This window comes from Lepus europaeus, chromosome 2, assembly GCF_033115175.1.
Source record: "Lepus europaeus isolate LE1 chromosome 2, mLepTim1.pri, whole genome shotgun sequence".
NCBI classification, from domain to species: Eukaryota; Metazoa; Chordata; class Mammalia; order Lagomorpha; family Leporidae; genus Lepus; species Lepus europaeus.
In genome coordinates, this window is record NC_084828.1 from 120,766,129 (window position 1) to 121,054,486 (window position 288,358).

At 43.9% G+C, this 288,358-nt stretch overlaps 1 protein-coding gene and 1 non-coding gene across 6 annotated transcripts; one reads left to right on the plus strand and one right to left on the minus strand.

Moving 5' to 3' along the window:
* Positions 1 to 27,700: 27,700 nt before the first annotated feature.
* Positions 27,701 to 168,162, minus strand: SCHIP1 (schwannomin interacting protein 1). 5 transcript variants are annotated; one of them, XM_062212496.1, is made up of 8 exons: positions 168,106 to 168,162; positions 166,279 to 166,980; positions 59,387 to 59,505; positions 38,478 to 38,595; positions 37,315 to 37,512; positions 36,309 to 36,432; positions 33,440 to 33,533; positions 27,701 to 28,337 (listed from the first exon to the last, which is right to left on the minus strand). In XM_062212496.1, exons 1-8 carry the CDS (start codon positions 168,160 to 168,162, stop codon positions 28,286 to 28,288), a joined length of 1,464 nt encoding a protein of 487 aa, XP_062068480.1. In that variant the 3' UTR covers positions 27,701 to 28,285. The 5 variants fall into 5 exon arrangements, with proteins under 5 accessions (XP_062068480.1, XP_062068465.1, XP_062068458.1 ...); XM_062212481.1 differs by lacking the exon at positions 168,106 to 168,162 and adding an exon at positions 167,197 to 167,361 and having other exon boundaries at positions 166,300 to 166,980; XM_062212474.1 differs by lacking the exon at positions 168,106 to 168,162 and adding an exon at positions 167,197 to 167,361.
* LOC133752385 (U2 spliceosomal RNA) lies at positions 116,406 to 116,593 on the plus strand. Its single transcript, XR_009864930.1, has one exon. It is a non-coding gene; the product is annotated as a U2 spliceosomal RNA (small nuclear RNA).
* Positions 168,163 to 288,358: the final 120,196 nt, after the last annotated feature.

Sequence of the window (288,358 nt, forward strand, 5' to 3'; positions counted from 1 at the left end):
CCGGCTGTTGGGGCACTGCGAACCCTGCGCGGCCAAAGAGCCCCCCAGCTCCGGAAATGGAGGCAGAGGCACGCCTGGTTTGCAGACTACAGGCCTCAGATGGAAGCAGGGTGTTAGGAGGCCCTGAGAGCTCTTGGAACTCGTTCAGCGCAGGTGCAGCCTGGGGGTGAGGCCGCCAGAGAGAAGAGCCGACAAGTGGCCGGTGCCGGGGCTCACTAGGCTAATCCTCCGCCTGCGGTGCTGACTTACCGGGTTCTAGTCCCTGTCGGGGCGCCGGATTCTGTCCCGTTTGCTCCTCTTCCAGTCCAGCTCTCTGCTGTGGCCCGGGAAGGCAGTGGAGGATGGCCCAAGTGCTTGGGCCCTGCACCCCATGGGAGACCAGGAGAAGCACCTGGCTCCTGGGTTCGGATCAGCGCGGTGCACTGGCCGGCAGCGGCCATTAGGGGGTGAACCAGCGGAAAAGGAAGACCTTTCTCTCTGTCTCTCTTTCTCACTGTCCACTCTGCCTGTCAAAAACAGAAAGAAAGAAAAAGAGCCAAAATGTGTGCAGGGGGCGTCTGGTGGGAAGAGCCACGGCCACTGAGGTCCCCCCTGAGGAAGAGTTTAGGTTGTGGTCTTGAGTGCAGAGCCTTTCCTGGAGGTCTGTGTGGGCAGATGTGGGCTTGGTCCATGGATCGGGGCCGTGGGGCTGCTGTGAGTCTGTCAGACAAGCACAAAGCCCCATTTGTATGTTTTCTCGTGACATGTCCATCCTGCTGGAAGACAGAGAAAGAGAGAAAGAGGAAAATCTACAGTAAGCGGAAGTTGAGTGTCCAATTTGTTGTAGAAAGACTAGTGTAGTTGGTCTTTAGGGTTTGATTAAATAGCTCTTAGTAATAAGGATTCTTGAGGAAGCTACATAATTGTACACTGGTGCTCATTTTTGAAAATATGCCCGTTAAATATTTCATTGCTTTTTTAAAAAAGTCCATGTATAACTTAAGTAAAATTTAAAATATAAGTGTCCAATTCACTTTGCAATCAAAACTCATCTCTGCTCTCCATGCAAGCTACCCAGGTGAACGAAGGCCTTTCTGAGGATGTGATGTAGTGGATGGGCAGCTCACTTGCATGAACTTGGTCAAGGTATAGTGAGGGTCACTCAGACACAGGCTTGCTTCCATGCGTCCTAGTAATCACTTCTAACCAGCTCCTGACTTAGTGTTCCAGCCCTTTGGGATCCTGTCCGTCTGTGTCTCTCCAGCTTCCTTTCTCAGTATCCCATCGCCATCCTGCCTTCACATTCCTCACAACACTCATTTCTTGAAAGCTAAGAATTTCTTCACAACCCAAGGCCTCTGAATATGCTCCTTTCTCCATTTCAAATACTTTCCCACCCAGTTCTTCTTTTAACTTGTGCTTGCTTAAATGCCTGCTTAAATTCTTGTTTAAATTCTTCAGATCTCGGAATAGACATATCTTCCTCCAGACCATCCAGACCAGGCTAGGTTCCCTGGTACCATGCTTGTCAGTCATTATTGAGACTACCTATGTTCTCACAGGACCACAGTCCCTTACAGCCAGGGATCATATTTGCTGTATTCACCTCTTAATCCCTGGTTTTGAGCTCAATGCCTGGCACATAGCGGATGCTCAATAAACATAGATGAATGACAGCCTGAAAGCAGCTATGAGTCTCTGAAAGCAGTAGCAGAGTTCAGATCCTTTTCAGACCAATTGCTTGTATTGTAGAGGCAGGAGAAGGGCTGAAGCGAACATGGCTGGGACCCGGCGATCAGCACAGAGGAGAGTAACACCTGTCCATTCTTCTCCCACAGCAGGAAATCGCTGCAAAAACGTGCTCAAGGCAGAAGGCAATGGCTCTGCGACACAGATAGGGCCATCCAGATCCCAGGGCTCGCCTTGCCCAGAGCCAGCTGCGCTGCTTTCTGGGGAGCCCCCAAAGGGTGCTTCTGACACCACATTTCATGACACCCCAGATCCAATCAGCATATCTGTCTCAAACCATCTGCTGCAGTTTCTCCACTCAAATGTCAGCCCTAATTGGAGACTGATTATTTGTTCCCTGAAAGTCAGAGCAAGGGCAAAAGAGGCAGCAGGGCTAAATGAGAGTGAGGAGTGGAAAGTACTCAGCTGGAAGGATGGGTCCTGTTTGCCACTCTCCATGGGGTCTCCAGGGGCTTTACTGTGCGACTCAGGAGATGCAAGGAACCTTCTCTTTTTGGCTGACTGAGGGCTGGAAAAAAATAGCAGAGAGCAAACTCCTCTCTTGTTCATTGTCCAGTCTGCCACTGATGCCCTCTTTGCTCTCTCAGGATTGGGCTTTGTCTGGCCTTGCAGGTGGTAGAGGTAGGGCATCCTGACCAGTGTGTGGGGAGGGGCTGGCAACCTGCAGAGGCCTGGGACCTGCAGCTCCCAGGGCGCCTGTATTCTTCTCCTCACCCAGTAAGTCGTGCAGGGCAGTGCTCAGTAGCGGGTGCTCTCAAGTTGGACTGTGTGGGTGTGAATCCCAATTCTGCCACATGCACTTGGCTACGTGATCTTACATAGGCTGCCTACAAGTTTCTTCCTTGGTACTATCTCATATCTTAAAATTCTTTTGGAATACTATAAATACTTAGGATATCAAGGAACATTTTCCTGTGGAAAATGAGGATTTGGCTCACTGAACACCAAGAACTTTCAATATAAAGCTCATGACCAGCCTGGTTCAAATCTGACTCCACTACTGATCAGCTGCTAGTTCTCAAGGTCAGGGATTGCATCTGAGTCAACTCTGGTACCCTGCTAAGGCCTGGGACAGCACCTGGCACATGGGGTGTACTCAGGAAATTGTGCATGGGGGAATGCATTCATGAATGCTGCTTGGCAAAGATCCTGTAAAGAGGTGTAAAGAATTGTTGATAAATGACACCTGTCGGTTTCCCTTTGCTACTAACAGCTGGACCACAGCCCCAGGGCCAAAGCCTCTAGGAAGAAGAGGCCTTCTCAGTCTTGGCAGATGGGTTTTTTTGAGGAGCATGGAAGCCTTGAAGAAAAGGGGGCCCACTGTGGCTGGGGAGATCAAGAGTAGAGGACTGTGTCGGGGGATCCACCATAAACTATGGCCTGGCCCCCTGAGCAGGGAGTTGTTTCCAGCTGACATGGAGCCCAGCTGCCCAACAAATGGTGTGGACTTGGAACCCGGAGACCTGTTAAACACAGCCTTGCTCTGCTCTTTTGTGTGCCTTGAGGCAGGGTACATACTATGCCATATGACTATTCTGTTAAGCTGGACACTGAGTATAAAGCAGTTTGTAGAGTAGCGAGGGGGATGAATGACAGGAGCATCTCTAAATTCGAATTACATGGATTTCACACTCTCTTAGTTTTCACAATGCTTTTTTTTTTTTGAACAGTTCACTACATATCTTTTTAAAAGATTTATTTATTTGAAAGGCAGAGTTAGAGAGGGAGAATTAGAGGCAGAGAGAGAGAGAGAGAGAGAGAGAAATCTTCCATCTGTTGGTTCACTTCCCAGATGGCTGCCAACAACCAGGGCTGGCAGGCCGAAGTCAGACGCCAGGAGCCAGGCTGTCTACTAGGCCTTTTGTCTACCTTCTATGGCCAACTGGCCTTCTGACCAGTTCTAGGACTTGCTAAACTCTTTGTGACTCAGTTCTTAGGAATTACTGTTTCCGTTCCTGAGCAGCTCCTGTGAGTTACTGCTTCACCACTTGCCAGCTTAACCATCATTCCCAGGGAGGCTGGCTGCATCCCTCCTCCTCAAAGAGGCTGGAGCATGTAGACATATGAGCATTTTCCAAGTGTTTGTGGAGTGAATGATTGAATGAATACATGTGTGCAATTTAGTCCCCCAGAGCAAGATTTTTTTTCCTGAAGTTGTCATTCCCATTTTAATAAAGAAAAGGAAGCCAAGTGCAACACACCTGTTTCATCCCTTCAGTCTTATTTGTTTCCTTTGCCAGACTTTACTGTTTGGTTATGAAGATAAATTTCATCACTGCATCACTCCCCCCCACCACCACCCCCAATACGCTCATTCGGAGCTCTGACTGGTTGAGGCCCAAAGCAGCAGCTTTTCATCAAGTCCAGGAGGTGTTGCATTCTCCTCTTGATAGGAAAACAGCACTGTCACAGCAAGGGGAGAAATGAATTCAGACCACCTGGACTGAGAGAGGCTCTGGCTTGGCCCCTTTTTGTATAAATGAGGACACTGAGGCTGTGAGAAGCTAAGGAAATAGAGTCCATGGCTTTTCCTGACCACTCTCCACCCCAGCACCCCCAGCCCCTTCAAGGCTCTTCCCCTGCTCCCAGTGAGAGCCTGGATGGGGTGCTTTCCTCTTCAAGCTCTGTTCTGATGGGGACACAGGAGCCATGGGATCAACAGGCTGCTGGGCCTTCCTGGGCAGTTAGGGAGATGCTGAGTGCCCTCTGTAGCTCCAGTTTCCCTTATGTTTTCTATGAATTTAGTAAGATTTCAGGGGAAGCTTTTTTTAAAAAGATATTTATTTTATTTATTTGAAAGTTAAGAGTTACAGAGAGAGAGGGAGAGAGAGAGACAGACAGAAAGAGACATCTTCCATCTACTGGGTCACTCCCCAAATGGGGCTGGGGCCAAGCCAAAGTCAGAAGCCAGGAGTCTGAGTATCTCACATGAATACAGGAGCCCAAGCACATGGGCTGTTCTCCATTGCTTTCCCAGGCACATTAGCAAAGAGCTGAATTGGAAGTAGAGTAGCAGGGACTTGAACTGGCATCAACATGGGATGCTGGCATTGCAGGCAGTGGCTTAACCTACTACACCACAATGCCAGATCCCAAGGGAAGCTTTTAAAATTCTCAATGTAATTGTGCCTTGGTGATTAATGAGGTTCCAAATTTTACTACTTATTGTGCAGTAGCAGAACTCTTCTTCATCTATCTTTTTAAAAAAAAAATAGTTATTTATTTCACTAAGAGGAGGGAGGGAGAGAGAGGTAGAGAGAGAGAGAGAGAGCACGCGCTTTCATTCACTGTTTTACTCCCCCAGCTGCCCCCAACAGCCAGGGGGCAGAACCTAGGATCTGGGAACTCAATCCATGTCTCCAGTTGGAGCAGGAATCCAACTACTTGAGCCACCACCACTGCCTCCCAGGCTCTGCATTAGCAGGAAGATGGAATCAGGAACCAGGAATTGAAACCAGGCACTCTGATGTGGAACTTCAATTGCCTGAGTCACGCACGATAGGATGATATTTTGTTATGGCAGCCCAAGTTGACTAATACATTCTCCTGATTGCCAAATGCTATGGTCCTAATTGTAAGGAAAAAAGTGCAGATTTGGTGTCGCCTCACACTGGGCACCAAAATGTTGGAAAAGAAGCACAGAACAGAGAAGAGACAGAATACAAACTAACAGCCAGACCGTATTCATTCAGAGAAAATAAATCCACAGAGGTCGACCAGCTGCCATCATGCTCACAGACTGAACACAGGCAGAGGCCCCAACCCCAGCAGGCTGGGCCTTTTTATCTTAGGTGGGCTAGGGGTGGGGGTGGGGGTAGGGGGCAACAGGTGGAGGTGAATTTCTTCATACTGGTCTTTCAAGTTTGCCCCACCCCCCACCCCCTAGCCTGCTTCTACTTGGGGAAGAATGCAAGGGGTGGGGTGGGGGAGAAAGGGGAGTGGAGGGTTGAAGACAATATAACATGAATTGAGATTCAAGGGCAAGGGATAAATTCCAATATTATCGCTCTTTTGGGCAATGAGCAAGAATGGATGAGGCTTATGTCTTATTTTATGTGGCTTCTCTGCAACCAAGCCACAGGAAGATACTCTACTGCTTAGCTCTCATCACTTAGCACTGATGGGACATTCTCCTGTTACAGCTGGAGCTGCTCCCAAGTTTCCTTTGTTGATGGTGTCTTCTATATCTACCTCTTGAGAGTTGGTGGAAACTCAATGTTTGTGCAGGGTTTGGGTTAGCAGTAGGGAGGAAGATGTATCTTTTATCTCATTCCTTCTTACCCTGATGCTTGTTCCTTGGAAATTTCACCTATTCCCCATGATTTCAAACTCTTTGTGAGCATCTGACCCAAACGACCACTTACGGATGCATAAACCATCAAGGCTCAAGTGATACACAGCACTTCTATCCATAAATAAATTCCTTCTCCCACGGTTTTCCCATTGAATCAATATGCCAAGCTAAAAACTGAGATTCATACCTCATTTATTTATAAGACATTTTTTGAGTATCTACTATGTGCCAGGATTTGTATAGAGGCCATGGATACAACAACGCACAGAACAGACAGTAATTCTCCCCACTTCTGGAGTTGCCATTCTCGAGGATAGCTTCTGCCTTTGTACTTCCACGTGCAGTTGGTCTCTATTATGGTTTGGAGATAATTTGAATGTGTCCACAAAGGGTTAATGTGTTGGGAGCATGGTCCTCGGTGTGGTGATGTGGGGAGGTGATAGACTTGGAAGATGTAGAGTGAAGTGGAGGCCATTGGAGGAACTGTCATTGGAAAAGATTAAGGCAGTTCTTACAGAACCCTGAGTTAGTTCTTGCTAGAGGGTTGTTACAAAAAGAGCAATGCTGGCCCCATTCAACTTGCTCTGGCTTTCTGTATTACCATGTGAACTCACTCTCACCCATACGCCTACTAATTGTGCCATCTGCCATGAGGTGATGCAGCCAAAGACTGAGCCAAGTGCTAGGCTATCTGGACTCAGCCTTCAAAACTGTGACCTAAATAGACCTCTTAGCCTTCTAAAGTTACTTAGCCTTAGTTATTTCACTATAGTAATAAAAATGGGCTAATGCACACCTAAGTCTGTATGTCTCTTGTGTTTGAAATCTCCAATCTGTTCCCTCTGCCCTATTCCATTCCTTTCTTCCATTTACACCATCTCTTACTTGGAGATCCAGTCTGCTACTGCTATCTACCAGAATAAACTAGAAAAATAATCAGTTCTGTCCCATAACTAAAAACTTTCTCTAGTTTCCTGTTTACCAAATAATACTTTTGTTTAGATTAAGATTAATTTTCTATTGCCCTTATTGTAAATAATCGCAGTGAGCTTGTTACCCTTCCCCAAACATGTCACATTATTTGCTGAATTTCAGAGTCTGCATTATTCTTCCCGCCCGATCGTGCTTCCACCACCGCTCTTCTTTGCCTGGAGTTTGACACATTGCTTCAGGCACCATCTCCTTCGTGAAACATTCTTGACTTTTCAAGGTAGTGCTAGTCGCTTCCCTTTCTTCCCCTTCCCTGCCAACTCCCAAAGAATCTGTTCATGCTGTTATTGAGGTAACTGTTGTGTTCCACTGATTTCACCTGTCTGCCTACTCTGAGGACAGGAGCTATGTTTTTAGTTATTTCTAGATTCAGAGATTAGATTTGAGCTAACCAGTTCATGGAAGGCTTTGACACCTTACAAACAATGACACATTCTCTAATTTCAGAGGACTTTTAGTTTAATAAGGAGGCAAGACCTGGGCACATGTACCAGGAGGTCTGTGTTACATAATGTTACTAGTGCTACATAGTGCTAGTACTGCATGGTGCCAGTATCTTTTGGTTTCTTCTGGTGAGTGGAACAGGATTGTGTATTAGTTTCACATGCCTACTGTGACAAATTTGTAAAAATGTGGTGGCATTAAACTACAGAAATTTACTTTCTTTCTTATAAAAAAAGCCTTTATTGTTTCAAAGGCAGAGAGAGAGAGAGAGAGAGAGAGAGAGAGAGAGAGATCTTCCATCCACTAGTTCACTCCCCAAAATGCCTGCAACAGCTAGGTCTGGACCAGGCTGAAGCCAAGACCTCAGAACTCCATCTGGGTCTCCCATGTGGGTGGCAAGAACTTGAGCCATCATCTTCGGCCTCCAAGGCACATTAGTAGGAAACTGGATTGGAAGTGGAGGTGGGACTTGATCCCAGACTCTCCAATATGGGATGCAGGCATCCCAAGCGAAAACTTAACCAGCTGTGCCACAGCACCTACCCTAGAAATTTATTTTCCCACAGAACTGGAGGCGAGAAGTGTAAAATCAGTAACACTGGGCCAAAAGCAAGGGATTCACTCCCTCTAGAGGTGCTGGGGGAGGGTCTGTTCTTTGCCTTTTCCAGCTACTGGTGATTGATGGCACTCCTTGGCTTGTAGCAGCACAGTTGCCGTTTTCAAGGTCGGTGAAATGGATTGAATATTTGTATCCTCCCCAGATTCTTATGTTGAAATTCTAACCCCCAATGTGACAGTATTGGAAGTATGGTTGTAGTAATTCAGCTTGTGTTATGGTTTGGGTATTAGTTTGGGATTCTCCAAAGTGGTAGAGACTTAATCCAATTATGGAGTTTGGTTGGTGGACCTGGAGGGAGGTCCTTAGGTCATTATAAAAGCCAACTTAGGCCCAACCCTTCTCTCTGCTTCTTGGCTCACCTCGTGTTCCACCCCATATACCCTGCTATGGCCGTCCTCTGGCCTCACCAGGCAGTTGAACCAATGAGAACTCCTGATCGTGGGCTGTGAATCCCTAACACCATTAGCCAAAATAGACCTCCTTCCTTGATAAGGAGCCTGTGTCAGGTATTTAGTTATAGTGATGAAAAGCTGACTAGTACAGCTTGATGTGCTTGCAGTCATCTTAGCTGTAACTGCCGTCTTTCCCTTTAGGTAACTGATGGTCACCCCGAGCTTAATGATAGGGTAAGCAAAGTAATTGAGGTAACCTGCCAGGGTGGACCCTGGAATGTCCCTTATAGAATGATGAAGTTGTTAATGTTTCTGGAGAAAGTCCAGGAGCCAAGGGACACCTTCAGCTTAATATGTAAACTCCTCACTACTGACTGGGGAGTGCAGGGATCCATTGCTTTGTGTAACCTTGGGTTTGTCCTCTTTCTTCAGTCTCATGGAACCTTTCCAGACAAACACTGAGTTTTCCTGAAACAAGGGTCTTTGGCTCATGAGGGTGGAACCCTTATTAATAGGAGCCGTGCTCTTATGAAAGGACCCCAGAGGGCTTTCCCATCCTCTTTCAGCCATGTGGGGATGCAATGAGAAGTCTGCAGTCTGCAACCAGAAGAGGATGCTCACCAGACCCCAACCGTGCAGGCTCCCTGATTGTAGACTTCCACCTAACAGGACTGTGGGTAATGGATTTCTGTTGTTTATAAGTCACCCAGTGTGTGGCATTCTCTTTATAGCAGCCTGAAGCTGGACTAAAACAAGCAGCGTCTTCAAATCTCTCACTTTCTGTCTTCAAACCCCCATCTCTCTGCTGTCAAATCTCCCTCTGTTTCCCTTTTATAATGACACAAGATCTACCCAGATAATTGAGACTAGTCTCCTTATCTCAGTGTCCTTAATTTAATCACATTTGCAAAGATCTTTTTACCAAATAAGGTAACAGTCATTAGGTTCCAAGGATTAGGACCTGATACCATTGAGGGAAATTATTCAGGCTCCTACAGATGTGTATTGATTTTAGAGTACTAACCTTGAATTCAGCAACAAAAGAGTAGATCTGAAGAGTCAATTTTTCTCTATAAACAATTTACCATAAGCAAAAAACCATGTGTATTCGCCTTCTCACCCAAAGAACTTGTACTATTTTCCTTTTCTTTCTGTCTCCCTCTCCCTGTTCACTTCCTTTGTGTTCTACTCTTCCTCCTATTTTTGATCCAGTTTTCTTATTTGTAATTAATTTATAATTATTTTATTTTTGCATTTGCTGTTATATAATTCACATACTATTCGATTTTCCCATTTCAATTTTATGGTATGCACTTTTAGTATATTTACAGTTATACAACCATTGCCACAATAAATTTTAGGACATTTTTATCACCTTATAAATTAACTGCATGCCCTTTAGTTGTCAACTCTCAATTTCCCCTTCCCTGAGGCCTAAGCAATCACTAGTCTGTCACCTTCTTGTTGTTGTTTTTCAAAATTTACTTATTTATTTGAAAGATAGAGATACAGAGAGAGAAAGAGAGAGAGAGAGAGAGAGAGAGAGAGAGTTCTTGCATCATTTACTCTTCAAATGGCCACAACAGCCAGAGCTATGTTAGACTAAAGTCAGGAGCCAGGAGCTTCTTCTGGGTCTCTCATATGGGTGAAGGGGCCCAAGTGCTTGGGCCATCTGCTGCTGCTTTCCCAGGCCATAGTAGAGACCTGGATTGGAAGTGGAGCAGCTGGGACTAGAACCAGTGCCCATATGGGATGCTGGCACCTCAGATGGCAGCTTCATCGGCTACACCACAGTATCAGCACCAAATTAGTAAATTTTTAAAAAGTATTATAAAAACATTATATATATTATTTATATATGTACATGTATATGTGTAGTTATTGTATGTGTGAATACATATATATATATATACACACACAAAATGCATTAAAAATTTATGGAAAATATGTGTTATGAATCCATGGGCATGGTTTTCAAATACTTTTTGCACCAAAATCAAATTATCTTTCAATTCCATTATTCCATGAGCTTTTTTTTTTTTAGATTTATTTATTTATTTGAAAGAGTTACAGAGAGAGAGAGAGAGAGAGAGAGAGTGCAAGTGATATTCCATGTGGTATACACCTGATGGTATAGATCTCATGTTATACAGCACAAAAAAGGGATTCTTTGTGATAAGAGCTGTGTGTTTAATCTCCAGGTTTGGCTCATCTATATTTCTAAGAGTTTAAGAATCATTTAAAATACTTTGTGATGTTGTACACAGCATTAAGCAAATACTGAAGTCAAATTTTAGAATAATTCTAATTTTGCCCTATGCCAAGCATGTATCACTGAGTTTGTCTATTAGACTGGGGGCTGTTTGGTTCAGATGATCAGGAGGCAGATTCATGTAGTATTGGCAGGGTTATAGAGTTCCCAGGTGTCATATGTAGGAATGTTGACCATTGCCTAGAGCAAGTGATTGCATTTAATTCTTATTTTTTTAAAGATTTATTTATTTGAAAGTCAGAAATAGACACACAGAGAGAAGGAGAAGCAAAGAGAGAGAGAGAGAGAGAGTCTTCCATCCGCTAGTTCACTCCCCAGCACCAATCTGAAGCCAGGAGCCAGGAGCCTTCTCCAGGTCTCCCACACCGGTGTAGGGGCCCAAGGACTTGGACCATATTCTACTGCCTTCCCAGACCATAGTGGAGAGTGGAATCAGAAGTGGAGCAGCCGGAACTCGAACCGGTGCCCATATGGGATGCAAGCACTGTAGGCAGCGGCTTTACCTGCATTTAATTCTTATAATGACCCATGGATATTGCCCAAAGACAGGGAAACTGAGGCCCAGAGTGGTTCAGCAGCAACATATTCAAGATCAAATACCTCATGCAGGTTGCTATCAAGCAAATGTCGTGGAGGATCTGGGAAACAGATCCTGTGGTTGGTAGGAATGAATGTTTGTAAAACTTCCACGGGAAAAAGCTTGGCAATATCTGTCCAATGGAAACTGCATGTGCTGTTTGTTCCAGGGATTTCCCTTTCTGGGATGTTTGCATTACAGCAGAAATGGCCATCAATAAGGAATTAGTTAAATAAAGCTCTATCTGTATAACAGAATACAATGCAGCCATCGAAACAGAGGTGCATTTGAATATACTGATATAGAAAGATCTGTAACACACAGTATTAGGTTTTTCGAAAAGCTATTCCCCACACGGGTTTTGGTTGTTGAAATAGAACTGGCGACTCCAACAGGCCCACGTTGCCACTTGCTCAAGATGAGTGGCAGGGTTGGAGTTCCTACTCAGGTGTCCAGACTTACAAGCTTCCTCCTCATGTTATCCTATTTCACAGATGCCTCACTTGCCAGGGCCACGGAAAGGCAGGTAATTGGATTTTCCTTTTTGAAAGACCAGCAGGAACAAGGTGGAGGAAGGACTGGAGGTGACCCAATTGGAGGCTGAGACCTTGGTAGGAAGTTTTGTAGCAGCCCGGTGAGAACTCATGAACCCACTAATGCATGGGCCCTAAGCCTGCTAAGGAGGAGGAAGGTGTGGAATTTTTTTTTTTAATATATTTATTTATTTATTTGACAGGCAGAGTGGACAGTGAGAGAGAGACAGAGAGAAAGGTCTTCCTTTTGCCGTTGGTTCATCCTCCAATGGCCGCCGCGGTAGGCGCGCTGCGGCCGGCGCACCGCGCTGATCCGAACCCAGGAGCCAGGTGCTTCTCCTGGTCTCCCATGGGGTGCAGGGCCCAAGCACTTGGGCCATCCTCCACTGCACTCCCTGGCCACAGCAGAGAGCTGGCCTGGAAGAGGGGCAACCGGGACAGGATCGGTGCCCCGACCGGGACTAGAACCCGGTGTGCCGGCACCGCAAGGCAGAGGATTAGCCTAGTGAGCCGCGGCGCAGGCCGGAAGGTGTGGAATTTAAAGGCAGCAGTTGCCGTCGCCACGGCTCACTAGGCTAATCCTCTGCCTGCGACGCCAGCACCCCAGGTTCTAGTCCAGGTCGGGGCGCCGGATTCTGCCCCGGTTGCCCCTCTTCCTGTCCAGCTCTCTGCTGTGGCCTGGGAGTGCAGTGGAGGATGGCCCAGGTCCTTGGGCCCTGCACCCGCGTGGGAGACCAGGAGGAAGCACCTGGTTCCTGGCTTCGGATCGGTGCAGCGCGCTGGCCGTAGCGGCCCCTGGGGGGTGAACCAATGGAAAAGGAAGACCTTTCTCTCTGTCTCTCTCTCTCACTGTCTAACTCTGCCTGTCAAAAAAAAAAAAAAAAAAGGCAGCAGTGCAGGAGCTGGTGATGACTGGATTCGAGGTGATGCAGTACACGGAGTCAAGTGGTAGGGCTGTGTGCTGACAAGCAAGCAGAAGGGGTCAACATTGTGGTGCAGTGGCTTAAGCCACTTTTGATGCCAGCATCCTAAATCAGCGTGCCAGTTCAACTCCTGGCTGCTCCACTTCTGCTCCACCTCCCTGCTAATGCACCTGAGAAAGCAACGGATGATGGCTGCTTGGACCCCTGTCACCCACATGGGTAACCTGGATGAATTCAGGACTCTTGGCCTCAGTTTGGCCCGGCCCTGGCCACTGCAGCCATTTGAGGAGTGAACCAGGATGTGGAAGATTTGTCTCCCTGTGACACTCTGCCTTCTAAATAAAATAAATGTTAACAAATATGTTTTTGAAAAAGGAGATGTAGGGGCAGGTTCAAGGACAAAGATGATGGGAATAGATTCAAAGTATCTTTGGAACATTTAAGTAGTGGCTTCCAGAAACAAGTAGAAAATGCAGGCTTACAATGCAAGAGAACTCAGGGATGAAGTCAAGTAGCGGGGAGCCATCCACGGAGGTTAAAGAGCAGCTTTGGAATGAGCTCTCCTTTTGGGTTCCTCTGCTCCCTCCCTCTGAGTGTGGTTTCCAGGGTTTCTTATTCGAAGGCGATTAGCAGGAACTTCCCATTCATGTCACCTCAACCAAGTGCCACAGAAAGGAAAAGTGAAACCGCTGGGGACAGACTCAGAAACCAAACCAAACCCTCTCTGAAGCTCATTCTTTATTCACTCATTTGGTTTCCACTTGTGCCAATGTAATTAAACAAGCTTTGTTTTCTTTTACTTGGAACCTCCTTATTTGACTGCTGGGGACTTCCCTCTGGTCAGGGCAGTAGCCATTCCAAGGACTTACCCCAGAGACCACAGGACAAAAACAACTGCATTTCTACTTGAAACGCAGTTATTTTTCCACTTAAGGAGTCTTCCTGACAGTCATCCCACTAACCCTTTCTGGGAAATTTGGCCTCTGCATTTATTACAGATATCAAATTCACAGTGAAACTGTGGAAGGCTCCCATTCATTAAAAATCCCATTCATGCTAAAACCACATTTGGTTTGTAGAGGCAGTCCCTCTAAGTGGCCCAACCGACCAATTGTTTGTGTTATGAGGTTCAATTCTTGTGAATCCCAAGGAATTCATGAACTAGTGGGGCAAAAAAGCATTCCATTTCACTTTTTATGAGATGCTAAGGTTTTGTTGGGAAGTTACATGGGTGTGGGGCAGGGGCATCTTCTTAGTTGGCAGCTATCAAACTGAGCCTATAATAAAACACACTGGGTGCAGAATTTGCCTGGATTTAGGCCATCCAGAGATTGTCCACTGGCCACACATTCAGAATCTGTCACTGACCAGATTTGTGACCTTGGCAAGTCACTTCACTGTCCTAGGCTCCATTTTTTTTTTTTTTTCCAAGAAAGAAGAAATGAGGGTCAAGAGGTTTCCAAGTTCTCTTCTGGATCTAAAAATGCTATGATTTTATGAATGACTTTACGGTAGGGCCCATTTAAAGGAAAGTTATAAAAGAGACACTTGAAAAAAGTGGAATACAACTTCTATTTCTTGAAACTTTACTCAATTAATTAGACAAAAATGGATAGAGAGCCTAGTGTCTGGCACGCTACCTGGTGTTGGGGAAAGTTGGGACATGCTCCCAGGGCCGCAGTGGCCTGAGCTGTCTATTTCTGACTTTGTCATATCTTTACTCAGTGTTAAATTCCAGCAGCTCGTTGTCTGTCTCCTCTACTAAAATGAAAGGCAAGAATTTTGTCTCTTTTATTTATTGCTCTATCTTTGATACTTGGAAGAATGTCCAACACAGTGTTGGTGATTGATGTACATGGTGCAATGATGGGGCACGTGTTTGAGGGTTACATTTAAAGGTGATTAAGAACAAATTTAAGCGATGATCTCTAAACTGCAGGATGCTTATCCTAAGAGAGTTTACAAAGACCAAGGAACGTGTGCACATGGATAGCGTCAGGGGAATCCGTTTCCAGGTCCCCTCCTTCCGTGGGACAATCCCACGAGGGCGATCTGCCTGCACTCAGAGGGGTCCTGGAGCTTCTTTCCCATATTCCCTTTTACAATGTGCATCTCACACTTCTAGCTTCTCCCCACGGTCTGGAGACACATTCTCCCAGATGGTAAGAAGAACCCCCATAAGAAACTCTACAGCTACAAGTGTGAGACAGCAAATGACTCTAATGAGTGTCTAATTAGACATCAAGTCAGGTGGCTTCCAGTTCTTTACTGTCAAACAAAATTGAAGTAGAACCTCTTGGATTTATTAGCTGATGGATCATTTAAGTTATTTTTGATAATTGATCACAATGTGACTTTTGTCATATAGTTCAAAGGGAACTCAAAGAATTTATTAATGTTGCTGAAATAAGACTCCTTCTTTTCCTATCTACGTTTTTGTAGTTTTTCTAATGGGGGGGAATGACTGTGGCATGGCGGATTGGGCCACTGCTTGTGATGCCAGCATCCCATATGGGAGTGCTGATTCAAGTCCAGGCTGTTCTGATTCCAATCCAGTCCCTGCTAATATGTCTGGGAAGGCAGCAGAAGATGGCTCAAGTACTTGAGCCCCTGCCACCCCCATGGGAAACCCATATAGAATTCCAGGCTCCTGTCTGGTCTGGCCTAGCTCTGGCCATTATGGCCATTTGGGGAGTGAATCAGAGGATGGAAAATTTGTCTCTCTCTCTGACTCTCCCTCTCTTTCTGTCACCATACTTTTCAAATAAGTTAATAAATCTTTTTAAAAATTTTTTAAGGTTTACATCTATAAAAAGAAATATTGATGGAACACTCCATCTTATTCTGTCAATTATCAATGTTCATCAACAAATACAAAAATGAATCAGAAACAGCCTTCTCTCAAGAAAAGGTAAATTTTCTTTTTTCTTTAAGTTTTCCTGTTTTAAATTAAATTTTTTTTAACTTTTATTTAATAAATATAAATTTACAAAGTACAGCTTTTGGATTACAGTGGCTTTTTCCCCCCCATAACTTCCCTCCCACCTTCAACCCTCCCATCTCCCGCTCCCTCTCCCATTTCATTCACATCAAGGTTCATTTTTAATTATCTTTATATACAGAAGATCAATTTAGTATATACTAAGTAAAGATTTCAACAGTTTGCACCCACGCAGAAACACAAAGTGTAAAGTACTGTTTGAGTACTAGTTATAGCATTAATTCACATTGGACAACACATTAAGGACAGAGATCCTACATGGGGAGTAAGTGCACAGTGACTCCTATTGTTGACTTAACAAATTGACACTCTTGTTTATGGCATCAGTAATCACCCTAGGCTCTTGTCATGCGTTGTCAAGGCTATGGAAGTCTTCTGAGTTTGCGGACATTGATCTTATTTAGGCAAGGCCATAGTCAAAGTGGAAGTTCTCTCCTCCCTTCAGAGAAAGGTACCTCCTTCTTTGATGGCCCGTTCTTACTCGCAGAGATCTTTCATTTAGGTGTTTGTTGGTTTGTTTTTGCCAGAGTGTCTTGGCTTTCCATGCCTAAAATACTCTCATGGGCTCTTCAGCCAGATCTGAATGCCTTAAGGGCTGATTCTGAGGCCAGAGTGCTGTTTAGGACATCTGCCATTCTATGAGTCTGCTGTGTTTCCCGCTTCCCATGTTGGATTGTTCTCTCCTTTTCAATTCTATCAGTTAGTATTAACAGACACTAGTCTTGTTTATGTGATCCCTTTGACACTTAATCCTATCATTATGATCAATTATGAACTGAAACTTATCACTTGGACTAGTTAGATGGCATTGGTACATGCCACCTTGATGGGATTGTATTGGAATCCCCTGGCCCATTTCTAGCTCTACCATTAAGGGTAAGTCCGAGTGAGCATGTGCTGAACTGTATATCTCCTTTCTCTCTTATTCTCACTTTTATATTTAACAGGGATCATTTTTCAGGTAAATTTAAATGCCTAAGAGTAATTATATGTTAATTAAAGAGTTCAACCAATGGTATTAAGTAGAACAAAAAAATACTAAAAGGAATAAAATAGCAAGTTGTTCCTCAACAGTCAGGACAAGGGCTGATCAAGACATTGTTTCTCATAGTGTCCATTTCACTTCAACAGGTTTCCTTTTAGGTTCTTAGTTAGTTGTCACCGATCAGGGAGAACATATGATATTTGCCCCTTTGGGACTGGCTTATTTCACTCAGCATGATGTTTTCCAGATTCCTCCATTTTGTTGCAAATGACTGGATTTCATTTTTTTTTACTTCTGTATAGTATTCTATAGAGTACATATCCCATAATTTCTTTATCCAGTCTTCTGTTGATGGGCATTTGGGTTGATTCCATGCCTGAGCATCTGTTTTAAATATTTTTCTGGAGGGCTCTGCAAACCACTGGACAAAGAATATGAGAGTGATATTCTAAATCCTAAGTCCATGTTTACTAATAAACTTTGGGAAATGCCCTTCTTAACCCCTTTGTACCCATTTCTCTTTCTGCAAAATAAAAAATAACACTTGCTTGCTTTTTCTTATTCTTAAGAAACTTCTGAGGTCATATGCTGTAATGAAATAATGTGAAAACTTCTTGATTATTTCCTGGGGGTAAGTTGAACACCTCTGGGAAGTTTCAATAACTTTTTCAGACTAACAGGATACTAGTTAGTTCCCCAAAATGTATGAATGAAAAGTATTCTTATTACTGCCTCTGCTCTATCATAACTTCTCCATTTTCCCCAGCTTTGATTCAGCCATTGGACCTTCATCTAAGCAATCTAGCACCATAGAGTTAGTCTCTGTATCACTGCACCAAAGAGCTGGCAAAAAGGGCCCTGACTCTATTTCAGGGCTAAGTCCACTATTCTACCCTGATGCTCAGGAAAAGAAAGCACGGCACTCGTGCTAGCAAAGCCAACAAGCCGATACTCCTTTCTCCAAAGAATGATGGATGCCAAGTATCTCAGCCCTGAGGATGCTGGCTGAGGGTCCCTGTTACACATGTTCAGGAGAATGAAGATGGTCAGCCCAACCCACGTGGGCTCCCTACAGCTTGGTGGGTCATCTGCCATCATCTCACAGTCAATTTCTTTCTTCTTAAAGTTACTTATAATTTTATAAACAATTAATGAAAAGTCAGAAGTTGAGCATCTCATCCCAGTTTATAAAGTACATTGGGTTCTTTACAATCTTTACAACTGGAGGATAGAATCTGCTTCATGATTAACGTTTGCCTCAGAGACCTTAGGAGAATACTGAATCTCAAATGAGGACTTTTAAAGAAACTTGACTTCTCGAAAAGACGTGGAACTTTAAGTTGTTGCAAAAATCTTAGAACATCTAGGAAAATAACGTAGTGAAAAACCGGAGTAGGATTTCTCTGTAAGATGATGTTGCACATTCATTCATTCATTCACTGGCCTCTTCAACATAGTTATTTAGCTCCTGTGAAGTACCAGTTGCTGGACTGGGTGTGAAGAAACACAGATAATGATCTTCCCTGTTCTCAGAGAGCTTGCAGTCTGGTTGCAGAAAAGCAAAACCCATGACAATTCTACGCAGTTACTGAAATGGGCCCACAGTGAAGTAAAGGAGAATAAACAGCCACGTCCAGCTATGGGAACACAGGAAGATTTTCCAGTGGAGATGACATTTGAGCCTAAAGCGTGGAAGAGGATTTTAGGAATAAAGAACATGGTACACAAAGGCTTGGCTCTCAGGGAGAAAGTAGGATCACCAAGGAGCTTACATTTCACCAGCTCCAAGTCCAAAAAGGAGAGTGGCCAGAGGTAGGTTGGCTGGGAAGGCCAGAGACAGGTCATAACAGGCCTTGAAGATTATGTGAAGAGTTTATTCTGAGGGTAATGGGCTCTTAGAAATTGAGCAGGGCCACGTCAAGAGCAGGTGTTTGCTAGAAACGTTGCAAGGTCACTTTGGCAGCCATGTGAGAGATGATTGAGATGATGGACGGGGCTGTGAGCCTAGACACATGAATACAGTCAGGACATTTTCAGTCCTGACAGAGGCACTACTTAAACAAGTAGAGGCAACATGGGATATCCTGACTGTTGTGACAAAAATGTCCAGATGAGGATATGATTCAGAGTAAATCCAAGAACTCCCTGGGTGTCCTCAGGGTTCTGTCTGTCTCTCCTAGCACCTCTGGGCTCTGCTGCCCTTCTTGACTTTGGATGTAAGCTGTCTCTCCACAGAGTGGATGAGATGGCTGCCAGGCTCTTAGGTTCTCAGTTTAGCAATTCCAGTGTCTATAAATCAATTCCTTGCTGGGTCACGTGCACATTAATGAACCAACTCTTACAGAAGGGTGGGGGCATGGGTATTCTGATTAACGTGCCCAAGTCACTCCTTAGATAAGAAGGGGCAGGATGACAAGTCTGACAGTCCCAGCAGAACCACACAGAGCTGAGTAGAGCTCACCACAGAAGCCAGAAGAATGGGAACATGCACTGGGAATACATCAACTATGGCTACCACTGACCACAAGAGCAGGATTTGGCTGCAATATGATAGTGGAATAGACACACAAAGTATGTGTAGGGAGGCATAATTGATATCAGGACTTGGTTTTTTATTTACTTTATCTTCTAACAAATATCGACTCCTGACTTTGGAAGCTCCCTGGATATCCACCTGTGCTGGGAGTAGATTCCAGGTGGTGGTAGACAGAGAGGGTTAAAGATATAGATGAAAAAAAAATTTACACATATCATAGTATATATAGATGATAGACTTACATATGATAACTTGCCTGGTTCTCCAAAACAATTTGAGGCATCTACGGACTAAGTAAACTAATAGGTACATTACCCAAAGCTAATGTCTCATTTTACGTGTGCTGCAAATTTTGTTCCTTGCTTCTTGGAAGCCAATGCAAAAAGGGAAACATTATGAAGCAAAGAATTTAGGGTAATCAATAGGGAAATTTGACTGTTGTTCCTACTAGCACCTGAAAGGAGTATTTCCCCAGGCACTTATGAAGTTGTCATTGTGTCATGCAGTAACTACTAGTCTGTAAACATAATAACACATTAAAAATATTTATTTATTTATTTGAGAGAGAGAGAGAGAGAGAGAGAGACAGAGAGAGAGATCTTCCATCCACTGGTTTACTCTCCCAATGGCTGTAATGGCCAGGGCTGGGCCTGGCCAAAGCCAAGAGCCAGGTGATTCTTCCATTTCTCCCACATGGGTGACAAGGGCCCAAGAACTTGGGCTATCCTCCTCTGCTTTTTCCAGACTATCACCGGGGAGCTACATTGTAAGTGGAGCAGCTGTGAACAGGCACCCATATGGGATACCAGCATCACAGGCAGCAGCTTTACCCACTATGCCACAATGCTGGCCTCAATACATTTTGTGAGGCTTCTCCTAAAATGACTTTCAGCGGTGGCCAATGTCGTATACTAAAGCATTGGCTAATGTAAGTCATATACTCTGTATAATAAATCCAGAATACTTTGAAATCTTAGAAAAGTCTAGCAGAAGCCAGGTCAACCTGTCCCAGGTAAGTAGTCATTTCCTTAGCTGTGAATCACTTTAGTGAGAGTATGAGCTCCTTATCATTTCTTAATTCCAATTTGCTTACATCACTTGTTTATTCTTTTTATTTTCTTTTATTTTTGACAGGCAGAGTGAGAGAGAGAGACAGAGAGAAAGGTCTTCCTTTGCCGTTGGTTCACCCTCCAATGGCTGCTGCGGTCGGCGCGCTGCTGCCGGTGCACTGCGCTGATCCAAAGCCAGGAGCCAGGTGCTTCTCCTGGTCTCCCATGGGGTGCAGGGCCCAAGCACTTGGGCCATCCTCCACTGCACTCCTGGGCCACAGCAGAGAGCTGGACTGGAAGAGGGGCAACCGTGACAGAATCTGGCTCCCCGACCGGGACTAGAACCCGGTGTGCTGGCGCCACTAGGCGGAGGATTAGCCTATTGAGCTGTGGTGCCGGCCTGCTTACATCATTTGTATTAGTAGTCTGGCTCCTAGATTCTTTTTTTTTAAAAAAAAGATTTATTTTACTTATTTGAAAGGCAGAGTTACAGAGAGGTAGAGAGAGAGAGAGAGAGGCCTTCCATCTGCTGGTACACCCCCGCAAACAGCCACAACAACCAGGGCGGGGCCAGGCTGGGCCAAAGCTAGGAGCCAAGAGCTTCATCTGGGTTTCCCATGTGGGTGCAGGGGCCAAGCACTTGGGCCATCCTCCACTGCTTTCCCAGGTACCTTAACAGGAAGCTGGACCAGAAGTGCAGCAGCTGGGACATGTACCAGTGCCCATATGGAATGCTGGTGCTGCAGGCCGGGGCTTTAACCTGCTGTGGCACAGTGCCAGCCCCGGACCCTAAATTTATTTGGATTTATGAACCCTGCAAGTATGGGCACAGTCAGTAGTCCAACTGCTTCCTTTCTAAACTATTCAATATATGTATGAATACTCATGTGCTTTTGCCTCTTCTTAGATGCATTTGATTCTAGTTTTTTAAAATTTTTTTTTATTTGTTTGAAAGGCAGTTACAGAGAGGTTGATGGCAGACAGAGAGAAAAGGGCCAGGGGAGATCTTCCATCTACTGGTTCACTCCACAAAAGAAACTCCATCCAGGTTCTCCTCCTAATGTGGGGGGCAGAGTTCCAAGCACTTGGGCCATCGTCCATTGCCTTCTTAGGTGCACCTGCAGAGAGCTGGACTGGAAGCAGAGCGGCTGGGATACGGATGCCAGCATAGCAGGCAGGGGCTCAAGGTCCCTCCGGTACTCATCTTATCAAAGACTTCCATTCCCTCAGTCTTCTTTGAGGAAGAGGCTCTCACATTCACTCCTCTCCTGCACTTGGCTGTGTGGCCTGGAAAGTAGAACCGCTGTCTTTCCAAACGACCAACGCTGCTACTTGCAGTGGGCTAAATCTGATCCAGGCTTTGGGATGGCTTGGATGACTGGCCTGGAAACCGAAGCCAAAGGAATTCCCAATTAGAATGTTTTCATCTCGAGCCCAGAAGCCTGCGGTAACTTTGAGTTGGGAATGACCAGGAGTCCTTGAGTCAGAGAACTGCAGTGGTCCTAAGATTTGGCTTTCATTTTCGGTGCGATGTGAAAGCAGTGCTGCTTGCCTGGTCTTTGGGAGGGGAGGAAAATCCACACCAGCACCTGAGATGAGTTATTTGTATGTGAACTTCCTGCTTCTGAGGAGGCTGAGCCAAAGCTCCAGCAGGTCAGAGGCTCCTAAGGAGTGGAGTGGAGACAACTGGGAGGTTTCCCTGAAGCCGTTAACTGCCACAGACATGAACCAACTCCTGGATGCTTTTCTAGCCCAGTAGTCTTGACAGTGAGTGCAATTTAGGAAGTGATACACATGTGTGTACTTTTTAAAAAAGGAAGTGGGCATTCTGACTTTTTATCTTAGTGGATGGGAGAAGGCATTATTAGTATAATACTGGCACACCAGCTATGCAAATCAGGGGATCGGGTAGATTGTGAAAGAAACTCAAGGGAAAGGAGACCTGAGGTAAAGTTTAGATTTCAAAATCAAGGTGATTTATCTAGGACTCTTTCTTTTGGTGGCAAATGGATAACAAATTTCAAGTGTGACCCCAGAAGTTATAAGTTTTGTTTTCTTAAATATTTTAAGTTATTTTATTTGAGAGGCAGAGTGGTGGTGGAGGGGAGGGGGTAAGAGGAGAGAGACCTGGGTCTGGGCCAGGCCAAAGATAGGAGCCAGGAACTCCATTCAGGTCTCCCACATGGGTGGCAGGGATCCAAATTCTTTTTTTTTTTTTTTTTTTTTTTTGACAGGCAGAGTGGATAGTGAGAGAGAGAGAGACAGAGAGAAAGGTCTTCCTTTTTGCCGTTGGTTCACCCTCCAATGGCCGCTGCGGCCGGCGCATCGCGCTGATCTGAAGCCAGGAGCCAGGTGCTTCTCCTGGTCTCCCATGCGGGTGCAGGGCCCAAGCACTTGGGCCATCCTCCACTGCCTTCCCGGGCCATAGCAGAGAGCTGGCCTGGAAGAGGGGCAACCGGGATAGAATCCAGCGCCCCAACCGGGACTAGAACCCGGTGTGCCAGCGCCACAGGCGGAGGATTAGCCTGTTAAGCCACGGCGCCGGCTGGGATCCAAATTCTTGAGCCATCATCTGTTGCCTCCCAGGTGCATCTATAGGATTGGAAGTAGAGGTGAGACTCCATCCCAGTACTCAGATACAGGATGCGGATGTCCCAACAGTGGCTCACCCTCTGCGCCCTGCCCCTACTCCCTGCTCCTACATTTGACTTTTCATTTTTGGATTTGCCCCTTTACTCCAAACCACATTAATTCTTGCCCAAGCGTCTGAGGTGGGGAGGGGTAGCTCAGAGATCAGCTTGAGCAGTGGGGGAAACTCAAAAGAATTTTCAGTTGTTCGCACATTGCCTGCAAAATTCATCAAACCTCAATGACTCAGCCCCTTCCAGGCTGCCTTTGACAAATTGCCATTAGGCACCAGTACTCCTGAGGGTAGGCCTGGCTCTGCGCCTCACAGGGTCCCAGTGTGACATCCTCTTGGAGAGAGGCAGCCTGGGGCTCTCTGACCTCACGGAGGAGGCATTTCCCCCAGGCAATGGCTTGGCCTAAGGGGCTAAGCCATGGGGAAGACTTCTGGAAAAACTGGCCAGAGCTGTAGGGGACTGCTGGCGTCCGGGGTCCCCGACAACTCCGGATGAGTAGCTCTTCCCTTCTCCCCAGGCCTTGTGTGCAGCCAGGCTTCCTCTCTGCTCTTGCCTGGAGTCTAGGCAGTCTCGAAGCCGCCCTCTCCCTGGAGAGCCAGCCCTCTCGCTGGCCTTGCGCTGAGGCTGGTTTGGGAACTCCAGAGAGGTCCCTGTGTGTTTCACTCCCGCTCTTGGTCTGGTCAGAACTGCAGGGAGGCAGAGCTCTTGCTCCCATACAAACATTCCCACGCCTAGCTATCCTTCCTGAAGCATTCATTACTTCCCTTAAAAACTACTGAGCCCAACACTGTTGCCTGGTGCTCTATTCGCAATGTGATTTGCATGTGAGATGATGACGCATTTTAGAATCAACCTGAGCAGCTGGGACAAGAGGGCTTCGGTTCACTGGAAAGAGGAAACGGATGCTTTGTGAGAACTAGGAAAGCCCTTGCCCCCCAGCCCCCACCCCCACCCCCAGTGCTTGTAACAGTCAATACCTCTTGTGCCTTGGACCCTTGCTTCCAAAAATGCTCTCAAGGAGAAGGGGGGCCCCAGCCGTCTTTCTGGTGCCATTTCTCACTTGGGGAAGAAGCTCTGTGAGCTCAGCTGCCTCTTGGAAGGTGAGCTGACACTTCTGCAGACTAAGTTCTCCTGAGAACTAGCAGGCATCTGGAAGGGAAGTAACTTTATGAGGCAGAAAATTAAAGAACCCACTTCCAGCCTTGTCTCTGGTTAACTAGTCACGATACACACTGCCATTTTCTGGAAAGCCAGAAAGCAAACAAGGTATTGATTGAGTATAAAAGATTAGAAAATCTGATAATAAATAGTCAGCAAGAAGGTTTGAATGCTGAGCCTGGAGAGTGAAAATAAAACCACTTTTCCCATGTTTTGTGCTCTTTTACTGTGTACAGGAAGTGGATTCAACACTCCTTTTTTTTTTTTTTTTTTTTAAGATTTATTTATTTACTTGAAAGGCAGAGTTACAAAGACAGGGTGAGATCTTCCATCCTATGGTTCACTCCCCAAATGGCTGCAACAGCCAGGGCCAAAGCCAGGAGCCAGGAATTTCATCTGGGTCTCCCATGTGGATGCAGGGTTCCAAGCACTTGGGCTATTTTTCACTGCTTTTTCCCAGGCCATAAGCAGAGACGTGGATCAGAAGGGGAGCAGCTGAGACTCGAACCAACGCCCTAATGGGATGCGTGCGTCACAGGTGGTGGCTTAACCGCTATGCCACAGTGCCAGCCCTCAACTGCACAGTTTTTAAAACAAAGCCTGTGTTATAACCATAGGCAGAGCACTGTTCCAGAACAGTGACACGTAAAGAGAAGCATGCTATGGGGAGGGATGTCCTACAACCGGTTAGCCTTGGTGAATCATTTTTACCAAACCTAGTAAATGAGAGGCTTCTTGCAGTCTCAGAAATTAGGACTCTTTCATTTTGCATGGCCACACCATTAGTTCCTAAATTATTTAATATAATATTAAATTATACCACCAGACTATAAGCCTCAGTTAAAACATCCTAAAAAACTCATGACCCATCAACCCATCTCATAGTGAATGTATCATATCTTATTTAGACAAATAAATGAGTGCCAGTGCAGAAGGTAATTGCATTTTGGAAGCATCAGAATTCAGATGGAGGGGGTGGGCCGGTGTTGTGGTGCAGCAGTTAAGTTGCAGCTTGGGATGTCTGCATGTCCTATTGGAGGGCTGGTTCAAGTCTTAGTTACTCAGCTTCTGATCCAGCTTCCCGCTTATGCACCTGGGAGGCAGCAGGTGATGGCTCAAGTACTTAGGCTCTGTCACGTAAGTGGGAGATCCACATGGATCTGGGCTCCTGGCTTTGGCCTGGACCAGCCCCAGCTGTTGTGGGCACTTGGGGAGTCAACCAGTGGATAGACTATCTCTTTTTTTTTTTTTAATTTATTTTATTTATTTGAAAGACAGAGCTACACAGAGAGGTAGAGACAGAGAGAGAGGTCTTCCATCTGTTGATTCACTCCCCAGATGGCTGCAACGGCCAGAGCTGTGCTGATCTGAAGCCAGCAGCCAGAAGCTCTTCTGGGTCTCCCACATGGGTGCAGGGGCCCAAGGACTTGGGTCATCTTCTACTGCTTTCCCAGGCCATAGCAGAGAGCTGGATAAGAAGAGAAGCAGCTGGGACTAGAACCAGTGCCCATATAGGATGCCGGCGCTTCAGGCCAGGGCTTTAACCTGCTGTGCCACAGCGCCAGCCCCTATACTATCTCTATATATGTCACTCTGTCTTTAAATATATTTTGTTAATAATAATAAAAAAAGAACTCAGCTGGGGTGTCAATTAGCAAAGTGTGGCATTCAAGATATAGTAGAAACCATAGTTTTTCCCACACTGACACCAAGCAGATCTCCTGTGGTCACTTGACCAATACCTGCATATCTGGCATCAGTGGTTTCCAGTGGCCCAGTGCACCACTGAAGATGGAGCACTGGCTGTCCGAAGCTGCAATGGATGCTCAGGGCTGGGATTGCCATAGGAGATCTCCAACAGCTGGTGTGGCACTTTGGGGTCCAGGGAGAGACAGCTGGGTAGCTTAAGTTTTAAGCTCAGAGGTGAGTAGCAACCTGTCCTGTTCAACAGCCAGCTCACAGAAACCAACACTCACTCATGGGCTGCGTTCCTTTCCATTCTGAAGGGAAATAACTTGGGCCCATGATAAGTGATCGGTGTGAGAATGTAAGGTTGCTCGTTTTGTGACATGTAAGACTGTCTATGAACACAAGCAACTCTGATTCTTATGTGCTGTACTGTTCTGAGTATCTCTGAGAAAGGAAATAGAGCCAGGGTGGATTCTCAAGTTCAGTCTGCAGATGCCATCGCGACTGTCCAGGGACAGCAGGGCATCTGTGGGAGGCTCGGGCGTTGACTCTCTCACCTCTGCCTTAGTTGACGGCGCTCTAATCCCGGCAGGGACATGTGCTAATGAAAGCGACCTTCTGAAACTCCACCTGGTGGGAGACAGTCTGTCATCTACTTTAGACTTGGATTTTTTTTCATGAAGTGGTTAAAAATTTTAGAAAAGCTGCCACTGGCCTTGGAAATCGCATAAATACAAGTGTTACTTGTTCACATGAGGAACTCAGCAAATGGACTTTTGAGGCAAAAAGAGACTCTCACAGAACCAGCAGCTATTACATTGTAACACACTAAAATTCCAGATTCATGACGTCCTTCAAAGCGAGGTTCAGAGTGATGCACAGGGAAATACCTGAGAATTGAGAGTAAGTACTTTATGCCAACTGCCCTGACCTCTTTAGCTTTTACACTGGATGTATGATTCCTTTCATTGAGTAACCTGAGACTACAGATTGTACTACCTCTGAGAAGAAAAGTATTGTTTTTTTTAAAATGCAAAGAGGTTAAGGTTATAGGATATTTTTATCAACAAATATTTGACATGTGCCTTTGAACAGAACCAAGCGTGAGTTCTGACGCCGCTGACCTTTGGCCTTCTTTAAATCACATATATCTCCTTTGGTCTTTTTTAAATACCTCTCTCTCACACACACACACACACACACACACAGAGTTGTCCTGATCATTTACTGCCTTGCCTATCTTCTGGAGCAATTTGATTTTAACTTCCCCATGGGGGATTTGGTTCTGAAGCCGTGAGGAGTGAGGAAAGCTAGCCGACAGAGGGCTTGCTGTGTAGAGTCAAAAATCAAAATGGAGTGTGCTAAAAACTAACTGCAGATCTCTTGCTTCTGTATATACTATCTTTGCTTGCTAATGACTGAGGGTGTATCTTGTGAAACGATGCAGGCCCAAATTCCAAGGAACTGAGAAAGGACACAACCTGAGTGTTCTGCCTGAGTTGACAGAAATGGGCCCTGCACTGCACTGTTATCTTACAACCATATCTTGGGTTTGTTATTGTTCCTGGGTTTGTTATTGTTAACTGTTATCTTACAACCATATTCTGTTTTTTTTTTTTTTTTTTTTTTATTGTGCACTGCATACCAGGGGTTCGAAATTGTGAGCCCTAGTGGACAGAATACTATAAAAAGCTGTGTAACTTGCTGTTGGGGGCCACACTCTGGTAAGGAGTCGGTCCTGATCGGTTGCCTTGCCTCTCATTTTCAATAAAATCCATGTGTGACTGTCACTGGTTTTTCTAATATTCTATTTTATCTGATGGCTGATGAGTAGATGCAACAGCTAGTGAGCAAAAAGACATATCATATGAAACAAAGTTTTAATTTTTATTTTACATATTTATACATAAAACTCTCAAGGAACCCTCTGAATCCAACAGAATGTTAATAGCACATCTAAAAATGAACTTCAGGTAGTCAACATTCACAAAATGTTGAAAACTGATTAAAATATATATATTACGGGAGCTACAACTTCACTAGGAGGCAGGCAGGTATTTTTTGACTTGGATAGCACCGTCATTTACAGTTCTTCTTTAAAACTACAGTGAAGAATGAAAGTAGTCAATGGTAAAATACTGCTCCAACTGAAAATCTCTAAAACAAATAAAAATAAATTTAAAACTACCCTCTCTGATTAACCATGATTTGTGATGGTGTAAGTACTGTACATTTTTTTGTAACAATATTTTATTAAAATGCCTGATATTAAGTGGCACAAGTAAAAAATTAAAATAAATTAAGAAGCAAAGGCCAATCACTGGACATTAAGCTTCAGACATTATCAATGACTAACACTGATATTTGTTTCTGCGCCACCTTTAGCAACAGCATTTTTACAACCACAGAAGCAAAATGAATTCTAGCGTGTCCTCCGGTTGGACGGCTTCTCCTCACTTCGCAGGCATCTTCTCCGCCAGGTGCTTCTGCTGACTTTCAGCATGTCTGTAAAATGAGCAACAGCCACTGAGCAGTGGGAGGAAACAGCCCCACCGCCTGCCCCTCCTCCAAACCGAGGTTCAGAGTTGCTCAAAGGGGGATTAGGAAACAGTACTTTATCCAAGCTACTTACCCCTTTAATTGTTTTATAATTTGCACAATGCCTTTTACTGGTATCCTATTGGAGTAACCTGAGATTTAAAGATGCCACTCCCTTTGACAAGCAAAGTGCTGTGTTTAAAAATGAAAAGAGTGAAGTGTCCTGGGTATTTTTATCAACACACATTTGACAAGTGCTTTCTAGAAGGCAGGCACTGATCCCGGTGCTGAGGGGACAAACAGCAATCACGGAGACAGCAGAGAGAAAATAAATGCCGACAGGAAGTTAAAACGGGGCTGAGTGCCTACTTTATCTAAACAACACGTATGTAGAGATGCAGATGGAGGCTTCAACAAAGATGTAGGCAACAAGGCTCCTGACAGAACCTGGGGCTAATAACTGAGTTCCCTCTCACATAACTAATGTTTCTCCAATGGCAAGCCCTTATGGAGGTAAAGAATTTCCAAATATGAGTCCCCCAATCCCTACCCCACACCGCCCAATTAATCCCCTGGGCATGATCGTGGTAGTGAGGTGGGGGTGGGTTGGGATAAGTCTTATGACCCGTGAGCCCAGAGTCACGCCCGCCCAGCAGCTGCACGGTGCAGTCAGAAGAGGAGGAATGGCCGCTCCGTTTACATCACTTGAATGGGTACTTCCTGGAGAGTAGGATATGATGACTGTGAAAGACAATGGTTTTGAAGGAAGACCACAGGAAATGATACATTTAGGCGAGAGAAAAACATCTAAGGCTGTGGTTTCCATCTGTTATTAGGGTTTAGGGATAGTCTGTGTGTGCCTAGACTTGGGGTATCAGTGACGTCAAGTTTAATTCATTGGTTTTAGGCTGAATTTCTGTTTTCTATGGTATAGGGAAGACAAACCACAAATACTTTCAGAAATAGGGAAGTGACTCCAATGTTCTTGCCACACTCAGCAGCCCACAAATAAATGGTGACACTCATCTGACAATAAACTACTCAGGGAAGACATCTGCTCTCCACTCCTTAAACAGTCATCCCTCTTAGCAGATGTCAGGGTCTTGTTCCTGGGGACCAAAGCACCTAGGTCATTTTCATAATGTAGCCCATGTGCCTCTCCCTTAAGTAAATTCAGCACACTAATTATTTTGCTACCTAGTGAGCTACAATTCTACTGCAGCTAATTAGATTACAGTTCATCAGTTTTAAAATGTGTGTGTGTGCACAAATAGAAACATCAAAGGATTTTCTGAGAAGGAAAAGAAGACAGTAAACAGCTCAGAAAATATCAAAAGTTGAGTGTTATTCTAAGACAGACATAAAAAGGTGAATTTCATTAAAACTTTAAACAAAGGAGAAGGGTTTCAGTTCATAAAACTAAAAGGTTCTCATCAGTAATTTGCATTAAAATCCTATTAAGACTCATTGTACTCAACCCCCCCAAAGGATGTTTTTTAAATAAGAATTGCTCATGAGGACCTACTGTGCATCTGGCAAGCCCCCTCCTAGGCTCTAGGGACAGGAGAATGAATGAAAAGTGGTGCTGTGTCCACTTTCAGGGACTGTATGGGGATGGCACACACATAGAACTCAGTGTGACCAGGCTCCACATGGTAGGAACAGGACGATGCCAAGAATACAGAGAAGAGGGTCCTAATCCGATCTTGGTGATCAAGGTCTGGTTCATGTAACAGCCAGTGCAGCCTGTCGCACCCACCCTGTGACTGCTCATATTCTGGAAATAGGCTAACATGGACTGACTTAGGGCCAACTCTGCAGCAGGTGTTTGCGTGTGGGAGTCATCCGTTAGGAAAACGTCCTGTTAGGCCACAAGTGCAGCCTGATGAGGTGGAGTACAGTCCTACACTGACAATGCACCACAGGGAGCATGACTGTTGGCAAGCAAAGTCTCTGGAGGTCTGGAGTATTTCTCTAAAGAGGGGTCACCTAAATCAGTGGTTCTCCAATTTGTACATTAGAATCAGCTAAAAGCTTTGAAAACTCCAGATACCTCCTCCCCCTCCACCCTAATAATTATATCAGCATCTCTAGGGGAGGGGCCCAAGCATTGGGAGTTTATAAAGCTCTCCAGGTGGCTCTAAAATTAAACACTGATGGGTGCTGACACCAGGAGTGGTAGGAGTTGGACAGGTAAAGGGACGAGGAGAACCAAGTTTCCTAGCAGTCCCCATAGCCACCCTCTCAGCCTTTCACTATGTGGCCACAGGACTCTGTGATCATGACCTTTAGGAATATTTAGGTGCCCCTGCCCCCTCATCTGCACACCCTGGGTAATAAGATAACTTCTGTAGCCAGGACTAGACATAGAACATCTCTCCACCAAACTAAGGGCATTATAGAGGCACCATGTCCTATCTATTGCAGAATTACTTGAATTTAAAGGGTTCCCAAGACACCTTTAAATTTGTAACCCCTGGGTCAGGTGTTTAGCTTAGTGGTTAAGATGCTGGCGTCCAACATCAGAGAGCCTCAGTCCCCTTCCAAAGACCTGCTCCTGACTACAGCTTCAGCAGCAGTGACAGCTCAAATAATTGAGTTCCTGCCACTCACACTGGAGACCTGGATTGAGTTCCCAGCTCCCGGCTTTGGCCACTGCAGGAATTTGGGGAGTGAAGCAGCAGATGGCAGCTTCCTCTCTCTAAGTATAAATAAGCAATTAAGTTTGTGACTCCTTTCCTTTTAACCGCATAGTCCTGCCTACCCTGATTTCCATGATCACACCATTTGAAAAGTACAGAAATATACACTGCAAACCTAAGCATGAGTCCAACACTTTGAGGAAAGGGAAGAAGGCTCCCAATGTCCCCCTTAATGACAAATGCCAACCTTGCCATATAGAATTAGACATACAGAGAGGGCAAGGGTCTCTGCTAACACAGGCAAATCGAAGCGCTTACCAAAGAGCTCATATATATTTTTTTCAGAAAATTTCAGTCCTGGTTGTCTATTTCACTACTGATTTCCCATCAACTCAATATTAGTGTGCAAATTTATTGGGCTCACACAACAGAATCAGTTTCACTGCTGTGTTTGGTGCAGTGCCTCAGTATGGCTGTAGATGGCAATAATACATTTGAGTGTTACTGTGATTTCAGTGTTTCATTTGCAGGCAAATTTGCTCAGGGAGCATGAGGAGGCTTACTGGCGTCCTTTGACCCCCCACCCCCACCTCTTTGTTTGGTTAGAGATGAGGCTGTGTAATATTTAAAGGACATGAAACAGAGGGCTGTCCATGGGTCTTTAAAGAAAAGGCTAAACCCAGTTTTGCAGCATCTGTTTTGCTACCGAAACTATTTTTTAACACTGCATCCTCAGCAAATTACTTTCGCCAGTGTTCCCACTGAGCTGGAGCTCTCTGGCAGGTGCTGAGGGCAGCATCAACATTCACATTTCCAGGCTTCTCAGGGATGATTCTGGATGTGACTGTGACAAGGAGTGTTCTGGCTTCCCTTGGGAAGATTTCTACTCTCTGAATACGATTCTTGGGATTGAATACAATTATTGCCTTCTGGCTTATTATTAATTTTATTATTATTTTCTCATTAATCAAGAGATAGAGAGCTCCCAAGTGTTGGTTCACTCCCCAATGGCTGGGTCTGGGCCAGGTCTAAGCTGGGAACTGGGAATGTAACCCAGGTCTCCCATGTGGCTGGCAGGGACCCAACCTGCCATCACCTGCTGCCTCCCAGAGTCTGCATGACCAGGAAACTGGAATCTGGAGCCAAAGCCAGGAACTGAACCCAGGCTCTGTGATATGGGAAGCAGATGTCTTAACCATTAGGCTGAAAGACTGTCTCTGTCTTCTGGTTTAATGAATTCACATGCACTGTCTAAGAAATATGAATTATAAATATGATTATGACTATTTACAGTATTTCATGTACTTTACATGCATGCTTTACAATGTACATACATGATATATAATGTACACATATGCTGGGATTTCCTTCTAGGAAAACTACTAAGAAATGCAAGATCTTGGGCCAACTTTAGCTTACTTTCCTTATCCCTTAGTGGGGTAAGCATTCCTTCCTTCTTTAAGAGAGGTGACTGGAGCCCAGCCCAGCTAGAAATCCAAGTCCTGGAGTTTTCTGGTGAGAACAATTTGGTTGCACTGGGGCTGTGGAAAGATGCCAGGGTCCTTGCCTTCTGGGCATGGCAGAGATGCTCAAGAGCTGGCTCACATAACAGCTGGTGCTGCTTTGTGGCATCCGCCATGTGGCGCTCACATGCTGGCAATATGCCAGCACTGAATGGCTTGGGCCAACTCCCCGGGGGGACAGTCCTTCAGGGCAAAGGTCTCCGGGGTCAGAACTGCTGACCTGATTTAGGTGGAGGTATAAGAACTCCTAATGCGCTGACAGTCCATGAGAAGGGGAGGCTGGCTGTCAGAAAGCAAAGCAAAATACTCCAGGCACAAAGAGACCAATACTGAGTGAGCTCACTCATATGTGCAATCTGTGTAGGCCAACCTCATCGAAGTTGAGAGTAGAACAGTGGTCACAGTGGGGAGGGAAGCAGATGATTGGCCAATGGGTCCTAAGTTACAGTTTGCCAGGAGAAATAAGCCCCAGCATTATGCTGGCACGAGAGAATGACCATACATGTACTGTGTATTTCAAAAAAGCTAAAGGAAGGTATTTGAATGTTTTCATCACAAAGACACGACCAGCCTTGGATAAGATGACATGCTTACCCTAATGGTAACATTATACAATGCATCCATGGATGCATCAATTTAAAAAACCAAGGTGATGCATTTGGTAAGGGGGAGTCTGGCTGTGCCCCCTCTGTCTAAACAGCTGATATCAACAAAGCTCAGGGGAGTTACAGAAATAAAGAAGGAAGCTCTCCAGAGCTAATTCTTTTTTTTTTGGGTCATGTTCATTAAGAAAAGATTAAGTTTTATCAATATACTTTTTAAAAACTTTTGCCTTGTGTTGGTCAGAGCCAACTGTTGCCCCTGGGCTCTTTGCCCTCTTTGGTGAGGCTGAGGCCACACTGACCTGGTCCAGTCCTCGATGTCCACCAGCATGGCATCCTGCTCCGTGTGCAGCTCATCACGGATGAGGAGCAGCTGCACCAGCTCTTCATTCAAGCCTGCGATGAAGACAGGAAACCACAGCCATGTCAGAAGGTGGAACTACACAGGCATCCTCACCTGTGTATCACAGACCCATCGCAAAGGACAGGCATCCAAACACAGCAAGCAGAGGTATTCCCATAAAGATGCAGATTCTCCTATTAGTGTCTCTTAAGCCCAGAAGTCCCCAAGTGGAAAAACATGACCAGTTTATAGAACCAGAGAGGTGCTGGAAGAAAAGGAACAAAGTAAGAAATATCTCCAGATTATGTTCCCATTTACAAGGGGAACAACTATCAGCTGTTAGGAAAAGAGCTTGTTAGCAGCAGTGGGATTCTGTCTGGAAGAAAAGTGGACAACCAAGTCTGCAGCACTTCGCTCTCAAGATGCTCCTGCCACACTGAGAGAGGGGCCTCTGGCACCTGCCAGTGCCTCCCCAGACGCCCAGCTGGAGAGGCTGTCCCATGGAGAGGCTCATAGGCTCTGCGGTTCCCTGGCACGGAGGAGTACCAGGGCTAAGTCAGACTTCTGGAGTAGCCAGATGTGTGAGACCTGAAGAAACAGCCCTTCAAACATCTGCACAGCAAGGGTGCCAAGGACAATGTGCCTCAGGCTCATATTGGGCATAAAATATATGTAGACAGAAACCTATCTAATCTTCTTAAGTCAGTGCATTGGGTTAATTTGGCTCCTGCCTCTTAAACATATGAACTAGTAAAGCGTTCTCTCTCAGAGGTTAGCCTTGTAGCTCATGGGTTAGGCTGCTGCCTGCAACAATGGCATCCTACATGGGTGCTGGTTCAAGTCCCAACTACTCCATTTTCAATCCAGCTTCCTGCCAATGAACCTGGAGAGGCAGCAGATGATAGCCCAAGTACCTGGGCCCCTGCCATTCAAATGGGAGACTCAGATGGAGTTCTAGGCTCCTGGTTTTGTCCTGGCCCAGCCCAGGCCATTGCAGCCACTTAGGAAGTGAACCAGCAGATGGGTGATCTCTGTGTCTCTGTTTCTCCCTCTCTCTATATATATCTCTACCTTCCAAATAAATAAAATAAATCTTCCCCCCCCCCCAAAAAAAAAAAAAGGGAGGGGGTTCTCTCTTGAATTTCCCCATACATTCGCCTGCCTTTAGTTCACACTAGCCTCCAATTTTAAAAAGAGAAAAATCATATGAAAAGAGGTCTAAAATTTCATCTATTCCTGAAAAGGACTAGAGAGCAATTTTATTATTTAAAAATCTAAGGAAGGTGTTTTCGTGGTAAAATACCAGAAAAGCTTTTCAGGCCTGGAAAGAATAACAATGCTAATAAGTAATTCTCAACTAAAAGGCAAAAGAATCTTGTGAACCCAAGGTTTCTTAATTAAAATGTGAAGCCATTTCTCTTGATCTTAGAATAATATTGAATGTGTTTAGTTGGCTCTGAATACATCCATATCGGACCTACTGCAAACATTTCATTTGTTCCAGCGGGCTCTGGGATCCAACCAGTTTAAACAATTATTAACACATGGTCAATCTTGAATCACATTTCTTTTTCTCATACCGGATTATTCTATTCTATTCTATTCTATTCTATTCTATTCTATTCGGCAGAGAGAGAGAGAGAGAGAGTGAGAGACACTGTGCTCCTATCCACTGGTTCACTCACCATTTCCCAAATATCTGAAAATGGCTATGGCTGGCCTGGGCCAGGCTGAAGCTGGGGATCAGGAGCCCAACTCTCCGGGTCAGGACTCGCTGTCTCCCAGGACAGGCATTATCAGGAAGCTGGGATCAGGCGCAGAGCCAGAACTGGATGGCAGGCACTCCAGCATGGGCTGTGGGCATCCCTTATAGCGTTTTAACTGCTAGGCCAAACATCCAACCCTGAGTGAGTTTAAAGCAAATTCTAGACATCACATTATTTTATCTTTAACCGCTTTAGTATGTATCTCTACAACACAGGGACTTTTAAACAAAATCACATAGCCATAATACCTGTATCATACCTAGAGCTAATCAACCAATCTTCAATGAAACATTCAATAAGGTTTCCCACTTGGCTCATAAATGCTTTTTTATAGTTGGTTTGTTTGAGTGCCTTTGGTTGCCATGTCTCTTAGTCTGTAAGTCCACAGGAGTTTATAGATTCATGCATTCCGGAGGCTGGAAAGATGCTGAATACATGTGGCCTAACCACACTGTCTAGGTGAGACTGTTCTTTGATTAGGCCAAGCAACTCCCTGTTCCTCGCAGGACCAATCATCTCGAGTGAGTAACACTCACAGCCCTCTGGACATTTCTGTTAGAGGTGCTTCTTCATTCTGGGAATAAAAGGCCCACCCCCTTCATCACCCTGTAATGTTCACATATTGCTCAAATAAATTCCCACCACTCGGAGCCTCACAAAATAGGCCTAATTTGATTTGACTCATGACGATGATACCTAAAACAAATGTGTGCACAAGTAAAGAAGAAGGCATAATTATATAATAAGTGACTCATAATCATTGAATTATATTCTATAAACATATGTTGTGAGTCAAATACATGCACTGTGTTAGGAGCTGGGGATATAAGATAAGTAAAAAGGACCTGCAACCTCTTGGAACCTTGAAAAACTCCTAAAGTCTCTGAATATTTTACAGTTAAAGAAAAAAAAAAATCTCTAAGCAACAACAAAAGAGCCTGTGATTCTCTTCCTTTCCTTGGAAGCACAAAGGAGGGACCCAGTGAAATGCTGAACCAACAAAGTAGCACCATCCCATTGTTTTACTGTTAAGACCCCATTACAAGCATATCTCACACTTACTTTCTATCTGGGAATGGAGATCGTTGACTATCACCTGTAGCTGCCCAATAGTCATGTCTCGCAGGTCAGCGGGTTTTAAACTCCTTTTCATCAAGCATTCACTTATATGAGGCATGTGGGGCAGCTGGAGACACAAAGCGGAAGAAATAGAGGTGTGAACAGAGCTGCAAGCACACAGAACACAAGACCTGGTTTTCCCTTAGGAGACCCACCCTCATTCACTCACTGCAACTCAGGTTCTGTGCTTGAAAGGTTTCTGAGGTTGTGACCGGCCCAACGTGGGGCCCTACCTACACATGCTCCATTACCTACCACTTGCATGCTGCTGGTACCACAATGCTACACTACCAGCAACAAAAGCCTTGTGATTTGATACAGGCTGTGAGAACCATAATCATTATAGCCCATGAATTAATGTCAATGATGTGGATAAAATTAATGGCCTCAGCTACTGTTTAATCATTTTATAGCAGCTGCCAGCATTGTAGGATGTACTGTAAAGGCTTCATCTGGTTGAGTTCTCATGACTGTGCGCTGACATAGGTGTGATTATTCTCATCTTATGAGAAAACTGAGACCTAAGTAACTTGTCCAGAATACAATGGCAGTCAATGGCAGCTTGGGACTTAAATCCAAAGCCCTGGCTCTTACTTACTATGCTATGCTGTCTCCACTGAAAGGTGGTAGTAAGAACTAGAGCAATGATGAGTTGGCCACCACTAAGAGGTTTTTGAAATAGGCCCATGACAGCTGATATTGCCCCCTTCAAACATGGTAGATATGAATCAAGAGCAAAGTCTGCTTTCGTGAAATCTGTTGCTGATTTGTCTTTAAGTGGAAGATACAGTAGAAAGGGAAAAGAAACAGATTTCATTATTTCTCAATGACAGTACTTTTTACAAACTGCCTTGGAGAAACCCCAGTTTGCATAACTCTGGGAAAGGACTGGGACAGCGTCAACCACTGGCAGCCCTCACCCGCCTGCGCTTCAGTGTTTGCTGCTTACAAGATCAGCGACGGGAGACTTTTTCCTGTTCTGCTTTTCCACTTCAACTTGCATTTTGGCCATTGGTTTGGCCATGGCAAGGGCCATTTTGGCTTCAGCTTGCAATTTCTTTTGCCTTGTAAGGAAGTCCATGTCATCCAAGGATTCAGATTCCTCTTCAGTAGTGTCTCTATCGGAATAGGAAGAACTCTGTTTGCTCTGCAAAGGGGAAAAACAGCAAGCTGAGTGTTCCATGCCAGTTAGCATCACTTGGAGAGGGTGACAACATGCCTGGGGCCCTCGCAGGGGCTGAATTTCCTCCATCACTCCAACTTGGGCTGCTGGATTTGACCCAGATGAATCTCAAGTCACATACAAGAGGTCTACCATGCAATACAATCTAATTTTCACATCAACAGAAGGGGCAGTAAAAATAATAGTGTAATCAACAGTATATTTAATAAGAAAATATACCTCAGGAGGTACTTCAAAAAGACCATGAAAAATGTAATAATGGAAAAAAATACGGTGCTTTGGGTACAAAAAATTCTTGAAATTCATACATAGTTTTCCCATAATGCATCTTCCATGGGCCTTTGAAGGCCCCTCATGTTTATGACAAGCCTGAGACACTTCTTTGATCCTGGGTCTTAAGTTTCCTAAAGTGACCAGACACAACAAAGTATTCATTGCCGAGTGAAGGCACTGTGTTGGACCTCAGGATCTCGGGTATCCAATGACTCACACAGTTTCTACTTGTTGGTCTTTGGTAGGAAAGGTGAGTGATGCAGACATTCCTGACACAGAGGAGAGAATTCTACCAAGAAGCACCTATGATTATTCAAGCAACTTCTGTGATACACACAGAAGGAATGAGCTCACATTTCTAAGCCATGGTGGGAATGGAGATTGGTATTCAGCATATTTTCTCCTTGATAAATTTTTTGGAACATATTTGATTTATGGTTTCATAGGAAAGTAATCATTCACTTTAATAAAGCGTATGTATTCTTTTAAGTCACAACTCTGATTTTTCAATCATTGTCCAATCTTAGGAGCATGCAATTCCAAGAGATGCTTCTTTTGTTAACCTCTGCAAAGTCTGTTCCACATTCACAACAGGAAAGCAGCTGAATGGCCAGGAAAGCACACACTGCACACTGGCTGGTGACCACTGGACTCACCATGGGAGACAAGGGGGTGTCCAAGCTGGTTTCAGTCTTGCTGTCGTCAGCATCGCTGTCCTTATCGCTGCCACTGTCGTTGACAAAGCATATCTGCAGGTTCATCCCACTCTGCAGTCTAGGAAGAAACAAACAGAACACACATTCTTCTTTGCTATTTGTTGCTTGGCCACAGCCAAAAGGACCGCTGATGTTTGTGAACAGAAAGTAGTTTTATGTGTTCTTCATAAGAAAAGTGAGGGCCACTATTACTCTCCACTTACAAATGACAATTTTTATTAGAGGGTTTCCTAACATTAGATTTTTCATGCAACTTCCACGTTAAGTGAAAAACGCTTTAAGACTGGCATAGTATAGCAACCAGCACAATACCAAACACATAGTAGACCTACAATTCAAGTGTGCTAAGTCACTGAGTGTACAGTCCTGTCAGTCAACATGAATGGACTCCTCAGCCGCATAAGGCTGCCTGGTGTCACCAAGGGTCCTATCCCAGGGGACAATCCAAAGAATCTCACTAGAGGTGGCATCCCACGGTCATAGCTCTCTTAATACAAATTCCTCTTTTTTTTATTCTCAAATAGAATAGGGTCCTCTGAAAGAAGGCGTTATTTAAGGCGCTTGCCAAAAGACAAGTGATGGAGCTCCTGATGTCACTGAACAATATCACAGGTTCACCCCTGAGGAATGTAAAGAACCCCACACGCACTGCAAAGCCCTGCGGGCTGCCTCCCGCACACAAGGCCTCCGAGGCAGGGAGCTCTGGGGAGCCCATCACCTTCGTGGCCGGTCCCGGAGTGCTGCGCCGGGAGTGATGCTGCTGGAAGCACAGTCACAAAGGCTCAGCCCTCTGCGTGTCTAACCTGATTTAACACAGGCACGGCAACTGTTACGGGGAGTTACTGCCACCTGTTGTTAGACTCTGTAATGACTGAAAGCTCCAGCTCTGTCCACAGTGAGGAAACAGGGTCCCCAGCACAAGCAGGGAGAGCCCCACCCAGGGTTGGCGGGGAAGCAGGCAACAGGTTTTGCTGTAGTTAGCTCAGGGTGCTAGGAGTCAGGTGGACTCAGCTTCTGCCTCACTTCTTTCTCTAAGAACAGTATATAAGTTCTATGAACTTCAAGTTTCTTCACCTGTAAGATGGGGTGAATACTGCTCAATTCAATGTTTTGGAAGAAGGACTAACAGAGTTTGATCAGGGCAGGTGTTTGGTGCAGTGGCTGACAAGCTACTCAGATGCCCCTATCCATATGGGAGTGTCTGGGTTTGAATCTTAGTTCCAGTTCTGATCCAAGATCCTTGCTTCTGCACCCCTAGCGAGGCAGCGGGTGATGGCTCCAGTACTTGGGTCTCTGCCATCCATGGGGGACATGTGGATGGAGTTCCTGGCTTCTGATTTAGGTCTGTCCAGCCCCAGCTATTGTGGGCACCTTGAGAGTGATACAGCAAATAAGAGGTTTGTCTCTGTTTCTCTCTCAAAATAAATAACAAAAAGTTTTTTTTTTTTTTTTTTTTTTTTTTTTTTTAAAGAGAACAGAGTTTAGAGCTTGGCATCAGTCAGGGGCTCTGAATGTCAGCTCTCTTCCCTTTTGTACTCATTCAGATCCTAGACAAAGGAAGACCTGAATGTTAGAGGTGCTGTGACTTTCTAAAGCGACCTCCAAAGCCACCCACTCTAACACCTCCCACTTCACCAGAGCAACCCCTGATGCCACATCACCTCTCTGACAGAGGCATCCTTCTACAGGGTGGGACCTGTTTCCTTAAAACTTTCTTCCACTGAGTTTTTTCTTTTCTGGAAAAAACTAATATGTTCAGGTTACTTTTTGATCCCATCAAATTTTAGCTTGAATGTGTAGTTGGTCTAAGAGAATAAAATTAACCCACATTTAATAAAATGCAAAAATCTGTATTTTGAAAGATGGATGGGGAAAAAAAACTACAAATAAAAAAGAGATACAAGAGTTCTTTCAAAAAGTTTGTGGAAAAGGGAATTAAAAGATAAGTTCACTTTGGTGCAAAAAAGGTTTGAAATCCAGTTTTTTCATAATACAGGTTTTTCATGAAATTTTTGAAGACTTCTTATATGCATGGATTTAGTTTGTTAGCACCAAAATAAATTTATCTTTAATGGCATTACCTATGAACTTTAAACAATATTTTAAAAGATTTTTCTTTATTTCTTTGAAAGGCAGAGTTACACGGTGGGGGGGGGGGATTGCAAGAGAAAGAGAGACAAAGGGAGAGAGAGAGGCCTTCCATCTGCAGGTTCACTTCTCAAATGGCCACAATGGCCAAGGTTGGGCTAGGCTGAAGGCAGGAGCCTGGAGCTTCATCCAGGTCTCTCATGAGTGCAGGGTCCCAAGCACTTGGGCCATCTTCCGTTGCTTTCCCAGGCACATTAGCAGGAGGGTGGATCGGCAGTAGAGCAGCTGGGGTACGAATCAGCACCTGTATGGGATGCTGGCATGGCAGGCTGTGGCTTACTCGGTTCCACCACAACACAGCTCCCCCCACCAATGTGCTTTTTAAGTACATTGTAAAGTCTAGTCAAATCCAAATGTAGGATTGTATAGCCTTTTCTGTCGATTGAGTAGATGAAGTCCTGAAAAGAAGTGTCTGGCAATAGGATACAAGATTACACACACAGAAAAGAGCCCAGAATACCATAACAATAAATGTCACAATGTCCGAGGATACCTTTTGATTCTGAAGGAAGTTTGATTCTGCATCCTGTTATTCTGTCTCCACGTGGCCTTTTGGTGAAGGACCTGCCCAGCCCTGTACCACCCATCCCACCCAGCGTGCCTGAGGCAAGGCAGAGAAAGCACTGCTCGGTGAGATGTGAAGACAAAGAGGTGGCAGGCAGCAATAGGACCTCAGTCCCACATCATCACCACGGGGCCCTGGGCAGATGCACACTTCCTTATGCTGTAATCACCACGACGTTCCTCGTAGGAAAAGGGAATGACAGGACACAGCAGCGAATGCTTCCCCGGGGATTTTAGTAAAGACGTCTTAAAACAGGCTCAGCTTTCAAGGAGGATTTGTCTGCTGTTAGCCTTTAAGCGGGTTTTAAGATGATGATGGCTTTGGGGGGAGCGCAGCGGCAGCTCCCACCCCTGGTTGCGGGCTCAGTGAGGCCACCCAGGTCTGCTGAAAGCCTTAGTAGTAAGAGTGAGCAGGCAACAGTGAGCAGGCGACTGGGAACCCGGACCTCACCCCACCCTGGGGTTGGGGGGGCTGTTCTCGGTGCTCCGTTCTGAAGTCTGTCTGGCCTCACTGATAACCAGTCTGGCAAGATGCAGGCTGCAGGGGGCTGATTGGCCTGGATCTCTCCAGCCCAGCCGGAGATGAAAACAAAACACCAGCCTTATCTTGTTCCGTACAGATACGATTCTCAGGTATCCAGTTCAAGGCTACTCGATGCTCCGAGGAGCACGGAGCAGAGCAGTGAGCACAAAGGCTGCTGGAAGTCAGCCTTGCCTGTCGATCTCGTTTCTGAAACGTCTCTGCCCTGGTTCCCCCAGAAACCTCTTTTCCCTTAAGCACAACCTCACGCAGCAAGGAAAACCAACGCTGCTGCCGAGAGACAGAGCACCAATGGTGTGCAAAGAGCGGGGGTCTGGAGGGGAATGCTCAGAAACAGGGAGAGGCAGACGGCGATGTCTGCTGGCCATCTTGACAGGACAGGAGGTGGTGCCGGTGTGACAGTGCTTAGGTCAGGACTGGGTGGGTATTCGGTGAGGGCACTGCTGAGCAGCACTGTCTGCCTGGCCCTGCCAGTGAGGATGACCGCTGCTCAGGGAACGCCTGTGCTGATTTCCGGCTATGATACCAGGGACATATTAACACATGCGGGGACCTGGGAAGAGGGCAGGCAGCAAGACGCTGCCAACTCAGAGGGTACTGCAGAAATCCAGCCACGTGGTAACAGGATTTGGGATAAAGATGCCACTTCTGCCAAAGCACAGCGACAAGACCAGTTTACTCCCCGCGAGGAGCAATGCTGGCTGTCAGTGGCTCTGGAGGGGCAATCGCCACCGTTAACTGAGGTTTCATCCTTGGCCTTGGGTTGTGTCATGGGGACCAGGCTGCTCTGAGCTGTTTCCTGACTTTACCATTGGGGATCTTCCAGCCCTGGCTTAGACCACAGACCTAAGCACAAAAGTTTAAGATTCTTTGGTAAGATTTTCCTCCCTGCCCACTGTTCTCCACTCCACTCCTCACTCCACTTCCCATCTTCACTTCACTTCACTTCACTTCACTTCACTTCACTTCACTTCACTTCACTTCACTTCACGTGTTGCCCTGAATTTTAATTTAAAAGTATGTTTACTTCCGTTCTCTCCTCGGGCTGTCTAATCACTGTGGATTCCGGGCAAGATAATGTTTACCCTGAGAAGTCAATGCCTTGCCCCAGACCTGGGACAGCCTCTCCTTGTATCCACCCACTGTGTAATGTGACTCTACACATCTCCCGTGGAGAGGTGGAGTCCATGTCCCTAACTATGGACTTGTGACTTCTCTTGGCTAACCAATGGCAAAGGAAGGGACGGTGACCCATCTGTGAATCTCCCCAACTCCCCCCAAGGAACCCTGCTGTCACCTCAGGCTGGCCTGCTGGTGACAAGACACTTTGTGGCACAGGGATCAATTGCCAGCTGTCCCCATTGAAGCCCCAAACCTGTCACGAGTAGTAAAGGCACATTACCATCTCCTGCAGACACCCGAGGAAGCCTGCCCAGGCCTGGCTCAGATTGGCAGAGCTGCCCAGCTGACCTATAGGCTCCTAAGCAGAAAAATGCTACAGCCGGCTGTATGTTACTGATGTGAGTGGCTTTTTATTATACATCATAACTGTGGCTATAAGTAACTGTACTCCAAGGTCACAAAGCAAGTCTCCAGTCCACACTTTGAGTTTTTGAATCCAGCTTTCTTCCCATACTACACTTAACTTCAGGTCTGGATTTATTAGAGGTACCACCCACGTCGGCCAGGACTATTTGAAAGGGCATACAGTTCTTGTAATTGCTATAATTTCAAAGCAATTGTATGGTTTTCCTTAGGAAACAGAGCAAGAGGAGACTTCCCACGTATTTATGGATTTCAAACATGCATTGCTCATTATCTATCTACAATCAGCATGGTTTGAGAGCCACTGGCCTCACTGTTCCATCTATTACTCACTATCCTCAAATAGTTTGTGGCTAGACAATTAAAATACATTATTTCCATTCATTTTAATGGATCTTTGATGCATTATTCAAAGGTTTTTATATATATTTAATAATTGCCCAAATTTTCATACCCCAACCTTTTCTGTTTCATGAGAATTTCAAAGGGGATAGAGCATAAAATATGGATTGTAACTATCCAAAGGTAGCTATAAATTCATTGCATTTTCCTGAGAATCATCATGAAGAAAGAGTGTGGCAATGACTGAAATCTGGGTAAGCAGTAGGTAACTTAAGTGTGACGGTATCTTGTCCGCTAAAATGAGGTCCTGATCCTCCTTGACAAACTGTAAAATCCTTTTCCCATTCTGAAAACTCCGCCCCTTCCTATTCTTTCCCCTCCTGATTGTTCTATACATTTACCACGAGAATTATACTAATGCCTGTTACTGTTTGGGAAAAATGAAGAAGAAAGGAAAAGCAAAGTTTTTGCTTTCCAGCATTTAATGTTATAAAAATACAATGCTACTTCTTATTGAATTTATTGTGTTTACTGTCTTTTGCTGAGGGGTATGTAAAACGTCAGATGATAATTGAGTGAACTTTAAAGAAACACTAGTATTTGTAATAGTGGCAGCAAATATTATACACGTCACATCATACTCACACACACACTCACACACACATGTATCATAAAAGATCTTTATAACTAACTAAGGTGGAGAAAAGAGTTATTTAATCATTTGCTTACTCATTCATTAATCAGGTAATAAGAGCACTGTAGACTCCATGATACCAACAGGCTGGTGGTTATTACTCACGGCACATTTTGGCCAGGGCACACACTTTCCAGTTTGCCACAGTCTGCACTGTTCCTTATTGCTTTCCATCTGGGCTACTTTAGTCATTTGTTTCTTGTTGGCTTCTGAAGGCATTTTATGGTCCAGGACCCTCATATTAACAGAAACACAGCAGCAGAAACAGCAACAAAAAGCAGGTCTTCTAAGAGGTACCAAGTGCTTCGAGCACTAGATCATAATACATATACATAGAAATGTGGGATATACAGAGCATGGAGAAATGAATTCAAAGTGCAGTCCACATTCCCTGTCTTCTATGAGGAGACCTCATAGAGTTCATGGAAAATGACATTGAAATATAGGTTAATTGGGTGCAAAAACCTTTGAAATCCATGCATACAAGGAGACTTCAGAATATTTACAGAAAATGTGTATTATGAAAAACCTTATACCCAAATACATCTGTGTTTTACTTCCATTTCCTGAAAACTTTTTGAAGTACATGCCTAAATAGGAAAACAAACACTTCTGCCACCTGGACATGTTAGCCAAGAAGAGAGAAAGAGCAGGGAATTGGGGTGGGCATCATGGCACAGTGGGCTAAGCTGCTTGCAACACTGATATCCCACACTGGCACACTGGTTCGACTCCTGGCTGCTCCACTTCTGATCCAGCTCCCTGTTAATGTACCTGGGAAAGCAGTGGATGATGGCCGACACAGGAGACCCAGATGGAGTTCCTAGCTCCTGGCTTTTGCCTGGCTCAGCCTGTTGCTGCCATCTGGGGAGTGAACCAGTGAATGAAGACATCTATCTATCTCTCTCTTCCCCTCTTTGTCAGTCTGCCTTTCAAATACATACCTAAATAGGTAAATAAATAAATCTTTTTCAAGAAAAGAGTAAGGAAAGGCAGAAGGGAGGTTTTGGTGACTTGGGGTTTGGAGGAGACAGCTAGAAAAGCTACGGTCGGTTCTAACTATGTGCCAAGGAGAGGGTGGGGTGGGGGGAGGCATCCTGTCTCTTCATGTCCTTACCCCATGTCTTACAGGACTCAGGCACTTGGTTTCCTCAGCAGAAGCCCAGGAAGACACCTGCAAAGGCAGCTGGACAAATGGCCCTCCCTGGGTTTTCTTCTAATCATACACAAACTCTCTGTTCCTGCTTCCTCTTCTAAGGCTAGTTCTGGATCCTTCTAGGTGTACACATAGAAGATGGCTGGCAGGCACCCAACACCACATGGCCACGGCATCTCCCCATGGGTTTAAGCAACCAACAGAAAAGGGGAATTACCCTGCCCAGCGTTTTCTTGGAGCAGCAGCAGCAGCCCCAGTATCCTAACCCAGATCTCTAGGGAGCTATAAATACTCGCATTCCTCAGACAGCTGTTGGTTCCAATTCCACATCAGTATCCATTTCCTTCACTAATGACCGCTTTCATGTAATTAAATTTGGAATTATAGGATCTTAATGCTGGGAAAATGCATTTTCAACAGAAATGTTCTCTAGCATGAATGGACAACCAGAATGAGGCCTCTTCTGCTACAAGGAATAAAAGAGCCATCTCGCACAGGTGCCAACTTCATCTTTATTAAGGTTAGATAACTGCCAAGCAACACACTGGGAAATACATTGTTGAGCATCCATGGGTGCCAGGCACTTCAGGTACCTGACTTCCGCCCTCACATGCCTAAGCGCTGGGAACCCGTTTTATGTATGAGACGACTTTGAAAAGTTCATGGTGAACTGAATTGAAAGGTAAGTTTATTTTGGAGCAAAATGTTTCTGAAATCCATGCACACTTGGATGAGAACACAAAGATTCAGAAAGTTACGTGCTGCAAGGCCATCAAGTTGGTATCTGACTCTGAGGACAGCCTGGCTTAAGAGTCCATGGGATTTTAAGGATTGATAACCTCATGAACAGAAGAAAGATGAGGAAAAAAAAGAAAAACCAAAACCAAAAAAAGCTGGAAACAACCCAAATGCCTAACAATAAGACACTAGGTATATTATGGCCATTATGCAGCTACTAAAAATATTCATGACAGAGGACCAATTATGTATATAGGTCAGTGTTCCTAATAAATTGGTAAGTGGAAAAAGCAGGTTGCAAAACAGTAGCTTTAGTATGGTTTCAACTTTAGAAGCAAAAATGTAGGGATGCATGCATACAGAAAATGCTAGAAAATATAGCTGAGGTTTTTTTTTTTTTTTTTTTTGGTGAATGAGATTCAGTTGATGTTGGATTTTTCTCTTAGAGTCCCTCTGAATTGCCACGTGTGGGCATTTAGCAGGAATTAAAAAAGGGAAAGGAGAGAAAATGAGTGTTGATGATTAGCACTTCTGTGTTGGAGAAAAGGTGAGTGGGACTCAGTGTTTGACAGCTGGAAGAGGACGACTGTGTGTCTGACTCAGACCTGGGCTATGCAGGGACTGTGACTCACGCATGAGTCAGGCTGAGCTTCTGATTCTGGCAGGGTGCAGGAGTGGTGGGAGACCTGTGGGCCGCAAGAAACATATTTTCTGGTAAAAGAACAGTTCTGTAGATGGACTCTTTGATTCTATTGTTGATATGCTTTCCCAACCCAGTCGCAATGCCATTCTCCTCCTTGGATCTGTAGGAAATTATATTCTAGAATAACTGATATAAATGCCACTATTTATTTGAGAGGTTAAGAGACAGAGTGAGTGGAGAGAGAGAGAGAGAGAGAGAGAGAGAAAGAGAGAGAGAGAAGGAGGGAGAGAGAGAAAGTCTCATTCACTAGTTCACTCCCCAAATGCCACAATGGCAGGGCAGTAGCTAGGAACGCAGTGTTTCTCGAACATGAGTGTCAGCAGCCCAATTACTTGAGCCATCAACACTGCTTCCCAGGGTCTGCATTAGTGGGGAATTAGAATGGAACCCAGGCACTCTTATGTGGGATGCAGGTGTCAAATCACTATGATAAACATTCCTTTAACTGTATATTTTTTAAATATTTATTTTAAAGGCAGAACATAAGGAAGAGAGAGACTCCTTAAATGGCCACAATGGCTAGGTCTTGGCAAAGAACTCCAGCCTGGTCTCCCCTGTGGGTGGCCCATCGCCTTCCCAGGTGTAATAGCAGGGAGTTGGATTGGAAGCGGAGCAGCCAGGTTTCGAACCGGCACTCTAATATTGGACGCTGGCTTCACAATCAGTGGTTTAACTTGCTGTGCCACAATATCTGGGCCCCCTTGACTGTATTTTTAAAGCCAATCTGCCTGTGTATTCCACTCAGCTCAGAGTTTAAACCTCTTCTCTGCCCTGCTGGCTGGTGAGTCTCAGCTGCTGGAGGGGCGTGGGTTACAGAATATCAGCTTGTCCCCTCCAGACCCTTGATAATGTTCGTGGGCCTGACACAGAAACGCTGGGGAGGAGGGGTGGTGCCTGCGTGTGTTTCTGAGGGGCATGATTGGATTAGGTGAACATTTTAATTGCAAATTCCCTTACTCTTTTGAACACTGAAGCACTGCTTTTACCACTTTTTATGTTCATGTTTAAAAACATTTTGGGGCTGCCATTTAGGCTTGGTTCCATAGTAAGCTTTTATCTCAAAAACATTCTCTTTCATGATTTAATTTGTGAGCATTTGAATTCTAAGTAGTCATTAAAAAGACTGTGGTGGATCCATGGAGCTGCACTGGTTCTACAAAGCGACGTTATTCACATTCTGTCATCTTTAAACTTGGGATGGGTCTCACAGTGGCCGTCCCATGGGCAGCCAGCTGGCTGCCAGGACTGTTGTGCTGTCACTCTCAGCTGACAAACTGGGCAGGGTCCGCTGGGGCAGGGCTGGGCTGGGCTCTGGCTGTTGTCTATTGGCGAACAACGGGGCCCCTGTATCAGAACTCGTTGGATGGGGACAGTGGCTTGGGAGGGCAAGGCTGTGGGGGAGAGGCAGAGACCTGACAGCTCGCGGGGCGGGTGGGGGCGCAGACAGCAGGGAGCACCTTTCCCAACGCACTCCACCTTTTCTTCTTTCAGGTGAGTTCTCAAGAGACACACACGCATGCTGGAAGCGTCTGTCCACTCAAGCCTAAAAGGACTTTTGCAATAACCAAACTGAAACTTCTAAGTGCCAAGAAGGTACCTGTGTTATTGGCAGTTGCTTTTCTTTTTTAGTAACACATAAAATAACTATTTGTCTCACGATCCGTGGGGTCTAAGAACATCAAGGTGATTTAAACATAACAATAGCCAGTGCTAATGCAGCATAGACTCTGGTCCATGCATGCGTTCTTGTCTTCCTCACAGTAACTCCATGAAGTAGGCACACTTATTACCCCATTTTACAGAGGAGGGAACTGAGCCACAAGTGAAGTTTCATTAGCAAGTGGCAGGGTCAAGATTCCAGGCCGTTCCCGCAGGCTCTCAGGACTTTGCTCCAACCCAGCCCATGGCACTGCCTTCCCAGGACAGGGCTGTGAGAAGGACTCTGGCATGTGCTTCTGGGTGAGGAGGGCAGTGATGAGCAGAGTGCAGCAGGCTATGCTACAGCAGACAGCACAAGGCACAAAGACAAACACAAACCTGGGAACGGCGCTGTCTCTAGCGAGACAGGGTGGAGAAGGCTGAGCCCATAGGACATGCGTTTTACAGCATTTCTTGCCAATGATAATTCTTGATTTTTTAAAAAACATTCTGAATGGCTTCTTATTAGAAGTCCTCTATTTTCTTTCTATTTATTTGAAAGGCCGGCAGGCAGGCAGGCAGACAGAAATATCTACCATCTACTGGTTAATTCCCCAAATGCCTGCAATAATTGGGGCTAGGTCAGGCAGAAGCTAGAATTCTGGAACTCCACCTGCATCTCCCGTGTGGGTATCAGGGACTCAAAATACTTAAGCCAGCCCAGGTGCACATTAGCAGGAAACTGGAATTGGAAGCAGAGACAGGACCCAAATTCAGGCACTCCAACATGGGATGCAGGCCTCCCAAGTGAGGTCTGCCTGCCCCTGATTTGTTTTTTTAAACAATGTATAATTTACCCACTTACCAAAACAAAACAGAAACAACCACCAAATACTTTACAAATTAGTGCCACTGGATCTTTTTATCCTCTTCAGGATCTACTGTAAATTGTAATCTAAGAACGTTTCTGTCCTCACCAGAAACATGATCCATGGTTTTTTAATGCACTTGATAATCTGAGAACAGTCTAGGGGCACACAAAATGAGCAGGATTGAACAAAAGGATGATGTCAGAGCTCCAGATGACACGGCTCACCTGCAGTTGGGGTCTCTCTAATAGCACAAATGTTTCTGTGCACTCTGAACGCAGCCCACAATTCATATGAGCCATGTGTGTCCCGACATGGGTGTGACCACTGTCCAAAGGGAGTACAAACTGTAGTAATAAAGCCATGATAACTTGTCAAAGATGATGTGCCAATGAAAAATAATTCCTAGAAGCTCTTTTAATTAAACATTCAGCTGTCCACCAGAGCCATTTTTTAAATATAAAATGCAGCCCTGTGGCCTTTTTTCTCCCTGCCTCCCACTCTTTTGCAATAGCGCAGGCAATTGAATTCTCATTGGTGATAAAAAAGAATTCATAAGACAGGGTACAGCTGGTTATGCCTCTAGCAAGATGTCAAATTCAGCTTGCACAAAATTAATTGCACCTAATTAAACTGGGGTCATTGGCATTATTGTAAAGTGAGGCTATTTATTAGACAAAGAAAATTTCACAAATACCAATTTGCTTTTCTTTTAGGTTTGTGAAAGAGAAGAATTGCTCACATAATTAAATTTGTTTTACCATTTTAATCTTATTACTCCTCAAAAGATCCCCTTCGAATCTTGCTTAACTCTTGAAATTGTGCAATATTTTAGAATACCAGAGGTAATCCTTAGAGGAGCGTATAAAGAATGATAGGTTTCTGTAGATAATAAACCACCGACTGCTCGAAAAGTATATTAGAAAAAAAGAGAATTCATAAGGTATCATTTGCAGTGACGTAGACCTTGGAACTACTTATGTGAAGGGTCTTCTAAACAAATCATTAGTACACGTGCATGAGGTGAACAGGACAGTTTAAAGATGGGGTGTGCACATTACCAATAGGTTGCTTTAGCATTATTATTTAGCATCTATTATTTCCAGAAGATGTCCTAGACAGTGAATTTCAATGTGGTATCTTCTCTTTCTCACCCATGCTGGGCAGATCTGACCACTCTGCTTCCTTCTTCCAGGAAATTATGCAAACATTACCGTTAGAGACAAGAGGATGATTCACGGGCCTGCGGTTCTGTGGCAGATCATACATACGGATTTTCAGCCCCTCACAATCCAAAGCCCCGGGGAGATGCTGGTTCTTTACAGTCTCGATAGATCCGTGTTATTGGGTCCAGCTGATAACAACTCCCTGGGCCACAGTGCCCCTAGCTCCCGCCTCCGGCCCAAACACAAAGCAAGAGGCAGCTGCCCATTATTAGTCTTGTCGGAGTCACTCACCAATAAACCTCGAAGGCCGGGAAGGAAATGAGTTTTGATTTGGGGATGTTGGAATGGTTGAGACACGTAAACAGTAATCATTATTCAAAGCAGCTGCTCCAAAAATTCTCTGGGGAATTTCTGTTTTACATAACATTCACAGCATTTGGAGACATAGTATATAGCCTATTTTAGGCTATCCCATCCCATTGCACACTTTATGAAAAGGACTACGGTAGATTCTATTCACATTTATATGCATGTAGATAAAATCTATCTTGTGGTAGTGTAAGAAAAAAGGTGACAATCATATTTATGTTGTGAATACTCTGAGAGAAGAAGGGAAAGTTTGCTCCACATTTCCAGAACAGGCTGCAATGTTTGCAAAAGGAAAGATTTCCTAATGTACAATTTTATGAGTCAATTTAAACAAATGAGTATAAAAACTGAAAGATTTCCTAAGTGGCTAATGCCAATGGTCACTCTGTGTTGTGTTCCCACAGCACCTAAGGCGGTTTCTGTTCCTATAGTAACACTGAGCTGATCAAGCTCAGAATCTGAACTATACAGCTGATAATCTGGTTGATGAAAAAATATTTTAAAGGCAAGTACTCTGCTAGTAATGACAGAACAGGACTAAACATAGTATTTCTTAGGAAGCTTATTTCAAAATATTAGGTAATTCATTTTTCTTATTTCCTTCTAAGCTTTTCAAAACTTTTTTGCTGAAGCATTTTTAAAAAGAGTAAAATGACAAAGGTCGCCCAGTCTTGGTTTGAGAAGGTTAATTATGTGTAGATTAGCAAATTTTGAAGGAAAAAAATGACATATCCTAAACTCACAATTGCCACATTTCAGTATAAGTCAAATTTAATTAGCTGGGTTATGAAGCACTATCAAGCATTCTTTTGCTGCAACAGTAGGCATAAAATGTCTTGATGGAATTACTGTAAGCCTAGCTTACATTTATCAGCTTGTCACTCCTTTCAAAAGTGACTTAGGGGATAGCACTGTCTGGAAAAGCCCGGTGGGGCTGCCACTTGATGGACACCTGGGAAGAACTTAAACACCCATCTTCTCGGGCTCTCATGCCACTTCAAAATTTCTCCCATACTATGTACGAAGTGAATTTTTACATCTTAGAAAAAAAAAAAAAAAAAAGCACAAGCAGAACTCCATTAGTTTGCCAAAGATCCCACCACCCTCTTTCACAGATCCTGCCCAGAATCCATTACTTGGCCAATTAATTTTAAATCCTCAGCTTCCTTTAAAATTGGGTATTGAGCTCTTCAGAGCAGTAAACTCATTTGTCAGAGTCACCTGGTTCTGATTATTTAACTGCGTCAACACATGTGCACTGGTGCATTCTGGGGTTCCGTGCGGGTGATCTCAAGTCCTGACTTCCTTCACGTACTTCTGTAAGAGGTACAGCATTTCCAGTTCACTGAAGAATTTCAGAGATGAGAAAGCATTAACACCAATTCTAACAGCGACAGGGAATACGGATTACATAATTGCACCGGAACACTCCCAAAGGCGAGAAGAGCTCTCAGTACTGTGCCGATGAGAGCAATGACAGTCTGTCTTTGCAGACTTTCAATTTACGGGGGGGTAAAGTGCTATTTCTTAGAAACATTTAGTCTCATTATTAACCATCATCCTGAGGGGGATCCAAAAAGTCATCGTGTTCTCACAGAGGATGATCTCATCCCAAAAGGTGGCGATGAAAACATCTGAAAGAACAGGATATAAATAATCTCCCTTATGGTGAGTTGACAAGCAAGTGTCGCTTGTTAGGAGCTACTGAGAAATACATATGTTTAGGTAACAGCATCTCCAAAGGGGCTGTGTGACTCAGTGGTTTTCAAGCTTTTCTCTGCCAGAAGAGTTCAAGTGGGCTTTGGGGCTGTGGAAGCTTCAGGGGCATCCAAGAGAGGTGTGGGGAGGCCAACAGGGAGAAAGGACGGGGGTTCCAGGCCCTCCCCTTCACTGCTGAACCAGAGAAGGGCTGCTGTTTCCACATGGGGCTCCTGCTCTGGCTTTTATTTAAGAAGATAAGTCTGCTTTTAGAAACACTGACAACCTTCACAAGACTCCCAGATAACCATGGCCTATCAAACACTGCTATCTGTTTTCTCTTCTAAAAATGTACCAGAATAGGAGCCAGCACTATGATGTAGTAGGCTAAGCCTCTGCCCGCGCTGTCGGAATCCCATGTGGGTGCCAGTGCGTGTCCCGGCTGCTCCACTTCTGATCCAGCTCTCTGCGATGGCCTGGGAAAGCAGCAGAAGATGCCCAAGTCCTCAGGCCTCTGCACCCACGTGGGAGACTCTGAAGAAGCTCCTGGATCAGCTAGCTCCGCTGTTGCGGCCGTCTGGGAAGTGAACCAATGGATGGAAGACCTTTCTCTTTGTGTCTCCCTCTCTTTGTCTGTAACTCTACCTCTCAAATAAATAAAATCTTTAAAAATTGTAATAAAAGTATATGAGAGAAAGAAATAAAAAGGAAAAAAAAAAAAAGAGAGAGAGAGAACAACACCACACCAGAGAGTTTGACAAAAATTTGGAAGTTAAGATGCTAGGTGCCGGCAGGGTGGCTGGGGTACTGCAGAGTCCCAGAAAGGCTCACGTACACTTGAAGACAAGGGAATGGGGTAAGACTGAACACAAAAGAAGACTGCCTGAACCCTGAAAGGATCACTATCCACCTGCAGCCAGGCAGAACCAGAAGTCACTGTTTTAAAAGGCTGAAACACAGGGGCTCCGTGCAGCATGCTGGGGTACTGAGCAGGGGACAGTGAGACACTTTACTCAGATCATGGGAATTAAGTGAAGTCTACATGCTAATCCTCCAACCCTTCCCATGCCAGTCTTAAAACACAGGCGGCCAAGCATGTAATTCCTCAAGCTGAAGGTGGGGGCCTCCACTGCAACTGACAGCATGAGAGAAAAGACATTTAGACGCTTTTAATTGGATGCCTTCCATGAAAGAGTTGCATCCCTATTCAACCACTGGAAAGTGAAGTTCACCATTCATTTGTTCAACAAATATTTAGTGACTATGTGGTAAATGCTATTTTAGGCAATAGTTTTAGAGGTGAACAAAATAGATAAAGACTTGTTTTCTTGGAGCTTATAACTTAGTTCTGAAGAAAGTAAAGAAACACAGTAAAGTACAAATAACACAATGTTAGGCAGTGATAAGAACCACAATGAAAAACAAATCAAAGAAAGAAGATAAGCATGGTAAGAGGAGAGAAAATGATGGGCATATGGATGTTTACCTTCAATAAGACAGTCAGGGAAAGTCTCTCTGAGGAGGCAATGTTGAGTCCTAATCATAGTTAACAAATAGCTTATAGTGTCTTACACTTAATTATTAACGTACAGAAAACAATAAAAACAAAACAAAAAGCTCAGAAAAAATTATGGGCAGTGGAGAGATCAGAAGAAAGCATTTCATAATACTGAAATGAACACTTTCAATGAAATCAGAGAATATCATGCTAACAATTTTGAATACTTAGACAGAACAAATTCCTAGAAAAGCATAATTCATTAGAATTGACTCAAGAGGAAATAAAATGCATAATCTTACAACCACTTAAGAAATGGAAACAGAAATGAAAGCAAACACATGAAACAAACACCAGGCCTAGGTACCAGTGAGTTCTAGCAAACTTTACAGAGACAGATCACCACAGTATGATGCAGAATTTTCATAAATGATATGAAAGAAGCAATTGTTCCTAACCCATTTTTAAGCCAACATAACCCTTATAATAAAATCAGATAGAAATATTATGACTCACGTCAATCAAGAGCATAAGTAAAACAATTAGACATTCTGGACAAAATATTATAAATAAAATCCAATAGTGTTTGGAAAAAGATAACAGTTCCCAACCAATTTAGGAATGTAAAGATGGTTTAACATTTTAAAAAAGTTATAAGTGTAATGAATTACTACATTAATAGATTAATAGACTAAAATTATAATCATCTACAGATGGAGAAAAAGCATGTGATACACTTAGATACTCATAATAAAAACTTCTCTGTATATTATGAATAGAAAATAAAACCATCAATTTCATAAAGAGAATCATTAAAGAAAATACATCCTAAATGGAAAAACATTAGAATCATTCCATTTAATAAGAGAAATGAGCTAAGGACCCCAACTAACACCATTTCTAATTCTCAATGTATTAGGGCACATATCCTATAAAATAAGGCAAAGAACAAACAATTCAGAGGCATGAAAGTTAGAAAGGAATAAAGCTGCCGTTAATTGTAGATAGTATCATTGTCTCAAAATCCCAAAGAATATACAGGCAACTTTATTGGAAATAACAGGAGAGCAGAGATATACTTGTAATAGGAGCAATAACAAAGAGATTTGAAATAAGTCTATTGTACAAACTTAGCTGTATTTCTGCTCACCAGCATCAAATAAAAAGAAAATATTATCAAACAATTTATGATACCAAAATATCAAGTACCTACAAAAAGTAACAAAAGATATACAGTACTCTGGAGAATTACAAAACTTTATTAATATTTAGAATTATCTAAAAATGGAGAAACATTCTATGTACATGGATAAGAAGACTTAATATTATGCCTATATAATTGTTCCTAATTAGTCTATAGAATCAATGCAATTCCAGTCAAAATCCTGAGAATGTTCTGTTGAACTTGATTCTGTGATTTAAAATATATGTGGAGGAATAAGAAAGCAAGAACAGCCAGGATATTTCCAAAGAAAAAGAGGAAGGAAAGGAACTTGACTGTCTAGATATCAGGACTTACTTTGAAGCAGTAGTAATTGGCTTTAGTTTTGGAGCAGGGATAGAAACAATAATAAGATTGAATACATTCCCACTATTGGATAGTATATACAATAGTACTCTATCATATCAGTGACCAACAGACAGACTATTCAGTAAATGTGATGAAAAGATGGTCATCTATAAGGAAAAAGATGAAATTGGACTTTTCCTACATACCACATCAAGAAATCAGCTCCTGATAGATTATAGACTTAAAACAATAAATATTTTCAACTTGAAAATCTAACAAATGTCTATTGGACTTTAGAAGATTTCTTACACAAGATAAATTTGTAGAAAGCACTGACTGGGGGCTAATGCCTGTGGCACTGGCATCCTATAAGGGCACTGGTTCAAGTCTTTAGCTGCTCCGCTTCTGATCTAGCTCTCTACTATGGCCTGGGAAAGCAGTAGAAGATGGCCCGAGTGCTTGGGCCTCTGCACTCACATGGGAGACCCAGAAGAAGCTCCTGGCTCCTGGCTTCAGATTGGCCCAGGTCTAACCATTATTGCCATTTGGGGAGTGAACCAGAGAATGGAAGACCTCTCTTTCCCTCTGCCTCTCTGTAACTCTACCTTTCCAACAAATAAATAAATAAATCTTAAAAAAAAAAAAAAAAACTATGCAAGAATTCCAAAGTTTTTTTGGCAACAAAATAAACATGTTTTGATTCTAGTTTTTGACCAACTTTTTGAAGTATCTGCAGATATTCACAAGTGGACTATAATACAGCACTCAGATCCTGGACTTACAAAGGGAAAAAGAAAGCAATTCTATTTTCAAGATAACCAATAAAATTTCTCAAGTAATCATAGTTTCCTATATGACTCCAAATATCTGATCCTAACAACAGTGATTTGACCCTTAACTCGAAGACAACCATACAGGTGGAGTAGGATGAGGAAATACACAGCTATGTGTCTGTGAGAGCTGTAAAGATGAGTTCAATGTCCATGTTCCACAGTAGATAGTTCAAGGATTATTTAAAATAAAAACCAAGAGATGAGCATTTTATTTGGAGATACATAGGTAAACAGCAGAAGAAACAGCCAGGGAGTAAAAAAAAAAAAATAGTATCTTTACAGGGAGACTCAAAGAGCCTATAAAACAGAATCAAAAGATAAGTTTATTTTGGTGCAAAAATACGTTGAACTCCATGCATTTTTTTCAGACTACATATGTTCTATGAACTTTCCGAAGACTCCTGGTATACAAGAATTTCAGATTTCTTTCCATCAAAATAAACTTATCTTTTAATCCATTCTCCATGCAATTTTGAAGCCCTCCCTTATATACTGTGTGTGTGTGTGTGTTTATCATTGACTTTAAAAACAAAACTTCCCATTTTTGTGCCACATGAATATAAAATTGCTGAACAGAAAGACCGTGCTTCTAAATACAGACATTTGGCACTTTGGGGACTACCAGAGAACAGTGACAGAGATCTATATGGCTGTATGGCCCAATTTCCTCATTTCACAAAAATTAGGAAAATGGGGCATGGAAAAACTAAATTGTTAAATTACAGGCAGACTGGGATTAATCCTCAGGTCTCTAGGTCCCTGAGCCTGAGCTCCATCTGCCCCGATCCAGACGGGAGAAAGAGGGGGCTCCCAATGCAAAGGTCAAGGCTGCCCTTGCAGCCACGGAATGACAGGTGGGAACAGCAAGAGGCTATTCTAAGACCAGGCTAGCACCCAGCTGAGGAAGAGGTGCCTGAACACTGCATGGCCAAACTGGAGCCCTTGTCTCGTTATGCAGACCTGCCTGCAGTGCCTTGGGTATAGGCAAATATTTGAGGCTGTGTCTGCTTTCTGATTTTTGCTGATTTAGATGAATCCCTAAGGATTGGATTGAAATGTAAAGCTTACTGAAAGTCAAAAACAATCGATGTAGTAAGATATGAAAACACCTGGTTCCAGGCCTCACACAAAGCAGAGACAGTAGGAATCTGTTGTTTGGGTGAATGCATGAGTAGTAGCATTTGTTGCCAACATCTAGCTTCACATGGTAAATGCACCTAAGATCCATACAGGGTGTATTTGCTCTCAGCTCAAAGGAAGACTTTGAGGAAACAACTAGGGGCTGGGGGTGTTGTGTGGGGGGGAGGGGTGGGGGAAATCAAGAGATGGTTGATGAGTTATAATTTAATACTGTCCTCAATGAAACAATGTTCTATGTTCTTGTATCATTTGGAATACTTGTAATTGTTAATTTTGCAGGTTGTCTATATCTCCATTAATCAAAACAGCCTGTGGAATGGCAGCAAAGACATAAGCTGAGAGCTCATTACAAATGCAGAATCCAGGGCTGGTGCCGTGGCACAGCGGGTAAAGCTGCTGCCTGCAGTGCTGCCATCCCATAAGGGCTCCAGTTCAAGTCCCGGCTGCTTCACTTCCGATTCAGCCCTCTGCTATAACCTGGGAAAGCAGTGGAGGATGGCCCAAGTCCTTGGGCGCAGCTCCGCTGTTGCAGCCATCTGGGAAGCGAATCAGCGCATGGAAGACCCCTCTCTCTTTGCCTCTGCTTCTCTGTAACTCTGCCTTTCAAACAAATAAATAAATCTTAAAAAAAAAAAAAAAAAAAAAAAAAAGCAGAATCCTGAGGCCAGTGTTGTGGTGCAGCAGGTTAAGCCACTGCCAGCATGCCATACGAGTGCTGGTTTGTGTCCCATCTGCTCTACTTTCAAACCAGCTCTCTGCTGATGTGCCTGGGAAAGCAGTGGAAGATGGTCCAAGTGCTTAAGCTCCTGCCACCCACATGGGAGACCTGGGTAGAGTCCAGGCATCTGGTTTTGGCCTGACCCAGCACCAGCCATTGCAGTCATTTGTGGAGTGAACCAGCAGATGGAAGATATTTCTCTCTCTTTCTCTGTCACTCTGATTTTCATATAAATTAATCTTAAAAAAATGCAGATTCTTGAGCCCTACCTAGACCTACAATCAGAATCTTCATCTTAACAAAATCTCCAGATGATTCATAAGCAAGTTAGAGTTTGAGATGCTCTGGTTTGTAGTTGTGTTTTCTAGGTAAAAATTATAATTTGGCATTAAAATCTATGCAAATGATCTAGGATATCCTGAAACTGCTGATGACAAGTGCGTAATGATATCCTGAAATGAGTTAAGGTAAAGAACAAACACCTGGAGGACAGGGTAAGAACGACCTTTGGGCTCAGATCAAGTGAAGAATAGTAATAAACAAGGAATGAGCAAAGCGGGAATCGCATTTCTCAGTTACCAGTATTCACTGCAATCAAATCTATCGAGGGGGTGATTCTGGGCACTTTGCGACTGCTTAATGGGAAATCTGGTGGTCTGCCACACATCTCTAGTCATCAGTCAGCTTGCCTGGCAGTGTGGCTTGATTCCCCCATCCCTGTGCAAAGTCTGCATTGCATCCAGAAAAAAACACAAAATACAAAATCTGACTGCAAGTAGCTGGGCAGTGGGCCAGAAGCAGTAACAACAATAAATGCATCAAGGTAGGGAAGGGTCTCTCCCTCAAACCTAAGTAAAGAGGGCAGCTTTATGAGGGAAAAGCCACTCCAGGATTTAAAGGCTACCTTTTCGTAGACATGTAGTCAGATAACAAAATCCATTAGGTACATATCAGAACATCAACTCAAAAGAACACTCACCGAGAGGAAAGGCTTGGCTTCCCACTTTTGCTACAGCTGGTATAAATTCCTGGGCCATCATCAAAGAAGCTTCCAAGTGCCAACTTCTGTCTGATAGACTCTCTCTCATTTTTCTGTGCCTAAAATTTCAAGAAAATAAAAAGTGCTGATAAGTGGGCAGATCCATCACAACCACAGGCAGCCTAACCTGCTATGTGTCTTAGAATTGTAACATTAGACAAAAATAAATACGTGGGCCGCGGCATAAGAACATTTGAATCATGAATAGCTGAAATTAAGCCAGTCTCTTCTGGCTCCAACTTCAACTCTTCAGAGGCCATCACGATCTCTACTCTAGACACTCACTGATTTTCACCAGGTAGAACGAGATCAGGTGGCACTGTAACCCGTCTTCTTCCCTGCTAGATACGGCTGAGCAAGGCACGAAGGGCCAGCACTTTCTCCCCAATCAGATCACTTCCATCCCAATTGCAGCCTTCCCCCTTTCTTCTATACATGTCCCTTAAGCCACTTTGTCTATGCTGAGAGGTTAACTCACTTGACTGACATGCCCAGGGCTTCAATGTGCTGGCAGATGCCGCACTGCAATGCTGGACGAGACAGACACATGGCCTGGCTCCCCTGAGCTTACAGCCTTGTTGGGGACTGCTGCTTTTCTCATCTTACCATATTTAGAATGGGCGAAGCCTGCAAATAATGCCTGGAAAACCTGGACCATTCTAATTGGGTCACATGTTTCATATTCTGCAGAGAACTCAGGTCAGTGTGCGTGGGCACATGATTTGGCCAACTCCAAGGCTGTGATCATTTGGGTATATCTATGACACTCAGCCTCCCATAAAAGCCTCAGAGAAACTCACCCTCCTGTACTTTTAAGCCCTGTACATAGCATGGGGTAAGATTAGAAATAATTTCCTTAGTTAAAAACAAAACAGTTGGGGCTAGCATTGTGGCACAGCAAGTAAAGTCACTATCCTGGACGCTTGCTTCTCATATAGGTGCTGGCTGCTCCACTTCTACCCAGCTCCCTGATAATGGCCTGGGAAAAGCAGCAGAGGATGGCCCACATGTTTGGGCCCCTGCCACCCACATGGGAGACCTGGGATGAAGCTCCTGATTCCTGGCTTCGGCCTGGTTCAGCTCTGGCTGTTGCAGCCACTTAGGCAGTGAACCAGCGGATGCAAGCTCACTCTTTTCCTCTCTTCCTCTCTGTAACTCTGACTTTCAAGTAAAAAAAAAATAAATGAATCTTAAAGAAATACATAAATGAAAAATAAAACAACTGGAAGACCCAAACACAATGAATAGAAATTTGGGGCTGAGAATGAGATTTTGGTTTCTATTGTGTGGAATGAGGAAGGCTGTGGGCAGACCACGGTCTCATCTTCTGAGCAGGAGGTTACAGACTACACTGGCCCTGCCTGCGTGTGGCTACTGAAGGTTTGTAGGTGCCTGGCTTTTCTCAGTAGAGCTGTTTGGAGCATCATTGTGCCAGAATGAAGAAATGCACAACTTATTGGAAGGATGAGCTGAGAAATGACTAGAATTCATTCCTGAGTGAAGTATACAGTTGGTTAAAGCTGCTCTGTCTCACATGGTGGTTACTAGTCACATGGCTATTTGCATTTAATAATTAATTAAGATGAAAAATTCAGTTCCTCAGTCACACTAACCTCATTTTAGGAGCTCAGTAGTCACAGGTGGCTGTGAACAGCACAGAATAAAATAAATGACAGTGCAATGCAGTTAAGTAATTCCTAAGCTCCAGCTCTAAAATCCTGTATCAGAATACCCAGGAGGGCTTTAAAAATACAGATCCCCAGGCTCAAGCACCAGACATTCACTTTCAGTCGGTCTGAGAACTCGTAGTTCATAGAAAGTTCACCTCTGCTGTCCTTTAACACTCTTAAACACTAGAAGCACTTTTTAAACTTTCACATTCATCAATACTCATCCACAGAGACCACCTCCCATTTTCACATGTACCAATGGAACTGTGTCACACTAACAGCTACTGTGTGTGTGTCTGTGTGTGTAATACAGCCACAAAGACAGCTTTGATACAGATTTTTCAGATGTGATCTCACTTCAAATTGTTCACTGGGTTAGCAGAGAGCCAAGCCCTAAGGAAGTATCCAGAGAGCATAAAGGAAGGCATGATGCTATTCAGTCACTAACCTCTTGGAACTGTACCGCTGGGAATGTTCATTACAGCAAACCACAACAGCCCTTCCAAATACGCAGGGCTGCCACCTGTGATGTTCCAGCTAAAACCGAATCATGTCGCTTGATGTCTCTACGTACAACAAATTCATTTCAAATAGTCAGCAAACCTATTTCACAATGCATACTAACAGGCAAAAGAGATTCTCACCCAGTGTCATCAATAGTCACCAAACTGTTGGGTGTAAGTGAATATCCAAATATAAAACCAGCAGGGAGCCACATGGGTGTTGATGGTTAATGTTCAACAACATGCTGGTCCAGCTTAGCCTGGGGTCTGAAAGAGGTTTTCTGCAAACACACCTCTCCCAGGTGTGAATGTGGGAACAGGCCCCAGGTTCCGGCTCTGTCTTTCCTAACTCACTTGGTGCGCTACAGTTACACAGATGGGAGGCATGAAAATACTTCTATTTACATTAATTATAATTCCTTACATGTGAATATTTCATTAATAGTTTAAAGACGGCTGTTTTATAACATATTCTTTCCTCCTTCCCTTCCTCTCTGCTTCACTGGCCCCCAACCAAATCAAGAAAAGTATAAAGAATATAAACATCATGCAGAATCCTGCCACTTAGAGAGAGATCATGACTAACACTTCAGTGTTCATCCCAGTTTTATCTCAGGTGTGCATTTTTTCCTTTTTATAGGAATCACATTGTTGAGATCATATTTTTTATATTTTGAGAATTTTCTCTATGCTACTTCATATGCTTTTCAAATATGATTTTTAATGATTGCATATCATTCCACCCTTTGGAGTTTGCCCTCAACAGTGAGCCATTTGGATTGTGTCAAGTTAAAAATAACAGGGGAGTTAGCATCTTTACATAAATCCCTGCCCACATGTCTGATTATTTCCCCAGGACAAGTTCCTGGAAGTGGAATTACCAGATCAACTGGGTGGGAACATTTGTTGAGGCTCTTGACACATTTTGTCACATTGCTCTAGAGAAAAGCTGTTCCCATTCACATGCCCAACAGCGATGTGAAAGGCTGCCTCTTTCCCCATATCCTGGCTAGCATCAGGCATTTTTCACTTGAAAAATGCTGTTGGTTTTGACAGGCACGAAGTACTATTCTTTTTATTCTAATTTTTTAGATTTGCCAGTGACAGTAAATATTTAAATGCTTTTAGTTACTGTACTTTGCTTTTCCTGAATTAATATTCCAAACTTTGCTTATTTTTCTACAGAGGTCTGAGAGTTTTCAAAATCTTGTACTGCAGGTATTTTTCCTTTTGAGTTTTTGTTACATAGTTAATAACTTGCTTCCTACGACAAGTTCCTGATGGCTTTCATGCCTGGAAAGTTCTTCCCAGTCCAGATGTAAAGGATCTCATTGGATGCTGGAGGCTAAATCAAAGAATTTAAATTACATAGCAGCTGTACTTGGCCCAAGGCATTGTTAAGTCTCGATAAATGGTTAATACTCCAACAATTTCTGCTTTAAAGGTGAGGAAACTGGGGGTGACAAAGGGTCACATGTTAGGTAGAAGAGGCAGGGTTCAAGCTCACGCTTTGTGATTCCAGATTTTTCTGCTCTTTAATCTTGTACAGTCAGGTACACAATGGTGGCCACCATGTTGGGAATATACTGTGAGACTTAAAAAGTTACAGATCTAGGGGGCCAGCACCGTGGTATAGTGGGCTAAGCCTCCGTCTGCAGCATTGGCATCCAACATGGGCACCAGTTCATGTCCCGGGTGCTCCTCTTCTGATCCAGCTGTCTGCTATGGCCTGGGGAAGCAGTTGAAGATGGCCCAACATGGAAAGCCAAGACTGTGGCAAAAAATATCCATGAAGGATCTCTGTGAGACCAGAGTGGAAAGAAAGGACCATCAAAGAAGGATGTACTCTTCTCTGAAGGGAGGAAAGAACATCTACTTTGCTATGGCTGTGTCCAAATACTGATGGAGTCTATGGTCACAGAAGACTTCCATAGCTTTGGCAGCCCATGGCAAGAGCCTCAGGTAATCACTGATGTCATAAATAAGAGTGTTAGTTGTTAAAGGAACAACAGAAGTCACTGTGCATTTACTCCCCATGTAGGACCTCCATCCTTAATGAGTTGTACTATGAGAATCGACTGCAAATCTTGTTCTCAAACTGTACTCTGTATGTTGTGTGTATGCATGGGTGCAAACTGTTGAAATCTATGCTTAACATGGAGTTGGTCCTCTGTATATAAAATCAAACTCAAATTGAAGCATAATGAAAAAGTGGATGGGAGAGGGAGAGGGAGGTGGGATAGCAGGTGGGGTGGGAGGGTAGGTATGGGGGAAAGAACCACTATATTCCTTTTTTTTTTTTTTTGACAGGCAGAGTTAGACAGTGAGAGAGAGAGAGACAGAAAGGTCTTCCTTCCGTTGGTTCACCCCCCAAATGGCCGCTATGGCCAGCACACTGAGCCGATCTGAAGCCAGGAGGCCAGGTGCTTCCTCCTGGTCTCCTATATGTGTGCAGGGCCCAAGGACTTGGGCCATCCTCCACTGCCCTCCCGGGCCACAGCAGAGAGCTGGACTGGAAGAGGAGCAACTGGGACAGAATCCAGCGCCCCAACCAGGACTAGAACCCGGGGTGCCGGTGCTGCAGGCGAAGGATTAGCCAAGTAAGCTGCAGCGCCGGCCTCCACCTTATTCCTAAAGTTGTATCTGTGAAAAAATGCATTCATTAAATAAAAACTTAAAAAAAAAAGATGGCCCAAGCCCTTGGGCCTCTGCGCCTGCGTGAGAGACCTGGAAGAAGCTCCTGGCTCCTACCTTTGGATCAGCTCAGCTCTGGCCATTGCAGCCATTTGGGGAGTGAACCAGCAGATGGAAGACTTTTCTCTCTGTCTGTAACTCTACTTCTCAAATAAATGAATAAAATATATATTTTTAAAAAAGTTACAGATATACTTCCTCCTTGAGATGAATGAGATGCTTTCTCAGAAAACGACTGCCAAGCATGCACATCACAGACCAATCACAACCACACATATTTGCAGAACACCTAGCTTCTCATCACAGCCACTCTCCTCATTTCCATGGCTCAGTTTTCATTTTGGAACAAATATGATTCCCATCATAATGTGTGTGTGGTTTCCAAGGCTGCTTGTTGTCTGAGGACTCACACTTGCTGGGCAATTAACGTCTTCCAACCCCACAAGGCCCAGAGATCCTGGGGAGCAGCAAGTGTATGGGAAAAGGGGGAGGCTGTATCAAGAACCAAACTGTTCAGCACACATCTGGTCGTGGAAGCCAAGTCCACTCCAAAACTGCCTTGGGAGATACCCTCAGGAAACAACAGCAGAACATCTGAGACTGGTGTTGCTGGAAAAGCAAAAGGGCAGCTGAGGCCTGGTGGCTCCCCACCGTGACAGAGGAACCCCGCGCTTAGACACTCACCATTATTCAGCCCCAGGCAGATTCTGGCCTAGCCTTTGCTGAATTCCACACTGCCAGCCCCTGTGTCTGAGCAGATAAGGCTCACAATGACTTCCCAGAGTACCACGCTGCCCCGATCTTGGAACACAAACCACCGAGCGCCTGGAGATTCTGCCGGCCAATGCTCAGCCTCCCCTAGGGTGCCAGTGGGCCGCTGCAATTCTCAGGCAAGCACAAAGAGGGAGCATTTAGGAAAAGAAAGAGCAACAAAATGGGCTTGGGTAAGAATCACATCTCTCCAAATGAGTATGTCAAGTCCTTTCTGTTCTGTTTTCGGGATGCAGCAGGTATCCTGCCCTTTCACACCAACATCACCCCTGCATTGCCTCAGGTCCTGTTGGCTGCAGCCTGGTGCCCCTCACCTGTAACATACTAACCTGCAGAGGGCTGACCAGTCTTTGCATTTCTAAGAGTCCTTTAAAAGACAAACTCTATTTTTGTGAGGGCATCCAAAGGGCCTCTTGGGTTCTCAGGAGCACACTGGGAAATAACATCCTAAGCTTAAAGCCATCTGGACATCAGGACACTGCCAGCAGCTGTTTCCTTCTGACTGCTGCACTGAGGATGGATCCCACACAGCCGGAAAGGGCCTCCTGGACCAGCAGGAAGGGTTCCTTAAACTAAGGATGAAGACATTTAAGGAAGCTCCGCCTGGACAATCACAGCATCCTGCTGATGAGAATGGCACAGAGATGCTACGGGAAGAAGAGCAGACGCAGTTTGGAGCAGGTATTGTCCAGGTGGGGATGGGACTCTATAGTGGGAAATGGGAGGCAGAGAAAGGAAAGGTGTCCCCCACATTGCCAGCCTTCCACTTCTTGCCTGCAGTGAGTTTCCCTCCTCCTCAGCTCCCTTTGTTTCTTAACTCTGCCGGCTCATCGTGGGAACTGAAATGGATGCATTTATGATTTGGACATACTTGTTTTATAATGCTGACTGTCTCAGCACCCAATTCGCTAGTGACTCTCGCAGACACCATTTCTGGCATTCTCCTTTATACATGGCTAGGTTGCACTTGGTTCAGTGCTTCTCAGACTCCAGGGTGCATACAAAGCCCCTGAGGATTTTGTCAGGATGCAGATTCTGATTCAGAGGCAAGGAGGGAGACTCTGCATTTGCAACAAGCCCCACGAGTTGCAAGGGGTTAGAGGGTGCAAAGAAGATGCTCTCTGAGGTTAAGGAGCCTCCAGGCCTTGACTGCTCTTTCTCCACCTGAAGCAAATACAATTAGCCACATCCATGGATTTAACAATGGTAGACTGCAAATACCCAGAAAAAAAAAAAATGCCTGCACTACATACTTTTTTTTTTTTGCCATTATTCCCTAACAATACAGTCTAATAACTACTTACGCAGCACTTGGCATAGCATGAGGTCTCACAAGTAATCTAGAGATGATTTAAAGAATCAGGAAAGATGTGTGTAGGTTACAAGCAAATGCTGCTCTATTTAAGAGTCTTGAGTACCCACAGATTTTGCTGTCTGTAGCAGGATATGAAGGGACAACTGTTGCTTTCCTCAAATGAGGATGAAGAAAACACGTGCTATTGAGGAAAAGCTTCCTAAGGACAGCGGGCTGATGAACAGCCTGGTTCCTCAGGAAGTCAGGATGCCAGGAGAAAGGCATGCACGCACACACACACACACACACTGGGGGAGGGGGCGTGTCTCTCACACCTCTCCGGAAGCCAGCAGCTCTCTGGCTTTGAGAATCACCTGGAAGGCTTGGGAAACCACAGACTACTTTTCTCTTTCAGAAGGTCTGGGGTGGGGCTGAGAATATGCATGTCTCACAGATGCTGTTTGCTGCCGCTGTGAGGGTGGTTCAGGCCCAGCTTTTTAAACAACTGGACAGAGCGAGTAGCTTGAGGCAGCACAGAGCTGGCGCTTCTTGAACTGTGTGCACATCTGTTCCATGTGGCATCGTCGGCCTCTGCAGCCAGGTGGATTTCATTTGTAGCAGCCTGGCCTCTGCGAAGGCCTTGCCAGGATGCCTGTTTTGAAGCAATTAACGATCCCTCTGCTTCAATGCAATCTATTGCCTAGTGACATTGAGCATCACTGCCATTAGCAGCATCCACCAGGGAATGCCACTGGGATTCTGGAGCTCACTGTGAAGTACTCTTCCTTTTGGAAAACAGGAGTCCCTCTTGCTTCTCTCCTGTTTGTAAGACAGCTTTCCTCTAACAATTACAGGCACTGCTCCAGCGTGGGGGAGTCTGATGCTTTGAAATATCATGAATCAGAAGTCCAGAACCTACTTGTTCAAGGAAAAGCATATTAATTTTCTTTCAAGCACAAAGGCAAAAAAGAAAATACAAATATTCCGAGGGTACTTGCTAATTATCTTCTGAGGCCAACCATGGATTTTCTACAAGATCAAAGTAGGAAAACAGCATTCTGTAAGAAACTGTATGCTTCTGCATGTCCAGTGCATAAATACTTGGATCATGCAGATTATTTCCAGTTTTGTATCTGAGTGTATCCCCTGGGAAGCACTTAATTATTAGTGGAAAACAAACATAGTATCTCTCCACTGTATCACTGAATGGACATTAAGCCTGCACACTTTCTTTTTATTGTGCATCTCTGCTATTTTCGACTTCAGACATTTAAACTAAGCATTTTAGAAAGGTCACGGTAAACCACGGTACATAGGTTGCCTGGAACGCTGTTGAAGCTTCTTGTCTTTGCATTCTATCTACATTAGCAAGGTGTCAGGTCGGGCTGATGGGCCCTGCTGAGGCCTTTGGATGTAACTTGCTCAGGACCAATTAGTCCTCAAGGGAGCTGGCCCTCATTATGTAAAGCTCAAGGTGTCCAAGGGCAAGGACTCTGTGGCCTAGGGCCGTCTACACTTGTTTTATGTGAGAACTCGCTGACATCAAAAGTGCTGGGATGCCAGTCCAGAGGCTGGTGGAGCTCACTTCCAATCAGTCTGAGGGTGACGATGGCTCTGCCTAAGTGCTGACTACACGTCTTCTCTACACAGGAAAGCAATGCAAACAGAAGCAGGCAGTCAGAAGTGTTGTTGTGCACAGCTGTGCTGCTTGAACGTTCTGTTAAAGATCAGAGCAAATGTACTGAACGTGACAAGTTCAGTACCCACTCAGAATGGGAGTTTGGTGAGAGGTAAAGGAGCCCAAAGTACCTTCTGCAAAGAAGAAGCTGTTTCAGCATTAAATCCTAAAGGGATACACTTGAAAACTAAATGGTTTTCCTGCCTTAAGAGCAAGAATATCCAAAACAAACTTCTGGGAGTATCCTGAGCTCGTTCTAGCTCTCACATGAGTGCCTACAGAGACAGCTTTTTAACACAGGACGGCGTTATCTGGCGGCTCTATTTTTAACAGTGACACTGTAGAAGGCTGTAAGCCCATCACAGCCGTTCACGTCACGGCCGGGAACAGAACAGTCCAAACACCTATCTCATGGCTAGGAAACAGCCAAACCGTAACCAACTTCACACCCAGGGGCAGCCGCTGGACACAGACACATGCTCAGAAAGGAGGCAGGGCAGAGCAGGGCACAGGGCTTGGCGTTGAGAAGGCCCAAGTTAATCTTATGCAAGTTACTGACATTCTTTGAGCCCCAGTTTCTTCTTCTGGAAAAGGGGCCCACAATCCCTTTTGGGCTGTGTTAATGATGAAAAGGAACACTATATAGAAATTGCTTGGCAAAGTGCCTGGCAGAGAGGGGTAACTCATTCAATGGTAGCTGCTGGGAATATTAAGAGGGCGTGTGTGTGTGGGAGGGGTGCTAAAGAGTGAAGAAAGGGATGAACCATGAGCCAAAAATGCCTGGAACATGCAAATCCACGAAGACAGGAAGCAAAGACAGAGGCTACGAGGAGGAGGGTCTGGGAGTGACAGCCCATTAGCAAATGGGCATCGGTGATGGTTTGTTCAACTTCAGGAATACACTAAAAGCCATCAAAAGGGTATGTTTAAAGATGGTGAATTTCATGTGACTTAAATCTTAATGGACAAGAAAAGCACAGACACAAAAGTGAGAGAGAGCTGGGAACCTAAGGAGACTGGTAAGAGGAGCGGGGAGGGGCAGCCGGGTGCGAGCACCTGTGCCCGTGCACGTGAAGAATAAGAATAAACTCAGTGTGCTGGGCATTCAGCTGGAACTCCTAGGTACCTACAATGACCTTGACCATGAAAGCTCACACAGGGGTGCCCACAGGGAGACAGGAGGGAAAGAACCCAGAACCAGGAGCCAGGGGACTGTGCACCCACAGCGTCTAACACCGACCAGACCAATTTCTCCCTCACAGAAAGGAGGGCTGGCCCAGAAGGTGGACACACGCCATCTGCTCAGGTGGCTGAGGTGGGGCGAGGCTCCAAACTCCACAGACAGGAGGAGGTTAACGGGGGTGGACGGCTGCCTCTCCTCCATCACCGTGCAGGGAGGGCAGAGCGCCTGTCTGGAATGGCAGCTGGCATTCTGCACTCCTGTTTATTGCAGTTTATCTCAAGCCGTCATTCCCATTCACCTTTTAAAAAAACATGAGGCGCAGCTGCGGCTTCACTTTAAATATTGCTCCTTGCAGCCTTTTCATTTTCTCCCGGGGTCCTCCCTAATCTTTCACCGTAATTGGATGCACACCACCAGAGACAGAACCTCTGAGGAACAAAGCAAGGCGTGTGCTTGCTGGATCCTTGGGCCTCCCTGCTGTCCTGCCTGCAGCTCCCTTGCTCTGGGCACAGGAAGCTGGGGACAGAAGGCAGAAACAGCTTCCCTGCATTTTCTCTGCTCTGGGACATTTCTCTGCCAAACTTCTGTATGCCATTTCCTTGATTTCTTTCTTTCTTTCTTTTTTTTTTTTTTATATATTAGCTCAAGATGACCTAGGCTGCAACTTGTGCAAGTCCACATGAATCTGAACATTCTTCCAGGAGGCACACACTCCGCACAGCTTGTTGGCTTCTGTGCCTCCTCGTGTGGACTGCGGTCCCCTAGAAGGAAAGCTCGGTCTTGCTTCTGGGGTCCTGGGCTGCGCGCCACACCAGGAACGTGGGCTGCTCTTGGTTAAGGGAAGGTGGAGGGAACCAGGAGGACTTGCGTGCTGCTCCGTGGACCTTGGTCCTGAAAGACAATCGGGGTGTGATCTTTGCCAGGGGACCGGAAGCTGCTTGCAGAAGGGCAGGGAAATACTGGTTTGGACACACACACCTCAGGTGCTGCCTAGGTCCGAGCTTGCTTTTCTTCCTCCATCCTAAGATCTGTCTTCTGTTGAGTACAGTTTTCCTATTATTATTGAATAAACCAGAGGTCCTTAATGAAACCTCTTCCTTACAGTCAGGAACTTCCCCAAGGAAAAGAAACAGATGCATAATCTTTCTCTTCCTTTGCCTTGGCGGAATCTAATTTTAGTCATCGGAAAGTGACCTTTCCCCTGAAGGCTGTTTGTCTGACTTTAAAACAACCCTGCAAAATAATCCCTGAACGCATGTGGTATTTATTAGCGCAACCAGCTCAGAGAATTCCATGGCACCCAGGCAGGGGTGTACCACATTTCCAACTGTTTTTGACAATTGGACAAAAAAAAAAAAAACTGTACGAAAAAAATTTGACAAATTGACTAAGTGAGGTTAGGGTATCACAGGATATGAAAGAAGAAATTATTAGAACTTCTATTTTTATTTATAGCAAACATTTTATTCTCAAAAGCAATTATATGTGTGTATGTTTTATACATATGTAATAGAATTTTACAGTGGTAATGAGCATCATTTCTGAATAAAATATAGGTCTATTCATTAGGCCCATATTTCTAAATTAAATATATGTGCATTTCACTGATGGATGCAGGGACAAAAAGGCCACGGCCACTGCTCTATGGCATCTGATTTCATTTTTTAGCCACCCAAAGAGGAGAACCATTAGACAAAAATTTTAAAAAGCAACATTCTAATTAGGGAAAAATCAGGATTCTAATTAGGAAGATTTAAATTAGTGCTCTTTATACTAGGTAACTGTTTTCTTATTTTTTTTATAAAAAGCACATGTTGGGGCCAGTGCTGTGGCACAGAGGGTTAAAGCCCAGGCCTACAGCGCCAGCATCCCATAGGGGTGCCGGTTTGAGTCCTGGCGGCCCCACTTCCGATCCGGCTCCTTGCTAATGCACCTGGGAAAGCAGGGGAGGATGGCTCAAGTCCTTGGGCCCCTGTACCCACATGGGAGACCCAGAAGAAGCTCCTGGATTCTGGCTTAGGATCGGCAGAGCTCCTGCCATTGCAGCCATTTGCGGAGTAATCCAGCAGATGCAAGACCTCCCTCTCTCCATAACTCTTTCAAATAAATAAAATAAATCTTAAAAAACAAAACAAAAACAAAAAAAAAACAAAAACACATGTTGTCCTGTTTCACTAGAAGCCCTTAATGCAATTACAAACTCTTTTTTTTAAAAGCCCACTGAAGCCTTCACAGTAACCATAACACAAGAATCTGAAGCAATCTGCCTGACAAAGGCAGTTAAAAGCTGAGATGATAAAGAGAACAGCCTCAGCTGTATCCAGACTCTGACTGCTGCTCCCAGCACTCCACCCACCCGGAACTTTGATCATGTGGGTTTTTTTTCTACAAACCTATCAGATACTAATTCTCCTGCCTTGGAGAATGGCTGCACAATGCAACTCTGTGTTGTTGTTGTTTCAAAGCCTCTGAAGCCTTCCATGTCTGTAGCCTTCGTCAGCGTCTTAGTCTTAGGTTGCAGGCATATCATCTCTCACTTATTCCAGGCATCTGGCCTCTCTCTCCAAGTTTCTCCGTAGGAGAAAACTACAGTAGTCATGACTTTCTGGTCAATGCATTCTCAATGGTATGTCTTTTGTTTTTCCTCAGTGCAAATGGACGTTCACTTTTCTACCCAACAAACAGTTTGACAAAGAAAACCATAACCTGCTGTTCCGCACTTAAAACAGAGGAAGTGGGAGAACTATACATTTGTTCTGCAGGGTTGGCTAAGTGATCCGACCCTGATGGTAGAGTGTCCCAAGCGTCTGGTGCACACTCGCTTCTGGTAAGAGGGGCCAGCTGGGAGGTAAGTGTTACGGTCTTAGGACTCCACGAACTTACCACGAACTTATCACCTCGTGTACTCATTCCCTTCTTGGGGATCACCAGGGGCAACATGGCAGGTCACTGAAACCTCCTTTCATATTTAAGTTTCAGCTTCTGGAGAAAGAACATTAACTACTGTGGACTGCTAGAGGACATAAACTATAGGGGCTGGCATTGTGGCATGATAAAACTGCCTGCCACCTACAATGCTGGCATCCATATGGGCACCGGCTTGTGTCCCAGCTGCTCCACTTCAAATCCAGCTCCCTGCTATGTGCCTGGGAAAGCGGTAGAAGATGGCTCAACTGTTTGGACCATTGTCACCTGTGTGGGAGACCCAGATGAAGCTTCCGGCTTCTGGCTTTGGCCTGGCCTAGACCTGGCTATTGTGGCCATCTGGGGAGTAAACCACTGGATGGAAGATCTTCGTCTACCCCTCTCTATAACTATTCTCAAAAATAAATCTTAAAAAAAAAAGACTCAACATTATTTTCAAAAGAAATAAACTGTATAATTAAAAGAGCCTCCCCACCCACCTACAATTAGATGTTAGCTAAAACTGCTGTATTTTACATTATTATACTTAAGGATCTAGCATGATAGAAACTTCCTTCTGCATCTCATGTTGGGAAAAAATGTTAGTGATATATTTGATCATATTAAAATTCTGCAGCAAGTTTACTGTTCTAGTAGGTTATACTGTAACTGATACTTGCCTCTGAGGGGAACATGGACCTGTGCTATGAACTGCACTTGACTTCTGGCAAATAATGAAGGGGGGAGGGACACAGGGTGTGTTTAGCGTTCTGTGGACAGACAAGCATATACTTGTCATTTGATTTCCTGACCTCACCCATGTAACTAAAGCTATTTTTAGCTGGGCCTGTTATTACCAGACAATTACCATATAAAACATTCCCAAAATATATTTACTTATTTTAAAAAGCAAGCAAAGAATTAACAGATACTGTAGCAATTTTTAAAAGCTCAAAAAACTTTTCTTAGGAAAACTTCATACTTCTCATTACTGAAAGAGCCAAGCTTAGAAAGCTATGTTCAACATTCTGGCAACTACTTATAACAAGAGGAGCTGTCGATACATGTTGACAATCTTAAAAAATGCTTCATACAGAAAGTCTGCCTAGCAATTCACTACAGAATAGAATGTTTCAACTGCATAATAACAACATGTATTTTTTCCCTGTTAGAATATATTAACGAATACAAGGTGGGAAAAACAGAAAGAACAGCTCTCCTAGCTCAATGCACTTGATTCTGTGCATTCAGTTTCTTGTCTGTGTTATGGCAATGGCCACAGAGTGTGGAATTTGGCCACTCCTCAAGAGTGATCTTTCTCCCAGCTAGAAAAATGGTCCAATTGTTGGTCAACAAAAGAGCACCCCCTCCTTACCTTTTTATAATTCCCCTGCATATCCAATGGGGATTCTTGACTGATGATGTCATCCATTCCATCACTGTCCAAATTCATCCTTTAACTCTTTAGAATTTCACTTAAATAACCTCCCATGAATTCTGATGGGCTGATGTGCCAACTGCCCAGGGTCCTGGTTACTGCTCATAACGACATGGAGAGGCAGCTAAGAGTCTGTGTCTGGCCGTGAGCCTAATTGCCCCCTCTGTCCCACAGATCCCACCCGGCCTCTCTGGTCTGGCCTTGCTCTGGCGCTGGGCAGCTGCGTTCTCAGCTCCTGACGCTGGCTCTGCTTGTGGAGAGCCCAGCCGTCCACCATCTGCTGTCACCTTCCCCTGAGTGATCCTGCCCAGATTCCTCCCCACAGCACCTTTCCTGTTTCCAATAAAGGAAAAGAGAGGCACTCAGCTTCATCCAGCTGAGCCGACTGCCCAGCGGAGGGCTGAGTGTGGACTGGAGCTCTGTGAGGACAACCAGCAATCTTGCTTGGATCCAGGGATGGACTGTGTGAGATAAAAATAGGCGCAAAAGCTCCCAGCCTCGCTGACTTCTCCAGTGAGCTAAAGGCCGGGTATCCCAGAATGAAGGAAGCAGCAGACAGGCTGACCCATAAGACACACGCTATGATTTTTTTTTTCTCCTTCTTTTCTCCATAACTGATCATCTCTTACTCTTAAAATCAAACGTAAAAGTGCACCTTCTGGAAAGACTCCAGCTTGAGACTGACATTGATTTCCTGCCCAAAGAAGGACCCTTCTGCCCCGGGAGCGGTGCTTTGTTCTCCGAATATAGGCAAGAGAAAAAGAGCCATCAACTTTTCTTTAAAATCCAGCCAGCGGCAGGGTTGCTCACAAAGTAGACATTCTCGGCCGCTCCCACACCCCTCCCCAGGCTTTCTGGGTTTGTTTATAGGCTTTACATCCAGCGAGGGGAACGGCCTGCAGCTGGAGGATGTTTTGGTGCAAGAAGCAGACAAACAAGTACATCCTCAGACACACGCTGGTCAGAACTGAGGTCCTACTGCCACCAACTAAAACATCCACTGGCTGTGTTACTGTCTGCAGAGGCGACCAGAAGAGCATTCAAAGACAAGGACAGTGCGACTCTGACATGCTTAGGCAGGAAGCAGGAGGTATGCCAGTCAGCAGGTGTTCCCGCGTGCATTCCTGAGCACCTGCAACAGTGCTCAGGACCAGCGCTCAAAGGGCACCTGGACGCCAACGGGACGCTCACCTCCAGTGGTCTGTTTAGTTCACTCCTCACTCTCATTTTCTCTGCAAACCCTGATCCAAATCCAATCCCTTCAACTCGGTTCCTAAGGGAAAGCACTGCGTGTTTGTCAGACATGATGGTGACCAGGACCTGGAGAGCAACTCTTGCATATGGGCAGGGCTTCTCCCCTGTCTTACTCCCCTCCACTCCCCAGGACCCTCTCTCTAGATGGGGGTCCCACTTTCTGCATGCAGGAGGCATAGAACACTTTCTGAGGTGGTAAAGCAACATTGGCCAATGGGAGCTGCCCCAGGGCAGCGTTTACAACTGCAGAATTCACCAAAGCTTTAAGGTGAAGATCAAGTTCAAGGTACATCCATCTTTCCTCACTTTAGACTCTTGTCTTCAATTCCACCTGGGGTGATATTAATATCCCTGCTTTCAATAAAAACTCAATGTGTGTATGTAATACATACATATGAAGTGAATATGGCAAAATGTTAAAACTTTTTAAAGCTAAGTGTGCTCACTGAATTCTTCTTTATATTGTCTTTATTATTTGAAGAATTTTAAAATAAAAATTTAAAAAGAAAGGCCCACAAAAACCAAAATAATAATAATAAAGCTTTAGGGGCTTCAAAAAGTGTGTGGAAAATGGAACTAAAAGATTGGTTTATTTTGGTGCAAAATATTGTGAAGTCCACACCTCCATGAGGTCTTCAGAAAGTTCCCCAAAATGTGGATTATGGTAAGATGATGCATGACTGCAAACATTTTTTCACCTTAATGACCTTTAATTCTATTTTCCCACAGACTTTTTGAAATATCCTTGTAGGTTCTACTTTGAAGGACCCTGTGTACATTAAATCCTGCCAGAGCAGGTTAGGTAAAATGAAGGAAGTACTCACCTTCTGACATGATGTCTGATAGCACTGTAACAACAGCCACTCTTTATTGAGGGGTGGGAAGTGCCAGTACTTCCACATGTCTTTAACAGGCCCAATAACCACTAGAAATAGACGCTATCAGTTGCATTTTGGAGCTGAGCAAGAGAACCCAGTGTGGTTAAGTGACTGCGCACAGTGTGTTAGTCAATGCAAGCCTGGGCCCTCTAAATGCACATGCAGGACCACGCCCAGCTGATTCCCTTTGAAGAAACAATTACACACAGTCAAATAAGTACATGTAGCTTTCAAAAATTAGAGTTCAATACACAGCTAGCCAGTAGCGTTCCCATGTAAGAATATTAACACTGAAGTACTTTCTAAACCACACATCTGGAACACCCAGCACCCAAGGTCACATATGCCCAGCTGCTCACGCCTCAAGCAACGAAAGGACAGCGCCTACACTGCTGCTTTCCAATTTACCACGGTGTTGTCAGTGCCACTGCGGCTTCTTTCCCACACCATTATTGTTTTAGGCTTTCTAAGGGGATGGGAATTTGCGTTTATTCATCTCGCTTACCCCAAACATCTAGATAACTGTGTCATTCACGGTAAGTGGACAATGAAGAGTTACTGAATAACCATGTGACTGAGGAGAAATCAATGTGTTGTTCAGAATGCTTCCTCAAAGGGTTGGCGTTGTGTCATAGTGGGTTAAGTGGTAGCCTGCAGCACCGGCATCCTGTATGGATGCTGGTTCGAGTCCTGGCTGCCCCACTTCTGATCTAGCTCCCCAAGAATGCCTGGGAAAGCAGCAAAACTGACCAGAGTGCTTGCGCCCCTGCACCCAAGTGGGAGGGCCAGATAGAGTTCCAGGCTCCTGGCCCAGCCCTGGCTGTTTTAGCCATTTGGGGAGTGAACCAGCAGATGGAAGATCAATCTTTCTCTCTAACTCTGCCTTATCAAATAAGTGAATGAATCTTTTTTTTTTAAGAGAAAGATACAATTAGTAAATTAGCATAAGATCCCTCGTGTGTGAGGTTTTGGATGCTTCAAATAAAATAAGATAAAATGCTTCCTTGAGAGGCTGGCATGGTGGCGTAGCGGGTAAAGCTGCCGCCTGCAGTGCTGGCATCCCATATGGGGTGCTGGTTCGAGTCCCAGCTACTCCACTTCCAATCCAGCTCTCAGCTACGGCCTGGGAAAGCAGTAGAAGATGGCCCAAGTCCTTGGGCCCCTGCACCTGCATGGGAGACCTGGAGGAGGCTCCTGGCTCCTGGCTTCAGATTGGCACAGCTCCAGCCATTGCAGCCAACTGGGGAGTAAACCAGCAGATGGAAGACCTCTTTCTGCTTCTCCTATTCTCTCTGTGTAATTCTGACTTTTAAGTAAATGAATGATTCTTTAAAAAAAAAATGCTTCCTTGAAATGCTGTCCAGAACAGAAAAAGTTAATAGTTTTCATCTGTGCTTTCCAGCCGACCTCTTCTATGAAACCCACATGTGTTCTAAAGGTAAAAATGGGTCTGCTCTGGTGGAAAGGGGGTGCCAGGCTTTAGCTGGATGCCCCATCCACCTATTATCCCAGCCCCCAGGCCAGCCCCCTGGGAAATAAAGCGCCAAGAACATAATTGGCTCTTCTATTTTGCTCTGCTCCCGGCACCACGGCTGCACTGGTTTCCAGACCCTGGTTCACTCTACCTAGGGTTCAGCGACTACATAATTCCCAGTCTCAACCCTGGTCAGCATCGTAGTCCACTTAACAACCTATAATCAAGAGCAAACATGGATGAAATGATGAATTTAGAAATTACAAGGCTCAGTAAGATACATAATTCTGTAAGCCTAGTTAATACCATCATTTTACTTCAACTTTAACTGGGCAGTCTTAAATATGCAGTTAAAATGAGAAAAACTAAACTCTCATTATTAATTATGTGTATGTTTATACATATAGAAACTCACATATGTACTAATATATTAACTATATGCATAGCTGTATGTATCTACATACATACATTACTAACATTTTATCTTTTGGAGAACATAGCTCAAAGTCCAAGACAGAAACTTTGCAACCAAACAAGAATGACAAGAATTAGGACTAAAAGACCATTTCAGTCCCCTGCCCCACCTCCTTCTTTATCATAAAGGATTCTCTCCTAAGTACTACATACACATAGACAGGCAATAGGACCTCTTCTGAAATGTGATTCGAGAGCTTGCAGGGCAGCTCCCAGTACAGGTGAAATGGCTTTGCATCACACCCAGAGAAGAGCTGAGCACAGAGAGCTGCTCACTGCCTGTCCATATGGAACAGTACCACTGCTCCGTGGGTGGCCAGGCCAGTTGGAAATAGCTGATGATTTCCTATCTGGGACACAGGGCTCATCTTCCAGAATCTCTCGAGTTCGGCCACTCAAAGTGTGTTCCCCTACTAGAGCAATGGAACAGAAATGCAAGTCCCCAGGTCCCATCCCAAACCCCCCAAGTAAGAAATTACGCTTCCGGAAAAGAGAGCTCGAGGATTTTCTTAGTGCATCTTAACTTTTAGAAGTACTGTTCTAGAATTTGAAGGAAAACAAAAAATCATTGTAAGCCCCCGTCCTTCTATTTCCAACCATCTTTCCAGGCAGCCTGGCAAGGCTCTGCCTTTAGATACTTGGGACCAACATTGTAATTAATTGCACTTCTACAAGGTCCAAATGAAAGCAAGAAAGCTAAAATATAAACCAACCAAACACCACTTCGGGAGATACTCGGGCTGAATGCAAGGTCTGGCGGTTTGGCAGAAGCTTTGCAAACGAGGGCTAACAGCCACGCACGCCCTTCCCACTGGAATTTTCTCCTATTCCTCCTCTGCTGCTGCCTGCTCTAAAAGGAACTGTCCAGGAGTAAGACAGCCCTGACGCTGATGCTCTCCCTTAGAAAATGTACTCAAAGCCACTTAGAATCCCTGAGGTTGAAAGGTCCTCTTCCCTCCCCCAACCCTGAAATTCAAGCACTAGAATGGAGCTTCGCTTCCTGTGCAGCCAGGATCAGCACTGCAAGGCACACGGCTCACGTGAGCTAATGCTTTTACATGATCATTATCGGCCACTGCTGGAAATTATTGACTCTGTGCACACTGACCACATTAATGGGAAATCATTTATGCATTGTCAAAAGATTTTCCTATTCATACATGGAAACGTTCTTGCATCCTGATTAACCCTTCAGTCTCCCACTCCCTCCTCTTCACCCTGGACATCCATATTCTGTATATTAGATTTATCATCTCTTCTCAAATAATTTTTCTTCGGTGTAAAGTGTATCTAAATTTGGTTTGCTTTTCAATGAAGGTATTTTGATAGCTAGAAAAGCCATGTAACTATGCAGGCAATCTTTTATTTGTTGCCTTTATTTAATGGAATGCTGCATTTTTGAGCAAGGAAAAGTATTTTATTTGTAAGGCAGAAAGAAAGAATGCTTCCATCCGCTGGTTTACTTGGCAAATGCCCACGATGGCCAGGGGGCAGAAGCTGGCAGCTAGGAACTCAATCCAGGTCACCCACGTGGGTGGCAGGAACCCAGTTATTTGAGCCATCACCCACTGTCTCCTGGAGTTTGCATTAGCAAGAAGCTGGAGTCAGGGGCCAGAAGTGGGAATTGAAATCAGGCACTTTCAAATGGGATGTGGACATTTTTCCTAGTAGGCCAAACGCCTGCCCCACGCAGGCGATTTCTAAATGGACTTTCCGTGCGAGTTAAAAGATATCAAAATAATAGCATTTGGAGTATAGGGTGGGGAAGGTGGCAGTGCTGGCAGTAGACAGAGTTTCAAGTGTTTTTCAAAAGGTTCAGCCCTATGGTTTTAACTCCTTCCAGCAAACTAGAACCCTGAGTACACAAACTCAACCATGGCCACTTTGATGGCCATGGTCTTGATTCCAAGTGGGACTTACATTCATGTCCTTGTCTTGTTTCTCTGTGGGTTCTTCCCCTGTTCACAGCTCTCCGACACTGTCACTATGCCTCTCTGAGGTTGTTTTCTTTTGAATTCAAGTTGTTTTGTCAAACTATTTTCTATCAGTAGCTTCTGATGCTTCTGTTGCACAAAGGAATACTAAGTTTACCAAGATTTCAAATTTCCCCTTGGTATAGAGAAATAAAAAATGGGATATGGCTCAACAGGGTATGGTTCTATTAATATTGAGCTTCTGTGTGTGAAACTGTGATGAGTTACCCAGATTATCCATATGTATATTTACATATACACATACATACACAAACGTGGGGTTTCTATTCTTCAAAAAACCATCAATGCAGTTTTGTGTGCCGCAGAGAAAAGCCCATGTTCTTACCACCCCTCACACTACTGACCTTCCCAAGAGAAAATACTAGACCTGTGGCTTAAAATGTATCTTACCTATTTATTTCTTAAAACCACTTGAAGTATGAATCAGAAAGTTTGAGGCCTCAAGCCATTCTTTAACTAGGAATGATGTGCTTGTACCAAATTTCTATTTCATATCATGCCCACACTGAGACTTTGTTGAAAATTTGTTTTTCCCCATCTGTAGCACTTATTACCATGATCCTTTTGTGCTAAAACACATAAATCAGATTTTCAGATATCGTGGTTGAGAACAAATACAGATGAATTTATATTCAGAATTAGCTTCTTTATTTTTAAGGTTACCGTCTCCTTATTAAAAAAAAAACAAAGACACAATTTCAACAGAGCAGAACACAACTATACTTTAATCAAGCCAAACAATGACGATGAAGTACTCTGCAGAACTATCAACCAAGGGGGAAAACAATCACTATAGAACAACACACAAACTTGTTTCAGTGAACTTGTATTTAAAAGCCTGTATCAAATAATGCACTAAAATGCTTTGAAATTCTCCTTCCATTTCAATACATTTTTTCCTGCTGTGGGTGAAACCAGGCTTAAATTGGGTGGAATCTTAAATGAACTCAAATTTGATACCTTGTTTTCTCATTCACAGGAAGAAGGGATCTGGAAATGAGCCCTCCCTTGGCCTGATGTCAACAGGGATATTTCCTTTCCTTTGTTAACCATTAAATGGGCCTTTCCAATCTGGGCACGCAGGGCTGTTTACCTCCTTCTCCAGCAAGAACTTTCAAAATATCTTGATGTACTACTTCAACTGATACAGCCCCCAGTTTTATCATTTGAGTACTGGGTATGACACTTCCCATTGGCCTGAAATATTTTACCCCAGAAAAATCTGGTGTTCTACAAGGCAAGGAAATGATCCCTTTCCATGGCAAAAGGATGAATTAAAACTTGGCAGCATTCAATCTATCAAGAAAGGCATCCTGGGGATGCATACAGGTGTTTTGCGTAAGGGCTTGGGGATAGACCACAAAGTCCACCTTGGGAAAGTTCTCTGGGGGAGAAAGCAGGCAGGGAGTGCTTTTCTTCATGTGCCACGTCACGGACAATGCACTCAGTCTCTTATTCTGTGAGTCCCCCATTCTGGCACATGGGATGTGTGAGGGGCTGGCAGCTGGCCAAGAGACCCCGACACCAACTCCCTGTTGCAGTGCACAGCTCCAAGCTTCTCTCTGCGGCTGTGAAGGGAAACCTGATCCTGGGGATTCAGCACCAGCTGCAGGAAATGCAATTCAACCCCGCAAATGTGTACTGGACACACACCCTGAGGACGTGCGTATGGCACAGGCCGTGTTGATTCCAATAAGGTCCTTGCCTTCCAGAAGCCTAGTGTTTCTCCTGTGGGAAACACAGCTCCACGTAAATTGCTGTAAATGGGTTCCAGAGAAAACACAAAGCGCATCGGGAAGGAGACAGTTTGACTGGCGGATGAGAGAGGAAAAATCTCCTGAAGGAGGTGGCATTGGAGCCTGGGAAGCTGCAGGAGCCTGTGACAGGTGACAGCAGGTGGAGTGCGGGTGGGAGGCGTCTCAGCAAAGGAAAAGAGCTGATGGCAGTGCCAGGGCAGGCGTGTTGGACCTGCAGGGAGCAGCATTGCTGTCCAGGGTTCAGATTTCTGTTAAGCCTTGAATGCTGTGCAAATGGGGTCTGGAATTTACCCTCAGGAGCCCGAGGCGGCAGGAAAGATTGTCATCACCAGGTGTGCATTTGAAGAAGGGACTCTCCATGCTCCCAAGGGAGGGACAAGCGGAGAGTCATTCACACACTGGACCTCCATTCCCACAATAACTAAGAATGAGAGGATGTGATCTGTGTCTGAGGCAGTACTAGGCGCAGGGAGGGGACGGCCAAAGGGGATCAAAGTATTCTGCTGTTTTTAAACATGCACATCGTTCCCAAACTCAACTGCAAGAAAACGCGGACATTATCTACGAGCTCTGAAGCAGAATGGACCTTGTGACCTAAAGTTGTGCTCACAAGTTAATTTCTTTAGGCTGCCTGTTAGAGACCATTTGGAAGAATTTGGCCTCTTCCAGGCTGCCAGGCTTGAAGCTGTGGGCAGGGTTCTTTCCTGAAGAGACTGGCTTCCTCCCAAGACTGAGAAATGGAGGTCGACAGCTCAATCTTTGAACCGGGCTACGAGAGAATGGCAACCCATGCCTTGGCCACCTCCTCGCTGGAGTAAACTCCGGGAGGGAGAAGGGACACACAGGCCACAGAGGGCTTTGAAGACCAAAGCCACCACAAGAAACTGCAATTCCCCTCTGTTTACTCCTTGGCCTATGTTGTTCAAAGCACAGAGCACCCAAACATTTGCTCATGCAGGGTAGTCCAGGCTCCTGGTAGCTACCAAACTCAACAACAATGATCTCTTTGGAAAAGCAATATACAAGAATCAATTGTATTTCTATGCATTAGCCACCAGCAGTTGGGGATGAGCAATCCTCCTGGAAACACTGATGGGCTGAGGGGAACAGAGGACAGGAGGGGCGTGGCTCTGAATCCCCTCATAGCCAGCTGACTGGTGCCCCCAGAAACATGGCCTCTGCCAGGGGATCTGCCCCCTCTCAGGCCAGGTGTCAACTGGGAAAACCCCATTTCACAGATGAGAAGGCTAACAAGAAACAAGGGGATGATGTGACCCACAGACAATGAAAACAGAGCAGGTTCACGGTCGGCGGAGGGCAGAGAAGGGGCTGAAAGTCGTAATTCAAGAAGCCCCAGTGCTACAACTGTGAGGGATGCCATGCCCTTTTTCTTAGTCATTTTATACACAGTAGCTTGCCCACCCATACAAAGAACAAAGATAAAAATCCCCATTGTCAGCCTGCGCCGCGGCTCAACAGGCTAATCCTCCACCTAGCAGTGTGGCACACCGGGTTCTAGTCCCAGTCGGGGCACCGGATTCTGTCCCGGTTGCCCCTCTTCCAGGCCAGCTCTCTGCTATGGCCCGGGAGTGCAGTGGAGGATGGCCCTACACCCGCATGGGAGACCAGGAGAAGCACCTGGCTCCTGCCTTTGGATCAGCGTGGTGCGCTGTCCGCAGCGCGCTGTCCGCGGCGGCCACTGGAGGGTGAACCAATGGCAAAAGGAAGACCTTTCTCTCTGTCTCACTCTCTCACTGTCCACTCTGTCAAAAAAAAAAAAAAAATCCCCATTGTCATGGTGCTTACACAGAGTAGGGAGACAGAAAATAGGGCACATAAATAAGTGAAATATGTACTGTGATTGATAGTGGTAAGTGCTAGATATAGAAAGAAATGAGGGGGGAGACACGTAGCCCAACCGTTCCACAGTGGAAGACCTGTGTTCCATATGGGCTCTGACTTCCAATTCTGGCTTCCTGCTGATGGGTACCCAGGGAAGCACCAGGTGATGGCTCAAATATTTGGGTCCCTGCCACTCACATGGGAGACCTGGATTGAGTTCTGGGCTCCTGACTTTGGCCTGGCCTGGCCCATCCCTAGCTGCTGCAGGCTTTGGGGAAATGAACTAGATGATAGGAGCTCTGTCTGTCTCTCTGTCTCTCAAGCAAAAAAATCAGGAAAGCATACTAGAAATATTGGGCCAGAAAGAACTGGGGAGACAGAAGTTCACGGAGTAAGTCAGAGAAGGTCTCCTCAGGATGTGGCATTTGAGCAAGGTGTGAGGAGAGGGACTGAGGGCCCTGGGGCTTGGTGGGTAAAACGCAGGATGCCTACAGGAGTGTGGATTCCAAAATGTAAGCAAAGAACAATTTTTTGGTGCGAGTACATCCCAAACACTAAGCATTATTTGCTAAATCTGGCAACCCTACATGGGGGTGGGAAGGTGGGGGTGGGAAGGTATAGCGAACCCACACAGACAGGAGGACCAAGTGCAGGGTGGCCCAGCGTGGTGGGAGGGGAATGAAGGAACAGGGGAAAGGTGTCCAAGAGGAAACAGGAGCCAGCTGTGGCCCTGGAGAATGCGGGTAACTTTTGAAAAAAAAAATCTCACCTGTGGGAACTGGTCTGATTTGAGTTTTAAAAGCTCATTCTGCAGAGACTATGGGTAGGGCAGGGGCAGGTAAACCAGTTAGAAGGCCATTATTGTACCGGCGCCGCGGCTCACTAGGCTAATCCTCCGTCTGCGGTGCTGGCACCCCGGGTTCTAGTCCCGGCTGGGGTGCCGGTTCTGTCCCGGTTGTTCCTTTTCCAGTCCAGCTCTCTGCTGTGGCCCGGGAAGGCAGCGGTGGATGGCCCAAGTGCTTGGGCCCCTGTGTCCGCATGGGAGACCAGGAGGAAGCACCTAGCTCCTGACTTTGGATTGGCGCATCGAGCGGCCACAACACGCTGGCTGTAGCGGCCACTTGGAGGGTGAACCAACAGAAAAAGGAAGACCTTTCTCTCTGTCTCTCTCTCTTTCTCACTAACTCTGCCTGTCAAAAAAAAAAAAAAAAGCCACTATCACTATAATGACGATGATGAGAATAGTAATAAATACATCTATACGCATGCACTAGAATGTGCATGGAATTTTGGAAGGAATGGCTCCTGAAGCCCCAACCATGAACTCCCCATTTAAAACTCTTGGCATGTATAATCTATGGGGGAGGGGAAGATAGGGGAAGGAATCAGCCGTCCAAATACATGCTGTGGATTCACCAAAAAATACTAACCTAAGGAATCTGCTGTGACCACTGCATTAGCATGTTTAAGAAAAAAAAAAAAAGAAGCCCTCATTAAAAAAAATGGGGGTAGGGAGTTCTGTAAAACATCAAACTGTGGCTATCACTAGAGATTAAGGCAACATCAATCTAAGGCCTTAAAGAAGCCACAGCTTCAGAATCCAATCTCACCTGGTGCCTGCTGGGTTCTAAAACTAAGGTTCCTAAGGAGGATTAAGATTTGACTGCAAGGTTAATGTTTCTGTTCCTGCTAAGCTGTGTATAAAAGAAGAGCACTTTAAAAAAAAAAAAAAAAAAAACCACCATACATGGGGTAGTTCTACTAGAAAACCCCATGGAGATGCAGAATCTATTAACTATTATTAGCCACCGAATACATTTAATTTTATTGTGGAAATAGGCAATAAATACTTCAAAACTATTAAACACACAAGCCACTGTTATATATTGCAGCTCATATAAAACAGAATCAATTTGTCATCCTTTGCAAGAAGCCGTAGGCTAACATAACCCCTCCTTGCAAGAAGCTGCTGCTATTTGACCAATTCTTCAGCCTACAGAAACAGTAATTTCCCATTCAACAGAATGCTTATGAGACAGGAGACAGTCTCACAGTATCTTACCCTTTAAAATATAAACTACACAGTTTCTTAGCGAGGCAGACGGAAAATAATTCTAATTATTACAGCCATGCGATCACCTGGAACCACACCACTCGTGGATCAGGCCCTACAGGGGTGCTTGCCATCCCCGGCCCTGAGCTCTCTGGTACGTGGAAGTGATGCTTTGCTTGCTCTCCCAGCCTCTCTGACCTCCTTCTCATGGAAGGAATTCCTGTGCAGCACACATCTCAATATTTAGACTCTGTGGACCTAAATATGCTAAAACATGAAAATACTACAAAACACGCCTACCCTGATAAAATTCCAAGTATTACATAGAGGAAACGTGTCCAGGTATATTTTCACAGGCACACTTGACTTAGCTGGGAAACCACTGCCTTCAGTCTCCTGAAATGCACGACTCTGCCTGAATACATTTAGCACTGTGCAATCTGACCTTCGGAGAAACACCTGCTAGTCGCAGGTAACGGACCTCACACAAGGAAGAGGCATCCTTAAGTCAGAGAACTGGAGAGCTTCTAAACTCAGTGGGTTGAGTAACATCCCAATACTAACTATCCAGATGGGGACTGGCCATGCCTGCTGTGGCAAACAGGGCTTTCTCTTAGGATGCTCTTGCTGTCTGTTTACATCCAGGCTCTTTTCAACGCTGTCTCAGTAGCTCAAGTCCTAGGAAGGAGTTCTTCAACACTCAGGAATTGATCAGTGTTGAATTCATACCTCTACATAGCAAATTAGCACACAGCTGAGAACATTCATTAAAATTTTCCTATTTGGAGTTTTAAATGCATATTGGTACCAAATTCTTACTCACTAACCATTTAAAACAGCATAGTAGTAAAAATAACTTTGGAAAGAGGAGTACAACTTTAAATATCAAGTGCATGCCGGTTGATTTTTGAAAATTTCTAGGACCATCAATTATGACTTCCGACTTACACACTATTCTTAGACAATCCTGCAAACTGGATGTAAAACAACTCACTTCCTGTGCAATGACAAAAACAAAAAAATCACACTGAATGTTACCAATGTGAAATTCTGATCGGATTGCCCTCTGAATCCCCTTACATTCAATTACAGTTCAAAGCAGTTCCTCTTATTTGCACAGACATACAAAATGTGCAAAGCACAGCTCACCAGCCAGGATTTCACAGATGCTTTAAAGGCCAAGGAAGCAGTGCTTTCTGGCCCATTGCTCCCCAGAAAACCTAATTACAATTCAGATACTGTATGTGATGAAGGCCGGAGCTGAGCGGAGGAAGGCAAAATCCCTTGCAAATCCGGGAAGAGGCAACCTGCTGCGTTGGAAGAGGAAGGCCTCCTCTCCCAGAGGATGCCGGCCTCAAAATCAGGCTTTAAAACCTACCTGATACGAGCAGTTCTCCTGATGTACCATCTCAGTGCATCCTAGGGCGCAGACCCCAAAGCAGGACTGCTCAGCGAGGCTGCGAAGGGAAAGCTCCGAGCATCCACGCGCGGGCGGCGGAGAGAACGCCCTGGAAAGGCAGGGGCTCCCCGCAGATTAAAATGGATGCTGTTTCGCTGATCAACCTGCGCAGTGGCACTGCCTGTGCCGGGAGGCGCGCCGCGCCGCTCCCCGCCTAGCCAGGCAGCGAGGCCGGCTTCCGCGACGGGGAGCGCGGCCGGCGGGGGGAGGGGGCGCAGCGCCCGCACAATCAGCCAATTATATTATGGGCACAAAGAGAAGGATCAGTCTGGGGCTGGTGTGACCTTCTGGTGCTTTATGAAGGCAGTTAACTGATGTGGAAACATTCTCGTCCTCATTAAAGAGAAAAAGGCCAGCAAGGGAGAGGGAAAGGGACAGGCACAAATCAATGTTGCAGTTGAACATTTCTAACCTCCGGCATCATCTTCGTGCCCATGGAGGCCGGTTGGTTGGTGCTTATTAAAAAAAAAAAAAAAAAAAAGGCTTGAAAGAGCATTTCAGAACTTTGAACGTGCTACAGGGAAAACACTCCATTCTGAATACCCACACTGAGAGGATGTCTTCCATGCTAGGTTTTCAAGGGGCTGTCAAGTTTGTAACCTAAAGGAGTGTCTTCCCTCTTTAAAAACATATTATTTGGTAATACTTTAATTCCCCACTAACAAGTATCTCGGGTTCTTTGCTTATTTTTAAGTTAGACATAAGATGAAATAATTATTACTGTAATTTTTGTAGGGAGAACACATATTACAATATTTAAGTTAGTATAATTTATTCATTTCATGGAAACTAAACTCTTATAAGTTTATTTTGAAAGTGTGGCTTTGTGGGGCTGGCACTGTGGTACAGTGGGTTAAACTGTTGCCTGCAGCACAGTCATCCCATATGAGTGCCAGTTCAAGTCCTGGCTCAGTCCCAGCCGTTGCAGTCATTTGGGGAGTGAACCAGTAGATAGAAGATCTCACACTCTCTTTCTCTTCCTCTAACTCACCTTTTAAGTAAATACATAAATCTTTTTTACAAAAAAAAAGTGTGGCTTTGTACATATATATGATCCATGCTGCAATGTGAATATATACACACTCCCACTGCAGCACACATGACCCCTGAATCAGACCATCCCACCCAAGAGACAGCAATGGAAATGGCCCTGCATAGAACAAGCAGAGGCAATGCACGCTGGATCATCCAGAATTCTGAGAAATCACTGGGCCCAACCTCTTAGCAGCTTCTGGGACCTTCCAGGTAGGACTTCAGGATATATCAAAAGCAGCAAGCAGGTCTGTAAACGCTTCAAGGCAACTTAATGACTGAAAATTAAGAAAAATAGAAAACCCAGTAAAGTAAAATTTCTTCATCTATATTCCTCGCTTGCCACAAGCAATTCATTGTGTTTTTTCTTAATAAAATGATTCTAATACAAAAATGGCACTCCCTAAAAACCTGCCTGAATTTAATCAAATTTCCTTAAAAATGAGAAGGAATATTATTTTAATATCTCCCTATCACCCTTATCAAAACTTTCCCTTCTCGTCAGTAACCACAGAGTCTTTGTTATGCTACTGAGATGCCTGGCAAGAGTTCTCACATGAAGCACTCTTTTAATGAAAGGTGAGAGTTCATGCTTGGAATATTTGGTAATTTATTTTAAAAAATGTATTTGAGAAGCAGAGAGAGAGACAGAGACAGAGACAGAGACAGAGAGGGAGCCCAGTCCACCAGCTCATTCCCCAAATGCCTGCAAGGGCTGGGGTTGAAGCTGAGAGCTGCTGTGAACACAACCCCCAAGTTTCCCATGTGAGTGGCTGGGTCCCAATCACTTGAGCCATCACAGCTGCCTCCCACGGTCTGCGTTAGCAGAAAGCTGGAACCAGGAGCCAGAGCCAGGAATTGAACCCAGGTGCTCTAACGTGGGACTCAGGCATTTCACGCACCAGGCTGAATGACCACATCTGCTAATGTGTTTTAAATTTTACAACAACATCTCTGTTATTTGGAAAGAAAAATGCCTATTTTTATAAATTTCTTTTAAGATTCATTTATTTGAGAGGCAGAGTCACAGACAGAGGGGAGAGACAGAGACAGAGGTCTTCCATCCATTGGTTTATTCCCCAAATGGCTGCAACACCTGGAGCTGGGCTGATCCAAAGCCAGGCGCCAGGAGCTTCTTCCAAGTCCCCCACAGGCATGAAGGGACCCAAACACTTGAGCCATCTTCCATTGCTCTCCCAGGCCATCAGCAGGGAGCTGGATTGGAGGCGGAGCAGCCAGGACATGAACCGATGCCCATATGGGATGCTGACGCTGCAGGCGAAGGCTGCTTAACTCACTATGTCACAGCAGTGGCCCTTATAAATATTATTATTATTTTTTTTTGACAGGCAGAGTGGATAGTGAGAGAGAGAGACAGAGATAAAGGTCTTCCTTTTTGCCGTTGGTTCACCCTCCAATGGCCGCTGCAGCCGGCGCATCTCGCTGATCCGAAGCCAGGAGCCAGGTGCTTCTCCTGGTCTCCCATGCGGGTGCAGGGTCCAAGCACTTGGGCCATCCTCCACTGCACTCCTGGGCCACAGCAGAGAGCTGGCCTGGAAGAGGGGCAACCGGGATAGAATCCGATGCCCCAACCGGGACTAGAACCCGGTGTGCTGGCGCCGCAAGGCGGAGGATTAGCCTGTTAAGCCACGGCGCCGGCCTTTATAAATATTCTTAATTTTTGCTATTTGAGATTCAATCAGGAGAAAAGTCTGCTCCTTTAATTCAGCTCCACTGACACACTCATATGCACACTCATTCAGCCTTCTTAGGAGAATGAAAAGGCGGCAGGGCAGGCTTAACCCTCAGTGTTCTCACAGACTCCTATTTCAGCACTAGGTTCAAAGGAGAACTCTGGGGATGGCTCTTGCAGAGGGGCAAGGCCCTGCAGGGCTCTGCTACAGCAGAGGTGGGCCAGGAAGCACGAGCAGGGCTTTCCAGGCCTGCGCTGAGGTCAGAAGCACACGGAAAGCCTGATGAATGATTCACAAGTCTTGGAAGGCAGAATCTCCTTCAGGAGGAAAGAAGGCAGTAACTTCTCAGGGAAAGGCAACAATCAATACCCTCGCCCATCCCACACTCCATCTTGCCATTGGGTAATCCACACCTTACAGACACAGAGCCCTCTATGCAGAGGCCTTGCCATCCGGCCACCAAAGGAAGGTGCTGGAATCCTAAGTATCAGCAAGGAAAGGTAGGCCAAAGAAAAAGTTCCTTTTGCAAGGCAGCTGATAAGATGAAATGAAAACCTTGGGCTTAATGCAGAAGGCATTCTCCCAGCTTGCCATGACAGAAGAGCTCTCACTTCAAAGGCTGTCTGAGCTGGCTCAAATTCCTGCTCTCACCATCTATGACCTTACGACTCAGAATAGGCATCCAAGCTGCACAAAGTTTACAAAGCTACTTTCTGAACTCTGTTCTCTTCCCAAAACTGAAGGCTCTGGGATATATTACATAAGCTCCTAAAGACATTTATCATGTGTTGTTATAAAAAAAAAAAAAAGTCTAAACATGATTCTACTGTTCACAGTTGCAGTTCCATAAATAGTGGAAGTGATTCAGAGGTGGCTCTGGGGAGAACAGATTTCTGACAATTGTATCCCAAATCCTGTCAAAAAACCTTCCCAAGTGGTATAAACAAGGAGAAAAAAGGAATATATCAAGCGGGCTTCTCTTTATAGCCATTTATTGGAAAGGACTTTGTGTTATCATTTGAATTATGATTTGCTAGCACAAAAAACTTTGAACAGCAACCAGTTGTTCCAAGAAACACTCAGGCTAGAATAACTTACCAAACGGCAGTCCCATTTGTTACTTCTGACTGAGAAATATTGATGAACTTGTTATTTTTCATCACAGTCTAGCAGCATAATTCCTTTTACTTCTCAAATCCTCAGAGCTCCTCTTCTCATTAAAAGCACTGAGTTTCAGATTTCGATGGGACCTCAGGAATCACTTGGTCCAATGCTGTTAAATTCCAGATATGGAAACTGAGGCCCAAGACAGTTGTGACATGCCCAGCAACAAACAAGACATCAAAGTAAATAGAACAAAGAACCAAAAATGACTTCCTGGACTGGCACCAGGTGAGAATGCACCAGAGAGAGCTGTCTACCCTCAGAATTCCCAGGTTGAAATGCTGTGAGGAGGTGGAACCTGCAAGCTTGGACCACAGAGGCAGAGCCCTCACGCGCGAGATGCACATCCCCACCAAAGAGGCCCCCGTGGCTGCCTTGCTGCTTCCGCCAGGGGAGGGCACAGTGAAATGATGCCACCCACAAATCAGGGGACACGACCTTACCTGACCCTGAATCTGCTGGCGCCTTGGTCTTAGACTTCCCTGCCTCCAGAACTGTGAGAAGTACGTTTCTGTTACTCGTTAAGTGACCCGGTTTACTGTATTTTGTTATATAACTGCCCAAGACAAATGCTAAAGGAAGACCCACCAGACATAGAGAAATAAACTCCCTTTGTTTGAGCCAAAGCAGTTTGGCCTTAAAATCAAAATCTATCAAGAAATAAGAGCAAAGTTGCAGTGCAGTTTTACTTAAATCCAGACCCAAGGCATATTTTAAAGAGAAAAAAAAAACAACTCAAGTATTTCCTGATTAAAATATTGTTCCTGCTTCTGCCGTCATACAAACCATTGTGCCACTAAATACAGATTTCGAGGAGACCTCAAGAGATCATTTAATCCTACACTGTCACTTTCCAGATGGAGAAACTGAGGCCCCAGAAAACTGTGACATGACCAATAACAAGCACAAAGCATTCAAGTAAGAAAAAGCTGTAGCAATTAGTAGCAACAGGAGGAAGACATTGGGGGACAATAAACACAGTGGTAAGAAAATACACCCATGGGCCATCTGAGGTAGTTTCCAAAGTTAATTACTGGGATCAAGGACTGATCTGAAAAGGGTAGAGGAAATTCTCTGGCATCAGTTGGTTTATGTATATTTGTCAAAAGTCACTGCATAAAACATTTAAGATTTGTGCATTTCACTGTCTGTTATAAAATTTATATAATATTAAAATTTATGTCTGAAGAATAAATTGCATCTGGAAAATAATACAGAGCTTGATACCAAATTTTAAAGTCTAGTTTATGATATGCAGGCTAAAGAATTTAAGGGGACAATTACTGATGTTGGCAACTTACTTTGAAATGCATCAAATAATGAGAGGAATTGATGGATGGGTAGAGGGACAGATCAATGGATAGTTGTGACAAAGAAAGTTTAGAAAAAAAGAACCTCAGCTGTAGGAGCTGGTATCAATGGGCATTCATGAAAAAATTCCCACTGGAAAACGTTTACAGTGCAATGTTGGGAAAAAGGAAGTACTGGGGCGGGGGAAGCTGGACAGGAAGTCGCTGTCTTAGGCAGTAAACTTTAAGCTTTTCTTTGGCAAACTGGGGAAAGTAGACAGGTATTTCACACAGCTTTAACTTGTGCTTCTTTACAAGGTAAAAGAAAAAAGGAACTGTGGGGAAAATGGATCCTGTGGCTACAAGGGGAAACCAAGTCTGTAAATGTCCCACCTGAAGAACTGCTATCGCTGTTGTTGCCACCAACCCAAGCAGAAGCATCAATGAAAACAAACCTTTGAACATGCTTCAGTTTATGAAAGTGCTTTCCTCAACATCTCCCTTGATTCTTATAACCTTGCAGTTGAAACAAATGCCTACTATGTGCCATGTGAATCAGTGTTTCTGCCCTCGACGAGTTTGGTAAGGGATGCTGGTGACACACAAATGACTGTGTATGATGAAGAATGACTTCAGTATCTCCAAAGAGACTTTTGCTCACTACGAATTCAAGAGAGGAAGCTAGGGTGAACCAAGAGATTGCAACAATTGTGTTCATTGGGTTATTAATTCCTTTAATGTCTCTCTTTTCAAGATATAGATCAATGTAGGCTTCCTTAGAACTTGAATATTGATTGATTTTCCTTGGTGCTGAAATAGCACTATCGGGTATAGAACAGGCTCTCAATAGAAAACATATTTCATTGAGCTCATATATTAGTAGGCTTTTAGTAAATATTTTTTAAATGAATGCATAAATGAGTATAAATGAGTAGACCTTCGGAGAATTACCTCATCTCTCTTCCACTCAGTTTTCTCATTTATAAATTACAGATGTTTATTCCCTGCCCACTGGGTTGATAAAAGGGTGAAATTACAGTAGCCTGTAGAAATACCTGGTAGGGACACAGAAAAGGAACAGAATGAAATGATAAGCTTTCAAGGAACAGAGGCCAGAAGGATAGAGGTGGGAATGGGAATGGAAGGGGGAGATGGATGGATGCATTCCAGACACTGCAAAAGAATAATGGGTAGCACTCGGGCAGTGATCCGACATTGGGGGCTGAACGGGACAGGAACTGGAGTGAAATTTGCGCTGTGAAAAGAAACACAGGTGATGGGAGAACAAACTAATTCTTGGGAGTTGGGGTGCAGGAAGGAGGTTTTTTTTTTTTTCTTCTGCTTTTTACCCACCAAGTTTTCAGTCAAAGGTACAAAAGACAATTGAAGCTCAAGAATGAAGTCAGGCCGTCAGAATTGGGTGAGCTGTTGCAGGAAGAAGCTAACTGAAGCTGTGGAAGTGAATTTGGAAGGGAGAGACTGTAAGAGAAGCAAAGCATCAATCTGGTCCTAATCCTCATATGGCAAAGGGCCATTAAGGCTGCTGACCGGCTGATTCTGCGAGATGAAAAGCAAGTGGGTTACCCAAGTGAGGCACTGTGATCATCCCAAGGACCCTTACCAGATAGAAGAGCAAGGCACCAGAGGAAGAACCAGAGAGGGTAGTATGAGGAGGACTCGGACCAACATCATTAGCTTTGGAGACAGAGGAAGAGGCTCCCTGGCCTGGAGGTGGGCTGCCTCTAGAAGAAGGAAATGGACTCTCCCTAGAGACACCAGAAGAAATGCAGCTGCAGCCCGGTGACTTCAGCCTTCTGAGAACACTTGGGACCTTTGAACTCTGGGGTTGTAGTCCAATAAATGTGTGATGTAAGCCACTACATTTGTGATGATTTGTGCCAGTGGAAATAGAAAACTAACACTTGAGTGACAGCCCACATTTAGAGGGCAAGAAGATACAGCAGAGGTATGATCAACAAGGGGAGCGCAAGATGCAAACTGGCACAGTAAGGGGTCAAGGAGATGGAGGGCAGGCAGGCAGAGCGCAGATTCTTCAAATACTGCAGGGATGGAGAGGAAAAAGACAACCAGAGGCCATCAGTTTTAACTAACAGGAAGTCATGACTTACCGTAGGGAGTAATTTCAGTAGTGGTGTTTCGGGGTTGGAAGCCAGGTGGTTGTAGTTAAGAAGTTGAGGAACAGAGAGAGCAATTAGTAAAGAAGTTTGTTGGTGAATCAGAGCATTAGAGTGGTAGCTTGAATGTATAACAGAATCAGGGAGGTGGTTGTTGTGGCTGTTTGAGATACAAGAGACCCAAAGGTCTAGATGGGCAGAGCAGAAGGACGGGGGCAGAAGGCAGAGTGATGATGATGGAGAGGAAAATAACTGAAGGGGGCAGATGCTGGAAGAGCTGGACCAGGAACATGGGGCCAGCCTCCATTCACTTTTAGAATGTGGTGGGTGACATTTTGAGTAAGGAGGAAGCTGTAGTGGTGGTGGTGGTGATGGGGCAGGGGGGTGGGGAATACAAGGGAGGAAGATGATTGGGTGGCCTTGACTGGGTCTGTAAAGGAACAGCTGTAGGCTGCTCACTGGAAGGAGTGTATGTGAGTACTTGGACTACGGTAGGGAAGCTTTTCCAAGAGATTTTGTAAGGCTTTGCTGTATTATTTAAGAATATTGATTGAATTCCACTGTAGAAGACAGGAAAGTCAGGAGGAATGAAACTCCTTTTTTTTTTTTTTTTTTAAGATTTATTTATTTGAAAGGCAGAATCACAGAGAGGCAGAGGCAGAGAGACAGAGAGAGGTCTTCCATCCACTGGTTCACTTCCCAAGTGGTCACAATGGCTGGAGCTGGGCGATCTGAAGCCAGGAGTCAGGAGCCCCTTCCGGGTCTCCCACATGGGCGCAGGGGCCCAAGGACTTGAGCCATCTTCCACTGCTTTCCCAGTCCACAGCACAGAGCCAGATTGGAAGTGGAGCAGCCAGGACTCACACTGGCGCCCATATGGGATGCCAGCATTGCAGGAGATGGCTTTACCCACTACATCACAGCCCTGGCTCTGGATGAAACTCTTAAGACATGTTAAGTATAGATAAAGAACATGTGACAGCCTGCAAGACACAGGTGAAATGATTAAGATGTGTTAGATTTAGGTAATGAGTAAGCAAGTGGACATAGTCAGAATTCATGCATGAAATATCAAATAAGTTAGTAACTGGATGTGTTAGTCCTAGATCAGGTGTGTATTATGTTTCTGTGTCTGTTGAGCACAGAAAAGGATGGAAAGATGAAAAAGCATCTAATATTCATGACATATCAAATAACCAGAGGCACATGGGGCACTCATATTCATTGGATTGAATAAGACTGCCCACTGGTGACGTTCAACTTGGTCCTATGTGTTTTATGCCCAAGAAATGCAAACACAGCTCCCGACTTCTGATCAAGTTAAGAGGCAAGCTACAGAGGAAGCTGGCAGGACTTGCCCCTGTGTCTCTGACAAAGCATCTTATGTGTCAACAGAAGACAACTCTGTCTAGTTCAGAATGCTTTCTCAAACCTCACTTCTGGTTCGTATCTGTATCACCAACACAGAAAGCGGCTGTGGCAGAGGCTGGATGCTGAGATACCACATAGCCCAAGGTACAGGTGGGGTCATCCCTCTTCATTCCCGTACCATATCCTAAGTCTGGCAGCCAGCCCTTTTCTTTCCCTTGCTTCTTGCTCTGCATTTTAAATAGATTTAATGACCTGTGTGATCTGAGCATCTTAAGTGGTCTGTGACTGCTGGGATAGCGTGCCTGGTAATGGCTGTTGTGGCCATGGCTGCATAGGGGTCATTTCCCACACTGCAGACATGGGACTGAAGCCTCCAGAGATACTTCCACACATTTCCCAGCAATACTCTGAGGCCTGAAATGGAAGATAGGAGAAAGATAAAAATGAGACAGATTATGATTTTTTATTCTTATAAATAAGCAACTCACCTGAGAGTCTTACGAACTGTGTGAACTAATTTCTGCCAATGTTTTAGACTGATCCTAGTGACATTTATGCAAGTTATTTTAAAAAACAGTTTCCTGTGCAAATTGTTAGTATGAACCAATGGTTGTCATTTTTCCTTCTAAGTATTGGAATCTACTTTTAAAATGAAAATCACTATGCAAGACAAGGAAAAATATGTTTATCAGGATAGCATTCTGAGTTCAAATGTGTATGTACCTATTCTGTCCTTCAGTGAGAACATAAAGCTCTTGTGTCACACGTAAAAAAATAAAAACAGAATTTACGGATGCCAGAATCTTGTGCCAACTGTACTTTTCTCACTACTTTGTACATTAGTTATGCCACATCAAAAGAATCCTGTTTCACAGAGAAGCAGTTATAAAAGGTAACAGAGTTCTCGTTAATAGCGTATCCTGCGATCCCTGGATAGTCTTCATGAATCACATTCTGAAGCTTGACAGCAAAGTAGTAAGAGACTTATTCAAAATTTATTTACTAACAACATAGAGTGATTCCTCACATTTCTTATTATAAACAAGAGAAGAGAAGGCAGACTACCTACACTTACAAAAGGTCATCAAAGACCTTCTCATCTGATATGGGATTTAAGTAAAATTGGAGAAGAACAATCAGCAGAAGATGCAGAAGGTGGGCCTCCGGAACTCCTGTTTATTCATGGAGGACACACTGCCAAGATCTCAGATTTTAGTTGGAACCCCAATGAGCCTTGGGTCATCTGCTCCGTGTCTGAGGATAACATCATGCAGATATGGCAAATGGCCGAAAATATTTACAATGATGAAGAGTCAGAAGTCACAACATCGGAACTGGAGGGACAGGATCTTAAACCCAAAGTGTGAGAAGTTTTCTGTTGAATGTAATGGTAACATGAAAAAATGCTTGACTTAACAAGCACCAAAAAGGCATTGTATAGTAAGAATTGTTAAGTGGGATGGCTTACGGCGTTCTTCCCCCTCTGATTCTAGCACTTTCAAGTGAGCTATTGCGTACTGTATCATATTGTAGCTGTTAGGGAAGAAAAGAATGTTGCGTAAGAAAGAACATCACCATTGTTTTAAGATCCTAAGTAGCAGGGTACTACTGCCTTGGGTTCAACTGTTTAAGTCCTCATTTTCTCAAACTAAGTGCTTGCTGTTCCCAAATATGCAACAATAACTTTTACACTTTTTCCTTCCAACACTTTCTTGATTGGCTTTGCAGAAATAAAGTTTTAAAATAAAAAAAAAATAAAAAAAAATCTCATCTGATATACTGAGTAGTTTCTGGGCTTGATGAGAGACTCTCAAACAGCTGTGCCTGACCCTGACCCGGCACTGAACCCACGGGGGCTCCTGGGCAGCGCCGACCATTTTCCTGCTTGGCTGTGTACAAATGTGATGTTTCTAGACAGGACACGACGGAACCAGCACCTTCACAGGCACTGGCACGGTTAGAAATTCAACTGTTCTGAGGACTGTAAAAGACTGCTTGATGTAGCAGGATAAATAAAACGTGCCGACGCCAAAAGTAAGGAAGTGAAGAGAACAACTTCACGCAGATGATGAGGGGGATGGACTCACTCCAATTCGGACGGAAGTTACATTCTTCTTTCCACAGCTTTACAGGACAACTCATCTCCAAAACCCTGTAGACAATCTCATCTCTAGATATATTCTGAATTACTTCCGTATTTCAGAGCTCTTGAATTTCCAATTGGATTTTTTGGGGGTTGGAGATAAAGGGTTTAACAGATCACACAATAGGTACAAATTAGTCTCTACTAATACCTCCCTCAAGCCTAGGTTTTCACAGACAGTCTGCAATCTGACGTATCGGGCAGTGCTGTAGCAGGCAGCCTCCCTCTCTCTCTAGAATAATGAGATGGTTTATATTTCAGTAGAATCTGCCCAAGGATTTGCTTATTGGACACAGTCCTACTCCTCTCCCCATAGCATTTTCTGCCTGGTGCTGATTGAAATTCACATGCTGGAGAAAAACAGCCACAGACGCAGAGGTAAACTTGGATGAAATCTATGTCTCGTCCCTAATCTGTGTCAGCTTTTGAGGACTGTTCCTTTTAGTCTCTATTTACCAGCTTCCGGAGTCAGAGAGCCGTGATAGAAAAGGAAAAGTAGGGTAACCTGCCAGCACTATCTAAAGCTTTCCAAATGGAAGTAACTTGGTTTGCCCAAAGCTGCCGAGCACCGTATGTGTGCGTGCAGGCGTGTGCATATGTGTAAGGGACACGCCTTATTCTAGCCATTTTCCCGGTCTTTTAGTAGCCCAGAAACCCTTGCCTACCAATATTAAGTGTTTTTAGCTAAAGCAATGCGTGGAACGCCTGACCATTAAAAAAACAAAAAACAAACAAACAAAAACCCAACCAGCCAACAAACAAACAAAAAAAACCCCTGTACACTTCTCCCAGATGGTGGTGGTTAAAGAAAACCAGGTTAACAGCATCAGGGGAAAAGGAGGACTGCCGCTCTTGTTGAGGAGAGGTGCCCTCTAGTGGACAACTGTATTTTCAACTAGTTCAAACCGGGCAGAGATTACAACACACAGGATGCAATGTCTTATTGACATCTCAATATTTTTAAATAATGATTTTTATATAAATACATAAGTCTTAAGTTACATTAGTAAAGAATTTGAAATATTACACATAAAGTTACAATGTAGGCCATTTCTGATGGTTCTGGAATTGATACAGCCTTGGACCAGAAAGGCCTGGTTCTGGGCTTGATTGTTCCTCTTATTAAGTGTGTTCTGAGCAATTGCTTCTATCCATGAACTTCTATTTCCTCATCTACTTAATGGGTTGATTCACAAACAATCCCTGCCATCCCCTACACCACTGCAATTCTCTGGCTGTCAGGTGGTAGTCTTTTTAAACTGAGTTCATTTTAAATCATGAGGTTGCTAAATCAGCTATAAAATTAATATCATAGTATGTGGCATTGAATGAGTCATGAAAAAATAGATTTCAAGACCAGTGTTGTGGCATAGTGGGTAAAGCTGCTGCCTGTGGTGCTGGCATCCTGTATGGGCACTGGTTCAAGTCCCGGCTGCTCCACTTCTGATCCAGCTCTCTACTAATGCCCTCGGAAAAGCAGTGGAAAATGGCCCAAGTGCTTGGGCCCTTGCCACCCATGTGGGAGACCTGAAAGAAGCTCTCAGCTTCGGCCTGGTCCAGCCCAAGCCGTTGTGGCCATCTGGGGAGTAAAGCAGAAAAAGGAAGATCTTTCTGTCTCTCTCTCTCTCCCCCCACACAAAAAAAACTCTGACTTTCAAATAAATCAATAAATCTTTTTAAAAAGAGGTAGATTTCAATTCAAGGTCTTCCTTACATAAATGTATTGAACATAAAGGTAGCAAGCTTTTTCCGTGTTTCTTATACTGAGCATGTAAAACATTTTAGAAACTAAACATCTTAGATCAGTAATTTATTATGAAAATCACAATTACTATTTTTAAAAGGTTTATTTCATAGCATAAAGTAAGATAATGATGAGAAAAAGGGAAACAATAATTTATGCAGCCTGTCTTTCTGAAACTACCTGCACATCAACTAATGATGTAGCCTCCTAAGTGTGTAACTGAACATAGGACAGAAACATCATATGTTATGGTTAAGCTATTAACACAATCTCTAAGGAACTGCCAAAATTCATCAGTGGCCCTTAAACCTTTTTACTAAAAACACAGGGGAGGTGTTGACCTGTGATGAGCCAGAATGGGAATCAGTCCGCAGGGTTCCAGGTACAGTCCCCAGCCAAGTGGAGCCGCAACACGGGCATTTCTACAATCCTTCTCTTTTTTCATCTCCCCAGGAGAGATGTTCAAATGACCTCAGCTGCTGAAAGATGGGGAACAAACACACATCCAAGAAATCTTCCAGAGCCTAGTAAAAAATGCCCAACACACATTTAATGGCCTCATGAACTTACTTTAACCTCAAGCGGTTGAATTAAGAAAGCCTCATTTTTTTAGAAACAAGTTCTTTTGGCACAGAAAGGTCCTGCTTAGGCAGTTATGCTACTCCCACTAGTGGACAATGAATGAGCTCACTGTCAGAGAGGAATGCTGAAATCAGTTGTGGAGAGTCCTCAGCGGTAAAGTACACCTGCTAATACCCTGACTCCTCTGGAACTCTCCAGCTTAATGCCATTTCCTTTGCAGATAGCAAGGACAGCCTCTGGCAGACACATCAGCTGGGCCCATAAAATGTTCCTGGGCTTTTTCATTATCCACTAAGACTGACAAGACTGAAGTGGGCAGTCCCTTTGAGTCCAGTCCTATTGACCTCACTTCTCTCTCTCTCCTCTCCCCTCATCTGACAGGATGCTGAGGGACTGCAGAGTTTTGTTTTGTTTTGTTTTGTTTTTTCCTCACTCTTGACACTCATTCAAGGGAAAAACCATCAGGAAAATGAACATGATCCATGATGCCCAAACACCTGTTCCTTTCTTTCCCTCCAAGCGTGTTGATACCCAACCTGAGTGTGACCAGCTGAACAGGTGTGCCTGTGCTTTGCAGACAACACTGGATATGTGGACGGACAGTTCAAGCTCCTTGTACTTTGTTGCAAAGTTTTAAAAATCAACTTCATTTTCCAAAGAACAGAAGTGACTTCTTTGGTAGAGGTGTTGCTACAGCTGGAGAACTCAGATCCTTGACCCTAATTTTAGGTGGCATAAATATATAAAATATCACTCTGAAACTAATTTAGCACCCCATACTACTGGGCTGCCCTTGACTGAATCATTTTAATGGTTTCAGCTCCTTGGTGTAATTCCCAAGGTGCTATAAAACACTATGGGCTTGCAGTCTTCCCTGTGTGAATTAAAAAATACTTAGAAAAGCATAATCAGATTGTGTCCATCTTGGTTTATAGCTCCTCGGTGGTTTTCCGCAACTTTAACATGAAATCCTAAATCCCTAACGCTGCTGTGGGCCCCCGTCTACCCTCCAGACTCCTGTGGCACCTCTCGAAATCATGCTCACCAACCCCTAGGCACACTGGCAGAGCCAGGGCGATCCCTGCCTCACGACCTTCACACAAGCTGTTTTTCAATCTGGTCACCCGGCCCCCTGCACCCAAGAAGAATCTTCTCTTGCTTTGGTAGGGGGCCTTTCCGGAGACCTCGGTGGAAAGAAGGCCCTACCTGAAGTTCAGTTAGCACACACACTGTTTTCCTTCTCCACAGTTACCACAGTTGGTAATATTAATTCACTGGGGGGATCTGTACGGATGATTTGCTCCATGAGGGAGCAGGGGCCCTGTCTATCTTGTCTGTCATTGCACTTCCAGCATCTAGCACAGGGCCAGGCATAGACAGGCATTACCTAGCTGAATGAACGAATGAATGGAATTCCAGAGAAGTTCTGCCACTTCACAGCCTTCCAGGGAAGGAGGATGCCTGGGACCATCTGTTACTAACTCACTTCAGCACGCGGCCAAGCTGGTCAAATGTCCACTCGTTCATCTCAAGGCAGCAGGTGAAGTTCAGTTGGGGCTAAGTGGCTGGCGGCCCATTTATGAACTTGGCTAGGGGAGGCCTTTGGGCTGCACTTCCCTCCTCGTGGTTGCTTTGGCAGCCTCTGTGTGTGTGTGCTGGGGGTGGGGAGGGCTCCCTCACTTTGCAGATCTGCCTCAGGGACAGCACCTAGCGGGCCAGCTAAAGAATCATTTACAGCTCCCCAGGTAAGGTCAACACTTACTGAAGTACAGTATGACACAGCCACCCCCAATTTAATTTGAAATCAGTGAGAGAGAGAGAGAGAGGCCTCCTGTGTGTGTGTGGTTATTATTATTATTATTATTATTTGTATCTCAATTTGTCACCTTAGGTGAAGACATTTTACTTCCAAGGAATAGCCTGGCAAAATAGGCAAGAAATTGCATATTGCCAACTTGGGCACCCCCAAAAGCCTAATAAGTGCACAGAGTTGGAATTCTTCCATGTAAGGAGCCATACAGTGTCCCAAGTAGTCTTCTAAGCAAAAGAACAGAATGCAAGACGGCCAGGAGGAAGACAAACTGGATTTGTCAAAGACTGAAAATTGTAGATTTGCCTGCCTTTGTGGAGGCCTACAGTAGGGGAAAAAGGAAATTTAAAAAAAAAAAAATAAAAAAAAAGGCAGCAGCACGTTTGCTTTCTCAGGCAGGAAAACAATCAAAGACAGCTAAAACAAAAAGTATTTAGGCTGTGGCTTTCCAGAAAGAATTCTAACATCCGAAGAAGAAATGCCGCACGTGGTGTAAATCGTTAATCCCAACATGTGCTCTCGCTAGGAAACGTTTCCAAGTTCCATAGTACAGCATCATCACCACCTGTGATTTCCACATTAAAGAACTTCGAAAGCTTCAGTATTCCAGGCACTGCTTGCCTTGTCCTGGTGATAAATTAATCCTGACTCCGGGTCAAGAGTGCATGTAGTACAGGTCTGGCACTGCTGAATCAAGAAAGCCCATGTGGAGTCTTCACTTAGCATTAGTCTCCCTAATCTGTGTGGATGGCAAGGTGACGTGTGTCAGGACTCAGCTCTTCCAAGATGGCGAGCGGAGTAAGGCCAGCATCTTGTCTGTTGGGATTAATGATGATCCAGTCTGGCATGGGTGCCTGTGTGGCCATGCCCAGGGTATCTCCTTCTTCACCCCAAGGCCATGGCTCTTGACACCCAAGAGCAAATCAATGTCTCCCGTAAAAACAATAGGAGCCCCTACATCCAGTCAGAATTGTCCTCAAAGAAGGATTAGATGTTGTTTGGCATGAATGATAGTAATTCAGTCATGCTTCACTTGAAGTTAACAATAATTTTTAGATTTCTGACTTATTAATATATGGGGCTAATGACAATAGATGAAGAATTCTTCTGAAAGTGACACTAGTTCTTCAGGCTGAAAAAAATATGATTAAAAATTGGGAGTTCATAAGGTTTTAGATATGCTCAATTATTTTCTTATTTACAAATCACATGGCTAAGGTGTTTTCCATTACTTTCAAAATATACTTCACCAATGAAATGCTGACACATGGATGGGATGATAAATCAAATTAGCCAGCTGCTCATGGTCACATTTTACCAGTCATTTTTTAAAAAATTTATTCATTTGGAAGAAAAACAGAGAGACAGACAGACTGAGCTGGCATCCACTTGCTTAGTCCCCAGATGTCTGCAATGGCTAGGGCTGGTTCAGGCTGAAGCTGGGAACTATGAACGGAATCCAGGTCTCCCATGTGGATGACAGGAACCCAGTCAATAAAGTCATAACTGCTGCCTCAAAGGATCTACATTAGCAGGAAGCTGGTGTCAGGAACTAGAGCTGGGTATTAAATCCCAATATGTGATATGAAAGTCTTAACCAACATTTTTACCAATTGGCCAAATACCCACCCCAGGTATTTGTTTGTTTGTTTTTTAAAAATATTTATTTATTTATTTGAAAGTCAGAAAGCGGAGAGAAGGAAAGGCAGAGAGAGAGAGAGAGACAGAGAGAGAGAGAAAGGTCTTCCATCGCTGGTTTACTCTCCAATTGGCTATAACAGCCAGAGCTGTGCCAATCCAAAGCCAGGAGCCAGGAGCTTCTTCTGGGTCTCCCATGTGGGTGCAGGGGCCCAAGGACTTGGGCCATTTTCTACTGCTTCCCACACCATAGCAGAGAGCTGGCTTGGAAGTAGAGCAGCCAGGACTCGAACTGGCACCCATAAGGGATGTCAGCACTGCTGGCAGCAGCTTTACCTGCTCCGCCACAGCACCGGCCCCCAGGTATTTGTTTTTTAGGTGTTAGAATGGGTCCTGGGCTGGCTACGAACTTTGCAGATCTCTGAACAAAATGAAGAAGGGGACTCCTTATTCAAAAATTACCAAGAATTTCAGCCCAGCAACAGCTGAGCATTAAACCAAGAACAAAGCTTTTCAACACTGGCAGAGGTCATGTGCCCATGGAGCCTGTCCCAGGTGGGCACATGGGGAGGAGATGGGCACCCAACTGACATACCAACATTTAGCTTGAAAACTACAGGAGTTCTGAGCCTTGAAAGGAAAGAGCATCTTTGACTTTAGCATGCAAATATCAAAGCTAGAACCTGCCTCAGAAGGAATGAAATTCAATAGAGATCTGAGGGAAGAGGGAGCAATTGACTCTCCCAAGCTCTCATTTGCCATTGTTGGGCTCCAGGTTGACCCTGCACTGTCACTATTTTTTTTCTTTTTTAAAGATTTATTTTTATTTATTTGAAAGACAGAGTTACAGAGAGAGGTAGAGACAGAGAGAGAGGTCTTCCATCCACTGGTTCACTCCCCAAATGGCTGCAATGGCCAGAGCTGTGCTGATCCAAAGCCAGGAGCGAGGAGCTTCTTCTGGGTCTCCCATGCGGTTGCAGGGGCCCAAGGACTTGGACCATCTTTCTTTCTTGCTCCTACATTGAGCTCCGGTATAGGATTAGTTCCATACTACAGAAGCAGGAGCTCACCGAGTTGAGGTTTAATTGCTTCGAGTTGAGAAGAAGCAGATTAAGACATACAGCGACTACGGGATATCTGGGGGTATTCTGCAGTTCTGGATGGGATTTCCTTCAAGGCCCACACTCTCTTCATGATGCCACACTTCCCCCACTGCTGCTGGCCCGAAGACCCCCAAGATCTGCACGCTCTGGGAAGGAACTCTTCCCCGACCTCAGATGCCAGCAGCTTCACCTCCACTCTCCATCTTGGAGACTATCAAGCCTACCGCAAAGCGCATCTGACTCCGAGTTATGCTTCCTCAGCTTTAACTTCCTTTCCATGGGGTTCTGTACATCCCTCCTCTGACCACCTCCCATGCCTTCCCCCAGCCTCCATATGCCCGTCGAGTGGGCCTGCTTCAGGGAACACTGCCTTCATTGCCTCTCCCTGGGAAGAACTTGAAGGTGCGGTCTGCCCTCAAGGCTTTTTCAGATGGTGGCTCTTCCTTCTGCCAGCTCCCTCCTGCAGAGGGCTTGTGGGTGGGCCGGTGTCTTCCTTGCTGCTGCCTTGACCGCAGTCAGTTGCTCCTCCTCCCCAACACTCCATCTCCTCCATCAGACTCCTGCTGCCACCCCAGCCAGCCTGCCTAGTGACAGCCACCAGCTCCTCCTCGGGTTTCTCTGCTGCATACAAGAGTCAATTTCCAACATCAGTTCTCTTAAAATCCCTGCGGATTTCCCGGGAAATCTGCTAGACAATCCCTCCAGAATTTGGGTCTGCAAATTCCTCCTTCTTCCATCTCTCTCTCTCTCTCTTTTTTTTTTTTTTTTTGATAGGCAGAGTTAGACAGTGAGAGAGACAGAAAGAAAGGTCTTCCTTTTCCATTGGTTCACCCCCCAAATGGCTGCTATGGACAGAGCTACGCTGATCCGAAGGCAGGAGCCAGGTGCTTCCTCCTAGTCTCCCATGCAGGTGCAGGGCCCAAGGACTTGGGCCATCCTCCACTGTACTCCCGGGCCACCGCAGAGAGCTGGACTGGAAGAGGAGCAACCGGGACAGAATCTGGTGCACTGACCGGGACTAGAACCTGGGGTGCTGGCGCTGCAGGCGGAGGATTAGCCAAGTGAGCTGTGGCGCCGGCCCCATCTATCTCAGTTACACCCACCCCCGTGGTCAACCACTGACCTTGTCAAACCAAGAACTGCACGTCCTCCTTCATTTCGTCAAGTCTCCCATTCTCCAACAATCTCACACTGGTATCCCAGCTCACTCCACTTGTCCCAATTATAATAATTCTTCAAATTCACCCCTGTACTGTCCACCTTTCTATCACCACCCCTCCCATGATATCCTGCCTTCTCTCTACAAATCTTAGGTCTCATGATCCACCATGGAACCACCACACTCTCACTTCATATTCGCTTGATTAAATCCCAACTGTGCATAAATTCAGTTATTTGCTACTCTGTGCCTGCTTCCAGGCTACTTTGTGTGGCTGGGGAAAATATATAAAAATACTAACTGATCCCATTTTAAATTCATGACCGCTAGCCTCAAGTACACCTGTGGTGCTACCTGGCCTCCTCTATGTGTCCCTGGCCAATTCACTCTCATGCTCTCCTAGACAACCACAAAACTCTCTGAAACGGTGGCCCAGACTTGCTGTCTACAGTTTCTCTTCTCCTTTATTGTCCTTTGAGTATTCTTCAGTGAGGCTTTTGTCTCCACCCTGCCAGTGAAACTGCCACACCTTCCTATGTCCCAAGACCAATTCCCAGCCTTCCTCGTACTGTATCTATGAGCAGTACCCAACACGGTCAGTGTCTGAGACAACCTTGTCCTCTGGTTCTTTCCCTGCAGTACAGGGCTCTCCTCTGCTGATCCTTTCTCATTTCTGTCACTTTCATCCACTGGAGCGATGCTGTCCAATATGGTAGCCACAAGCTGTGTGTGGCTATTTAATTAAACTTGAAACTTTGGTTCCTTAATTTGTGCTTGCTGTGTTTTAAGTGCTTAATAGCCACATGTGTAACGGCATTGAACTGGACAGTGAAGACTGAAAGATTTCCATCTCCTAGGAGTTTTATTGGGCAGGTGATGCACTAGAATATCCTAAGCTGTCCTGGAAGTTGTTCTTTATTTAAATTCACGCTCTTGGAAATGTCATCCAATTTCTTGGTTGGTGACCCCACAATTTCTATCTCCAGCCTACACCTTTCTTTGAACTCAACTTCTCCATCCAGCTGTGTACTTACCATTTCCACTTGCACATTTAATAGGTGTCTGAAATTCATCAGACTCAAAGAACTCTGAATCTCACCTAACTCTCACCTGCTCAAACTCATACCCACAGCCTTCCCCATTTCAGGAAACGACAGCTTCGTGCTTCCAGTTGTTTTGGCCTAAAGCTTGGGGGTGAACTTTGTTCCCTGACTCTCAGGTCCCACAACCTATCAGGACATCCTTTTGGCTGAATCTTCATATCCAGAATTTTCTCACTTTGTCCCACCTCCACTGTTATTATTCTGCTCTGAACCACCCCATCAACTTTCACTGGGTTACCACTAAGGTCTTCCATCCAGACTGCCTGCCCCTGCCCTTTACCTTGGCTTACCCAACAAAACAGCCAGAGCACTTCATTGGAAAGATAATGATTCCAATACTTCCCTCTCCACTCTGCTCAGAATCCTCTAGCAGCCCCCAAATCACTGAATAGAAGCCGCAGTCCTGCTCAGAGCCTGCAGGGACCTACACCACTGGTCCTCTAGCACCAATATGACCTGCTCTTCTCCACACTCAGCCCTGCCCACAAGCCCTCTTAATCCGTGATGAAGTGAATTCGTTACTTCAGGGCCTTCGCACTCAGCTACAGATGTCTCTTGCCCAGATGTCTCTGTGACTGCTCCCAGACTTTCTTCCCATCTCTCCTCAGTGTCGCTTTTAGTGGGAAGTCTTCCCTGGCCACCCTGTGTCAAGTTGTATGAACTTCCTCCTCCTTGTCTCTCTCTGTTCTTACACTGCCCATCCAGACCCAGTTTGATGTTTCCTACAGCACTTGCCACATTTAAAATATGACAGAGGTACTTGTTTGCTGATTGCTTAACTCCCAGGTCTGTCTTAGCACAGTTTGAGTGGGAGAGGACCACATAGTACTTTAAATTTGAGTTCCCGGACACTGCACGCAGCCCAGGTAGATAGGTATAAGATAGAAAAGCAAAGCAATGTGTGCACTGGGAAATGGCATGTCTCTGGCCATTCAATAATGAGTCTCAGAACCCGTGACTAGGGGCTGGCACTGGGGCACGGCAGGTTGAGTGGTCTCTTGTGTTGCCAGCATCCCACACAGGCTGTGGTTCAAGTCCTGGATACTCTTTCCTATCCAACTCCCTGCTAATGCTTCTGGGAGGGCAGCAGGTGGTGGCTCAAGGACTTGGGCTACTGCCACGCACATGTCTGGGTTCCTGCTTTCAGCCTGGCCCAACCCCAGCTGTTGCGGCCATTTGGGGAGTAAACCAGTGGATGGAAGATCTCTGTCTCTCTGGCCCTCCCTCTCCCTCAAATAAGTGAATAAAATCTTTAAAGCAAAACAAAAAGAATGCGGGACTGGGAAAGACACAGTGACAAGCACAGGAGGAGTTTAACCAGAAGGTGACAGGTGACATGCAATTCCTCCTCTGCCGTCACAGGAGAGCTTTCAGGGAGACGTTAATTGAATCAGTACTTCACCACGGGGTCACACGGTTTAACTCGATTCTGATCAAATCTGTAGTAAGAACATGTTCTTTTCTTAGAAAATTATGAGGGAAACCAAACCCAATGGCAGACATTCAGGAAGACATCTTCAGAGGCACAGATGCAGGCTGACACACAGAAAGGCCACACAAAAGGGAGACAATCACGTTAAACCCAGCTAAGCACTTCTCAGAGTGACCTTTCTTTCACTGGAAACCAGATAACAACTCGGTGTCTACACTGCTCTGGACGACACAGAGGTTATTAGAATCCACCCAGCACTGCTCTCACTGGCAACGCCGGGCTGCTTGCTCTCTCCCTTTGGGCCTTACCAGCCAGGCACAGCGATCATTTGTCATCTGGAAAAAGAATTCTGTCCTGACGCCGACAGTCCACTGGGAGCTGGGTTTCTGTCATTGTGGATGTGTAATTCCTTGACACATTTGTTGAGTGCTTCAGATAAAGCAGGTATGGTAACAGGTGCAAGGAGTACAAAAGTGAAACAAGACATAGCCACTCTCAAGGCATGTGCGCACGCAGACACACACGCACGATCGCACTATATTTCACATATTTATATCATTTATTTAGAACATGATTCTTAATATAATTGGCGAGGGTACCTAACCAAGCCTGGGGGAGGAGGGATCAGGAGAAATTTTCTGGGGTAAGTGATGGCTGAGCCAAGTTTCAGTCATGAGCAGGAGTTATGTGGGCAGGTGAAGGATGGGGTGGAGAGAACACTGAGGCAGAGGTTCTGTTAGGGCATAGCTTCCCAGCCCTGAAAGCTAGGAGCAGCACCAGTGAGCAGTTTAGCAGACTGGTTCTGTCAGAGCACAAGGGAGTGGAGGAAATGAGACCAGAGGAGAGTAGGTCCAGACGGGGGTGCCTGGGATGCTACCTCTGGGAGCGCAGGCTTGTCTCCCAGCAAGTCTGGGAAGGGGTCACACCTGAATAGGCGGACAGACAGGCAGACTACAGCAGGGATTTAAAGGCTGCAGCGGTAGAGGTGAGAGGTGATAGTGTCAGTAGAATTGGGAAGGTGTCTGCCATATGGACGGGGAAATGTTGAGACACATTTAGAAGGTTAAAATGGTCAAACTTGGTGCTGGTTCTGGGGAACAGTCAGCAGGAAGGGATGACGGACGTGTGCCTGCAGGCTGCCACCACTGCCCGCAGTGGAGGGGCTGGCAAAGACAGGCCAGAGAAGCTGAGGCTGGGGTGCCACGCTCGAGACAGCTCAGGTGCGTTCCTCATTCCTGGCCTGCCTCCCAGAGCAAAAGCGTGGATAAGTCACGTTTAACTCTGGCCTCTGGTGAAGACGGCGGTGCTGTCAAGGGACAAATCTGCCATGGCAGTCACGTTCCTTGTTCCCCCAGGGCAGACACAGCTGTGGCAACCTTTTTAGCTCCTGGCAGCCACCGTATGCTTCCACACAGCGTGCTGGCAGCCACGGCTGGTCCCATGGAGAGCCCCGGGAACCCAGGCTTCTCCCCAGTCTCCAGGCTTGAGACGGTCTCCCTCTTTAAAAGACATGGATGGGTCTTGGATATGTGATTTGGAGGCATCCTCGAGGTGTATTATTCATTACCAAATTTAAATAAGCACAACCACATGGAATCTCAAGTTCTGCAGTCAGGGGGACGTATTGGCATGTTTCTGGGAGATCCCAGCTTACTGTAAGACTAAGGTTTTTTTATTATTATTATTATTTTTTTTTACAGGCAGAGTGGACAGTGAGAGAGAGAGACAGAGAGAAAGGTCTTCCTTTTCCGTTGGTTCACACCCCAATGGCCACTGCGGCCGGCGCACCGCACTGATCCAAAGCCAGGAGCCAGGTGCTTCTCCTGGTCTCCCATGGGGTGCAGGGCCCAAGCACTTGGGCCATCCTCCACTGCACTCCCGGCCCATATCAGAGAGCTGGACTGAAAGAGGGGCAACCGGGACAGAATCCAGCACCCCGACCAGGACTAGAACCCAGTGTGCCAGCGCCACAGGCAGAGGATTAGCCTATTGAGCCACGACACGGGCCAAGACTAAGTTCTCTTATTAAGAACACAGTGACAATGGAGATCAGCTTGACACCTGTCAGCTGCCTACTGTGTGACAGGCCAGGCCTTCTCAACATAATTCCAGCAGGATGCAGGCCTGTTTGATGATCCTTGGCAGGTGCTCGGAGCAGGAGAACTCTCCCTGGAGGCTCAAGGTAAGCCTCACTGAGAGTCACACGTCACAGCAGTGTACGGAAGGCAGAACTCCTACAGCAAAGAAACTCATTCAAGTTTAGCCCAGTGTCGCCCACAGTTCTTCGGCCACAACTCTAGGGAATAGCCCCTGAAATTAGGATTATTTCTGTCCTCAAAACACACTGATTTTCCCAATGAGAAATGCAAGCTCTAAAGTCACACAGCCACAAAGGTGGCGAGGAAATCTAAAATCAGATCGTCCCTTGCTGGCTTCGGGGCCTGATGATTCACAGGACTGGCGACAAGACAGCAATAAACATTCATTAACGGGTGACACACTCGCTTGGCAACGGGAATCGAGGTCACCTCCGACATTCTCACTCAGCAACCCAGACAGCACGGCGGGGCGCACCAGCTTCCCGGGGTGTCCCCACCTAGGCTGACCCCTCATTGAGTCTTACAAAGTCTTCCAGTCTTCAAAATCCTCCTCTGGCTCCCCCTTTTTTCACTCAGTTTCCTCTTTGCTAGACCCCCAAGAGGACTTCTGCCCCTCAGCCACTGTTCACGCTGTTTTTGCTGCCTGGAAAGAAGCCTATTAAAACACGGGCAGAGAAGCCTATTAAAACACAGGGGGAGTGCTTTGGGAATCAACACCTGGCGGGGGCGGGGTGGGGGGGTGAGGGAGGCAGGGGGACAGGGCAGAATGTGGCGCTGGAGTCTGATTTGCAGGTGCAAAGCAAGGATTGAAGATCCAGTGGGGAGCTGGGCTGACCCTTCAGCGTTGACCCAAGAAGGGTCAACCAGTCCCCGGATACGGGATGCACCTGACAAGGGCATACCACCTTGGGCCGGGTAGCTTTCCTTAGGCCTGGTAGCTTTCCTTAGGCCCAGGCAATCCTGACAAGGGTCTCACTGAGAACATTCCCAGCAGCTGAAGGAAGGAGCTCTTCCTTCCCCAAGCCAGGAGAGGGAGTGTCCCGGATGTGAGTTGTCTGATAGCATCTTCTTCCATATCACTCAGGTCATGTTCCCCCTCAGGTCCATATCGTTGTCTGCCTCCTACAGGTGCCAACAGAACTTGGCCTCTGGGTGGTGGGCGCTGTTATGCTACTTTTAGCTTCAGTGTGTTTCATGAGTATGGGTTTTATATCCCCAAACACACTGAAAAGCCTCCCCCCAAAAGTTTTCTATTCCCTTGTGCCCTGCAGGGTTTAAGAAAGTGGTCAATAGTCACTGTGGAAGTACAAAAGAAGAAGGGATTTGAAGTCCGAGCTCCTCATTTTAAAGCAAAGAACTGCTGCAGACAGATGTACAAAAATTAAACACATCATTTAATTTCTGTGAATATTCATCTCATCATTTTTAATACAAGAATAATAAAAACTCTCATTTTACCCAAGACCTAGTAGTGTTGCTGTTAGAACAATAAGATAGGAGGAGGGCAAGTGGCACTGAGCAGGTTAAAGCCCTGGCCTGCAGCATCGGCATCTCATATGGGTGCTGGTTCGAGACCTGGCTGCTCCACTTCGATCCAGCTCTCTCCTATGGCCTGGGAAAGCAGTAGAAGATGGCCCAAGTCCTTGGGCCCTATACCAGTGTGGACCTAGAAGAATCGGTGCAGCTTCAGCCATTGTGGCCAACTGGGGAGTGAACCAGTGGATGGAAGACTCTCTCTCTCTCTCTCTCTCTCCCTCCCTCTCTCCCTCCCTCATTCACTCTGTAACTCTGACTTTTGAATAAATAAATAAATCTTTAAAAAAAGAACAGTAAGACAGGGAACTGAATATACTTGGCAAACTGAAAAAACAAAAAGCAATAAGTACTAAACAGACAAATATCACAGGGAAAAAATACTAGGCCACTATGTGTGAAATTGTGTATAAATTCCTTACGTTGACAGTACTTGGAAAATCCAACATATATAAACAAAGTGACAATTTCGTTTTTTTTATTTGAAAGCCAGAGTTAGAGAGAGAGTGTGGGAGAGACAGAGGTCTCCCATCTCTTGGTTCACTCCCCAAATGGCTGCAGTGACCCAGGCTGGGCCAGGCTGAAGCCAGGAGTCAGGAGCTTCTTCTGGGTCTCCCACTTAGGTGCTGGGGCCCAAGGATTTGAGCCATCCTCCACTTTACCAGGGACATTATCAGGGAACTGGATTGGAAGCGGAACAGCCAGGTCCAGTGCCCATAGGGGGTGCCAGCACCATAGGCCATGGCTTAACTCACTGCGCCATAGCGCCAGTCCCCCCCTACAATTAATTTTAATGAATTACATTGATTATTGATCTGGGTGATGTTGGGTTATTGGCTCACATGCACAGGGTGCTATAATGGTATGGAAAGGTGCATTTGGGCTCAGTGTGCCTGTATTATGTGCACCATAATAGTTCACTATTCCCCATTTTCTCCACTGTGAAGCTGTTTGTTTATACAATGCAGCCTTTGTTCTCCACATAAAACTGCCATATATGAATATGAAGCCAACCTCCATTTCTTTGTATTTTCCATTTTATTATCCAGTTAAGAGTATGTCAGAATTTCAGTTTGGCAGCTTCAAAAGGTAAGTGCAAGATAAAACGCTGCTGAGAATTTTTTAAGTTTTAAGTAATTGGGCTGAAAGATAGCCATGTTCCTCAAATTAATCTACAGATTCAGCACAATTCTTACAGAAATTCCAGCGGGGTGGGTATTTGGCCTAGAAGTTAATATACCACTCGGGATGTCTGCGTTCCATACAGAAGCACATGGGTTCAAGCCCCAGCTGTGTTCCTAATTCTGGCTTCCTGCTGTTATGCACCGTGGGAGACAGCAGGTGATGTCTCAAGTAGTCAGGTCCCTGCCAGCACATGGGGGACCCAGACTGAGTCCCCAGCTCCTGGTTTCAGCTTGCGCCAGCCCTGGCTGTTGCATGCATTTGTAAAGTAAACCAATGAATGACAGCTTGCGCTCTCTCTCTCTCTGCTTTTCCAATAAAATAAATAAATAAATAAATAAACATTTTAAAGAAATCTAGTCGACTGTTGGGCAGAAATTGACAAACTGATCCTAAAAAATACACGGTAAATACAAAGGACCCAGAAAAACAAAAACAATCTTGAAAAAGAATAAAGTTGGAAAATTTACACATTGCAATTTCAAGACTTACTATGAGACTACATTAATTATGGTAGTGTGATGCTGGCATTAGGGTGGACATGAAGATCAATGGAACTGACAGTCGAGAAATAAACTTACATTTATAGCCTATTGATTTTTGACAAAGGTGTCAAGGTAATTCAATGGGGAGAGGAGAGTCTTCTAAACAGATGGTATAGGAACAGCTGGATGTCTGCATGCAGAGAAATGAATTTCAATACCTTATACCAAAAAAGAAAAGAACTCAAAATGAATCATATACCTAATGTAGAGGCTAACACTATGAAACTTACAGAAGAACACAGGTTTTTGTGATTTTGGGTTACAGAAAAGTTCTGAACACCAAAAGCATGATTCATAAAAGAAACACCAAAAGCATGATTCATAAAAGAAAAAAAAAAAACAAAACTGAAAACATGTATTTCCTCAAAATTAAAAATGCCCATGCTTAAAAAAGTTTTTAAAAATGCAAAGTAAACCAAAGGTATATTTTCCAGAAGAAAATCAACATAAGTTTGTTCCTGGTCAAGGATTTGTACCCAGACATAAGTATATAAGATCTCTTCCAAATCAACAACCAGACATATTGCCCAATTAAATAAGGGCAACAGTTGAGCAGACATTTTCACAAAGAAGAAACCTGAAAAGCACATGAAGAGATGTTCAGTGGCCAGTGTTGTGACACAGTTTCAGCCACCGGCGGTGACACTGGCATCCCATGAGACCTGGCTGCTCCACTTTTGATCCAGCTCCCTGCTAACAGTCTGGGAAAGCAGCAAAAGATAGTCCAAGTGCTTAGGCCCCTGCCACTCACATGGGAGACCTGGAGGGAGTTCCATGCTCCTGGCTTCAGCCTGGTCCACACCTGGCTGCTGTGGCCATTTGGGGAGTGAACCACCAATGGAAGACTGATATCTCTCTCTATCTCCCCAACCCTCTCTTTTCCCCACTTCGCCCTCCCTCTCTTCCTTCCCCTTTCTCTCCCCTCCCTTTGTTACTCTGCTTTCAAATAAATAAATGAATCTTAAAAGGAAAAGATGTTTAACATTATTAGTCAGAAAGCAAGTGAAAATTTAAGCTACAATGAGATGCCACTTCATGCCCACTAGAAAAAGTATAAACAAAAAGACAAAATAATCATGGCTGAAGGTATGGAAAAACTAAACCCTCATACTTTGCTGGTGGGAATGTAAGATGGTATAGCTAGCTTGCAAGACAGTTGGACATTTTCTTAGTAAACTGAACAGAAAATTACCGAATGTCCCTGTAATTCCCCTCCTCTGAATCTACTCAAGAGAAATGAAAACATTTGCCTGTAAAAAGATTGGTGTGCAATCACAGCAGCCTTACTTATAATATCCACAAAACCACAAACCACCCACACTCAACAACCAGTAAGTGAATAGACAAAATGTGGTGCAGCCATGCAATGGAGTAATATGGAACAAACTCCTGAGATAACAGTAAAGGCAAAAGGCTAAGTGAAAGAAGTCAGATGTAGGGGCTGACGCCGTGGCTCACTTGATCAATCCTCCGCCTGTGGCACCGGCATCCCATATGGGCACCAGATTCTAGTCCCGGTTGCTCCTCTTCCAGTCCAGCTCTCTGCTGTGGCCCGGGAGGGCAATGGAGGATGGCCCAGGTGCTTGGGCCCTGCACACACATGGGAGACCAGGAGGAAGCACCTGGCTCCTGGCTTTGGATCGGCACAGCGGCCATTTGGGGAGTGAACCAATGGAAGGAAGACCTTTCTCTCTGTCTCTCTCTCACTGTCTGTAACTCTACCTGTCAAATACATTTTTAAAAAAATTTTAAAGAAACACATGAGCGTGATGGCTATAGGTTAAGGGGGCAGCTCTGCGGCCTAGTGGGTAAAGCCGCCGCCTCCAACACCAGCATAGCGTTAAAAAAAAAAAAAAAGAAAAGAAAAAGAAAGAAAAAGAAAAAAAGAAGTCAGATGTAAAAAATTACATATTCTATGACTCCAATGATAGGTCGAGTATCCCTTATCCAAAATGCTTGGGACCATAGTAATTGTTTCAGATTTCTAAACTTTTGTATCTTGGGGTATTTGCACAGACAAAGCAGCCATCATCTAAAACTCGGAAATGCTTCAAAAATCTCAAACCTTTAGAGTGTCATGTCACCATCCCAAAAGCTTCAGATTTTGTATTTGGGATTAGGAATGATCAATCTGCACATGAGATGTGCAGAAAACACAAATGTATGTATGGGCAGAAAGCAATCAGTGGTTGCCTGAGGCTGGGAGCGGGCAGGCAATGAGAATTTGTCGCCTATGGGTAGCAGGGATACTTTTGGGGAATAAAATGTTCTACTGCTTGTAAAACCCTGCAAATGTACCACAAACCACTGAACTGCATACTTAAGACAAGTAACATTTTTGGTACACAAATAATATCTCAATAAAGCTGTTAAGAAACTAGAAAGCTTGAGTTAGTCATTCGGGATTCCCACATTTCATGTTAGAGTGGCTGGGTTCAAGGCCCGCTTCTACTCCTGATTCCAGGCTCCTGCTAATGGGTACTCTGGTAGGCAGCAGGTGATGGCTCAAAGAGTTAGGTCCCTGCCACCCACATAAAGACCTGGATTCCATTCCCAGCCCCAGTTGTTGCAGACATTCAGGTAGTAAACCAGTAGATGGGGACAAATTCTCTCTCCTACCCTTCTCCCTTCCCTCTATTGGTTTCTCTTATCTCTAAAAAAGAAAACAATGAACATATTAACTTCATGTAACAAGAGTCTACAGGCAGCAAGTTCAGGGCAGTGTGTGTGTGTGTGTGTGTGTAGCTGCAATCATTACAGTCCCAGGCTTCTATCTATGTCTCAGCTATCCCTAGCATAGGTACTTGTCCTCATGGTCACATGTCAACCTCCTTCATGGCCAGAAGAGGAAAAAGAGAAGAGGGTGAAAAAGACATTGGCCACTGCTACTTGGCTTTCTTGCTAAGACCAAGTGTACCCGTTGCTCTATCCAGTGTAATATCAGATACATCCTGTCTCTGAGAACAGTATTTTAAATGGCTGTTTGAAGCAGGGAGATGGAATAGGGATCTCTATCCATTTCACACATCAACCTGGCATTGCAGTGCCTCTGTTAATGGTGTGCTCCCTCTGCGGAATTAAAATATATATATATGAAAGCTGGTTGTGGCTGGCGCCGCAGCTCACTAAGCTAATCCTCCACCTGCGGCGCTGGCACACCGGGTTCTAGTCTTGGTTGGGGCGCCGGATTCTGTCCTGGTTGCTCCTCTTCCAGGCCAGCTCTCTGCTGTGGCCCGGGAAGGCAATGGAAGATGGCCCAAGTGCTTGGGCCCTGCACCCACATGGGAGATCAAGAGGAAGTACCTGGCTCCTGGCTTCGGATTGGCATAGCATGCCGTCCGTAGCGGCCATTTGGGGAGTGAACCAACAGAAGGAAGACCTTCCTCTCTGTCTCTCTCTCTCTCACTGTCTAACTCTGCCTGAAAGGAAAGGGAAAGGAAAGGAAAGCTGGTTGCAGGGAGGCAGGCTGCAGGAGCACCGGGTCATCCATTACTATCCCATCACTGGCCTGACAGTGCGACTGAGCCAATAGGGAGCCTCTTCCATCACTTCCTCCTTGAAGCGCCAATACCAGTCATAACAGGGGATGTGGCTCACAGTGACAGGGGATGTGGCTCACAGTGACAGGGGATGTGGCTCACAGTGACAGGGGATGTGGCTCACACTGACGACTGTGCTCGGCTGGCAGCTTTAAGTGGCTTACAACTTCAGTAGTTTTTTTTTTTTTTAAATCTCCATTAAACAATGACCAAAATAATAAAATAATAAAATCTTGATTTCTGCAAGAAAGCTACCTATCTCAAAAGAGGACTCCAAAGTCAAACTATAAAATTTGTTTACTGAATAAAACAAACATTTATTCTTTACTCTACAAAATACCAAAATTGTAACAATGATAATCTTGATAATGAACAGCATTTAGTTTACTTAAGTGAGAGAAAACAGCAGGTTGGCAAAACTGACACAATACTTTAGGATACAATGTCACAGTTTGGTTTTATTTTCTAGTCACTTTGTGTAGTAGCCAGCTTTTTGCAACTATAACAAACTACTGGAGGAGGAAGGCTGCCTTCAGAAAGGAAAGAGGTTTCTTTTGACTCATGGTCCTAGCGTCCACAATCCAAGACTGAGGGCCTCATGGGTTCACCCGGTGACGGCTTTCTTGCTGGTGGAGTCCTGAGGTGGCCCAGTCTATCACGTGGCAAGTGACAGGGCACGCACTTGTCTATGTGATCTCTTTCTTTCTTTATAAAGTCACCAGGATTCAAACTATGAGGGCTCTAATGCTAACAAGCCAAGCCAAGCCAACCCAATCCAATCCAATGCAATCCCTTCTCAAAGGCTTTCCCGCCTACATAATTGGGTTACATTTCTACCTTCTTGGTACAATTAGCATATGACTGGGGACTATATTAGTTCGTGAGTTCAGGGGCAGACGCAGGAAATTCAAGCCACACCATTCTATCAGTCATGCTGTGATGCCTCCTTGCTGGTTTTTCTCCTCTCTGAGAAGGGGAGGAGAAAGAAGGTTTGTGCCTCCTCTCCCAGCGTGACCTCACAGCTCTGTCTGCCAAACCTCAGCAGCTGTCGTCCCTTCCACAGCTGGGGCTGCCGCAGTTACCCAGAACTCACCCTCAGACTCCAGACAAACCCTATCTGTCCTCTGGTGCCCTGCAGGGCTAATGCAGCTCCTGTCTGCTCCTGGACTGATGCAAATTTCCTACCAGCCCGAGAGCTGCCACATCACACACTCCAATCAGTAGTCAACTGAAAGCAAAACAAAACGAAAACTTTATTCTCTCGAGAGTCATTCTATGTGATAATGACCATGTCCCTGCCTTTTTTCTCTACCCCAACCCAAGTCACAAAGCACACGGAAAGCCCTGTTTGTTACCACAATGGCAAAGACCAAAGAAGGGCCCTTCTAGCTTAGCAAAAGGTAGAGCTCCAAGTAGCAATGCACGTTGATCTTGTTAAAGCAGAAAGCCCTGCACAATGAGTGCTTTCTCTGCCACCTGACCAGACTGTGGTCATTGCACTACATCAAAACAGCTGCTGACATGTGCATTGCAGGCTGCTGGAACAGTTTCATATTTATATAACATGCACTTTCAAGACAATTGATTTGCTGAGTTTTCTTATTGTGAATACAATCAGGCTGATGGACCTGATACTTATAAGTGAAAGCAGTGTCTGGGGAAGGGGAAAGGCGAGCTGAGCAGAAGCTGGGCTCTTACGCAAGTGCTCACCAAGCAAGGAGGAGCTGGGTGCTTAGCACCCAGGCTCCACCCTCTGAGAGCACACCTCCATCTGGGGAGGAAGATGCACTTGGATGACTAGTTACAGGTGGGACAAGGGCTACAGAGAGTATTGTGGGACGCTGGTCAGCAAAGGCACAGGAAGCCTGCATACGTGATCTTAAAGGGACTTGGAGAGACTTCAAATTAATTTTTAAAAAAATGTTTATTCATTTACTTACTTATTTGAAAGGCAGAGAGTATGGGCGCAGGGACAGAGATCTCCCACCTGCTGATTCAGTCCCCAAATGCCTGCAACAGTCAGGGCTTGGCCAAGTTGAAGCCAGGAGCTAAATCCAGGTCTCCCACGTGAGGGACAAGAACCCAAATACTCTGGCCATCAATACTGTCTCCCAGGTGTATATTATCAGGAAGCTGGATTACAGAGCAAAGTTGGCATTCAAATGTCCTAGGCACTGTCTTAACCGCTGTACCTTTGCCCACCCCTATACTCATGTATTTATTTATTTTTTTAAGATTTTATTTCTTTATTTGACAGGTAGAGTTACAGAAAGTGAGAGGGAGAGACAGAGAGAAAGGTCTTCCTTCCATTGGTTCACTCTCCAAATGGCTACAATGACCGGAGCTGTGCTGATCTGAAGCCAGGAGCCAGGAGCCAGGAGCTCTCATGTGGGTGCAAGGGCCCAAAAACTTGGGCCATCTTCTACTGCTTTCCCAGGCCATAGCAGAGAGCTGGATTAGAAGAGGAGCAGCCGGGACTAGAACCAGCGCCCTTATGGGATTCCAGCGCTGCAAACGGAGAATTAACCTACTGCGCCATGGCGCCAGCCTCTATTTTTTTTTTTTAAATATTTATTTTTAAATTATTTATTTGAAAGGCAGAGTTACAGAGAGAAGGAGAGATGGAGAGAGATCTTCCATCTGATGGTTCATTCCCCAAATGGCCGAAGCTAGGGGCCTGGAACTCCTTTGTGGTCTCCCATGTGGGCTTCTAGAGGCCCAAGCACTTTCCCAGGCCATTAGCAGGGAGCTGGATCAGAAGTGGAGCAGCCAGGACTTGAATTGGCACCCAAATGGGATGCCGGAGTCTCAGGTGGCAGCTTAACTCACTGTGCTGCAACACCAGCACCAACTCATTTAATCTTTAAAGCAATTCCAGATGTTCTGTTTTGCACACCTCATTGCATGTGAAGGTGACATAGCTATTGGAATCCTCATGTGTGAGGAGTTAAACTGAAGCCTTGAGATTGTAGATCTAATGCTTTGCTCAGACACTAGGGGTCAGCAGCCTCCCAAGAGTAGTGAGCGAAGCTAAGTCCCAGTTCCTGGGAGCTGCTGGGGGTGGGTAGGGGCTGACCCTCAGGGCAGGCAGAGCTTCATAGGGACTGAAGTTGCTCTCCCAACCTCACTCTCCTTTAGTAGCAACCTAGACTTCTTTATTTAGAGACCTTCGACGCTTGCAAAGCCCAGGTGTTTCTGGGAACGCTGGGCTGCCCGTGGGCTTGTGGTGCAGTCCAGGTTAATTTGCATTAACCTACCTCCCGGCTTCACAGACTAGCTCAGGGATAACCATAAGACCTTGTTTGAGCTAATGAGAGCAGGGTGAATTTTCTAAAGATGACTGGAAAACTAGTTTCCTGGCTCTTCTGAAAGATGTCCTGGAAGTGGCCTTTTCTCCTCTCTGCCTGGAGGGGAGGAAGAAATGTGAAGCCGTGGTGATGAGGAGTTGTCTAGAAACCCACCAGATATGTGGGGTGGGGAGGGGGACAGCTATAAAATGAAGCTGACTGCAAGAACAGAGCAGAGAGGTTCAAACACAAAAGTCAGAGTGCACTTGGTGAAGTCCTGCTGTGCCAAAGAAACAAATAAACGTCATAGCCTTTCCCAACCAGATTTTCCAGCTGTGGGAGCCAACAAACTTCAGTGGGAAGCGAGGCTGGGTTTGGCTCTCTGCGACCTGGACCTGAAGACGTCCTAAGTGACATAAGAGGGGCCAAAGGTGGCAACTATAATCAAGCTCTGGAAAATGTGGATCCAAGCGGCCCACAAGCTACCCTGTGGTGTGCGGTGCCAGCTCACTCTGCAGACACCAAAGCTCTCCAGCAGGTAAGAAGCTCTGGACCCCCAACACTTGCCCTGGGAAGAGAAACAGGATGAAGAGGGCACTGAATACTCAAGGCCACAGAGCCCTGTCTAAGCATCGGTTCCACTTTTTGGCCGTGCCCTCAATGGTGCAGCTATACTTTTTAGGAATACATTGGTCGCAACTGTATTCCCCTACCTGGGTGGATCAGGAGGCTCCCTGTCCCAGGCCTTTGAAAGCAGTGACCGGCACAGAACAGGCCTCCAGCTCTAGCTCTTTACAACTCTCCTCCCTTACCAGCTCAGCTAAAGGGTTTCAGATCTAAAGCAGCGAGATTTCCTATGGCTCCTTGTAATGGGGCTTTACCTGTAAGTCAGGAAACAATCAGTGACAGCGTCAAGGGAGCCCCAGCAGAGTCCTCCCTCTGTCAATGTTGCGTTCTGCATGTGAATGTTCAGTCAATTGCAGTTCAAAAATATTCAAAAAATATATTGCATCTGCATTGAGCATGTACATTTTTTCCTTGTCATTATTTCCTAAACAATACAATATAGCAACTGTTGACACAGATTTACATTGTGTTAGATAGCAGATATAATCTAGACATGATTTAAAGTATATGGGAGGTGGGCTAGTGCTGTGGCATAGTAGGCTAAACCTCCACCTGTGACACCGGCATCCCATATGGGCACTGCTTCATGTCACAGCAGTTCCTCTTCCGATCCAGCTCTCTGCTTATGGCCTAGGAAAGCAGTAGAAGATGGCCCAAGTGCTTGGGCTTCTGTACCCATGTGGAAGACTTGGAAGAAGTTTCTGGCCCCTGGCTTGAGATCGGCCCAGTTCCGGCCACTGCAGCAATTTGGAGCGTGAACCAAGGGATGGAAGATCTTTCTTTCTGTCTCTCCCTCTGTCTGTCTGGAACTCTATCTCTCAAATAAATAAATAAATAATCTTTAAAAAAAAAAGTATATGGGAAGATTGTATAGGTAATATGCAAATGCTATGCAATTTAAATGATTCACTTTTTTTCAACTTTTATTTAATAAATATAAATTTCCAAAGTACAACTTTTGAATTGTAGGGGCTTTTCCCCCTATAACCTCCCTCCCACCTGCAACCATCCCATCTCCCACTCCCTCTCCCTCCCATTCTTCATCACGATTCATTTTCAATTATCTTTATATACAGAAGATCAACTTAGTATATACTAAGTAAAGATTTCAACAGACTGCACCCACACGGACACACAAAGTATAGAGTACTGTTTGAGTAGTAGTTTTACCATTAATTCGCATAATACAACACATTAAGGACAGAGGTCCAACATGGGGAGTAAGTGCACAGTGACTCCCGTTGTTGATTTTTTTTTTTTTTTTTTTTTTTTTTGGACAGGCAGAGTTAGACAGTGAGAGAGAGAAAGAGACAGAGAGAAAGAGACAGAGATTCACTCCCCAAATGGCCGCTAAGGCTGGCACGCTGCACCAATCTGAAGGCAGGAGCCAGGTGCTTCCTCCTGGTCTCCCATGCAGGTGCAGGGCCCAAGCGCTTGGGCCATCCTCTACTGCCTTCCCAGGCTACAGCAGAGAGCTGGACAGGAAGAGGAGCAACCAGGACAGAATCTGGCACCCCAACTGGGACTAGAACTCGGTGTGCTGGTGCCGCAGGCAGAGGATTAGCCAAGTGAGCCGTGGCGTCGGCCTTCCGTTGTTGATTTAACAATTGACACTCTTATTTATGGCATCAGTAATCACCCTAGACTCTTGTCATGAGTTGACAAGGCTATGGAAGCCTCTTGAGTTCACAAACTCTGATCTTATTTAGACAAGGCCATAGTCAAAGTGGAAGTTCTCTCCTCCCTTCAGAGAAAGGTACCTCCTTCTTTGATGGCCCATTGTTTCCGCAGGGATTTCACTCAGAGATCTTTCTAAATGATGAACTTGAGCATCCATGGATGTTCATATCCAACGGCAGGGGTTCCTGGAATCAATCCCCCTCAGACACCAAGGAGTGACTGCAAAACTCTAAGTACCAGGAAAAGTCAACTCTCCAATTTCTTTAGGTTATTACACAAAAAGAAACATAGAACAGATCCTTGTATTTTTTTAAGGTATGAGGCTATGGTGATAAAGAATATGGATTTTAGAGACCATGAGACCCAAGTCTAAATCTTGGCGAAGTTCTGTGAATTCATCCCTGAGCTTCGACATCTATACAATGGGAATAGACAAAGCTTAATTTCAGGTTGTGTCATAGCACACATAAGGGGGTTGGCACTCAAAAAATTTGCTAGCATTATTGTTTCAATGCTCCTTGAGAGGAAGTGGGACTGTGACCAAAGACAGCTGAGGATCTACCAGCTTCCCTACACATCCCCAGTGTGCTCAGTTATTGATTCCCCAAGCAGGACAAGATTCCCAGGGTGTATGCTGACGAAAGGTCAGAAGAATGTTGAAATTTATGTCTGTTCTGCGGGATCTGTATGGGTGTGAGGGAGCTTAGACTTCCATATGGAAGTCCTAAGTTGCTGAAAGTAATTGCAGGTCTAGAGTAGCAATTTATGAATGATCTAATTCTATAGGCAGGTCTTATTTGTAGCAAAGCAGCGTGCAAAGTGGCCAAATATAAAGGTTAATGGCTGTGTTTGTTTTTCTTTTCAAAGATGTGGGCTCCTATGGATTTTTATCATTCACTCAAAATCAGGCATTCAGAGGAAGAGTTGAGGACCTACACCTAGGTGTGTTTCAGGACTTCTGTCCTAGACAAAGGACACACAGGGTACGCTGGAACAGACGCTGTCTCTCCACGCTGCAGGGTAACTCCTTTTCTTTCTACAGCAGTCTTTATTAGTTTCCCCCAGTGTCTGTCTTTCCCTTCTCCCTTACTGATAGAATCCCACCCCCCACTCCGGACACACTCACACACACACACACACATCCCTTTCAGTTGGGCTCTGGATACCCAGGGTAATACTAAGCTTCTCTTACAACCACGTAAGTGACTAACTTCTGACTGTGTCTAAGCAGAGATGTCACAGGTGACTCCCATGGGTGTGGTAAAGGGAGCGGGGAGGTGCTCTGGTCCTTCCTTTTCTCCTCCCTACAGGCTGAATCCTAACATGATAGCAGCTGGCGCCATGAGGCAGAAAGCCATGAACTAAGGATAAGAAGACAAAACAAAAGCCAAAGACCAACAACTTCAACCATCTTGAAACTGCCTTAGATCCCTGCCGTCCACTCCACATTTCTTTAATAACAAGCATGATAAATGAAATGCTTTCTTGTCTGAATCATTAGCATTTGGGTTTTCTGTCATTCCCGGCAAAACTGAATCTGAACAGGTACATTGCTATACCCATCATTTATGTTTTCTCCATTCGTCTGTGACATCAGCACTGCAGTGTCTGTAACACGACAAGCCACTTACAAAAGGGGCATGGGTTCATCAGTCATTCCCAGCATACTCCCCAAATCCCACGCACATCCTACAGATTGAATTCCACTCGCAGAGCCGCATCAGAAAGGTCACCTTTCAAACATGGACAGGAAGAGATTTTTTTTAACCAGGCACAAAACTCCTTTGTTTATTTGTATAGAAAACCCTATCTATCTTAGAAGACTGCTTTCTCGTTCCTTAGCTGGCAGTTTTAGGAAACTATGAATATTCTCTCTTGTTGCAAGTGACACAAACCTCTCACATGCCAACTCTCATTTAAAAAGAAGACACTTATAACTTGCAAGCATCAATGAGATGCAGTGTACTATAGAGGAAAGTCAGGACCTTAACAGTCAGACTTATAAGCACTTTTTAAAAAGACTTATTTTGAAAGTTACAGAGATGCAGAGAGAGAGAGAGAGAGAATATCTTCCATTTACTGGTTCACTACCCAGATAGCTACAATGGCCAGCACTGGGCCAGGCTAAAGGAATGAGGCAGAAGCTGCACCTGGGTCTCCCATGTAGGTGGCAGGGGCCCAAACACTAGGGCCATCTTTTGCTGCTTTTCCCAGGCCGTTAGCAGGGAATTGGATGAGAAGTGGAGCAGCCGGGACATGAACTGGCACTCATATGGGATGTTGGCATCACAGGCAGTGGCTTAACCTGCTACACCGGAAGGTTGCCGGCTCCTACCCCCTGCCCGTGCTCAGAGAATCTCAGCACTTTTTTATTCTGCCACTTACTTGTAATGTGACCCTTGTATGTCACTTAACCCTGTAGCATTTCAAGTTTCTTCACCTATAAAAAAAACCTTATACAGTAGTTGCCCAAAATAAAATAAATAAATGAGCTAACATGTGCATTGCTCCCAGCACAGAATAGGTTCCTAGATATCCTAACAACAAAAAAGTCATCTTTGCACATTTAAAAAGATTTTCATTTATTAACTGAGAGACAGAGAGAGAAAGATAGAAATTCCCATCTTCTCAAATGCTTGCAACAGCCAGGGCTGGGGTGGGGTGGGGGGGACTGGACTGGAAACTGAATCCAGGACCCCCAGGTGGGTGACAGGAACTCAGTTACTTGACCCATCACTGCTGCCCTCACAGTGTGTGCATGGGCAGGAAGCAGGAACCAGGAGCTGGAGCCAGAAACTGAACCCAGGTCCTCTGATGTGGGACGGACACATCATAATTGCTGTTAAACTCCCATCCCTGTACTTTTGTTGGATTTCAGGTTGGTAGAACTCATTTTAATAAGTTTTGTCTCTAAAACTTACAAATAGTCATAGTGACTCTCATGACTTAAGACTTAGCACCTTCAACTGCTCTTCAGGCTCATGACAATAACAGTGGGATCACGGATAGCAATTACAGCTGTTGGCGCATTGCATGATTATCAGTGTCAGACACTGCACCAAGTCCTTTGTTATCATTACTTTATTAAAACCTGTTTTTCGACATTCTCAAGATTTTTAAGCTATAAATAAAAACAAGAAAGTGATTTTAAGGAGGTATGTGTCAAATAAATTTATAAAATTATGATATATAACAATATAGAATTATTATTGACTGGATTAGATAAGTTGAAAAAAATACTCTAATATTTAGGAAGCAAAACTTCTTAATCATAAGAGATTTTAAAAATTATTCCTTTTAAAAACATGTGTTAAATTTTAAAAGTAACCGAAAACTCTATGATGCCAAAACAGAGGCACACATTTATGAAACTGTTCCCCAAAGAAGTGATAATATGTCTTTACATACTGATTTTCCTTCTTATCTACCTTACACAGAATGGAGTATTTGACTCAGGGAAAAACAAGTTTCTGAAAATACCTAAGAAAAATATATGACACACTCCTAAGTAGCTGATTTGCAGGTTTACTTATAAGTAAATGTTTATGTTCCAGAACATGCATTTGTAAGCTGAATGGAATTCAAAGTTTTCCCCCTCAGAAAAACAACTGTTATCACCCCCAACTGAAAATTCATACTCATCTACAACCCTTATGTATATGCTCATTGTTTAATATCACCTTAAAATATCACTATAGATGCTTATTTTTTAAGATGCCTTTTCAACAAATGCAAGAAAATGTTGGACAATTTTGAGTCACTCTCATTAGAAGGAACAAGGGACTAGTCGATGGCCATACCGCTCTGAACGCGCCCGATCTCGTCTGACCTCGGAAGCTACGCAGGGTCAGCCTGGTTAGTACTTGGATGGGAAAAGGAACGAGGGACTAAAGAACCCAGGATGGGGGAATGCAAAGGGAATGGAAGCAGATGCCAGAGCAGAGACATGTCGTAGGACAATCTTGAAAGTGATCAGGGGAGGCCAGCGCCTTGGCTTGCTTGGCTAATCCTTCGCCTGCGGGGCCAGCAGTCCGGATTCCAGTCCCGGTTGGGGCGCCAGATTCTGTCCCAGTTGCTCCTCTTCCAGTTCTGCTCTCTGCTGTGGCCTGGGAGTGCAGTGGAGGATGGCCCAGGTGCTTGGGCCCTGCACCCACATGGGAGACCAGGAGGAAGCACCTGGCTCCTGGCTTCGGATCGGCGCAGCGCACCAGCCACAGCATGCTGGCCGGAGCCCCTTTTTGGGGGGTGAACCAATGGAAAAGTAACACCTTTCTTTCTCTAACTCTGACAGTCAAAAAAAAAAAAAAAAAAAGAAAAGAAAAGAAAAAAAAAAAGAAAATGATCAGGAGAATCTACTTCACAGATGTTTAAAAACTACAGATTTTTTTAAATGGACTCAGTTGCCAAGATTTTTTTTTTTTTTTTAATTTTTGACAGGCAGAGTGGACAGTGAGAGAGACAGAGAGAAAGGTCTTCCTTTTGCCGTTGGTTCACCCTCCAATGGCCGCCGCGGTAGGCGCGCTGCTGCCGGCGCACCGTGCTGATCCGATGGCAGGAGCCAGGTGCTTCTCCTGGTCTCCCATGGGGTGCAGGGCCCAAGGACTTGGGCCATCCTCCATTGCACTCCCTGGCCACAGCAGAGAGCTGGCCTGGAAGAGGGGCAACCGGGACAGGACCAGTGCCCCAACCGGCACTAGAACCCGGTGTGCCGGCGCCGCAAGGCGAAGGATTAGCCTATTGAGCCGCGGCGCCAGCAGTTGCCAAGATTTTAAAATAGCAATTTCTGGGGCTGGCACTGTGGCACAGCAGATTAAAGCCCCAGCCTGCAGCGCAGGCATCCCATATGGGTGCCAGTTTGAATCCTGGCTGCTCCACTTCCCATTTAGCTCCCTGCTAATGTGCCTGAGAAAGCAGTGGAGGATGGCCCAGGTCCTTGGGCCCCTGCCACAATGTGGCAGACCCAGAAGCTCCTGGCTCCTGGCTTAAGACCAGCTCAGCCCCAGCCATTGCAGCCATCTGGGGAGTGAACTACCAGATTGAAGACCTCCCTCTCTTTCTGTATCTACCTCTCTCTTGGTAATTCTTTCAAATAAATAAATAGCAATTTTCACAGAAAAGTCCAGTGTTTTCAGCACTGCCACAAACAGCTGCTTATGCACAATGCCATCCTGGTGCCCTCAGACAGAGTCCATTCTGCTTTCTGTTGTTGGCGCCTCCTTATTTTTTTTTAACTTTTACTTAATAAATATAAATTTCCAAAGTACAGCTTATAGATTACAATGGCTTCCCCCCCCCAATAACTTCCCTCCCACCCGCAACCCTCTCCCATTCTATTCACATCAAGATTCATATTTAATTATCTTTATATATAGAAGATCAGTTTAGTATATATTAAGTAAAGATTTCAACAGTTTGCACCCACACAGAAACACAAAGTGTAAAATACTGTTTCAGTACTAGTTGTAGCATTACTTCACATTGGACAACACATTAAGGACAGAGATCCTACATGAGGAGTAAGTACACAGTGACTCCTGTTGTTGACTTAACAATTGGACACTCTTGTTTATGGTGTCAGTAATCACCTTAGGCTCTTGTCATGAGTTGCCAAGGCTATGGAAGCCTTTTGAGTTCGCCGACTTCGATCTTATTTCGACAGGGTCATAGTCAAAGTGGAAGTTCTCTCCTCCCTTCAGAGAAAGGTACCTCCTTCTTTGATGACCCGTTCTTTCCACTGGGATCTCACTCTCAGAGATCTTTCATTTAGGTCTTCTTCTTCTTCTTCTTCTTCTTTTTTTTCCAGAGTGTCTTGGCTTTCCATGCCTAAAATACTCTCATGGGCTCTTCAGCCAGATCCAAATGCCTTAAGGGCTGATTCTGAGGCCAGAGTGCTGTTTAGGACATCTGCCATTCTATGAGTCTGCTGTGTCTCCCGCTTCCCATGTTGGATCGTTCTCTCCCTTTTTTATTCTATCAGTATTAGCAGACACTAGTCTTGTTTATGTGATCCCTTTGACTCTTAGTCCTATCATTATGATCAATTGTGAACTGAAATTGATCACTTGGACTAGTGAGATGGCATTGGTACATGCCACCTTGATGGGATTGAATTGGAATCCCCTGGGGGCCTCCTTATTTAGAAGTCTGCTGGGGCCAGTGCTGTGGCATAGTGGGTAAAGCTGTCGCCTCCAGTGCCAGCATCCCACATGGGCGCCAGTTCAATTTCCTGGTGCTCCACTTCACATCCAGCTCCCTTAATGCACCTTGGAAAGCAGTGGAAGATGACTCAGTACTTGGCTCCCTGCACCCATACGGGAGACCCAGAAGAAGCTCCTGGCTCCTGACTTCAGCCTGGCTCTGCCTTGGCTGTTGGAGCCACTTAAGCAGGAAACCAGTGAATGGAAGACCTCTCTCCTTGTCTCTCCCCCTCTCTGTAACTCTGACTTTCAATTAAATAAATCTCTAAAAAAAGACGAACAAGAAAGTCTGCCTGGGCTAGATTTAAGGCATAGAAATTTGCATATGTGAATTCGAAGCGTTTGAACTTGCACACATAGCTGTGCAAGTAGAAAAATGAAAGTGCATGCAACTGCAGGTCACAGGCCTCCAGCAACAAAAGAAAAATCAGAGGGAGGAGATATATAGGTTGGCACATGCTCACTCGGACTTACCTCCAATGGTGGAACTAGAAATGTGCCAGGGGATTTCAAATCAATCTTACCAAGGAGGCAGGTACCAATGCCAGCGCACTTGGTAAAGTGATAAGTATAAATACACAACCGATCAAAAAGATAGGGTATGTGTCGAAGAGATTTCACAAATAAGACCAGTGTAAGCAAATAATGAAAGCTAGAATTAAAAGGGAGAGAATGATCCTGCAGGGGAAGCAGGACACACAGCAGACTCATAAAATGGCAAATGCCCAAAACAGCACTCCTGCCTCAGAATCAACCCTTGGGACATTCGGATCTGGCTAAAAGGTCCATGAAGTCTCACAGGCATGGAAAACAATCTAAATGAAAGACCCTGGTGAACAAGACCCCAGCAGAAGGAACAGGCCATCAAGGAGAGAGGTGCCTTTCTCTGAAGGGAGGAAGGAACCTCCACTGTGACATGGCCTTGACTAAACAAGTTCAGAGTCGGTGAACTCAAGGGGCTTCCATAGCCTAGACAGCTCATAGCAAGAGTCTCGGGTGATTGCTGACATCATAAATAAGAGTGCCAATTGTTAAATCAACAACCGGAGTCACTGGGTACATGCTCCCCACGTAGGATCTCTGCCCTTAATGTGTTTTACTATGAAACTTAAAAACACTACTAGTCGAACAATACCCTATACCTTGTGCGGTTGTGTGAATGCAGCCTGTTGAAGTCCTTGCTTAGTATATACTAAGTTGATCTTCAGTATATGAAGGTAATTAAAAATGAAACTCAATAAAGGGCGGGATGGGAGAGGGAGAGGGGAGGGCCACGGGAGGGAGGGAGGTTGGGGGGAAGCCACAACAATACAAAAGTTGCACTTTGTAAATTCACATTTATGAAATAAAAAATAAAAAAAAAAAAGAAAAATCTGGCACAGTTCAGCTCTCCTGTCATGGGACCCTGGCAGCCCACCAGTCAGCTAAGACTACAGGGAGGAATCTCCGCCACACAGCTTCAGAGCAACACCCAAAGGGCTCCTTTCACAGTTCACCTTCCAGCACCAGATACCATCTGTATAACATAAAACCAATAATGACATTCTGCGCCTGTAGGTGTCTGCGTCTGTGACCCGGGCTTTGAGCAGCTCTGATTCAGGCTCTTTCCTGCATCCATCAGCCGGGGCTCCTGGAACAGATCAAAGTCTGTGCCCACTGTGCTTTGAGGTGGCGAGGATGCTTGTACTGAATAAAAATATGACTTGTGCCAGGTGCAATGCCACGTCCTCTGTAATCTCTGTTTGCTGCTTTCATAGATGAGGAACTGAGGCTCAGAAAGCTGAAGTAATCTGCTGAGGGTTAGGCTTCAAGTTCAAGTCCATGAACCCCAAGGTCTGCGTTCTTCCTACTGTGCCACGAGATGGCACTTAACTCTCCTTTCCCATGAGGGCAGATCAGGCTGCACACCCGTGTCCTAGCACCCTTGACCTCTGTTACTTCCGGAAGGAAGGATGCCTGGGATGGAATTTGCTGGTGGTTGCCCCAGACTATACACACACACACACACACACACAGCAGTCAGGCCCTTTGAACACCACCATTCAGTAACTGCCCCACCCAGGATCTCTTTCCATTGTTCAGCCCTTCTCATCTGCATATGTGGGGTCAGAAGGGGAGGGTAACTGGGTGGGAAACTCCAGGAACTGCAACTGGCCTTCCAAAAAAAAGGCTCAAGAAATCAAGAAAATGATTTCAAAAATCACCTTCTCTTTAGCTTCTGGATCATTCTAATTCCAAAGCTGAGATTCATTAATTTGTTGACAGACAGCTAGGAACAGAAAACCACAGTAGGCCTCTGGAAAAAATAAGCTTTCTGTGGCTGTTACAAAAATGGAGTAGATGATGATGATGATGATGATGATGATGGTAAAAAATAATTTATCTTTTTATATTGAGGGTAAGTACTATCAATACATCCATTTTATAGATAGAGAAATTGAGGCACAGAAGGTCAAGTAATTTCCTCAAAGTCACACAGCTAGAAGACACAGAAAGAACTAGAACCGGCTGGTGCCGTGGCTCACTTGGCTAATCCTCCGCCTGCGGCGCTGGCACACCGGGTTTTAGTCCCAGTCAGGGTGCCGGATTCTGTCCCAGTCGCTCCTCTTCCAGTCCAGCTCTCTGCTGTGGCCTGGGAAGGCAGTGGAGGATGGCCCAAGTGCTTGGGCCCTGCACCTGCATGGGAGACCAGGAGGAAGTACCTGGCTCTTGGCGCCGGCGCCTGCCGTAGCAGTCATTTGGGGGGTGAACCAACGGAATGAAGACCTTCTTTCTCTCTGTCTCTCTCTTACTAACTCTGCCTGTCAAAAAAAAAAAAAAAAAAAAAAAAAAAAAGAACTAGAACCATCCAGCTGATTCCAAAACTTGCTTTCACCACCTTGCACTTCCAGTTTTCTAGAGTCTATAATCCTAATGTAAATGACACTTCTAAGTAGATTTTTATTAAAAAAAAAAGTTTGTGGGGTCGGCGCTGCGGCATAGTAGGCTAAGCCTCCACCTGAAGTACCAGAATCCCATACAGGTGCCAGTTTGTGTCTTGACTGCTCTTCCAATCCAGCTCTCTGCTATGGCCTGGGAAAGCAGTGGAGGAAAGCCCAAGTGCTTGGGCCCCTGAACCTGCATGGGAGACCTGGAAGAAGCTCCTGGCTCCTGGCTCCTGGCTCCTGGCTCCGGATCTGCATAGCTCCTGGTTGTTGCAGCCATCTAGGGAGTGAACCAGAGGATGGAAGACTTTTCTCTCTGTCTCTCCTTCTGTCTGCTGTAACTCTGCCTCTCTAATAAATAAATAAAATCTTTAAAAAAAATTTGTTTCAAAATGTAACACAGAATTAGTCTAATGACATTTCAGTAATAACTTCTATAAATGTGCTGTTTACAGTAAGACACTTCATGAAATCAATATTATGTTTAATTCCTTTCAAAAACAAGAATGGGAAGGAATAAAGAACAAACTTAAGATTTAGGAAATTACAAACATCTGCACATTCGAACCTAAGAGCAGCTAATAAAGCCACACTTTACAATGAACTACCAGATATTGCTAGCAACAGGGTCAAATATTCAGGTTCAAAAGCATGCAATGACCTACTCAACCTACCAATACCAGCCTACAGAAATGAGTGGTATCATTGCCTCCCGCTATCTTAGAGGAATTAAAACAATCCCTTCTTGCTAAATGTAACTTTGAGGCTGAAAAAGGAGATCTGAATTGCTTGAGCAACAGCAAGCTCAAGAACAAAGACCACAGGAAAAGTCAGTCATGGAAAAATGGAATAATTCACCAGCTCGTCATTTAGGTCCTTGTTCTGATGAGATGACATCATCTGAAAGACAGACACTGTGGGGCTTATTCAGAACGTGTCAGTCTCCCTCCCTGACATACAACATGGCTGGTTTTAATTTTTATCTCCCTTTCATGGTTTTTGACCTTGGTACTCTCGATGAATGATTATTACATCACTTCTCCATGGTCAATGTCAGGTTTCTCTGTCATCAGAGTATTTAATAAATCAATACTTTGCTATAGTACAATGGCTCTCAACTCTTTGCACTGAAACTTGTGTCCTGAACCAAAACTTCAAATCTCTTTTGATTTTTATCATTCACTACTTAGCAAGTGTCACAGAAAGGAGAGGAGACAGAGCTATGCTGATGGCTTTCTCTCTGTTCTCCACAGATGTCCCATGTCATTACCCCAGTCATGCTGTTTACACGTCTGCTGAACCCCTGGGGAAACATGGACAGATGGATGCACAACTACTCCTCCCTGGCAGGTCTCCTTTGCAAGAAATGTGTATCAGGGGCTGGTGTGGTGGCGTAATGGATAAAGCTGCTGCCTGCAGTGCCAGCATCCCATATGGGTGCTGGTTCAAGTCCCAGCTGTTCCACTTCCAATCCAGCTCTCTGCTAATGTGCCTGGGAAAGCACTAGGATGGCCCAAGTGCTTGGTCCCTGTACCTGCATGGGAGACCTGGAAGAACCTCCTGGCTCCTGGCTTCAGATTGGTGGCACTCCAGTAGCTAGTGGATGGAAGACCTCTCTCTCTCTCTCTCTTTCTCTCTGTAACTCTGCCTTTCAAATAAATAAATAAATCTTAAAAAAAAAAAAAAGAAATGTGTATTATCAGAGACTCCCTGAGTTCCAACTGGTCCCTTCATGCTAACCAGCAACCCAGCCTCCTCTCTGATTCCCCAAAGCTCCCTGCCATACAGGTGCTGATAATTCACAGGCATGCCTCTACCCTTCTCTCCACCACCGATCTTGGCTCAAGCGTCTTCACTAGGACCGTTACCTCCTGCTAGATGCTCTTGTGCCACCAGCAGACCCTGCCACCCCTGCCAACTCCTTTCATTCATTTTCTACAGTGTGTCCACAGTAATCATCCTGAAGACCTAAACGTGACCTGCAGAGGCTCTGCCCAAGTCCAAGACTTCAGCACAACACACCAGATCCCTGTGAGCTGTCTGTCACTTGCATCCTTGTCTGTGGCTCAGACTTTAGTTTCCCTATATTCAAATAGTTTGCTTCATTTAGAATTCAAATTGCTGGGCTCTAACCTCAGGGATATTTAAAAAATTTTAACTTATGTTTATTTTTTACTTATCTGAAAGGCAGAGAGACAGAGCAGATAGATTTTCCATCCACTGGTTCATTCCCTAAATGCCAACAGTACCCAGGGCTGGGTCAAGGCCAAAGCAAGAACTGGAAACTCAATACATGTCTCCCACATGGCAGCAGGGACCCAGGCACTTGAGCCATCACTTGCTGCCTCCCAAGGTAAGCATTAGCAGGAAGCTGGAATTGAAAGTGGAGACAGGACTTGAACTAGGCACTTTGACATGGGATGTGGGTGGCCCAAGCAGTGTATTAACTGCTTTGCCAAACACCCAGCCTAACCTCAGTGATTCTACCTCATTTTGCCTGGAAGGAGGCCTGGAATTGGCACATCAAATTTTTTTTAAAAAAGATTTATTGATTTATTTGAAAGGCAGAGTTACACAAGAAAGGAGAGGCAGAGAGAGAGACACAGAGAGAGAGAGAGAGAGAGAGAGAGGTCTTCCATCTGATGGCTCCCTCCCCAATTGGCCACAACGGCCGGAGCTGTGCTGATCTAAAGCCAGGAGCCAGGAGCTTCTTCCAGGTCTCCCATGTGGGTGCAGGGGCCCAAGGACTTGGGCCATCTTCTACTGCTTTCCCAGACCACAGCAGAGAGCTGGATAGGAAGTGGAGCAGCCAGGACTAGAACCGGCACCCATATGGGATGCCGGCACTTCAGTCCAGGGTGTTAACCTGCTGCACCACAGCGCTGGCCCTGGCACATCAAATGTTTTCAATACACACTGGACGCAGCCAAACCCCTGAGAAACACTATTCCACGGCTGCTCTCTCACCATCAGCTTTCCTCAACACAACCTACTTCATGGCTCAGGGTACCTAGTGCATCCTGCCCTCCTAGGCCTCCACAATTCACTATGTGCTGTCCTCTTTGCCCGGAATGTCTTCCACAGCCTCCTGATAAATTCTCATTATTTTCTGAGACCCACCTCCAGATGCTCCTCTGACCTGGTTAAACGACGTGAATCCTTCATTTGGTTCCCCTCTGAGCCTACTGCATACTTTATCTCCCAGTCCTGACTGTTTGCCACTTAAACACCCAGCTCTGCCCCCTAACCCCTGGGCTATCTTGGGTACTTAGCATCTGCAAGTCAGCAAAGGCCCTGTCAGTAGTGAGCTGTTCATACTATCCTAGAAGTTTTATCCATGGGGAAATGAAACAGGCAGAGAGATTAAGCAAATTTCCAAAGATTGCCTGGTGCTGGAGCTGGCATCAGCCCCCAAGCAGGCTGGCTCATGCCCACATTCTTAACCATCAGAAATCTATCTTCCCTACAAGGAAAAGAGCTGGCTGAGGAAGGAAGAGAAGTTTGTGGAGCTGCCAAGTGGCCAAGTTTGGTTCTATTCTCCTCAAAGGTCACAGTCTGTAGCTGAGTGCAGCAGAACTGGGGCTGAAGTAGGGTCAGCCAAGGGACTTACTGACCCTGTTTATGTCCCAGCTCTATAGAACTGGTCACATCTCCTTTGCTGAGCCCTTGACTTCTGCCACATTTACTTATACCTAATCATTCTACTTCACTTCTACAAGACGGAACTCAGTATCACTTCCACTGTGATAGATGTCAACCACTCCCTTCCACAGACCAATTTAACCAGAATCTTTTGGGGGGTGGGTGGGTCCCAGGCACTGGTACTCTTAAGAGGGTACCATCTAGGGCTGGCACTGTGGCACAGGTTAATCCTCCACCTGCGGCACCAGCATCCCATGTCAGTGCCGGTTCTAGTCCCAGCTGCTCCTCTTCCAATCCAGCTCTCTGCTGTGGCCTGGGAAAGCAGTAGAAGATGGCCCAAGTCCTTGGGCCCCTGCACTCATGTGGGAGACCCGGAAGAAGCTCCTGGCTCCTGGCTTTGGATGGGTGCAGCTCTGGCCATTGCGGCCATTTGGAGAGTGAACCAGCAGATGGAAGACCTTTCTCTCTGTCTCTCCCTCTCACTGTCTGTAACTTTACCTCTCAAATAAATAAATAAAATCTTAAAAAAAAAAGAGGGTACCATCTCATGGCCACCCATCATCATCCCAATAAGCAAGTGGAGTTGAAATCTGCTGCCAGGAGCTTGTCCCCCCTCTTAGGCAGCTTCCTGTATCTCCTAGTCATTGTTTTGGTGAGATCTGCCATTTTATTATAATCCCATTTGTTGGCCTCTCACAGAAGTCCTGAACTGCTTTTGTGCGATTAAGGAACCCTTTCTCTGGATGATATTTTCACACGCATGGTAAAAACCAAAGGATTACAAAGAGAATCAATTTTATTGGACTACAACTATACTGACCACTGGGATGGGTTATTTGACCCTGAGTTGGAGATCAAGAATCCAGTCTTTTTGAGTCCAGGGACCCAATACCTTAGCGCTCAATAAATTCTTGTTGTAGAAACAATTTCAAGAAGAAGCCATAGCTACTACTCCTTGCTGAGAACCATTGTTTAGTAACAGGAAAGTGCCCTACCAGAGGGAAACTTCAACAGTGCATCGATTTCAGAGCTGGTAAGATTCAAATACTCTGCAATCTACCCCGTCCCCCCTCCCCCACTCCCTCCCTTCCTATATGCCTTCCTTCCATTTGAAAGGCAGAGTGGCAGGAGGCAGAGAGAGAAAGCTCCCATTCACTGGTTCACTCTGGGCCAGGCTGAAGCCAGAAGCACAGAACTCAAGCCAGGTCTTCCATGTGCAAGGCAGGGACCCACGTACTTGAGCCATCACCTGCTGCCTCCCAGGGTTCATATTAGCAGGAAACTAGAATCAGAAACAGAACTCTGACTTGAATCTAGACCCTCTGATATGAGAACACAGGTGTGCTAAGCAGCATATTAACCATTGTGCCAAATGCCTATCCCCATGCGATCTGTGTCTGAGACAAGTTCCTAAGGCATTGGAAATTTTAAGTTGGTAAGAGTTTTGTAAAAAAAAAAAATCAGTAAAATTAAAATTCTGAACTTGGTATTTTGACCTCCAGTTTTTAAACACTTTTCCCCTCTGCCTATTAGAAACTGTAGAGAAAGGAAGCTGGGCTGACAAAAAAGCTTTCTGTACTCAAATGCAAAAAGTGGGAAGATTTGAATTTCTCTTGCTGTGACAGAGTACTGCTCCCCCCTGTCCCCAGACCATGTCTATGACCTAATCCCATGTACCTGTGACTATATTACATTACATGGCAAACAGGACTTCGTGGGTTAGATTAAGGTTCTGGAGATGAGAAGAGTATCCTGGATTATAAAACTGGCCTCAGTGTAATTACATGGGTGAGTATAAAACAGGGTTGGGGAATGCCCAGCCCTTCGTCTTTATAAGGCATGCAAAATTGTTTGGTCTGGCCTTGCCTAGGCAACTGCAGGTAGGACTCAAAATTCAATAAATCTATAGCAGGCTAATTTCTAAGTCGGTAATTTTGTGTGGCCCGTGAACGACACTACAACTATCCAAATGGCCCCTGGCAGAAAAAAGGTTCCCACCCCTGTTGTAAAAGGAAAGCAGGAGAGCCAGAGAGGAGACGGAACATAGAAGTCGGGAGTGATGTATGCCATGCTGTGGTTTGAACGTGTGCCCCAAATGAATCAGTGGATGGAAGATCTCTGTCTCTCCCTCTCTCTCTGTAACTCTGCCTTTCAAATAAACAAATTAATTTTTAAGAAAAGAAGCTCTCTCTCAAAAAAAATTTTTTTAAGTTTAATAGTGTCTAAAAAGTTTACCAAAACTATGACTGCTTATCAAAATAACAATAAAAATAACATGATATACTTTATGAAGCAGTTCCAGAATGATGTCAAGTGCTTTACCACACATGGGAACTTCAAAAGTTCACAGGAAATAGAATTCAAAGCTAACTTCATTTTGGCACAAATTTTTGTACCTTACCACATCACTAGTAGTGCACTAATGCTTCATTACTAGCATCTAGACTCATGTTGGAGACAAAGACATTGAGCTCAACAGGGTAAGTAGCTTTGAACTGACAAAGCTGGAACTCAAAGCCAAGTCTGTCCTCTGCCCAAAGCCAAGCTCTCCCCTACCACCAGCTCTCCTCTGCCTCCACATCTTTGAGACACAGCCTGGCATTTGATAGGCCTTAATAAAGGCTTACTGAACAGTGCTGAAGACAATACAAGGATAACCCTATCCGTACCAACTCCATCATCTCTAGAAATGAACAAAGGAATTGTAGCAAAAAGATGCCCATGGAATTTTAATCTTTAGAAGAAAATGAAATCATTTTGTTACGGCACAGGATCGACATACAGATAAGAATAGCTATCATGCGGATGCAGTTTCACGCCCAAACATGGACACAAGTTTTAGAAAAATCTCAAAATATAAATGAGATATATTACACGGCGTCCCATTCTCTGGGAACTGTAATATTCGATAGCAATCTATCCTGTGGGATTTAAAAGCGAACTGAGGTTTTTCTTTTCCTCATTAATCTACAAGTACCTCCTAGTAACAACTGGGGAAGACTCTGCAGGGTAACTGAAACAGATTAATAGGCTCCCTTCTTCTCCTTTGTAAATAAGAGCCCTCTGTCACTAACACCCCTTCCCCCGAGACACTACGTTTTGTATGGAAGGAAGAGCTATGGGCCTCTGCTCTGTGCCACCGAGCTTGTGCAAGGGACATTTCCCAGGCTCCTCTGTCACCTGGCACCCTGCTGGATCTGCCTGGTGGGGAGGGGGGGCACCAGCAGGTACTGGCCTGTGGGAAGGGAGGAAGGATGTGCTTGGTGAGGTCCAGGCCCTGTGGACACCCCAGCAGCTGCACAGGGCGCATGTGGCAGGGCGATCTTCCTGTGATGGGACTCCGACTCTGGTTTGCCATGGGAGGCACCTCCCAGGAAGGAGCTGGCATTGTCACCTCTGCCCTTTGCTACCTCAGTCCTAGGGGTCTGGCTGCCTCTTGTAGTTCCGAGGTTCTTGGTTAGCCCAGTGTCCACGTCTTGCTCTTTGAATCTTCCTTCCCTGTATAGCCAATTCCTTGTATCCAATCTTCTCCCTGAAATTCTTAGAATGGTCTGTTTGTTGTCGGAGCTTGGACTGCCATGACAATGAGACTGGAAGGTTAAACAGGAGAATGCCCTTCCCTTACACCACACAGCTGAGTTTGATGCAAATCTACTCGTTATCTGTACTAGAGTGGCCCTCCTTGTCCTCTTCCAGCATCTTGAGGACAATAAAGTCGTGGGGGTTCCAAGGCCACTACATTCTCATGTCTAAGGCTGTTTATTCAATTGTCTTTCACAAGAAGTTGAATGCAGGGGTGTGTGGTGTAACAGGTAAAGCTGCCGCCTATGGAGCCGGCAGCCCATGTGGGCATTGGTTCTAGTCCCGACTGCTCCACTTCCAACCCAGCTCTCTTCTAGGGCCTGGGAAAACAGTAGAAGCTGGCTCAAGTCCTTGGGTCCCTACACCCTCGTTGTAGACACAGAGGTAGCTCCTGACCCCTGGCTTCAGATTGGTACAGCTCTGGCTGTTGCGGCCAACTGGGGAGTGAACCAGCAGATGGAAGACCTCTCTCTCTCTGCCTCTCCTTCTCAACTCTGACATTCAAATAAGTAAAGAAATCTTAAAAAAAAAAAAAAAAAGAAGAAGAAGAAGAAGAAGAAGAAGTTCAATGCAAGCACAGTGTGGAGTCAATGTGGATTCAGCCCACATCCTGATTTCTCAGAACTAGTTTTATTCCAAAGGCCAAAACTGGGGTAGCATTGTGGTACAGCGGATGAAGCCACCCCTTATGACACTGGCATCCTATACTGGTTCAAGTCTGGGCTGATCTGCTTCCAATCCAGCTTCCTACTCATGTGCCTGGGAAGGCAACAGAAGATGGCCCAAGTCCTTGCGTCCCTGTACTCCTGGCTTCAGCCTGGTCCAGCCCTGGCTGTTGTGGCCATTTGGGGAGTGAACCAGTAGATGGAAGGTCTCTCTGTCTCTCTCTCTCTCTTTAACTCTGCCTTTTAAATAAATAAATATTTTTTTAAAGATTCTTAAAAAAGAAGATCCAAACCAATACTATATACAAAATATTTTTGCAACACAATTTGGTTCAATAGTTTTTATTAAGAAGCTTTGTTCTTAATATAAAACCTTAAAATAGCACACAAAGTCAGAAAGCCAAAGCTTAGTGGGAAAAATGCCTTCTAAATGAACACAAGAAGTTTTCAAAATATGATATGTACAAATGTTTTTTTCAAAGTCAAGTGCCCTCAATGTATAAAGATGCAAATAATGTTTTATAGGGAGATTGTAACTTCATTCAAATTCTACCCAAGAAAGGAAACCCAACCTGGAAAGAATATAGGCTCACTTATTCTCATGCTGCCCAAGCTCGCCTTTCAAACAAACAGTATATGTTACACCTAACAAAATTTTTTTATAAAGACTAACTTTTAATGAAACGCTAAAAGCATTGCCAGTCTCTGCGGACTTTGAGCCCCACACTGGGTAAAGTCTGCAGAGCAGAGAGAAGCATTCTTCAGAACAAAGTTGAGCCTCCTCACTTCAAGCATCCATTCCCCAAGCAATGTCCTCATCCTAATCCAGAGAACAGACTTTGGCTGTGGGCAATGAGCATCTGACCCTCCTTGTGGTGGGAGTGATGGCAGCAAACAGATCCCCAACTCCTTTGGACTGCAGCATCCCATCGAGCTGCCCAGGGCACACTGCCCACCAAACACTGAAAGGATTATTCTGCTTACTGGGGTGGTTTTAGTTCTTTTTATAAATTAATCAACTGGCATTGACATTTTACACAGCGCCGTAATCTTGGTTGATTTGGGCCACCTATCAGAAATAAAACTGTCCTTCTTGGAATCACAAGATCAGTTTCTGAGTCATGAAGTTAGGGGACAGACCCTGGATTAAACAGACCAGTGGTTCTCCAAGTGTGGTCTCTGGACCAGTAGCATTTGCATCATCTGGGACGTGTCAGAAACACCCTAGACCCCCTGAATCATTGGGCCGGGAGGTGGTGGGGAGCAACAATCTGTGTTTAGCAAATGTTTCAGGAGATTTTTGACACATGTTCAAATTCGAGAGCCATTAAACACTGAAATGACACAGCGGTTTGGAGGAAAGGGAATACAGGTGATGGTTAACTTTATGTATCGACTTGGCTAGGTCAAGTGCACAGTTGTGTTGGTCAAACAGCAGGCTGGACATGGCTGGGATGGTATTTTCCTGATGTCGATTAACATTTACATCTGTTGACTCTGAGGAAAGCAGATTAATCTCTAGAAAGTGGGTCAGTCTCATCCTATCAGTTGAAGACAAGAGAAAAGACTGAGTCCCCTGAAGAGGAATGAACTCTGCGTCCAGACAGCCTCTGGACTCAAGACAGCAACAGTAGTCGCTGGAATTTCCAAGCCTACCCATCTACACTTGCCAGCCCCATACAACCACATGAGCCAATTCCTTAAAATAAATTTCTTCCTCTACACACACACACACACACACATTCTAGTGATGCTGTTGCTCTGAAGCACCCTAACTCTTACAGGGTGAGGAGCGTTCACAGGTTTAATAAATGTGTCCCACATTAGGAGGAAGATTTTACATGTGGGGTGTTTTTCTTTTCCCCAGCATGTGTGCTCAGTGCCTCGTATACAGCAGATAAGCTCTCTATAAACTCTGGATAAATGAATGAACTATGGTAAACTCACTGAGAAAGGGAAGTGGATAACTCGGCCCTGAGACAGGCCAATGGAAAATGGTTCACCTTGAAGGCTACCCCCAATAAATTCCTGTGGGCAATAAACCTATCACAGGAATGTTCTAGAGCGTATGGATGAATCAGAAGAAATCACACTCAGGACCTGTGATACCTTTGTGTTTAATTTCTTACAAGAGAAGACTGCTCGACATTCAGCAAGTCATTCTGGGGCCCCAGAACCCACTGTTTTCAGTGCCACTGGTGCAATGACTACCTCTTGTCATTTCTAGTATGCTTAGTTTGTCTCTAGAAAAAGCATTTACAGTAGATTCTTACCAGTATGCTGTTTTTCTGGAAAGAGTAAAATTGAAAATATAGTATCAAATAGTATCTTTTTTAGGTCTGCCCCAAGTCAGTAATCTAAGAATGTGCTTCCTTGAAGCAGGCACAGAATTCACAGATGTTCCAGTTACACTCAACAGGGGTCAGCTAACTGGGAACAAAGGCAGGGCTGTCTCCAGACTGCAGGGACTGTCCTAACACCTAACACTACTGAAAGTGGGCCAAAAGTCATCTCGACCAGATTATTTTAAAGCGTTCTGGGATGGTAATTCTAGCTGTCACACACAATCAGAAAATGTAAACATGCCTCGGTTAACTTTCTTCATTCCTTCGACCTAAGCCTAAGTCAGGGTTCTTTGAAACTATGACAGATGTTTGGTACCGGCTGGCCAAATTCAGGCTCAGAGGAGGGGAACTGGTGCAAACATAGTAGGTGGCCAGAAAGGGGGACTCCACATGTGCATCCTCAATACAGAAGTCAGCCCTTAGGCTGAATTTTCAAAATCCCTGTTAAAACCATAAAGCAGTTCTCCCAGAAGAGACAAAAAGCTAAGAATCAGTTTGTTGGATTTGTTCTCCAATTTTATATGTGTGTGTGTGTGTGTGTGTTTGGACATGTATAACATGTATATAACATATATGTGTGTAAACACATATATACATATATAACATGTGTGTGTATATTTGTATATATATATATATATACACACACACACACACACACACTACATGAGCAAAGGGATTCATTATTTCAGTAGGAATCCATTCAGCTCTCTGAGTGCTTCCCAGCAGCAGCTCTGGGACAGGGCCCAGGGAAGGCTGACCACCACTTATCATCCAGAGAAGGAACACACGAGATTCAGCAGGTGTGTGTGACATATGTGGGGGTAAACAGCGATTGAAAAAAAAGCAGAGAGAAATCACTCAGCAGCATCTAATGTTTACAAAGACAACCCAAACTAAAACCCAACAAAATGCACAGGAGGTCAGGCACAGGTTCCCACTCCACATCACACCACAAGAGAGCTACTCTGCAATAGATCTTGAACTACGGCACTGTGGATGGGGAATTCTAACTCAGCCACTTCCTAGCTGCATGAAAGTCGCTACATCGTCCTGGGTCTTGTTGCTCTCAATCGTTTTACTGAAAAAATGGATACACACTGTGTTCCTTGGTACAGGATCAGAACCAAAGTCAATCCCCAACAAGCCTTCTCTACGGCAGTCAACACCAAAGCCAGTCAGTCGCACATCTATCCACACTCCCTTTGCAGGCTGTGCCTGTTTGGGAGTTTTTTTCCTTCAAAACTTACCTCAAGGGGCTGGCACTGTGGCACAGCAGGTAAAGCCTCTGCTTGGAAAGTCAGCATCCCACATGAACACTGGTTTGAGTCCTGGCTGATCCACTTCCTATCCTATTCTGATCCAGCTCCATGCTAATGTTTCTAGGAAAGCAGCGGAATATGGCCCAAGTACCCCTACCTTCTAGGTGGGAGACCCAGCTGAGTTCCAGATTCCTGGCTTTGGCCTGGTCCAGCCCTGCCTGTTGCAGTCATTTGGGAGTGAACCAGCAAGTAGAGGATCTCTCTCTCTCTCTTTAAGATTTACTAATTTGAAAGGCAGAATGGCACACAGAGAGATTTTTCATCCTCTGGTTCATTTCCCAAATGGCTGCAAGAGCTAGAGCTGAGCCACACTGAAGCCAGGAACCTGGAACTCCAATGGGGTCTCCCACATGGGTGGCAAGGGCCCAAGCACTTGGGCCATCTTCGGGTACTTTCCCAGGCGCATTAGCAGGCAGCTGGGTCAGAAGTGGAGCAGCTGGGACTAAGTGCCCATATGGGATGCTGGTGTCACAGATGGCAGCATTACCCTCTGCGCTTCAATGCCAGTCCCTCAAATAAATATATCTTTAAAAAAAAACTGACCTCAACGCTCACTTTAGTTTTTACAAAAATTTGGGATTTTTCAAAAGAAAGGGATCATTCAGTTATCTGTATTTTTTCGTGTGCACCAGGACCCCAAAGGAGAGTCTGTGCACTGCTACTGGCCCAGCTGAGGGTTAATTCTGCTGACACTCACCCACCCCAACACCCACACACATGCACACTCTAACTCACAGACGTCTCTGAGTCAGTTCTGTGCTTCTGACTGAAAGTGAGGAACTAAAGCATGATTTATGACCACTGCTTCTCATCACATGTCAGCTGCACCAAATGCATTTCTCAGTGCATTTCCTGGGAAGACAGACTCATCGATATTTAAGAGAAAGAAAAGAACTTTCATAGGCATGCAAATGCCTCTAAGAGGGATTAGCGACAACTCAAATCTACATGGATCCATTTCTGGCTAACCCTGAGTCATTTGAGAAGTATCTTTTAATTTTACTACACCTTGACGAGGGTGATATAGATGCTTGGACGACTTATAAAAAGGGAGTTCGAGCCAATTTAGAGGTTAGGAAATGTCCATAAAATTTTGCTGGAATAAAAAGTGGACTTAAAAGCTGACTTTATTTGCTAAACAGGAGATCCATGTTGAAATCTTTCTGACTTACACAGAATAATCAGATTTGGCTTCATTTTGTCTATAAACAGAAAGGGACAGCTGGTGGGTGAGTCTTCCAGGTATCTGTTGCAGGGTTTAAAAGTCTTAGAATAAAAATAATTAGATCTTATAATAAGCCTTATTAACAGCAAAGAATGCAATGATGATTATTTTCTTCCAGAAAGGAAGCAAAACATCTAATTTCCCCTTCAGAGAGACAGACATGACCAAGTGCATATTTTAAACGGTCAGACTATGGGAAAAAAATGCACATATGACAAAGACACAGATGTGCTGAAATTTCCCAATCAACTATTTGTGTCCCAGAAATAAACCTGATGATTTCAACCAATTTGTTTCACATAAACCGAGCAGCCATTATGAAAGCAGAAGCTGTCCCTATGATGGACAGCTCTTTTGTTTCTGCAAACAGCAGCCTTCAGCCTGGATGTTTTGTTAAGATTTCTAAAAGCCTCTTTATTATTCAGATTGATTAGAGAAATACATTTTTCTCTGGACCCTATGGGGGATGCTTTTTAAGGAATTACTTGTGTCGAATTATACCCTTCTATTGCAGCACATGAATGGATACGTCATGCATAACTCACACAACTGGTCTGCTCCCTGCTTCCCAGAGAAGGCCAGGGCCCTGCGGGGCCAGCCTGGCGTTTACATTCAGCCCCACACAGCAGCATTTACCAGGGCGAGGCCGCTGGCCGTCAACTCCTGGCTCTTAGTCAATATTTAATCACAGTGCAGTTACGGAGAGAGAGGGAAACATTCCATCTCCCAATAACATGCCTTTAATATGAAAAAAGCTTTCATTACATTTATGGGAGCCTGGTTATGCTTTTTAGAAAAGCTATCAAATTGAGAAGTTGCACAACTGTTCCGATACAGCATTTTAAGTACATTGTCGTTGGTAGGTGTATAAAATGAATAATACTTGTGATTTTTTTTAACTATTACAGAACTTTGAGTTTACTCTATAATCTTTTTATTTTATTTATTTATTAATGGAGACAGGTGTTTGGAGAAAAACCATAAAATCCTTTTCTAATTCAAAAACAGCACCAGTTCAGTTTCCAGGCTGCAAAAGCAAAGAAGCCACAGACAGGAGAAGTCAGCTTTGCTACTTTGACTTAGTATTAAAGCTTTCACAAAGGGCTAGTATTGTGCAGGTTAAGCTACCACGTGCAGTACCAGCATCCAATATGAGAGTCAGTTAGAATCCTGGCTGCTCCTCTTCTGATCCAGCTTCCTGCTGATGCACCTGGGAAAGCAATGCAAGTTGGCCCAAGTGGCTGGGCCCCTGCCATCCACACAGCAGACCCAGATGGAGTTCCAGCCTCCTGGTTTCATCTTGGACCAGTCCCAGCTGTTGTGGCCATTTGGGGAGTGAACCAGTGGATGGAAGATCTCTCTCTCTCTCTCTCTCTGTAACTCTGCCTTTCAAATAAATAAATCTTTAAAAACCAGCTTTCACAGTTTTGTTCTTTTTTATTTATTTATTTTTTTTTTTTGACAGGCAGAGTGGACAGTGAGAGAGAGAGACAGAGAGAAAGGTCTTCCTTTTGCCGTTGGTTCACCCTCCAATGGCTGCTGCGGCCGGCGCACCGCGCTGATCCGATGGCAGGAGCCAGGTGTTTCTCCTGGTCTCCCTTGGGGTGCAGGGCCCAAGGACTTGGGCCATCCTCCACTGCACTCCCTGGCCACAGCAGAGAGCTGGCCTGGAAGAGGGGCAACCGGGACAGGATCGGTGCCCCGACCGGGACTAGAACCCGGTGTGCCGGCGCCGCAAGGCGGAGGATTAGCCTGTTGAGCCACGGCGCCGGCCAACAGTTTTGTTCTTGATAGAGATTTGTAAATACTTCTCTCAGGTCTAGCATGGTGCTATAAAGCCACTTCCTTTTTCACTTATTCTAGGGGCTAACTTGAAGAACACAAGCCACAGGTTCAAGGGGAAGAGTAAAGGAAATTCTTGGGAGATGCCACTGTGCTGGGGAATTCGTCCACCTTTGCCTCCTGTGTAGCAAACAGCTCTTCTGAAGATCTGGTCAGCTGAGCTGGAGTCGCTGAGCCCTTTCCACGAGACGTGCACTGTTCCATAGGGAAGGCGGCACATTGCTTACAGCGTCAAGATGAAAGGAAAACAGCAGAGAAAGTGAGTGCCATGCGGGGCATCGGGGTAGTAAGTATGGAGAACACCTTAGCTCAAAGGCACGCAGCTTTTCTCTTTCATTCTTTCTGCTAATCCACAGCCAGATGAACAGGTGTGGACTTGCTCAACTGCATGGCATGTGGCAGGAAACATCCTCACTTCAAAGCTGCAAACCATATTTGACATTCAACAGCTTTTCATTGTGGATGGATAGAAGAGAAAATTAAGCCTTACTTCAGCTCATTACAATTCACTGGTCATGCTCTGCATAGTAATGTACGTCCCTTGGCTCCCAACCAAGGCTCCCCAATCCAATCATCACACATCAGCCGGATGGGGGCAGAAGGGGTGTCCTCTAACCTTCCAGCACCTGCCTGCAAAGCACCGAGAGTCCCAGGAAGAAGTCCCAGGCTGGAGCATGCACCCATGTGGCTGGCATCCGAATGTCTCCACGTCCTGGCCTGGCACTTCAACCCCTCTGTCCCATCCTGGGTTAGTGAGCATTAAGGTTCAGGTAGATCCTGAGTAACTCACTGGGGCAAAGCCTGGGACTTCTGCATTAACACAGCCTCGGCGCACAGCAGTCAGCAGACCTGACAGAACCAAAACATTCAGTAAGTTCTCGGAGCCCAAGGAGTTTAACACGGATTCACTACCAAACTCCAAGAACTTCTTCCCACTAATTCCCTAAAAGCCTCCATGCTCCACCCTGCTCTCTGGAGAAAAGAAAACATCATTTCAGGAATTGTGCCTATTATTAAACTCCCTGCAGCATAATTTTTTTTTTTTTAATTTGCCTCAGGAAGATTGCAGGGTTGTTTTATTGGGTACGAGAAGGCTTTGAGAAGCAATGGGCAGTTCCACTAATAAGGTGCAGACTGGGAGGCCAGGGACGTGTGTGCTAGCAAGGAGGGTATTGTGGCCTTAGTTTCCTCGAACCTTCGCAAACTCTCTCTGCCCCAGGGCCCTCAGCTGGCATGGCTCCAGCCGTCCCATTCTTGGGGTCTCCACTCAGCTGTTGTCCCCCCAGCACTGCTCTGCAGGTGGCCACGTCGGTCTCCGAAGTCTCCGGAGTCTCTCTTTCGTCCACTTATTACAGACATTAAACACTAACCGCGGAATTTGTTTGCCGTCTATCTCCCTCACCAAAATAAATATGCCGCTGGCAGGGATCACAGCTCACTCGCCTCCGCCAGAGTCATGCCCAGTGCAACTACTGAAAAAATAAATAGATGACTGTTGAGTGAATAAGTACACAAATGGACCCCCCCCCCCCCAAAAAAAAAAAATCCCAGAGGGAAGTGGGTGCAGCTGCAGCTTAAGCTCCTCGGCTTCCCCTCACCCAACTCTGTCTCCCTTCCTGGTCCTGCGGGCGAGTGTCTCTTTGCGAGACCCATTGCCACTGCCACTGCTGAATGCGGTCTTGAGATTTCTGGGAAGAGAGCACTCCCGGAGCTCTGCTCCCAGAGCTCACTGCACACGTCCACGGCTGCCTGTAACCTTAAGGACCCACAGTCTCACTCTACATATACATGACATCAATTCGCGAGGACCAGCTGGCAGGATCTCATGGGGCAAGCACTCGGCCTGGTGTTTAAGGTGCCCACAAGCACATAGGGGAATGGCTGGGGTTTATCCCCACTTCAGGTTCTGACTCCAGCTGCCTGCTAACGCAAACCCTGGGAAGCAGTGGTGATGGTTGAAGTAATTGGGTTCCTGTTAGCGGTATGGGGCACTTGGATTGAGTTCTTGGCTCCTGGCTTTCATCCACCAAAGCCCAGGCCACTGTGGGCATTTGAGGAGTGAAGCAGCAGATAGGAGCTTTCTCTTTCTCTTTCTAAGGAAGAAATAAAAATTAAGAGAGAGAGAGAAAGAGAACAGAATTCTGACTACTCTGAATGCCCCGTTTAACTTCTCTGGGCCTCTCCTAAACCTGAGGGTGAGTACGATGTCTTCACGCCAGTGTAGAGGGTGAGCTTTTACTGAAGCCTGAAGGTCTGGACAGACACAATTCGTTAGAAGTAAGAACAGAGGTGGTAGTAGGGCCTTCAAAGCAGAAAGAAGAGCATAATGCCATGCATTTATGTTCAAATCAATTTTCAATTAAAAGGAAAAAGTTCTGCTTATGAAAAAATCCTCAAATAGAAACACATAGGCCTAAGAGAGTATTGTGTATCTAGAGATACTCAGATGTGGCCACAGGGATAAGTAAAACAACCAGCTACTGTGTCATGAAGGTCAGAGAAGCTAACTTCCAAGTACTTGGCACAGTAGTTTGTAACTGTTTGCAACATTGGCATCCCATATCAGAGCGCCCATTCAGGTCCTCGCTGCTCCACTTCCAATCCAGCTGTTTTACCATTCCTGCCCATTTTCTAGTGGTGAAGGTGGACGGGCCTGTGCCACGGATAGGTCCTGTCCCAGGAAGTAACTGCAGGTCAGGTTTAGTGCTCACTGCTGCACCTCCTCACGGCATCGGTGCTCTCGTGTTCCTGTGACTTCCGTCAGCCTCCCATGCTGGCTCCAGGAGGCATGCTGTGCGGTATCACAGCTCCCTGTCAGCTGTAGCTCCTCCCACCTTCCACACCTAACACACACTAGGCATTCCGTGTCTGACTCAGGCTATGAGGAAAAGATAATGACTGACATTAAGGAAATTGTTGGCAGACAGCATCCTGCAAACTGTGCCTTGTTGAAAAACTTCACATAAGCAATTTTGAAATGTTTTAACTCTTGCTCCAAAATGGATTCAGGACATTGATCCCTTCAGAATTCAGGGACTCGCTACACATAGAATACAAAGAAAGTTTCCACAAATTTATTTCACATTAAAAATACAAGCTACGCTTGTGGCCTAGAGGTAAAACAAGGGGTAAGGTGCCCACATGCCACATTGGAGTGCCTGGGCTCAATTCTCAGCTCTAGCCCGATTCCAGCTTCTTAATAATGCAGACCTCGGGGGCAGCAGGTAATGCCTGAAGTAGCTGGGTTCCTACTACCCACATGGGAGACCTGTGTGAGTTCCCAGCTCCCAGCGTCAGTCCCAGCCCAGTCCTGGCTGATGTAGACATCTGGGGAGTGAACCAGCAAATGGGAGGTCTCTGTATCTCTCAACTCTCTGCCTCTCAATGGAATAAATAATTTAAAATACAAGATTTATATCCTAATGCTAGCCATTTTATCCCAATAAACATAAGGAGGCTGCTGTCTCCATTCTAGAGCCTGCGGATAATGACGTCTGTATACAAAGTCTCAGCTGCGTCAAGAGCATGTGTCTGGAACAAAACCAGAGTACTGGGTATATCTGCAACTTCAGCTGAAAGCACTACGTTGGCTCCGTGTTGGTATCTAGGTGTCAACACCACCCTAGCCAGAGACTGAATCCCTACATAGGTCAGTTAGGCTTTCGTCCTTTCCAAGGTTATTGCTGCCTCCCCTTGGTTTGGCTTACCACCCCATAAATGGGCAGGGTGGGGACTGCGGGGGTCAAGAAAGGATGACGTGGACAAGATTCCCTGGGGCAGGATGTCGATGTGGCAAGGTCCACTCATGACACCTTGAACATCACTTTTGCAGATCTCAACTTGGGTCCTGAGTCAAAGAGACTGCTTGCTGTTACTGCTCTGGTCCCTGATTGGCAAGTGATACAACCAGCACCAACTGCAACCCACAAAATCAACAGGAGGTGCACAGCGGAGCAGCTATCTTGGAAGCAGAAGAAACCAAGGGCAAGTCGGGTAGCAGAAGTCAGGGCCACCCTTTATGTCACGCATTCAGCAGCAGTCACTACTGCAAGGGCCTCTGACTGCCCCTGGGGACCTGGCACGGAGAGTCCTACACTTAAAGTCCCCCGGGGGCTCTTTCACCTGGAGCAGGGCCAGGCAAGGAGGAGCTGGGGTGAGGTTCCCAGGACACGAGCTGGCCAGCGATGAGTGCCCTCCCACCTAAAACATGCACCACCAGGAAGAGGCCCTAACAGGAGGCTGGGAGTTACTAGTTAGGATAACTCATGCTGGGCACAAAAAACAGGCACATCCGCTCTAGGAGGGAGAACCTGAGCATAGGGAGGCTGTGGTGCCGGCGTGCCCTGCCCTCAGTCAGCACCTGATGAACCTCAAGAGAGCACAGGACTCAAAACTTCCTGGTCTAGAAAACAGAGTTCTGGAGACAGAAATGTTTAGTTGGCACTACCATATTCCACAAAACGCTCAACGTATAATCAGAAGAAGAATTCCAAGCATCCTCAGGAGGAACCCCCCCGATCCTGTCGGCCCCACCAGGACATCCAAAGGCAGAGAGTGAGGAACTAGAAAAGCCTCTGTCCGAGAATTCCTCTCTTGGCAACAAAATGATGCCTCGTGCCCACTGGTCCTTTGGTTTTGGAAATCCGGGTGATCCCCTCAGTCAACAAACACTGGACATCCCAATGGGGTGATTTCCTGACCCGTTCCCGCGCTGCTGGAGTCTCACACCTCTTTCTCCACCATTCCTGCTCTTCGAGAGCTCCCAACACATCCTCAAGACTTCATTGACAGCAGGTGGCAATCATTCCACAGGCACTTTATCCCTCTGTCAGTCAACGGTCCCCTGGCCTCTCTGCCACACCTTTCACCAACATACTCACACAGCCTTCCCAATCCCACCAGAAACTTAACGTTCAAGAAACCCATTCCCAAGGCCAAAGCTGTTGCCCAAGGGCTTGGGTGTTGGGGTGCCAGGTAACATTCCAAACAGCGACACCTGTGGCAGTGGACTGGAGGGGCTTACTTCTGGTCCTGGGAACTTGCCGCACAGCGAGGTCAAGCCTGAGGAGGCAGGGAGGGTGCGTTTCTCTCTGGACTCGCTCCTCCTAACATTTGCCTTCTCCAGGAGGCAACTCCAGAGTTCCAGGCAAGGCAGCCTGGTTGGAGACGGGGATTATAGACTCCTCTTCAAGACACATTTGCAAAGCAAATAAACCAGCATGCTTCTACTTAGACTTCATACTTGCTTGAGATGACTTTGGGGAGAGGTGATGCAAAATATGGAGGGACCCCTCTGTGCCCATTTCAAGCCACAGCTACAAGGATATACTATTTATTGCTTTTGTTGAACGATTTTTTTTTTTTTTTTGACAGGCAGAGTGGACAGTGAGAGAGAGAGAGAAAAGTCTTCCTTTTTCCGTTAGTTCACCCCCCAATGGCTGCTGTGGCCGGCGCACCGCGCTGATCCGAAGCCAGGAGCCAAGTGCTTCTCCTGGTCTCCCATGCAGGTGCAGGGCCCAAGCACTTGGGCCATCCTCCACTGCACTCCCAGGCCACAGCAGAGAGCTGGACTGGAAGAGGAGCAACCAGGACAGAATCCAGCGCCCCGACCGGGACTAGAACCCAGTGTGCCGGTGCCACAGGCGGAGGATTAGCCTATTGAGCCGTGGCACCGGCTTGTTGAACAGTTTTAACACAGACTTATTAACTTTAAAATCCAACATAGGAGCTGGCATTGTGGCACAACGGGTTAAGCCGCAGCCTGGGACACCGGCATCCCACGTGGCACTGGTTTGTGTCTAGGCTGCTCCACTTCTGATCCAGCTATCTGTGGATGTGCCTGGGAAAGTGCTTGGGTCTCTGCACCCACATGGGAGACCTAAAAGAAGCTCCTGGCTTCAGTCTGGCCCAGTGCTAGCCATTGAGGCCATCTAGGGAATAACAAGCAGATAGAATGTCTCTCCCTCTCTCTTTCAAAATAAATAATTTAAAAAAAAATAAGATTCAACATAAATCTGAATAAAGTCTGCAGTTGAAGCAGCAGTATCATGCCAACGTTCATTTCTTAGTGCTGACAACTGTACCATAGTTCTATAAGATTTTAACATTCAGGAACTTTCTTTGCTATCTTTGTAACTTTTCTATACATCTAAAACTATGCCAAAATAATGTTTTTAATAATGTTACTATGAGGTATGCTTCCTACTTTCCTAAAGAAAAGCGAGTAAATATCCCAAACTTGAACAGTTTACTTGAAATCTATGATGACTTTTTAACTTAAAGCCAGTAGGCTCTAAGCAGGAAAAAAGTCCCAAACTCCATACTTTCAATGGGCCCTCCTCAATATTTTGCAGTAATAGGGCAATGAAATAAAATCTCAATACAATGCAGCAATGAAGTTTCATTGGACTCTGAGTAAGAGCAATTTTGTCAAAATTCATCACCACCACTTTTGGAATTAAATGCTCTCAGACAAGCTTCCAGTAGACAAAAGAGCTAAGGCCACACACATATCCTGCAGTCAGTGTGTGTGTTTCTGTGCGTGTGTGTTTACATTAAGATAACCTGGTCTTAAAGAGTTCTTCCCTTTTCATTACTCATAAATAATGAAAAGTAAGTCATGATACACTTCCCCGAGTCCAAATGATAAATTAGCTTTTGAACTGCTTTGAAGATGAAAGAGAAAAGTAAATGCTAATGGGATGTGTATAAAAAAATCAATGAAAGAGAGATAGGTGTGCAGTACCTCTTGTGTTTTCCCCTGGATGTTATTATTTTTAATTATTTTAAGCACTGATGGAAAGGGAAAAAAAAGAAAAAAAAGCTACCCTGCTGTCAATGAACAGGAACAACACTCTGGTGGGTTTTCTGCCCGAAGAGCTCTCCCTTCCAGAATCTCACCAACCCCGCCTTGCTCCACCTCACCACCACTTCAGGAGAGGCACTTCACCTCTCTGGGTCGCAGCTTCCTCATCTGTAAGGTGACGGGAGGTCGGGTGAGGTGTGGGCTGGGAACCTAGTACCCTAAAAGCCGTCTTTTCAACCACAGACCAGTTAGCCCCACAAATGTCTGCATGCATTTAAAATTACTTGCCAATGTTTAACAGCCACGATGGTTCTCATCCACTCCCAGGTAATGGACTTCCCCCTATCAGAATGCTGACTCTGCTCTGGCATGGCGACAAAAGCTTGTGAGTTTGCTACCCTCGCTCGGGAGTCCTCCAGCTCTCATAGACTGACTCCCAGGGTGACTGTTTACTAATGAGGCAGAGCTCTGATGCAGCTTCTCGCACAGTGGGACTTCTACAGGGGGTTTTCATGTGTCACTACAGGCACAACAATCGCACGTTAACTCTGCTGAGAGTCTCTGTATGAAACTCAAGGAAAATAAAGCTAACATTTAAATCACTACATCATAGCAGAGCAGGGGTTCCAAAGGTTTTAAAATTGATGCTGCCTAAAGTTGTCCTTCTAGAATGAGATCTTATTTTAAGGGCTATTTGGGTCAGACTATGGGGCCACTGTGGGCCAGACAGGACTCAGATCACTGGTTATATAACTTAAGTGTTCAAAAATAAAATCCCAGTGCTCCATTCTCTTATTCCCCACAGAACTGATTTTGAAGCAAAAAACACAAAGGACAGAGCACGTGCAATATAGTTGCTCATCAAGTGTCAGACAAGGTCAAAATGGACCAAAAAATTACGTAACAGTGCAGAAAGGGAAAAAAACTGTCTGCAATATTCCTAAGTAGGATAGCTTTTAGCTACTGGTGCCACGAACAGAAACACAGGCAGACTAAATTGGTTTTGAAACTATTTGAAAACACGTTATTTTTAGAAGAGTGTAGATTAAGCCTCTCAGTTCTTTTCTAAGAAGATACTGCACCAGTCTCCCAGAGGGTTAGCCCCTTCTTATTTTGGAAATAAATTTAACACTACTCTTCCTTTGGGTGAGTAAAAAGGGTACGAGCTTTTACGCTGCTGAGCTTGACGTTAAAAATATCCCAGGCATTTTATGACATAGCAACCTCTCTGTTTTTGCTTTATTTTATAATGTTGTGATCTCAAATCTAAATTTGTAACACTGCCAGAGATCTCAGGAATTATGAGGAAATTATTTCAATCCCTTTAAACTTTCCCAGACAGCAAATTTCTCCCATATAAGGCAAACCAGAAGAAAGCAGCGTCAAGTTACAGGAGTTCAGCGGCTGCCGTGACTTACCTTGGTTTTGTCCAGGCATGCTCACAGACCAGTCGTGAGCAAGTGCACCCTGACCACCACCGGCCGGCCAGGGAGAGCGCCTGGCTTCCTCGCTGTATCATCAGAGCAGGAAAGGACCTGGCCACCAGAGATGCCCAGCACTAGAAGAGACGCTTTCCTAGGGACTCAGCTGGTCCCATGTACAGACAGAAGGACAAACACTCAGGCTCATGAGCAGGCCGGTGGGACTCTAGAGGAGGAAGCAGTGGGTATGTTCTGCAGAGGGGCGACAGTGCTCTGCTCAGCTGAGGCCTATCCCAGAGGCACTCACTGGAGGCCGGTGCTCTGCTCTGTGCCCTCTGAACAACCTGGAACCCACCGGAGGATAATGGAGCATCACTGTCCCTCCATCTGGAGAAGGAGGCCCAACCCACACTTCGCAGCTTTTTGTAATATCTTGTTAAAAAAAAAAACAAAACTCCATGAATAACTAAGACATTTAGTTCTACAAGGACATTTTGGAGGGATCAATCATCTCTATTAGGACATGGGCAATAAAACCCTCTGGAATTGACAAATTTGCAGAAATCAGCTGCTGACTAATATGCTGCTTCTTGTAATCCATAAAAATGGAAGCTTTCTCTCTTTTTTGGTGTACCATGCTAATGACTCAAGGAAGAAAGATTCACAGTCCCTGTTATGAACCATAAATACTAAGGGGCTTTGAGGGATGGAAGAAAGAAAAAGATGAATGTGATATTGCTGATGATGGATGTACCAAAAAGGGCATTCAGTTACAAATAAATATAAGCTCTTCGGGTGGAGACGCATGGGTATCAGTAAAATGTGCAGATACAAGTTGCAATTATTAGGAAATTTGATATACACAACTAGGTTGAAGAAAAAAAATTAAAGATGCATTTATTTCTTTATTTGACTTACAGACTTACAGAAGGGGAGAGAGGGGGAGGGGAAGAGTTCTTCCATCCGCTGGTTTACTCCCCAGGTGGCCACAATGGCCAGGCTGAAGCCAGGAACTTGGAACTTCATCTGGATCTCCCATGTGGGTACAGGGGGCCCAAGGACTTGGGCCATCTTCCATTGCTTTCCCAGGCTATTAGCAGGGAGCTATTAGCAGTGGAGCAGCCAGGGCACAAATCAGTGCCCACATGGGATGCCAGGGCATCACAGGCAGCGGCTTTACCTGCTATGCCACAATGCCCACCCCTAGGTTGAACAGAATTGATACCTCTGTAGCTTCCAGTAAGTTTTGCTTTCTTATAACCTCCTATCAGATGTAAATAAAAAATAGGTTTACAGGACTTTAAAAGAACTATAAACCTGGGGCTGTACAAATACTGGTGGAGTTCAGTCCTGGCACCTGAGTATTTCCTAGCCTAAATCTTCATCTTTTTGAATTACTGATATTTGATGGAAAAAATATCACCACACTAGAAAAAAATAGGAATAACCTACACTGATACAAGTATTGAAAACCAGGTCAGGTGGAGAGACTAAAATTAGGTGAAGTGTATGCATGAACGGGAAGATAATGACAGGTGGTAAAGACTGGTGAGAAAACATTCTTGACAAAATTATTTAACAAATATATACAGAAAATGGCAATTATTCACAAAAGGGAAGTAGCAGCCCAAAGCAAAGCAAAGCAAAGCAAAAAACCCAATGAACCTCGAGTATCTGAAACAACTTGAAGGGAGAGTGACAGCTAAACTACCCCAGACCCGACAGGAAGAATTAGTAAGGGCTGAACCCTACAAATGGAACTGGAAACCCCAGAAACATCCTACAGGCGAAAAAACACCCAAACACATCTCTTTGTCCTTACATTTCCTTTTCTATTCCTCACTTCCAGCCATATTCTAAACATGCTAGGTGTGTCCAAATTTAGACTATTTCATGAATCCCACAAAAACTTGGCTTTCTAATCCTTCTTTGCTTTTGCTATTTTTCTTGGGGGCGTGGTGGTGCTTACAACAAAATATCCAGTTAACACTCTGGAAGGAACACAGCCTGCACTTGTGGGAGGAGCCATACAGGGACATTCTCTTCCCCTGCTCTGAATCCAGGACCCCCCAACCCTGAGTGCCATGGTGGGCTTTGTAAATGGAGGCGACAAGCAGAGAGGTGACTCGAACCCTCTGTGCTCCCTCCTCTGCCCCCTGCAACTTGTGGGGCTCCTTGCAAAGTCCAGTCTCAGTCGTCCCTGAACCCCTATTGAGTTGCCCAGTGCTGAGAAGGGAGGGGGCTGTCCAGCCCAGCCAAGGTGCTGACAGCTGGAAAAGGAAAGGAGCCACAGGGGAGAGAAATGCCAGGCCAGGGGAGCCCTGCTCTGCTGGTAGAAATATGCACAGTGATGAGCTGAAACCCCAAGGAAGCAAGAGAAGAAAGCGATTTTCTCAACCGTTCCTGACAGCGTCCATTTCGAACAACAAAAAAAGGAAGAAACAGTAAATGAAAATTTTCCTATCATGTGATGAAAATTAGAATCTGCTTCCCGTTTTGGAAGATCTTAAATGCTGAGATTGGAGCTGTCCTCCAAACTTGGTTTTGGAAATACCTGTTATTAAAACAAAAGAAAAAAAAAAGTGGCACCACCAGCCAAGAAGGGCAGAGCTCACTAAAAGTGGGAATTGAGTGGGATTCGGGGCCTGGCACGGGGGCAGGCTGGGGCAGGCTGGGGCAGGCCGGGGCAGGGGGAGCGGCACAGGCTTCCTCGTTTGAACACAGGGAAGGTTTGATGGTGACTTCCCAGATGCTTTTTCTCTGAAATCCTACTGCTTTTCCATGGGAAATACTCCTGTCCACAGAAGTTGGGCACAGAAGAGACTCCCAGGAAATGACAGGAAAAAGTGTCACCTGTCCTCACAGCTCAAGGAGCACAAAGCAGGGAAGAAAAGGCATTTGGAAGAGGCTGTTTGGTTAGATAACTTTGAAAATAAGAAAACAACACCGTTCATTTCTTTAGGGGAAGAGGTCCAGGAGCATAAACACATTTCTGTTTTTCCATGCAATGCCATCATGTTTAGATAAGCTTTTTCTTTTTTACGATTTTATTTATTTATTTGAGAAGTAGAGTTACAGACAGTGAGAGGGAGAGACAGAGAAAAAGGTCTTCCATTCTCTGGTTCACTCCCCAAATGGACACAATGGCTGGAGCTGGGCTGATCTGAAGCCAGGAGCCAGGAGCTTCTTCTGGGTCTCCCACATGGGTGCAGGGGCCCAAGCACTTGGGCCATCTTCTACTGCTTTCCAGGCCATAGCAGAGAGCTGGATTGGAAGTGGAACAGCCAGGACTTGAACCGGTGCCCATATGGGATGCTGGCACCTCAGGCGGCAGCTTTACCGGCCATGCCACCACGGCAGCCCCTAGATAAACTTTTAAGAAAGCACCTGAAATTACTATTATGGGCACTAATAAGAAAGTTAACAGCATGTAACAGCTTTGAGTGTGTTAAAGAACTAAATAGAAAGGCTGGTACAAAATGCATTGAGCAGTTTGACCCAGGCTCTCAAGGGAATGTGACTGTAGTATGTATGTACAGGTGTTTGACAGGAACAAGGGACTGCACACAGCTTCAAAGAACAGAGATCACCCACAGGCAGGTAATTGAGAATACAAGCCAACGAATGCTTGTGATGTCCCCCAAAGAAGCTGGAAGCAGAGGCAGACCTCTGTCAGGCAGGAGACTTTAGGCAAGTCCCTGAAACTTGCTGGGCTCAGTCTTCTCATTTCTAAAACAGAAATGGAATTGTAACTGCCTTGTTCAATTTTCTGAAAGCCTTTTAAAATCCATGTACAAGTAAACGGTACACACGTGGAGTAAGATGTTTGAAAGAAAGAGAGCCTGCTCAAAGTTGAGACGATCTGGCAAAGCTTCCCCAAAGGTGGGGTCTTAAGTCCCAAAGAGGTGGGCCACAGCAAAGCCCAGTGCTGGGCAATGAGGTGGACAGCAGGTGGTGGACCTGCTACTGAGCTACTATTGGGGCTTCCAACGAGTGAGGAACTAGGGAATGCTAGAGAGCAAGGGAGCTAGAGTTGAAGATACAGGCAGAGTTGGAAAGAGGAGGAGGAAGACAACACGATGCTTGTGGTAAGATGTTCAAAGAGCTCAACAAGTATGTGATGACAACATATGACTTTCAGATGTACACCCTGAAGTTTCTTCTTGGGATGTTTAAAAGGTCCACTGACTGTTGAGGCAAACATTTGGCATGTACTGGATTGGTTTGGTTCAAGTTCCAACTCTAACCTGATTCTAGGTTCCTGCTAATGTGCGCCCTGGGAGGTAGCAGGTGATAGCTCAAGTAGTTAGGTCCCTGTAATCCATGTGGGAGACCTAGATGGAGTTATTAGCTCCCTGCTTCAACCTGGCCCAGCACGAGCCACTGGGGCATTTGGGGAATGCCAGGGGATTGGATAGCTTTCTTTGTCTCTCTGCCTCTCAAATGAATTTTAAAAAAGGATAATAATGTGTAAACCAACTAATAGGTGAAGATTTCTTTTAATCCAACTACAACATTTCAAAAGGCAGTTCTACAGTATGATGTACCCTTCAATGGCAGCTTAAATGAACACACACACACAGCCCCAGCACAAATATGCGATTGTTAAAATTTGGAAAACTGTTCACTTGTGTTTTACCTGCAACGTATTTTTTTTAAAAAGCCCAACCATCTCTGTTCAGAAGTCTTGAGTTACGCTAATGAAAAATAAAAAAATCAGCCTGCATTAGAAAAGTAGGCAAAGAACTCTTCCTTCTGGTAAAGATACTTGAAGGGAAAAGGCTGTAGTACAGAATACATTTAGCCTGGGAAATTTCTAGTTTCAGTAAAAACCTGCCACACAGCGTGCCCTCTACTAGGAACAAGTGACAGCTGCGTAGCACAGAGAATGTCTGCAATGCCACGTCCTAGGCTGCCAGGTCATGTAACTTATTAAACTTATAAACCACACTATATTTTGCAGGAATACTAAAGACATCTTTATTCTGGCTATAAAAGCAGGAATTCACGTAATTTAAACATAGCCCAAGTAACTAGGGAAACAAACTATTCAGCCATTCAAGCTTGTTTAGTAGTGCCGTTGATGGGGAAGGAGTAACCAGGCTGTAATTCTTACAGAATAATACATGGAAAATAACCTGTAATTAGTATCATTCTAGGATGAAATGTAGGTAATTTAAAGTTTGCTACTCACTAATAGTATAAACAAATAAAAAGACAAATTATTTTCAAGCGTTTTGGAAGTAACTTCATCAGGAGAATTTGCTTTCAATTAACGTGTCAATTAAAATTATTCTTATCTCCTCATTAAGTAAGGAAAATGCACCTGTCCGGAGCACTAAAATATAATAAAACTGCACTTAGAATGTGTCAGGTTTACAAGCAGAACTTGTCTGTAATTTTAAAATGATTCCTTTCTGTTTTCAAACAACTGGTTTAATGACTTTGGTTGGGTACAACATGTGATCCTATTGCTCTCTCTCTAGTGTGGTTGTTAAGAGGGAGGGGAACAGCTACCCCAGTCACCTGAAGGTAGATGTGCTGCAGAGCATCAAAGATGCCGAGGGAACAGAGAGAGAGGCTGACGTTCTAGTCCGTGCACTAAGAGTCATGGCAATGGCAACAGAAAGCATGGCTTCTTTGGAAGACAATGAGGCAGCTTCTTATGAAGCTAAACACACACCTGCCACAGGATGCTGCTGCCCTGCTCCTAGATATTTACTCAAGAGAAATGAAGTAGGTACTTCCACGCAAAGGCTTGGTGAATGTTCATGGTGCTTTTATTTGCAATGGCCCTCATCTAGAAACAATCCAAGCATCCATCAGCCAGTGAATAAGGTATATCCATGAAATGGAAGGCTACTCCACCATTGAAAGGAACAAGATGAATATCATAACATGTGTAGTAACTCTCAAAATAATCACCTGTTGAATGAAAGAAGTCAGACAAAAATGAATATATACTGTATGACTCTACTCCATGTTAATTTTAGAGAGTGTAAGATAATCTACAATATAAAAACCAGATCAATGATTGAGTAGGGACAAGATGGGGGCATAATAAAGGGATGTGAGAATACTTTTGGGGGTGCTGGGTATGTTCATTATCTGGATTTAGGTGATGGTTTCACAGGCACCTCAAAATTCATGCATATGCCATACACATGACACATTAGTCAAAACACATCAAAATATAATTGATTTCAGTTGATAGTATGTCAATTACACTTCAATGCAACTAATTTTAAAGAAAAGAGTCACAAAGAGAAAAAAAGGGGCTGAGTTCCCAGAGACTGACAGAACAGGCCAAGCATGGAGGAGCAGAAGAGCCCTCAGAAAAACCATGGGGAGCCTGTGACGTGGCATTGTAAGTTAAACAGCTTCCTGCAAAAGCCGACATCCCATATGGGCACCAGTTCTTTGAGAAGGCAGCAGGGAATGCTCCACTGCCGATCCAGCTCCCTGCTAATGCACCTGGGAAAGCAGCAGAAGATGATCCAAGTGCTTGGGCTCCTGCATCCACGTGAGAGACCTGGAAGAAGCTCCTGGCTTCAGTCTGACACAGCCCCTGCTGTTGAGACCATTTGGGGAGTAAACCAGCAGATAGAAGACCTTTCCCCATGTCTCTTCATCTCTCTCTCTCTCTGTAACTCTGCCTTTAAAATAAATTTTAAAAATATTTTAATTTAAATAAAAGAAAAACCATGGAGAACAAGAGGTGAAACAGTATTCCTTAGGAAAAGGAGTTCACTGAGGCAGGGCGTTCTCCAGTTCTGCTTAAAGAAGTCCCAGGAACAGGAGGGATTGTGATGCAGGGAAACACCAAGGTCTTAGAGAAGCAGAAGAGAAGAGAAAGCCTACTGTTGGGGGCCAAACAGGGAAACTTGAACAGAAGCTCCTGGTTTTCCCCAAGACAACCCAAGCCAGCTCACCAGAGTCCGAGTAAGCAGGGAGGTAGGAATTGAATATGACCACGGACATCAAAGGCCCTGATATGCAGAACCCTTCTTCCCTCTGTGGATGGCCCTTGAGACTAGCAGGACTGTTCAGAGGCAGAAGGGACACTGGACAGGGCAGGATGCCCAGGAGCAGGGCCACCCACCTGGAGGAGGGTGTCTCTGGCAGTAGTCTGGCTTGGTGGGTGGAACCTCTCACCCTCTCTGCGTGAGCTGAGCATTTGTGCCAGGCACAATGTGAGTTACTGTGAGTAGCACAGACATGCTGCTCTGGGGGTTGGGCCACCAGGGGTGACACAGGCCTGTCACGGTGCCCCCAGAGAAGGCAGCATGGAATGCAGTCACCAGAGTGTGTGCTTCAGGGCTCCTCGGGTCCCCTCTGAGCTCTGACAGTTCCAGGTAGCATCTGGGCTCCAAAGGAGAGATTAAGTTGCTTGCTCAAACTCATCACAAGGTAGAGGTTGGCCTGAGGTTTATTTATTTATTTTTTGACAGGCAGAGTGGACAGTGAGAGAGAGAGAGAGACAGAGAGAAAGGTCTTCCTTTGCCGTTGGTTCACCCTCCAATGGCTGCCGCGGCCGGTGCACCACGCTGATCCGAAGGCAGGAGCCAGGTGCTTCTCCTGGTCTCCCATGGGGTGCAGGGCCCAAGCACTTGGGCCATCCTCCACTGCCTTCCCAGGCCATAGCAGAGAGCTGGCCTGGAAGAGGGGCAACCGGGACAGAATCCAGTTCCCCGACCAGGGCTAGAACCCAGTGTGCCAGCGCTGCAGGCGGAGGATTAGTCTATTGAGCCGCGGCGCCGGCCCGGCCTGAGGTTTTAAATCCCACCCACTCACTGTGGATTTTCAATCTTTGCCTCACTCTGCCTGGATTAGGGTCAGCTGACATCTGACACGGTTGAGGCCTCAGTCTTCCTTTCGCGAGTGACACGGCAGTGGTGAAGAAGAGTGGGCCCTGTGCTCTGCGGAACTCAGCGCTGTGCCACGGAAACAAAACAAAGCTGCCCATGAGCAGAGACAGTCCTGGGATTTCAATCCCGCCCCAGTGCCTCTCTGCTTCATCCTAAGGAACCGGTCATCAGGAAATCCTTTGTTATTTCAGGAGAGTGGGAACTCCTACTTCTCCTCATTTCAAGTTGTTTTAACATTAAAGAAAGAAAAACACCCGTTCTTGTGCCAGAAGCAAGGTCAAAACCCTTTCCACTGCTTCTTCACTGAGCTCTGGGGCAAATCACTTACCCTTCCTGGACCTGTTTTCTCAACTATAAAACCAGGGGCGTGTGCGACTTACAAAACTCCTTCTCTCCCTTCCTCCTCTTTCCTCCCTTCTTTCCTTCCTTCCCCAGGCATCTGAAAGTCTACTACTTTCCAGGCACTAGACTGTAGCAATGAAAAGACAGGCAAGATCCCTTCACCTCAATTTCAGAAAGACCGCAAACAAGCAGAACGGCGCAAGCCAATGTCAGGGGGTGACAAGCACTAAGAAGACAACACACAGGAGTCCTGGTCTGGGGTGGAGTGCTGGTACTTTACCAGGCCAGAAGCAACCTCTCTGAGCTGATCTGCAAGGCAGAGATGGCAAGCACAGTTAACATCAAGCGCAAAAGCCCTAAGGTGGAGGGGGCGGAGAAGCCGGCTTGGTGAAGAAAAGCTGCCCTTCATCTGCTCTCCCCCCTCCTCCTGGTATGCACTACTGCCTCCTAGGTGTATTTATACACACCATTTTAAAGAACAGCAAAAAAAAATGTGCTTTAACAATGCCCTCAAGACAGGCCTTGTCTTCTACACGGCTCCGGCTCGGCTCCGGCTCCGGCTCCTTCGCTAGCCTCAGATTTTCTGCGCTCATCATAAAATATCCCGTCCTTTTTTATTTAAATCAGTGGTTTTCAAACTTTTCTGATGGCAATCCATTCATATTGTGACCCAAAATAAAACCACCACGCTCAAGGAAGGGAAATATCACTATAGTCCTGGAAATCTGTATTGAACTACATTAAACCTGTTTTCTTTATATTAAAAAATAATAATAAATTTTTAAAAATCCACCAAGCTTTTCGTGACCAGGTGGCAGACATGGTAGTATGGTAGCCCACTCTTATTTCTCTACCTTAAATGCTAAGGTGATTTCACAGGTAACTGAAGTCTGAAACACACATTTTAAACCAATGTAGACTAGCATTTCATTCAGACACAAACTCAAATATGGGAAAGTTTGATATTAACTGCCCCCATTTTCCTATTCACAGACTTGCTTTAAAGCCATGGAACAGGGCTGGCGCTGTGGTGTAGAGGGTAAAGGTGCCACTTGCAGTGCTGGCATCCCATACAGGTGCCAGTTCGAGTCCCAGCTGCTCCACTTCCGATCCAGCTCTCTGCTGTGGCCTGGGAAGGCAGTGGAGGATGGCCCAGATCCTTGGGCCCCTGCACCTGCATGGGAAGACCCTGGAGAAGCTCCTGGCTTTGGATTGGCACAGCTCCAGTCATTGTGGCCATCTGGGGAGTGAACCAGCAGATGGAAGGCCTCTCTCTCTCTCTCTTTCTCTCTCTGCCTCAGCCTCTTAGTAACTCTGCCTTTCAAATAAAATTATTCAATTTGAAAGTTAGAAAGAGAGAGAGAGAGAGAGAGAGAGAGAGAGGTCTTCCATCTGCTGGTTCACTCCCCAATGGCCACAACGGCCGGAGATGTTCCGATCCGAAGCCAGGAGCCAGGAGCTTCCTCCAGGTCTTCCACGCGGGTGCAGGGGCCCAAGGACTTGGGCCATCTTCCACTGCCTTCCCAGGCCACAGCAGAGAGTCTGATCGGAAGTGGAGCAGCCAGGTCTCGAACCGGCGTCCACATGGGATGCCAGTGCTTCAGGCCAGGGTATTAACCCGCTGTACCACAATGCCGGCCGCGATAAATAAATCTTTAAAAAAAAAAAAAAAAGCAGCTATGGAACCTGTGGAAGAAACACCCAGAGGGGACGGAGTGGGGCGGAGTGGGAGGAAGAAATCCAAACACGCTAATGGTTCAGTAGGTGAGGAAGACTGACCAAAAAGGAAACAGTCCTTTCTTCATAATAATAAGAGAAGATTTGTGTGTGTGTGTGTGTGTGTGTGGTGAGGGGCTGGCAGGGGTCTCTCAGGGAAGTCGTTGCCTTTAAGGTCCTGGAGGAGAGGCAGCCTGTATTCCCACCTCCCCTCACCAGAGTAAGGACCCACAGGGACACAGAAGTAACTGCTGCCCTGAGAACCACAGGTGGTAACAAGTGAGCTCACTCATGAATGTTTCACTTCCTAACTTTTGTCACCATGACAAAGCCTAACTTTTGCACAGACTTGTATGGGCAATTACTGCACTTTCTTGGAATGTGGAAAGGCCGTGGAGAGGAAGTCCTGTGTCAGGTCCAGGGAGGTTAAGGAGGTATTTTTCTCAGGCAGTACAGAGGAAAAGGATGTTTTCTATCACAAGGTACAAGACATCACAGTGGCTGTAATGGAAAGATTCTATGTCTGTTCACGGCCATGGTAAACTTCCAATAGCTGGGATTAAAATGAATGCGTTAATTTAACAGGTAGTTTCTCCAGGGACACTAACCAGTGGGCTCGCCAGCCAAGGGCTCCCAGAGAAGCCAAGCCAATTTCTTGTAAAATGCAGTTACCATCCTCACCCCTGAAGTCAGAAGTGCACGCACCCAATTTCCAGGAGCCCCGGGGCCGTGGAGCCAGGGAAAAATTACACCTGCAAGGCAAGCATTTTCCCATCCTGCTGCACAGCTGTCCCACACCCAGCACAGCTCATTTAAACCGTGCCCCCAGGCCCCATTTAGGAACATCATTAACGACTTCAAACTACAACTGTTGCTTTATCTCCAAACAATGATAAATGGGGGAGCTACACTGGTGATGCTTTTAAGTCATTTATCTGCTTTCCTCTCCGGGGCAAAAAAAGATCTTGAGACAAGTAGGAACCTGCTAGGGCTTCTTATTAGGGATGCAGCCCTTCGTCCCCGCACCGTCTGGCACGCCTGAACCGAGGCAGTAGCCTCCAGGAAGGAACTGTAAGCGGCTCCGTTATCAAGGAGGGAGGGAGTCAGACGACACCAGCAGGGACCCGTCCCTCATCCTGGCAGCCCAGTTCACCCAGCTCCCCCAGGGTCAACAATAGCCCAGGTTCGGCAGGAAGGGAAGTCTTAGGGGAGGGCGGTCAATCCATCCAAAGACAGGAGCAGCCGCTCAAACGCGACAAGGAGCAAATCTCGGGGCCAGAGCGGAGGTGCGAGCAGGCGACTGCGTGCGTGTGCACAGGGGCAGCCCAGCTATGGGCGAGACGTCAGCGGCAAGGAAGGGAGAGCCACCACGATCGACAAAGCCACAACTATTACGACTGGAAATCTCCCCCGCAGGCGCGGGCTTCCGTGCCAACATCTCTCCGGATTTATTTTCAGGCAAGTGACTCACAACCTCATCTCCACAAGTAATTCCATCAAAATGAGTCGCCGCTTCCACTAGCCCGACTTTCCGCAGCCCTCTGGCTGTCCCTCCCTCCTCCCCACCCATCCTGCCAAGCCAGACAGCTCCCAGACAGAGCCAGCGTACCCCAGGGGCGCCGAGGGCAGGCTTCCCGCCCTCCCCCGGGGGGAAGGATGAATGGGGCCGCGAGCTGCGCGCGGGGCGTGTGCGCGAGCGCGCGTGGGCACGCACCGCGGCCAACTTACGGAGGTGGAGTTGGTCCTTGCCTGGCTCTGGTTCCGCACCTCCTGCTCCCGGAACTGCAACCCCGCCAGATGCTTCTCCAGCGCCTCCCAGTCCATAGGGGGCACCGGGGGCTCTTCGGGGACGCAGGTCCCGCTGTCCGGAGGCTGGACGCAAAGCCCCCCCGCCGCTGGGCCCCGGCCGCTGCGCCGGCCCCCTGCCGGCTGGGGCTTCTGGATCGCCCGGCGGGGGCCCCGGGATCCGCTCAGCCGGCTGGCCACCACCACGTTGCCATTGTGCCTGAGGTCCTGAGGGTCGTGCGCATGGAGGTTGCCGTTGGGCATCGGGGGCGGCATGGCGGTGGTGGCGCTCCTGCCCCCGCAGCCGCCGCCGCCGCCGCCGCCGCCGGTCCTGGCGCTCACGTCCCCCGGCTCCCGGGCCGGACAGCGGTCATCCCGGTACCCTCGCTCGTCCTCCTCTTCCTCCTCCTCCACGTCCTCCTCCGGCGCCCACTCATCAATCACCTTCTTCTGGTAGACCGGAAAGGGCTCCTCATAGTCCTCCAGGGCAGACACCAAGTCCAGACTGCCCCCCGGCGACGACGAGGACTTGCACTCGGAACAAGGGGTCACTTTGGTGGAGTTGGACTGCGAACTGGCGCGGCTGCTGCTGCTGCTGCTGCTGCCGGCGTCACTGCCTAGATCCATCCCATCCTCTCGGTAATCCTGGGGGGAGGGAGGCAGAGAGTGAGGCGCCGGGCCGAGCCTGCTCCGGCCGCCCGCCGCCCGCCGCCCGCCGCGAACGCCCCGGGCCCCGCGCCCGCCCGGTCCGAGGTGCGTCCTCCGGGGAGGCCCGGGAGCGGGAGACCGCACCAGCCCGAGGCGTCCCTGCTGCCCGGCCTCCCCTCCCAAACCCACCCACACTTCCTGCGGGAAACTAACCCTCAAATTAGCCAAGGGGAGCCCAGCCACCGGCGCGCACACTTTTCAGACGCGGAACCCCGGCGCGCGCGCGGACTTTGTTTTAACCATTTTGCGCCAGGCGCGCCCCTGCACCCCGCCCCGAGGATTCTCCGAGAATCAGCCACTTTCCCAGAGAATCCGAATTCCCGGGGCGGGGGGGGGGGAGAAGGCGGGAACCCAGAAGATGGTGGGCGGCTACCAATTTCGCACCTCGCTCGCGGCTCCGCGACCGCCCCCACCTGGCCCCGCCCCGCCCCGCCCCGCCCGCGGCCGCGGGGAGCCGGCTCGGCGAGCTTTACTTTCTAAGGAGCCGCGGACACCAGCCGGCTCCCTCCCGCCTGCGCGCCGCCCCGCCGGCCCCGCCTCCTGCCCGCCCCGAGCCTCGGGTGGGGGCCGCGCGGGGCGGGGGTCCCCCACGTCGCCTCCCCCGGAGGTGTGTGGGCCCGCGTGCCCGGAGCCCTGCAGGCGCCGCCGCCGCCGCCGCCCTGGGGGAGGGAGGACGCGCCTGCCGAGCGGCGCAGCCGGTCCCGCCGCCGAGCATGCCCAGAGGCTGCCGGGCGCGGCGCAGTCCGATCCCGGATTTCGCGGCCGCCGGCTGGAGCTGGAAGCCGGGCTGGCATGGGCTGGAGAGGCCGGGGAAAGGCCGGCCGGCAGGGGGCCCGGCCGCTTGCGGCGTAGACACAGCCACTTCGCCAGGGCTGTCCCCTGGGGAGGGTGGTGCGTTTCCACCCCAGACACTCCCGTTCCCTGGCCGCGCCTCAAGGCCTCTCTGCAGGGCTCATTTACCCGGCGGCTGCTCCTGGCACCCCGAAGCGCGGGGCCCGGCGCCTCCTAACCCACGCGGCCGTCCCCGGGTGACCTCCTAAAGGACCTTCCGCCCCCGTACACACACACTGCCCAGGCGGGAGCCCGAGTGACGTGGGCTCGATGGTCAAGCACCATCATTTCCCTTCCACCTTCTTCCTCCCCTCCACCGCCCGGCTCCAGTCGCCTTTCCAAGTTTACGCTGTGGGTGGGACCTGTTGCTTTAGCTCAGGTTTCCATCCCCCCACCGGGCTGCACGCTGAGGATGACCTCAGAGAGGTGCGTGGTTGGGGCACGGTGAGATAAGTGTACGAGCGGGCTGATCGGCAGGGCGGTGGGGGTCTTCCACCACCTCCCACGGAAACCTTGAGGGAGGGGAAGAGGCGAGTACCCCGGTGCTCCTGGCACACTCCCGGGCTTTGCTTCCTTTTTTTTTTTTTTTTCCTAGGTACTGAGTCAAGGACCCTTTGCTGGGTTTTTCGAAAGCACACGCGGGTTTGCCCGAGTTTGCGTGAAGTGAAAACGCGGAAGGATCAACAGGACGCCTTTGAAAAATGAAGTTTCCTGGGATGGAGTTTCACCTGAGGGACTGGGACGCTGGGAAATGGGAAATGCCCTCCTCTTCTGCGGCGAATACATAGAACAGACCTCACCTTACACTGCGAGGAAAGGCAGTTAGCGGAACAGCCGGAGTGGGCCTGTTAGTAGTTATTCCCAGTACAGTCTAGCCGGAACCAAGCCACCACCCTGCTTGGCACACTCCAGACAGAGGCACAGGGGAATCCTTGGGATTCCTCAGTGGGGAGTGGCTGCCACCCTGACCATTCTTCCAGGCCCCAGCAGGGATTCGGTGCAGAGACCCTTTGTTCAAGTCATTCCCCTGAGGCCTTTCCTCCTCTAAGTAGGGCTGAGCCAGGGGAAGATAAGCCAACCTCTTAAGTGTCTGCAGGCAACAGTCTTGAATAGCAGGAGAAGAGGCTTTCTGGTCTGGTCAGTTCTGCATAACAGGACCAGACCGTGGTGACTTAAAGTGTCCTTGGTTTATGGTAACATCTGCAAACAGCTTGCGTCATCTCCTAATCTGGCTTGGTTCTGAGGTTGCTCTGGAGCCCTGGCTGCCACCCTGGATAGGGGGGTGAAAGGGGTAGAAAGTAGCAGGTGGAGTTGGCAAAGGTGTGGGTAGGAAGCAGCGCGTGCTGGGAACGAGGTAGCTGGTTCTGAGGTCCTTGTGTGACCTGGCAAGGCTTAGGTCAGAAGCAGCTTCCTGCTCTGGGCAGGACACAGGTAGATAAGTGTTGACCAACTAGGGGATAAAGGAGAGTTGTGGTCCCAATTCCATTTTTAAACACTGGGGCCTCCCCAGCTAGCCACCCAGACTCCCTCCTGGGCTCCTGCTTATCCCCCTGCTGTCCAGATGGTCTGTGCTCAGGAAATGCAAAATAAGGCCTAAGAAAAACATTTGGCAGGGTAAACCCACTGCCAAAAACGCATGGCATTTCAAAGCCAAATCTAAACATCTTTGAATTATCTGTACTTTTAAATTATTTTCTGACCAGATATTCTGGATCAGATAAGAAAGTACCAGGTTTCCCTTTTCCTTTTCTCTGCAAGGTGCTTGGCTAGCTCATTTTCCACCCTTGTTTCCAGCCTGCCATCTCATGCCAAGAACCCTCCCACTTTGGAACAAGAAGCCCTGCCAACTTCTAGGCCAGCAACAGTCTGCAAATACATCCAGCAGAATGAAGGGATGATCTGCAAAGTGATTGAAAGGTCCTGTCTTCCTGTTTACAGGAGTATGTCCTCAAGTCAGGGCCTTGGAACTTTGTCCCTGCTATGGATTGAACGCGATTTGGCTCCTGAACTCATACAGGCATTTAAACTGCAGTCATCCAGTTATGGTGTTTAGGAGGTGGGTCCGGGGGGGGGGGGGGGGGGGAAGTCCTCAGGGCACTGGAAGTGTGTCCTCAGAAGGCAGTTCTCCCAAGAGTGTAAAGGCTGAGTGGGGCTCAGTCTCTCTGTCTCTGCCCTGTGATCCCCGCCCCCGCCCTGTTGCCATCCACCATCCTCACCACATGCCACACAAATGTGGCTGGCTGATCTTGGACTGTGAACCTCCAGAACCATGAACGAAAATAAACTTCTAGCCGGCACCGCGGCTCACTAGGCTAATCCCCCGCCTTGCGGCGCCGGCACACCCGGTTCTAGTCCTCGTCGGGGCACCGATCCTGTCCCGGTTGCCCCTCTTCCAGGCCAGCTCTCTGCTGTGGCCTGGGAAGGCAGTGGAGGATGGCCCAAGTGCTTGGGCCCTGCACCCCATGGGAGACCAGGAGAAGCACCTGGCTCCTGCCATTGGATCAGCGCTATGCGCAGGTCGTAGTGCCAGCCGCAGCGGCCATTGGAGGGTGAACCAACGGCAAAAGGAAGACCTTTCCCTCTGTCTCTCTCTCACTGTCCACTCTGCCTGTCAAAAAAAAAAAAAAAGAAAGAAAATAAACTTCTTTGCTTCATAAGTAGCTGGTTTCAGATATTTTGTTGTAACACTTTATTATTTTTGTAGAAGTATTTATTTATTACAATGACAGAATAACAGAGAAGAGACACACAGAGAGAAATCTTCTATCCACTGGTTCATTCCCTAGATAGCTACAACAGCCAGGGCTGGGCTGGGCTGAAGCCAGGAGCCAAGAGCTCCATCTGGGTCTCCCACATGGGTGGCAGGGGCCCAAGCCTTGTTGCAATGTTTCAGAGATAACTAACACAGCCTTCTGAAACCTGTGTAAGTTAGACATCAGCGGTGTGGGACAAGTGGCAGTCATCCCAGACCCCTGTTCCACCACCTTCCATCAATTGTTAAAGACCTGTCAATTCCATCTCTTAAATACTCACCATCCTCACCCTAGTCTAGGCCACTGTGTCCTGAAATTACTAAATCATTTCCCAATGAATCCCTGCCCATTCTCCTCTTTGCAGCCAGAGTGGCCTTACAAAAATGCAAACCTGAATAAGTCTCTCCCTTGCTTCATCAGCCTCTCCCTCATTGCCCTTATAGGACCTGCTTCCCACAGTCACCCCGAGGTGATTCTGACAATTTTTAACCCATCCTATAAGTCTCTGCTTAAAAGTCACTTCTTCCTGGGAGGCTCGGCTGATTCTCTGTTCCTACCCAACTGGATCAGGCAACCTTCCCGTGTGCCCATGACACTCGCTGTGTTGTACTGAGATTGCTATTTAATTGCTTCTCTTCCCTTCTAGACTCATAGTAAGAAATCTATTTCATCTTAAGACCCAGGTCACACATATATTATGCAAATATATGTAACTGAAAAAGAAAAAGGTGTATGAAACTTTTTTGTAAAATCCTATTCTAATTCATTTAAAACAAACAAACAAAAAATAAAACATGGGGATGAGCTTTAGACGCAGCAGTTAAGAGACTGCTTGGGACACCGGCATCCCATATCAGAGTACCGAGGTTGGAGTCCTGGCTCTGCTTCCAATTCCAACTTCCAGCAGGTAATGGTTCAAGTACTTGGTTCCTGCCACCTACGTGGGAGACCCAGTTTGAGTCCCTAGCTCCTAAATTTAGTCTGGCCCAGCTTTGGCTGTTGTAGGCATTTAGGAAATGAATCAATGGATAGAAGATTCTCTTTCTCTCTCCCTTTCAAATAAAATGAAAATAAATCAAACCTTAAAAGATAAATAAAATGAAATCTGGTCATACTTTACTACATTAACTTTATAACCCTTAAATAGGTCTGGGCTCCCCATGTGAAAAAACACTCTACATTTCATGTAGTGATGGACCATTTCCCTCTTGTTCATAGTAACTGCAATGGAACAGAAGCTTAGTAGATATTTCTTGCTGGAATTAATTATGTCTAACTCATCTAATCTTCAAGAACCCTGCACAGAAATCATTTTTATCTCCATTTATAGGTAAGGAGGCTGAGAACAGTGGGGTTAAGAAATTTGCCAAATGTCTGAAAACTGGGAGGGTAGGAGGTGGCAGAGCAGGGATTTGAACCTGGGTAGTTTGGACTCAGAATTCCTATTCTTAGTCACTCAGCTAAGTGACTAAGTGGCTCAGTAACTCCTGGTCTTGCTGCACATAGGTGGGTTGCCAAGCAAAAATGTCGCAGAGGCTTGCAGCAACCTCATACTAGACATCAGTCTCCTGCACCGCACAGGCTCCGTGTGTGTTATCTGTGCCTATGCAGAGGAGAAGGCAGCTGGCAAGAGCAGCTGTTCTCCTTTGCTCACATGTGCTGGACTTGCTCAGCCACCACCCAATTCAGCAACTTGGGCAATGTCGTGGTGCAAAGGAAGGGCATGGACCCATCAAGAAATGAAACAGCACAATTTTAGAACCCACCCCCACCCCCCCGCCAAACAAATCCTTTAAGAAGGAAGCCACTGTGAGATTGGGGTATGCACTCTATCATCCATAGAACACTGTCTGGATTACTATTTCAAGGGCCAAGGGTAGGGATAAAAAGATTGTGTTCAGGGGTCAGTGCTATTTATAGATTTTAATCTGTAAAGGCAACAATTGAGAAAGAACATGATTGAAATATTTGAGTCATAAAGACTGTGAATAGGTAGGAAAAGATTTACTTGCAAAAACCCCAAACTAATTCTCAAATTATTAGCCCTGACACTGAACCTTCTTTCTCTTGTGGCATTTAGAGTAATAAAGACATGGCTGGCAGAGGGTTTCTATTTCATCTTTATTGCATGAATTACATGCAAGTCACATGCAGTACACAGATGCTTTCCTATTTCATCACCTGAGTGTGACTGCAAGGGGATAGTTAACAGCCCTGTGGGGTGAAGTGTCCTGGCTATGAAACATCTGGGCTTTGTTTTGGCCCTGTCTCTAGCTCACTTTATGACCACAGTTTCCTCATGAAGGGGGCTAGACTGCATAATCATGGTGGTTGGTAAATAGAATAAATTAAATGAATGAATGAGTTAATGAACTAAAAGGCTTCTTCCAGCCTAAAGAACTTACAGATTTCATCCTACAGAGTATAAAATGCCTCTGCATCTTTTCATCACCTGGTCTGTCAGGAGGTACAGTTATTTCCTCTACTAATTCAAAATCAAGGTCTACAGCCCTGGCCCTTGGGACCATTTGGAGAGTGAACCAGTGGATGGAAGATCTATTCTCTCTCCCCCGCCCCTTCCTCCATCTCTGTCAACCCTGCCTTTCAAATGAAAAAAATTAATTTAAAAAAATAAATCCACAAAGGCCTATCTTGTTAGGCAGGTGGGCCCTCTTGGGTGGGTATCTTGTCCCTTCATTTTTGTAGGGCCAATGACTTGATCTTAACTTCCCAGTCGGTATGTGTATATATTTTAGAGATGGAACCTCTATACAGCTAAAATGATTTTCTTTATGTTGTGATAGTCTAGCAAACCATACATTGTGTATGTTTCCTACATTTTCCTTAATAAAAATAAAATGGTGAAATAGTACTTAGAAGATAGTTCCAGTGAGCTCTTTTCCAAATCCGAATCCTGGACACCCAGCTTGACAAAGATCACAGTGCTTACAGAAATGCAGGGAATGTATGTTTGAAGTGAAGATTAATCCTGGGAAGGGAAGCAGTGCTAACTCTGGCAGAAGGCGGTGTCTTTATCAGAGAAAAGTCACACAGATGTCAGTCAGGACCTCAGCAGATGGCCACATGGGTTGTGTCCTGTACAGTGCCAGGTTGTGAACAGCACAGGCGGCCCCTGCCAGGAGAGACCACTTGTGAATGGAGCCCTCTGGAGTTGTGCAGTGTACAACCTGCACAATCGTACACAGAGGGCTCTGTTGGGATTCAGTTTGTAGGAAATTTGTTCTCTAGTGATGAGTTTTGAGCAGGGAACCTGTTGTTCTTTACCTAATATGGTCATACCTCAGACTGGATGGCAATGACAAACATCCAACTATCAAAACTCCTTTGGCCTTTTCCAGAAGATTTTTGCCAGCAATACTAGGAAATAAATGCCAATCCCAAAGCAACTGCGAGTTTATTTTTTTGAGCTTCCTTACAGGGTATATAGTACATAAAATGGCTCATGGGGAAAGTTGGGGATTTTGTAGACACTTTCTGCTAGAGCTCAGAAAAGCAACCCAAGTGACTGGCAAGGAATTTGATCCAACACAAGGCGCCTGGGAGATTGCACGCCTGGTACTTTGATATGTTATGCCTGTCAAAGAGTTACATGCTCACAAGGTACTCTAGGAAGTGAAAACTGTTCTGGCCACTTCCTGACTTCGGAAGCTTTAGGAAATCACTGCTGGCATTGTCAGCGCAATGCTAGCAGGAGGAGTGGAGGCACCTTGGTAGAACAAAAGAGAACCCTGGTGAGTGACTTGGCTCTGCCTGTGAGCAGCTCTAATCAATGGCTGAGGCAGTCCTGGCGCTCAGCGGGCCAATGGCCTCATCATTAAAGGAGAGTTGTGTGACACTGCCCAAGCCTTCCTAGCTGCCAGAGTTCGATGGGCTGTTCCTCAGATACCTTCAAGAGCTAGGAAAATGAGTGAGGTGGGTACCAGTGCCACGTCTGAGTCACTGCACAGCACAGCATAACAGAAAGGTGCCCACAGGAAAGCTGAAGACAGTTGATTCTGACTTTACCACTGGGTCACCGCCTGGACCTTCACTCCCAGTTCTAGATCCCCAGATTTCTGAGTCCACATGAAAAATGGAAGAACTAGGGAGACCATAGCTTTTGACTTGTGCAGGATGGTTCTGCTTTTTATACCCATTGTCCTGGCTTAATTACTAATGGTGCCCTCCGTCATTCTCAAAACTGTCCTAGTTTCCATGGGAAGCTTATGATCAGGTGAAAGAAGGAAGAATCAATGACAAGACATATACCTTCAGAGGAGGTTCATTTGTCCAAATCTGCCATGCCATTGATGAAGTTAGGTAGGTTTGGTGGCATTGTTCTGTGAGTAAAAAAAAACTAATCTGGGGCTGGCACTTACAGTATAGGATGTTAAGCTGCAGCCTGCAGCACTGGCATCCTATATGGGTATTGGCTGGAGTCCTGGCTGCTCCACTTCTGATCCAGCTCCCTGCTAATGCACCTGGGAAAGCAGCAGAGGATGTCACATCCCTGGGCCCCTGCACACAATTGAGAGATCCAAAAAATGCTCTTGGCTCCTGGCTCTGGCCTGGCCAACCCTGGTCATTGCAGCCATTTGGGGAGTGAACCACCGAATGGAAGATCTCTCTCTCTCTCCTCTCTCTCTGTAACTCTGCCTATCGGAAAATAAATAAATCTTTTTTTTTTAAAAAAAAAAGATAATCAAGGCTGGTGCTGTGGTGTGGTAAGTTAATCTAATATGAGTGCCAGTTCATGTCCAGGCTGTTCTTCTTCCAATCCAGCTCTCTGCTTATAGCCTGGGAAAGCAGTGGAAGATGGCCCAAGTGCTAGAGCCCCTACACACACATGGGAGACACAGAAGAAGCTCCTGACTTTTGGCCTCAGATGGGCCCAGCTCCAACCATTGTGGCCATTTGGGGAGTGAACAAGCAGATGGAAGACTTCTCTCTCTGTCTCCTTGTCCTTGTACTATGCCTCTCAAATAAATAAATAAATCTTTAAAAGATAATCTATAGGTTAAGCCACCATCTGTAATGCTGGCATCCCATATACAGACTTCCTATTTGAGACCCAGCTGCTCCATTTCTGAGCCAGCTCCCTGCTAATGGACGGGGAAACCAGTGGAAGATAACCCAAGTGCTTGGGTCCCTGCACCCACGTGGGAGACTCACATGGAATTCCTGGCTCTTGGCTTCAGCCTAGCCCAGCCCCAGCAATTTAAAGCCATCTGTGGAATCAAACAGTGGGTAGAAGCTTTCTCTGTCTCTTCCTTTGTCAGTCTACCTTTCAAATAAATAAGTCTTTAAAAGAAATAGGTTTATAACATAAATCAATCAATGTGATTGAATAAAATCAGTATGTCATGAATTCAAAACTCACAGGGAATATATGAAAGGCTATCAATATGTGAAAAATGTTTAATTTCACTGGTAATCAAAGATATACAATTTCAATAATAATGAGATAACATTTTACCTGTCAAAGTATTTGATATACTCAAGAGAGTAAAGACGGTGGATTAGGGAAAGAGCTTCCTGCTCTAGTCTAGGGGAAGAGAGTTTCTAAAAAGTGGAGAGAGTGCAGTTTCAGGGAAGAATTAGGGAGAAAATGGCAAAGGAAACTCCATGCAAATTAGAGGGACACCGTGGCCCTACATGAAGGGTGTAGACGTGCACAACTCAGGACCTCAGCAGCTGAGAGCCTCAGCACCAGCTTTGGAGAGTGTGGTGAGACCAGACTGCAGTAGCCCAAGCCACTGGCAATAAAACTTAGGGAAGAGTCCTGAGTGAGCTCAGCTTGGAGCCCTGTTGGGAACAGTGTACCTGCCAACCTAGAGGAGAAAATGAAGGGGGCAGGTTTCTGTATCCCCAGCCACCCTGCACTGGCAACCTGTAACAAGCCAAGAGAGGATAGGAATCCTTTTGGACATATGTAACAGCTGTGCCAGCTTGTGTCCACATATCCAACAACCAGCCCAGAGCAGATGCCTGAGTCTGGCTGGGTGAATTGACAGGAGGCTGAGTGCTTGTGACTGTGGGAGGCTTGTGTGCTAGTACTAGCATAAAAAACAGATGGATAGACCAATGAAACAGAATAGAAACTCCAGAAATGAAACCACACATCTACCACCAACTTATCTTTGACAAAGGAGCTAAAATCAATCCCTGGATCAAGGACAGCCTCTTCAACAAGTGGTGCTGGGAAAACTGGATCTTTGAATGCAGAAGTATGAAGCAAGACTGCTATTTTACACCTTACACAAAAACACTCAAAATGGATTAAAGACCTAAATCTATAGCCCGATACATCAAATTATTAGAGGACATTGGGGAAACCCTTCAAGACATTAGAATAGGCAGAGTTCTTGGAAAAGACTCCAGAGGCACAGGCAATCAAAGCCAAAATTGACAAATGGGATCGCATCAAATTGAGAAGCTTCTGCACTGCAAAAGAAACACTCAGCAAAGTGGAAGAGGCAACCAACAGAGTGGGAGAAATTATTTGCAAATTATGCAACTGATAAAGGATTAATAATCAGAATATATAAAGAGTTCAAAAAACTCTACCACAACAAAACAAAGAACCCAGTTACAAAATGGGCAAAGGACTTAAACAGGTATTTTTCAAAAGAGGAAATCCAGCTGGCACCGCGGCTCACTAGGCTAATTCTCCACCTTGCGGTGCCGGCACACCGGGTTCTAGTCCCAGTCAGGGTGCTGATCCTGTCCCGGTTGCCCCTCTTCCAGGCCAGCTCTCTGCTGTGGCCTGGGAGTGCAGTGGAGGATGGCCCAAGTGCTTGGGCCCTGCACCCCATGGGAGACCAGGAGAAGCACCTGGCTCCTGCCATCAGAACAGCGTGGTGCGCCGGCTGCAGCGCACCTACCGCGGCGGCCATTGGAGGGTGAACCAATGGCAAAAAGGAAGACCTTTCTCTCTATCTCCCTCTACTGTCCACTCTACCTGTCAAAAATTAAAAAAAAAAAAAAAAAAAAGGAAATCCAAATGGCCAACAGATACATGAAAAAATGCTCAGGATCACTAGCCATCAGGGAAATGCAAATCAAAACCACAATGAGATTTTACCTCCTCCCCACCCCCCCATTAGAATGGCTCTTATACAGAAATAAAACAAACAACAAATGCTGGCGAGGAAGTGGGAAAGAGGTACCCTAATGTACTGTTGGTGGGAATGTAAACTGGTGCAGCCACTGTGGAAGACACTATGAAGACACCTCAGAAATCTAAATATACTACTATATGATCCAGCCATCCCACTCCTGGAAATTTACCCAAGGGAAATGAAATCAGCATCTGAAACAGTTATCTGTACCCCTATGTTTATTATAGCTCAATTCACAATAGCTAAAATATGGAATCAACCCAGATGTCCATCACCTGATGAAAGATAAAGAAATTATAGGATATATATACCATGGAATACTACACAGCAGTAAAAAAAAATGAAATCCTCTCATTTGCAATAAAATGTATGAAACTGGAAAACATCATTCTAAGTGAAATAAGCCAGTCCCAAAGGGACAAATACCATCTGTTCTCTCTGATTTGTGATAACTAATAGAGCACCCAAAAGGTAATCTATAGAAGTGAAATTAACACTTTAAGATGCAATGGCTTTGAATAGCTCTTGTCTCGACTGTTGAAGGACAGTTTTTTTTTTTTCCGTATAATTTGTGGAACTCTTTAGTATAGAATTAATCATATGTGTATAAAGTTATTTGAAAATAGATCTTGGTAAAAAATAAGAATGGGAATAGGAGAGGGAGGAGGAAGAAGGGTGAGAGAGTTGGAGGGAGGGCAGGTACAGTGGGAAGAAACACTATGTTCCTAAAGTTGTGTTTATGGAAAGCATGAAGTTATATTCCTTAAACAAAAGGCTTCTAGGAAAAAAAATACTGTGCCAATGTCTTGGCAATGTACTTACATCCACTTAATAAATGTTTTGAAGAATAAACTGAATCCAATCATAAAAAAACAAAAACCTAATATACCCAGTGTTAGGATAGGTATGACTAAAAGAACATCCTCAATTATTTCTGGTAGGTTTATAAGTTTGTTGATACAAACTTTCTGGAATGCTATGTGAGAATATATTTTAAGGGCCTTTACAAAGCTTACACTTCTGACCTATTTTTAGTTCAATAAGTATTTATTGAGCGCTTACATTACCTGCCAGGCACTGGGGACTACAGGGGTGAGAGACACGAAATGCTATTGGCCCAGAGTGGAACTGCAGCCTAGTGGAGAAGCAGACATTACAGGGACAAAGTACCCAAAAATGTAGATTACAGTCAATAACAAGTTCCCCTAGAGTAGATCCGGAGGCTGCTGAGAGACCACACAGGTCTGTGAAAGTCGGGGTAGGGATCAGGGGAAGGGTGACCACCTGATGAGGAAGCGAAGCGTACTACATCTGCCTGTAGTAGCAGCAGCTCAGCTGTAGGTTTTGAGGCTGGAAGAAGCTTAGGCCAATCATATAACTGGAAGGAATGAGATCGGAGCAGGAGAGTCAAGGGGAAAGGGCAAGATGAGTGTGGAAGGTGAGGAGGGGTTGCATTAAGAACTTTATCCTAACAGCACTCAAGGGCTGGAAAAGCAGATTGGCGTGTTCAGAAACTCTCTCTTGGTAAAGAATTGATAAGGGGATAGAAAGGGCAGGATAAGGGTGGATGGGGAGAGACCAATTAGGAAGCACCTACAGCAGCCCAGGAGGGACAGAATGGCAGCTGAGGTAGGGGTTAGGGTGATTGAGAGAAATCTAAATATTAAAAATACAGGGCCGGCGCCGTGGCTCACTTGGTTAATTCTCTGCCTGCAACGCGGGCATCCCATATGGACACCGGGTTCTAGTCCTGGTTGCTCCTCTTCCAGTCCAGCTCTCTGCTGTGGCCCAGGAGGGCAGTGGAGGATGGCCCAAGTGCTTGGGCCCTGTACCTGCATGGAGACCAGGAAGAAGTGCCTGGCTCCTGGCTTTGAATTGGTGCAGCGCCGGCTGTAGCGGCCATTTGGGGAGTGAACCATCGGAAGGAAGACCTTTCTGTTTCTCTCTCACTGTCTATAACTCTACCTGTCAAAAAAAAAAATACATAGGAATTAGGAACAACAGAGCCAGGTGACTGCCTGGACACAGTGGTTAGGGGGAAAGAGATATCATTGGTGGTTCCAGGTTTGTTTTAAAAGCAACTTAGTGGAAAACTGCTGTCACTTTACTGAAATGGGGAATAAGGAGGGGTTTCGGAGGTGAAGAAAAAGAGAGAAAACCTTGAATCCTTTCTGGATATTCTCTACTTGAGCTGTCATAAGACACACAGATGGACAAGTAGATCTGTGGAAATGTATAACTGGAGCTTACACAAGAGACTTGGGGCTGGAGATAGAAATATGAGAGTCAGAGCAGAGAGATGGCCTTTGAAAGCTTGCGCGTGGGTGACATGGTGTGGAGCCAGATAGAGAAGAGAAGGCCACACCTCAAGCCTTGAGGAGCTCCATCCTTTACAGAACAAGGGAAGGAGCACATGTCTGTAAGGAGAGCAGAGACAGAGACAGGGAGGGGACCTAGTGACTCTGCTAACAATCTAGCCTAAGGACATGCATGACCCAAGGTGCTCACTGGAACATTTGCAGTATACTGAAAAAACAGGCTTCAACTTAAATGTCAAACAGGAAGCTGTTTAAGGAAATTTTTGACGTATGCATTCTGAGGAATAAATGCAGTCAAATCAGATGTTTTTGAAAATTATGTTAAGTGAGTAAAAGTGAGAGTAATATTATACATATAGTGGCCAATAAAGTAAATGGTTATATGCTCAGGAAAAAATGTAGCTGAATGTTAACAGTGGGAGGGGTAACTATGAGTGGTAAGATTGTAGGTGTTTTTTTAACCTTTGCATTATTTGTATTTTCTACTTCTTTACAATAATTACAAAATGGATGGCAACATTTTATAAAACAAAGGGAAAGTATGCATATTTATTTTAGTTAAAATGAGTGATTCTGAAATTTGATGAGGAACTCCATTTAAAAATAGTTTTCAGAAAAGGTATAGTTAATTTTTATGAATTCTGTGATGAGTTATTTTATAATTAAATTTTATGTTTCTATAAATCACCTGCTAGTTTGGAGTTTCTGAGTGTCAATTTCTTTCAAAATACTTTTGTATTTTTCAGAAACACACTTCTGAAAAGATCTTCAGCATCATAATGAACTGAAGGTGGGGTTGGCAAACTTCTCTATAAAGGACATGATAGTAAGTACTCTTAGCTTTATGGACCATATTGTCTGTGATATATATTAATGAAAGATTAATATACATTGATTCATAAAATTAACACTTACAATTAATTAAATTGAAATTATAATTTCAATAATAAATAATTTCAATTAATTAAATTGAAATGCATATAAATTAAAGCAGCATTTTAGAAATGGAAAAACTCTCAGCTCCAAGGTCATGCAAAAACAGGCTACTACCTGGATCTGGCCCCTTAGCCATAGTTTGCTGACCTTCAGACTAAAGGATGAACACATAAGAAAAATGCCTAACTACTTCTAAATAAAAGCTAATGAAATATTGAGATTGTAGCTAGGCTCCATGGTTTGAATATGTTCTCCAACAGTTCATGCATTGAACACTTAACCCCTAAATTCATATGCTGACGGTATGTGGAGGTGGTGCCTTTGGAGGTGATTAGGGTTAGATGAGTTCACAAGGGTGGGGCTCACCTTACACAAAAACACTCAACACTTGGGTATTTTGAGGAGAGTGTTGTTGTTATCCACAAGAATTGATTCAGTGAATCATGCCACACATTTGGGAGCCTCTTCCCTGTCCTATCTCCCTGGCCCCATTACCAAACTTAGTCCAAGCAGGTCTCTGTTCTTGGCCTCCATACCCACCCTCCAGCTGCTGGGTTTGGTGCAAAGGACTCAGCTGTCCTCTATGTTTTCCTCAGGTCAGGGATAGGTGATCTGATTCCACTTCCTGTTTGGATTTCCCCGTGCCCTATTCTTCTTCACTCACTCTCCTATAAGTTTACCCTTCCATAGACCATCAAATCTCTGTGCATGCTTTGCTTCTGGGGAGCCCATCATAAAACACTGAGTCTCGAGGATTATACCTTCTAAATGTATTAGACTTATTGTTAGTACATCTGTTCAGAGAAAGGATAACGGACTGGAGGACTCTCATAATTTTATTCTATTCTATGAATAAACTTGAAAATTTAATGTGTAATGTCAATAACTTTTATGTGTTACAGGAAATAGTCCTTGTAAAATTATGCAGCAAATTTGATGAACAAGAACAACCATAAGGATAAAGATCAAAGACTTTAGAAGAGGTATAGCTTTCAAATGACATCACAATATAGAATTATTGCTAGTATTATTAGTACTAGTGACCGAAAACAGCTGCAGATCTGATATTATCAATTTTGCTAATTGTTACTGATTACATTTTAAAATTACACTAATAAATAATAGCCTATAAATAATCTTCTGTTATAAGACCTTTCCATTTTATTATACTGTAATAGATTCATTGATGCTTAATATGATGTGAATATTTGCTGACTCCAAAGCATACTATTATTAGGATATGCATGTGTGTTCAATTTATCGTCTCAATTACACTTGTATTAAAACCTTCAAAATTAAGTTTGCAAAAACAGGCTATGTGGGCAAGCAGCAGAACCTATATGACTTGTGACCTCCTGCTCTATTGCATTCCGGTTAATGATTCACAATAACCTTCAAGAAAAGCACCAGTGTGTCAAAGCATTCTGCACGGCTATCCGGGAAACGTTGCACACAGTGCCCAGCAGCCTGAAGCCTGACCAGGGTCGGAGCTGGAAGCAGAAGGATCACAAATCGTCTGTCAGGAACAATGTTTTCCCAGTGGAAACATAGTTCTCCTGGACTCCATGTAAAGTGATTCTTTCTTTGGTTTTCTTATTCTGGAAATAAGAAATTAGCTACTTCTCATAATTTCTTATGCCAATACATTTGCTCCAAGTTACTTATAATCATTTTCAACTCTTAAATCTACTAAGAAAAATAAAACAGACTACTTTTGGGTTTGCTAGCCACTGAAACACAGTGTTTAGTTAGCCATTATTAGTAAACAGTTTAGCAGCAACAGATAATCAGAACTCTGTTTTTCCTCTTTACTTCTTGCAGAACAAATTCAAAACAAAACAAAACAGAAAGCAACTATAGAGAAATCTCTAAGTAAGCTGTGGTTTTAATAGATGCGAATCCAGATTATTCTGCCTTTTATGAGTCAGTTTTCTATGAATTTTCTTCTCACTCTCAGAAAATAAACTGAGGGAGTTACTGCCATACTGCCCAACCTGAGCACTGGCACAGTCACACCCCTCACCATACTCAAGGTAGGCCCTAAAGCCGTATGTTTTACAGGTCTCTGATTTATTCTGGCTTTTTTTTTTTTTTTTTTTGGCTTGCTGTTTTCACTTCTTGTTTTTAAAAGTTTGATAACATTGTATTTGTAGAATTTACACTAGTTCATCAAATTTCACATACCAGTGATATGTAAAACACATTTTATGTGCCACTAAGAGCAACTGAAATGTTGCCAGTTATAATTACAAGATGCTATTGACTGCAAGACACAGCTCAGTTTCAGAGAGATTAAAATTATCGCCGCTATAATTATTACCAGATAAAACTATCAGGTAATCACCTCCTGTATCAGGGAGGAGCTGTGCACAGCACTGGAGGAAGGGGAGAGGGGCCTGCGCTGGCACATGGGGCCAACTGGTATACCTTGGCCTACACAGTCAGGCTCAGGCACTGTCACCTGCTGCCCCCTCCAGGATTTTATTATTTATACCCTACCTCTACTATTTACTGGGTATTTTTCTTTAAATCTACTCATTTTTAAATTAAATTCATTCAAAAAGGAAACTTTGTCACTATTGTCAATGGAATACAAGTATCATCTTCTACAAACAGCGTACCTAATTTCTTCAATTTTAACATAAGCTTTTAAAATAATTTTAGTATCTCTAAAATTGGGATGGGTCTTATAATCAATGGCATCTTGCAGTTATAGTTGACAACATTTATGGTCTTTTAAACATTTTTTAAAATCTATGTATTTGAAGGGTAGAGAGACAGAAAGAGAATCTTTGATATGCTGATTTACTTCCCAGATGCCAGCAACAGCTGGGTCTGGGCCAGGCTGAAGCCAGGAGCCAGGAACTCAATCTGGGACTCCCACACATGTGGCAGGGACCCAAGTACTTGAGCCATCATCAGCTGCCTCCAAGAAAGCTGGAATTTGAAGCAGAGCTGGAACCCACTCTGATAAAGGATGCTGGCAACCTAAGAGGCATCTGGCATATTAACCGCTGCACCAAATATCCACTCCTCGGTTCTTAATAGGACTTAAAATAATACAATGTTTTATATATCAGTGGTGTGGTTGACTTGATGAAATATAGTAATTCCATAAGAACCATGTAATTCAACTTTTAAAAACAAAGAATAAAAATATCAAATGAAAAAAAAAACAGAATAAATTAAATTGACTCAAATGTATGGCTAAAGACAAATTTCTCACTTCAAGGACAGAACTTTGTGATCAAAATAGCTCAGTATTTTACTGGGTAGTTTCAGACAATGATGAGGATGTACATCAATGAGTCACATCTGTCAGTTTTTCTCAAGATCTGAGTTCACACGAGGATGTGGTTAGACAGCTCAAAAGATAGTGAACCGTTTCATCTGTTATAATTAAATGTACATGTATACTCTGTGACACTTCTGGAAGCGACATTTCAGCATATCCCCTAAATGAAACAGAGAAGCCTGTGGGATTCAGGGCCCAGGTGTCCCTCCCTGTCTGTGATCCTGGCTTTCTATGCTTGCAGAGGCATGGCCAAGGTTCAATTTTTGAGGGCATGGCATAACTATGATGATGCCTGAGCATTCTGCCCCTGACTTAGGAAGTCTTGGCAAGACTGATGCCCATGGCACTATCTACATTTGTCTTATCCTAAACAATATTCTCCGTGAATCACAGGTTTTATGTGTAACTATAAATGAACAGAAAAACAAGACAATCAAAGGCATCTGAGTATCACCTAAAAATTACTGTGTAGCACATTCTGGGAAACACAATAGGAAGGGCTCCGCAGAGGCAGGGACAGCTGGGTTATGGTTGGAGCCAGGCGGGTCAGCTGGGTTAAGGGATGCACTTAAGAGGCAAAGTCTAGAGGGACTTCCCATAACCAAAGCAGTGACCCCAACCACTAGAGAAGGCTGCTGTGTGGGGAGGTGCTGCCTTGAGGAGCTACACAGTATTCAGTCATGCATTCCTCTGTTTACTCAGTTACTCATTCATCCAGTACCTACCACGTGTCATGCACTGGGTTGGGTTCTCGGGAGATAGAGTTGAAAGAGGTCAAAGAGCTTATGGTCTAAAAAGGAAACAAAGGATACCAGCAATTACAGTTGGGTTTCAAAATATTAGGGTGGGCAATAGTCCAAGTGCTTTGAAAAAGGAATCGGCATGGGATTCAATTCAATGTGGACAGATCAGGGAAGGCTTCCAGAGAGAGTGATATTTGAATTGAGCCTTGGGAAATAAGCAAAAGTTGCTGAAGTTCCCCAGAAGCTAATGGACAGGAGGACATTCCATTCTGGGGGAACAGCACATCCAAAGGCTTGGAGATGGAGGAAAGCACGGTCTCTGACCCCAAATGAGGATTTTGGTGTAGCTGGAAAGAGAGTGAGCATTGGAGGGCTTCAGGAGAGAGGCTGGAAATGGCAAGAAAGCATGGATGGATGTGAAGGATATTGAACTTGAATTTACAGGTGATGTGAGGCCAGGCATGGCTGGACTACATATGGTTTATGTGTTGAATGAAGTTGAGAAAAGTAAGTTTTGCATCAAAAAATCTATGTGACCTGAAGGCCTTGGCCAGAGTGCTAAACAGCCAGCATATAAAGAGTTGCATCTAGAAAATTAATCAATTTTTAAAAAAATATCATGTAGGATCTCTGTCCTTAATGTGCTGAACATTGTTATTTAATGCTATAACTAGTACTCCAACAGTATTTTTCACTTTGTGTTGCTATGTGGGTGCAAAATGTTGAAATCTTTACTTAATATATACTAAACTGATCTTCTGTATATAAAGAGAATTGAAAATGAATCTTGATGTGAATGGAAGGGGAGAGGGAGCAGGAAAGGGGAGGGTTGCAGGTGGGAGGAAAGTTGGGGGGGGGGGAAGCCCTTGTAATCCATAAACTGTACTTTGGAAATTTATATTCATTAAATAAAAGTTTAAAAAAAAGAGCTGCATCATTTAAAAAATGATTTAGGGGCAGGTATTTGACCTAACAGTTAAGACACAGTTAAGATGTCTGTGCCCCGTATCAGAGTTCTGAGTTTTATACCCAGCTCTGTCCCTGGCTGCAACTTCCTGCTAATGCAAACCCAGGAGGCAGCAGTGATGGCTTGAACAGTTGGATTCCTGCCACCCATGGTGGAGACCTGGATTGAGTTCTCTGTTCTCTTGTTCAGCCTGGCCCAGTTCTGGCTATTTCAGGTGTTTGGGGAGTGAACCAGCAGATGGGAGCTGTCTGTCTGCTTCTCAAATAAAAGTAAATAAATAAATATAAAAATTTTAAAAATAACTTAGGGTAGAATCAAGGGATTGTGATTGCTGGCAGGGAGTGGAAGTGCAGACAGTGTTGAGGGTGTGAATGTGAGGTGCTGGATAAGCCACGTACAGGACAATGTCATTTCCTACATAAGAACCAGAGATTGGAAAAAAAAGGAAGAGGAGGAGCAGGTGCTAAACCTCTCAGTGAATGAGAGGAATGGCTGGACCACCAAAAATTGACAAGGACAGGAACAGGAAGGGGATGATGGGATGTAAATCCTCAGCAGATTCACTGGGATCAATTTTATGACTATATACCTACATTCCTTGCTTTAAAAAATAGTGTTTAATTTTAACCTTCCTTTTATCATGAAAACATTTCAATCATTTACATAATTGAACAGTAAAATGAACCCCCACATACCTGTCACTCAATCCTAGCAAATTATCAAGGCATAGCAATCTTGTTTCACCTATAGTCTCCTACTTCTCTCCACTAGGTTATTTTGAAGCAAGTCCCAGATATCATGTCTCTTTAAAACAATGATCTTTATGCTTCTCAGCCCAAACCTTGTCAGGATCACAAGCTACCGCGGGCCTTGCCCTGTAGATAATTAGGAACACACTGAAAATTAACAAATATATGGGCAGAAAGTCTACTCTCAAATAAAGAAAAATAAAAAAGAAAACGGCATTAATGAGATTATGAGTCATTTAGAGAAAGGAATAAAATAGAATAATTTACAAATAATGCTAATTTGGTAAACAAGGTTACAAGCAAAATCCTATGCACAAGTTAAACTAATGAGGTTAAATAAATGAGCAGAAAATAAAAGGAAATTCAATTAAAAATGTGTACACCGAAGCATCAAAGAAATAAGCTATGAAATAACTATTGGACTGGGGTGAAAAAAAACAGCCTGAAAGCAGAAAGAGGGTGGGAGGGGAAACCAACTAAGTGCAAGCTGGAATATGGACTGTTTGGTAATGACTGCACACACCTGCCCTGTGCCAGCCACTGTTCCTGGTGCTGGGGTGTCACAGGCCTTTGTAAGAGGAGGCAACTCATGACCCTGGGGGCAAGCAGCTGCCTCTCCCCATTCTGCCTGAACCTCGTCCAGATTCTTTATTAAACACCTGGTTGCTTTAGAAATGGAGGCAACTGGAAGGGGTTCAAAGATGTGAACCAGAAAGTAATTAGAGGAAGAGATTGATTTCCACAGAGGGATCAAAGAAATCCAATGCAGGGAACTTGGCTAAGCAAGGGCTGGGGAAAATGAGCTATCTGAGGCAGGTAAAGAGTAGAGGATAATGAGCAACTCCAGGATGAAGGTAAACGCAGGGAGAGGCGGGCGGCCCATCTGGCCCCAGGTTGTACACATTTCTGGTGTTCAACAGGCTTCCGTGCAGCAGCTGCCCTGGGTTAGAACGTGGGCTTCCAGAGAGGTGGGCGTGCTTTTCAACCTTTGGGCTTTATAAGAGAAAGCGAGCTAGAGCAGCATGCACAGAGGGTGAGTTCTAAGGCTCCTCACTCCTGTAAAGACCACCCTCCCCATCAGCAAGGTTTTGGAGAAGGAAGGAGGGGAAGAGCTAGTGGGTGTTTCCTATTCTCATTTTCTGTGCTATGTTTTAAGTTTTTACTGAAGATCTTATTGCTATTTTGGCAACTTTTTAAAGTTGTTAACTAGTTTCTTTCAGATCCTGGATCTTACATATTTTGGAAGGAGTTCAAATATATCTATGTATTTTAAAATAAATCATACATACAAAGCAAGGCATAAAAACGTGTGCACAGTTTGAAGAATAATGGTTAAATGAACTCCAGCATTTCCTAGCTCTCCATCTTATATCAGAATATTCTGACACCTTTGAGGGGCCTCTGGGTGTCTTACTGTAATGAATATCTTTTTCTCCACCTCTTCCCTCTCAATGCTGTCCTAAAATTTGGCTTCCTTCTTTGCCTTTCTTTATAGATTTACTATAAAAGGTCTAGTATACATACAGTTAAATTTTTTTCTTTTTATGAGACCATGATTTAGAGATTCATTTATGTCCATTTGTCTAGCTAATTACTTTTTAGATTAAACTTTTTATTTGGAGGGCATTGTCCATTCATTGGCAGTTTTGAGAAAAGATACAGAGGTCCTCGCGCCCTCTACCCGGTTTCCTACTCATGATAACATCTTGTAAAAGTGCAGTGGGCTACCAGACTAGGGCATTGACACTGCCCAGGGAACAAGCAGGGGTCCCTCTCTTGTCTTTCACTGCCACACCACTTCCTTCTTTCCCCCAGTCTCTTCTCAACCCCCGGCAACCCCTTATCTGTTCCTTGGTTTTGTAACTTGTCATTTCAGGAATGGGATGCCAATGGGTTAAAACTGGGAAATTTCTGGGTAGCTTTTCTCAGCGTCATCCTCCGGAGACATTCACTTTACCAATTTTAGTATATGTGCTGCTGAAGCAAGCACAACATTAACCCATTTTGTTGCTCGAGTGAATAGTTCACACCTCTCCACTGCCCAGCGGTGCTCCACATGGTGGCTGCACCACAGCACCCACTGAAGGACATCTGGGCGTTTTCCAGGTTTTGGCAGCCTCTTTATTAATTAATATTCATTTCTTCATTCATTCATTCACTGATTCAGAGAGAGAGAGAGAGAGGAGAGAGAGACAGGGAGCTCCCATCTGTCATGCATCCCCAACCAGCCACTGCAGGAATTCCATTCATATCGTCCATAAGAAGTAGGAATGGGGAGCAGAGCCAGGACCCAAACCCAGGCACTCTGGTGTGGAATGTGGGCATCTTATCCAGAGTCTTAACTGCTAAACCAAGTGCCCGTCCCCTAGGCTCCTTATTTTTAAAACACATAATGGTATTGTTCATGTGTATGGACATCATAAATGTCTTAATATTCTGTCTGTAGTCCAGATTTTGAAAAGCAAATAAAATGACCCAAATCAGAGTCCAGACTACCCTTCAGGCAAAGGCTAAGAACCCATCTGGCCTGGGGGCAAAGAAGGCTGAGAAGGGACGGATTAAAACCCAAAGGCATGGGGCTGGTATTGTGGCATGGTGGATTAGGCCAATATATCCAGTATGAGTGCGGCTTCAAGTCCTAGCTGCTCAACTTCCAATCCATCTCCCTGTTAATGAGCCTGGGAAGGCAGCAGAAGGTGAAGTGCTTAGGCCCCTGCCACCCATGTGGAAGACCCAGATGGAGTTCCAGGCTCCTGGCTTTAGCCTAGCACAGCCCTGGCCATTGCATCTATTTGGGGAGTGAACCAGGAGATTCTCTCTCTCTCTCTCTCTCTCTCTCTCTCTCTCTCTTCTCTGTCACTCTACCTTTCAAACAGATAAAGAAATCTTTTAAATAATAAGAGTCCAAGAAACTAACTTCTTCATACAGTGGACAGGAAAATTAAATGCGATTCAATTCCTGCTACTTACAGGGCAAAGAGGGCTTAGAAAAATGAATGCATGAGCCATGCCTGGTACATCATGGTGATGAAGCAGAGCTGCTCACCCCTCTTTGCCTTGTTAACACTATTCTGGAAGAAACACTCATTCATTATCACTTGGGGACACCATTGGAGGTTCCACACTTTCGAAGGCATCTATTCCTGCCTCAGCCCTGCCGGCACACCCGTGTCAGCATCCGCTCAGCAGAGGGCTGGGAACAAGGAAGAAGCACAATTAGCCGTGCTTCCTTTTCCTTCTGGTCTTTTTCCTGAGGCTGGAGTCACTCAGGCATGGTCCTGTCTGATTATTCCAGGACTCAGACAACTGGCCTCTGGCACAGAGTGCTGCCCTAGCTTAGTCCCCTCACACCCAACTCCTGGAACGGGACCTGGTGCGGGTTTGCCATACCAACCCCTCCCAATTCCCAGCAGCACACTGACAAGGATTTACCATTTTTGGTAATGTGGCCAGACAGGCCAAGGTCCCACGTTGCCTTCTCTATGGTCTTTAGCAATTCTAATTATGAGGCCTTGGTGGTTACACATTTTAAATAAATGAAAGGATCAAAGCTTATGTAGAGAAGATGCAGGGAGTTTTTAAATTTCTGATTTATTTTTGCGGATAGAGCTTAAAGAGGCATGAAGTCATGAAGGAATCTGAAAATTTCTACTCAGCACTTTTATTCTAGCTCTTTGTACACATAAGACATTCCGTAGCAGCAAGGTAAAACTCTAGTACTTCTAAAACCCTGTGAAACTGGCGCATCTCAGTGGAAACAGAGGTATTAGAAACTACAATGTCTGAAAATTATTGCTATAATATCTGAAACTACCTCTGTCCTCTCCTTTTTTAATTCTGAGAAGTCCAGATCTCTTGGGCAGAATATATGGTTTTTAGCAAAAGCTGGCTTTTGGGCATTGAACTGGTATGGGCTCATTCTTCTCCATGTTTATATCTTCCCTATCCACTCAGCAGCAAACATGTATCGAACAACTAGTAAGTGTCAGATCCAGGGCTAAGCACTGGTGTTTCAAAGGAAAAAGCCATGACATTGGTACTTGCTTCCTTCAGGGGAACCTCAGAGCTAGTAGAGGCAGAGGGAGCTGCAAAGAGAGGGGAACGCAGTAGATCAAAGATGGCAGTTGGGTGAGGCGGACTGCTTGGTTTGGTTTGCGAGAGCTGTAGGGAAGCAGGGAAGATCTTGAACTTAATTATGAATCTATTTTGGAACAAATCAGGGTCTTTTGACCAAACCTTTATTTCTGAAGCCATAGAAGGTAACCTTGTCCAAATCTGTAAAGCATTTGGCTGATTTGGCTGATTGGGATGCCTGGGTCTCACATCCAAGTACCCAGATTCAAGCCCCAGCTTCAATTCCAAGTTTCTGCTAATGAACATCTGGGAGGCAGCACACCATAGCAGAAGTACTTAGGTCCCTGCCACCCACGTGGATTGAGTTCCCATTTTTTGGCTTTGGCCTGGCCCTGCTTCCTCCAAGCTGTTGTAGGTGCTTGGGGAGTGAACAGATTGGAACTCTCTATTTCTTTGCCTCTCAAAACCAAAAGCAAACAAAAACCAGGATTTCTTATTATTTTTTTTTTTTTAATTTTTGACAGGCAGAGTGGACAGTGAGAGAGAGAGACAGAGAGAAAGGTCTTCCTTTGCCATTGGTTCACCCTCCAATGGCCGGCGCGCCGATCCGATGGCAGGAGCCAGGTGCCTATCCTGGTCTCCCATGGGGTGCAGGGCCCAAGGACCTGGGTCATCCTCCACTGCATTCCCGGGCCAAGGCAGAGAGCTGGCCTGGAAGAGGGGCAACTGGGACAGAATCTGGCGCCCCGACCGGGACTAGAACCCAGGGTGCCGGCGCTGCAAGGCGGAGGATTAGCCTATTGAGCCATGGTGCCGGCCCGACCAGGGTTTCTTAACAGAAGACATTTATTCTTCCCTTTCTAATACACAATACTGGTTTCTTCCCTTTTTTGGTTAGGTAGTGAGTGGCCTGTCTCTTGCCAGGCTGTTGTGTGGTCCTGAGATGGAAGCACAGCTTCTTCTTCACTGAATTTTATAGCAAAGTGAGGACACTAGCTTTTAAAATTCTTGGGAGGTTGGCTTGTGTAGATTGGGTCATGGATTTAAGTTAAAGAAGATTTAATTTTTCTGGGGGAATCAGAATCCTTACTGCCTCTCTGTTTCTCTTCTTCTGTTTCCCCTGGAAACTGCAAGGCAGGAGGTGGGCATATTATTTCACCTGCCCAGCATCTACCCAGGTGCTCCTGTGGTCACTGCACCCCTCTGCTCTCAGTACACTGGCCTCTGATGAGGAAGGCCTATGTCCTGGCTGCATAGGCAGTCACTACTCAGGGGTCCCAGGCACCACCGTGAGGACAAGCTGAAGCCAGCCGTCCCCTCCTTCCTCCTTCCGCTCCGCCTGAAGACAGAATGTTCCTGGCTCCAAGGGAGAGTGGATTGTCTTACAGGTGAACTGACAGGTTCCCGTTGTGTTGCTTTGTGCATCTCTGTATTTGGAGGGGAGCCTTTTGCATCCAAATTACCACCTGCATATTTTCAAACTCCCTCTAGACAGAAGAAGGAGGGTTACATCACCTGCAGCTAAAAACTCTTATTAGCCTACTTAATCTGGCCCCTGCCTCCCTGCAACCTCAGGATCTTTGCACTGTACTTGGGGGGCTACTTCGGGGCAGTCTGGAGACTCCCTGTAGTGGGGGTGCAGAAAGAAGAGTGAGCACTGCACTAAGGGGGATTCTCTCCATCTGGGAAGTGGAATTGCCTTTGTGGAGGAGGTGCTAGTGCACCTGGAAACTGTTTGCAAAGCTTTAATGCCCAAGTAAAATCAGTACTGAAATGCCTGTAATCTCTTCAAGAGATTCTGATGCTCACTTAGTGCTACTCTTTCAGCAGAATAAATGTAGGCTTGGTCCCTGTGACTCATGTGATTAGGCACTGGTCTTGTAAAATGATATATGTAGGCTAATTCCTATTGACCCTTCAGAGAAAGAAATCACATATTGTTATTCAGGAAGCACATGTAATTTTATCTCTTTTTACAACCTCAAATCAAATAGATTACCTTTCTGGGCAATGAGCAACTTGAAATGCAGATACATATGCAAGGGTAAAGAGCAAGAGGATAAGGACTTGCATTTGAAAGAGCAAGGTCTTCTGTAATTTGGTGCTGCAAAAGTCTCTTAAATGAATGTAGAGGAAGCCAGCTGATTCTGAAACTGAACTCCCTCTCAAAAACAGAAAAAAAAAAAAACACATAAGGAAATCATATGAACCACATTTTATATTTATTTAGTAGCCTTTTTGGAGGTAAAAATACTTCTCATAACCTTCTCCACACTCCCTTTGTCCAGGCCACCAACACTCTGTTTTGGACTGCAAAGCTTCCTGCTGAATGTCCCTTCTTTCACCTGTATCTCCTTATGGATCACTCTGCAGTGATCTTACACAGCTCATCTTTTAAAGCTTGCAGCTGTCCAATAGCTTTCCGCTGTACTTAGGATCCATGTCAGAGGTCGTACCCCAGCTCAAGATGTGCTTCACGATTTCTCAATTGAGACGAGTTTTGCAGGACCCCAGGAGCCACACAAGTCTGATGTGAATCTATCCAAAGCAGGGAAAGATGTCCAACAGCCCTGTCCCTGCCTACTGGAAGCTAGTAGTGCTCTGCCGTCAACCCTAGCCTTTTGCATCCACATTACCACCTGCATATTTTCAAGCTCCCTCTAGACAGAAGAAGGAGGGTTGCATCGTCTGCAGCTAAAAACTCTTATTAGCCTACTTAATGGGGCCCCTGCCTCCCTTCACCCTCAGGATCTTTGCACTGCCGATTCTCACAGCCTGAAGTGCTCTACTCCCACACCTACTCATGTTGGTTTCTTTTCCACATTCAGTGTTACCTCCTCAGAGAGCCCTTCCTTGACTGAAAATGGCAAAACTCTCACACAGTCACACACATGTTCTCTTTCACTGTATAACTTATTACTGTACATGTTTTTCTTCTTTATTTGTTTACTGTCTCTTGTCTACAGAATGTGTGTTCCACGAGACCAAGCTGTTTTATTTGCTGCTATGGCCCTAATGTGCGGGGATACATTTTTATAAATATTTGCTGATTGAGTAAAATAGACACCATTAAGTTATGCAGCACCTTATCACATTCATCGTGATGAATGTTAGGATGAAGCAGAAGAGCATTCCCAAATTCATTTTTCATATATAAAGGACCATGACACTAAAAATAAATCCCATACTGAAAATATTAATGATGGTCAGAGGAACAAAACTAAAAGTGTCACTAGCTCCTTATTAAGTCACAGCTGACTGTTTCACTATAAGGCAATCCATTAGGTCACAGTGAAAGACATAGAATATTAACATGCATAGACTATAAGTTCTATAATTCTTGTGTCCCCACAGTATTAGGGAAAAATGTCCCTCACAGGTACTTCTGTCTAAATGCCTGTTGCATTTTCTTTTACTTTCCAGTTTATTACACTGTCTCAAACTTGGGCCCCAAAACTTAGATTCATCCTTCGGAGAAAGGGAGAGAAAAGGAAGGAAGTTTTATTGTTTCTTATAGAAATAATCTGAATATACATTTCTCATCTGATTCTATGTCCTAACCAAACTGAATCACGCACAAGGCAAGACATAGTGTGGAGATGTCAAATACATGGCACTCAACGTGGCCACTCCTCCACTCCTGCCCCTTGCAGGTAGAGCTCACAGAGCCGAGACTACCCTCCTGCTGAGCACCCATTCCACCTGGAACTCTTCAGCCCAGTGCTCTGGGCAGCTGCTACCAAAGAATCAGCACTGACAAGTTGGAAATCTATTTGCCAGCCCTGGAATAATGGAGAGTATTAACTTTCCAGACAAATCTGAGTTGAAGACCATCTCTTCTTCTGGCGCTTGTCAGATCTTGATTACTTAATCTCTTTCTGTTTGTTTCATGACCCCAAACAGGTAGGGTTGTTGGGAGAATTACAAATAATACTGTAATGCATGTAGCACAGTGCTTGTTATGATTAGGATGCGATAAAAAGTAATATGGAGCTGTGGTAAGGAGAAGGCTGTGTTTGACCCCCAAGACTGGAAGAGGTATTATCCCAGAACTGGGAGGAGGTATAGGTTCCTGGGAACACCAGAGGGAGACTTAGTGTTGCACTAGAGGAGTGGTTCCCAAAGTGTAGCACCCAGTGCACCTGTGAACTTGAAGCAATTGCAAATATTTAGGCCCCAGCCCAGACCTACAGATCAGAAACTCTTGGGATGGGCCCCAGCAAACCGTTCCCTAGCACACCTCCCAGGCTTTCTCCTGGTCTGCGAGCTGCCGCAACAGACAGGGAAGCCTGAAGCAGAATAGAAGTGCTGGAGTCAGGGGAGAAGACTGCTCACCTGACAGCTAATCAGGGAGGAAGCTAGGAAGCCAGGCCAAGGCAGCATTCCCCCCCACCCCGCCCCCAAGAGCATTTCCCATAGGCAGGGGTTTGGCCGTCCACACACACCGAGGACAGACAGGGCACACTAAGGGAACGTGGACCTGGAGGACATGGGCTTGGATTACAAGGTTAGGTGTAGACAGAAGTCCCAGATGGAGTCCTAGGGCTGGAGGACAACAAACTGAGCTTCAGTCTCTTTCCCTGGGAAGAAGAAGGTGGCCTCTGTTCCCGATTCTTTTGAGTGCAGCTTTATCTGAAGGCAAGAATCTGGGCAAGACACTTCTGCAAGCTTCTCGAGCTTGGTGGTTTCATGAACGAATGAAGGACATCAAACAAGCTCGACATGAAAAGTTAGAGGCTGGGGAGGAGCAGAGTCAAAGATGTGTTCAGAGATGCACTTCCATCAGGATCTCTGAACTCGTTCAGTGCAGCTCATTTGCTCATTTCCTCATCCCAACTCTGTCTGCCAGTATACCAGGCACAGATACACTTCTGCTGGGGTCAAAACTTGAAAAACATTTTTAAAGGACATAATCTGACCAAAATCCTTGGAGACCTAGCAGCTTTTAATTTTTTTTTTTTAAATTTTTGACAGGCAGAGTGGACAGTGAGAGAGAGAGACAGAGAGAAAGGTCTTCCTTTGCCGTTGGGTCACCCTCCAATGGCCGCTGCGGCCGGCGCATCTCGCTGACCCGAAGCCAGGAGCCAGGTGCTTCTCCTGGTCTCCCATGGGGTGCAGGGCCCAAGCACTAGGGCCATCCTCCACTGCACTCCCGGGCCATAGCAGAGAGCTGGCCTGGAAGAGGGGCAACCGGGATAGAATCTGGCGCCCCGACCGGGACTAGAACCCAGGGTGCCGGCGCTGCAAGGCGGAGGATTAGCCTATTGAGCCGTGGCGCCGGCCGGCCCCAGCAGCTTTTAAATCAGGTCTGCATGGGCAAGGTGTTTCCTGCATTAACCACTGTAGCAAATCTATGATCTCTTTGGTTCCACCTAATTAAAAACCTTTATCTTGGCTAAAAATTGAATTTAGAGATTCTTAGACACCTAACATTGAAGATTGTTGTACAGTGTGTACCTAAGATTCAGGACCAGGATCGTATTGTTGAGGTGCAAAGATTTTGTTAGAGATTATTAGACATTCTGAGTCAACATTATGGAACACCTGTTCACCCAGGTTTCGTGCCTTTGCCCCACTCATGTGCATAAGTTTTCTTATCATCCCATTATGTAGACCCTAGAACTGAGGGTCAGGCACAGAAAGGAACTGGCCCTTAGTCCACAGCTATTTCTAATAGTCAAGTTCAGGTGCTTAACGCCAATCTCCTGATGGAGATGATGTTAATCTGCTTAGAAGATCAGCTGTGTGTGTGGTCTGCCCTAACTTTATTTAGAATTGATGAGTCCTAATTAAAGTATCAGAGGACTTCAAAAAGGTTCATGGAAAATGGAAATAAATAAGTTTAGTTTTGTCCGAAATTTTTGAAACTCACGCATTTTTTTTTATAATATGGATTTCCATGAACTTTTTAAGACTTTCAGTATTGTTTCTGCTACTGACATTGGTCAGGACCTTTCAAAGCTGGTGGGAAGAATGTTTTCCATTTAAAAGTGTCACATACAGTCCCCCTGCAAGTAAAGCAAATATACTGTAAAACAATGACAAAATTTACTATAATCGTGTTCTTAAAGACTGCTTTGTGAATGTATTAGGATATGTTATAGATAAGTAGAAATTGGTTATTATTGAAATATTATTGAAATTGGTTATTCTTGTGAGAATAACAATAAAAGTTCCTTCCCAAATGCTTTTCAAGCTTACTTTTAGAAAAGCCCACTTTTATAGATATTTCAAAATGCTCTTGAAATACTGTTCTTCAAGTATATACAAGGGGCCTGCAAAAGGTTTGTGGATAATGCCTGTTATCTTTTAATTCCATTTTAGCATGAACTTTTTGACTTGCCTTTGCAGAATATGAGTTTTTATGCCAAAGAAAAACCACCAACTATTCTTCAGGTCTCTGAACATAAAATAAGTGGTAGTGGGTTTGCTTTCCAAGGAACTTCCAACAAATGAGCCTGGTTGATAATTGAGAATGGGTTTTCTGGGGGATGGGTGGGGAGTGTTGACAAGAGCGTGGGGAGGTAAAGATGAACTGTGTTGCTGTTCCAGTTGTGCCACAGAACTGGCTTCTGTTTCTAAGACTCATTTCCTCTGCCAAGGAGCACAATAGTTTCCCAAGTCACAGAAACAAAATGAGAAATTACAGTTATGGAGCCTCTGCTGGGTACCGGCCTCTTCTAATCCTAACCACTTGTTAATTATTTGCTCTCTTTACAAATAAGAAAACTGAGGCTCAGACTGGATGAGTAACTTGCCTAAGGTTATAGAGTAAGTGAAGGGACTGGAAATTTAACCCAGATTCCAACTGCTGGTTTATTTCCCACATGCCTGCAACAGTCAGGGCTGGGGCAGGCTGAAGCCAGGAGCAAAGAACCCAACCTGTGCCCCAAACATCTGAGTCATTGTCTGTTCCCTCCCAGGATACATTAGCAGGAAGCCAGATCAGAATCAGTAGCTGGGACTCCAGCTGGCACATCAATGTGGGACAATGGGGTCCCAAAAGGTGGCTTGTATCACAATGCCTGCCCCTCAATTATTTTTAAAAATTTATTTAAGAGGCAAAGAGACAGAAAAAGAGGCAGGCAAAGAGTGCTCCCATCCACTAGTTCACTCCCCAAACACCTGTAATGGCCAGTACAATCCAGATCTTCCATGTGGGTACAAGGGACCCAACTACTTGAGCCATCACCTGCTGCCTCACAGGATCCATATTGGCAGGAAGCTAAAGAAGAAGCCAGAGCCAAGACTCAATCCCAGGTACCCCAGTATGGGACAAGGCATCTTAAGCAACCAAATCCTTTCCAATGCCTTGATGTAATTTATATAAGATCACAGTATGCTACTTTTAGAGGTTTTTCCAGCTTTGGGGTGGGATTTTATTTTCCTTGGCAGAGTTAATATTTGAAAGTAGTATATATGACACTGCTTTCTCCATTTAGGGTCATACAAAATGAAGCAAATCTATTGCCAGGCACTCGGCCCTCTTCCACATTGTGACTGCATACGTTGACTTTTGTGCTAGGAACACCTGCATCTCTGAATAAGTAAGGCCCGAGTGGACTCCTTCATGATTTTTGAGTCAAGAACAGACCTTTCCATTCAGCAAGCAAGAATCACTGCATTGCCCACCCATCAGAAGTGAGAGAAAGGGAACCCTTGCACTACCAAATCTCTGTTGATAAAACAAAATATTTTTCAAGAACATTCTGTCTTTAAAAAACACCAACAAGTGGATAGAGCACTTGTTAGTTAATAATAAAAAGAATTCCTGAGTCACTACTCAGATGAATGAATATTTTTAAAAGACATGGAGTATGTAAGGAATTTTAATCTTGCCTGTGTCCACTCCCCCACACAACAACTGTAGAGAAATCACTGGTCTCTGACAGATGACTGGACCCACCCCCAACCAGGAAGGAAGAAGACCCAAGCTCCGTGATTTAGCCTCTTTCTGTTCAAATGCCTGGGAGGACTTCATTTCTGGCTGTGGCTGGTGAATGGGCCTAGTTAAAGGGCTTTGGGGACAATGTACAATGACCATCAAGTGTTTCTTCTCCCACACCACACCCACTAATATTTATTCTATCAACAAAAATCTCGGTCCCAACCATATGCATCTCAGTCTTTCATAGACATACACTTCTGGTAGGAAATCTGCTATTAGAAAGTTCTATTAGGTAATTTCTTTTTAAAAAATATGTATTTATTTGAAAGGCACGGTTATAGAAAGAGAGGAGAGAAAGAGAGAGATTCCATTTATCCCCCATTTATCCCATAAATGGCCACAATGGCCCGGAATGGGCTGGCCAGGCAGCCCCATCCAGGTCTCCCACCTGAGTGCAGGGGCCAAAGTACTTGGGCCATCTCCCACTGCTTTCCCTGACGCATTAGCGGGAAGCTGGATCAGAAGTGGAGCAGGGATACTGGCATTGCAGGTGGTGGCCTAACTAGCTACCCCACAACGCTGGCCCTGTAGGCAGCCCATAAACAAGTCATAGACAAGTCAAGGTCAGTCTTGGCTTGTGGAGTTCCTGGGAGGAAAAAAAGTCACCTATTCCCATGCTTCAGGAGAATGATCAAACAAGAACACTCCGCCAAAATTAGCTATGTTATGATTGTGTTGTAGAAAGCCTGATAACTTGCTTGCCTGTGTTGTTAACTTCTGTGTTGCCTTGTGCTGCAGCTGGTTATGTATAAAATATCACTGAGACGCTGGAATAAACGAGCCTTGATCAGACTTTTGTCTTGGCTCCATTCTCTGCGCCCTTGTCCCTCTTTTCATTCCCACTCCCTCCTTCAGGTTCTGTTCGACAGGTGCGGCTGGCCCGCATCAGGTGGCGCCCGAACAGGGACCTGAATACGAGGGACAGAAGTGAGGAACCCCGCCAGAAAGGCTGCAGCGACAACACAATAATGAGAGGAAGACGGTAAGGACCCAAATCCGCTTGCCTCCGGATAGGTGTGAAAGGGGCAATTATGGGACAAGCACAAGGTAAGCAGGCCGTGATAGAGGCTATAAAGACTCCATTACAGACGCAGGGAATAGGGTTAAAAAAGGCGAGCCATAGAACAGTTCATTAATGCTATAGGAATAGTCAGTCCTTGGTTCGCAGAAGAAGGAGTCGTGGATGAGCAACATTGGGATTTGCTCGGAAAAGATTTAAATGCGCATTTAAAGAAACAAAGCAAGCCGTGACAAAGGCTGTGAAAACTTTCTTGCAGATGTAGAGAATAGGGTTAAAGAAACAAACCATAGAGTAATTTATCAGTGCTGTTGAAAAAATTAGTCCTTGGTTTGTTGAAGAGGGTGTTGTGGGTAAGAAACACTGGGAGTAAAAAATATAGATCAGTGTACACTGGACACCCCCCACCCTGCATTTGAATAGTTCATTTGAAGTAAATGTTATCTGTTATAAAGTTAATATTACTATGTGAAATGAGGAATTGTGGTGACAAAGTGTCCGGACTACCCATTCTATTTTTGTATTATTACTAACTCTACCCCTATTATTGATAGGAATGCTTGGACAGATTATGCTTGGTTTGCTTTATAAAATAATGTAAATCAAAATATGCCACAAATAGTTAAGATTACACAAACCTGCAAAAATGCAACAATTACAGATAATAAGAGGCTAATTCCCTCAGATATGTTTCAATTTATCCTTAAAATACATTGAATATTATTGTGTTTGATTGCTGGATATATGCTTGTATGAGAAATTTTTATTGTATTCTTATGATGTGTTAATTATGTCTACCTCTCAATGCAACCCTAGAGCCAAATGTAAGGACAGATTTTTGGGATGGAGAGGCTTGTATCTAGGTTCGGCTCTGGTAGACAAGTAACTTTGCTACCGGATGACCTTCTCCTGCTCCTTGGGAGCCTGGCCAGTTCCCGAGGAGGGGGATAAAGGAATGTTTCTAATAAACAGGTGGGCATGCTTCATGTCTCGGCTCTCTGGCCAAGATCCGGGACCGGACGCACTGCTTGCCTCAAATCTCAGCAATGAGCCACCCTTGTCCTTGGGGGCTTTAAGAGGGAGCCGGAGCAAGCCTCTGCTGCTGCTGTTTCATCCCGGGGGAACACGCAGTCAAGCTGAATGTTAAACGTGCCCGTGATGATTATTGATGATGTTTAATTCTCAGTATGGATCCTTTCCCGGTGCTGTGTGAAGATTGCCTAGTGATGCCCACAATACTATAAATTCTACCAAACATAAGTACAACATGGACATGGATCAATTGGCTACTGTGACTGAGGTGTTCTGTGACAGTTCCTTTGATGAGGGATTAGCAAAACGGATTCACTTAAAAACAGGACATTCAGGACCTGCCGTTCTACATGGTATGTCATTATAAAAATAATCAAGGAGGGCTATGCCCAAGAAATAAGGGTGCTATAAATGTGGGCAGTACAAAAAATTGTCCAAAAGTCAAAAATCAAAATAAGGCTCCTCCTGGAATTTGCCCCCGGTGCTAAAGGGGAAGGCATTGGGCCAAAAATGTCACTCCAAAACTGATAAAGAAGGTAATTCATTAAAAAACAGAGTTCAGGAAAACTGGAAGTGGGGCCAGCCTCAGGCCCTTCCTACAGGGATCAGTGGACTGTCTTGCTATAGTATCATTAAAGCAATGGAGCCGTGTTTATTGCAACATTCTGTTAATCTATGCTCCTTTACCATCTTTCCTCTAAATAATTTTAGTGTGCCCTACAAGGCTTGCAGCGTATATTCTTGCAGATTAAACTAAAAGTAACTAAGTCTGTGCACAGCAGACAGCTAAAAAATAATTTGCTGTCACAAATTGGCAAAGTTGGCAGGATCTGCAAGTATACAAAGCAATGCCTTTCTTTAAAAAGAAAACTGAAGTTACATGTGTAACCTGTGATGTTCCTGGCTGGAAAGACCCTCAGTTGGCCTCTTTGGCAAAGAAATGGGCTCTCTGCTCAGGATTGAGTGAAAATTGGAATGGCAAGTTACGGAATGCACAGCCTCCACAAGTTATTGAGGTTTGCAATCGGTACCAGTAGAAAAGGGGAATAAACTACAGGCTTTGGGGAGGTGAGGATGGATTTTGTTATCTGCATACTGATGCATGTGCAAACATTTAAAAAGCAGTACAGGATAAATGTAAATTGGGAAAAAGAAAATGCTGCCCTTTGGAGTCAAACCGATAGGTAGTGGTAGGAAAATTATATCAAGCCCCTGTACCGCTGCCAGGGCTAACTAAGGTTATTCAGTGTAAACAATACAGAATTCCAGGTGAACATGAGAAAATATCTAAAACAGTAAAAAATTATATTAATGCTGGAGTGATGATTCCCATAATCACTAAAAGAAATTATCTAATTTGGCATGTTAAGAAATCAGGTAAAACCTGGAGAATGACTGTGGATTACAGAAGGTTTGAGTAAGTTACAGAAGGTGTGAGAAAGTTACAAAATGTTATAGGAAGAAGACATTTTTGGTTATAAAACTGTTAGTCTATTTTCTTTGACATAAAATCAAAATCTAATCCTCTGTTAAAGCAATGAGTTAAAGTAATCTATTATGTTTAAGTCTTAATGTCTCTGTTAAATTCTAACTGTTTAAAAATAGCTACGAAAAGAGCAATGGTAAAATGGAGGGATCCTATTACCAATCAATGAAATGGACCTGATCCGGTACTGGAATGGGATGCGGGCTCCTAAGGGATGGATTTTTTTTATGTAGAAAATATGCCTTCACATCGTTAGCCTCTGATAACTTCTGCAATTGCTCCCTGGGCCGTGTGGCCCCAATGCTAACATCTGTATTTACAGCAGCGGATAGAGCGCGTCGGCAGCATGCTTCACCTGAAGACTATAATGGCAACATCATCCTAATAGGACAGGACACTGCCCTTGCCATGGCTGTATCAGTAGTAGGAGTTCCTGGACTGGCCTTTGGAAATAACCGTGGACTGTGAAGGCTTGCATGCCTAGTGACTAGAACAATTAATCTTACTGCTACTGCACTGTCCAATATAGCTGAAGAATTGGATCAAGTTCGTTCAGGAGTGCTTTTAAACCGCGCAGCTATCGATTACTTGCTGTTAAAAGATCATATAAGTTGTAAATCTGTACCTGGGGAATGTTGTTTTAACATTACTAACAATGTGCCATATATAGTCTGTCATTAATAAACTTAAGAGTGAAATGCAACATATGTTTATTACTAACCCCCTAACATTTGGAGGGTTTCAATGGATTCATTGGTTATTAATGCTGGCTGGACCATTACTGCTTTTCCTACTTTGTATGGGATGTTTTCCGTGTGTTCTGCATTTTATGCTGACTTCGCTATAGTCTGTATGGACTGACATTCATCATTTAAAACTTCGTACCAAACCTCCTTTGTAATCAAAAATAATTGATATTTGGCTGTATGTTTCATCTCCCACCTAATGTTGGGCTGGAATGGTACTCAGAGACGGGTAAGACGCTCAGCATCCTGTACCAACCTAAGACAGGGCTCTAGGCCAAGCTGCCAGAGTTACCGATGACGGGTAAGGACAGAGATGACTGAGGGCAACCTAAGACAGAGGCCATTCTCAATTAAATAAAAAAGGGGGAGATGTAGGCAGCCCATAAACAAGTCATAGACAAGTCAAGGTCAGTCTTGGCTTGTGGAGTTCCTGGGAGGAAAAAAAGTCACCTATTCCCATGCTTCAGGAGAATGATCAAACAAGAACACTCCGCCAAAATTAGCTATGTTATGATTGTGTTGTAGAAAGCCTGATAACTTGCTTGCCTGTGTTGTTAACTTCTGTGTTGCCTTGTGCTGCAGCTGGTTATGTATAAAATATCACTGAGACGCTGGAATAAACGAGCCTTGATCAGACTTTTGTCTTGGCTCCATTCTCTGCGCCCTTGTCCCTCTTTTCATTCCCACTCCCTCCTTCAGGTTCTGTTCGACAGGTGCGGCTGGCCCGCATCAGGCCCCAAGTTAGTTAATTTCAAATTAATATCTTAGGAGACTGCAGACCGCAATTAAGGGGGAGGGATCATGAATCAGACTTATTAAATGATGGAGCAGTAAACAGTCTTCATGTGACTTTTTGCCTTTTGCTGTAGACTACACAATTTCTGAGCTTAGAGAATCTCTCTTCCAAGTGTTACTTTGGGAATACCAGAGAGACGTTTTCAAAGTAGTCGTCTTGCTCATTTATTTAGTCTCCTACTGCAGTGCTTCATACATGCACCCCCATCCCACACTCTGTGGCAGCCAACGTCTACCTGCTAACCTGCCAGGCTGCACAAAGGGTTAAGGCTGCAGCCTCCCATGCCTGCAGGCTGTTGCAAACCTTCCCCTGTACTTTCTCCTCTGCAGTCAGTCCTGTAGCTGTAGCTGCTGCTCCTGCAAAGCCTTCAGCCCTTGCAGAAGCATTGTTTCCTCCCAGCCCTGTTTGGCTTAAACTTGCAGTTCACTGGGTTATACCGCTCAGGAGTCTAAACTTAGCCCTGCAGGGTCTCACCTAGAATCTGCCCCTCTTCCTCCACTGAGTTTGTTTGCCCTGCTCTGTTCGGGAAGTGCTTCAGGGCCTGCTGCAACCTTGCTGCTTCCTCCCTGCTGGAAGTTAGATGCATCATCAGTGGCTGCATTACTGCACACTTCCCTAATAACCTTGTTTTTTCCTTCACCTCAAACTTCTCCAAACAACACCATCCCGGCTGACCCTGAAATTCTCTCACCCTTTCTTAGCAGCGTTTTGCAGCCCAGAGAGCGATGATAGAGGGCAAATTGGGGAGAGAAGGTTGGGAAACTCACCTGCACAGCAGCGTGGATCCAACACAGGATGGGGCTGCCTGCAAACTTCCCAGGGATTGTCTGCAGCTGAATCTCTTGGCCTTAAAGGGACAGGGGCGCTTTTCACCATATAAGGAAGACCGCTTCACTTGCTGCTTCTGAGCCTGCATGGCAAAGCAGCTCCCTCTTTTGAGGTTGTGGAGGCTTATGCCTTCTGGGGGATTCTGGAACCTGTCAGCTCCTGAGGATTTCTGTAGTAGGCAGCTTAATAACGGTTGGAGAGGGCACAAGAATGATGTTTGGCTGATGATTTTAAAGGCCAGAAATCCCTTTCTACTGGGCTTGTCTCCTTACAAAAAAAGTGTTTCTGGTTACTGGGAGTCCTCCTCAATTCTGTGAAGGGGTTTCTGCTTCTGTCTCGGGCTTGGCTCCTAAAACCAGCGGTCTCACATACCTTCCGTGAGGCTGGTTGAACCCTTCCTCCTGACAGAGGCGAAAGGGAAAAGACTGAGAAGTGGTGCAGCTTGTGACATGTGAGGCTTTGATGGTGACACCCTGGCGGTGCACCTGAGCTTGAGCGATGTCGCCCCTCAGCTGGCAGGTGTGTTCCTTCCCCTAAATAGACAACACGTGGGCTCTTCCCCTGAGGCCACCCACAGGCCACTCCTACCCCTGAGCACTCCGTGTGGGCTCCCTTGGCTAAAGGCCACAGCTGAAGTTTGCGGGCTGCTTCCAAATGGCAGAGATGACCATGTGTTTGCTCTTTAGCGAGAGCAAACATTTTCTGTTGCTGATATTTAACTGCAAAGCTGTCCTGTTGGTGTGGGGTGGATTAAAAGCAGTTATGAAATGTTAGGTTTTAAGAAGAAAGTAGAGCTTAATTTAGTCATCCCTTGGATGGTTGCATGCTTCTTTCTTTGCTGCCAACTGGAGATAGTCTGTGAAAATGCTTTGAAGTCTGCCAGGTTGCGCTGGCCAGAACCTACTCTTTATTGCTCAGCAAACGATGCCTAACAGTGTCTGCATCATACATTTGGGATTCTTTAAAAACTTTATTTGGCACCTAATTGTGTGGGCTCAGAGTACCTTAACTTCTTCCTGTCTTCTATCAGTTTTGGACTTTGTACTTCCTATTCCTTTCTACTGATAAACACCGAGTACAGAACAAGCATGTGACTGGGTAATAACTTGTGGGATGAACTCAGTTGACTGGAGTCCAGGTATTTTGTATGAAATTTACATAGTTTTATGGGTGTTTTCTACATCATTATTTCTGTTCTCAAATAACTACATGACTTGCTTTACTATCTCTTATACCAACGAGTATTTATTTTTCATATCACCAGAGTTTCTTCAAGGGAAGAGGTGTGTGGGTAAGAGATTTCTTAAAATTGTAACAGTTTTTTATCTAGCAATCTGATTTCTAGGAGTTTAATCTAAGGACTTCAGGAATAAGCTAAGGAAATAATTAGAAGGAAAACACTACCCAAATAGAGATGCTCATTCTATTGCTCTCTGTAACAGCAAAAACAATAAATGACTTAAAGGCCTCAAGGTCATGTTATACATCAATACCAATAGCTTGTATTAGTTAGATTTTCATTGCTACAATGAAATATCTGAGCCTAGCTTCTTACAAAGGAGAGATTAGTTTTGGAGGTTCATAATCCAAGATTGTCAGGGCTTGTTGCAGTGTCCCAATACAGCAGCACAGAGCAACACATGGTAAAAGGGAAGGTGTGTTTCTGTCTACGCAGTCTCCTAAAAGGCCTCCAGGGTTGAATTATGGAGGATTGCCCCTAATGACTCAATCCATCCCAATCACCTCTCAAAGATCCTCTCCAAACACCTTAACTGCATGGGGTTTCCACCATTAACTCTTAACTTTGGAGTTTAAATGTCTGCATGAGTTCAGGAGCTAAACCATGTTCAATGCATAGCATAGTTCATGTTTATTGATTAAGCACCATGTACCAAGCACTGTTCTAAGAACTGCACACAGTTTAACTCATGGAATGTTTGCAGGACAAATCTGTGAGGTAGGAATTGTCATCATCCCCTTTTTACAGGCTAGAAAACTAAGGCACAAAGGTTAAGAAACTTATAATTGAATTGGGTATTATGTCATCAGCACTTACAGTCTTAGCATCATTCTATGTACTCATCTGGATTTACTAAGCATTTTAACAAGCACCAAGGATACACAAAAAGGGCTCAGCCTTCATGCAGCTATTAAAAGTAACCACTATGGGTTCTGTATACAGATGTGGGAACATGCTTATGACATGAAGCCGGCAGCGAGCAGCAGAGTATAAAATAGCTATGATTGCAGCTATCTAAACATCTATGGCCAAAGAGTGGAAGATGGTATATTAAACTGAAAATAATAAAACAGTGTTGACTATGACTTTCTCTAAAATTATCTTAATTTTTTGGACATTTTCATTTTTAAATTCATCTTAAAAAAGCCATTCTTGCTACAAAACTTTGACATTGACATTTTTACTGCTTCTGGCTTGTCTGTCTTGCTCCAGCTCCCTATATGATGCTCTTGGGCAAGATCAGTGAGTGATGGTGTCATCAGAAGGGGTGGGTATCTCTGATGAGTGGCTAACAGTAATGGGGTTTGGGGGGGCTGCACAGAAGAACATACTGCACACCAGAGCTGCCATTCATTCGCCCTGAAGTTGACTGTTATCAAAGGGACATTCATTGTCCATTTTCACTTGACATTTTATTATTTTATAAGCCCAGTAAGGATAAGACATTATGTGACAGTGATGTTTAAGGAAAGGGGCCCCCAAAAATTTTCCTTATGTAGGGTGGAGTAAGGGATTCTAAATCTAAAAATATTTATCAAAGAACAGGTACATTTCAGAAGATGAAGTTATTTTATAAATAAGGGGGAAAACTTCGGTGATGTAAATTAACTAGCAATTAAATATTATGTGTAATGCTTAATTCTGTTGAGGGTTGTGAGAAGTTAATGCATTTATATCTTGTGAGGATTGAAAAATCTAAGAGGGTAAGCTATAAAAGCAAACTGAAATCTTGTGTCAGGAGATATTTAGTTATGGTCTTTGACTCCAATAACTATGTTTTCTAAAATTATTTCAGAGATTTTTCTCTCACTGGGGGAGGAAAAGGAAAGGGAGATGATACCACATGATTCCAGATGAATGAGTAAATAAACTAAGATTTAAAAAAATTGTTTTCAAAATGTGATAAAAAGCAGGAAAGTGGTAGATTTTTTCTGATAAAATGTTAACAGCATTGGGGAGGATGGGAGGATGGGAGGATGGGAGGATGTTTAGCCTAGCAGCTAAGACTCCTGTGTCACATATCAGATGTACCGGTTCAATACCTGGCTCTGGCTCCTGGCTTCAGCTTCCAGCTAATGCATACAGTGGAAGACAGTGATAATAGCTCAAGTACTTGGGTTCTTGCCGCTTACATGGGAGAGCAAGATTCAGTTTCTGGCTCTGTCTTCAGCCTAGCTCTGCCCCAGCCGTGGAGGGCATCTGGGGAGGGAACCAGCGGATATGATTTCTTCCTGTCTGCCTCTCATATGAATAAATAAAATTTTAAAAAATTAACAATGTAGGCTGGCGCCGCGGCTCAATAGGCTAATCCCCCACCTGCGGTGCCGGCACACTGGGTTCTAGTCCCAATCGGGGCACCGGATTCTGTCCCGGTTGCCCCTCTTCCAGGCCAGCTGTCTGCTATAGCCCGGGAGTGCAGTGGAGGATGGCCCAGGTCGTTGGGCCCTGCACCCCATGGGAGACCAGGAGAAGCACCTGGCTCCTGCCTTCAGATCAGCGCTGTGCGCCGGCCACAGCGCACCAGCCATGGTGGCCATTGGAGGGTGAACCAACGGCAAAGGAAGACCTTTCTCTCTGTCTCTCTCTCTGTCCACTCTGCCTGTTGAAAAAAAAAATTCTCCAGGAGCCAAGGTCCACAGGGAGATGCACATTAGGAACCAGGGACCAATGCTGCCAGTGGCTGTAAGTGAGCTCTGCATCCAAAGCTGCATTATGGTCCCAGCTCACTAACATTCCTGGGCCAGATCAGAAATCCCTTCTCCTAGCAGGTGGCTTGGAAGGCAATGGGGAGAAGCAGGCGTGGCTTGGTCAAACTGTGTAAAATGAGGCCTTTCTCAGGCACTTACTATGATTCCTTTCATATACTATCTCTGTATGCTTATATCAAAAAATGATAATATACTGTTTTACGGCTTGTTTTTATAATTTAACGTTATAACATGGATATCTTTTCATGTTACATAGGGATCTGTTGCATTCCTTTTAACAACTGTGGAATGTTTAGCTGTACCAACATCCCCTGCTGATGGATATGTATTTTCACTTTTTTGATATTGTAAATATGAATACTATAAGTAGTATGTCCTAAATAGGAAGAAGTTGCTTTAGCTGTTTGCCTCCATGCCTCATGACTACTTGTGCACATGGGCAAGGACTTCTCCAGGCTATGACTGGAAGTTGACTAGCCAGGTAGATGAGAATCCCTACATACGTTGTAATAGACACTGTTAAGCTGAGCAAGTATTCTTTTTCAGGTCTATGCTTTTTATTCGTTTTGTTGCTTAAAAGCAACTTTTTTGAGCAGCTAAGACACACACACAATAAAAATACTGAGTGGCATAAAGAAGACATATGGTAAAAGCAAAGTCTTTGTCATTTTATCCTCCATTATTCAGCACCAGTGGCAGTTTCTTTGTGCCCTACAAAGTGTGTGTGTGTGTGTTCACAAATGATATAAAAATGTCTCTATCTTTATGCACATATATAGATATATCATGTCATTTTGAGAGTACTTTAAAATGTTCAGGGAATGATGGAATGAAAAAAATTCATGCATAGTGTTTTCATAATATACTTTTTAAGGAAATTTTTGAAGATCCCTTATATATTGTTCTATACTTGGATCTTTTCATTTAACAACATATCTTCAAAATATTCTATATCCAGGCCTGCATCTCCCTTATTTTTTTATAGCAGGATATCATAATATTATCTGTCAAAAATGAACCATAATTTAGCCTATTTTCTATTGATGTACATTCAGATTATTATTAGTCTTTTGCAGCTGAATAATTGTGTGATGAATATCTTTGTTGGCTACATGTGATTTGGCATATTTTTTGGTGTGACAGTCAATTAATATTTTTCATTTGAAAGGAAGAAAGGAAAAGAGACAGACAGAGGACAGAGAAATCTTCTTTTTGTTGGTTCACTCCCCAAGAGCCTGTAATAGCCACAGCTGGAACAGCCTGAAGACAGGAGCCAAGAACTCCAACTAGGCCTACCATGATGGTGACAGGGACCCATATACTTGAACCGTCACCTGCTGCCTCTCGGGATGCATTAGCAGGGAGCTGGATCAAAAGCGGAGTAGCAGAGGCTTGAGCCAGGCATTCTGATATGGGATGTAGGCATCTCAAGCAGCAGCTTAACTGTGGCACCAGAAGTTTGCTCAATTTTATTTCTACTTTTAAAAATAAAATATGACAGGAGATATTTTTATTCCACTAATTTTATCTTATTAATTTTTCTTGAGAGAGAGAGAGATATCCCATCTACTGATTCATTCCCAACGTGGGACAGGAATATAATTACTTGGGTCATCACCACTGTCTCTCAGGGTCTGCAATGGCAGGAAGCCAGAGTCAGGAGCCGTAGCAGGGAACACAACCCAGGCACTCCAGTGGTGGACACTGGTGTCTTAACTACTGGCTAATACCTATTCTCCAATTAATAATTCAGGGAAAGTTGACATCTTTAGATCTAGTCTTTATATCTGAACATAGAGAATGTTACTTCATCTTTTCAAGATTCCATCATGTATCATGCATGTTTATTGTTTTTCTTATTCCCATGCATTTTATTATTCTGGAAGCTTTTTAAAATGAAAATGTTTTATTACATTTTCTTACTTGCATTTATATAAAATTGCTACTGGTTATTAGGTTTTATTTTATAGCCAGCTTCCCGACTGCATTATCTTAGCATTTCCAGTGGTTTTCTATGTGACTCTTTTTTAGTTATGTGATTATTTCATCTATAAATAATTACCATTTTGGCTTTTCAACATTTTGTACATTTTTTCTCTCATCTAATTGGGTAATACTTAAACACTACTACTTAAATATGTTAAATAATTCTGGCTTTTTCTCACTTTAATAGGAAGCTTTTTTTGTATTTCACCATTAATCAAGATGCTGCCTTGGAAAAATGAGAATATGTAGGTAATTCCTTACCACAACCACGATAAAAATTACTGATGTATGCAATGCCAGTGTTAGATCAGGAGAGTGCCTGTGGAACACATCTATTTTTAATGAGTAGCCGTGATGACTCAGACTCCTGACCTGCCTTTCCGGGACCATTCTCCCTCTACCTGTCCCTCACTGTTTCTCCAGGGAGTCACTTAACCACACTCAGGTCAAGCACCACCTCCTTGCTCTCTCTGCTCTGCTGCCACCACTGCAAGTGACCCAGGGATGCTTTGGAGCCCAGGGATCTTCTGCCCCTGGCCATTGCAGTCCTACACTTGTCCACACCAGCCTCACTGAGGATAGGAAAGAAAGGGACGCTCCTTTACTTCTGGTCATCCCAACCATTGTGAAATGGATTCTCTCCTTTATCTTGTGAGAGAGCTAATGCTGAGATAACCTGGACAAGGTAATACTCAAAGTGGGAAGCGGATAGAAGACGAATAGTCTGGCACATTGCAGTCTAACTGCAGGGTCCCTCTAGGGCTAGTTATCCACCTCATTCTTCCTCCACCTCCAGAAGCCAAGTGAACCTTTACTTCTTAGATCTCTCCTGATACGGAGCATCCACTCAAGGAGGGGAGAAAGAAACCCTCTGACAAGTGTAAGGCCCATTTACTTGGTCTTTATTTCCTGCAGAAGACGTATCAACTCCCAGAGAGAGTGGAAAGACCAATTTCTTTCTAGAAAGTACTTATCTGCCCACCCACAGGCATATGGTCTTCTTCCACAGCACCAGCGAGACAATCACAGCATAGTCTGACATCACACAGATGACATATTTTTATTAGGCTCCTGGGAGGAAACAGGTCCAGATCTAGTCCAGTTCCTGTTAGATTACAGACTGCCTTCTCCTTAGAGACTGGAGTTTTAAATTTGATGATGTCATGGGTGCCATGAGGGCAGAACCAGGAATCATCTGGTCACCCTTTTGGGGAAGGAGGCACTGACCAGTGCATGATGCAGGCTAGAGACACTGAACCTTCAGATGGCTCTGCTAACAAGCCCTTATTTCATGTAAAGTTACAGGCATGGAACCAAACCTTGTATATTTCCTCTGTGTCATCTACCTGTTTCCTTGTCTTTCAGCTCCATACTAGCAAAGGAAATTGAAGTCCAACTTAGCCACTTCCTCCAGGCAACTTCACTCATTCTGTGAAATAAAATCCTTCAATTCTCCAAGTGCCTTCTTGCTTTATTTGACCTTTGCTACTGAATAAATACGTGAATGAATACTGTTAATGTTTGGGGTTTCATTTTCTGCCCCTTATGAGTCGATGTCCCTTCCTACGACAGGGATTTATTCCTTCTTTTGGCAAGACTTTTAGAAAATGTACAAGCTGAGCTCTGTTTGGAACTCTGGGGAGGCAGCATGGACAAAATAGGCAAGATCCCAATGTTTCTGGAGCTTATGTTCTTGTGGGGAGATGAACCAAAATGTAAATGGAAGCAAATGTCAGGTAGTCAGAAATGCTGTGATGAAGATGAAATAGGCTACTTGAAGGGGTGATTGGGTACCGGGCAGGAAAGACCTCTCTGAATTCCAGATTTTAGCCTGATCACATCTTTCTTCCTAGCTTCTGCAGCAACTACCAACTAGTTCACCTTGCAATCCTGTAGAATCGTTTATAAAACTTCTTTGAAACCTGACAAAAGTTTCTTTTGTGTGGCTTTTGACTTCATTGGTTTTGTCTTTTGATTTGTCTTTTATGTCTCCATCAGATGATGCTCCCCGTGGACTTTCAACATAAGCTTCCTCTCCTACATTTCCAGCCCCTTGGCAGGTGTCACTTGGACGAGTCATGAAAGATCAAATGCAAAAATAAAGTGATCTCAAATTCCAGGCAAGAAACACCTGCTAAATAGTTAGCATTATCTTTAGACAATCTTCTCTACAAGCAATTTTGGAAACTCCCTCGCTGTACTTTGGTAAAGACTTGCACCTGGGAAATGGCATGGAGGCTTTTACGAGGGATGCTATTACAGGCTTCTCCGCAGCGCGGGGAGGCGAGGCTGCAAGGAGCTCTATTTTACGGTTCAGTCAGGTTAGCCATTTACTCTTCCCATAAGCTATTTCACTTGCAATAAAGGTCAATGGGCCTTTTTAGGGAGGCGAGCTGGACCCCTCTCTAAAGCTGCCATATTCGGCAGTCAAAAAGACGGGCTGCTGTAGAGTCTTCTGGAAAGTGGTAGGATGTTTACTTAGCGGGAGAGTGGTTCAGTATGAACCAGTGGTTCAGTGTAAGGCAGTAAGAATTCACTGACTTCAGAGTGGAAGACTTACAGCCCGAGGTACCTCGACTGCAAAGCTAAGCAGGGTGTGGCAGACTGCAGTCTCACAGTTACCACGTGCACACCATCAAGACAAGGAACATCTCTGTACCTGGAACTCCCTATCGCTGGCCTTCTTCGAAAGCCGCCATGCCAAAGGGCTCTGGTTTGCAGTCCATAGGCATGCAAATCCAGCCCTGTAGAAGCAATCCCACAAACAATTGGTTTCTTTTTTTTTCTAGTTATTTTTTTAAATAATGAAATCAAACTAGGTGAGTATTTCCCTAAATGCACTGGGTTTAACATTTTTGTTTAGTATGTCCTAAAGGAATTTTGAAAAAACTATGTACCCTCCTTCAGTTTTATGATGAAATCTAAAACATTTCATCAAAAGCTTAAATAGTTGCAAAGGATATAATTTATGGTCTGTTATAAATATTGACTTTAAGCACTATGTTTACCCAACTGTTATAGTGTCTTCAATGGAATATAAATAGTTCAGTAACCTCACACCTACTATCATCCACTAGGGAAAAGTTGGAGATTTTACATAATTTCTTTTTTACTCCTTGAATTCTTATTTTCATTCCTTTATAGAATTTTATCCAATAAAATGCATTTTTTGTATGTCAGGGAATTAAATTATTTACCTTAGTATGGTTTTCCAAGATTAAGATATCAAAGAAATGAAGGGACAGGAAGTACCATGGCAGAGACAATGCTCTGTGTGCATTACAACCTTTTTTCTCCCTGGAGGTCCAGGAAGTTTATAGTTCTCACTTTTCCATGGGAATGTGAGAAGAAATGAGGCATTGTTCCCTGTGCTAGGCAGCTGGAGTGGCCTGAGTCTCTTTCCCACCTTCCCAGTTGGACAGTAGGAATACTGAGATGGCAGAGATGCAAGGCAGAAGCAGAGCTGTCTAGGAGCCCCTGGGAACAGCCCCCAGGTAGGCTCATCTGCACCAGACTCTGAGCAATAAACTTTTGTCATGTTGATCCATTTGGGTTTTTTCTTAATTTCTTATTTTTTTATTTTTAAATTTGTACCTATATTTGACAGGGAGGGTGGGCAGGAGGGAGAGAGAGTGAGAATGAGAATGAGAATCAGCTCCTAACAGCTGACTTGCTCCCCAAATGCCTGCAATGGCTGGGGCTTGGCCAGGTGGAAGCTGGGAGCTGGGAACTCAGTTTGGAACCCAACTACTTGAGCCATCACTGCTGCCTCTCAGGGTGCACATTAACAAAAAGCTGGATTTGGGAGTAGAGCCAGGACTTGAACCCAGGGACTCTGATATGGGATGCAGGCGCCTCAACCAGCATCTTACTTACCAGGCCAAATGCCTGGTTTAGGTTTATTGGTTTATTTTAGGTTTGTTTATTATTATTGGTTTATTGGTTACAGAAAGGTAGCTCATACTATGCTGATTAATACAGGCATTTTTTAAAAAAAGATTTATTTATTTATTTGAAAGGCAGAGTTATAGAGAGGCAGAGACAGAGGCAAAGAGAGAGAGAGGTCTTCCATCCTCTGGTTTACTCCCCAATTGGCCGCAACAGCTGGAGCTGCACTGATCTGAAGCCAGGAGCCAAGAGTTTCTTTCGGGTCTCCCACGTGGATGCAGGGGCCATCCTCCACTGCTTTCCCAAGCCACAGCAGGGAGCTGGAATGGGAAGTGGAGCAGCCAGGACTTGAACTGGCACCCGTATGGGATGCCAGACTGCTATGCCACAGTGCTGGCCCCAATACAGGCATACTTAACAATAAAAAAGTGGACACATTCCAACTTTTCATAGGTAGTTATCAAGGCTAAAAATTTTTAAATTCTTGAAAATACGTCTTTAATAAAAACATTGAGAAATTGTATTCATGTGGATGGGAGTGAAGGTAGTTATAGCAATGTCACTCAATTCCCATTGTGTTACATTCACATAGTGATCTATAATCAAAAATTTTAATAATCTACCAACTGGCAACTGAATTGGGTCCCTTTTCTTTTTATAATAGTTTTTAAAAATTTTATTTAAGTTATACAAGGAATTGGGTCCCTTTTCAATTTTATTGAAGGCAAAGATTTAGTAGCACTTAACTTGCAAAGCAAATTGTTACTCAGGCATTAGAATCATTCATTTTCTCAACATCCTTACCCATATTTCAAATTATCCTTTTATTTAGAGCTCCATAGTGTTTTCCACCCCAAGGCAAATTACCATAGCAAGATTGTGTAAAATAGGGAAAACACTGTTGGAAAGGGAGGTAGGAAAGAACTTCTTAGGCAGTCAATTTAGAAACAAGTTATATGAAATCTAGAAATTAACTCCCTTATAAATGTCTACGTCAATACATAGTCTTTGAAAGTCTCCGTGAATTTCCACGGCTATTGGACCCCATATTCAAGGTGCTGGTCTGGGGAAGAGGCGGATGAGTCAGGAGTGGAAGTGTCTCCTGATCTGATCCTCTCTTGGCTGCAGAACTTTACCTAAACCTTTGCTCCATCATTTCCTATCCTTCCCTCTAACTCTCGCCAGCTCACAGGTAAGAAGATCAAGAGTAAAATCCGTGGGGGCCAGCTTTGTGGTCCAGCAGGTTAAGCTGCCACTTGTGACCCAGTGACCTATATCAGAGCACCAGTCTGAGGCCTGGCTGCTCTGCTTCCTATCCAGCTTCCTGCTAATGAGCCTGGAAAGGCAGCAGAAGATGCCTAAATTACTTGGGCCCTGGCCACCCAACATGGGAGACAAGGGTGGAATTCCTGTCTCCTGGGCTCAGCCTGACCCAGCCCTGCCTGGTTTGGCCATTTGGGGAGTGAACCATCACGTAGAAGATCTCTCTTTTTCAGACTCTCCCACTTTCTCCATCATTGTACCTTTCAAATAAATAAATAAATCTTTAAAAAATTATAATATGTAATATATAATGAGTTATTTTAAGTAAATGAGAAAACTATTATTCCAAGAGGGAAAGATAGGCAAATGAAGGTGAAAGAAAGTTCCTAAAACTGTCCAAAAATACAATTTAGGGGCCACTGCTGTGGTGCAGTGGGTTAAAGCCCCGGCCTGTGGCACCAGCATCCTATGTGAGTGCCAGTTTGAGTCCCAGCTGCTCGATTTCTGATCCAGCTCCCTGTGAATGCACCTGGGAAAGCAGCGGAGGATGGCCCAAGTCCTTGGCCCCCTGTAGCCATGTGGGAGACTCAGAAGAAGCTCCTGGCTCCTGGCTTCGGCCTGCCATAGCCCTGTTTCTTTTTCTGTCTCTACTTCTTTCTGTAATTCTGGCTTTCAAATAAATAAAATAAATCTTTTTTTTTTTTAAAGAAGAAATACAAATGGATATTCCCCATTACTCAGAGATCATAGATATGCAAACTAAGATAACGAGATATCACTTCAAAATTAAATTGGAAAAAAGAGAAATGCACTATCACTTCATTTTTGGAATGTTCATACTGATAAAAGAAAGTAAGGGGGCCGGCACCATGGCTCACTTGGTTAATCCTCTGCCTGCGGCTCTGGCATCCCATATGGGCTCCGGGTTCTAGTCCCGGTTGCTCCTCTTCCACTCCAGCTCTCTGCTGTGGCCCGGGAAGGCAGTGGAGGATGGCCCAAGTGCTTGGACCCTTGCACCCGCATGGGAGACCAGGAAGAAGCACCTGGCTCCTGGTTTCGGATCAGTGCAGTGCTGGCCGTGCGGGCCATTTGGGGAGTGAACCAATGGAAGGAAGGCCTTTCTCTCTGTCTCTCTTACTGTTTATAACTCTACCTGTCAAATAAAAAAAAAGAAAGTAAGGTGTGTAGCAAAACTGTAATGGTAGAAATATTTGGATGCTGGGATTACTATTGATTTCTAATTTCCTATCTTTATGAAACCATTCTTTTCAAAATTAATTACAGTTAACATAAAAAAGTATTTTGATAAGAAAAACACATTCACATTCAGGAGTAGTTTCCAAACCCTAAGAAGACTGAAGAGAAACAAAGGAAAACCCAAGCTCTGATGATTCTAGTCAGAGACAGCTGAGGGGCTGCAAAACACCCAGTTCCTGGAGCACTGGGCACACCTGGACTCTGGTCCTTAGCGGCAGCTGCTCACATTGCCACCAATGGCAGGAGAGGAGGCACTGTGGAGACCAATCTCTCATCCACTTTCCTCCAGGATGCTAAAGCCCTGCAGCTTTATGATTCTATATGAAGCTATGCATTTTAGGGATGAGAACTGGACTCAGAAAGTCCGAGTTCTGATGTTTTACTGGTTGGATTATCTTAATAAAGCCACTAAACCTTTTTGAGCCTAAATAGAATGGAAATAATAGGGAACCTGTTTCTGCATATGGTGGTTGTGAAATTGAATGAGATAAAAGTGCTTGAAAAAAATGATATATCTGGGGCTGGTGCTGTGGTGTAGTAGGCTAAGCCTCTGCCTGCGGTGCCAGCCGGTTTGTGTCCTGGCTGCTCCTCTTCTGATCCAGCTCTCTGCTATGGCCTGGGAAAGCAGTGGAAGATGGCCCAAGTGTTTGGGCCCTGCACCCAAGTGGGAGACCTGGAAGAGGCTCCTGGCTCCTGGCTACAGATCAGCTCAACTCCAGCCATTGCAGTCATTTGGGGAGTGAACCAGCAGATGGAAGACCTTTCTCTTGTCTCTCCTTCTCTCTGTCTCTAACTCTACCTCTAAAATAAATTTTAAAAAAATCTTAAAAAAATGATATGTCTACACACACACACATGCACACACTCAAAACATAATCAAATATATACATCAAATAACTGCTGAGAAAAAATTAGCAGCTTAAACCCTTGATTTGACCTTGGCTAAATGTAAATGAAATTATACATCACTGTGGATTTTATGAGATACATTAAGAAGGAAATGTCTTGTTGACGCAAGTACTTTGAGAAGTATTTATTATTACCCTTCTCCATAAGTTAAGAAAGAGAAGCCTAAAGAATATTTACTTTCTGGTGAAAACAGGAGCACAACAAACAAGGAACATTGTTGAAAGACATGCTAGGGGAATAAAGGTCTTATTTAAATTTAAATATTTGCCCACAATGTTTCAGAATATAATAAATTGTAGTTCCTTTCTTATAGTATTTACTGAGGTGGGAAAGACATTCTGTAAGATATTCAAATATTAACAATAAACATGACCATTCACTACAACATATGAGAGGACCACAAAGCTTGTAAAACATTTCTGATACAGGAAATTGTGTTTGCTTGCTTGGCTGTAAAATACGTTTTGAGAAATTCTATCTGTTCCCAGGTTGGCTATGAACTCTCCACTTTGGAGAACTAGTGCATGCCGCAGTCCAAATTAACCCCTGCATCATATATACTGGGTGAATTTTTTAATTGATCAGATTCTTGGGCTCCAGATGAAGTGTGCTTCCAGAATATTTGCCTTTAAACACATACGTTCAGTTTCTTTCACAGTGTTATTTGAGGTTACATCTGGGGAGTGGTGGTGGGTAGTGAGAGAAACTAACTTGTGTGCACCTTTGTGTTTTTGGAGTGTTATTACATCAAGCATTTACTACCTGCGCTTTGATAATAGCGTGGCACTATACAGATTGTTATTCACACAAAGGCTAGTGGATAGGGCTTGGTCTTCTCTTCCTCCTTGTGCTGAAATTAACCAAAAGGGACCCTCCAATTACTTGTCATGAAGCTGATTATGTACATAGATGTATTTTCTCAGTTTCCACATCATTGGCCTTTTCCTTTTTTTTTTTTTTAAATAATTGAATGGTCAGTGTTATTGTTTGAATATGATTTGTCGCCTTTGAAATTCATGCTGAAATTTAATCCCCATTGTGAGATATTAAGAGGTGAGAGTAGGTAGAACTTTCAAGCAGTGGTTAGGATTCTGCCCTCAGGAATGTATGAGCACATTTATGTGATTAATGGATTGATGGATTAGCAAGTTAATTGGTTATCTCAAAAGTGTGTCTGGGGATTCCAAGATGACAGAATAGGGAGAGAGCTTTCTGTGCTAGTCTAGGGGAATATAGTTTAAAAAAAGTGGAGAAAGTGCAATCTCAGGGAAGAGTTAGGGAGAAATGGCAGAGGAAATTCCATGCAAATTAGAGGGACACTGGATCTACATGGAGGGTGTAGATGTGCACAACTCAGGACCTCAGCAGCTGAGAGCCTCAGCACCAGCTTTGGAGAGTGAGGTGAAGTCAGATTACTGGAGCCCAAGCCCCTGGCAATAAAGCTGTGGGAAGAGCCTGGAGTGAGTCTGGCTTGGAGCCCTGTAGAGTACAACACAGAGGAAAATAAAGGGCAGGTTTCTCTCTGACCACCCAGCACCAGCATCCTATAACTAAGAGAGGGCGGGTGCCATTTTGGACATAAATAACAGATGTGCCAGCTTGTGTGCATGTGCCCAGCAACCAGCCAAGAACAAAAAAGACCTGGTATAGCCATCCTAATATTACAGAGTAGTCTTTAACACAAAATCTGTTAAAAGAGACAAAGAAAGCCAGTATGCAATGATTAAGGGATCAATTCAATGGGAAGATGTAACTATTATAAATATATATGCACCTAGTTACAGGGCACTTGGCTATTTAAAAGAAATGTTAAGAGATGTAAAGGGAGACATAGACTCCAATACAATAGTAATGGGGGTTTCAATACCCCACTTTCAGAAATTGACAGATCAATCAGACAGAAAATCAGCAAGGACACAACAGAGTTAATTGACACCATTAACCAAATGGACCTGACTGATATCTACAGAACTTTTCATCCTAGAGTTGCAGAATATACATTTTTCTCAACAGTGCATGGAATTTTCTCTATGATAGACCACATGCTAGGCCATAGAGCAAGTCTCAGCAAATTAAAAAAAAATCAAAATCATACCATCCATCTTCTCTGACCACAAAGGAATGAAGCTCAAAATCAACAACTCAAGAATCTCTAGATCATATGCTAACACATGGGGACTGAACAATATGCTATTGAATGAGCAGTAAGCCACTGAAAAATCAGAGAAATAAAAAAATTTCTGAAAAAGAATGAAGCAGACAATATAACATCAAAACTTATGGGAGCCAGCAAAAGCAGTGTTAAGAGGAAAGTTTATAGTAATTGGTGCCTACATCAAGAAATTTGAGGGTCTGCTGCTATGGCATAGTGGGTGAAACTGCCGCCTGCCATGCTGGCATCCCATATGGGTGCTGGCTCGAATCCCAGCTGCTCCACTTCCAATTCAGCTGTGCTGGGAAAGTAGTAGAAGATGGCCCACGTCCTTAGGCCCCTTCACCCACATGGGAGACCTGTGAGAAGCTCCTGTCTCCTGGCTTCAGATCAGCAAAACTCTGGCCATTGCAGCCATCTGGGGAGTGAATAAGCAGATGGAAGACTTCTCTCTCTCTGCCTCTGCCTCAGCCTCTCTGTAACTCTGCCTTTCAAATAAATAAATAAACATTTTTAAAAAAGAAATTGAAAAGGCACCAAATAAATGAGCTATCAATGCATCTCAAGTACTTAGAAAAACATCCACAAACCAAACCCAAAACTAGTAGGAAAAGGGGAACAATTAAAAATACAAAATAAATAAATAAATAAAATTGAAACAAAAAACCCCCCAAAATCAGCAAAACAAAGAGGTGTTTTTTTTTTAAAAAATAAAAATAATTGACACACCATTGCCCCAATTAATCAAAAAAAAGGGGGGAGGAGGCCCAAACTGATAAAATCAGAGATGAAAAAGGAAAGAACAATAGATACTGTGGAAATAAAAAGAATCATCAGAAATTACTGGAGAGCTGTGCCAACAAATCAGGAAACCTAGAAATGGATAGATTCCTGGACACTTACAACCTAGCTAATTTGGGCCACGAAAACACAGAAAACCTAAACAGATCAATAACCAAAATGGAAATTGAATCAGTAATAAAGACCCTCCCAACAAAGAAAAGTACAGGACTGGATGGCTTCACTGCTGAATTCTATTAGACATTTAAGGGAGAACTAACTCCCGTTCTTCTCAAGCTATTCAAAACAATCAAAAGGAGGGAATCCTCCCAAACTCCATGCATGAAGCCTGCATCACCTTAATTCCTAAACCTAAAAAAGATACAATGGAGAAACAGAACTACATACCATTTTCCCTGATGAACATAGATTCAAAAATCCTAAACAAAACACTGGTCATCAAATCCAAAATCACATCATTATGATCATTCACCTGGACCAAGTGGGACCAAGTTGAGTATGTAGGAATGGTTTAACATTCACAAATCCATCAATGTGATATGTCACATTAACAAACTGAAGCACTAAAACCATATGATTATCTCATTACATGCAGAGAAGGCGTTTGGTAAAATACAACATCCTTTCATGATGAAAATTTTAAGCTAATTGGGTATAGAAGGAACATTCCTCAACAAAATCAAAGTAATTTATGATAAACCCACAGCCAGCATCCTATTGAATGGGGAAAAGTTAGAAGAATTCCCACTGAGATCCAGAACCAGACAAGGATGCCCACTCTCACCATTCCTATTCAGTACAGTCCTGAAAGTTTTAGCTAGTGCCATCAGGAAAGAAAAAGAAATCAAAGGGATACAAACTTGGAAGGAGGAGGTCAAATTATTCCTATTTGTTGATAACAAGATTCTATATATAGGGGATCCAAAGGCTATTGGAACTCAGAGAAAAGTTTGGATAATAGCAGGATATAAAATCATCACACAAAAATCAATGGCCTTTGTATACACAGACAATGCTATGGCTGAGAAAAAACTTCTAAGATCAATCCCATTCACAATAGCTACAAAAAAATCAATACCTTGGAATAAATTTAAACAAGAACATCAAAGATCTCTACGATGAGAATTACAAAACATTAAAGAATGAAATAGAAGAAGACACAGAAAAATGAAAAAATCTTCCATGTTCATGGACTGGAAGAATCAATATCATCAAAATCAGTACTACCAAAAGCAATTTACAGATCCAATGTGATACCAGTCAAAATAAAAGGGACATTCATCTCAGATATAGAAAAAATGATGCTGAAATTCATATGGAAACAAAGGAAACCCCAAATACTAAAACACTCTTATACAACAAAACAAAATCAGAGGCACCGCAATACCAGATTTCAAGATATACTACAGGGCAGTTATAATCAAAACAGCCTGGTACTGGTACAAAAACAGATGAGTAGACCAATGGAACAGAATAGAAACACCAGAAATCAATCCACACATCTACAAGCAATTTATCTTTGACAAAGGAGCTAAAACCAATCCCCAGAGCAAGGACAAGCTTTTTAACAAATGGTGCTAGGAAAACTTGATCTCCACATGCAGAAGTAAGAAGCAAGACCCTTAGCTTACATGTTACACAAAAAGCCAATCAAAATGGATTAAACACCTAAATCTACAATCTGACACCATTAAATTATTAGGGAACACTGGGGAAACCCTGCAAGACATTTGTATAGGCAGAGTTCTTGGAAAAGACCCCAGAGGCACAGGCAGTTAAAGCCAAAATTAACAAATGGGAATTACATCAAATTGAGAAGCTTCTGCACTGCAAAACATTTAGCAAAGTGAAGAGGCAACCAACAGAGTGGGAGAAATTATTTGCAGATTATGAAGTTGATAAAGGATTAATAATCAGGATATATAAAGAGATCAAGAAACTCAACAACAACAAAATAAACTACCCAGTTATTAAATGGGCAAAGGACTTAGCCAGGCATTTTTCAAAAGAGAAAATCTAAATGGCCAACAGATACATGAAAAAATGCTCAGGATCACTAGCCATCAGGGAAATGCACATTAAAACCACAATGAGGTTCCACCTCACCCCTGCTAGAGTGGCTTTCATAGAGAAATCAACAAACAACAAGTGCTGGTGAGGTTGTAGGGAAAATGGTACCCTAATGCACTGTTGGTGGGAATGTAAACTGGTGCAGCCACTGTGGAAGACAGTATAGAAATACCTCAGAAATCTGAAGATAGTCCTACCATATAACCCAGGCATCCCACGCCTAGGAATTTACCCAAGGGAAATGAAATCAGCATTTGAAAGAGTTATCTGCTCCCCTGTGTTTATTGCAGCACAATCCATAATAGCTAAGATATAGAATTAACCCAAATATCCATCGTTAAAGAAATTATGGGATTTTATACTATGGAACACTACACAGCAGTGAAAAAAAAAATGAAATCCTCTCATTTGCAATAAAATGAATGAAACTGAAAAGCATTTTACTTAGTGAAATAAGCCAGTCACAAAAAGACAAATACCATATGGTCTCTCTGATCTATGGTAACTAATAGAACATCTAAATGGTAATCCATCGAAGTAAAGTTGACACTTTGAGATGCAATGATTATAATAGCCCTTGTCTTGACTGTTGAGGAAAATTTTCTTTTCATACTATTTGTTGAACTCTTTATTTAGTATACAGTTAATCGTATGCTTATAAAGTTAATTGAAAATAGATCTTAGTCAAAAATAAGAATGGGAATAGGAGAGAGAGAGGAGGAAGAAAGGTAGGAGTAGAGGTGGGAGGGCGTGTACATTGGGAAGAATCAAAGTGTTCATAAAGTTTTATTTATGAAATGCATGAAGTTTATACACCTTAAATAAAAGGTTTCTGGGGAAAAAAAGAGTGGGTCTGCATAGAGGCCAGTTTGCAGCTTGGTTAGATCCCTCCCTCACCATGTGATGCCCTGTGCTTCCTCAGAACTCTGCTATCAGGAAGGCCATTGCCAGAGGTAGCCCCTTGACTTTGAACCAGAACTGTGAGCCAAAATTAACCCCTTTTCTACATAACATACCCAATGTGTGGTATTGTGCCTTTAGCAACAGAAAACAGACTAAGACGGTCAGCATTTAAAAGCTCAGATGGTTTTTGCATAAAAATGCAATGTGATGAATAAAATAGATTATGAGTTGGCACGCATTCTGTACGCTGCCTTCCCACACCCTCTGTTCCCCAGAGGCTGGGCAGCCAAAAAATGACATTTCTAAAGCCCATCATCCACATGCAGCATATCTTTTCTTTGACCAATGAGATGTCTTGAAGTGAAATTTAAGGGTAACAGTCCCAGGTGCGCCAGGTGGCAGCAGTGATCAGACCAAGGACACTGGGGTCTTTAGGGAGCAGTGCTCTTGTCCCTTGCTTTGTGTGGGTCAACAGGTGAAGTCAGCAGCATCTTCTTGCTGCTCTTCTTATGGACCTGGTTCTGGAGGTAAGGCCTGGTTCCGGAGCCAATAGAAGAGTAGCAGGAAGCAGTAGGTTGCTCCCGGAACCAAGACAGCTAGGAGTGCAGGGCAAGCTTCCTGGCTTCTCAGCTTCTGAGTGAGGCAGGGCTGGCCGCTTCCTCAGGGCCGGGCTCTCTATTGTTCTGGTGGTCAGCTTTGGAGGCGCCACCTCCACACATTGTCAGCCCTTAATTCCCTGGGTTGAAACCCTTTGCCCTTTATGCCTAAAATAGCTAGAGTGGTTTCTGTTTTCTCTAACAGAACTGTGACTAATACACAGGAAAAATAAAAGATCTGGAGACATCTGGCTCCTAAGTCAGTTACCAGAACAGTGTCCTGGAATTGAGCAGTGGGCTCTGGCTCACAGGGTCCTGCTGTGCCTCACTATACCCCCTGTGGAGGCCACTTGTCAAATGTCATTTTTTCATTGCATTTGTAGTATTTCTGTTTGTTTGTTTTAAAAATACATCCCACTTCTCTTATTTTACCTTCTTGAACCCTAAAGGGATTTGACTTTGTCACCCCACTGATAATCATACAAAGGTGGCTGAAATTTTTTTTTTTATTTCTTTGAGGATAGAATTCTTCTGTTTTGAACCTATTCCCTATAATATCCCCAAATCAAAGCCAGAAAGCTGTATACCTAAACTACATCATTAACGGCTCTGTTAGAATTATGTTTCCTTAATGATATTGTTGAGAAACCTAATGTCATGTCTATGAGGACAGAAAAATGAGGTTTCTTTCAAATCTTTATAACCACGTAATACATCACAGTTTGCTTCTTGCATTTTCTGTTAGAAAGGGCCAAAAGCCACTGGAGTTGTTGACTTCTCCAACCTTATATGACTCTATACTTGCACATTCTATCCTAACTCTCCTCCTCACTGTGTCTTCTGGTTGTTGCCCTGATGTGCTTTTCACTTAGAAGTAAATTTCTAGGGGCTGGCACTGTGGTATAGTGGGTAAAGCCACTGCGTGCAGTGCTAGCATCCCATATGGGGTACTGGTTTGAGTCCCGGCTGCTCCTCTTCTCATCCAGCTCCCTGCTAATATGCTTGGGGAAGCAGCAGAAGATGGCCTAAGTCCCTGGGTCCTTGCACCCCTGTGTGAGAACCAGAAGAAGCTCCAGGCTCCTGGCTTCTGATCAGCCCAGCTCCAGCCGTTGCGGCCATTTGGGGAGTGAACCAGCAGATGGAAGACCTCTCTCTGTCTTTCTTTCTCTCCTCTGTAACTCTGCTTTCAAATAAATAAATAAATAAATAAATAAATAAATAAATAAATATTAAAAGAAAGAAGTAAATTTCTATTGTACCATCTTTTTTGTTGGCCTTAGGTTTAGTTTCAGGTCTTATTTAAGTCTTTAATCCATTTTCTTTCTTTAATTTTAATTGACAAACAATTGTATATATTTGTGGGGTACTACCTGATATCCTTACACAATGGTACACTGTAGAATAAGCCCATCAGACTACTTAACATATCACCAACCTTTCATAATTACCACTTGTTTGTGGGGAGAGCATTTAAAATCCACTCTTTTAGATGTTTTGAAATATGTATTATTATTCACTGTAGTGATATTGCTATGCAATGGATCAGCAGTACTTACTTTTCCTGTCTAACTTCGAGCAGTTTCACAAACATTTCCTCTTCCCTACCCCCAGCCTCTGGGAACCACCATTCTACTCTTTACTTCTGCGAGTCTGAAGTTTTAGATTCTACATATATGTGAGATCATGTTGTCTTCATGTGCCTATTTCTCTTGGTATACTGTCCTTTAGCTGCACCCATGTCATTGCAAATGACATAATTTTATTCCATTCCCTTTGGAGAAGTGCATTATTATGTACATCTACCATTTTTCTGTTGATGGCACTTAAGCTGCTGATTCCATAACTTGGCCACTGTGACTGATGCAGCAATGAACACAAGAGTGCAGACATCTCTTGGATATGCTGATTTCATTTCCTTTGAATAGAAGCAGATATTTCAAAATGTTCATGCAAGGAATTTTTGAAATCATGTGTCTTTTTTTTTCATAATATGTATTTCCCATGAACTTTTTGAAAGCCCCTCATATACCCAGAAGTATGTTTGATAGATCATATGGTAATTTCACTTTTAGTTTTTGAGGAAACTCCATATTATTTTCCCAAATGGCTATACTAATTTACACTCCCACTTATGGTATGCAAAGGGGTCCCTTTTTTTTTCACATCCTCGACAACATTTGCTTTCTTTTTTTTTTTTTTTCTGATAATAGCCATTTGAACAGGTCATATTGTATTTGCACTTGTGAAATCATATTAAATCTTACTGTAATGATAGAGAACAAATAAATCCTGTCACTGCTCTATTCCTTTTTTTCTAACAGGTATCCATCCATTCCTCAATTTGCTCTGCTTTCCTGTGCTCAGATGTGTTCTGTCCAGAGTCTGAACAGATGAGGGCTATGTTCAATACCGTGTAAACATTCTAAAGAAGTGGGCAAGTTGAGGCCGGCATTGTGGCACAGAGGGTTAAGCTGCCTCCTGCAACATTGGCATCCCATACGGGTGCTGGTTTGAGTCCTGGTTGCTCCACTTCCAGTCCAGCTCCCTGCTAGCATATCTGGGAAAAGCAACAGAAGATGGCCTAAGTGGGCCCCTCTCACCCATGTGAGAGACCCAGAGGGAGTTCTAGGCTCTTGGTTTCTCCCTAGCCCAGCTCTGGCCATTGCAGTCATTTGGGGAAGATCTCTCTCTCTTTCTCTCTGAGTGTGTGTGTCCCACCCTTTCTCCGTCTCTCTGTAACTGCCTTTCATATAAATAAATATATCTTTAAAAAGTGATCAAGTAAAAAAGTGATGAAGTTGCAGCAAAAATTGATTTGTTCAGTTATTATTACTAAATATAAATTCACACAGCTATAGATTTCTGTGTAAATCAAATGGAAGACTCAGTGTTTTGGGGAAGTGAATAATTTTACTTCATTTGATGATATAATAAGACCAGGAAATATCCAGCATATGATCTTAAGTTAACCTGTTTCTTTTTTAAGCAGCACTTTTTGAGGTAATTATAATTCACATGCCATTGTAAGAATTGTGTGAGATCTTATGTAGCTTTTACCTACTTTCCCCAAAGAGCTATCTTACAAAAGTATAGTACAATATCACAGCTCTGACATTGACAATGATATAGTCAGGACGCCGGCTATTTCAGAAGAGTACATCACGCTATCCTTTCATCGGCACACCCCTTTCCCTTTCAACCCCTTTCCATCCTTAGTTCCTGGAACCACTAATCTTTCTTCATATCTGCCTTGCTTTTCATTTCAAGAATGAATTAGACTCTTTTGATGGCATGAATATTCATTGCAGGTGGCTATACTACATTTGCCACCACCCTCAGACCTTTGATCCATTATTTACTCTCCCTCACTGACCTACACTGTGCTGAGAAGACCCAGCTGTAAGGCCTGCATCACACAGTCTCCCTTATTCTCTGACTTCCAGTTGGGCTCAGCCATTGGAGGTACTGACAGAAGAAAGATAGAGCAGAAGAAGAAAGAAGCAGCAGTGTGCGTCCCCTTATGCACTCTGCTGCCCAGTTTCTCACCACAGTTCTGACACTGGCTGCAGTCACTATGTGCAAAGGTTGTAGTTAGTTAGGAAGTGCTATTTCCACTACTTGAGGTTCTCTGTAGGTTCCGGTAATGTGGTTCATTTCCTTTCAGGTGGAAGGATCCTACCAGCTTTCTCATTCTTGCTAGTTTCTGGGCACCCTGAAATTCTAGGTTAATTTCTTTAGCCTTACCCACACCTCTACAGATGTGGGAGGGTTTCACGAAGCCTTCCTCAACCTAGCTATTTGAGTGAGCCATCTTTTCTTGCCAAGATCTCATTGGTGGAGTCACTAAGGATTTATTTGAAATCCTTTGGTTTACAGCTTTTAAGAGCTAGAAACTTTTCATTTCTGCAAGTTCCATCCATCCAACCATTCATTTGTATTCATTATCTCTAGTTTCCTCTGTCTCCATCTGTCTTCATGTTCTCATCTTCTTGACCACTGGCCCAATTCTAAATGCTACAGCTAGGTAATTTGGGGCCATTTTCTCCTTTTGTTTAACCACTTCCTTCCTTGTCCTGGAGAAAAGGGTCCAGTAAGTTGTCTCTGGAGACTCACCTTAAATACACAACAAATACGTTTCTCCACCGTTACCTACATTTGAATGAGTACATATGTTATATGTTGAACTATTGTCATGTGCTTGATTTCTGTACTTTCCCTTCTCCCCTTTCCCAGAATGAACCAGGACCTTTTGTGTCCTCTGACTCAGCAGAGATAGTCTAGCTTGGGCCACCAAAGACACTGGCTTTGTGTTCCAGAAGATGGAGAGAGACAAGGATGTTTTGAGGAGGAACAGTGGAAGGTGAGAGGGGGAAGAGAGAGAAAAAGATGGAGAGAAAGAGAGAGAGAGAGAGAGAGAGAGAGTAAGGGAAAGAAGGAGGAGCAGTGGGAGGAGGAGAGTGCTGCAGATGAAGAAACAGACTTTGGCCAGTTGAGTTGCCTACCATTAAGACATGAATATATCTTGGATAATTACTTTATCAGTAATGATCTTGATACATTGAAGAATAGGGAAGATGAAGAAATCCAGTAAAAACAGATAAAATTCTTTAATCTAGGAAAGAAAATTCTTAATCTAGGTCAAAGTAAGATTCAATTAGATGTAAAGAAAAATGAAGGGCTGGCATTTTGGCATGGCAGCATCCCATACAGTTGCTGTGACGCCAGCATCCCATACAGTTGCTGGTCTGTGTGCTGGGTGTTCTACTTCTGATTCAGTTCCTTGCTAATAGCCTGGGAAAGGCAGTGGAGAATAGCCCAAGTGTTTAGGCCCCTGATACCTACGTGGGAGTCCCAGATAAAGCTCCTAGCTCCCGGCTTCGTTCTTTAAATCTTTAAAAAAGAATGTTAACACAAAAAGAGTGAAGAATCGTGAAACTTTTTTTTTTTTTTCATAATAAATCTGTGGACTATGGTTCACACTCCTTACCATTAATGGGTTGGTGCTCACAGCCTTAATGCTAGGATACTCAGTGACCTAAAATCTGTGAGTTTGCAGTTTAAAAGGCTTGTGTTCTTGGGCTAGCTCCGTGGCTCACTTGGTTAATCCTCCGCCTGCAGCGCCAGCATCCCATATGGGTGCTGGGTTCTAGTCCCAGTTGCACCTCTTCTGGTCCAGCTCTCTGCTGTGGCCCCGGGAGGGCAGTGGAGGATGGCCCCTGCACTCTCATGGGAGACCAGGAAGAAACACCTGGCTCCTGGCTTCAGATCGGCGCAGCACCAGCCGTGGTGGCCATTTAGGGAGGGAAGACCTTTCTCTCTGTCTCTCTCTCTCTCACTGTCTGTAACTCTACCTGTCAAATAAATAAAAGAAAAAAAAAAGCTTGTGTTCTGCCTTCAGTAATTAAATAGTCATTGTCATGCCATCTCCATTTCTGGTTTACACACAAAGTTTAATAAACACTGTATATTAGGCTTGGGGAGTAATCTTTTACACCCATTTATCTTAGCTAACAACTCTGTGATAGTTTCCTAATTTTACAGATAATAACCTTTAGGTCAGAGAATTTAAATAATTTGTACAAGGACACATAACACACAAGTGGAAAGTATTGAATTCAATTCTATGTTTAAATGATTACATCACACTGCCTCTCAATTAGGGATACAGTTTTTCACCTGGAAATGGAAAGAGAGGACTGTGTCATCCAATAGCCTTGGTTTCTCTTCCCTTTCCCCTTGAGTATCTCCTACATTTCCTTTGCATCTTTGATAAAGAGTTACATATCTTGAAAGTCCCATCCTCATATTCTTGCCCAGGTATACTTCTAATAAAAGTTCTCATAGTACTAGATTTCTCCTTTGCAATATTTGAAATTCATATTTGCTTATGTGATATCTCTCTTGTAGATCATAAGTTGTGTGACACAGCTCCTATTTGACTCTGCTGTGTTACATCTCCAGCACTTAACACAGTGCTTGATACATAATGACTATGCAATACATATTTGTTAACTGATTGAATTAATCCTTATCTTTGTTTCATAAAGTAAGAGACTCACAGAATCAGAAGTCACCCCAGCTGCTAAGTGTCCCACTCATTCATCAGAAGGCCTTTGTCATCACTCTAACCAACTCATCAACCTGCTGATCATGAACACTCTATATTTGGACCACTCTGACTGTTAATGTCAGCCATGTTTTGGGAAGGTCACTGATAAGCTCGAGTACTCTCCCCTTTTTCTGTCCTGAGTCTTGTCTTTAGGTTGTATGTCTTCCAGTCCTCCACCCCAGTGCCTTAGACTATCTATTATGATCATCTTGTGCATATTCTTAACATGTGCTCCTGTGTTCAATACTAAACACGAAAATATCTGATTATTAGGTAGGATCTGACTAGATTCATTTAATTCTGGTATTTACTAATTTAATTCACTACTGATTCATATAGGGTTTGCAGACAATAACAACTTCCATTTAAATAAATAAATATATGTATGTATATATATAAATTTGATCCTTATCCAGTGTTCAGTGTTTCCCATACCTCTATCGGCTTCTCTCTTTCATACACTCTATTCCATTTACACCAAGTCTCTTCCCTGTGGTATATCAGAATGGGTCCTCTTCTCTTCCATCCTCTGACCCAAGAGCTCTTCCAACTCTATATCTGCTCGTCCTTATTGGGAGGGGTAGGGTGGGTGACTTGGCCCTTCATCTAATCTTATTCTATTTCTATGTCACAATTTTTGGGCTTCCTCAAAATGTCTCTTTGATTCTCAAAAGCCTGCTTCAGAGTCAGAGAACTGAAGACATAGGATTTATTTTCTTTTCTTCTCAATCTAATCATCCTACTTTCCTTTAGACAATGTGGTCACATAAAAGGAAGCTGGGAAAAGGAAAGCACAAAACTAATTTTTAAAGATATTATCTTGTTACAATTGGATTTCTGCTAAGTGTAACTGTACTTGTGCCACGAATTCTTTTGGCCTCAAGAACAGGATCCAAATACTTTATAATGGAAGTCTTCATGTTGTTGAAAGGATTGGGTATTTTTTAAAAGGAAATTCCCATTTTAATTTCCAACAGAATTGCCTAATACAAGAAATATTTTATTTTTAAAAGTACAATCCATCATGAAATATTTATCTTATTGTCAGGTGTTAGGACATTCACCTATCTACTTTAGTTATTTAAAGAAAATGTACCTAGAAATCATAACTATTAACCTACTCTTTGCTAATGAACAAGATAGTCTCTCTTCTCGTAAGCTAACATTCCAGTGCAATTTTAGTACGAATATATACTTTCATTTATTCAACATGTTTTCTAAGCCCCAGATCAACCTTGGGCACTCAGCCCAGGAAAGACAAGGCACCTGCACTCATTTGGTAGTAGACAGATAAGCACACATGTCAACAATTATGTTTGTAAAGTTATATGATACAGATAAAAGAAAACATAATAAAGGGAATCAGGGGGGACTTCTCAGAAGAAGTGAGCCTTGGGCTTTATTTGTGGGGATGAGTGGGGGTTTATCAATAGGGGAAACATAGAATGGAGACTCCAGAACTTGCAAAACATGGATGCAAGAGAGTGAGGCATATGCTTGTAGAATGACAAATTGCATGGATTTAGGCCAAGGAGGATGGCTTTTGTCCAAACACAGTTCAACACGTGAGAAAGAATTCAAATTCTCTGACTTCCTGTGTTTCTTCCTTCTTAACAAGAATACAAACTTGACAGTGTAATTGGATGTCATCCAAATGCATGCTGGTATGGATGAACTGTATTATGCTGAGAAACACTGGTACCTCAGAAATATTTCAGGGCACTGGAAGGCAGAGAAGTGTCAGGGGTTTGCTACAGTAGATCCAATTTCTATAAAACATTGTGGTATGTCCTGTTGCAGGACCTCCACCTCAACCCTGTAGTTTTATTTTGTGACATCTTTTACCTTTATCTCTATGGTAGGTCAGCTACAAATCTTGGGCAAAATCCCTCCCAGGTTGTTGGTAAATATCACTTACTGTCAAGCTTTAACTCAAGTTTTCTTCTACTATGTGTTGCTGGGTTAATAAAAGGGAATAATTTTGGAAGGTGAACATTCATGGAAGACAATTTGAAAAACCAGGTTCTTAACAATGTAAATAGTTGATGGAATAAAGTTTTTATTCATGTACTCTAAGTGTCCTGGAACTTGGCAGCACCATGCAGCTCACATGCTTTTGTTTATTACAGTTCCCATTGTGCACATTTGTAGGTACAGTACAATTAACCCTTCTTTTCTGCTTCATTCCTAGCAGAAAGGTAGCACACTGGGGTTCTAATCATTGGATAAATTAATATCAAAGCCACGAATTCAGCTCAAGCTCCCGTATAATAGCCTTCTTTATACCCCAGTACTCAGAGGATGACAAAAAAAATAAGGAAGAAATGCATATGCTCGTTAATTACACTGAAATTTGTTTAAGAAAGAATTTTTATTTCTATAAATGGAAATACAAATAAAGGGAGATCCTTGATTGTTTTGAACCAATAAGGCTATTTGTTTCGATAGGTAATCAGAAACCCTCTGTGCCACGGTTTTGAAACTAAACACTTTCGTGAACCTGGGAAAAATATTTTTCAAGGTTTGAAATCTAAAAACCATGTGTGATAAAACTGATGTAGTTGAACCTTGGAAATTAAGAGCATGAATACATTTGAAGTTTCAAATGCTTTACTCATTTTCTGGAAATTTCAATCAGAAACTAACATCAGGTTCTATATTCACTTGTTAGGAGGACTCTGGACAATTTATTTTCAAACTGCATTTTCTTCCATCCTAGAATTCAGTTTGGCTTTTTACTCTTACCCACTTTCCCAATATGGAGAACACAGTATTACAAATTTGAAGCTAGGATATGACAATGGGCAATCACTTCATAGATGTTCTCTGTTTAATAGTTTAATAGGAAATTTTTTCCCTTTCATTCTTACAGGTTATTTGCTGAAAGGATTAAAAATTATAAACATATAGGTTTGCCATTATGAAAAAAAATCAGTTCATGACCTACTGTTTTATCCATCTCACTATAGACAGATTCCTATACTTAGTACATTTTCTCCCTAACTAAAGAAACTACCTCTCCTTGCTGCCCTAAGGTCTCCTGCAGCCCATGTTGCATGGGTTTTTGTATTTATTAAAATAATGTTGTTTAGATCTTGCCTTCAGATACAGGGAAGGGTCAAGACACATGCTGTTAAGTACTGTGAACATGAACATGAATTATTTAGAAAACCATCTTGCTTGTGATGATTTGATTAGAACAATTGTCACAAGTTCTGATCCTAGAGCAGCCACAAAGATAGCCTTAGTGTGTGAGCCCAGCTGGCTGCTGACTAGGACCACTTGAAGAATTCCTGTACCATCAAAGGAGAACAGGACTTTCTTCTAAGCACTGCAGCCATATGGGAATATAACTCTAAAACACTGCACTTTGAGTACTGCTGAGTCTTTGGGGGAACCTGCAAAGTCATGTTTCTATTTGAAGTCTCTGGATTAAAAATAAACCTGCCATGTGCATCAAACACCTGGAGGCTCTCTGCTTTCAATTGCACTTATTGATTTACATATTTTTAAACAGATTAGGATTTCCTTCACTATGGACCATGTCTTACCAATTTTGGTTTCCCCAAATTCTAGAACACTTTCTGGTGCATAGCAGAGGCACACACAATTGTTATTCAACTGAACTGAGCTATGGGATAAATCGTGGTCAAAGCAGGATGCTTTTTATTTTTATTTTTTAAGTTTATCTATTTTCATCTGCTCGAAAGAGAAAGAGAAAAAGAGATCTTCCATCCACCGATTCACTCCCCAAAGGCCCAAAACAGTCAGGAATGGGACAAATCAAAGCCAGGGGCTTGGAACTCTATCTTAGACTCCCATGTGGGCCTCAAGCACTAAAGCCATCCCTGCTGCCTCCCAGAGTGTGCATTAGCAGGAAGATGGATAGGAAGTGGGGCAACACTCAGCCCTCTGATACAGCATGCAGGCATCCCAAGTGGTGACTTAACCCACTGCTCCACAATGCTCACCTTGAAGGCAGTTTTTAAGAGCTACACAAATCTATTAAATCTTTTTGGATTCTTCAGAAAGCTAATTCTTATAACTTTTGTCCAGTCTGGGCAGTGTGTCCCTTCAGCCATCTTCAGACTTTGAAGCTCACTTCTTGGGATATATTTTGTTATGGGAAGATTAGGTTTGGTTTCATGAACTTTTGTGGAAAAAGAGATGGAAAAAAGTTCTTAATTTATGTAAGAAGTGAACAGAACAGACATTAAATGAAATTGTGCTGTCATTTTGTCTATTCTTAGTTCTTGGGATGTTAGCAATATTATGACTGAATTAATGAATTACTTTGTTTTTATTGGAACTCACAAGATAACTGAGGAAAGATTTCCATTTACCTTTGGAGACTTTCTGTTTTATCCATGGCTACTCCTGTGCCTCTGAACACTGGAGTGATGAACCATGATTCAGGAACACAGACTAATATAACACTACAATGACCACCTGGGGATTTCAGCTAGGAAAATGTGTTTTACAATTCCCTTTTCCTTCCTACAAGTAAGTGAACTCTCTCAAATCTATGTATTATTCAAAAGCAGCATTGATTTATTTCCCAATTAGGACTTTCAGGAAACTTGTCAAGATTCTGCTATGTCCTGACCTTTACTCTAAATGACCTCAAAGATGTGGATTTGGATCTGGGTTGATACTATTTTTGTCATCATCCCCACTTTACAGATGAATAAATTGACCTTTAGAGGTAATCACCTTCAGAGCATGGATCAGTTTTTGTTCAAAAGGCTTGCTAGGAACCACTACACTGTCCTCTCACATTGCTTGCAGTCTTCCAATCTGTTCCATTATTCCTTCCATTGTGATACCTTATACAAACACTTTAGGTAGGAAAACTACATATATGGTGAAAAATATTAAATATTAAAAAGGCCAGACTGGATTAAGATGGCAGAGTAGGGAGGGAGCTTGCTGCTCTAGTCTTTGAGAAGATAGTTTAAAAAAAGTGGAGAGAGTGCAGTCTCAGGGAGGAGTTAGGGAGAAGACAGCAGAGGAAACTCTATGCAAATTGGAGGGACACAGTGGACCTATGTGGAGGGCATGGACATGCGCTACTCAGGACCTCAGCAGCTGAGAGCCTCCATACCAGTGTTTGAGAGTGAGGTGAGACCAGACTGCAGCAGCCCAAGCCACTGGCTAAAAAGGCTGCAGGAAAAGCCTAGAGGGTATCCAGCTTGGAGCTCTGTGGGGGATAGTGTACTGCCAAACTAGAGGAGAAAAAAACAAAGGGGGCACGTTTCTCTCTCTCTTATCACCCTGCAATGGCATCCTGTAACAAGCTGATAGGGAGCAGGCGCCATTTTGGACATACATAATAACTGTGCCAGCCCTTATCTGCACCCAGCAACCAGCCAAGTGGAGATTCTTGAGTCTAGTGGAAAGAACAGACAGGGGGCTGGGTGCTCATGATTGTGGGAGGCTTGTGTGCCAGGACTGTGAAAATACTGAGGCTGTGTGGGAAGACTCAGGGTGTTGCTGGGACTTTGGGCAGTCACTGTGGGAGGCTCCACATGCTCAGGGCTCCCTGGTTACCTGGTGAGGGAGATTGCTGGAGAATCTGAGCTTACACTGAGGACTGCATAGATCCTTTGTGTGGCCCTTGTGGCAGAGTGGACAAATAATATACCCACTGGGGCTAGCACTCAGGCACTAGTCTCTTGTGAGGAGAGGAGCGCAGCTGAGTTGATGCCAACAGACAAGAACAAGCCTCCTCTCTGATTAAAAAATAAGGGGGAGGGCAGTGCTGTGGCATAGTGGGTAAAGCTGCTGCCTGCAGTGCTGGCATCCCATACGGGCACCGGTTTGAGTCCTGGTTGCTCTACTTCCCATCCAGCTATCTGCTATGGCTTGGGAAAGCAGTAGAGGATGGCCCAAGTCCCTGTGCCCCTGCACCTATATAGGAGACCTGGAGGAAGCTCCTGGCTCCTAGCTCCAGATTGGCACAGATCCGGCCATTGTAGCCATTTGAGGAATGAACCAGCAGATGGAAGACCTCTCTCTGTTTGCCCCTCCTCTCTCGGTGTAACTCTTTCAAATAAAAAAATAAATCTTTTTTTCTAGTTTTTCAGGAATTATTATTATTTTTTAAAATTTTTATTTAGTAAATATAAATTTCCAAAGTACAGTTTATGGATTACAATGGCTTTTCCCCCAATAACTTCCCTCCCACTTGCACCCCTCCCATCTTGCTCTCCCTCTCCCATTCCATTCACATCAAGATTCATTTTCAATTATCTTTATATACAGAAGGTTGATTTAGTATATATTAAGTAAAGATTTTATCAGTTTGCACCCACACAGAACATAAAGTATAAAATACTGTTTCAGTACTAGTTATAGCATTAATTCACATTGGACAACACATTAAGGACAGAGATCCTACATGGGGAGTCAGTGCACAGTGACTCCTGTTGTTGACTTAACAATTGGACACTCTTGTTTATGGCGTCAGAAACTGCCCTAGGCTCTAGTCATGAGTTGCCAAGGCTATGAAAGCCTTTTAGTTCGCTGACTTCGATTTTATTTCGACAGGGTCATAGTCAAAGTGGAAGTTCTCTCCTCCCTTCAGAGAAAGGTACCTCCTTCTTTGATGGCCCCGTTCTTTCCACTGGGATCTCACTCGCAGAGATCTTTCATTTAGGTTTTTTTTTTTTTTTTTTTTTTTTTTTTTTTTTTTTTTTTGCCAGAGTGTCTTGGCTTTCCATATCTGAAATACTCCCATGGGCTCTTCAGCCAGATCCGAATGCCTTAAGGGCTGATTCTGAGGCCAGAGTGCTGTTTAGGACATCTGCCATTCTATGAGTCTGCTGTGTCTCCCACTTCCCATGTTGGATCATTCTCTCCTTTCTTGATTCTATCAGTTAGTAGCAGCAGACACTAGTCTTGTTTGTGTGATCCCTTTGACTCTTAGACCTATCAGTGTGATCAATTGTGAACTGATATTGATCACTTGGACTAGTGAGATGGCATTGGTACATGCCACCTTGATGGGATTGTATTGGAATCCCCTGGCACATTTCTAACTCCACCATTTGGGGCAAAAATAAATCTTAATAAAAAGAGAGATTCACTATGCCAAACCTGGGTGTGTCACCTCAGACATGCTCTTTACTCTGGAGAACTGAACAGAGTTCCCTGGCTACACCTACCCCATGCCTCTAGGTATTCACTGAAAGCATACACTTCACTAATCTACAGAGGAATAGTACAAAAATAAAAGCTGCCACAGTGAAAAAACAAAGAAGCCAACAAGTATCTGCACAAATGCTGAATAACAACTGAACCAAGTCAAGAAACAAAAATAAAAAAGACAATGTGATGCCCCCAAAAGTACACAACACTTCAATACTAGATTATGAAGCTGATGACACTGAAGAAATTCCAGAAATCGAATTCAAAAAATTGATCATAGGATTACTTAGAAGTAATCAGAAGCAAACACATGAATTAATGAAATCCATACATGATATGAAAGAAAATTTCCCCCATGAAATTGAGATCTCAAAGAGAAATCAAAATGAAATCTTGGAAATGAAGAATTCAATAGAACAAATAAAAAATGCAGTGGAAAACATTAAGAACAGAATCATTGAATCAGAATAAACAATATCAAACTTCAAAGACAAGAACAGTAAATTTTACGATCAGACCAAACACAAGAACAAGAAACTAGAAAACTGAAAAAACACTGTTGGTAATCTATAGGGTACTATCAAACAACTCAACATACAGGTTCTAGGGGTTCCTGAAGGTGTGGAAAGAGAGAAAGGATTAGAAGGCCTTTTTAGTGTAATAATAACAGATATCCAAGTACAGGAAGCACACAGAACTCATAATAGGCATGACAGAAAACATCTTCATCATGACACATTGTGATCAAATTCTCCACAATAAAACAAAAAGAAAAGATTCCAAACATGCGTGAGAGAAATGCCAATCAGACTCACAGTAGACTTCTCACCAGAAACCCACAGGCTAGGAGAGAATGGTGATATATTCCAAGACTTAAGAGAAAAGAACTGTCAACCCAGAATACAATACCATGGAAAGCTCTGATTTATGAACAAGACATTCAATGACAAATAGAAATTGAAAGAATTTGTCATCACCCATCCATCCCTGAGGAAGATGCTTAAGGATATACTGCAAACAGAAACACAGAAACATGGTCATCACTAGGAAAGAAGGTAAAGGAAGAAAATCTGCCAGTAAAAGTACAAAGGAAATCCAATGTAAAAATTGGATTATTTATGTGAAAATGGCAGGGCACAGTTATTACTTATCAATAGTCAGCTTGAATGAAAATGGCCTCAACTCTCCAGTTAAAAGATACAGACTGGCTGAATGGTATAAAAACCAAAACTCATCTATTTGTTGCCTACAAGAAACACATTTCTCCAACAAAAATGCACACATACTGAATGTGAAAGGATGGAAAAAGGTATTCCATGCTAACAGAAACAAAAAAAGAGCTGGTATAGCCATCCTAATATCACATAGAATAGTCTTGAACACAAAAATCTGTTAAAAGAGACAAAGAAGGGCACTATGCAATGATTAAGGGATCAATTCAATGGAAAGAGGTAACTATTATAAATGTATATGCACCTAGTTTCAGGGCACCTGGCTATTTAAAAAAATGTTAATGGATCTAAAGGGAGACACAAACTCCAATACAATAGTAATGGGGCATTTCTTTCTTTCTTTCTTTTTTTTTTGGCCATCTTTTTTAAAAATTTTTGACAGGTAGAGTTATAGACAGTGAGAGAGAGAGAGAGAAAGAGAGAAAGGTAGTCCTTCTGTTGGTTCACTCCCCAAATGGCCGCTACAGTTGGCACTGCACTGATCTGAAGCCAGGAGCCAGGTGCTCCCTTCCTGTCTCCCATGTGGGAGCAGGGGCCCAAGCACTTGGGCCATCCTCCACTGCTCTCCCTGGCCACAGCAGAGAGCTGGACTGGAAGAGGAGTAACCGGGACTAGAACCTGGTGCTCATATGGGATTTTTTTTCTGTATAAACTGGTGTTTATTTTCCATCAATCTCATTTCCATGCTTGCTTCAGAGACCATGAAAAGCAGCTTAAGACCACGCAGTGTTGTTCCTACCCACTTCGTGGCCTGAGCAGTAGGCACTGTAGACCCATCTTCACTGGTGGACTGAGCACTCCAGTCTTCAGTGGGGAACTGTTGAATAGGCCCAGAGGGCACCTGCACACCTTCAGACCAGTCTGCAACCTCAGGCTGAGTAGAAATGAACTCAGGTGTTGAGTCATCCATCCATTCACCCTGAAACTCCTCCTTGGTCACAGCTTTTTCAGCGGCAGCTTGCTCTTCTTTTTCAGTCTCTTCAAGATCTCTGTAGAAGTAGAGATCATGCATGATCTCCCAAGGGTGTTCATAGGAGATGGCACCACGCATGCACAGAACCTCCTGGGCCAGCATCCACCACATCAGACCCTTGTTGTTGCATGGGATGGCAATATCTACATAGTGCAGAGGATCATCTGTGTTACACAGAGCAATGGTAGGCAGGTTCACATAAGTTGCTTCTGTGAGAGGCTGGCGGTAAGCCCTAGGATCAGTAACCACCAGAAACCATGGTTCACAGAAGGCTGCCTGGATCTGGTTAGTGAAGGTCTCAGGTGTGAAGTGGGCCAGCAATAGGAGTAGCTCCAGTGGCAGCAGCAACTTCAGCACAGACCTCTGGCTAGTGTTTCTGGAGGATATCACACTGACAGTAGCAGAGTTTTCTATGGTCACAATAGCATGAGCTGCCAACAGAAGTTTCTCCCAGGTCCTATTCAGATTTATGATGTAGATGCCATCACTTTTCCTTTTGTAGATGTATTGTTCCACTTGGAAGTCAAGGTTGATGCCACCTAAGTGGGTTCCTGCTGCAATGAACTTGAGGACATCCTCCTCCTTCATTTTCAGGACATCAAGGGCTCTGGACATCATGACACTTCCCCTTAAGTTAAGCCAGGACTCAAGAACAACACCATATGGACCTCTTGCAGGGTGGTGCAGAAAGGACAATACCAGATTTCAAGATATACTACAAGGCAGTTATAATCAAAGCAGCCTGGTACTGGTACAAAATCAGATGGGTAGACCAAAGGGCCAGAATAGAAATGCCAGAAATCAATCCAAGCATCTACAACCAAGTTATATTTGACCTAGGAGCTAAATCAAATCCCTGGAGCAAGGACAACATCTTCAACAAGTGGTGCTGGGAAAACTGGATTTCCAAGTGCAGCAGTATGAAGCTGGATCCCTATCTTATTCCTTAAACACAAATCCATTAAAAATGTATTAAAGACCTAAATCTATTACCTGATACTATCAAATTATTGGAGAAAATTGGGGAAACCCTGCATAATATTGGCACAGGCAATGACTTCTTGAAAAATACCAAAGAGGCATAGTAAGTCAAAACCAAAATTAACAAATGGGATTACATCAAATTGAGAAGCTTCTGTACTGCAAAAGAAACACTCAGCAAAGTGAAGAGACAACCAACAGGATGGGAGAAATTATTTGCAGATTATGAAACTGATAGAGGATTAATAATCAGAATATATAAAGAGATCAAGAAACTCCACACAACAAAGCAAACAACCCAGTTACAAAATGGGCAAAGGACTTAAACAGATACTTTTCAAAAGTGAAATCCAAATGGCCAACAGACACATGAAAAAATGTTCACAATCACTAGCCTTCAGGGAAGTGCATATCAAAACCACAATGAGGTTTTGCCTCACCCCAGTTAGTATGGCTTTCCTACAGAAATCAACAAACAACAAATGCTGGTGAGGATGTGGGAAAAAGGTAGCCTAATCCACTGTTGGTGGGAATGTAAACTGATAAAACCACTATGGGAGATAGTACAGTGATACCTCATAAATCTGAATACAGACCTACCTTATGACCCAGCCATCCTACTCCTGGGAATTTACCCAAGGGAAATGAAATCAGCAAATGAAAGAGTTATTTTCACCTCCATGTCTATTGCAGCTCAATTCAAAATAGCTAAGGCATGGAATCAACCTAAATGGCTGTCAACCAAAGGCTGGATAAAAAAATTATGGGATATGTGCTCAATGGAATGCTATACAGAGATAAGAAAAACGAAATCTTGTCATTTGCAACAAAATGGATGAATCTGGAAAACATCATACTTAGTGAAATAAGTAGTCCCAAAGGGACAAATACCATATGTTCTCCCTGATATGTGAGAACTAATAGAGCACCTAAAAGGAAATCTGTAGAAGTGAAATTAACACTTTGAGAAGCAATGACTTGAACAGCCCTTGTCTTGACTATTGAGGAACAGTTTTTTTTTTCTTCATAATATTTGTTGATCTCCTTACTTAACATAGAGTCAATCATATGTGTATAAAGTCAATTTAAAGTAGATCTCAGTAAAAAATAAGAGTCGGAATAAGAGAGGGAGGAGGAGGAAGTTTGTTACTGTAAAGCTGTATAGTTCTACATACATTCCTATGGACTTACTTCTAAGGGTACAGTTTAAAAATTTGCCATGAGACCCCCAAGTCCCATTAAGCTGGGTGGTAAAATTGCCATCTTATGTGTTGAAGTGATCATATTAAGTGTCAAAGTGAACATATACATAGCATTAAGTGTTAAAGTGATCATATAAATATGATCAAGTGTCTGGTAATTAATGGATAGAATTTTTTTAAAAAAGGAGGGAATGTTCCAACATGGGAAGCAGTCCACACAGCCAACTCATAGAATGACAATCACTTTAAATAGCACTCTGACCTCAGAATCAGCCCTTAAAGCATTCTGGTCTGGCTGAAAAGCCCATGAGAGCATTTCAGGCATGGAAAGCCAAGATATTATGGCAAAAAAATGTCCAACATGAAGGATCACTGTGAGTGAGAACCAAATGGAAAGCAGTGGCCATTACAGAAGGATGTACTTTTCTCTTAAGGGAGGTGAGAACTTCCATTTTGCTTATGGCCTTTTCTAAATACTGATGGAGATTATGGATTCAAAAGGCTTCTATAGCTTTGGCAGCTTATGTCAAGAGCCTCAGGTGATCACTGATGTCATACATAAGAGTGTTAATTGTTAAATTAACAGGAATCACTGTGTACTTACTTCCCATGCACGACCTCTGTCCTCAATGAGTTGTATTATCAGAATTAACTTTAAAACTTGTCTCTCAAACAGTTTATGTGTGTATGAAAATTGTTGAAATCTTTACTTAGTAAATAGTTTATCTTTTTTGTATAAAGTTAATTGAAAATGAATGTTAATGGAGAATAGGACTGGGAATGGAAGAGGGAGGAGGAGGTGGGTTGGAATTAGGGTGGGAGGGAAGATATGGTGGGATGAATCACTATATTCCTAAAGTTGTTCTTATGAAATTTGTACTTCTTAAATAAAAGGTTTCTTTGGGAAAAAAAATAAAAGAGCCATTGAAAATACAAGAAAACAATAGGAAAAATGGACAAGTCCAGCATCACAGTTGGAGATTTTAAAATATGAGTCTATATCAAAAATTGTAGCTCACATAGAAAATATATAGATCCTTGCATACAGACAATACAGTTCCTTTTCAAATATTTATCATGTATTAGGCCACATTGGAAAATGAATGTTTATAAATTCTTAAAGAATCAAGATTATACAAATTACATCTGATGACTTGCAATTAAATACCAAATTAGTAGTTTTAAATACTCCTTTATTTTAAAATTTTAATTATACCCACAAATAGCTCATGGTTGGAAAGGATATACTGTTGATAGTAGAGAAAGTTGTGCTTGTGTGTGGATGGGGTTATATTGGAACTCTTTTCTTTCTGTTTAGTTTCATCATGAACAGAAAACTCCTCTAAAAGTGAAGTTTATTGTACTGGAAGAAATCAAGGTGGAAATACTTCTGGACACTGGAATAGGCAAGAATTAAAAAATAAGTCCTCAAGTGAACAGGAAACAAAAGCAAAAATAGACAAATGGAATTGCAATCAAACTAAAAAGTTCCTTCCCTGCAAAAGAAACAACAAAATGAAGGGACAACCAACAGACTGGGAGAGAGTATGTGCAAGTGATGCATTTGAAAAAGGACTAATATCCAGAATATACAAGGAACTCAACTCAGTAGGAAAAAATCTCCAATTATCTGATTTTAAATGGGAAGTAGACTCAGGTAGACATTTCTCAAAAGTATACACACAAATGATCAAAAGGTATATGAAAAAGTCATCACTAATAGTTAGGCAAATTCAAGTTAAAACCAAAATGGCATACCATCTCATGCCAGTAAGGATGACTATTATAAAAAAGATAATGATAACTAGTGCTGATGATGATGGGGAGAAAATGGAACCCTTGCACACTAGTTGGGACTCTTGTGTAGCGATTGTGGAAAACAGTATTAAGTTTCCTCAAAATATTAAAAATTGAACTACCATATGATCCAGCCATTTCACTACTGGGTTTATATCCAAAAGGAAGGAAGTCATTCTGTGTAAGAGACATCTGCACTTCCATGCTTGTTGCAGAACTAATCACAAAAGTAAATAAATGGAAACAATCTAAGTGCCCATGCACTGAATGAATGGATAAAGAAATTTAGGTAATAATACATAATGAAATACTATTCAGTCATGAAAAAGATGAAGTCCTATCATTTGCAACAATGTCAAAGGAACTGACATCATTATGGTAGGTGAAATAAGTGAGGTGCAGAAATACAATTAATTACCATATGATCTCACTCAAATGTGGAATCTAATAAAGTTGATTTCAGGGATGGCATTGTGTTGCAGTGGGTTAAGCTTCTCCCTCTGTTGCTGGCATCTCACATGAGCACCAGTTCAAGTCCCAGCTTCACTTACAATTCAGCTCCCTACTAGGGCACCTGGGAATGCAGTGGAAGATGGCCCAAGAATTTGGGCCTCTGCCACCAAGTGGCAGACCCAGATGGATTTCCAGGTTCCTGGCTTTGGAGTGGTCCAGACCCAGGTGTTGCAACCATTTGGGGAGTGAACCAACAGAAAGAAGATTTCTTTCTCTAACTTTTCCTTTAAAATAAATAAAATATTTTTTTTAACTGTTGATCTCAAATAAGTTTAGAAAAGAATAGTGGTCATCAAAGACTGGGGAAAAGGGGAAAGGCAGGATAGGGAAAGTACGCTAAATAGATACCAAGGCATAGTTCAATAGGAGAAATGAGTCACCATAGGGTGACAGTAGATACTGATAATATATTATAATCTCATAAACAGCTGTAAGAAAGGATTTGGAATGTTTTCACCACAAAGAAATGATAAATGTTTGAAGATAAGAGATACTTACCTTGATTTGAACATTACACAATATGTATGTGTATGGAGACATCATATGGTATTCATAAACATGTACAATTTTATTACAGATAAATAAATATAAAAATAAAATGAAAATAAAATGTATTAATTAAAAATATACCCACAATTAAAATTACAAAACTTTTAGAGTTGAATGATAATGGAAGTCTATCCAAAAGAGAAGGGGAAAAAGTCCCTAACTTCTACTCTTAAAAAGTCTGGTGTATATTCGAGGAGGATATATCACACAGTTACTCTGTCAGGTCCTGTACTTCATATTATTGTATTTCATCTCATAGCATCCCTATGGAATATGAACTTTTTTAAAAAAAACTTTTATTTAATGAATATAAATTTCCAAAGTACAGCTTATGCATTACAATGGCTTCCCCCCCATAACTTCCCTCCCACCCACAACTCTCCCCTTTCCCGCTCCCTCTCCCCTTCCATTCACATCAAGATTCATTTTCAATTCTCTTTATATACAGAAGATCAGTTTAGTATATATTAAGTAAAGATTTCAACAGTTTGCCCCTACATAGCAACACAAAGTGAAAAATACTGTTGGAGTACTAGTTATAGCATTAAATCACAATGTACAGCACATTAAGGACAGAGATCCTACATGATATTTTTTTAAAAACTGATTAATTTTCTATGCTATTTCCAATTTAACACCAAGTATTCTTAGGTGTTTAAAATTTTTATTTAGTATATATAATTTTGCAAAGTACAGTTTATGGATTACAGTGGCTTCCCCCCCATAACTTCCCTCCCACCTGCACCCCTCCCATCTCCCGCTCCCTCTCCCATTCCATTCACATCAAGATTCATTTTCAATTATCTTTATATACAGAAGATCGATTTAGTATATATTAAGTAAAGATTTCATCAGTTTGCACCCACACAGAACATAAAGTGTAAAATACTATTTCAGTACTAGTTATAGCATTAATTCACATTGGACAACACATTAAGGACAGAGATCCTACATGGGGAGTCAGTGCACAGTGACTCCTGTTGTTGACTTAACAATTGGACACTCTTGTTTATGGCATCAGTAATCTCCCTAGGCTCTTGTCATGAGTTGCCAAGGCTATGGAAGCCTTTTGAGTTCGCTGACTTTGAACTTATTTCGACAGGGTCATAGTCAAAGTGGAAGTTCTTTCCTCCCTTCAGAGAAAGGTACCTCCTTCTTTGGTGGCCCCGTTCTTTCCACCGGGATCTCACTCACAGAGATCTTTCATTTAGGTCTTTTTATTTTTTTTCCCAGAGTGTCTTGGCTTTCCATGCCTAAAATACTGTCATGGGAGAGATTTATCTTAGTCTTCCACTAATGACTGGGATCATCTGAAAAAATTGAAAAAATAATTCTCTGAGTTGTACCTTCTGGATTATCCAATGAAATGAAAGAGTCAAGAATAATTTGATCAAGAATAGAAAAAAAGAAACTTGCTTACAAAGTGTTGGGAGCATATCCTTCTTTGTGCAGTGGAGCTACTATCCACTCCATCAGAGTAGACGCTGTTTGGTGCTAGAGAATGTATTCCTACATCTAAATGTTCTATTCAATAAAGGAACAGAAATCTTCCAGAGTTCTCTTTACATGATAATACACAAGAGGAGGTTTGTTGCCTCCCCAAATTTAAGCTCCATGAAGGAACAGGTGAAAAATGGAAATCAAGTCACCAGGACAGGCATTGCTGTGAGCAGGTTTGTGTGGTGCCAAATGCATGGCTTAAAGGTTGCTCATTGTTGATTTCAATTTAGCTCTCCTTTTAATCTCTGTCTTTTGCTGATTATTATGCATAGATAAATATGATTATCAAATTTTAATTACACATCAGACACTGTAAACATGATAATAAAATAGCATTTGCAATTCTGCTTTGGTAATTTTTGGACTGTTACTGTGTCTTAATTTGTACAAATGGAATACATTTCATTTGTCTTCAAAATACTTATTGTTCTATATAACTTTTTTGGTAAGATTACCATTCTTGTACTCTTTTAAAAAAGTCATTGGATACATATCAATACCATAGTGATTTTTTATGTTTCAATACTTTGTATTCTGGAAGTTCTAAAAATAAAATGACTTTATTTCACTTAATTAATTAACTAATTAACATTCATTCTTTTTTTTTTTTCAATAAAATTCCCAAGGCACCCACTCTTTTCCAGGCATATTATTAGGCTCTGGACATACAGAGGTATTGATGTATGGTCCTTACCTCCTTAGCCCTACAGTCTAAAGGATTATATCTTTCTCCTTGGCCTTAATTACAATCTATATGATAATGATTTTCAAATTTCCAGGGCTGTTTCCATCCTTTCCTTTGCATCCTAGATCTATGCATATTCAAATACCTACTGGAAAACTCTGTTTGTTTCATTTTAATTTTATTTTTTACAGTTTTTTTTATTTATTTGAGAGTAAAGAAGAAGAAGAGAGAGAGAGAAGGAGAGAGCACATGTATCTGTTGGTTCACTCTCCAAATGCCCACCATGGCTGAAGCTGGGAGATGGCTGAAACTGGAAACTGGGAACTCAGTTCAGGTCTCCCACAAGGGTGGCAGGAGCCCAGTTACTTGAGCCATCATGTGCTGCCTCCCGGGGTCTGCTTTAGCAGGAAGCTGTAATCAAAGGCAGAGGTGGGTACTAAACCCCGGTATTCTGAGGCAGAATGTGGGCATCTTAGTGGCATCTCAATTGCTAGAGGAAATGCCTGTCCCTACCTGTTTGCTTTAAAGGCATTTCAAAGTCAACGTGTCTCAAGCTGAGCTTATTCTCTTCCTTTCAAAACTGCCTCTACATCCAAACATTCCCAGCTAACAACAACGGCACCCACAACTGCCTGAATCCAGAAATTTGGGAATGTCCGTGACTCTTTTTCCCCTAGAGTGTTTTTTTTTCTAATAAGTTAATAAAAGCTGTCAATTCTACCTCCTAAGCAGCCCTAAAGTATGTCCACATTTCTTCATTCTCACCAGTATTATCTGCTCTGCTGCCATCTTTGACTGGGATTAGTGACAGGGTCCTCATTGGTTTCCCCGCATCTCTTAAGGGCAGCCACAGTGACCTTTCCGAAAGGCACCTGGTCTTGTCATTCTGCTTCTTAACATTGTTCAGCGGCCTGCCCATTGTTTTGGAGAAGGAAGTAAACTTTCATATAAGGCTTCCACAGCTTTCCACTAGCCACTACCTCTGACCTCCAGGTCTTTTCATCTCTCTACCCTTTTCCATTTGTAATAACACAACCCAGGAGGTCCAGAGGGTTTCCCAAGGGAGCCATCCCTCAGAGCAGTCTGAGGCATGTTCCAGGAAAAGGGAGCAGCCCAGAAAAGACCAAGAAATGAGAAAGCACAGGCATGTGGCCCCTCTTCAGGAAATTGAGAGACATTTATCACAAATAGAAAACTTGTCTATGTTGGCTATTATTATAAGGCACATAGTTATAAGTATTATTTGAATAAATGGGTGAGACTGACAAAATAAATGTTATCTATGATAGTTGCCTTGATAGAGATATTCAGAGTGCTATGGACTCCAAATGAGAGGCATCCAATTAAAGTTGGAGTTCAAGGAACATGCGTACTACTTTTGGAATAGTATAAAACACGGGAAACACTTTTGAATGATCAATAAGACCAGTAAGAGTTAGCTTAATTATTCTTGTGAAGAAGGCCTTCCATGTAGAGAACACAGCATGTGGGAAATGATGGAGGCGGGAATCTGCTGGAGGGGTTACAGGAGCTATGCACTGTTCTGTGTGGGAACAATAAAGGATGCATTGTTATATAGCAGGTTGGTGGGAAAGGAAGCCATGAATGTAAGTGGGACCTGATTGTGAACAATGTGCCATAAGTCAAGCAGTTTGAACATTATTCTGAAGTTTATGGGGATTCAGGACATGAAGTGACATATGTTTTGAAAAAAAAAATACTGTGGTTTCATGGTAGAGGGGGCATTGTCAATTTGATGGGTGGAACTGGGGAAGCAGTATGATTTTTGGAGATAGGTGGTGGTAGTTTTGACTACTCAATAAGGGAGGTAGGATGGTAATTCAGGCCCAAAATGATACAGCAGTGGCAGTGGAGTTAAACCCACAGGACTTGGTGATGGAGTGGATAAGGAACAGCTAGCATGCAGGGAAGGTCTTGGGTCATTTTTAGGATTCTGGCTCAGGTGATTATTGCGGTGTCTCCTCATTGAGATTTCAGTCTGCAGGAAATTTACGAAGATAAATGGATTGTATGGAACACAGGGACATTCACCTATAGACACAATGGGACAAAGAGCCAGCGTACCCAGTAACCAGGAAGGTTCCAATCTAAGCACCAGATTTGTTGTTTGTACCCCCATCAAGCCCTGTAGTCTTGGAGACAAAAGCCATGTGGTATCTGAGTCTTCCTGTGTCTTGAATGTTTCAAAAATTCTCAGAGAGAAGAGAGATAAGGGTAGAAGGAAAGGAAATCAGGTGTGTGTGTGTGTGTGTGTGTGTGTGTGAGAGAGAGAGAGAGAGAGAGAGAGAGAGAATGAGCAAGCTAGTGTACCTGTGTGGTTCCAAGAGCCAGAAGGTAGAGAGTAGCATTGGGGTGAGAGTGAGAATCAAATGGCAATTCAGTTGGTGACAGAAATGCACAAGGAGAAAAGGGAGGACCAGGTCGGAGTACCTTGAAATGGAAGAGGAAACCCTGTAATGGTAGAGGACAACATGGCAGGAGCCTTTTAAAATTCATTTAAAGGGTTCGGTGGCTGAGTGAGAACCTTCTTTAACACTGTTCATTATGCGATGGGTCCTTACTAGACGCCATGGAAAGTGCTTGGTTAAGGGTCAGCCTGGGACCTCTAGTGCCCAGCCCAGCCCCTCATTACATGGCAGACTCTCAGCAAATATTTGCTGGACATATTAACATATGAACAACAGACATGCAAACAGTGACTTCATTTAGGAGGAAAGCTCATAACCAAAAAACAGTGGAACAAGGAGCTCTAGAGTCATGGGGCTGGAACTTGTTGTTCGTGGTGACGATAAGCCTTCTAAATAACTTGGTCTGCTAATTGTGCCACACAGCAGTCAGCCAAGCTCTGAGACCTGGCGTGTTAGACACACTGCGCCCAATCAACCAATTTATTGAGAATCACAGAACAATTGAGAAGCTCAGTTGGAAGGGACTGAAATGCTGTTTTATGAGCCCCAGATATCTGGTTGCAAGGCATATTGAGCCAGAATATCCCCTTGTTCCATCAGCCCCATTTCTAGAATTAGCAGTGGGCTCAAGAGAAAAGTTTTCTCTATTGAATCAGTGACAGGCCTGTTGCTCTTGTAAACTTAAGGCCCTAGGTTATTCCAACATGTGATCATTTGGTTTTCCAATGTGCAGTTGGTCATCATTTTATTACAAAAATATTTTGGTACATTGGATGGGATTTGCAAGCCCTGAAAAAGGTTCTATGGATTAAAACTTTAAAATTTAAACCATAAACAGGCAAACCAAACAGCACACCGTAGCTATAGTTGTTATGTGATTGTTTTTTAATTGCTGTAGGATCCTGTTCTTTCAGCAGGTGAAAAAATAAAACACAACTCAAATTTCACAGTTTTAATTTTCAACTCAGAAGCACTCAAAAAAGCAAAATGTGATAATGGGCACTTGTTTAATGAATTAGTGTATCCAGCCTTCACTCCAGCTGGTTAATAATGTTGCACTTATCCGCAACCCCACCACTTTCATCTGCTGAAAGGACAAATGTGCTTGGTTTTACTATTATGTAATCACAACTTACTTTCTGCTTGTAGTTGATTAAAATTATGTATTTTGTCTTGGGCTGCAATTTGTTTTATGTTTATTTTATTATTACTGCAGTAGTTGACTTTGCTGTATGGAAAAATAAAGTGAAATTGCCCTAATAAAACTTCTCTTTCTTAAGTATAAAAAAAAACAACAAAACAAAACAAAACAAAATAAAAAAACTTTAAAGGTTAAGTAGACCATGACATGATGAAAAGGAAACCCCAGTTCTTATGGAAAAATACCCTATTCACAGATAGCTGTGTGTGCATCCACACTCACGTGTATTCTACATGGACCTAAAATTGCTAGCACAGGAGGAATGAAGCACAAAGTGAGGTCACAAGCAGACAGAGCTGTAGTTGCTGTGGAAACCATAGTACTGATCTCCCTGACATGCCTGCCCTTAGCACTAACATTCTGTAAATGACTTAATAATGGATGGATTCAATTTTTGAGATACTTTCTAAAACTTATTAACTGAAATTGTAAGAGATGGAAAAGCTCTGTGTTTTATTTTTGTAAATTTCAGCACCAGATGGATTTTTCTGACTCTCTAAACCCCTGAAAATTGGAGCCTCTTTGTTGTCATTTGCTTCAATACAGTTGTGCAGAACGTGGACTCTACCTGAAGTCACGATCAGGAAGACGCACACAAAATCACGGAGGCCTCGGCATATTCTATCGCTTTCCAGTTTGTCTCTGTACACATTTCAGTTCTAGCTGAAAGACACACTGTACTCCTGCGTCTAAAACATTAATAGCCAGCATTCCAAAAGTGGCAGCTCCGTCGTGTATGGATTGGGATCCAATTAATCCTTCCTGATAACTTTATTTACTTGGTCTGCAACCAAGACTGCTGGCAGGAAAATCATCTCTGAATTTCTTTCCAAATATAAAGTTCAGAGATTCAATCATCTCTCCTCTCTCTCTCTCTCTCTTCCTCTCTCTCTTTGTCTCTCTTGTTATTGAAGGAAAGGCAGATCTTAGAATTTCCATCCCTTTGTATGAAAACAGTTTCTGCTTCAATGAAACCCCAAAATCTTATGATAATGTTAGATATTATGATATTCATAGGTGATGAATAGTCGTGTTTGAATTGTCAATTCATAGCGTCAACTCTCATTAAAAATAACTCCTCCTTACTGATATTCAGGATGACATAATTATCCCTACTGGTATAGTACTCTTAATTTTGAGAGATACCAGCAAAAGTAAGTATCTCTTTGTTGCAAATATTCAACTATCTCAATAGCACTATTTCTGACCTATGTTGTAAGAAATATATGGTTAATAATACACTCAATAATACACTCTTCCAGTGGCCTGTTCTTGAAACCTACAGACTGATCAAATTCTTATCTGAACTCTGTGATCTCCAAACACTTTTTATGTGACAAGATAATTTGGTTATATCAAGTTCATTTTTAAATGTGCTTTATAAGAAAGGCTGTGCATGGTCGGCGCCGCGGCTCAATAGGCTAATCCTCCGCCTTGCGGCGCCGGCACACCGGGTTCTAGTCCCAGTTGGGGCACCGATCCTGTCCCGGTTGCCCCTCTTCCAGGCCAGCTCTCTGCTGTGGCCAGGGAGTGCAGTGGAGGATGGCCCAAGTTCTTGGGCCCTGCACCCCATGGGAGACCAGGATAAGCACCTGGCTCCTGCCATCGGATCAGCGCGGTGCGCCGGCAGCAGCGCGCCTACTGCGGCGGCCATTGGAGGGTGAACCAATGGCAAAAGGAAGACCTTTCTCTCTGTCTCTCTCTCACTATCCACTCTGCCTGTCAAAAAAAAAAAAAAAAAAAAAAAAGGCTGTGCATGCAACAGAGTGTTTTGAAATATCACTGGATGTGTTTACCCTTCTTAGTACTTTCCCTTTGCCATTAGTCTGAAAGAAACCCTTCCTTCTGCAGAACAGAGAATACAAAGAGGCCGGAGGAAGACAGAGGGCTCCTCTTAGCTTTGGGTTTTAAAAGAGAGTCTTCAAAGCCAGCTCTTTCCACTTTGGAGAGCAAAATTCTGGATAAAATTTTTTTTAAAGATTTATTTATTTGAAAGGCAGAGATAGAGAGAAGGGAAAACAGAGTGAGAGCGAGAGCAAGAGCGAGCGAGAGAGAGAATCTTCCATCCATCAGTTCACTCCTCAATGGCCATGCGACTGCGCCAGGCTGAAGCCAGGAGCCAGGAACTTATTTTGGGTCTCACACATGGGTGTAGGGGCCCAACTACTTGGGCCATCTTCCAGTGCTTAGCAGGGAACTGGATGGAAAGTGGAGCAGCCGGGACACGAACTAGCACCCATACAGGATGCTGGAGTTGCAGGCAGAGGCTTATTTTCTATGCCACAGCACCACCCCAAAAGATATTTTTTAGAGATTTACTTATTTATTTGAAAATCAGAGACACAGAGAGGGGGGAGAGAGAGAGAGAGAGAGAGAGAGAGAGAGAGCGATCTTCCATCTGCTGTTTCACTCCCCAAATGGCTGCAATTGCTGAGGCTTGGCCAGGCTGAAGCCAGGAGCCAGAAGCTTCTTCCAGGTCTCCCATAAGGGTAGCAGGGGCCCAAGCACTTGGGCCATCTTCTGCTGCTTTTCTCAGGCCATTAGCAGGGAGCTGGATCGGAAGTGGAGCAGCCGGGATCAAACCAGTGCCCATATGGGATGCCAGTACTGCAAGTGGCAGCTTCACCTGCTATGCCGCAATGCTGGCCCCAATTAAAAAAAAAAATTGTTTCTTAACTTCAAAAGCTTGATGATTAGCACAAAGTCTGAAGTTATCAGAGCATAGTTTATTCAACAAACATAAAACAAGAAGTATCATTCAATAGACACAGTGTTTCCTTGCACTGTAGAGAGAAGACAGAACCATTTGTGGGGTGTGTGAAAAGCTTGACAGAGATGGAGAGGAGAAAAGAGGTGTTCCCTTTCTCATTCCGATTGAATCTGGACAAGGAGGAAAAAAGGGCAAGAGAAAATACATCCAGAGAAGTTTGCAGATCTGATTATAGAAGAATCCCACTTTTTGTCTGGGAAAATAGAGCTTCCCAGATAGTGTTTCAGACAAAGAGCTGAGACAGTCCCAGAGAGATCATGTGGCCCAGAGGGCAGCCCAGCAGTTGGAAATATTCCATGTTTTCTAGAGGCACAGACTACAACTAGGTGCAGGTCACTCGACTTAAGCTTTGTGGCTGGGGTGAGCAGGAGCTGCCCAGGAGATCAGAGTGCAGAGAGGGGAGTGGGCACTTCTATAGTGGAGTCAGTGAGGAGAGAGGCCAACGAATGCCTATGGGTAGGGGAAGTAAGATAATACACAGCAAAGGACAGAAGATCTCACAGATCAAACCACTATCCTATTATGTGCCAGACCCTGGGACTCAGTTCCAAGTTCCTGAGTACAGAATATCTACTCACAAGAGACTGATTGAACCTAGAGGTGACTGAGTTACCTTTAATCAGGAATACATGTGAAATTTTCATCAGCTGCAGAAATATACTTTTACATTGATTAGTATATATTTAATTTCTAGAGATACTATTTGCTTTCACAGATTTTGTGGATTACTATACCATTCTCGTATCTTCAGGCTTTCTTTAAATATTATAGGCATTTTTGCTTTAATAATCTGCATATGGTAATTTTAATATCTCAAGTCTGTAAGTGTCTGATCTTACTGTCTGTTCTTTCTGCTGATTCTTGTGCATGGTACCTTGTTTCTTTATGTGCCCAGTTATTGTTGATTCTGTGCTGTATTTCTGAAAACTCTCAAAGGCCCAATAAAATGAGGGTACCTTCCTGTGGTGAGAGTTTTCATTTTCTTCTTTTGGCACTTAGGAACAATATCTATTTGGTAACATTATGAACTATACTTTTTGCCAGTGACACCTTGGGGCTGCATCTTTGGACTTCAAATATCCCTATGGCTACAGCCGCTCAGAGGTAGGTTTCCATTTTTCCCCCTCCTGCCTTGCACTACAGCAATTCTTCCTGTGAGTCTCTGAGGATGATGCAAGGGGAAGAAAATGCTCCTGGTGTAGCCTCTTCCAGTTTAATATGGGCTCCTCCATCTCTGGTGGGCCTTGGAATTTGATTTTCATCTGCCTCACCTCAGGAATCCGTGGAACCCATAGCTCAGTTTCATAGTCCAAAGAGACAAATACATGTCCTTGGCACAAAACCATCTTCCAGAGGTTAACCCATTTTTCTGTATTCTCATTTATTCTCAGTTTTGTCCTTATAATTAATGCCTTAATATCCTTTGGCTTATGGATGTTTTTAGAAAAAGTTAAGCTATATTTTATTAGGTATTTTTAGGAATCTTCATTGAGAAGATTGGTCTGAATAAATTAGCTCATCATTCCTGGACACCAAAAAGTCATACCTGAATTATATGTGGATAAAATTAATGCCATTATATCTATGGTGAGGTAAGAAAAAAATACTTTTCCAAACTCAGAATGGAAAGAGGGAGATGACAGAATATCATTTCCATCTTTTAAAGCTCTTGTAGCTATTTTTTAAAGATTTGTTTATTTATTTGAAAGTTAGGGTTACAGAGAGAGAGGAGAGACAGAGAATGAGAGATCCTCCATCTGCTGGTTTACTCCCCAAATATTTGCAACAGCTGGAGCTGGGCTGATCCGAAGCCAGGAGTTTCATCTGGGTCTCCCACATGGGTGTAGGGCCTAAGCACTTGGACCATCCTCTGGTGCTTTTCTCAGCCCATTAGGTAGGGAGCTGGATTAGAAGTGGAGCAGCCAAGACTTGAACCAGTGCTCATATGGAATGCTGGCGCTGCAGACAGAGGCTTAATCTGCTACACCACAGTGCCGGGCCCCATGCTCTTGCAGTTTTTGAAAGTGAAATGAATTGTTGAGTAAATCTGGGAATTTAAGCAAGCTCTTCTTGAAAGGGTATTGGAGCTATTTAAGAACAAAGTGTGAAAAAAAAATGTAATGGTGTCACATTGTCACTTCTGTAAAGAGTTGTGAATAAGTATTTATTTTCACCCCTAAATTTTAGGTCTTTGATTCCAGTCAGAATCTGAAACATAGGAAGGAAGAATCTAAATAAGCTATCACTGGTAATTATTTTGTAAATAACCAGAAAAATAAAAAAAAACTTTTTACTCTGGGTTTTGACATAGAGACATGGAACATCTTTCTCATGGATTTTGTGTTATGTTTTCTATAATGGATATAATTATTTTTACTAAACCCTATTTATGTAAAAAATGTAGGAGACTGAATTTCTATTGTGAGATATACATTTTCTTTGGGGAAGACATGCACATAAAAATGTAAGTTCATTTAGGGTGAGTGGGAATTTTTGTCTGTGATTTGTTCAGTACTGCATTTCTGGGACCTGCTGCAGGTCCTAGTATCTGGTAGTGGCACAATAAATATCTGTTGAATAAATAAAATAATTGAGCCAAGTATAATTCAATACATTGGGAATGAAATGGGCCCCACCTGCACTGAGTGCTCCTGAGCTCAGCATGTTCAGATCTACCCTTAGGCTGGCAGGTTAGGTAGGACCCCACTGTATCTTGAGGAAGATTCTGAAGTTCAATGGGTGACCACGGGATATTGACAAGGAAGCCTCAAAGTTGGAGAGAGATCTAATTTATAAAAGTGTCACGGAGTGCAGCATAGAGAGGGTAATGCAGAGAAGAGGGAGTGCCATACCACACCTAGCCACAAGGGAAAAGCACCAGGTGATCAGCAAGCAGAAATGAGCAAGGGGTGAGCCTAGGCCAGAGTCTTTACTGGTGTGTGTGTGTTTGTGTGTGTGTGTGTTTGTGTGTGTGTGTGAGAGAGAGGTGTGTGTGTGTGTGTGTGAGAGAGAGAGAGAGAGAGATGTGTGTGTGTGTGTGTGTGTGTGAGAGAGAGAGAGAGAGAGAGAGAGAGAGAGAGAGAGAGCAAACGTTTAGGTTTCTCCAATGGGCTCTGGGCTCTACTTGGGTTCTGCCAGGAGTTAGCGCCGGAGAAATACTGGCTTGATTCATGAGCCTTAGGTTTGGGGTTGAGTTTGGGTCAGTAGACACAGGTTACTTGGTTTGCCTATGAAAGGCCCTGCTGGAGCCAGTGCTGTGGTATAGAAGGATAAGCTTCCACCTGCAGTGCTGGCATCTCAAATGGACACCGGTTTGAGTCCTGGCTGCTCCATTTCTGATCCAGCTCCTTGATAATGCATCTGGGAAAGCTGCAGAAGATGGCCCAACACTTGGGCCTCTGCATCTATGTGGAAGCTCTGGGCTTCAGCCTGGCCCAGCCAGGATGTTGGCGGCCATTTGGGGAGTGATCAGCAGATGGAAGATCTCTCTCATTGTCTTTCTTTCCTCTCTGTATCTCTGCCTTTCAAATAAATAAGTAAATCTTTAAAAAATAAATAAAAAGAAATGCCCGGCTGAGCCTCTGGTTATCCCTAAGGATTTTGATGGAATTTTCTCCCAGAACTACAAGATTTTTAAGATGTCAAGACATCATAACATACACAAAATGAAAACTATGATTAATCCAGAGGGAAGGAGTTTAACGCAAAGCAAATCAAATTTTGCAGACAAGAAAGGAACATAGGAAATTTAACCTAGGATAGTGTATTCTTAAAAAAATTATGCTATCCCCAAGAGTCATACCTTGAAATTTTCTTCATGAAGAATCAAAACTAGAGCTCTGGTTGGGATGGAAATGGAGGGCTCTAGACCCCATCTTCCTTCCTCCTTCTACAGACTAACCCTGAAGGCATTTACATGGACCCAAGTGGACAACTAGGTAGAAGATAAGTTAGGGACAGGCTAATGAGATGGCACTGGGAAGCAGAGAGAAACGCTTTCACTCTCAATGGACAGGCCCAACTATAATGAGGTGACTGGAAGAAGCAATGCTAAATTCTCACTGAAGCAATGACAAGGAAAATCTTAAACCTGAAAATAAGTATTTCAAAAGTGAATGGAAGAAGACTCCGGGGCACATGGACACCACCAAGGACTCTGGCAGGAGCTGTGATGGTCTGAACTTTAATGTTCATGTGAATTATCTGAGTAGCTTATTTAAAATGCAGAGTCCCTTATCCTACTGCCAGTAGGCTTGAGATGAAGCTCAGGAATTTGAATTTTAACAAACGTCCTGGAGAATTCTGATGTAAGAGGTTTTAAAGGACAAATGTAGAGAAATACCATTGCAGCTATGTATTTCTCACTTCTACTGTCATCCTTCTTGTCAGTTTTATAATTAAAAGCATATCAGGAATTAGGAGAAACCCCTTAAGTCAACACTGCATTAAGAAGTCATTATACAAATGAAACAAAGGTTTGAATGTAAGTTGTAAAATCTGATCCCAAATGAAATATGTTGGTAGAAACAGCTCCAGTTGCCAAGGATCAAGTTCAAGTAGGACAAAGCTTGGATGCCAAGCTTTGTTGGGTAGGCTTAGGACACTGGATGGACTTGCAATTCCAGTAATTTTTTCCATGATAATGTGAAGAAGTACATAGTTTCTCTCTAATATTTAGTTTTTTTTTTGAGATTCAGCATGTACCCAATCATCTTCTATATTGAATTTATCATCCACTCATCTAAAGTCTTCCTGCAATTTCGAGTTTACCAACCTCATAGTAACCAGCATGTAAACAGGCATAATGAAAACAAGCAGCTGAACTTTGAGGAGGTGCAGCAGCCACTTTCCCATGTTACTTAGCTGGAGCTGAGGCCTGTCCTGTAGAGTCACCTCATGCTCACTTGGCTTTTCTGGCAGCAAATACTGACTCTTAGCAGTTGTCCTCTTTAGATTTACTTAAATACAAAAGGAAAAGGGACAGGGAAGAAACTAATATTTATTGACTGCTTACCAAGTGCTGGGTATTCTAAATATGTTATCTCATCTGGAGGGAAGAAGAGGAAACCAAGCCCCAGAGAGAATAAGTTTTGAACATCAAATATGTGGAGTTATCAAAAGGTTCATGGAAAATGCTTATTATGAAAAACTATGCATAAATTTCTAATTTTTGTACCAATATAAACTTTTCTTTTAACTTAATTTTTTATGAAATTTTAAAGTTCCCTCGTACAGAGTTCCCCAAGTACATGTTAAGAAGAAGGATCCCTTCAAGAAGGGAAGTGCACCTGTCAGTATCTCATGGGATCTCATAAAACCAGGAGCCTAGAACTTCATTTGGGTTTCCTACATGGGTTGCAGGGGTCCAAGCACTTGAGCCAGGATGTATTTGCAGGAAGCTGGATCAAAAATGGGGCAAGTAAGACTTGAAATAGTGCTCTGATATGGCATGTGGGCATCCCAAGAGCAGCTTAACCTGTTACCCTACAACACTACCTTACCAAAGCTTTTTGAAGTAGTCAATTTGTACTTGAAATAAAAAGGTGGCTATCAATCACTCACACTTTAGTGTTAATAAGTCTCTGCACCCTGCCTTTCTTTCACTTGGATGAAATCATCAATGAAGAAATAGGACTTTGAATGTGAAGGGGAGACTAGAACATCCTATTGGACTTCAGTTTTGGGTGAAAATGTTATTTATAGCAGACAATTGATAAAATCCAACATCTCTTCCTGATAAAAATTCTGAACAAATTAGGCATACAAGGGCTGTACCTTAACATGATAAAAAGTGTATAAAAATCAACTCAAGATGGATTAATGGCCTAACTGTAAGACCTAAAACTTTGAAACTACTAGAAAAAAAATACAGGGGTGCTTCAGGATCTTGGAATGGGCAACAATATTTTGGACTATATTTTCAAAGAACTGGAAATAAAAACAAAATAGACAAAAGAGATTGCACCAAGTTAAAGAAATTTTGCATAGTTAAAGGAAATAAAGGAGTAAAGAGACAACCTTCAGAATTGGAGAAAACATTTGCAAGTTATTCGCTTGACAAGAGGTTAATAACCAGAACATATAAGGGACTCAAACAACTCAATAGTAAAAACCCAAAAATCCAGTTTAAAAGTGGGCAATAAATTTAAACAGACATTTCTCAAAGGAAGACAAAAAAGCTGGTTCATGAAAAGATAGGATCATGAAAATAGGTTCACAAACAGATGCTCTACACCATTAATCATCATGGAATAAAAATCAAAACCACAATGAAAAATCACCTCACTCCAGTTATACTGGCCATTATCAAAAAGACCACAGATAAAAATGCTGTTGAGGATGTGGAAAAAAAGGAACCCTTGCACACTGTTGCTGGGACTGCAAATTAGTACAACCATGTAGAAACATAGTATGGAGGTTCATCAGGAAATGAGAAACAGCAATATCATACGACCCAGCAATCCCACTCTTGGGTATATAGCCAAGGAAATGGAAGCCCTCTGGAAGAGACATCTGCACTTCCATGTTTATTGCAATAGCCGAGAAAAGGAAACAACCCAAGTGTCCCTCCACTGATGACTGCATAAAGAAAGCGTGGTCCATGTACACAATGGAATACTCCTAAGTCACAAAAATGTATGTATTTTTGTCATTTACAACAACATGATAGAACTGGAGGTCATTACAATATGTGAAACACCCACGCACAGAAAGACAAAGATTACATTATCTTACTCATATATGGAATAAAGGAAAAGGTGATCTCATAGAAATTGAAAGTTTAATGTTGATTACAAGAGGCTGGGAAGGGAGAGATGGGAAAAGGTTGATTAATGGGAACCAGGTTATAGTTATATAGGAGTAAGAAGTTCTAGTATTCTCTTGCACAGTAGGGGGACTATAGTTAAGTCTAATGTATTATTGTCTTCTCTAAAAAAACTAGAAAAAAGGATTTTGAATGTTTTCACTCTAAAGAAATATTAACATGTTCAGGAGATAGATGTATTTACTCTGATTGGACTGTACAGTGTATACATGTATAGAAACATCACATAATACCTATAAAATTTTTAGGAGTCCAGTTAAAAATAAAATAAGCAAAAGTAAACATTTCTAAGTTTTCAATTAAGCTGATGAACTGTTACATACATATATGCTAGCCTCCCACCCTCACAAATACACATTTATAAACAGATGGAAGATTGGGCTCAGATTTAGGAACTTTTGGAGTTTGGCACCAACAAGAGCGTGGCTGGTTCCCTGGTCCTCAGAATGCAGTCTACACCCCTTCTCTTCCCATGCCTGCATTGTAGGCCTTGTGTGTATGTGTGTGGACACTCCCAACCCCTTACTACACGTCTGAGCTCCATTCACATCCCATGTCAGGAGCACCCCTCCCCCTCCAGCCCCCTTCAACCACTCCTTGATCCCTACGTGTGTACACAACTGATTCAGTCTGACCTTGAGAGAAATGACATGGGGTAGGGGCTGTGTAGGAAGAGTTGTTATCTTGGAATCATTTGAGCAGGGAATTCTAGGGTCCAGTGGCTTAGAAAGGAGGGCTGGTGTCCTAGGTAAACAAGACACCTTGATTGGGAGGTGAGAGATGTGGCTGGGAATGTGACAAAAGGATGGCCAGAAACAGATCTCTAAAGCACGTAGCCCTTGTTGTTAGGGTCTAAGGGTGGTGCTGGTAGCAGGCATGATCCCACCGCAGTCCTGTGTCTGCTGTGTGTATGATGTGTTTGCCTTATACATGGCAATTATTTAATAAATGGACTTCATTCCATAATGTAGATTCAGTTCTTCTCAAGGAATCATTACCATCTTTGCAAAATCCTGAATTGACAAATTTCCTTTGGGTTGTGGGGAAGCTGGGTGACTGAATGATCGTGGAGCTTGAAGTACAGAGCTCAGGCAGCAGCCATCTGGGAGCATGTTTCCTGTCCTCTCTTCCAGCCAGTGGGTGGCACCTTTCAGCAAGCATCCCACTCCTCCTAGGCCAGTCTTTCCACACGTGCTGTGTGAGGGTCAGCCCATAGCTAGAGACAGTGGCAAGGTCTTCTGCTTGCTAAGGAAACTCCATGTGCTAAAGAATGTCTACCTGAAGACTTGAAGTTTCCAAGATGCTTTGTGTTGTTTGTTTTAAGGGACTTGAAAAAAACCTCTTGATTGCAGATTCCATCAACTTGATAATACTCTACTTAAGGAACAAGCAACACTCCTCACAACAGGGGATCCCTAAAGCCTTATTCTGATGGTGAAATAGATGTCTCTGAAGTCCTCGACAGGTTTAATTTGCTAAATAGTAATTAGCTATGATTTAAATAGAAGATTATTTCAAGAACTGAATAGAGTAGCAGTGTTTCTATTCAGCATAATCGGAGTAATTGATTGCTCTCGAACTTTGATGGAGACACAGGGAGCTACCATCTGCATTTTAAGGAAGAATATTTTTGACAGGAAGAACTGTGAAGGGGAAACTCTGGTAGAACCCAATACCCTGCCTATATCTAAAGAAGTCAGGGCCGGCGCCACAGCTCAGTAGGCTAATCCTCCGCCTTGTGGCGCCGGCACACCGGGTTCTAGTCCCGGTCGGGGCACCGATCCTGTCCCGGTTGCCCCTCTTCCAGGCCAGCTCTCTGCTGTGGCCAGGGAGTGCAGTGGAGGATGGCCCAAGTGCTTGGGCCCTGCACCCCATGGGAGACCAGGAGAAGCACCTGGCTCCTGCAATCGGATCAGCGCGGTGCACCTGCCGCAGCGCACCCTACCGCGGCAGCCATTGGAGGGTGAACCAACGGCAAAAAGGAAGACCTTTCTCTCTGTCTCCCTCTACTGTCCACTCTGCCTGTCCAAAAAAAAAAAAAAAAAAAAGTCGTCGGTAAATTCCATATGTGAATATTGACCTATGTTTCTGAACTCAGCTCTGATTCCAGGTTTTCTTGTGCCATGGGCAAGATGGGAAAGCATCACTGTTTTTTTTTTTTTTTTTTTTTTGCACAGGTTCTAATTTCCAAGTGGGAGTGATTTTGTCTTTTACTTAGGTGTTCTAGGGAGGATTTTCATGAAAACCGGCACTATGCAATGAACAGAGCTGTTCAGAGTTGTGGGTGTTCTTGACTTGCCCTCACTGAGGCTGCTCAGCTACACGGTCCTGGCCAAACCGAAGCTGCAGACCAAATCTATGTGCATCCAGAGGGCTTTTGGACTTTGCTTGGTACAGTGTCCCAAGACTGCACAGTGATGCACACTGCATCTTCTACTTAATGTGACTATTCAGATGTGAGAAATGAAGGTCATGATTTGACAAGCCCTTAAGCTAATTCACTCCTCACACTCAGTTGTGGGTAGTGTCAGCCTTTGCTATGTTCATCCACTCAGATGTCAGTGTTCTGGGGCAGCACTGCATTATGTCTGCGCTGTCTTTCTTAATTTCCAGGAACTACGTACTTTAATATATGCTACAGTCCTGCTTAACATTACCACCGGCCAAGGCAAACATGGGATTTGCAGAACCTAGAGAAGCTGTGTCCTATAATGCTAATAGTCTTTCAATTTGGATCAAGAGCTACACAAGCATGTCAAACCAAGGTCAACCTTTCTGCCTCATCACATCGAAAGACACACAAATCAGCTACCTGCTCATTGTTTTCTCCACCTCAACCTCTGCACTTGTCAAGCTCTGAAGGCAGGCAGGCAAGTTTTCTTCAGCACAAACCGTTGTCTGTGGCCTGGGCTCCCTTCCGAGCCAGTCTGGTATCCTCTTCTTCCCCCCTGCTGGTGTTGGAACAAAGTTGCTTCCAAACTGGAGCTCTGCAGACTCTGCTGTCACTGTGGGACTCTGTACTGTCTTTTCCTGCTCCTGCTTGGATCTTGTGAATTACTGGGAATTATATGGGCCTGTATTCAAGAGGTGTGCACCAGTGAGTCCAGGTAACCTTGAATAGTACAGTAGGTAGAGCTGGTCCACCTTTTGGGATTTCATTTTTTCTAGATTCTCATTTACTGATAAGCAGCCTTGCTTAAATACACCATTCCTTTCTCATTATGCTACTCTCAATTCAAATCTGTTTTTCTAGAACCAGCTCTCCTCAATGCTTTCTGGAAGTGTGGATTCTGACCCAGGACCTAAGGACAGTTGATAAGGGTCCTGTTGTGGATAAATAGGTCTCCTCCAATTGTTTTGAGTCTGTCCTTGAACTTTCAAAGGCAGCCTGGATTCCCAGTTGCTGCATCTATTTTACCTGCTGGATAGGCCAGAAATACATAGTGGCAATTAGGCCCTTTGGCAGTGTACCTGGGCTGCCCAGCTACCTTTTTTTCTATAACTGGGCCAGTCTTCTTCAGGCCTTCTCCAACCAGTCAGTGGAACTCTGCTCAGTGCTCCTCTCCCTGACCTTTCCAGCTCCTGGTTATTAGGAATCAGTGATTATGCATTGTGGCTAATTCATAACATAAATAAGCCTGAGGTTACATGAATTTCTAGTTATGCTTTGTTTTCATATGAAGAGAATAGCAAGGGGCTGATGAAGAGGAGGAAAATGTGTGAGATGAATTGAGAACACACACTACCCCTAGATGAGTTAGATGTGGAGCAAAGGAAGCATTTTGATCCAAATATATAAAGTGCTATTTCAGGTAGCTTGGCCCAATACATGGCCCTGACATGGTCAACATTTGGCAAATGGGTTTTTCATTGAATGAGTGTTAAACGAGGCCTGCACATGGTGTGTTGCATGTTAAGCCATTTCCCAGCAGGAAACAGCTTATTAGATGGTAAGTAAGTTTCTCCCCAGCTCTCTCCTCTAATACAGGGCAAACTGGCTTATGCATTATGAAGATATGCCTCGTTCTCTTTGGGGGATCTAGAAGGATTTACGATAAGGCTCATTTGCCTCCCAGCAGAAAATCCTGTCCCCCGGGGCCTGCAGAGTTGTCCACATGAGAACTTTGTGAAGTTCTTTCTTGTATAAATCTATTAGTTGACTAACATTTTGATAAGAGACAAAGAATCCGGTGGGAAAATTGGCAAATCAGCCCTGCTTATGTCTTTTTGATCAATTCAATCACTAAATCCCAAAACAATGATGATACCTGCATATGAAAATTAGGAAATAGTCTGTAGCAGGATCAAGGAGCCACAGACATGTTTCTTAGCTGGCAGGGCGAAGGAGTATAGTGCACTAGTTTTGAGGAGCTGGGACATGCAGAAAACTCACATTGGGCTCAGCTGTCCTGAGCTGGTGGAGTTGCTGCACCTTATTGTACCCAAGCATATGCTCTCAAACACATCATTTTTTCTGAAAAGGTTTGACTGTCTTGAGACAGATAATAACTAAGGTATTAATATCAGAGAGAAATGCTTGCAAGACAACACCACTGGGTAACTTGGGGTTTTGTATTTGAGAAGCAGTGGAAATAGTGAGCAAAGAGGAGCTTTTCTAGATACCCCTGAACAACCTGAACAATAAGCAAAAGGAGAAAAGCAGATTTCTATTGTATTTTTCTTAACAGATGACAGAAAAGTATACATGATATCTAATCCTTTCTCTGTTCATCCATGTGTGAATTGGAGCCTTTTGCATAAAAAGCTATGACCACTCCTTCCAGTTACTACTGGGTGTCAATGTCAGGGTTGGCACTGTGCCAAGATTCTATTGTGCTTTTTTTGCCATTGCTATTTATTTTTATTTATTTATAAGAGCTTTGCAAATAGGATGCTATTTCTTTTCCTTTATAGAGATGAGAAAAACTGAGGAGTGGGTTAAAATATCCCAACAAGGTCTCTCATAGAGCAGATTTATTTTTAATTTTTGGATTTGTTTATTTATTTAAAAGGCAGAGTTAGAGAGAGGGAGAGACAGAAAGAAGAAAGTGGTCTTCTTTTGCTAGTTCACTCCCCAAATGGTTGCAATGGCTAGGGCTGGGCCAGGGCCAGGTTGAAGCCAGGGGCCAGGAGCTTCACTATGGCTTCCCACGTGGTTGGCAGGGTTCCAAGTATTTGGGCCATTTTCACTGCTTTCACAGGCACATTAGCAAGGAGCTGGAACAGAATTGGAGCAGTTGGGACTTGAACAGGCACCCAAATGGGATGCTGGCTTCACAGGCAGTGACTTAACCTGCTGCCCACCGCAGAGCAGATTTTTCTTAATCTTGGCACAAATGATCCTTTTTTTTTTTTTTTTTTTTAGAGGCAAAGTGCTGACCTGTAAATTGTAGTATGTCCAGTGGTTTTCCTGGACTCTATGTAGTAGATACCAGTAGAACTCCACCCGTATGAAGATCAAAAATGTCTCCAGATATTGCCACATACCCCTAGTGGAGGGAGGCAATATGGCCCCCAGTTAAGAACCACTGGACATGGAATAAGTGACCTGGACTATGAGTGCAATTTGTTTGTCTTCCAAGTCAACTCTTCCCTTAGCCAGAAACTAAAGAGACTTGGGAACAGACACATTCATGTGAAAGAACCACCTTGACAACAGAAGAATGATTTGATATACTCTCATTGCCATACCAATTTATTTCAAAATAAATGAGAATACAAAAATAATTGCTACCATTTACTGAGTGGTTACTATGGTTCAAGAATTTAACTAAGCACTTGACATTCATTTGCTCATGCGATTGTCTCCACAAGCTTGTGAAGAATGATATGTCAGCAGCCTCAAAGTATCAGAAAGTAGATTCAGAAAAGGAAATTTTGCCACTGTAGCAGCAGGACAGTGTCTGTAATAGCTAATACATTTTCAAAGTTCAAGTCTGAAATCCTGGTAAGAGATCAGATTTTTGTGATATCTGAGGTTCCAATTATCCCCAACTCTGGATTATATCTGGTTAAACTTGAGCTGTCAAAAAGAGGATGGTTCTGAATAATTTTCATTGAGCCAATCACTTAATTGATAGAATCACACATCCTTTTTGGTACCAGACACCCTTCTGGTGTGGAACAACATATCTTCTCTCTTGGGGGGATGTGAATGGAGTCTACTGGGGTCAGCTCAAAACTGGCTTCTTGTACCTTCTTAGACGCTTGATTCTCTTACATGGTCTCTCTGAAGAAGTGTTTTGGTTTTGAAAGTATCTTCTAAATTAAAGTCACAGTCCTGGGGGGAAACTATGATTATAAACTCACTAGTTGGAGTTAAGCCAATGCCTCAAGTGTGATCAATTCAGGGGCGAGAAATTCAAGTCCAGTGCCAGCATAAGAAGAAAGCTTAAGCATGGACACCATGCTCCAAATAAATCATAGACTGCTTCAGAAGTAGTCCTAATAACTGGATAATGAACTCAATTATAATCTATGGTTCACATAGAGACGAATTTCTACTTACATAGCAATTAATCATGCCAGAAATATTTATTGAATATACAATTGGAGCTGCTGTATGGGAACAATAATTTGAACAAGGGAGGGGGAGAAAAAAAGAAACTAAGAGAGCAGGACAGGGATTATGGTTCTAAAGCAGAAGACTGGGACTGGTAAGAATGGGGACAAAGTGGCAAAAAATGGATGAAAAAAAGAAGCCAAAGTTGGCTAGAGCTTGGTGTGCATGTGTAAGCATATGCGCATGCGTGTGCATATACATGTGTGTGTTAAATAACCCAAATCATGCTGGGAAATCTCTGAAGCTTCAGTATGCCTGCTCACTCACTTACCCTTCCATAAGGCAGAATTGGTCAATTGAGAATATGTAGAATTAATAGGCTGCGCAAAAGTGCATGGGATTCAGCTGGGGCATAGGATTGGGGAGCGCTTGACGTGTGAGTAAGGAAGAACTGGAAATGTGAGATCTTATGAAAGCTCAGCACAACACACAGGGCCAGGTTCACAGATATGTGACCTGTGCAATTGTACAGGGGCGGCTCTTGGAAGGCCCTCATGTTTGGTTTCATGCTCTGCTATTGCCATCTGGAAATTCTTAATAAATATTGAGCAAGGGGACCCGCATTTTCATTTGGCACTGGTTTCTGCAAAATATGTAGCTGGCTCTGGTCAGGAGCCCTATCTTGATATGCCTTTGAGGTCTTTTGTGTCTATACTACCCCAGAACCCTGGGGAGGATGGGATTGTTTGGGAGGAAGCTCATTTGTAATTCGAGTCTTATGCACAAGACATCGTCCTTGGAATTCTTAGAGGAACACAATGAAGAGCCCTGTTTCTATAATTCTAAGATATCATCAAATATGATAATCCATTGGCTTAGAGGCCACCTCCTTTTTAATAGAAAAAAATACATTAACTGTCCATATAGAATATCTGACCTATGTTGATTCAAGCAACATTAAATTTTGTATTGAAAAGAAAGGTGTGCTCTGGAATGGAAGAAACACAGTCTGTGATAAATTTTATCAGCTCTTTTGGACAGCAAAAGGAAGCAGTCACCTTGTCCTGGTTGGTCTCTCTTCAGTTCAGAGAATTTTCTGCGCTGTATAAATCCAACACTGGGACACTTAGCAAAAGAGCAAAGGAAGGTGCTCTTTCACTCGTGATTAGTTGAAAGACAACTAATTGAAAACAAAACAGCCCTCAGGCTCTGAGATCTGAGTGGGATGCTGTTGAAAATTATTGAGAAGAAACCATTTGAGCTTCTTTGTGGTGTGTTTGTTTGTTCAGCTGATCTTAAAGCAGATATAATGATCCCAATTCCTTGATGGCCTAATCCAGCCAAAAGCAGACATGTATTTATATTAGAAAGATTTTGAGTCCCTTTTCCAGACACAAACTTCACCTAAATCAAATCATTATTTCTTGGAGTTTTGGTTGACATTGTCCCTCAAGGTGAATGCTGCTTTTACCATCCAGAATTCATGGCCTGATAAACCTCTCTTTTCTAGAGAGCTCCTAACCCAGAGACTCACTGCCCATCGTAGACACTGGCTCATACAGGCTCTTTCATGATAGGCTCTGGCATCGTCTTCCTCATGTGCGCCTCTTACCAGCTCTGAAATGAAAAGGTTCACTCCACGGCTTCCTTCTATAGCTTGTGAACAGAACATAGGCAGTTACTCCCAATATGGGTCTCAGCACTTGCACTTTATAACCTGATGGGTATCAAATGTAGTGGTATAGAATTGTGTAAACTCACCTTGTGTTTATTGACCTAACTTGTCTTTGCCAAATACCTTCTATGGACATGGAGCAGAGTGAGGTGAAGGGGTGGGAAGAATTTGAAGACAAATGAGAAGAGGACATGGGGAGGGAGGACTGTTAATCTGGCAGAAGAAAGAAGATCTACGCATAAAATCTCTACCAGTGAAGCCAGCTGTGTAGTTCCTGCTTCCTGTAAACTGCTCATTCCACATCACGACACGCACTGCTCTCACTTCACATCCATGCTACCCACTTTAAAGACCTTCCCACTGGATAGCCACTGGGTCTCACATTGTTTATATGGTGTTGGGAGCCAAAGGTTTCCTCATAAATATTGAGCAATGGTGGGGATAATCATGCTCCGTTTCCTATTTTGTTGCAGTCAAAATAAGTCTGACTTGCTTTGGGTTCACCTAAGAAGAAACTTACTACAACGATGATTGACTACAAGTCTACCACTTGGACTGCACACTTTCTAGCACCTCTACTTGCCTCTCACTCTCTGTTGTTTGACATATATTGCTTCTCACCTGTACAAGAGCACTGCAAGCTAGTTATTATTCTCCTAGCTTACCAGAAGAAGAAATGGGATGTTGGAAAGTTCAGTAACTTGCCTCAGGGGGTAGAGCTGGAGTTTAGGCTCAGTTTTCACCAACATCCACTGTAGCCCTTCCAGAAATGAGAATACTGGTCTTTGGCTTTTTCTCCTCTTGAGGATGGGAACATCTAGAGGTAAAGCTCAGGTCCTCTGGGAGCGCTGAGGAAGAGGGCCTGAGGGAAGAACTGAGACTGCATCATGTGGAAGAGGAATTGCAAACGCTGGGGTAGAACCTACTGCCTCCTGAATATTTTTTCCCTCTTTTCGGTAAGAATTAGCATTCTAGAACAGTCAGAGTACTCGCTTGCTTTTAAAAACCAAAACACTATGACATTTTTATTTGAAAAATCTAATGGCACAAAGGGAAGAAAGGAAAGAAAGTTCTACACTGCAGAGAAAGGAAAGGGAAGAAGGAGTTGAAGGGAGATCGTTTCGTTACTAGCCTGAACTATTTTAAGTGTTACTCTGCTATCTTTGGCTCATAGGAATCTGAACACCCTTAAAGGAGACCCCTACTTCAGGCCCTACCAGAGTGTGTGGCCTTGACCTTTCTGTTACCAAGGCTAACTGAGAGTCATGGGGCCTGCCATTCATCTATTCCTCAGGTATTCCAAGTCCCACTAAGCTATCAAATCAGGTCACTGGAAGGCCACATACTGGGCACAGCCAATTTACATGTAGTTAAAAAAGGTTAAGTTCAGATAAAATACTTTTTTGAATGTCTGCTGTGTATCAGGCATGAGGGAGTCAAAACTCAGTCTGGTGGGATCTCACGGATTTAGCTCTCTCAAGCCCAACATTTACAGTCACAAAGCAGTGCGAGGCCCTTGGCCATTATTACCTGTTTGTTCCAGTGATCCTCTTCTGGTCCCTGCCCTGAACCCAGGGTCATCCCAAAGAGTCCTCTGTCTTTTCCTTGAGAGCATTATTTGTGAAATTGTGAAATTTTTAAATTAGCATTAAAAAAAAAAAAAAAACCAGAATAGAATGGAAAGATAAGATCAGAACACAACTGACAAGGTAAGAGCAAGAGCTAGTTGGTGAAATTTTGTTTAATTGTAAGTATGTGTGTGTCCTTGGGGGATGTAAAATGTATTTCTCACTATGTGCCATGATCTGAAAAGTTTGAAAAGTACTCCATGGAGGGAGTCTTCCCACCACTGCCCCAGATATTTTTTTCTAGTGACGCTCCACTATAGACACATCTCTTTGGGGGCCATTTGATGTGACTGCTCCTTGGATACAACATTCCTTCTAGAGGCCAACTGATTCACGATGAGGACTTTGGTTGCCGTGTACCCCATACTCACTACCTGTGCCAGCCCAGTCCTCACCCTGCCATCCATCACACAGATGGGTCTATGGCCTGAGACTACAGGTGGCCACATCACCAGATATTCGGAGCACATGTAGGATGATTCTAGTACCAACTCTATAGTCTGGTTCCTTCTGAATTTGCAGCCCAAGAGTTGCTCATTTGTTTTTCAATGTCATTCACTGGTTGCAGAGCCATACTTTTAAGGAAAACAAAGCTTTTCTGAAGGGTAGAAACCAGGCCCTGTGATGACTGGAGGGTAAAAAAAAAAAAAGGCTGCACATCTTTTGGGATTTCTATGGAAGGTTGCTTACCCTGGCTTCACTGCCCTGTCTCCTCAGGCATCCATTGATTTTGAGATGTTACTGGTTTAGGCACCTCAGTGTGTAACTCTGGCATCTGAGCCCAGCCACAAGTACCATCTCCCTTCCTACTGTGCTGGGCTTCTTTCTAGAGAGCAGACATTCACGGAGGGCTCACCATGAGCCGCACACTGTGTTAGCACCACACTGTGGCTATTATTCCACTTACTCTCACAGCCAGCCCATGAAGGGGGTAACATCTTACCCTGATTTTATAGACAAAGAAACTGGAGGCCCGCTAAATAGCCTTCAGTTTGGCTGGCTGGTTTGTAGGCCTGCAACCTTGAACCCTACGCCAGGCAGGTTTTGTTGTCTGAAGGTATCAAAGTTCTGCCTTCCCACACCTGTCTCAACATTTCTGCCTGGCAGAAATGGATGGGAGAGTACATTAGCTTCATCCTAATTCATTTCTTTAGGGATTGGGATTTAGGAAGAAGAGTTTCCTCTATGAATGATACATTTCCCTATTTTGCCTTGGCTTCTAGGAGGCGCACAATTGGATTTGAACATAATGTTTATAGTAACTGTGTTAATTTTGTGGCTGGCATAATTTCACTCCTTCAATATTTCAATTCTGTTTATGTGGATATATGTACATAGATAAGGAATCTTCAAAATTTAATGGAAAATTTGTTTTATGAAAAATTGTGGATGGATTGCAATTTTTTTTTGCACCAAAATAAACCTGTACTAACTTTTTATAACATGACTGAACAGGATTTAGTTTGAGGCACTAAGAAGGGTAAGGATAAGATATCAGTCTGAAAACAATTAGAGCAACATGAATTTTGGTAAAAATTAAGTGACTGTTTAACATCAAATTGATGGTGAAGCTTGAGTGGAAGAATGATGAGATCATTGATGCTGTACAAAAGTTTATGAGGACAAGGTTCCAAAGAAAGCAGCAATTTGGGGCTGGCATTTTGGTGTAGTGGGTTAAAGAAACTGCCTGCAATGCCAGCATTCCATATGGCACCTGTTCGTGTCCCAGCTGCTCCACCTACAATCCAGATCCCTGCTGGTGGCCTGAGAAAAGCATTGGAAGATGGCTCAAGTGTTTGTGGGCCCCTGGCACCCATTTGGCAGACCTGGAAGAAGCTCTTTGCTCCGGTCTTGGCTTTGGCCTGGCCTAGTCCTAGCCATTGCAACCATGTGGAGTGAACCATCAGATGGAAGACATCTGTCTCTGTATCTCCCTCTCTCTCTGTAACTCTGACATCCAAATAACGAAATACATCTTTTTGAAAAAAGCTGGATAACTTATTTTGGAAGGGAAGAGATGATGTTGCAGATGAAGTCCACAGCAGCAGACCAGCCACATCAACTTGCAGAGAATCTTGTTTACGCCCTAACTGATGAAGTGAACACCATCCCTATCTCCGCTGGTTCAGTGTACAGGATTCTGAGTGAAACTGACCACAGAATACACTTCTTGTTTAATGGGTACCCAAATTGTTGTGCCCAGATCAGCTACAGACAAGAACAGAGCTTTCAATGGAAATTTTAAACCAGAAGTGTCAAGACCTGAGGTATTTCTTCCAAGAATTCTTCCAGGCTATGAAGCATGGTTTTGCCAGTAGGATTAGGAAGACAAAGCACAAAGCCGTGGCTACCAAGAGGTGGCAGTGGTCCAGTCAAAGCAAAAGTCAAGAGCAAAGGTCACAGCAATAGTTGTTTTTGTTATTTTATTTTATTTCATTTTTTGAAGCTCAAGGCATTTTGCTGTTGACTTTCTGGAGGGCCAGAAAGTTGTTACGAGAGTGTTTAGAGAAAGTTATCTAAGATCTAAGGAAAATGCTTGGGAAAGCTTCCCAGAGAGTTTTCTCCAGCATGACGATGTCCCTGCCATTGTTCTCATTAAACAAGGGCAGTTGTGGAAGAGATTTATGGGAAATTGTCAGGACTCCACCTTAGAGTCCCAATAATGTTCCTTCCGATTTCTTTTTCTTTTTTCTTTATTTCCTAATCTTAAAGAATCTTTAAAGGACATCCATTTTTATTCAGCTAATGATGTAAACAAGACCATGTTGACATGGTGAAATTCCCAGGACCTTCATTTTAAAGATGTGGACTAACTAACAGGTATCATCACTTATAAAAGTGGATCCTGACCTTGATGGGGCTTACGTTGAGAATTGAAATTTATGCTTTTATGTCCTAATTCCATTTTTTATGTCCTAATTCCAAATTTTTGTAGGCTCCCTGGGAATTTGTAACAAGGGTGGAAATAAATGAACATTCTATTTTTTTCAGAAAGATACCTAATTTCCTTGGGCAGGTGAGCATTTGAATTACTTAAAAGGAATCTTAACAACATCATTGTAGAAAATTATGTCCAGCAGGGTCTTCTACTCTTTTGCTTCAGAAGCAGTGTGTGTACAGTACTGTGTTTTACTGTTTTCTTTGGCCAAGTCTCAGGGATGGTTGGCAAGATTGTCACAGCATGGGTATGCAGATTATGTGCTGCACAACTCCAAGGAAGGATACTCACTCACACTGAAACCATGCAATTGCTCAGTGTGCAATCTACAGAGTTGCATGTAGTAGCATGGAGGGTTTCATTGAGCTTCTACCATTCTCTGCTTTTCAATAATTGCTGACTGGGAGTGGAGCTGTTTGAAGGTGGTTGTTGTGGGGCAGGGTGTTATTCCATTGCTTCTGTTTATCTTTGTAGGCATAGCTATTCTGCTCTGGATTAATGTGTGTGATGAGGGCAGCTCGCCCCCTTTTCCTCTATACAGTAGCAAGGAGGGTGGGAAGCCGGAGGAGGAGGAGGAGGAGGAGGGAGATGCTACACTGAGCAGACAATCAATCATCCTAGAAGCACTCCTGAGCTCCTTCTGACTTGATTTCAGGCACTAATTGGAAATGCCTGCCCCTTCGGAGAGTCTGTGTTCTCACTAGAAAGGAAAGAAGGTTCCGGTTAAGACTGGGCAGCTGCAATGGAATGGGATCGCTTTTCAGACTGTTGGCATTCCCCGCTGTTGCTTCTCCAGAGCCTCACGTTGGGGCACTTGTTTGTGTGGCCTATTAGCTGCAAGGCAAGTCCTGTGAAACCAGGCTGCCCCTCCCTGGGGTCCACCAGGCAGTGATTTTATAAAGAGTTGAATGTATGGCCTTAAAAAGATATGTATAAATATATGTAACACCACATATACATATGATACATTTGGCCAATGAAAAATAGGAACACAGACTGTTTTGAGACCTGCTGTTGGGAAAGGGTGGGGGACTGTGGAGCTGTGCTCTGGGAGGGAAGGGGCCAAGTTCAGACTTGATTGCTGAGCACTGACCGCTACAGTTTTGCTGGGATTATAATGAATTGCTCTGAAAAGGTTTATTTTTCCTGGAAATTATATGAAGGTTAAAAAAAAAAAAAACTCCACTGAAGAAAAATTATTCTAGAATTGGCTCCGCTTTAGGCAAACAGTGAGTCTGAGTCCTACTGTTGCACACATTGTGTCTCAATTTGGTGCCACAGGAAAATAGGGATCATAATAATCCTGTCTCATGAGACAGACATTGAGAGAGATGACGTGTGTGAGGGTACTTTGAGACATTTGTGGAAAAGTGGAAATAAAAGAAAGGCTTATTTTGGTGCCAACATTTTGAAATCCATGCAGTTCTTCTCATAATATGCATTTTCCTTGCATTTTTGAAGTCCACAGATTTCTGTTTTTCTTTTCCTTTTTTTGGTACCATAATAAACGTGTGTTTGGCTCAGCAGTTAAGATGTAACTTTGAATGTCTGCATCCCATATCCTAGTGCTCGGGTTCTAGTTCCAGCTCTGCTCTGACTTCATATTTCTGCTAGTGTGCACCCTGGGAAGCAGCTGGTGATGGCTCAAGTACTTGGGTCTCTGCCACCCATGTTGGAGACAGAGACCCAGACTGGATTCCAGACTCCTGGCTTTAGCCTGTTCCGGCTCTGCTTCTTACAGGCATGTAGGGAGTAAACCAGTGGAAGGAAGATCTCTATTTTCATCCTTGTCTGTCTGTCAGGCTTTCACATAATAAAATAAATAAAAATAAAAATAAGCATCTGGGAGCGAGCATGCGTTGTACTTGGTAAGCCATTGCGAACGATACCACCGGTGTATGTCCTGGCTACTCTGCTTCTGATCCAGCTCTCTGCTAATGGCCTGCGGAAAGCAATGGAAGATGGCCCAAGTGTTTGGTCCCTATTACCTACTTGGGAGAACTGGATGAAGCCCCTGGCTCCTGGCTCCAGCCTGGCTCAGTTGTGGTCTTGCAAATGGAACCAGTGAATGGAATATCTCTCTGTTTCTCCTCTCTCTGTAACTCTGACTTTCAAATAAAGAAATAAATCTTAAAATAAATAAATAAATAAAAGACTTGTCTTTTCATTCCAATTTCAATGCACTTTTTGAAATACTCTTCTATAAAACATTGACACAAAGTAAAATATCACTATATGTCTTTCAAAAAATTCATAATTTGTAAATTAGATAAATAAATGAGAATAGAGCTGCCGAATTATTAATAATAAAATCACAGATATGACATCAGGTGGCTATATATCATATAAGTAAACATAAAATAGTTTGCAGGTCTCACCTAGCCAGAGACTCCTTTCTAATGCAGTGGCTTTGCCTCTGGGGAAGAGATGAAAGAAAAGCCCCCTTGCCCTGCAGTTTCTTGTGCAAGCTTTCCTGGTCAGTTAGTGCTATATAATCCTTGTTGGATCTCATTGCTTTCGTTGTATCTCATCTCGAGGGCCAAATAAAAAGAGAGACACAAGCCTATCAAATGATAGAATATGAGCTACTGTTCAATTTAGACTTTGCTTTTTTTTCCCCTCACTGACAATGATTTTGAAAGCAAGTAAAACATTTCCAAGGTCTGTCAAAACTATGGTCTAAAGCAATTATTTCTGCACTTTATATCTCACTACTGCTTATTTAAATGAAAAAACTGGATGTGCTTGTTATGAGCAATGAACTGCTGAAAAAAGTGATTAAAGCATTTTATCTATCTATCTATCTACCTATCTATCTATGTTATACCTCTCCTGTTACAATAAAGTTGGCTTTAATTTTCCTATCCTATAATTTGGCCATCTAGGAAAAACAATGTGAAATGGAAAGCTAATATTTGACTTTGAACAATGAAAATAGTGATTGTACATAGCCATTGTTAATGTCATTCATTGTTCTGACACATGTGGATGTCACATATATAGTGTATATGTGTGTACGTAATTGTATTTCAGCTTCACAAAACACTGTGAGGTGGATAGTATTATTATCCCCATATGCGCTGGAGGAAATGGAAGTACACAGAGGTTGGGCAACGCATCATGTAGTTAAAATGTCATGCAGCTAATGTGTGGCACAGCTGTCACACAGTCATATGTGGCACAGCTGATGGGCACAGCCCATCTTTAGAGTCTAGGTGCTATATTGCCATTCTAAGTTGCCTCCTGGGCCATCTTTATCTGTTTCCCCATATAATAACTTAATGAGAAGATGGTAGAATTGTCTGAACAATAGAATTTTCACTTTTCACTGTGTTGTGTTGCTTCTACTTACATCTTCTTTGCACTGCAACTAAAGCACCACTGGTGCTCTATGGAGGGTGTGTGTCCTGGCTAGGGACGTCCTTGTAGCCTCTCAGCTGAGACTTCCCTCTGACCTTTGGGAAGGCAGGAACTGGGAGGGAGTTTCCTCTGTCACTCTGGTGCTCTTGGTAAGAAAGGTCCTATCTGACCTTCAAGAATTCTAGGTCTCTATGGATAAATGCAGCTTAGGACTAAGGTATAGAGATAACTTCTCATGGTGTAAACATCAATTAATATCCTTGAAGTCATTCACTCAAATTTAACCCACAAAGGTCAGACATAGAATTTTGAAGGCAGAGAGAAGGAAAAACTTAAGCCATGCACAGCGACACTGCCTGTTGATAGGACAGGTGAGGAGGGGTTCAGGGTGATGCTCTGTGTCCCCACACCTGACCTCTGTTTCCCAGAAGTTTTTTGTATACAGCTGAGCAAACATATTTTGCTCCAGGGTGTCTCCCTCCAGGATTCACTGTGTGTACAACTCCACAATAGTCCTTAACCCTAACTTGTATTTGTTCCTAAAAGTACCCTCTGACCACTTTCACCCCCTCTCTGAACGCTACGGGGAGGCCCTCACTCTTGGTTCCAGCTGGGCTATGCTGGACACATACGAGAGACTATGCATCTAGGCTCTCCATTTCCACCCCAGATGCTCTGATGCTATGGGTCCACAGTAGACCCCACAATGTGAATTTTTAAAAACACCCCCAAATGAGTATTAATTAGCATTATAGGTGGTGGGGTGCTGGTAAACAGGTTTGCAAACAAACAAACTTGAAAGTCTAGACTTTCACCCTATTTCACCTTTATTATGGCTGATTTCAAGTTACCAGCAGTTTTACAATTGGCACACAAAATTCGCAAAATTCTTAAATATTACAGTTAGCTTTTGGACAAGCTGGCTCCACCATTCCAGTTTTAGCCAATTAAGAAATCTCTGTCAGGGGTGGCGCTGTGGTGCAGTGGGTCAAACCCCTGGCCTGAAGCACCTGCATCCCATATGGGTGCTTTTTTAGTCCCAGCTGCTCCTCTTCTGATCCAGCTCTCTGCTATGGCTTGGGAAAGAAGTAGAAGATGGCCCAAGTCCTTGGGCCCCTGCACCCATGTGGGAGATCCAGAAGAAGCTCCTGGCTCCTGGCTTTGGATCAGCGCAGCTTCGGCCATTGCGGCTGTCTGGGGAGAACCAGCGGATGGAGGGCCTCTCTCTCTGTCTCTACCTCTCTCTGTAACTCTTTCAAATAAATAAAATAAATCTTTTTTTTTTAAAAAGAAATATCTTTCAAAATTAAAAAATATATTTTCTCTGACTCAGACACTCTGATTTTTTCCACCAACATTTACAAATATGATAAGGGCAAAGATACACTACAAAGGTATTTGTAATAATGAGAGACTAAAAATAACTATCAATAGGATATTGTAAATATATTTATATTAAACATGTTAATTATGTCTATATAATATAATTTTATTTAATTTATAGTCAATGTGTATATTGTACATGGTATTCAATGTGTATATTGAATATATTATGCAAATTTCAATAAGTGAAATACTCTGTAGCAATTAAAAGAGTAAATCCATGTGTACTTTCATAAAGTCTTTTTTTTTTAAAAAAGATTTATTTATTTGTTTGAAAGTCAGAGTTACACAGAGAGAGGAGAGGCAGAGAGAGAAGGGGGGGGTCTTCCATCTGCAGTTCACTCCCCAGATGACCACAACAGCTGGAGCTGTGCCAATCCGAAACCAGGAGACAGGAGCCTCCCATGGATCTCCCATGTGGGTGCAGGGGCCCAATGACTTGGGCCATCTTCTACTGTTTTCTCAGGCTATAGCAGAGAGCTGGATCAGAAGTGGAGCAGCCGGGACTAGAACTGGTGCCCATATGGATGCCAGCAGTGCAAGCAGCAGCTTTACTTACTTTGCCACAGCGCCGGTTCCCCATAAAGTCTTATTACCAGTTCTTATAATCCACAAAATATAGTATGAAGAAAAACATTGTGTGTGCCATTTGTGTTTAAGGAACTGAGCAGACTCCTATATATATATATATATATATATATATATATATATGTAATTTATGAAAAATGGAATTAAAAGATAAGTTAATCTTGGTGCAAATAATTTTTAAACCTGCCTGGTTTCTCACAAAATGCTTTTTCCACAAACTTTCTGAAGTGCCCTCATATTTGCTTTTTTAAACATGGAGAATTTACAGATGAATATAAAGCAATTATTATTATTATTATTGTTGACAGGCAGAGTGGACAGTGAGAGAGAGAGACAGAGAGAAAGATCTTCCTTTGCCATTGGGTCACCCTCCAATGGCCGCCGCGGCCGGCACGCCGCGGCCGGCGCACTGTGCTGATCCGAAGGCAGGAGCCAGGTGCTTCTCCTGGTCTCCCATGGGGTGCAGGGCTCAAGCACTTGGGCCATCCTCCAGTGCACCCCCGGAGCCACAGCAGAGAGCTGGCCTGGAAGAGGGGCAACCGGGACAGGATCGGTGCCCCGACCGGGACTAGAACCCGGTGTGCCACGCTGCAAGGCGGAGGATTAGCCTAGTGAGCCGCGGCACCAGCTTATAAAGCAATTATTAGTGGATTTGGTCTAGAGGATAGAAGACTAGAAATTTTGATTGTATATCCCTTTCAATGGTTTGGTTTTTAAAAAATAGTGCATATATTCTGCTTCCCCCAATAAAATGCAGAGGGCACTCATTCAGAAAACACTTATAGAAAACAAATGAACAGAAGCAGCTAGGTGATTCTGATGTGGAGCAGGGTTCAGAGACAACTCTGCTCACCAAAGTCCTTGAGGGCAAGGACCATTGAGTCTCGACTTTGGGAAGTAGATCAATTTCCCTGGGCATCATTTTCTTGTATCAGGATTCAGGGATCATTAACTCAAAGTCTTCAGGACTAGGCTGTGGGTGGATCGCCCGGGGAATAGTAGACATGGAGCCTCACTCTCTACCTCCTTGTAAATACTTACAGCAAACGTCCAAATAAACTAAGGAAAACAGTGTGTTAGTCAAAAAGGGTGGACATATTTTACTTGCAAGTCACTCTGAATTAGGTAATCTTTAATTTCTTTCTAGATAACAATATTTGTCATGTGTATTAGATTGCAGGCTTTTAGTAACTAAGATATCAGTCTGTAACATACATTCTGGATAACATTTTGATCAGAGCAGCAAGATGGCGGAATAGGAAGGGAGCACACTGATAGTCTGGGAAGAGACAGTTTAATAAAAGTGGAGATACTGCGGGTTCAAGGAAGAGTAGGGGAAGAAACAGCAGAGGAAACTTTTCCGGAACTAGTGATTTACAGTGGACCTACGTGGAGAGCGTGGGAGCCCAAGTTCGGGACACCAGCAGCAGACTCAACACACCAGCACTGGAACGCGAGGTGTGTGGAATTACTTCCCTTTTGAATCAAAGAGAAAGAAAGAAAGAGAGATTTACCACGCTTAACCTGGGAGTGTCACCTTTGGCACACCCTCAACCCTGAGGAACCAAACAGAGCTCTCAGGCCACACTCATCTCAAGCCTCTAAGGCTCCACCAAAAGCAGACAGTCCACTTAATTTAGAGTCATAGTATAACAAGAAAAAACACCACAGTGAAGAAACCAAATATCTCCAACATGCCAAATAACGCAAAAACTGAGGTAACAAGAACAAGGAAGACACTATGACACCCCCAAATGAAAAAGACACCCAAATTCAAGATTATGAACATGATGAGATACAAGAAATGCAAGAAGCGGATCTCAAAAAAATTGACAAGAACATTAAGTAGTCCTCAAAAACAAATTCTTGAACTACAAAAATCCTTAATGGACAAGATAGAAAATCTCTCGTGAAAATGAAATATTAAGGAGAAATCAAAATGAAATGAAACAACTAGTAGAACAGGAAACTGTGATAGTGATGAGAAGTCATAATGAAATGAAGAATTCAATAGATCAAATGACAAACACATTAGAGAGCTTTAAAAACAGAATGGGTGAAGCAGAAGAGAGAATATCAGACTTAGAAGACAGAGAACAGGAAAGGAAAGAGGCAAACCAAAGAAAAGAAGAGGAAATTAGAAATCTAAAAAATATTGTCGGAAATCTACAGGATACTATTAAAAAACCTAACATTCGGGTTCTAGGAGTTCCTGAAGGCAAGGAGAGGGAGAAAGGATTAGAAGGCCTTTTTAGTGAGATACTAGCAGAAAATTTCCCAGGTTTGGAGAAGGACAGAGGCATCTTAGTACAGGAAGCTCATAGAACCCCTAATAAACATGACCAAAAGAGATCCTCACCACGACATGTTGTAATCAAACTCACCACAGTGAAACATAAAGAAAAGATTCTAAAATGTGCAAGAGAGAAATGTCAGATTACTCTCAGAGGATCTCCAATTAGACTCACAGCTGATTTCTCATCAGAAACCCTACAAGCTGGAAGGGAATGGCGAAACATAGCCCAGGTACTAAGAGAGAAAAACTGCCAGCCCAGAATACTATATCCTGTAAAGCTCTCATTTGTGAATGAAGGTGAAATTAAGACTTTTCATAGCAAACAGAAATTGAAAGAATTTGTTGTCACTCGTCCTGCCCTGCAAAAGATGCTTAAAGATGTGTTACACACAGAAACACAGAAACATGGTCATCAATGTGAAAGAAGGTAAAGGAAGGAAACCTCACAGCAAAAGATCACAGGAAGCTCAATTTTTCTTTAACATAGAATTAAAATCTGATTCTCTGTTAAAGTAATGAGTTAAAGTAATATATTATGTTCTCTTGATGTCTGTTAATTTTTTTAAATTAAACTTTTATTTAATGAATATAAATTTCCAAAGTACAGCTTATGGGTTACAATGGCTTCCCCCTCCCAAAACTTCCCTCCCACCCGCAACCCTCCCCTTTCCCACTCCCTCTCCCCTTCCAATCACATCAAGATTCCTTTTCAATTCTCTTTATATACAGAAGATCAGTTTAGTATATATTAAGTAACGATTTCAACAGTTTGCCCCCATATAGCAACACAAAGTGAAAAAAAAATACTGTTGGAGTACTAGTTATAGCATTAAATAAGAGTGTACAGCACATTAAAGACAGAGATCCTACATAATATTTTTTTAAAAAATTAATAATTTTCTATGCCATTTCCAATTTAACACCAGGGTTTTTTTCATTTACAATTATCTTTATATACAGAAGATCGATTCAGTATATAATTAGTAAAGATCACATCAGTTTGTACCCATGCAGAAACACAAAGTGTAAATATACTGTTTCAGTACTAGTTATAGCATCACTGCACATTAGACATCACATTAAGGACAGATCCCACATGGGATGTAAGCACACAGTGACTCCTGTTGCTGACTTAACAATTTGACACTCCTGTTCATAGTGTCAGTAATCTCCCTAGACTCTAGTCATGAGTTGCCAGGGCTATGGAAGCCTTTAAGAGTTCATCGACTTCGATCTTATTCCGATAGGGTCATAGTCAAAGTGGAAGTTCTCTCCTCCCTTCAGAGAAAGGTACCTCCTTCTTTGATGGCCCTGTTCTTTCCACTGGGAACTCACTCACAGAGATCTTTCATTTAGGTCTTCTTCTTTTTTTTTTCTTTTCTATGGTATCTTGGCTTTCCATGCCTACAATACTCTCATGGGCTCTTCAGCCAGATCTGAATGCCTTAAGGGCTGATTCTGAGGCTAGAGTGTTGTTTAGGACGTCTGCCATTCTATGAGTCTGCTGTGTATCCCACTTCCCATGTTGGATCTTTCTCCCCCTTTTTGATTCTATCAGTTAGTATTAGCAGACACTTGTCTTGTTTGTGTGATCCCTTTGATTCTTAGACCTATGTCTGTTAAATTCTAATTGTTCAAAAACAGCTGAATGTTATTAAGAGCTATGGGTTATTTAAATATGTGCTTATTTTCAAAGATTTGAATAATTACCTTGTAACAATGATCAAATTTGGTCTACGTTATGTCATGATTTTAAGGAATCTTATTTCAACCAGATATTTTGGATTTTGAGCCTTCTTGGTGTTCTTGACAGGCATTCAAAAAATCAACGTTTCAAACAATCTGGACTCTAAAATTTCCAGTAAATCCTGGACTTTGGTTTTTCCAGTTTGGGCCCAACTGTAAAAATCGAAGGACCTATGTCTCTCATCTTATAGAGACACTAACTAATCAGGCTATTTGGATTATATTAGAAGTACTGTCAAGATGTGACGTGGTACTAAATTTTAAGTTTCTATAATGGAAAATACTATTAATACAAATATTTGAGAATTAAAAAGTCTAATGATCTTGTGTGACTAGACATGATAGTTATCTTAATGAGAAAGCCCTAGAGGCCTAAAGGGTTAAATACTTGTAAAATCCTACAGGTGCTTTCAGAAATACTGTGAAGTAAGCAAGTGCCTCTTGTTGGTTGATGAGTTTATAATTTTAAACATGGAGACTTAAAATCTTTTGTCATTCACAGTTATATATGATTTGCTGCTCATAAAACTAAAGCGTTGTTGGTTCTGTGTTTAGCTGACCTCCTATAAATTCATATGGACTTTTTCCAGCCACTTCTATTGTATTCAGTACTTTGGGATGGCTCTGTAAACAGATGAAGCCAATAATGTATTAACAGTACCAACTGAGAGAAAGTATGGTTAACTGAGGTTACTCAAAACAAAAAGCAATTCAAATCAATTGGCAATCTACAAAAAGAGTTAAAGATTTTAAAAGCTAGTACTAAAATTGCTATATTGGTCTATTATGTTATGTTATATGTGTGTACATATTGTATGTCCACATGGGGAAATTTTATTAAGAATTTTATTTTAATTGGCTTATAGATAAGATTGTCCATAAATTTAAGCTGCTAAAATCAATCAAAGATACATTTTAATTCGTGTGACCTGCATCTCTGCATCATATGTTTTATACTTGTTGGTAGAAAGAAACTAAAAACATTTTATATGGTTGTGCTTAAGTTTCCTGGTTAAACAAACTACACCATGTTAGATATTTAGAAGGTGTTTCCAAATACATGATTCTTAAAATTTATAGAAGGCATTGGACCTTCTGGTAAATGTTTTCTTAAGTTGTTATCTAATGGTTGAAACTGTTTGCTAAGTATTCATGTAATATTGCTATTGTCAGCAAGCGATCTAGGACTTGCTCCCTCACTTCTCTATTCTAAGCCCAACTTGTTCTTTCATTTCTCTATTCTCCTCAAGGTAGGAAACTAATTCTATTATGAAGGAATCTGTAGGACGCACAATTTAATCTTTAGACCTTATAAAAGAGATGGCTAACATTTTTCCGTAATAGCATAGCCAAAATAAGAGCTTAAATAATAATCTCATAGCTAGATTTACTTCGCCATCAGTGAAGTAAACAGTAAGTAGAAAAAACCTCCCTTTCAGACCAAAGGGAAAGAAAGTTTTAAAGTGAGAATATAATTTTCCTCATGGGCATTGTCTACCTTGGAAAAACTACTACAGAACATGCCTGTGACTATAGACTTGTAGTTCAGGCCACTGAAGATTAGAGATGGGACTTGGGCACTCCCTTGACTTGCATCCTCTGGTCTGCGTTAACAAAAACCAGGAGGAAAAGAAAGCTAGGCATCAGAAACAATGGGTGGCAGGCCTATTAATGGATGATCTGTACAGTGATCTGCCCTCAAGGAGACCCAACAGGCCAGTCCACTGCAGTGGCTTTCAATGTGGTAAGCCTGGGCTTCAGCAGAAGTCAGCTTGTGAAGAGCCCTGGCAGCTCTGCCAAGAGTTGGATCACTGGAAATGGACCTGCCCTGGAGTTGAAGGATGCCCAGGTCAGAACCACAGATCTTATTGGCTCTAAGCTGAAAAGCCCTTCACTCAGCCCAGCTTCCAAAGTGACCACTGCAGCTGAGGGGACGGCCAAGTAGGGTCAGCAACATTGCAGGCAGAACTGTAAATTTCTTGTTAGAGATGCCACCTGCCTTTACCTGGCCAGCTTTCCTCCCAGGCCAGCTAAGTAATGAAAGTCAACAGAGTGCCTTCCCCTAGGAGGTTCACACCTCCCTTAGGATGTACCCCATGCGAAGAGATAGATAGGTCTGGGCCTCTTAACTTACAAGGCCTAAAGCCCAACAGATTATTACCAGGCCCCTTCTGTCAGGTTCTATTTGCCTCTCAATCAGAAAACTTAATTGTAGCTTAGACAGCACCTTTCTTAGCTCCTCTAACAATGACTCTGTCCTTTGTTCTAGACCCTGTCTAGTGCACTTGGGCCTCATTCCTTCGTAATCATAACCTCTACCTACCTCCAATGGCTCTACTCCCAACCTGTGTGTACTGATGGTCCTCTTCCCCACTTAATGCTGTATAATTGTTCAGACCTGGTTAATGCTACTCTTAGGATCATTGGTTACTATCCTCACCCTGTCTTTTATGACCTTGTCTAAATATGATCAGAGTCGGCAAACTTGGAAGGCTTCCATAGCCTTGGCAACTCATGACGACAGCCTAGGGTGGTTACTGGTGCCATAAACTAGAGTGTCAATTTGTTGGGTCAACAACAGGAGCCACTGTGCACTTGCTCCTCATGTGGGATCTCTGTCCTTAATGTGCTGTACATTGTGATTTAATGCTATAACTAGTACTCAAACAGTATGTTTCACTTTGTGTTTCTATGTGGGTGCAAACTGTTGAAATCGTTACTTAATATATACTAAATTGATCTTCTGTATATAAAGAGAATTGAAAATGAATCTTGATGTGAATGGAAGGGGAGAGGGAGCGGGAGAGGGGTGGGTTGTGGGTGGGACGGAAGTTATGGGAGGGGGAAGCCATTGTAATCCATAAGCTGTACATTGGAAATTTATATTCATTAAATAAAAGTTAAAAAAATACATTCTGATTGGAAGATCCTAAGTTCCTAGCACCAGGCTTGGCACATAATAGGTGTTCAAATAAATCTACAAGTAGTATTTGATTGTGAGCATGGCCAATTTTTAAATAATGTATGAGATATTTAACAAAATTTATTCCTATAATTTATACATAGTTGTGACTGAGATGGAAAAATAGTCACTTACGCCCGTTCCTACCAGTATGTAACTGAACGGACTGATGGATGGAAGGGTGATGGGTGAATGAGCCAAGTGCCCTTTCTCTGGCTGCAAACTGCTGCTTGATTCTGAGGGCTGATTTCTCTACTTTTCCCTTTGTTCTAAATTCTTTGGGCCTCCTTCTAAGAGACAAACTTGCAGCAGATAATTTATAGATTGACTCAAATAACTATTGATTTATCTTCTCTACTGACCCTCTGAAAGAGAAATTTACATTCATGGTCTTCCTGAAGTTTAGTCTTTGCCCTATTCACTTAAATCCTAATTCTTCATTAATTTGAACCGTGAGTTAACTCAAAGCAATTTTGCTTTAAAATTTGGTGTCCTTGAAACACATACTCATTATGTGTATGTCTATGTTAAAAATCTCATGGAAAATGGATTTAAGAAAAGTTTATTTTGTTGTAAAAAATTTTGAACCTCCTGCATATGAGAGGTCTTCAAAAAGTTCATGGGAATATGTCTTATGAAAAAACTATGTATGAACTCACATTTTTGGCACTATCTTTTCATTTCCTCTTGTACAAACTTTCTGAAGGATACTCGTGTGTATGTGTATGTGTGTGTATATGTGTGTGTGTTTGTGCTGATATGTGTGTATATACACTCATACATGTCATATCTAAACAATGTAGGAACATACAATATATAGATATTATAGAAACTCAATCTTATGCATATATATTAACCCTTGACAATCTATGGACAGGTAAAATAGAATCTGATTTTCTTTGGAACACTGAAGTTATATTTTCAAAAGTATGCTAAGGAAAGAAAAAAATGTTAAAGCAGAGTGGTAACCCTGTTGGCTTTTATCCCTGGCCTGCTCATGGTCATCCTCTGTCCTCAGAGCTTCCTTTCAGGCCATTGAAGGTCCCATTCCCAATCGTTGTTTGCATGGTATTGATAAGGAGAGGGTGCCCCACACCAACTGCCCAAACGCTATTTTCCTGCTTGTCTTTCTTATCAGTGACCATTCCTCCAGGAGATTTGAGTACAAAAATGGAGTATAATTCAATGGGCATCAAACATTCAGTCTTTTTTTTTTTTTTTTGACAGGCAGAGTGGATAGTGAGAGAGAGAGACAGAGAGAAAGGTCTTTCTTTTTGCCGTTGGTTCACCTTCCAATGGCCGCTGCGGCCGGCGCATCTCGCTGATCTGAAGCCAGGAGCCAGGTGCTTCTCCTGGTCTCCCATATGGGTGCAGGGCCCAAGCACTTAGGCCATCCTCCACTGCCTTCCCAGGCCATAGCAGAGAGCTGGCCTGGAAGAGGGGCAACTGGGATAGACTCCGGCGCCCCAACCGGGACTAGAACCTGGTGTGCCGGTGCCGCAAGGCGGAGGATTAGCCTGTTAAGCCATGGCGCCGGCCAAACATTTAGTCTTAACTCTCCAGCAGCTGCCAGATTCAGACGGAACGAAACAGGGTGTCAAAAGACTTCAAGGTAATCCATTCAAAATGACCAGGTGGTGTCCTATGTTGCTTGAACTCATGTTAGCTCTTGAGATGCAAGATCTCTGGGCAACACAATATGCGCACCTATCTTTCCAACAGTCCTCCTCCCCCATTTTCCATGCTTCAATCTTTTGCAAGAAGAAAAAAAATGGTGTCTTATTTGAATTATTCATGCCACTTTCTGTTCTGCCAATTCCAGCACACATCTGAAATCATTAATATGTCATGACTTTCCTTCATCTAGCTTTCTCAGATTTTTTTAAAACCATGAAGCACTACAAAAAGCATTATGAGTCATTAACAAGAATATTATTTTTATATTATTAGTTGACTATTCTTAGGCTTCTTAGCATGATTTTAGAAGTACTGAATGTTTGATGAGGTAGGCAGTGAAAATTGTTCACCTTCGGGGGGCTGTTGTGAGCAATCCTACCTGACTCATGATGACACTTTGATATGAATCCACATGGTTTGACAATGAATGGAGTAGTGCTATGTGCATAAATATCTCATCTACCTGCTGCAGTCTCATAAACATCAGGAAAAATTCCATTATTCCAACAGGCTGAGGGCCCAGTCTAATCCTAGTGATGCTTCCCCTTGTTCACTTTCAATCTGCTTTCTTTCATGTGCCTCTTTTGTGCCCACAGTGGGGTAAGCTTTGTACAGCCCTGACAGACAGAAAGATAGGCAAAGTCTCTGACCCCATAGAGTTCCCATGATCGACTCAGTCACCATACCATCAGGTGTTCTGGAAACAAGGCTGTAGGCATGCCCACTAGGAACAACAAACAGGATCAGGGCTTCTTGGTAGCCTTTCACAAAGACTATGGATAGTTGTGTATCTAATCAAGCAAAATTTAGATTCAAATCCAATCAATATTTATTGAGTACATACTACATGCAGCGTCCTATAAACCTTCCACAAACACAACCTCAGTTAACCCACAACATAACAAATGCACCTATTAATATCTTACATTGGAATTGTTAAGTCAGCAACAGGAGTCACTGTGTACTTACACCCCATGTGGGATCTGTCCCTAATGTGTCGTCTAAAGCGAAGTGATGCTATAACTAGTACTGAAACAGTATTTTTATACTTTGCGTTTCTGTGTGGGCACAAACTGATGAAGTCTTTACTAATTATATACTGAAGTGATCTTCTGTATATAAAGAGAATTGGAAATGAAAAAAAAAAAACAACCTGGTGTTAAAATGGAAATGGCATAGGAAATTAATTAATTTAAAAAAAATTATGTAGGATCTCTGTCTTTAATGTGC

What these genes read in the sequence shown, in the direction of transcription:
- SCHIP1 (XM_062212496.1), bottom strand. Translation starts at nt 168,162, where the DNA reads ATGATGGTGCTTGACCATCGAGCCCACGTCACTCGGGCTCCCGCCTGG. An exon ending in CAAGGACCAACTCCACCTCC is followed by an intron (nt 59,506 to 166,278) that starts GTAAGTTGGCCG and finishes TTGAAATTTTAG; the next exon opens with GCACAGAAAAATGAGAGAGA. An exon ending in GACATCGAGGACTGGACCAG is followed by an intron (nt 28,338 to 33,439) that starts GTCAGTGTGGCC and finishes CTCATTTTACAG; the next exon opens with ACATGCTGAAAGTCAGCAGA.